At 41.8% G+C, this 252,604-nt stretch overlaps 7 protein-coding genes and 4 long non-coding RNA genes across 25 annotated transcripts; 5 read left to right on the forward strand and 6 right to left on the reverse strand.

Moving 5' to 3' along the window:
• Positions 1 to 28,483: 28,483 nt before the first annotated feature.
• On the reverse strand, positions 28,484 to 30,595 carry LOC109195470 (uncharacterized). The gene is made up of 3 exons (XR_002057068.1): positions 29,615 to 30,595; positions 28,639 to 28,722; positions 28,484 to 28,515 (listed from the first exon to the last, which is right to left on the reverse strand). It is a non-coding gene; the product is annotated as an uncharacterized LOC109195470 (long non-coding RNA).
• A 7,487-nt stretch (positions 30,596 to 38,082) lies between these two features.
• Positions 38,083 to 46,479, forward strand: LOC109195384 (uncharacterized). Its single transcript, XM_019347380.2, has 7 exons — positions 38,083 to 40,366; positions 43,026 to 43,158; positions 43,276 to 43,486; positions 43,593 to 43,726; positions 43,886 to 44,051; positions 44,236 to 44,529; positions 44,837 to 46,479. The coding sequence occupies exons 3-7, from the start codon at positions 43,377 to 43,379 to the stop codon at positions 45,684 to 45,686; spliced, it is 1,554 nt and encodes a 517-aa protein (XP_019202925.1). The 5' UTR covers positions 38,083 to 40,366; positions 43,026 to 43,158; positions 43,276 to 43,376; the 3' UTR covers positions 45,687 to 46,479.
• LOC112842732 (uncharacterized) lies at positions 38,336 to 43,138 on the reverse strand. The gene is made up of 2 exons (XR_003214733.1): positions 43,016 to 43,138; positions 38,336 to 42,933 (listed from the first exon to the last, which is right to left on the reverse strand). It is a non-coding gene; the product is annotated as an uncharacterized LOC112842732 (long non-coding RNA).
• An 892-nt stretch (positions 46,480 to 47,371) lies between the features above and the next one.
• On the reverse strand, positions 47,372 to 49,141 carry LOC109195703 (uncharacterized). Its single transcript, XR_002057259.2, has 2 exons — positions 48,561 to 49,141; positions 47,372 to 48,383 (listed from the first exon to the last, which is right to left on the reverse strand). It is a non-coding gene; the product is annotated as an uncharacterized LOC109195703 (long non-coding RNA).
• A 21,774-nt stretch (positions 49,142 to 70,915) lies between these two features.
• Positions 70,916 to 107,553, forward strand: LOC100706964 (junctophilin-1). Of its 4 annotated transcripts, XR_267431.4 has the most exons (8): positions 70,917 to 71,580; positions 81,231 to 81,990; positions 84,986 to 85,104; positions 87,426 to 87,704; positions 88,141 to 88,577; positions 103,274 to 103,370; positions 104,477 to 104,561; positions 105,941 to 107,553. XR_267431.4 is itself a non-coding variant. In XM_003456720.5 (7 exons), the coding sequence occupies exons 1-6, from the start codon at positions 71,202 to 71,204 to the stop codon at positions 103,352 to 103,354; spliced, it is 2,055 nt and encodes a 684-aa protein (XP_003456768.1). In that variant the 5' UTR covers positions 70,917 to 71,201; the 3' UTR covers positions 103,355 to 103,370; positions 105,941 to 107,553. The 4 variants fall into 4 exon arrangements, 3 of the variants coding, with proteins under 3 accessions (XP_005461581.1, XP_003456768.1, XP_005461580.1); XM_003456720.5 differs by lacking the exon at positions 104,477 to 104,561; XM_005461523.4 differs by lacking the exons at positions 104,477 to 104,561; positions 105,941 to 107,553 and adding an exon at positions 103,760 to 104,470.
• Positions 107,554 to 120,861: 13,308 nt separating this feature from the next.
• On the reverse strand, positions 120,862 to 153,214 carry blvra (biliverdin reductase A). Its single transcript, XM_003456721.5, has 7 exons — positions 153,079 to 153,214; positions 129,228 to 129,347; positions 128,098 to 128,217; positions 127,501 to 127,598; positions 125,097 to 125,204; positions 123,614 to 123,782; positions 120,862 to 121,596 (listed from the first exon to the last, which is right to left on the reverse strand). Exons 2-7 carry the CDS (start codon positions 129,344 to 129,346, stop codon positions 121,341 to 121,343), a joined length of 870 nt encoding a protein of 289 aa, XP_003456769.1. The 5' UTR covers position 129,347; positions 153,079 to 153,214; the 3' UTR covers positions 120,862 to 121,340.
• Positions 153,215 to 153,361: 147 nt separating this feature from the next.
• On the forward strand, positions 153,362 to 191,026 carry LOC100707490 (uncharacterized). 8 transcript variants are annotated; one of them, XM_025900492.1, is made up of 17 exons: positions 153,368 to 153,771; positions 176,618 to 176,747; positions 183,593 to 183,617; positions 184,162 to 184,375; positions 184,518 to 184,593; positions 185,158 to 185,408; positions 185,871 to 185,927; positions 186,104 to 186,177; positions 186,543 to 186,643; positions 186,788 to 186,991; positions 187,152 to 187,238; positions 187,441 to 187,694; positions 187,845 to 187,973; positions 188,056 to 188,098; positions 189,637 to 189,734; positions 190,232 to 190,355; positions 190,427 to 191,026. In XM_025900492.1, the coding sequence occupies exons 4-17, from the start codon at positions 184,175 to 184,177 to the stop codon at positions 190,642 to 190,644; spliced, it is 1,917 nt and encodes a 638-aa protein (XP_025756277.1). In that variant the 5' UTR covers positions 153,368 to 153,771; positions 176,618 to 176,747; positions 183,593 to 183,617; positions 184,162 to 184,174; the 3' UTR covers positions 190,645 to 191,026. The 8 variants fall into 8 exon arrangements, with proteins under 8 accessions (XP_025756275.1, XP_025756279.1, XP_025756281.1 ...); XM_025900493.1 differs by lacking the exon at positions 183,593 to 183,617 and having other exon boundaries at positions 176,618 to 176,798; XM_025900490.1 differs by lacking the exons at positions 176,618 to 176,747; positions 183,593 to 183,617 and having other exon boundaries at positions 153,362 to 153,771; positions 186,791 to 186,991.
• Positions 169,834 to 176,582, reverse strand: LOC109195698 (uncharacterized). The gene is made up of 5 exons (XR_002057257.2): positions 174,554 to 176,582; positions 170,658 to 170,800; positions 170,330 to 170,540; positions 170,090 to 170,223; positions 169,834 to 169,983 (listed from the first exon to the last, which is right to left on the reverse strand). It is a non-coding gene; the product is annotated as an uncharacterized LOC109195698 (long non-coding RNA).
• Positions 191,027 to 191,504: 478 nt separating the features above from the next.
• LOC100710183 (uncharacterized) lies at positions 191,505 to 199,928 on the reverse strand. 4 transcript variants are annotated; one of them, XM_025900497.1, is made up of 10 exons: positions 199,829 to 199,928; positions 198,557 to 198,630; positions 198,139 to 198,294; positions 196,397 to 196,712; positions 196,011 to 196,209; positions 195,624 to 195,669; positions 195,457 to 195,548; positions 192,541 to 192,651; positions 192,021 to 192,231; positions 191,505 to 191,896 (listed from the first exon to the last, which is right to left on the reverse strand). In XM_025900497.1, exons 1-10 carry the CDS (start codon positions 199,905 to 199,907, stop codon positions 191,690 to 191,692), a joined length of 1,491 nt encoding a protein of 496 aa, XP_025756282.1. In that variant the 5' UTR covers positions 199,908 to 199,928; the 3' UTR covers positions 191,505 to 191,689. The 4 variants fall into 4 exon arrangements, with proteins under 4 accessions (XP_025756282.1, XP_019203879.1, XP_025756283.1 ...); XM_019348334.2 differs by having other exon boundaries at positions 192,021 to 192,297; positions 199,829 to 199,927; XM_025900498.1 differs by lacking the exon at positions 191,505 to 191,896 and having other exon boundaries at positions 192,021 to 192,102; positions 192,197 to 192,297.
• Positions 199,929 to 200,363: 435 nt separating this feature from the next.
• Positions 200,364 to 228,254, forward strand: coa1 (cytochrome C oxidase assembly factor 1). Its single transcript, XM_003456723.5, has 5 exons — positions 200,364 to 200,697; positions 203,701 to 203,808; positions 225,459 to 225,610; positions 225,842 to 225,918; positions 226,987 to 228,254. Exons 1-5 carry the CDS (start codon positions 200,640 to 200,642, stop codon positions 227,117 to 227,119), a joined length of 528 nt encoding a protein of 175 aa, XP_003456771.2. The 5' UTR covers positions 200,364 to 200,639; the 3' UTR covers positions 227,120 to 228,254.
• A 2,108-nt stretch (positions 228,255 to 230,362) lies between these two features.
• Positions 230,363 to 239,444, forward strand: ccr12a (chemokine (C-C motif) receptor 12a). Of its 2 annotated transcripts, none has more exons than XM_005461527.4 (2): positions 230,363 to 231,216; positions 236,454 to 239,444. In XM_005461527.4, exon 2 carries the CDS (start codon positions 236,468 to 236,470, stop codon positions 237,548 to 237,550), a length of 1,083 nt encoding a protein of 360 aa, XP_005461584.1. In that variant the 5' UTR covers positions 230,363 to 231,216; positions 236,454 to 236,467; the 3' UTR covers positions 237,551 to 239,444. The 2 variants fall into 2 exon arrangements, with proteins under 2 accessions (XP_005461584.1, XP_019203800.1); XM_019348255.2 differs by lacking the exon at positions 230,363 to 231,216 and adding an exon at positions 233,907 to 233,941.
• Positions 239,445 to 252,604: the final 13,160 nt, after the last annotated feature.

Below are 252,604 nucleotides of genomic sequence, written 5' to 3' on the forward strand. Positions count from 1 at the left end.
TCCCCTCGCCATCTCCCTTCTAAACAGTTGAACTGTCACACTCCTCCCACTGCCAGACTGCAACTGCACCTTATGTACATTCTGTAGTATTCATTCCACCTCATTTCATTTCTGTATTTTATGTATATACGTTTAGATTAGTTATTTATAGTTGGTTTACACAGCTTTATGTGTATGTATGTGTAATGTATATATAGATACGTGTGTGTGTGGGTGCGTGTGTGTGTGTGTGTGTGTGTGAGATTTACATTGCTGTGCTCGAGAGCCACCATCTACCGGAACCAAATTCCTTGTATTTGTCTGCACATATACTTGGCCAATAAACACGATTCTGATGATTTGGCACAAAAACCATGATTTGGCAAAATACTATGATTTAGCAGAAATACTATGATTGAGCAGAAGTACTAAGATGTAGTAAAAGTACTTTGATTTAACAGAAATACAATTATGGAGGAGTAATACTTTAAAATGGGAGAAATATTGATACACACACACATTCACAGAGCCTAAAGGGAAGAGTATTTGTGCCATGGAGTGTTAAGAAGAATGTGAGGTCCATATTAGAAAAGCTGGTAAAAAGTTTTCAGAATTGTAATAAATGATGAATATGAATTAGTGGTCTGTGATAGTGTATTAATTTGTAGGGTAAAAAACATGTTGTCCAAGGTGGAGTTGAACCCACGACCTTTGGGTTGCAGACCTGTGTCATTACCAGCTGCGCCACTGGGAAGGACAATGGGCTCTTGGGAAACAGGGTGATGAGCAGTCAGAATTAGATCGCGGTGAGAGACAAAGAGCGACGTTTTTTGGAGTTACAAAACGTCGTGTAACTCAAAAACTAGGTGGACTAGAAACATAATTCTTGTACTGGGTGAATCAGCGGACTTTGGTGTACTTTGACTGCGATTTTCATTGCTCTTTGTACATCCGTCGCTGAGATATGACGAGAGAAGAAACGGCAGACCTCAGATATGATTGGCTGGCTGGGAAGCTGGCAGAAATATATAGTAATAGTGTGATTAAGCATAAATACTACATTTAGCAGAAATACTGTATTAAGCACAAATCCTATAAAAAGCAGAAATACTATATTAAGCAATATAAATAGCCTATAAAAATGGTATAAAAAGCAAAAATACTGTAATATGATTTGGTAGAAAAACTATATCAGAAATACTATATTGGGCAGAAATACTATATTTAGCACAAATCTTATAAAATAGCAGAAATAGTATGATTCAGCACAATAGTAATAACTTAAACAGAAAAATTGGAAAAGCAAAATGGACAGCTGAAAAAATGCTGAACATGCTAAGGGTCCTTCAAATGTACTTGTTAAATGAAAAAAAACTCAGCAAAAAAAGTGTAACAGTCACACAATCACAAATATGGAAACATATGGAAACACACATGCACAGAGAGACACACACAGGATCAAATTCAGTCAACCAGTCTAAATATATTGAATTTAAATCGTACAATAAGATGCTCCCATAAAAACTCTCTCTCGCCCTCCCTTTCTCTCTCTCTCTGTCACACACACACACACACACACACACACACACACACACACACACAGGGAGAGACAAGCAAGTTTCTAGGTCAGTCAAATAGCCTGGGAGCTGCTAAATTTGAATCCACCAATCAGAGAGGCTGTGTACTTTTTCCCGCCAAAACAGGTGCAGCCGTTTTTACACACTCAGCACAGAGAGAGACAGGATTTCTGCAGTGTATTTCTCATAGTGAGGATTCCTCTCAAACAAATGGCCATAATTTCCTAACCGTAGGGGCTAGAACGGTCATTCTTACACCGTTTTGTTCAGAAGAGATGGGGGAATCTTAAAGTGTTAACAATTTATCATTAAAATATGAATTATTAAAGATATTTGACTTGTAATGCACCATAACTGAGTAGAGGCGAAGCAAAAACTGCCTTGACCTGCCCTCAAACAACGCTTTCTAACTCTAAATCTATTTGGAGTATCGATATAATTCTTTCACCGTAAGAGACAGCAGGCTTTGGTGAACAGTCATGGAAATTTTCAGGTCTTTGTGGAAATCTATCAAAAAGATATGACGAGAGAAAAAAGTGGTTCATTTCCAGAGTTTGAAAGCTGAAGAAATCTGAGCGAGGGACAAATTTCCTACCCTCAAACAAACGTAATTCATGGCCAAATGGTAATAGGTGAGAAAAAAAAGCGTACACTGTGAGCGTCAGGAGTGTCTGAAGATATATTGGCACAAGCCTCATGTCTTAACGTCGCTTTGTTAGGGAGATATGACGATTCGAATATGCCTCTCATTACAGAAATCCAGCGGTGATTTTGAACAAACTCTCCATTGACTTTCTATGGAGAGTTTCCAGACTTTGTGTTGGTCTGAGGAGATTTGCCAAAATTCTATAAATCCCACAACAATGATAGTGACATTTTCTGAAAGCCAGCAAAAATAACTACGTTTTGATGTATAAATTGTGGAAGTGGAGTGAAGATTGAGTAAGTAGCAAGAAGTTGTTCGGACATGAAGAGAAGACTGCAAAACTTTCAGTGGCACACTGAAAGCCAAGTGCATAGCAACCATAACAACGCATGTATTTTGTGAAAAATCACAAAAATGAAACTCAGAACTTAAAGAGGGATAAGATGAAAACGGTAACAGATATGAAAAAGCTGAATCATTCATTAATAGCCCAATAATTTGTGAACATTTTAAAATTTGAATGGTTGTTCTAGGCGAAAGTATGAGAAAGTAGTTAAGTTTCAAAAACAAGCAAGTTTTAGGAGAATTGCGGAAGTTTCCCATTCATTTCAATGGGACAAATTAAAGGAAAAAAGCTTAATATTTTAAAAAGTATAATAGTTAAAAATACCAAAAGTCATAGCGCACATTAGCAGAAATAGCAGAATAGTTTAAAATTTGAACGGTGAAAATCGGCTGAAAATTGTGGAAGTAGTTAAGTGCCAAAAAAAGTACAAAAGTGGCAACTAGAATAACTAGAAAAATTTGCATTTCCTGCGAAAATGCTGTGTGGATGCCTTGACGCTGAAGCTGTCTGCTGAAAAGCTGAAAAAGCTGAAAAGTTGCAAAAAGTTGTTGTGGAGAGACGGACAATTCTGCTGAAATGAGCAGAAGCTGCTGAGAATTGTGCTGATAACAGGTGAAAAGGCTGAAAGTTTTGCAGAAAAGAGGTGGATCAGCAGAATTTCTGCAGAAAAGAGGCAAAGAAGCAGAAACTTGCGCTGAAAAGAGATGAATCAGCAGAGTTTCTGCTGAAAAGAGTTTTTTTTTCTGAAAACAGCCAAAAAAGCTGGAATTTGTGCTGAAAAGGGGTGAAAAAAATGAAAATTTTGCTGAAAAGGGGTGAAGAAGCTAAAGTATACCAAATCAAAGTATTTGTGCCAAAACATAGTGTTTCTGCCATATTGTGGTACTACTACATTACAACATGAATACGGATTAAAGACGAAAGAAACTGGCAACAAATTCCTCCACTACAAACCAGTCTGATACCACTTCTTTGCAGTGTTCACGTTTACTAAGGCACTACCCAAAAGGCGCCACGAGAGGGCACTCCAACACAAGAGATGAGGTGAATGAGCAGAATTTCTGCTGAAAAGAGGCAGAAGGTTCTGTATGTAGAAAAAGAAACACTGTTGAACCATGTGTGAAATAAATAAAGAAATGAAATGAAAGAACAACCTGGTTCTGCTCAAATTCACCAATCAGAGGTACTGCCTCAGTCTGCTTCATCAGGCTGTGTACTTGTTTCTGCCATGGAGCGTTAACAAGAATCTGAGGTCCATATTAGAAAAGCTGCTAAAATCATAAAACTTTGCAGAATTGTAATAAATTAGCAATATAAATTACAGGTCTGTGATAGTGTATAAATTTGTAGTGAAAAAAAAAAACGTGGACCAAGGTGGGATTGAACCCACGACCTTTGAGCTGCAGAGCCGTGTCATTACTGATTGCGCCACCTGGAAAGGGGGTGGCGGTCTGAAAGACAGATACTTGGGCAGTCAGAAAATAGATCGCGGTGAGAGGCGAAAAACGCCGTTTTTTGGAGTTACAAAACGTCGTGTAACTCAAAAACTAGGAGGGCTAGCAGCATAATTCTTGTACTGGGTGAATCAGCGGACTTTGGTGTATTTTGACTGCGATTTTCATAGCTCTTTCTACCTCTGTCGCGGAGATATGACAGGAGAAGAAACGGCTTCATTTCCAGAGTTTGAAGACTGAGAGGAGGACAGATTTCCACCCCTCAAACAAACGTAATTCATTGCTTAACGGTAAGATAATTGTAAAAACTGCTTCCACTGTGAGTGTCAGCAGTGTCTGAAGATATATTGGCACAAGCCTCATGTCCTAACTTTGCTTTGTTAAGGAGATATGGCGATTTGAAAATGCCTCCTGTTACAGAATTTCAGCTCTGAATTTCAAAACCTCCCCATAGACTTTGAATGGGGAGTATCCAGACCATGTGTCACTTCAAGGCAAATTGCGAAAAAACGGTAAATCTCACAATAAAGATAGTAACATTGTCTGAAAGCCAGCAAAAATACCTACGTTTTGATGTATAGTTTATGGGGGTTGAGTGAAAATTGAGTGAGCAGCAAGAAGTTGTTCGGACATGAAGAGAAGTTTCAGAAAGGACCAGTGCTCACTCTGAGTTAATTGCACAGAATTGTGGAAGTTTCCCATTCATTTCAATGGGACAAATTAAAGGAAAAAAGTGTAATATTTTAAAAAGTATAACATTAATAAACACCAAAAGTCATAGCAGTCATTAGCAGAAAGAGCAGAACAGTTTAGAGTTTGAACGGAGAAAATCGGCTGAAAACTGAGGCAGTAGTTAAGTGCCAAAAAACGGAGCAACTAGAAGAATAAAGATAAAGAATAAAGAGAAACAGGAACACAATAGTGTGGAAGCCCTTTAGGGCATCCACACAATAAAGAGAAACAGGAAAACAATTGTGTGGAAGCCCTTTACGGCATCCACACAATAAAGAGAAACAGGAACTCAATAGTGTGGACGCTTAATCAGCATCCACACAATAATAATAAATCCGACGAATAGTAATAATTGTGCCTCTTGGCATAGGCACACTTAATAAATCCGACGAATAGTAATAAGTGTGCCTCTTGGCATAGGCACACTTAATAATAAAATAAATATTCTTCTGTAGCAATAACAAAGTATGACATTAATTATTCTGTAGCAATTACACAAGAATATCCAGTAATGTCCCTGCCTACAATTAAACACATTCACTTACCGAAAATCGGGGGCATCTGCTGTGGCAAATGGGTGCAAGCCTTTGACCACAAACTTAGTCACTGCTCGGTGACATTCGTCTATCCTGGCCTGAAAGGAGACGCTACCGGTAGACTGCAGCGAGAACTGCCAGCCAGACTCTGTCTCTCTCATCGTGGTCACCTAAACGCAACGCACAGTAATGGCAGGTTTTGTAATAAGGCAGATCGCGCTAACATAATATGCACTGTTAGCTGATTATTTACCTGCTGCATTAACGGGAGAGGACGTGCAAACGTTACCGCTGCTGCTGGGTTGAGATTCACGAGTCCGGAGCGGAATTAAAAACACGACATTCATTTAAGGTTATCGCGTGTTTTGTGAGCAAATGCTTTTGCATATTCGTAGTGTTTCCTCCCTTAAATGAAATATCTACTTTGCAAGTATTGCAAGTTGCCCTGTTGTTATCCGTTCCCGTAAAATATAACCAAACTTTTGAGCGTTTGAGCCGCCTAGGTGCCCTGCCAGGTAAATGACGCTCCGCAACGTGGTGACGTCTTTCGGGGCGACTGGAATCGATAAGGGAATCGTTTGCAAAAATGGCAAACAATTCCAAGGAATTGAAACAGTGGGAACCGGTTCTCAACAAGAACCGGGTTTCGATACCCATCCCTACTCCTGCCAGTGTACTTCTGACCACACGCCTGATTTTTTTAGACTGCCAAAAGAGAGGACAAAACTTTCCTCCTTTACCCATAATGATGATTATTGCCCCTCCTTGAGTACCCCATCAGGAAGGTTGCCAAATGAAGCGTCACTGAAAACAACCAATGCCAAATCCTCACTGTTACCCAAGTGCTGAAACTTAAGAGTCACTTTCTCTGCCTTAAGTTTACGGATAACTTTGTTCACTTCATGAATGGACTGCACAGTTGTATCTTTGATATTAGATCCAAGGCTGCATGTGTCAAACATAACATAATGTCCATACCAACATAAGAAAACCTGTCATGTTCTTCACGGCCCACAAGGAAGGTAGATTTCAGTAGAGGAATGATATGAGTTGCAAAGTGACTTGAACCAGCCCAAAGGAAATCATCAACGTGACATGCAAGCACTCCTGTAATCTCAGATTGTTCATTATGCCAATAGAACACTACGGGATCAACCTGTGATATTTTATCACCAGTTTTGAGCATAATGACTTTGACCTTGTGAAGCATCTGCAAGTCCATACACACACTTTTTTAGTTTCCATAGAACATTGTCCTTGCCAGCTTCAGGTGGGGGTCGAAGATAAATGTCTCTTGACCGTTCCATTCCCTGCAAAAAGGCAGATTTAATGTCCATTGAATTTACTTTCCACTTGTTTTGACATATCACAGCTAGCACCAGACTGAGGGACTCAGACGCACATGTTGGAGAGTCTTTCTGTAGTTCTTGAGTATTTACCTCTTCAAACCCCCGTGCCACAAGTCGGGGCTTTGGGACAATGCCATTAGTAGTTTCTTTGAGTGTACAGACCCATCTAGTAGACACACATTTTTGACCCAGGTCTTTCACTTCATCAAACATACCATTACTTTGCCAGCTCTCAATCTCCTGCTGCTTAGCAGCATTGTCATGATCTGAGCAGCCAGGAACACACAGGCACAAATATAATCTTCAAAACAATGGGTTTTATTATAACCCAAAAAGGACAAGATGATTACAAAAATTCTAAATAACAAAAATAAACTTTTTAAGAACCAAGTGGGCCCATAAAAGAGGTTAACTTAACAGAACGCTACTCAAAAGTCACTTAACAAAAACATAACTCAACAAACTGACCTGCCCAAATGAGAAACAGCTCCAGTTATAGAGCAAATGAACAAACCATTATATACACCAAAGGTGAAAACTAAAGAGATAGCAGCTAACCATCATTCAAGAAGAACCCCATTCCCCCTACATGATCACAATAGATGGTCCAATCCACTTTATTGGCTTCTGCATTTAAACCAGCTCCACCCTCAGCCTCCTCTTTCAGTGAGAAAATTTAAGTTTCTGGGGTTGTGGCTAGATGAGAGGTTAACTTGGGGTGCGCACGTTCAGGAATTGGTGGATAAGTGTAAAAAAAGGTTTGAACATTTTGAGGTGTGTTAAGGGAAAATCCCAAATGGCAATGTTACGACCCGGCTCATAGCCGCAACATAAAAGAAGATGAATACCAGATTGTGGGATGAGAAGAGGCTTTATCTTAAAATGGACAACCAGGTTGGCTAAAAATGGCTGGTGCCACTAAGGCAAACACAACAAAAGAGATGGACAAAATGGTGAACGGCGAACTAAACTATACTGGGAAAACTAAACTACTGACCCTGAACAGAAACACAAACCTGAACACAAATAACAGCCAGCAGAAAACAGATGACGGTTGGGCAGCAGGGAAAACACACGGATGAGACATGGTGGATACACAGACGGGCCAGCCAAACTACAAAGACAGAGGACGCGACTTAAATACACACAGGGAAACACAGGGAGATTACACACAGGTGGGGAACACAGCTGGGAATAATCAACAAGACGAGACAGAGGTAAAACTGAACACACTCACATGAGACGCAGACCTTCACAATAAAACAGGAAACGAGAACAAATCCTTAAACATGACATAAAACAAAACACTGACAACATTAAATCATAACAGCAAACTGCAAATATAAACAGAACACAATGAGACAGCGTAATGAATCACATGTACATGGGTGAGCGTCTCAGAAGAGAGTCACACAGTGTACCTTTTTATTCGTGCATTTATAGTCACTGGTGCCCACACAACAGGGCGGCGTATTTTCGCTCTTCTCAGAAAAATGACTATACAACAGTCTGGAACATTCCGTTCCTCTTTTTATCAAGACATGTTACACAGGCGTGCTCTCCCGCCCAGCAGGCCGTCCAAGGACGAGCTTCCGGCAAGCAATATGAATCACAAACAGCAATGCATTTAATAAAAATCTTTTTACAAGGTGTTTGGTTGGGACGGATTGGGGAGCGGATAGGGAGTCCCTGAGGGCTATATACACTGGATTGGTAAAGTCAACGTTAGATTATGGTTGTGTGGGATATAATTCGGCAGCAGACACTTCTCTTAGCAAGCTAGATTTGATTCAGTATCAGGTGTTGAGACTTTGTACAGGGGCATTTAGGATGACTCCCACTGTAGCCTTGCAGGTGGAAATGGGGGAAATGCCACTAGGGTTGAGGAGGGACCAGCTTACATTGACATATTGGGCAAACTTACAGGGTCAGGAGCCGGGTCATCCTACATTAGATGTACTTAGACCTTGCTGGGAGAAGGGCAGGAGAGAGTTAAAGAGCTTTGGATGGGTGGTGGGGGGAAGAGCAAGGGATCTTAAATTGGATCGCTTAGACATATGTCGGCGAGTGCCGAGGCCTGCAATCCCTCCATGGATACTTCCTGAAGCAGCTGTAGATTTTTCTTTGTTGCGCCAGAAGAGTAAGGATGGGGCAGACGGTCTAGACTCGAATATAGTTCAGGGTTTCATAGATCAGTATTATGGGTATGTGCAGGTATATACGGATGCTTCAAAGAACCCAGCTAGTCAAGTGGGGGTGGCAGTAGTAATTCTGGACTTTATGGTTAAAATAGGGAAGAGGATTAATAAGGGATTGTCTGTGTTTACAGGAGAAATGATAGCGATTCTATTAACAGTGCAGTGGGTGGAAGATTTGAGGCCATTGAAAACAATTACTTGTTCGGATTCCAGTGCAGCCTTGGTTAGCCTACAGAATGGTCATTCGAAAGGTAGGTCAGACATTTTATTAGAGGTTCAGCAAATTCTTTACAGGATACATATGATGGGTCTATCGGTAGTGTTTGTATGGGTCCCGGCTCACTATGGGGTAAGGGGGAATGAAACAGCGGACAGGTTAGCAAAGGAAGCCACTAATCATGAGACAGTTGATCTGGCGGTGAATTTTGGTCAGGAGGAAGTAAAGAGTATTATTAAGATAGAAATGAGGGGTAAATGGCAGAAACAGTGGGAAGAAGACAGGAGGGGAAGGTGGTTATATAAAATTCAAAGGGGGGTGGGAGTGAGGAGAGCCACAAGAAGGAGTAGGCGAGAGGAGGTGGTGGTGTCAAGACTGAGATTTGGGCATACGGGTTTGAATTCCACACTGTTCGTGATAGGGAAACATGCCTCAGGGAAATGTGATTATTGTGGAGCGGATGAAACCTTGGAGCATGTTATTTTGCAGTGTCGGCATTATACGGTAGAGAGGAGACGGTTGGTCCAAAATCTCAGTAGCATTGCTATAAAACTTGATCTTGTAGGGTTGCTACGGAAGGAGTCGGGGGATAAATGTTATCAGGCATTGTTTCCGTTTTTGAGAGAAGGAAGGTTGTTTGGGAGGATATGAAGTGGGGGTTTTTTTGGGGGGGTTTTTAGCGTGATTTCTGTCCACACTCCATACCAGTGGTGGCGATAATGCACCATGCAGTTGTTTGCCAACCGCCAATAATACGTAAAAGAAGGAGAAGAAGAAGCCTCCTCTTTCAGCCAAACCAGGAAGGACTGGAGCGGAGGTCAGGGAACTCAGAAAGAGCAGAAATATAATTAATATAACATATACCTATATAAAATAACAAACAATGCAAAGCAAAGTCTATGCCACCATTTGGGCTATAGCTTAGTGCTGTCATGCATTACAGGTAAACTCAAAATATCAAATTAGTTCATTTATGATCACAGAAGCTTTAGAGCATAACGTAAACATAAGACAAAAAGATCAAATGAATATTACCTAAGTATCTCAATTGTGTGGTTGCATGCAGCCATCACAAGCATCAAAGGAGATATCTTTTCTTATGAGTACATCTGCATCTCTGTTTTCAGCTTCAGTGCAAAGACCATCAACAAGTGACATATCTACAGCTTTCTTTTCAACTTCACTACCATCAGGCTCAAGATATTGCACATTGTACCAGTTTTCGTATTGCCCTTTGGCTTTTCCCGCTCTGCCTAATACTCTGGCTGTGTGTAGAACACTGTTGTCTCTGTAAGTAAAAGTGATCAGCTGTCCTGCCCTTAACTTTACATCTGCAGAGGAGACAGGATCAGTGTATGTAGAGGGCTCATTTGCAGTTTGTGTGACAGACATGTTTTCTGTAGTGTTAGTTTCTCTGTCAATAGTGATCTCTTCTTCCTCACTAATACTCTGTTCACCATCAGCTACTTCTGTCTCATCATTTTTAACTGTGTCTTTGTTGTCAGTGTCATCATCAGTAGTACTGTGTGGTATTTGTTTATCTCCACTCTGTGCATCCACTTTACTCAACCTTGACTGGTGCACTCTTACAAGAGTCCCCCCATGTCTTACAAATACAACAGCTCCATCTTGCCCAATAACTACACCTGGACCCTTCCACTCTGTACAGTAGACTCGTTTGTAGTATACTTTATCTCCTGCCTCATATTTGTCATCTGTAGGCCTAAGTTGCTTGCGTAGTGCTCTCATTTCTGAGCAGTCTGCCTCAGTAAATGCTTTCCTGGAAGCATGTAATGCTGATATATGTTCAGCTACTTTTGCACTTACAGTTGTGCCCTCTAAGGCAGGTGGCTTATCCATCAACACAGAAGGAAGGTTGGGGTTTTGGCCAAACACAAGTTGATGTGGAATATAACCATGTACATTAAGCATACTGTTTTTGGCCATAAGGGCCCAGTCTAACGCAGTGTGCCAGTCACATCCTTGTTCCTTTTTTACCTTCAGGAGGATTTCTGTAAGTGTCATGTTATGTCTCTCCAGTAGTCTGTTGCTCCAGGGACTATACCCCACCGTTGTCTTTACTTCAATGTTGAAGTTTTCAGCCATGTCCCGAATCTCCGTGTTGTTGAACTCTCCGCCATTATCCGTGTAGAGCTGTCTGTGGGCACCGTGAATGCTTATCCAGGTGTGAATGAAGGAGTTGACGATCTCTGCAGCTTTCTTTGTCTTTACGATGCTGCCGGCGCTGAAGCGTGTGAAGTGGTCGATGATGTGAAGGTACCACACATTGGGCTCCAGCTCATGTAGATCCATCGCTACTGTCTCATTATACTCAGAAGCCAGGGGTAGACCAATAGCAGGTCTCGGCTTGGTTTTGCAATATCTCTGACAAATGTCACAGTCACGAACTATTTCTTGTAGAATAACTGCACATTGTTGGTCTGTATTGCCAGAGCTTTGGATGAGCCTCAATAACCTCTCTGCAGATGCATGACCAAACTGCTTATGAAGCTTCACAAGAACTTTCTGTTTCTCTTTTGTAGACATTTCAGCAGTTACCATGAGAACTTCATTTTCATTGCAGCTTTCTGTAGTATTTTCATCTCTAATGTCCACACAATAGTGTCCCGAACTAGTGAGCTCTAGGGGAACAGGCTGCTTGAACATGACAACACTGTCATTCTCCATGTCTAGAACAGTCCCTGCTTTCTTGAGAGATGTTTTGCTCAGTAGTAGTGGAATGTCAACAGGAACTACTTCACTTTCAATGTCACATTCTGTTTGTCCAATTTTGGCTGGAAGTTTCACTTTTCTGCTGGAATACACTACAGTACCATCCCCAAAGCACAATGGTCTGGAGCTAGGGGTTTCTGATTGCAGCAACTTGTTTACTTGGCCTTGGCTGAGGTCACGCATGTAACTATCTAGCCACTTCTGACCACAAACTGTACAGTATCATGCAGTATCAATAATGGCTGACCCCAGTGCTATAGTCAGAAAGATTTCAGAGTCTGTCATTGAGGCTTTAGTGTACAAAGTAATGTTACACTCCTCCACTTTCCCATCTTCAGTTAGCTTTACTTGGTCACTATTCCATTGAGGACACTCTTTAGCCCAGTGGTAAGTGCTCTGACAAATAGCACATCTTGTTCGCTTGCCAAACTTGTCAAGTGGGTTGGTACCTTGTAGTGATTGTCGCTGTCCACTCCACAACGAAGTATCGTTGTTTCATTTGTATTTGGAACCTTTTTTGCTCCGTAAGGAAAACTGCATCTTGGTTCAGTTAAATTCCGCTGAAAACTCCGGCTACTTTCCCCCCGAAAATCCGTTTCAGTGCAGACTTCATAGACGCAAACATTAAGTCCGTGCAAGCTGTCGACTTTTCTCATTAAGACAAGCTTTATTTAGAAGCTTAAATGCTAACACAGCGTCAGGCAGCATCATGTTTTTCATCTGGTTATAACACTGTTCAGGTGCAAGCCAGGTTTTTCTGTTATGCCAAAGACTGTGTTCACTGTAAATAAACGCACTATCACCAAGTGGCTATATACAATGTGCAGGGAAAAGGGGTCCAGGTCGCCAGGGTCCGTGGGGAAATGGGGTTTAGGGAAAAGGTGCTCCACACTGTCTGTACAAAAGCTCCAAGTCCTCCTCCTCTGCCACTCCTCTCGTAATCAGGTTCCAGAAACGATCTACACACAAAAGGGTCAGGTTAGCGGAATAGTCACAAAAGCTTTAAAGATTCAGGTTTGGAGATGCACAAGTTGACTGACGCTGATAGCTCAACGATCCAGCGAAGACTAGCGTTCATCTGCCATCTTAAGTAGCACTGCAATCAGCTGGGATCAGCGGCCGGTGCGGTGATGAGAGCAGGTGTGTGGGCCAGCAGCGGGAGCCCGCAATGAGCATCGCCGCGGCGAGAGAGAGCGAGAGGGGGAGAGGGAGGAGGGAGAGAGCAAAAAACCAAAACATACATATTGCCTAATAGAGGGTCGGCCAGCGAGACACAGGGACCATGACACTATAATGTAGTCTGCCATGGACACGCTGTGGCTCTTTGCAATGGAGTCAAAAAAACGAATAAGCTTCATACACGCGGTCTTTCTTTTCTCTCTGAAACACCGCGTCCAGTTGTGCAAGTAGTGTTTCCATACCATCATCTTTGTTCAAATCTTCTGCGGGTATCTCCGTGGCCGTTTCTCTGGCTCTTCCCTCGAGCCCCAGCGCCACCGCGAGTGCTTGCTTCTTTTTATCCAGCTCCGTAACTCGTCTCCAAATATTGACTTCATTCTTCCAGCACTCGTATGGCCTGGCTTCATCAAGCTTTGGTGGTACTTTATAATTGGAAACCATCCTCTGCTACCAATATTAAATCAAAAGACATGCCGTCGTAGTCTCATCCAAGCGCTTTATTCCTTACGCCATGTTTTACTGCTCACACACAACAAAAACTCACCGCGGGCAACAGTACTCTCGCGATAGAACAGAAAATAACAAGTGAACACTCTCGTCTCCCGTCTCACTAAAAAAGGGGAAAGAAGACTGTCGTCAGTCCAAACGCCACCAGCTGTCTTCTCACCTGCCTCCCCAGCACCACCCCATTGAGCTCACCGCACCACTCCTCCCCTGCAGCCGAGCCAGGGACCACACCTCCGCCACAACAAGCTAACTGCGCTAACGATTGCGATTAACGCTGACAGCACTACTTTTAACATTTAGCTACTGTAAAAGTTGTATGACAGATAAACATCAGCCACTGACACTGGTAGATGCCGTATTGCTTTCAGAACAGTCTCCAGTATTTGCAGCCAGGGGAAATATGAAGCGTCACAAGCTTTCTCTCACGTGGTTAGACATTTACTTCCTGATAGGTACCTGGAACAGTTTTCTGTATCTTAATCTGGCAATGCTTACCCCATTGGCAGATTATTTTTGCTTAATCCAAGAAAATTTGCTTAAATTGAATAATATTTGGCTTCTTACTAGTTAAATATTTTGGCTTCTTTCAAGCGTAAACCAAGTATTCGATATTTTTGACTTTCAAAAACACTTCTGTGTGTACAAATATCTAAAACTGCACGTAACATCTCTCTCACTTGTGTTTTTTCCCAATAACATGTATTCATTGAGGAAAATGTAATGATATTACCACATTACCAAATGAACTACCACATTTGAATTTTTCCAGTGGTGCCATACCAAATAATAATGGTGGGATTTATGATGCACTGTTATTTCTGTACCTCCATCCATCCATTCTCTTCAGCTTATCCAAGGCCTTGGTTGGGTGATGTTATATTCTGGTCTCATTTACAACAGACTCCAGAATATTTGTTTCCTACCCAACAGGGCATTGAGATTTATTAGCGAGGCATGTGGGTCAGTTTGACTCTGCTGCGATACATAACAACAAACAGCATAACGTTCCGGCCCACACACACTCATTTCCATGTGTCACACTCTAAAACGTCCATGTAGCAACACACCCTACTGTGGAACACAGCTCAGCCTGTAAACAATAATTCACACTTCGCAAAGGTGGGGGGCCTGGAGGCTATTCCAGTTATCATAGGACAAGAGGTGGGGTGAGGCCTGAACAGGTCTCCAATCTGTTGTAGGGCAAACACAGTGAGACAGACAACCATTCATACATAGAGCCAGTTTAGAATCATCAGTTAACCTAACTCCACTAACTGCATATCTTTGGACTGTGGGAGGAAGCTGGAGTACCCAGAGAGAACTCACAAAGACATGGGGAGAACATGCACTCCATGCAGAAAGGCCAGATGGTGGATTCCAACTCAGACCTTCTTGCTGTGAGGCAACGAAGCTAAACACTGTTACACTTCTATGTACATTCCAAACATGTCCCTGGAATTGTTATCCAAGTACATTTCAAGAATAAATGATAGGCAGACAAAAACAGCTTTTAGTAAAAAAAAAAAGACTCCCCTTTAAGTTTGAATAGTTTACAAATAGTTTGCAAGGGAAGTTTACAAAAATGGACAACAGTTGCAGACAGCATAGTCCTGTCCAGCAGATGTCCTTCATGTGGCCGTCTTCACCTCATGGAAACGTTTCCATCAAGGATGCCGCAACGAATTTTTGAAGTGATCAACAATAACGGTGGAGCTACTCATGACAGAGTTCATGTTTGGAACTTTGATTTCTGTTTTGGGTTTTTTTTTTTTTGGAGGTGTGGTCCTAAACTTGTGATCAGCTGTAAAACAGCCTGTTTAAGTTTAAGTGTTGTTTTCAATAAATTTCATGCTCAGAAAATGTTTTGTCTCACTCCCATTTCTTCTTGTTGCATGTTGAAGCTCTACTTGGAACCTTGTTAAGATCCAAACATTCAAAATATGACTTTTTGCCATTTTTTAAGTGGTCTATAACTTAAGAGCTAATGCTTGCTCTGTCTTAATACTGGATCAGTGGTTTTCCTTGTTTTTGATAGAGCATCTCTCTAATACACTGCTCTCCAAAAGAAGATACACCTGGCTTCATTCTTATATACAGAACCCTTAATTTTGTCTGCTTGTCTGAGAGACACACTGCATCCCGCTAAAATAATCTTTATTACTTTCTGCCCTCCCCTAGTATTGTGGCCGCCTCGTGGTGGAGTTCTCCACCTATCTCTCCTCTTCTTTTCTCAGCAACAGAAGTCAGACAATAAAATGTTTTACCACTAATCCAAGCTCGTTTTACTGCTTCCTTTCTTTCAAACCAATAAGCTAAGGCATGAAATTATTTCTTTTGTTATGAACTTTCTTAATGTGCAGCTTCAAAAAAATGGTCTGGGGCGTTTTTGTAGTCTAAATGCAGTTTGAACATATTTTGTTCCTCTGTGGTCAAAGTTTAACATTCAGGTATCCACAAAAATTATGATTTACAGTGGCAACTAGATAGCTAGTTAGTTCCAGCCTGTAAATAATCTAGAATGTTCTGACTTCAGCTTTTGGAAAAGCTAAATTCTTAAGACAAACCAAGCTTATTTCAGATATGCATTGTTGAACCACATGGCATGCCTTAACCTCCAATAACACTTTGAGGAACAGCCAAGTTATGCCCTTTAATGTGCTGAAGTTTTGAACCACCTCTAAAATGTTTATATTTTGCTTAAAAAATGGGAAATAGGTGCAGTAATTTATTGAAACATGTGCAAGCATTAGTGGAAAAAGGATACTTAAAATCAAAAATACAGTTATTCTTTCACTTTTTCCCTTTAGGCCTCACAGCAGAGGATCATGTGCCTCCATCTTACCCTCTCTCTAGGATCTTGCTCTGGAAAACTGATCCTATGCATGTCTTTCAGTTTAATTTTATTTAAATCACAACAACAGTTGCCTCAAGGGTCTTAATATTGTAAGATTAAGACCCTACAATAATCCAGAGAGATCCAAACAATCAGTTGAACCCCTGCGAACAAGTACTTTGGCCACAGTGGGAAGGATTACATCCACCTTTCCAGTAGTTTTCCTTGGCAGCTTTATATTCATTCATCCTTTGTCTGATATATCCATTACCCCACCTCTTTGCATGTCCACACCAACTGCTCACTGTGAGCTGTCTCACTGATGTAGTCATTGTTAATCCTCTCCATCCTGCTGACTCCTAATGAAAATCTTAACATTGTCAGATCTGCCATGTCCGGCTTTGCCTCCTTCTTTTTGTTAGTATTACCCTTTCCAAAGCCTGTATCACAGCAGGTTTCACTACCATCTTGCTGCTCCTTACCTCTCTTGTGCGCTACCTGTGGATGGTTGACCCCAGGTATTTAAACTCATCCACTTTCATTTCCTCTACTCATTGTAGATCCAGTGTGATACTCTCTTTCCTGTCATTCTCACACATATTTTGTTCTGCTTCTACTGCCTTTCATTCCTCTTCTCCAGAGCGTACCTCCACCTCTCCAGGGTCTCTTCTCTTTGCTGTCCTACGCCACTCTCACATACTTCTCTGCCAGTCCTGACTTCCTCGTTCAGTAACGTAGTTCCTCCTTTGAATTCTTTCCCGTACTTCCTTGTTCCAACACCAAGTCTGCTTGTCTTCTTTCCTCTGTCCAAAATATACACAAAACACCCTCTTGACAGTTTCCCTCCAGTGGCACTGTGAGGAATCTTGGAGCAGGACTTGTCTTCAATGTACATATTAAATGTAGGATTTCTTTCTTCCATTTGCACAACATTGCCAAAATTAGAATCATCCTGTCTCAGAGTGGCGCTAAAAACTAGTTTATTACATGTTTATTACATGTCCTAAAAACTGCCTAAAAAGGCTTCAGTTGATTCAAAATGCTGCAGCAAGAGTACTGACAGGGATTGATGACAGTACCATATCACCCCATTAGAGCACTTTGCTCTCATATTGCAGGCTTACTTTTTGTTCCTAGAGTATTTAAAAGTAGAATGGGAGGCAGAGCCTTCAGTTTTCAGTTTTTATGGATTCCTCTGCTTAACACAATATCTACTCAATACCTCATCTGTGATGGAGACAACAGAGTTTGGACCAAATGCAGATAATGGAGACGGGATGTAGTGAGCAAAAAGCAAGCAGTTGCTGCACAAAATTACAAACAAAAGCAAAGACAGGCTAAGATGGGACTACAAAACCTATACTGGGAAAAGCTAAAACACTTGAGTAGATGAAACCTGAAACATAGAACTAGAAACCTGAGACCTAAAAAACCTGAAACTTGGAAACATGAGGGAAGAAAAGCAGACAGACTGACAACAGACAGAGGAGAACAGAGGACGGAATCCACGGATAATGAGGGGATGGGAAACAGGAGGGAAACAGCTGGGGCTAATCAGAAACAATGACATGGGGAGGAAGCAAAAACTGAACACACTAAACACATGAGGAACTATCACAATCAAACAGGAAATACAGGAACGTAGAGACAAGGGTGACTAGACGTAACACATGGAACACACAGGAGGCACTGTAACAAAAAACAGATGACTAGAAGCAACAAATATAACCAGGAACTATATCAAAGAATATTCAAAAACCAGGAAACACAAAAACACCGGGTCCCCAGACCCAGGACCATGACATCACCGCATCTTTTCCCTTCAACTCCATGTCCACTGATGCCCACTCCATCTTAATGACTTTGGAACCAGTTACTGGCAGTGATGGGAATAACGGCGTTACTAACGGCGTTACTTTTTTCAGTAACGAGTAATCTAACTAATTACTATTCCTATCGTTACAACGGCGTTACAGTTACTAACAAGAAAACGCGGTCCGTTACTATTTTTCAACAAACAGACGGTTGAAGCTGTGTTCAGCTTACCGCATCTTATATCAGCTGCAGGAAGTAGCTGTAAGTAATCTGGACGCTACAGCTTTAAGCAGCTGCGCGCTCCCGCGGACGGTAATCACGATCACTGTCTAGCACAACACCTGGAGCTAAGGAGGCAAAACAATCGCATGAGTGCTGCTGTTTGACTGAGGAAGAATAAAGTAGTCGTGGTAAGTCAATCACATGACCACTTAAAGACAAAGCAACAAGGTGCCAGTTTTTAAATTGTGTCGATAGGCCCAGTGTTGCCAACTTAGCGACTTTGTCGCTATATTTAGCGAGTTTTCAGACCCCCTAGCGACTTTTTTTCTTAAAAAAGTCGCTAAAAAAAGACGTGAAAGCGCGTATCGCTTTTACTCTCAACAAGCAGCGGGTGCTGTAACACAGTCAGTTCTTCTTTTACTCTTTTACTCTTATGCTGTTTTGTGGATCACAAGGTTTAAAACTACTTATAAACACACACACACAAAGTAACTCCACCAGAGTGCCTATTTCAGATCACTTTTGCCGGTCCAAGCCCGGGTAAAGGAGCAGGGTTGGAATTGTGACATTAAAAAACCAATAATTGCTAAAAGAAATTTAATTTGTAGTTCTAAATAAACTCTAAATGCATTTAGGACGTTTTTTACTCACTTTATGTCTCTTCCACGATGTTATTTCTCTCTCCAACAACATAGGTTACAATTATATTAGCATGATCAATTATGCAAATTAGGTGATGACGTCATTTAGCGACTTCTAGCGACTTTTAGGACAGCCAATAGCGATTTTCCTTACTGAGGAGTTGGCAACACTGGATAGGCCACGTAAAACCAGAGTCAGGATAAACAAGATATACGCGGCGTTTTTTCCTCAATAGTTTCGCCACGTTAGCGCTAGCAAGCACTCTCTGCTTATGAGCAAAAAAAAAAAAAGTTTTAGGAGTGACGGAGAGAGAAAGAGAGAGAGAGAAAGAGAGAGAGGGAGGGAGGGAGAGAGAGAGAAAGAGAGAGAGAGAGAGAGCAGGAAAAGAGAGAGAGCGAGTTTTGAGATGTGAGAGATTTGTGACGTTTAGCGTGTTTGGAGTGTGTAGTTAATGTGTTGTCTTGTGTAGTTAATGTGCTGTCTTGTGTAGTTAGTGTGTGGTGTCGTGGATAGTTTTGTGATGTGTGTCAGAACAATGAGGCGACTGCTGTCTCCAGGTAGAAACAGGAGTGATACACCTGCTGCTGTCAGACCTGCAGGTATCAGGCTGTGATGTTCTCCTTTATAGTGGACAGAAATGATTTTTTTGCAGTGGCACAAATAATTTGTGTGGTTTCTTATTGAAGAACAGCTGATTGTTTTGTAAATAGTTTGAAATGGTTACTTAAAAAAAGGGTAAAAGGTAAATGGATGCAAATAACTTTGTTGTTTGCAAAACTTGTGCATAGGATTTTAAAATTGACAATTAATATTTGCATTTGAAGTTATGAAATATGATTCATTAATCATGTTTATGGTTGTTACAGTAAAAATATAACTTTTTCTACTGTGATTTATATGTTTTTTGTCTGATTTTAGATCAATTCTGGTTATACAGTATGACAAAATGACAACATAACTGTAAATTCAGGCACGTGAGGTTGTGCTAAAAAGAATGATACCAAACAAGGCAAAGTAAATAGTTTTTAAAGGTAAAATGTGGAGGGAAAATCAAGAGTAGTAAAAAAATGGCCAATTATACCCTGGACCCCACAGGGTTAAACGTTTTTTTTTTTTTTTTTTAAAGTAACGCAATAGTTACTTTTCCAAGTAATTAATTACTTTTAGAATATTGTAACTCAGTTACTAACTCAGTTACTTTTTTGAAGAAGTAACTAGTAACTATAATTGAATTACTTTTTCAAAGTAACTTGCCCAACACTGGTTACTGGTTTGGATTTGTGATCCACTTTGAGATTAGATATACAGCTTTTCATTTTCACAAAGCTTATATTTTGTGATAGATCAGGTGGCTCTGAATTATTCCTTAGTCATGGTGCCACAGGCTTAGACTGCTGGGGGATAGCCCCTAATAAACTGAGCATGTCCACTTCTCACTCCCCATGTTTATATGCCACTAATGCATGTCAATAAGTTTTGTCTTCTGTCTCCAATAATGTTGTGTTCTGTCTTTCTATGCTTCTCTTTTCCCCTCAGTTCAGTTTATTTAAATTCATTTCACTGTATATGCTGCTCTATGCACTCTCAATTGCCCCCATGCGATAAATAAAGTTATCTGAATCTAAATCCAAATCTCTCTTTATAGTGCTGACATAACAAACATTAAAGAATAGATAAATGACTTAAAAGGAGGCTGAAAAGCAAAGAAAATCATATAATTTTTTTTTATTAAATGTAATTTAAAATATGGTATTGTAATTATAGTTTTTTATTTATGTTATAATTTTTATAATATAAAGGACACAAAGTTTAAATTAAAATTCCAAACTGTAATACAACTCTTTACCACTAGAGTCCAATACTGAGTGGGCAAATTGTCACATACACATCACTAGCAAACGGGGCTGCAGTACCACTGTGTGTCCACTAGAGGCACAGGGATTCTACATTCACACTGATTTCAGGTTTTGACCACCTGGGGACATTTTGAGGAAACTGATGTTTAAATACTGTTTTAGAGCCTCTGGTGAGATTTTTCCCATGAGCACCTGATTTGAGGTCCCCACCATGAACCAAGTCCCCATGGGGCGGTGTGTTTTCAGGTTGAGGTCCCCACCCGGCAGCCAGGGCCTTATCTAACATTTGCACATGAACACTCTGATGGATGCGTTAGGGAAACCTTAGGATTCAGTATCTTGCCTATAAGGATATTTTGACATGCAAATTGGAAAAAAGGGCTATATAAATATTTGATTGTCTCAAGGTATGTGGAATATTGTTCACGAAACCTGTACATGTTAAATAACAACCCAGAGATTTTCAGAGTTTTATAGTTTTTTTCATTGCATTTTAATCAAATATATTAATTGATTAATTGATTAGCTTTTGCCTCTGAAAACAGAGCTTCTCAAAGTGATATACTGATCTCTGTGTTGGGAAGTTGTTACAAAGTGTCCATGAGACCAGTTCCAAATGAACATAATGAATCTGGTGCTGTGCAGAATTAGCATGGCGTCAGAAGAATCTTTATGTGGGTGGAAAGCGGTGGGGCTGACTGGCTGTGATTAAATCAAATTAATCAAGTAAAACAAAGAAGTGACCGTGACTTGCTCATGTTCTCGGGAAGATTACATAAGAGACAATGCGCGCAAGATGATCTTCTCACCTATAATTGCTTACAGCAAGAAACCAATGAGCAGTAGACAGAATATTTTAAAAGTGTGAGCCACATGAGGCCTTTTTACTCTAAGATGGCCCTGAATTAAATATTTACTACTTGTGCTGTAGTGGAGGACTGACTGAGTGTCTAAACTTAACTACATGGTCACTCAGGGTGCTAAGTCAGGATGCCTGAATTAATATCACATCCTGTTGTTTTTATTATTAGAAATATTTTAAATTATAGTGTTTTTCAGCATATTTCTCCAGCACACATTGGTCTACAGAGACAGAAAACCATCTCTAGTTGTTTCTCCATAGTGTCTGACGATTTAGAGCACTCTCTTTTTCAGCTGCTGGCACTTCATCTTTTCCACTTGTACTTCACACAGTCAGCTCTTGGCGTCCTACTGAAAAAGTGGAGGCATGATTAGATGATGATGATGTGCTGTGTTTGCCAGCATCCTTTGACACTGCACCCTGAACCCAGTGCTCCACCCCTCCCCTGCAGCTGAGGCATATACCCCAATCACCAGCTATCCTGCTCACAACCAACCTGTTGGGTTGGCTCTAAGCCCAGCCTGTCTCAGGGACTCCATTCAAATTTGTGCTTTATGAGATTGGTGCGACCAGGCAGCAAGTTGAGAACACATCTGCAAAACGTTGCTGTAATGCAGCAACATCTGCTTTCTGGGCCTTTGTGAGATGGTCATCACAAAGGTGTGAGGATGGCACCTCAGGCCCAAACTCATCTTGATCCTTAACCAGGCTCACCAGAGAAATGGGTTTAGCCTCTCTTTATGCTTTCAGGAGGGTGAGGTAATATCTGTGTGGCTCAACCCCTGTTTGACCACAGCAGCTCATTATCAGGATACCCCAGTTTACCTCCTAGTGTAAACTGTCTGAGCCTAGCCCCTCAGTTACACGGGGAGATAAAGTCACATGAAGGCCTGGTTGAGCTAGCTGAAGCGGCTCCTCGGGCCCCTCAGCGATGACAGACGACTGAAGCAGACCCTCCAGCGAAGACAGGCTGCTGAACGGGCCCCTTGGACCCTCCAGCGGAGGCCGACACAGAACCAGCAGGCATGGAGACCTCTGGCATAGACGGAACAGAACTAGCAGGTGCACGGGCCTCTGGTGGATACAAAACAGAACAAGTAGGTACAGAGACCTCTGGCACTGTTGACACTAGCTGTAGCTGAGCAGCACATTGGCTTTGCTCGGGCAGCGGCAGCAAGGAGTTATCCTCAACTGGCCTTCCAGCCTCCAGGGGTCCAGAGTCAGTTAAAGGCTGAGACTTAATCTCTGGGGAATCCCTGGAAAGAGTGACTAGTTCTAAGGGGCCCAGCTTTTGAGGGAACTTTTATTTAGCCATTTTAATGAGTTCGTCGCTCTGCTTAGGATGAGTGGTTAAAAAACAGTCCTTCACAGATGGTGTAACTACAGCTTCCTGTGCGGGAGGAGCAGGTGAAGGTGGTGGTTGAGTTATAGACTGAACTGATGGCTGAGCTAATCTTTGAGCTGCAACCTGAGTTGGCGACTGAGCTGCAGGAGACTGAGCCGCAGGAGACTGAACAGAAAACTGCACTGAGGGCGACAGAAGTAATGGCTGAGGTGAAAATGGAGTTTGTGGTGGAGCTGATGACCGAGCTAGTGGCTGAACTACAGGCTGGGCAGCTGACTGAGCTGACGGCTGGGCAGCTGAGAGCTGGAGAGGTGTTTGTAGTGAACGTGAAGCGGGTGATGGTATTAGTTCTCCCAAGCCTCCAGAACATGGTTTAACTAGCTGGATGAGCTCAGAAAAAAACAGTTCTTCTTAGACTTTTCTGCTCTAAATGAGCTGGTGAAAAACAGTCCTTTAATTCTGCCACTACACAGATTGTGAACCCACAGAATTATTACTAGACTCAGCAGTGCATGTAAAAACAGACCTCAAATCCTCCGAGGTTAACTCTGAATCAACACAACAGTCCTTAGTGGGCTCCGAAGTAGGGTGCACAGTCAAAGTCTTGTCGTCAAAGGAGTTTGCAAAGAAAAGCGTCTGGACTTCTTTGAGTTGCTTGAAGACGTTTCACCTCTCATCCGAGAAGCTTCTTCAGTTCTAAGGTCAAATGGCCGAGAGTCCCAGATTTAAACCCAGTGGGAGTATCCCCCCAAGGAGGGACAAAGGACCCCCTGGTGATCCTCTAATCACATGCGCCAAGGTGTGAAAGTGGGTGTGGGACCTAATCAGCCAGGGTTTCGGGTGAGCTCATTGTGAAACCTGGCCCCACCCTATCATGTGATTTCCTGAGGTCAGATGGCCCAGGATGTGAGTGGGCGTTAAGGCGTCTGGGGAGGGAACTCAAAACTGGATTATAGATGGCAGACAGTTGGTGTCGTAAACCACCGCCTCTGTTCAAAGATGGTCGCTCACAGTGGACATAGATGGCCTCTTTCACTCCTCTTTCAAACCATCTGTCCTCTCTGTCCAATATGTGAACATTGGCATCCTCGAAAGAGTGACCTTTATCCTTAAGATGCAGGTGGACTGCTGAGTCTTGTCCTGTGGAGGTGGCTCTTCTATGTTGTGCCATGCGCTTGTGAAGTGGCTGTTTGGTCTCTCCAATGTAGAGGTCTGGGCATTCCTCACTGCACTGTACAGCATACACCACGTTGTTCAGTCTGTGTTTTGGAGTTTTGTCTTTCGGGTGAACCAGTTTGTGTCTGAGTGTGTTGCTGGGTCTGAAGTACACTGGGATGTCGTGCTTGGAGAAAACTCTCCTGAGTTTCTCTGATACACCGGCTACATAGGGGATGACAACGTTGTTGCGTCTGTCTTTCTTATCCTCCCTCGCTGGTGTCTGATCTTCTTTTCTGTGCCTCTTTGCTGAAAAGAAGATCAGACACCAGCGAGGGAGGATAAGAAAGACAGACGCAACAACATTGTCATCCCCTATGTAGCCGGTGTATCAGAGAAACTCAGGAGAGTTTTCTCCAAGCACGACATCCCAGTGTACTTCAGACCCAGCAACACACTCAGACACAAACTGGTTCACCCGAAAGACAAAACTCCAAAACACAGACTGAACAACGTGGTGTATGCTGTACAGTGCAGTGAGGAATGCCCAGACCTCTACATTGGAGAGACCAAACAGCCACTTCACAAGCGCATGGCACAACATAGAAGAGCCACCTCCACAGGACAAGACTCAGCAGTCCACCTGCATCTTAAGGATAAAGGTCACTCTTTCGAGGATGCCAATGTTCACATATTGGACAGAGAGGACAGATGGTTTGAAAGAGGAGTGAAAGAGGCCATCTATGTCCACTGTGAGCGACCATCTTTGAACAGAGGCGGTGGTTTACGACACCAACTGTCTGCCATCTATAATCCAGTTTTGAGTTCCCTCCCCAGACGCCTTAACGCCCACTCACATCCTGGGCCATCTGACCTCAGGAAATCACATGATAGGGTGGGGCCAGGTTTCACAATGAGCTCACCCGAAACCCTGGCTGATTAGGTCCCACACCCACTTTCACACCTTGGCGCATGTGATTAGAGGATCACCAGGGGGTCCTTTGTCCCTCCTTGGGGGGATACTCCCACTGGGTTTAAATCTGGGACTCTCGGCCATTTGACCTTAGAACTGAAGAAGCTTCTCGGATGAGAGGTGAAACGTCTTCAAGCAACTCAAAGAAGTCCAGACGCTTTTCTTTGCAAACTCCTTTGACTACGATGACCTGGATGACTGAGAACCTTCACAGTCAAAGTCTTGTCCATATTTTCTGCCCTTTTGACGGACATATCTGATACAAAAACATCACAGTCAGTCACAAAGTTGTTCCTATCTACTGGGCTGGACTGAATGTCCAGAGAAAGCATCACCTTCATCTCACTAATCTCAGCCGTGAGAGAAAAATAGTCCCCATTGTGAAAAAAATGAGGGTACAGTCAACATCACTCACCACTGCCGGCTGTTCTGACAAGTGGCTGGACTCCGGCTGTGGTGTGGAACAATGGCGGAAACGCCTCCTGGAGGAGGGAGCTGATGTGACAGAAAAAACTGGTGACGGTAGAGAAATGAGGTCCTTGTCCTTATCCTGCGACCACATCGCCGCCAAGCAGGAGGCAGGTGAATTAAGCCCTGAGCGGCATGTAGTGTAATTCTGTGGCTGCGGTGTGGAAACGTCTCTTCCCCGCAGCGATGCTGGCTGCGCAGCGGAAAACTCAGTGGCGAACTCGATGCATTGCAGCTGCTACTGAATACTGGGAGCGGGCAAAGGCTGCGAGCTCCAGAGCTTGTAACACCTCCTGGTCCATCAAGCCCATAAATCCTCTGAGCTGATGCAGATGAGGATTCCCCCTCCAGGATCGTTTCGATTGCGTTAATCCCAACCGCCATCACTGCCAGCGTCCTTTGTGTGGGAAATCCGCTTGACCAGACATTGGATGCGGGAGAGATCACAATCCCGAGACGAGTGCGCTGGGTTCAGGTTGTGGTCGCGTCGTTCTGTCATGGCTGTGTGCAGGCGGGAAGGGAAAAAGGACCCAAAATGCAGGACTCACGGACGCAAAGGTGAATTCTAAATAAACGGCTTCATTGCAGGTTGCAGACTGAACAGAAGACTAACTATACTGTGGAGAAATAACCTGATGGGCAGGCAAACAGGTAAACCGAACACACAGAGTAGTTTGAGGGTAAGACGCGACAGAGAGCAAAGGAACAGGGCCTATATAAACAGAGGCGTAATCAGGGAATGGGAAACAGGACGGAGACACAGCTGAGAGAGACAGGGCTAACGAGACAGGGGGAAGCAAAACTAGGGCTGTGTCCAAATTCAGGGGAAGGATGCTCATAAGGACACTACCTACCTACGTCACAAGGTAGTGTCCTTAGACGGACGGGTAGTCAGGAAGTGAGCGGCTTGGACAGCCCCCTTTTTTTCTCCATAGAAACTTTATTGAACAAACAATGAGTGTCCAACATAACAGATGGGCTGTGGACAGCCTCCTAGCCTTCAACTCCGCCCTTACTTGCGTGTTTTTCTGGTCGCTGGCGCCACAGCGCGAAAACTTTAAAATGGACCCAGAAATGTTGCTCGTTGTTTGGACAATTTTAATTCTCGAGGAGCTAGAAAAACCTTATCGTCGCCGCCCGCACATTTTGTACCTTAGGCTCATCAGAGACAATCATATCCAGGTAAAATCATTTCCTTTAATCTACACGCATTTAGGAATTACTTAGCTAATTACACGGATAATTGAATTATTGCCGGCATTGTGCCAAAAAAGTGTTCACCTGCCAAAACTGATTTCCAATGTTTCCGAGTGTAATATGTGTAATATATTTATGTATGTTGGTAAATAGACTTCGATGAACATGGTTTACTAAGGGGTTTTTATATATACAATAATTACCTGTTGTTCAAGTATCTTTATAACTCTGGTTATAATGTAGGTACAATTGATATATTTGTTGCGCTGTCTGCTGTCCTCTTGGCCAGATTACTCTTTAAAAATAAATTTCTAATGTCAATAAGATTTTTTTTTTAACTGGATGAATAAAGGATATATAAAAGTCACTGCCAAAAACTGATTGCAGCTTCTACCTGTTACAGGAATGTTGCTGGTGGCTCAGAGTGACTTGATATCATTAATGAGGGACACATTTGACATGTTTCACGTATTATAGACCAACAAGTTATTCATAGCAGGTTAAATACGAGCAATCAGTTTAGGGCAAAAACCGGAAATCAGTTTTTGGCAGACGATCATTTTTTGCCACAACATCGGTCATTCTCACACATGTACTGTATCATATAAAATATATAAACTAAATGTCTTTGAAACGTATAGAATCTAATCTGTTGTTTGTTTTTTTACATGGCACTTTATCAAACTGTTGTCTGCTACAGAGTTACAAGTATTATACTAATAATATAGCATCCACCATCTCCTGCTTGCATATCTCTGTAAACATCTTAGTGGTGTGGCAGCCACGAGTGAGCCCTGCAAACCCTGTGGATGGACGATGCAGTGGACAGTGGGAGGAAGCATCCTGAAGCTCTCTTTGCAGACCACCCTGTGTGATTCTCCACTCGCCCACCAGAAAAGACAAACCGCAGGTCTCAGTTGCAGCTCATCCACGTCTGATCTTGCTCGGGTAGATTCAGCAACACTGCCAGAGACTTCCTGTAATCTATTACATTTGTTAAAGAAACGGTCCAGGAACAGGTCACTCAGGTTAATCCTGTGTGAACAACTGTAAATGTTGTTTTTCCATCTTTACACACTGTGTATTTGAAATATTCTTGTTTAATTGTTATTGTTATTTACTTTATTGCTATCAAATAAATATCCAAGTAATATTGTTCAAAGTTAGCGTTATGTTCATACATGTAACAAATGCCTGTAAATCAAATTGAGTTCAGTGACAATTACTGTTTGTTTGAATCAATTTATTAATAACATAAAACCTTTAAACTAATGCAACACATATAACAATGTAACAAATATATTCAAATAAATAAATTTCTCAATACATAACTCATTTTGGAACTAATCTTTCTAGAAGTGAAAACAGTCTGTCCGTCCTCTCCCTGCTCTCCTCTCCTCAGCCTCTCTTTGCTGCCTCATGTCCTCTCTGATGAGGTCTAACAGCTCATCATCCCCGTCTCTTTTCCTCTTTCTCCCTGTCGTAGGTGGCTGAGCCGCTTCGTCATCGCTGTCGTTTTGGTCACCCACAGCTGCGCTTGGCCCTGGAGTGTCCTCAGGGAGAGAGGAAATTAGGACAGGAGGCTTAATGGAAGGCATCTCTCCTATCACCTCATCCATGAGGGCAAACCAGGGCCAAGTAGCAGCAGTGGGCTTCCCACTGACCCCCTCTCCTGAGCCTGGATACTTGCAATCCTGAAGGCAGAGGAAATCAAAAATGACAGCAGGCAAATAAAAACATCACAACAACTCTTAGTAATTGCACATTTATTAACTTGTGTTCTTAAGAATTATCTTCTTGATAACACACATACGTACTTTGTATTCTTTAAAGTTATCTCATGTCTTCTGGCCTGCAAGGGGGTGACTTTCTCCTGCAGGCCCATCCTCTCCAGAATTGTCCTGATCACACACAACAAATAAGAGAAGATAAGACACCATGGCAACTATGTTAATCCCTAAGTCCAAAGGTTTTCACAGCAGAACACCAGAGGAATACCGTCTGGACATCACAGGTTCTGTACAGCAGCGGTCCGTGAGTCGTTTGGTACCGGGCCACGAGAGTTAAGGCTCCGGTGTGAAATTTATGGTTTTCAGGGGTTTTATCGTTAACTCGGTTTCCCTGAGTCTTTCCCTTGTTGTAGTTGTGTGTCTTATTTTGAAAGAAATATTTACACGTTACCATAGCGACCAGAGAGCATTAAGCGGCAGAGAGGAGGATGTTACTGTCAATATTGGCGCATTTTCAGGAGGACGCTGCTAATGAAGTTACACAGTTACACAGTACAGTCACGTTTATTATTATATTTACAAAATACCACAGTTTTTGTCTTGGTCGGATCATTTTATGTGGTTGTATTTATCCGCGATACCTTAAAGGCTCCATGTCTGACATAAACCGGTCTGTGGCGCAAAAAGGTCGGGGACCGCTGCTGTACAGCATGAGGGTTAATAGGACCGCACTCATATGAATACGATGTGTACATTGATTTATTCTTGTACATCCACGCCGTAGCGGCCCAATTCTTCACCCCAGTGAAGAGGTGATCGTTTTCTCCTCGTTTTAATAAATTAAGCCGTTTGGTCTTTGTTCCCCACAACATATCACCAATTCGAAAAAATCAAAATTAGCTATATGTAAGCGGCAATACATGAAAAATCGCGGGACCCCCGATACAAGCTGGTTTACGGTTATTTTAAAGAAAAGAAACATGTCTGTGCAGATGCCCAAAGCTTAACAAAACGACCGATATAACAATTTAACTTTTGTACAAACAGATTTTCATATACTTACATTTGAAAGTGTAAGTATATGAGACCACCATCGTTATCAGAAACAAATCTCCTCTATGACCCGCAATGAATCCTGGGATATAGTAGGACATGAAGGATACATCGGACCATCCTTAGAATTCAGAGCAAGGTAGGACGCATTTGTCGCCACATTTTGAGTACTCTTTGAATTCGGACAGCCCTCGTCGCGTCGCTGTGACGTCATTGCCTCCAAATATGGCATTTTAAGCATCCTTCCCCTGAATTCGGACACAGCCTATACTCACTGCACAGAAGACATAAAACAGGAAACAAGAGACACATCACCAAGACGCAAACTTGACACTGAACCAAACCTATAACAATAATAATAATAATCAAAACAGCACAATAAAGAATCAGAACCTAAATCATAGTACAGAAGAATACCAAAACATAAGGAACTGAAAATGCTGGGTCAAAATGACCCAGAACAGTGACACTATGTGTTTTTAGCCTGCATTTAATTACATCTGCAGTAGTTAAACTGATCCATATATCAGAGATGGGGGGCAGTTTTCTGTGGAATAATTGTGTTTACTTTTAATACTTTATGTAGAATTTGACAGTAATACCAGTTTATGTGTAGTGAAGTGTTTTCATGGTGTTTTATTGTTTTGGCATGTTTAAGAAAAACACCACTCAATATTGTCACTAACTAGTACAAAATTATTTATCTATGAAATAAAATTTTACATTTTTAAAATGTACAACAGTGAATCATCGGGGAATCTAAAACTAGATCCTGCAGTAAACTTGGTGCTCTATGATAGACTGGTAACCTGTACAAGGTGTCAAGGTGTAACCTGCTTTCCCATATAACAGGTAGATAGGGTTTCAGGGGCTAGAACCTGAGTTGAATTACAGCTTTTAAAAATAGCAAAGGCAAACCAGCACAAGTTCACTTGTAATGATATAATTCAATTTAATTTTATTTATACAGCGCCAAATCACAACAACAGTCGCCTCAATCTTTATATAGACGCTACAATAATACATACAGAGAAAACCCCAACAATCATATGACCCCCTATGAGCAAGCACTTTGGTGACAGTGGGAAGGAAAAACTCCCTTTTAACAGGAAGAAACCTCCGGCAGAACCAGGCTCAGGGAGGGGCGGGGCCATCTGCTGCGACCGGTTGGGGTGAGAGAAGGAAAACAGGATAAAGACATGCTGTGAAACAGAGACAGAGGTAGTGTCCAAATTCATGGGCTGCATCCTCCTGAGGCCACATTTGTAGACCGATTACGTCACAGCGATGCGCCGAAGGCTGTCCAAATTCGTAGACTCCTCCGAATGCAGCCGACAAATGCGTCCTCCTTTTCCCCGAATTTGAAGGATGAGTCGGGTGTGTCCTTCGTGGCCCACCATATCCCAGAATTCATAGCGCGGCCCAGCCAAACTACAGTTTCCAACAATGGCAGCCGCTACAAAGTTTTAAAATTACTCTTATTAATCTTTCTGAGTCACAAAATAAACTTTTAACATATTTTCAGGTGAGAAAGTAGCTGTGTAAACTTCAAATATCTGCTCGGTTTATCAAGATATTGCATATTTGCAAAAGTGCTTCGACGTTTTCGGAGACGTCTGTTACCCACCAGCTCAATAGCTAGCCGAGAGCTCGAGGGTCACCGAAGCCGCCGAGAACGGCACAACTCCCGGCACATCATTTTCAGATCACCGCGGACTTTCGCTACTCAGGTTAAACGTAATATATAAGTCACTTAGACAACCTAAAATGTTATTGTTTGGCTTTTTTCAGTGTTTTATTTGTTCGTGAGTAAATCGGTTTGGCTGAGATTAAAGTTATTAGATTAGATTAGATAAAATAAAACGTTATTAATCCCCCGGGTGGGTTCCTCCTTGGTTTTCACACAGCTGACTAAACGTCAAACAGAAAACTGATTAAAAAGAAGTGTGAGATGGTCAAGAATTTACGCCAGTGTCCTGTTATATTTTAGATAGCAAGGAGCAGACGGCCGAGTTTATTAAACTCCACCGAGACAGCCAATGGTCAATGGTCAATGGTAACTTTATTGTCCCTAACGGGAAATTGATTTGCAGTATGTCCGTACAAACAAACAAACAGACAACCAACACATCACATACGCTCACCAAAATAATATAATATAAGCCTGATAAAACAACCTAGATTTTTCATCAAAAAAGTGCAATGTGCAATGGCAACAACACTTATGGTTTAGTGTTATTAACTGTGATAATAGCACTAGGTACAAAAGACAGTCTATGTCTCTTTGTCTTCACTGCAGGCACTTTATAACGACGACCTGATGGAAGCAGTTGCAAATCATTAAAGAGAGGATGATCTGAACACAACAGGACAGAGGTTGCCTTCCTCAGCACCTGCCTGTTATAAAAGTCCACAAGCTGGACCTGAGGCCTCCCTGAAATCTTGCCAGCCACTTTAACCAGGTTGTTAAGTCTGGTCTTATTATTCAGGGACATATTACCGTACCAAGCAATGATACAGAAAGTTAAAACAGATTCAGTAAAACTTTTATAAAAAAGAGTCATCATTTCAGATGAAACATTAAAACCTCTCAACCTCCTTAAAAAGTACAGTCTTTGTTGAACCTTTTTCACTGTAGCAGCAAGATGTGACTCAAAGGACAGAGCCTTATCAAGAACAACCCCCAAATACTTATAACTGTCCACCAGTTCAATGGCTGCACCATTTACCACTGTTAGCGCAGGATGGGGGGATGTCTTCCTGAAGTCAATAACCATGTCCTTGGTTTTTAAGGTGTTAATCATTAAGAATGCAGCGGTGACGCTAATCAGAAGGCTAGACCGTCCAATTTCCCCAGCCGTTTACTTCCGGCCTACCCGACCTCCTGAGGACCTGGCCCACGTAGACCGCGAAGGCCGGGTCCTCAGGAGGATGCAGCCCATGAATTTGGACACGACCAGAGATTAATAACAAGTATGATTCAATGCAGAGAGGTCTATTAACACATAGTGAGTGAATAAGAAACCCTCAATGCCTCATGGGAATCCCCCAGCAGCCGTTGCAACTTCTTATCTGGTGCGCGTCTTTTATTTTGACAGCGAATGCGCAACTGCGGACCACTTATGTGCACCCCTGATTATAGATAATACTATCCATATTAATACTTGGAAAAATAAGCTGGAGACAAATGGAGAGAGATCATGTTATTTTGTTGTGAGTTATTTTTGTAATTTTGAAATGTTCTTATCAAAACCATATTATGTTCTATTTCCTGCTTAGTTATAATGCACACTATAAAGTTCATTCATAAACTTAATCACTGATAATTATCACTGTTGATAAAGTCTGTCGCCACTTCTTAACTAATCAGTAGATCTTTCCCAAATTTCTGTGGGGTTATCAAAAGCTAACCAAGTTTGCTGTTCAGCACCATCTCAGCTCTTAATGTAGTTTACAGGGACTATAGGATTAGTGTCTGTCTGACTGTGTAATACTGTCCAGTCAATATTTGTCTGAATCTAAGCACTGTGATTATTTCACTGCTGACGGGGCAGCACAACAGTGGCCTGCAGAATATCTCTGAAGTGACTTGCAAAGTTCAGTTAGCCAGCTTAAGTTTTCTTGTGGTTTAACATTAATGAGTTATAACAATAGAATTAAAATTTTAACAAAAGCAATAAGAACCAGAAGCCTCCTCAAAACAGTGCAAACACCTGTGATCAAGAGGAATTCTGAAGTTGTCAAATGCTGTCAGTTTAGTGAAATGCTGTAAACACAAAGGTCACATTTGTTCTCTCCTCAGACTTCTAAACAATATTAGAGCCTCTACCTCACTTGCTGTAAAGCAGCTGAACATGTATTGATGCTTCATAGAGATGAAAAAAACAAAACAAGCCATTGGCCACTCTTTGAACAGTCCCATTTAGAATAGTCACCTTTGTTTGTCTTATTTGCCCTGTGGCTGTCCAACCACCACAGATGTCCTCACATCTTGGCTACTCTCTCTAGAAGATGTAAATGTCACATTTAGACATTCATACAACTTTAGCTTCATTAAAATGCCCCAAACCATTCAGCACATGAAAGGAGCAGGTCTTGAAACTCCAACCATGTCTTTAGTAAAAAACTGTGCCATAACATCTCATTTTTTGTTTTCCTAATGTTTCTATCTTAAACATTTCTCAAGCTACCCAATTCATTTCACACAGCTATCCCTCTTCTGTCTATGCAGTTATTTTGTTAGAACCAAGATGGTTTATTACAGCCATCTAGTGGTATACCTTAAGAATCATCACATTTCCTTCTGTATAAATGTATCATACGCACACGCACTACATTTTCTACATGCATATTTCAATTCTTAACTACATAATGAAGACCTTGGTACGTTAACATTACAGTGTCGTTTGTGCTGATTCAAATGGTTGAAGCAGTGTTTACCTCAAATGTCCATATTAAACATTTTTTAACAGTTTTGACATAACAATCATTATGCACCCTGAAGATATTTTGCTACTGTAAATATGAGTTTACTGACCCCAGTAAAATGTTTCCAGCAATTAAATTACATATATATTGATCAGTCCCTTTCCTCATTTTATGCATTCTACCACAAATGTAATATACATTGGCTAATTCTAAAGGAAGTGGTTACAGGAAGAGGGTGATAGACTGTCTGGAGCAATTAGAACAAGACAATGCTACTGATAGGACAACCACAGGCTATACCCAGGGGAATCTACACCAAGTCAGTATGGTTTACCAAAGATACATAAACAGGATGTACCTTTGAGATGTTATACTGTAGGTGACTCAGTTGATACACACAACTGGTCTTAAAGTTTCTGGTTTCAATCCTCAATCTGTTGGTAGGCAGCGCTGAGCACCGCATGCAGAACACCTTGGATTTTATTGAGAAGGTGAGAGATGTCATTATGGAGGCAGATGAAAAATGGTTTCGTACGATGTTACATCTCTCTTCACTTGCATCCCAGTCACTGAAGCGTTGGAGGTAGTTTGTAAGAGATTACAGGATGACACCAACCTCAGCAACAGGACCACTCTCAGCATCAACCAAGTGTGTTTGAACTGTGTCTTCATTCCACCTACTTCACATACAAATGTCAGTACTACAGGCAGAAACATGGGTGTGCCATGGGTTCTCCAGTTTCACCCATCGTGGCCAATTTGTATTTAGAAGAAGAGGAAAAGAGGGGTTTGCTATCCTACCCTGGAACACCAGCAAGTCATTGGTTCAGGTATGTGGATGACACACACCTGAACCAATGACCAGTGACCAATCTCAGGACTACAATTCATGGATCACGTTAACTCGGTGGAGCAACACATCAAATTCACCAGGGAGGATATGAAAAGTGGCAGGTTAGCCTTCTTAGACTGTGAGATTTCCATCAGTAATGGGGGCAATCTAAAGGCTGACGTGTACCGGAAACCTACGCATACGGATCAGTATGTAACGTTTGACTCTCATCATGCACACTGTAAAATCTAATTAGTTCCCAGAACTCAAAAAAACTAAGGAAACTTGTTGCCTCAAAAAAATTGAGTAAAGCTTAGCTAAAAATGACTAAATTAGGACAACTTATTTATTTTGAGTACTCTGTACAAGCTCATTTGTTCCCAGAACTCAAAAAAATTGGATCAAGTTTACTTAAGATGACCAAGTTAGGTCAACTTACTCGTTTTGAGTACACTGTACAGCCTTGTTAGTTCCCAGAACTCAAAAAAAATATGTAAACTCGTTGCCTCAAAAAAACTAAGTAAAGCTTACTTAAGACGACTGTTAGGACAACTTATTCATTGCAAGTCTGCAGTATTAAGAATAACTTGATATTTCTGACTGTGCAATACTAATTGTTTACCTACTGACAAACATTTCAAGTTCAACTAAATGAAAAAACAATTTGTGGTAACCTGAATATGATTAAAAATAATTAACAACACTTTTTCGCCTCTGTCAGTGCGCCCCAGGGTGGCTGTGGCTACAATGTAGCTTGCTATCACCAGTGTGTGAATGTGTGTGTGAATGGGTGGATGACTGGGTGTGTAAAGCGCTTTGGGGTCCTTAGGGACTAAGTAAAGTGCTATACAAATACAGGCCATTTACCATTTTTGTAATGATGTTAAAATGAGCCCAACTTTTATTTTCAAGCACAACAAAGTATAACAGCCAACATACTGGACACTGTTCTGCTGAACAACAAACAATTATATTGCCATCACGGTTATAATCTTACAATGAAACAAAGTCTCAGATGTAATTATTCTGAAAATAAGTTTAGGCCTACCACAAGTTTGTTTTGTACTTACATTACTTATATAATCAGAATAAAATATTTGTTGTTCTGTCACAAGTGCAGTCTCTAATTTAAACAACACATTTGTTTTCCATTCCAACACATGAGCTGGAATGTTGTAATATTTTAAGGATGCTTGTTTCCAGTCCAGGCATTACTGCCTGAATGACTGTCATGGATCGAGGTGATCCAAATGTAGGTGCAGAAGAAAGTCTTTAACTTCCCTTAAGTACAGTGGCAGTGGATGTGGGTTGGAGATGCAATGAACTTGAACCTGCAGGCGACCATCTTCACTGACCACACCATCTGTGACGGAGGACTCATCTCTCCTGGTGTCCTGCAAGCAAACAATCATATTTTTTGGAACATGAACTTAATTGCTTTCTTAAAACATTTTTTTCTGCATTTGGTATAGAATAGACTCCAATTTAGACGATCTCAGGCCCCCTCCCCACCGGAGAGGTGACATTCAATGTCCCAAATTGTCAGTCTGGATAGCCCTGACCACCACCCAACACACAATAATGTCATGAAAGCATCATTTTAAAAAGGGCTATGCAAACATGGGCAATAACTTTCATTCTAATGATGTGCAAAATGATTTTGGGCACAAAACAGATTTTGCTGTTAGAAAACTTGCAGACTTCACTATATACAGTGTCGACCCTCTAAACTAAATTTGGGGGATGTGATCTTTCAAGAAATGCAGACCAAACTGTTGTTGTTTGTTTACTTACACAGCATGTCTTGTAGAATTAACTGTGGTCACCAGCAACAGCATAGTGCAGTCATATCTCAAGTCTAATAACAGAAGACAGGAAAAGATCAGTAAAGAAACAACTTCCCCAAACCAAAGCACAAATAAAACAATAAGTAAAACAGGCGGATCTAAAGTATGATTAAAGTTCAGCCTGATTAATATAAATGTCACTGACAGTTGCTAATATATTGGAAAACCAAAACACTTACTGAGATCTTTCTGTCCAACAGCAGGAGTGCTGGTCCCGAGCCTCAAAGACAGTAAGAAGCAAGCAGAGGGAGAAAAAACAGAACATTTTTCAGAAACTGATTTGATCCTTAATGGCTGTGCAATCATTGTAACATAGAGTTTGCTTATGTTGTTAAATAAAGGCTAGATTTGACATTAATAGATGCCACAGATGTTCTAAAGCTGCCACAAAGCATGAAAAAAAAAAAAAAAAATAGACGTCTCCGAAAACGTCGGAGCATTTTTGCGAATATGTGATGTCTTGATAAATCAAGCAGATATTTGAAATTTACACAGCTACATTCTCGCCTGAAAATATCTTAAAAGTTTATTTTGTGACCCAGAAAAAGTAATAAGTTTTTTAGTCGCGCTCCTCCGCCATTGACGCGCTTACAAGTACGCACATATGGCAAGCCATTAGTGCCAAAATTCGCCACTTTTCTAACGCGTTTGATTAAGAAATGGCGTAAAAAACGCCGTTTAATTTTTCAAAACGCCGAAAAAAACGGCGTTGTTTCGACAAATGCCGTTTTTTCCGACTCTCACATGGCGCCCTGAACGCACCATCCGAGTGACGTAAAAAGCGGCGTTCAAAGACAGACGGAAACGCCGTTTTTTCCGCCACTCGGCAGAAAACGCCGTTCAAAGATGCATAAAAACGGCGTTTTTTACGGCGTTCTGTGCCAGCTGTAACGGCGTTTAAAACGGCGTTTTATTGAAATTATGCAGGGCACTCCCCATGGTTCCCTCATCCAATTACTTTCAACTCATTTCACCCAATCAAAGAAGACGAAGTGCAGACCACACTAATGCATCACCGATTCACCTTGCTGCTGAGTGATTGCCTATTCGGTACCAGTGCTTGTCACAGTATTGACTTGTATTATAATCCCACTATGCATTTTGATGTGTTTAAGGCATGATCAAGCAAACAAACGACAGAATACTTTTTCTGAAACCTTAACTGTGGTACCTGTTATGGCAGCTAACAGGTAATGAGCAGAGCTAGCTCTGCTAATTTCTGAGCTTCTTTCTTATTTTCCTCTTTACTTCTCTTAACCTTTAACTTATGTCTTAGCAATCAGATTCTGCCGTCATGCATTACCGCTCCGTGCTAGTTATGTTGACTTTTCTCTTCTTTTGTCTTCTCTTTTTCACCCGTATTTAGACACTCGCCGCATGGCTCCTTTGTTTACGTTAGGGATCAGCTGTTAGCGCTGTGCCCTGCAGCTGCGCTACCGGCAGACGGTAGCGTCCCCAGTGAGGGAAGAGACGGGGGTGATGTCTCCCGAGAAGGACACCTTACACACCATCTCTCCTTCCTGTAATCACTGTAAACGTGAGATCGCTCCCTGATATGATTGAGGAGCTAATGACGCTAACCCGGTCACAGTGGCAGTACCCCGACACTGCCCGGTACTCCCTCTGTGAGTAGGCTGCCCGGCTTCCAGCTGCTGCGGCCGGACAAGACGAGAGACAGCGGTGAGAGGAAAGGAGGGGGACTGGGCAGTGTTTGTTAAAGACGGTTGTGGTATCCCTGGGCACATTGCTGTGAAAGAACAACTCTGCAACAGAGACATTGAGCTATTAGCCGTTAGCATCCGTGGAGGCAGCCTGTGACTCTCTGTGGTCCGCAGACGCAATCTCCGAGAGCTCTTCTTCTAATATCAGGGGACTTTAATCATGTCTCGCTGGACTCCACACTGACCACCTTCACCCAGTATGTGACCTGCCCCACCGTAGGCAATAAAACATTGTACTTAATGTATGCCAATGAAAAAGTGGCATACAGTTCATCACCTCCCCCTGCCCAGGGAAGATCTGATCGTAATTAGTGCGCCTTGTCCCTGTGTGCAGCACTTAGTGTGCACGGAGCCACCAATCACCCACGCAGTGCCGAGATGGTCCACGGAAGGCATATGAATAAATAATAAAAGCAAATAAATGACAGAATGCTTTTTCTGAAACAAACGGAGACCTTAACTTTTATCAAAATACCGTTTTACTCAGTTTAAAGTAATACCACTGTATAATAGCCTTCAAATTTAATAATGTTAACAGTATCTCAGGAATATTTTTGCCCCATCAACATGCATTAAAATTAGATATGCAGTTTTGAATCAGACCTGTATGTACGTTTTCTGAAAAGTGATGTAAATAAATAATCTCAAAAACATGAAATAATTGTTTCCCATGTAAACTGGAGTTGTCCTTGTCAATGTCATCAGAGTACTCTGGATGTCTTACATGAATTTGAAACAGAGAGTGGCACATGACAGCGTTGCACATAACATAACTAGTTTACCTGTATGACATAAAGTAATTAAAATAAAAAAGAATCCATGTAACTTGGTTATGGCTTCTTTCTGGTAACTGTAGATACAAATCGGCTGCAGTGTGGATTATCTTGACAAAAGTATAAGATACTGAACCCGCTGATATGATGTGGTGGAGGAATACAAATACCTGGACACCCACATTTATACATTTGCTGAACTGGAAGATCAAAACAGAGGCTGTACACAAGCAGTGGATGGGCAGGCTTTTTTTTGTGAGCAAGCTTGTGTGTGCACCAAAATGTTAATGACAGGTGTTCTGTCAGTTCAGGTGAGTGCAGTGCACTTTGATGTGTTCTTCTTGGATCAGGAGAGCAAGCTCTGTGATTGGCCGCGCTTCGGAAGCTGTGGTGGAGAGGAAGTGAGTGAACAAACTGCCATGCATCATGGATATTCCTCTCAGTCCACCTCATCAGGCACCTCTCTAAAAGTGTGACTCTGGTCTGTTGCCCCAAAGGATACAGGAAATGCACTGATTTCCAGGACAGAATCGTGTCTGTTTAATGCTCCATGATGATAACTTTCCTATGAGCGTTTGAAGATCACTGACATCATGGCTTTTAGCCTCATTGTTTCTGCAAAGAGATTTCTCCAGTCACTGAATCTTTTGATAAAATATATTTTTATGCCTCTAGAGGATGGAATATTTTAAGTCTACAACAAACAAAAGAAACAACGTCTATTTATAGATGACCAGAGATCAAAGCTGCGATCATCCAAAGAGCCTCTTTCACAGTGGTAAATCCCTACAGGTCACCATAAAAAAAAGCCATTGATTTGTAGTTGAGCGTTAAATTGCATTGCAACTGAGCGGGTATAAAGTACCGGAGAAAATAGATTGAATGTTCTTTTGTTATGACTGATTTCTGGTCTAGTTACAGTTCACCAGCTTTAATAAAATCATGTCTACTTGCAATTTATGTGTAGTTGACCGGAAAATTAAAGCAGCGATCACTTGGACTATTCCTAGCACCCCCCCCTCACAGTGGTACATCCCTTCAGGTAGCCATTCACAAGTCTTGTACAGTAGAGCGGGACATTACATTTACTCTCAGCGGAATTCACTGGAGAAGGCATATAAGTTCATGCACTGCACTGGCCTGCACCACGATTATTATAAGGTAAGAATGAATTTTCTTCTATTCCTTATTTTCAGTACAGTAAAAAGTTCGTTAATATAAAGAAACAAAGAACTCATACTTTTGTTATATTCCGTTACAGAGCTAGCCTAACGCTTCGATGCTTTGTTTAGCCTTGCCGTCGCCTCGGCCACCATTGACCCAGACTGTCGCTCTGTGGTTGCTTTTTTTGCATAGTACTAAAAAAAAAAAAGTAAATCTGTGATATATGGTAGGTAAACGTAAAGGTAACTATATAAATGTGTTCAATGACTTTGTTGCTTTTGATGATTGGAGAGCACCCGCTTCAATTCGCAAACGAAAACTTTAGACTCGATGGCTCACGCAGCATGCCCACGTGACTTTACGTCGCATGCTCAATTATGTGGCTCTAATATTAGAGCCACGTATTAATATTAATATTAGATTTAACTCTACAGCCGAGTAATTATCCCAAGAGCCTTTTTCTAGTAAACGGGATTAACAGACTGTCAAACCATGAAGTCATAGTGCAACACCAAGTTGCAATTTCAGTAAACTCATCTGAATTAGATCGTGACAGATGTTCCGAATTTTCAGCTTTTGATGTCCACCCTGATAAGCACGCATGTGCCTTTTTAAATGCATGTATAGTTCTATCTACAATACCAGGATTTAGTAATACAGTGGTGTATACAAAGAGCCAAATGAGACTGTTAAGCTATCAGTAAACCCGACACTGCAGACTGAAAGACAAACCCCATGAACTGAAAACTGACCTTAAATATGAGTGTGGCAAATCCGCAGTGAAGAGAGATAATAATATTGATTATTTTAAAAAGTTCCAAGAATCCAAAACTAACGCACAGGAAGCCACAAGGTAGACAAACAAAGTGTACAACTTGAAACAGAACAACAGAGTAAGGAGCTGAGGAAAGCTGAGGGCTTAAATACTTGCGCAAGTTGATTAGGGAGAGAGGACGCAGCTGGGAGAAACAAGACACAGGTGAATTGAATCAAACAAGTATGACCAGTGGAAGCAAAAGCAAGTGCACAAAAGACTAGACGTCAACAATATAAAGCAGTAACCAACTAAAGATAGGACACAGAAATGCAGACTTTGCACTAGGAACACAGAATGGCAGGAGAACAGCCTCAAAGAGTAAAGAACAGTATATGCAGAAAATAAAGAATAAAGTTAAAAGACAGCGTGGTCTTCAAGAACCCAGAGTACAATACAAAAATGTTGTTTTATTCAATTGAACAAAACAATGTAGACCATGTTCATTTTTTTAATAAGTTGGAAAAAAATAAAAACTAATGACAGCATTTAAAATAAAAAAAGATGAATAACATAGATGGGAACATTTCACAATGGAATTGTAACATTATCAAAACTGATTTTTCAGATATGCAGAGTAGAAGACATGGATATTCAAATTTTTAACTTGGGTGTGTGTTTGAAATATGAAAATATTGGTTGACATCGTTGACATACTGTTATTAAAGACAGGAATATGTATGAAGAGTAGATTCAAAAGCTCTATTAACAGAACTATAACCTGTTAGAATCTGACATTTATTTCAGATGTATTCTGTAACCGTTCACAGTCTCAATACTGTGACAGAGTGTTTCCAAAAGTGCTCAGTCACAATTTTCAGAAGACTAACATGGAATTTTTGATTTATTTAAATATATAAACCTGTTGAAAGTAATAATTTAAATTTTTGTCTTTGTAGGATCACAGTAATGTTTAGATTTCTAATACAGTCCAAGTTTGTCCACGAAAAAACACCAGCAAGCAGGGTATGTCCTACAACTATCGTATCACTGTAATCGAACTCTCTTCCTTAAACAACAAGAAACATGAAGTGTACTCAGGAGCAGATTCGAGCGCAGGCTCAGAGTGAAGTTAACAGAAAACGTTCTTTACATCATAACCATCATCATCATCATCATTTATATAGCACTTTAAAAACACACCTGGTAGACCAAAGTGCTGTACAATAGAAATAGAAATATAGTAATAAAATAGAAAAACAGACAAGTATGTGTATGTGACGCAAAAGGTAAAATTAAAAACAAGGCTAGAATGCGTGAATGTTAACTTTGAGTTCTACAACTAGGAGCAAAATGCTATGAACATGGACTACGGTAGTTCATACTAGAGGGAACAGTAACATGATCTGTGGCTGCCGGAGCTTGGCAAGTGAAACAGTGGTGTGAGAGTTGATGGTGGAGCGGCACTGTGGGACCCATTTTTGTATTGTTACCTTATGTGTGCCGCTACGGGTCACCTTTTGTGTTTTTACGTATGGTGTGTTTATGGAAATGTATTGAAGATAAACGTAACTCAAGCCAGGTGTTTTTGGTCAGAACAAGCAGTTTGTAAACTCTGCGCTGTTATGATAAATGACATTGAATAAAGAGAAGCAAATAAAACTGATGAATACAAAAACAATCTTAACCGTACAAGACAAGTATAGATTGAGTTGGGCTGTTACAAGTTTAATTCATAACAGTTACATTGCCTCACCCCTGCCATCAAACCCTTCAGTGGCTTCAAGTGTAGGCGTAGCCTCTACAGGCACTGCAGCAGAAGGAAAGCAGAGTCAGGAGGGTCTTGGAAGAAGTTCAGAAAAGATCCAAATAGGCAGTCTGAACAGTCTTACTTGTTTGCAGGTGGAGTAATGCACGAATGGATAAAAAAGAGTGAGCTGTTGAGGAGCAAATGGAGATCCGTGTCCAGGGGAGTGATGCTATTGCGAGTGTGAAAGGTTGTCCAGGAAGTAACTAAGAAGACATGAACAGAGAGGTAAGTACAAGAGCTATGAGCAACGTGAGGCCAATAACTGACATTGGTTAACAGATAATATGGCAAAGACTGGTTGTGAACGGTGGTCTTAAATACAGCTGGCTTGATTTGTCTCAGGTGGTGATCCTCAGAGGACCGATGAAGTAGAGCAGCCAGCACCCCAAGTAGAGCAGGCACTGTGGAAAAATAGTTGTGACTCAACTAGACCATTACAAAGTATGGCCTGGAGGATTTTCATCTCAAGGTGCAAGAACATTCTTAATGACTGTACACGGCGGCTGCTGATGGACGATGTTGGGCCAGATGTGCTACAGTTAGCGTTAAGGAGGTATGATCAAAGCAAGATCGAAAACATTTAACATTTAAAATGTTTAAGGGGAATATGGCCTGAAAATATAACATGAATTAAGAAGTAATTTTTTGATATCTTTGAGGTTGGAGACTATGCAGAGAAGCCTTCAGTGGGCAAGAGGAAGACTGATCAATGTAACTGCAGCAGATCAACTTCTGCGTGACTTGGCTGAATTGATTCAGGAGGTCGAACTGTCTACTCAGCATGGCCAACAAGGTAAGCACATATTGTGTCGAGTCCTTGACTCACCAACAGTGTGAAATAAATTATGACTCTGTCTTAACCTATTTTCCAAATATTTACCTATTTACCTGATATATTTACCTGATATATGGGGTGCCTTTACCTATTTACCAAACGCTTATATATTTTCAGGCTGTTTTGGATACCAGGCACCAGTGGTTTTCAACAGAGGTAGAGGTAGATCCCTTTACCTTATCACTCGGGAACAGCTTTCATTCCTGAAGTCATGTGGATTCACTGCACCTCAGATGGCTGATATTTTGAATGTTTCACTTCGTACAATTCGAAGACGTCTGCGGTCAGTGACTTTTGAAACCAGTGTGACTTTCATTTCTTTGTGACACACACTCACTGTTTATTCAAATTAAATGGTATTGTGAAATTGTAAACATTAGTATATTTGAATGTGCACCACTAGTCAAGTAATGAAGTGTGCTGTTATGGTAGTGATAAATTACTCATGTTTTTTTGTCTGATTTCAGACAGTATCATTTCACCCGTGCATCAATGTATGCGGAACTGACTGACAGTGCCTTGGATGAACATGTGCAGGACATTGTTGCTGGCAATGAACAAATTGGTCCTGAGGCTGTCAGAGCCTCCCTGCGAGTACGTGGACTACATGTACAGCGAAGGAGGGTTCGAGCAAGCATGTTACGGATAAATCCTGGAGCAGCTGCCCTTAGAGCAGTTTTGCGGAGACCAGAACGAAGAACATATCAGGTTGCAGGTCCAAACTCATTGTGGCACATTGATGGAAATCACAAGCTGATACGGTAACCAACCACACTGATTTGTTGAACACCTATTTTGACCAAAGTGAAATTCAGCATTACATCAAATATAATTGTTGAACAATAAGACACCTCCAATAGAGCCAGGCCCTGGGATGGGCAGTCCTCTAACACAACTGGTTATGTTTAAAGGGAAAGATGAGAGAACACAGACAGCGCAAGCAACATACAGAGAAAAATTCAAACTTGACATGTAATAGTCCCATGTAAATCAAATAAGAGTGTGTTTTCCATTGTTTCAATAACAAAGCAGAAATAATATTTTTCTTCTTATGGACCACGGTTTTAGGTGGAGGATAGTCATTCATGGGGCTATTGATGGATACAGTCGTCTTGTGGTCTTCCTTCATGCCTCAAACAACAACCGTAGCAGTACCGTTTTATCAAGTTTCATCAGAGCCGTGGTATCCTATGGTGTACCCTCGAGGGTCCGGACAGACAGAGGAGGGGAAAACAATGCTGTCTGCCTGATGATGAACATTTTCAGAGGCTTTGATCGTGGAAGTGCCCTAAGAGGACGGAGTACCCATAATCAGAGAATTGAGAGGCTCTGGGGTGATCTGTGGCGAGGAATGACCAATGTCTACTGTGATTTATTTCACCACCTGGAGGAGGAAGGCATCATAGACATTGACAATGAAATGCACCTTTGGGCTCTCCATTACATCTATCTCCCAAGGATCAACAGAGATTTGAAAGACTTCACTCAACAGTGGAACAATCATGGCTTGCGGACAGAGAGACACTTGAGCCCATTACAGATTTTTGTCCGAGGCAGCCTCCAGCAACAGGGCCGAGCCTCAACTGCCATGCAGGACATCTTTCAGACTAGAGCAGCTGCTGCTGCTGGGACTATTGGTGGGACAGCTGATGGTAGTGTGACAGCCACTGAGAGTGAGACGACTGCTGCTCAGGGCTTAGGTACTGATTCTGGTGGTGGTGCTCATGGTACAGATGAGCTGGGATTGCTGGTCGACTGGCCTGAGAGGATTACTGTGCCAGACATTGAATTTACTCTGGACGGACCGATGATGGAGCAAGTGGTAGAACTATTTAATCCACTAACTGGCACCAGAGGGAGTCATGGTATTGAACTCATCTCTGGCTTAATATACTTTCTGGACTCGACATATCATTGAGACAGTTCAATTATTGACTGAAACATAATAGCAGCAAGTGGAAAGACTTCAAAATATCTAGGTGACTGGATACATATAATGTGAAAAGTTATAATACGTGTTTACTATGTACCACTGAGTAGTGGAGATACAAGAACGAGCTGTGTGACACTGACAATAAAAAATGATGAGTGATTTTTAAAGTGTATAAGATGGAAGTTGTGAAATGGAAAGTATACATCTGAAGCTGAATCTCGATAAAGTCAACTTGATTAATCTAAAAGTTACAGCTGTTGATATTGATAAATACAACTATAAAGCAGTGACAGTAAATAATTAAAAATAAAAAACTGTATAGTAGGTCTTGAAGTGGCTCAGTATAGTGTAGTAGATATAAAGTGGTTTAGCGTGTGTTTGATGTTGTGACAGTTCACAGCGAGCACATTATGTTTTGCTTTGTACAGATTATGCTTTGTACAAACATAGTTCTGAAAATACTGGACTCCAGTGTAAAATGTGAATAAAAAAAGAGCAAGCACTGATTTGCAAATGTGAAAGGCAAAGTTTGTTCACAGTAGAACATAGAAAACATGTCAAGTGTTTACACTGAGACTATGTCGTTAAAAATAAGTCCATTTTAATTTGATGGCAGCAATATGTTTCAAAACAGTTGGGATGGGGCAAGAGAAGGCTGGAAAAAGTGGTACTAAAAAGAAACAGCTGCAGGGATATTTTAAAAGTAACAGGTCAGTTACATGATTAGATATTAAAAGCATCTTAGAGAAGCAGAGTTGCTCTGGAGGAAATATGGGCAGAGGTTGATCAATCTGCAAAAAAACTCCATTAACAAATTGTGCAACAATTTCAGAATAATGTTCCCAAGTGTAAAGTTGTAAAGACTTAAAATATTCCATCCTCTAGAGGCATAAAAATATATTTTATCAAAAGATTCAGTGACTGGAGAAATCTCTTTGCAGAAACAATGAGGCTAAAAGCCATGATGTCAGTGATCTTCAAACGCTCATAGGAAAGTTATCATCATGGAGCATTAAACAGACACGATTCTGTCCTGGAAATCAGTGCATTTCCTGTATCCTTTGGGGCAACAGACCAGAGTCACACTTTTAGAGAGGTGCCTGATGAGGTGGACTGAGAGGAATATCCATGATGCATGGCAGTTTGTTCACTCACTTCCTCTCCACCACAGCTTCCGAAGCACGGCCAATCACAGAGCTTGCTCTCCTGATCCAAGAAGAACACATCAAAGTGCACTGCACTCACCTGAACTGACAGAACACCTGTCATTAACATTTTGGTGCACACACAAGCTTGCTCACAAAAAAAGCCTGCCCATCCACTGCTTGTGTACAGCCTCTGTTTTGATCTTCCAGTTCAGCAAATGTATAAATGTGGGTGTCCAGGTATTTGTATTCCTCCACCACATCATATCAGCGGGTTCAGTATCTTATACTTTTGTCAAGATAATCCACACTGCAGCCGATTTGTATCTACAGTTACCAGAAAGAAGCCATAACCAAGTTACATGGATTCTTTTTTATTTTAATTACTTTATGTCATACAGGTAAACTAGTTATGTTATGTGCAACGCTGTCATGTGCCACTCTCTGTTTCAAATTCATGTAAGACATCCAGAGTACTCTGATGACATTGACAAGGACAACTCCAGTTTACATGGGAAACAATTATTTCATGTTTTTGAGATTATTTATTTACATCACTTTTCAGAAAACGTACATACAGGTCTGATTCAAAACTGCATATCTAATTTTAATGCATGTTGATGGGGCAAAAATATTCCTGAGATACTGTTAACATTATTAAATTTGAAGGCTATTATACAGTGGTATTACTTTAAACTGAGTAAAACGGTATTTTGATAAAAGTTAAGGTCTCCGTTTGTTTCAGAAAAAGCATTCTGTCATTTATTTGCTTTTATTATTTATTCATATGCCTTCCGCGGACCATCTCGGCACTGCGTGGGTGATTGGTGGCTCCGTGCACACTAAGTGCTGCACACAGGGACAAGGCGCACTAATTACGATCAGATCTTCCCTGGGCAGGGGGAGGTGATGAACTGTATGCCACTTTTTCATTGGCATACATTAAGTACAATGTTTTATTGCCTACGGTGGGGCAGGTCACATACTGGGTGAAGGTGGTCAGTGTGGAGTCCAGCGAGACATGATTAAAGTCCCCTGATATTAGAAGAAGAGCTCTCGGAGATTGCGTCTGCGGACCACAGAGAGTCACAGGCTGCCTCCACGGATGCTAACGGCTAATAGCTCAATGTCTCTGTTGCAGAGTTGTTCTTTCACAGCAATGTGCCCAGGGATACCACAACCGTCTTTAACAAACACTGCCCAGTCCCCCTCCTTTCCTCTCACCGCTGTCTCTCGTCTTGTCCGGCCGCAGCAGCTGGAAGCCGGGCAGCCTACTCACAGAGGAGTACCGGGCAGTGTCGGGGTACTGCCACTGTGACCGGGTTAGCGTCATTAGCTCCTCAATCATATCAGGGAGCGATCTCACGTTTACAGTGATTACAGGAAGGAGAGATGGTGTGTAAGGTGTCCTTCTCGGGAGACATCACCCCCGTCTCTTCCCTCACTGGGGACGCTACGGTCTGCCGGTAGCGCAGCTGCAGGGCACAGCGCTAACAGCTGATCCCTAACGTAAACAAAGGAGCCATGCGCCGAGTGTCTAAATACGGGTGAAAAAAGAGAAGACAAAAGAAGAGAAAAGTCAACATAACTAGCACGGAGCGGTAATGCATGACGGCAGAATCTGATTGCTAAGACATAAGTTAAAGGTTAAGAGAAGTAAAGAGGAAAATAAGAAAGAAGCTCAGAAATTAGCAGAGCTAGCTCTGCTCATTACCTGTTAGCTGCCATAACAGGTACCACAGTTAAGGTTTCAGAAAAAGTATTCTGTCGTTTGTTTGCTTGATCATGCCTTAAACACATCAAAATGCATAGTGGGATTATAATACAAGTCAATACTGTGACAAGCACTGGTACCGAATAGGCAATCACTCAGCAGCAAGGTGAATCGGTGATGCATTAGTGTGGTCTGCACTTCGTCTTCTTTGATTGGGTGAAATGAGTTGAAAGTAATTGGATGAGGGAACCATGGGGAGTGCCCTGCATAATTTCAATAAAACGCCGTTTTAAACGCCGTTACAGCTGGCACAGAACGCCGTAAAAAACGCCGTTTTTATGCATCTTTGAACGGCGTTTTCTGCCGAGTGGCGGAAAAAACGGCGTTTCCGTCTGTCTTTGAACGCCGCTTTTTACGTCACTCGGATGGTGCGTTCAGGGCGCCATGTGAGAGTCGGAAAAAACGGCGTTTGTCGAAACAGAACGCCGTTTTTCTCGGCGTTTTGAAAAATTAAACGGCGTTTTTTACGCCATTTCTTAATCAAACGCGTTAGAAAAGTGGCGAATTTTGGCACTAATGGCTTGCCATACGCACAGGCTCCGACAACCGCGCGGACAAATGCGATCCTCCTTTTCCCCCAGACTACCCTTTCTGGGTCACAAAATAACCTTTTAAGATATTTTCAGGCAAGAATGTAGCTGTGTAATGCTCAAATATCTACTTAATTTATCAAAATATCACATATTTGCAAAAGTGCTTCCACGTTTTCGGAGAGCTCTGTTATCCACCAGCGCAATAGCGAACAGGTGTTCCAGATCAACTGGCGTTGGTCGAACAGATGTGTGGCAGTCTTGCGTTTCAGGAGCTGCTACCGACAAACCACCAAAAAAAACCCCGCCAAATGTGTCATCTGTGACACTTGTGAGGTTATCTCAAACACACTCCGTCAGTCTTGATGCCGTTGAACAACAAAAAGTTTAAAAATGACACGAGTTTACCTGGTGATATTCTCATGCGCGACGCGATCGCGAAAACAGCAAACGATTAATACCACGCCGGTGTTGTTCACGGGACAGGAAGAGTAAACGATCGGGAGACTCTTGTCGTCGTTATCGTTCCCCTCGCACATTTTATTTCTCCGGGTTCAGCGTTTTTGCTTCACAACTAAAGCGTGCAGTTTACTTTGTGTGCACTAACATGGACTCGAGTCAACCAGCGCCACCTCTGGCCAAGTGCCACAGCCTACAGCCAGATCAACTTGTGACACACATCTGCACCACGTTTGAATTCGTTTCATGCACAACACATTTGTACCTTTCAATTGTGTCTGTTTGTGCGTCATGCAAATAAACCTTTGAAAAGAATGAAATGATATCATATATTTATTGTGGCCTACATTTGTACAAAATTCCAAATTATATACACAAAGTCATAGAAATCACCACTCCAATTGGTCATCATGATTTTAATATTCTCTTTTTCCATAACAATGAAATACGCCTTGGACAAATATGACACATCAATAGTTCATTGGTGATGTCACATCACATCCTGTAAGCATCTTCTGCCTGTGTCTTTTCTCTGGAAATGAATATTTCCAGCCAATATAGGCAATCCATCAACATGGCTGGAGAGTTGGTAGTTATATACAGTCTGTATAAGTGTGGTTAATCTAATGAACATTTGTAAGGAGATAACTGAAAAATAACTACTTATTTGAAATGAAGACAAATGTATGTTGTCAAGGCAAAAAAAAGTTTTTTCTTTTAAACAGTACATTGCATAATGACTGAAAATGCAACATACTGTTTATAGAGCGATCATGGCTCAAGAGTTGGCAGTTCGTCTTGTGATTGGAAGGGTGCCGGTTCGAGCCCCGGCTCCCACAGTCTCGGTCGTTGTGTCCTTGGGCAAGACACTTCACCTACTGGTGATGGCCAGAGGGGCCGATGGCGCGATATGGCAGCCTTGCTTCTGTCAGTCTGCCCCAGGGCAGCTGTGGCTACAACTGTAGCTGCCTCCACCAGTGTGTGAATGAATAGTGGAATTGTAAAGCGTTTTGAGGGTCTCGAAAAGCGCTATATAAATGCAATCCATTATTATTATAAGATAGGGGAAACCTGCAGTCAGCTGAGACCGCAGAAGTCACTTGGATGAGTGACGAAACTTTTCTCCCATTGAGAACACTACGTCCAGATGAACAGAATCAAACTTTAGGGATTTAATTACCTGGATGACTGAGCATGCATCAAGACATTCTCCGTGTTGTTTCTGAATTCTTTGTCACCTTATGAATAATGTATATAATTTTGAATAATTTCATGTAAATTTAAGTCTTAAGTCTGAGGAAAGAATGTAATTTGTTTTTACACTTCTTGATACTTGGATATGGGGATTAATAGGTAGTTATTTATATATTTTCATTATGTTCTGTATTTCAAACTGTAAATTAAGCTTGTTTGGTTATATTTTTTATTGCATTCTTGTATTTTTTCATGCTTGTACTTTTAATACATTTTTGATAACATAATAATAAATTCTGAGAGATACCTGCATTTTTCAATACAAAATTCACAGATATTTTCAAAATTGATTTGGCATGCAGTGTTACATTGGTAAAGTATAATATATTGCATTAGAAACTTTCACAGTATCAGTACTGGACTATATCAAGTTCTGTATTGCAAATGTGACTGTGGACAAAAGCATTCGGGTTTTCCCAAACCAAAAACCCTGGATAACCAGCGAGGTCTGCACACTCCTCAAAGCCCACAATGCCAACTTTATATCTGTTGACAGAGCTCTGTACAGGTCTGCTCGAACTGACCTGAAAAGGGGTCCCACCTGTCCAGCAACAACACACGAGAGGCGTGGCAGGGAATAATAGACATCATAAACCACAGAGGCAGAACTGTGAAAACAGAAAACCTGAGTGTGCAGCTGGCAGAGGAAATAAACAGCTTCTTCGCCCGCTTTGAAACACCACAACAGCAGCATTCATCTGCCTCAGCCCTGCTCCTATCCTCATCCTCACCTGGTTCCTGCACTGCTCCACTCACTGTAACGGAGCACGATGTCAGATGTGTGTTCCTAGCAGTGAACGCCGGGAAGGCGGCCGGTCCAGACGGAATACGTGGTAAAGTGCTAAGAGCATGTGCCCACCAGCTCACCCTCATCTTCACCAGAATCTTCAACCTCTCACTGGATGAAGCAGCCATCCCATCCTCTCTAAAATCAGCCACAATCATCCCAGTGCCAAAGAAGTCTCCCATCACCAGCCTGAACTATTATTGCCCTGTGGCCCTCACACCAGTAATCATGAAATGCTTTGAGAGACTAGTCATTAAGCACACCAAGGATTACCTCCCCCCAGAATTCGACCCCCACCAGTTTGCATACCGTCCAAACAGATCCACAGAAGACGCCATCGCCCTCCACTCGGTGCTGAGTCACCTAGAACAGCAGCAGAGCTACGTCAGAATGCTCTTCTTGGACTACAGCTTAGCCTTTAATACAGTCATCCCAGACATCCTCTGCTGACCTTCCACCACTCGCCCATTGAGAGCCTGCTAAGTTATTGCATCACAGTATGGTACGGCAGCTGCACTAAGGCGGATAGAGCCAGCCCACCAGCATGTTTGCAATGAGTAGAAGATGCTCTGTATCTCACTGTACAACTGTATAGTGACAAAGGTATTCGAGTCTATTCTAAAAATTGCTATAAACGGAGGAACCCAAACTGATGAAAAATGGCGAATATTTTTTTTCAAATGACTATTTTTAGTGGATTTTTGATATAGAAGCAGAATGACAGAATGTTAAAAGAAGTTACTTTTAGTCACTCTAAGCTGGGAATTGCGTTCTCTGGCTGTTCAAAGCCATGGAACTTTAGACTTTCCAAGCAAATAATGATGGCCATACTGATGTTCATTTCAGTACATTTTAATTTATGTTCATTTTCATTTTTATGATGTTTCTATTTTTACATAATTCCTCCCACGTAGCAAAATTGGTATGGCCCAGATCTGTCCCATACAATGTGCTTACACATGGCCTGTGTACCACAAAGAATGACGGCCCTTTGGTGGCCCAGATCTGGTTTACCAGAGGTGGCCCACACATGGGCCAGCACAAGGCCAGTTGCAGACACCCTGCTGGCCCTGTGCTGGCCCAGAACACTTTCAGCTCTGGCCCCAGATGTCAGCCTAATGTGTACCTTAATCAAGCCATGTAATAACAACATGTGCATTATTGTGCTATCTACTGTACAATATAAAGCGCCTTGAGGCGACTTTTGTTGTGATTTGGCGCTATATAAATAAAATTGAATTGAAATTGAATTGAATTGAATTGAATTGAATTGAATGTGCTGGAACATAATAGTGCAAAAGTAACATGACGAAACTCTGTTCAGACAGTGAACGGACTGATTCTTATATACCGCTTTGTTACTCTCCCATATTACTCTAAGTGTTCTATACAAGATGTCACATTCACACACTTTCTCTAAACTAAGTGTTTCCTAACTACATTCACACTCTTGACACGCAGACTGGAGGAGCCAGGGATCGAACCACTAACCTTCCGATCAGTAGGTGACCTGCACTACCTCCTGAGCTACAGCTACCAGGTGGTAAACATGAGTAAACCCTCACTATGTTTTGGATAAAGTGTACACTCACAAACTTGACAAACCTGCATTTGAAACGTTGGCTACCATAGCAGTATAGTATTGCAACATGGCATTTGGATCTTCTAACTAAAATAGGAAAATAGGAAGATAAATAGTGCCATCATTGCCAGACCAGGCCCACATCTGGTTGACATACACCCTGCCATGACACCAGTCAGTCAGAAGTGCCAGCTTGATGCCGGATCCAGGGAAGACCTGTTTTCTATGAGCCTGGGCCACATACAGCGAACCACAATCAGGCCAGATATAGCATGCCATCACATAAACAGTGCCATCTACGGCAGGCCTGGCCCATATCTGGATGACATACCACTTACCATGCCAGAAGTCAGCCAGCAGTTCCGGCTTGACACCAGATCCAGGCAAGACCCGTCTGCTATGTGGGATGACTTGTTCTTTTGGCGTTTTAGTTGTGGATTATGTTTGGGCTGTGTCTCTTGCCCTTTCAGTATAGTATTGTTTTCTTGTGCTTCTAAGTGTCCCTTTGTTTCCACTATGTTTCTTTTTAGGTTATGTAGTATGGGTTAGGGATATTTTGTATGTTGTTTTTGTTTAATAAAACCGCTTTTTGGACTATTCCCTGATGTGCCTGAGTTCTGTTATTTAGTGTCACTTTGAAAGGCACACAGCCAGCCTTGACATATAATTGTTCTTTCAATTTTTGATAAAGATTACAGCGGATTGAGATGTAACTTGGCCCAGAGGTACAGTAGGTCGCCCAGAGGAAGAATGTGTTGAAAGTTGAACCTCAACTATTCAGGCTGATTTTTAATGAATTTTTGAAATAGACATAATCCTATTGTATTGACTGTATTGCATTGGATATAGGTTTCCTGTAATTTCTGAGGAATATTACAGTGAATCTGGATGAAACTGGGCACAGAGGTACAGTAGGTGTCCCAGAGGAGGGATGTGTTGAAAGTGGGACCTCAACTACTAAGGATGATTTTTAATGAATTTTTGAAATTTACATAATTCTATTGTATTGACTTTATTGCATTGAATACAAGTTTGCTTTAATATCTGAGGAATTCTACAGTAAATCTGGCTGAAACTTGGCACAGAGGTACAGTAGGTGTCCCAGAAGAGGGATGTGTTGAAAGTTGGACATCAACTATTGAGGATGATTTTTAATGAATTTTTGAAAATGACATAATCCTATTGTATTGACTTTATTGCATTGAATACAAGTTTGCTTTAATTTCTGAGGAATTCTACAGTGAATCTGTATGAAACTTGGCACAGAGGTACAGTAGGTGTCCCAGAAGAGGGATGTGTTGAAAGTGGGACCTCAACTACTAAGGATGATTTTTAATGAATTTTTGAATATGCAACCAGACTGTCACTTTGGTTGTATTGGGCTGTTGCAATTTGTGTGCGCGCGTGCACGTGTGAGTGTCGCGCACGTGTGCGCGCGGGTCTAGGCTTTCAATCGGGATATAAAGCGAAAAGGTGCTACCATAAAGACTGGTGTAAAAGCGCAAGGAAATTTATGCGGCGGATAAGAAGCGGCTGGCTTGACCGTGGCTCACAAATGATGGCTCACTTGACCGCGGTCTAACGGCTGCACCTCCCGAAGAATTTTGTCTGGGCTTTTATCTCACTTTTTAATTTCAAACATTCAACAGAAAATTTCACAGACATAGTTTTATATAAGGTTTTTAAGGCTGTGGTGTTAATTTTTAAGTAACATGAGCCAGTGGCGGAGCGGGGGGGTGGCTTACTGGGCTTAAGCCCGGGTTGTTTTTTCAGAAGCCCGGGGTCTTTTGGAGTGTAATTTTTTCATAGTTAGATGCCTGGCTGACAACTGTATAAAACAAAAACTACACACAATATTCGAAGCACATAGTGCACACTGTGGGAATTTACGACTGTGCGTAAATCTCCCCTAATATTGGTATGATCCGAGCTCAGACACTAAGCGACTGAGCGAGGGGGCGGGGGGAGCTGCTGCCTGTGAGTGCGCTGTTGGAGAAGCGCAGCCAGGCAGACAGAGGAGAACTGAAGTTTGACCAGGTACCAAAGCAAATCATTCGTACTAGGGCTGTGCGATATGACCAAAATCTCATATCCCGATATTAAGACATCTATCGTCCGATAACGATATAAATCACAAAAATGTAACATTTTCTGTAAATTCTGTGAATGTCGGGCAGCTCGACTTGCGAGAAGTGTTTCCAGCTGGGCGTCGCGTACCTGGAGTCGAGTGTTTTAACTGATGCATGAAACGATACATTTTTAGACATAGGTTGTAACGGCCGCCGTTTTCTTTGTGAGTATTTATTACACGGCGTGCTGCGGGGAAAAGCCTGTTCTAACGTTTGAGTCTAAGGTTTATTTTTTAGCACCTGACGGCTCTTTTTTGCTTCTCATCCGTAAATACTCTGCATCTTTCACGTGATTCAGTTTATTTTGAAAAGTCTCAACAGGATCTTGAGCTTTATTGTGAAAGGTTTATGTGGAAAATAAACAAGCGGACACGAGGTGGTTTTACCGTCGTTGTTGCTAACGACAACGCATAAAAACAAGCCCTTGTCCATCTGTAGTGTGGTTATATTAAATATAAGAGAAAGAGAGAACTTTAGGAAATTAATATAGCCACTACAGTGACCATCAAAATAATGAAAAAATATTGCCGTAAACAGTTTATTTTGCGACACCACGAAACAAACGATAGCGTAAAATGAAACGATAGACGTTTTTATATCGTCATCCGATATATATCGTTATATCGAACAGCCCTAATTTGTACTGTACAAATAATGTAAATATGACGGAGTATCACAAAAGATTGATGTCAAACTGATCACTTGACCCATATTACGTTACTTGCTCTTCAAGTGAATCAACAAATGGCAAAAAGAAAAGCCAAACAACAACAACGCTGTTTCTTTAGAGAGTCTTAGCTTACATGTGTGTTTATTTCATATTTTCAGTTGTTTCCCTCCACGGCTAAATAAACCGGTTTCAGTTATGTACTGATGAATACAACAATGGACATAAGGAGCTTCTTTCAAATGTTATGATTTAATGTTGTCAGTGTTTTGTTTTATGTCATGTTTAAGGATTTGTTCTCGTTTCCTGTTTTATTGTGAAGGTCTGCGTCTCATGTGAGTGTGTTCAGTTTTACCTCTGTCTCGTCTTGTTGATTATTCCCAGCTGTGTTCCCCACCTGTGTGTAATCTCCCTGTGTTTCCCTGTGTGTATTTAAGTCGCGTCCTCTGTCTTTGTTTTTTGGCTGGCCCGTCTGTGTATCCACCATGTCTCATCCGTGTGTTTTCCCTGCTGCCCAACCGTCATCTGTTTTCTGCTGGCTATTATTCGTGTTCAGGTTTGTGTTTCTGTTCAGGGTCAGTAGTTTAGTTTTTCCCAGTATAGTTTAGTTCTCCGTTCACCATTTTGTCCATCTCTTTTGTTGTGTTTGCCTTAGTGGCACCAGCCATTTTTTTTAGCCAACCTGGTTGTCCATTTTAAGATAAAGCCTCTTCTCACCCACAATCCGGTATCCATCTTCTTTTATGTTGCGGCTATGAGCCGGGTCGTAACACAAAGAAAAAACTCAGGTAGATGTTATTTTATATATTATGCTTTGTATGTTGTTCAGTATATTTCTATGCAAAACAAGAGGAATTTCAATACACAGCAGTTTATTCACAGTTGAAACCAGATATTTACATACACTTTATGGAAAACACGAACATTTTTTACTGTACAACATCAATTTAGAGTAAACTTGTTTTGTTTTGGATAAATAAATATTGAAATATCTTTTGAATTAGTTAAATGTCAGAATAAAGAGAGACAGAGCTGTCTATTTTTATCAGTTAACAAATATGTTTTTATATTTATCAATCTAAAAAAAATAAACATTTAGTCTGATTTGATGTTACAATTAAAAAAGTGTTTGTGTTTTTATCTGAAGAGTATGTAAATATCTGGTTTCAACTGTATATTTGATGATGTTGGTGTTTGGCTTGATTGTCAGCACAAAGAGGGAGAGAGAGGGGGAGAGAGAGGAGCAGAGATGGAACAAGAGCAGGTGAGACACACATGTTAGTCAAATGGTTGTTTACCAAAAGTATCACCGTATCATAGGTACTCATGTATCTTGTACCTAGTGTTTCTTTTTAGGTTTGTTAGTTTTCAAATTCTATATTTATTAAGTTATGCAGGCTTGTTTGCACAACAAGGCTAAATAATTATATAAACTTTTCTGAATCTAAACAGTGTACTTTGGTAGAATTACAAAAATAAGTGTAGTGCAGGTCTATGATGATTTTTAAACCTGGTGCTAAACTAAGACAAGCCACAAAATCAGTTTGAATAAGAGTAAACATTTACTCACCAAGTCAGTGTATCAGGTAAAAATCCACAGCAATGACAACAATATCTTGAGCTGACGCTTCTCCAGGTTTGCTCAACATATTCCATAAAAAATGCACCGTGAACATGCGGACTGATCCGCGAGGGAGGAGGACGGTAGTGACGTGGCATTTTCAAAACACATCTTTCATCCTTCCGCACTGAGAAGCAAAACTTCCAGCTTACTTAGTTTTTCTAAGTTAAGACAACTCAAATAAATGGAGTTTATCAACGTTTTTGCATAAAAGGTACTGGTAACTTATTTAAATCGAGTTCTAATAACAAATTGATAAAAATTGAGTTCAGCCTATTTAATATTTTTAATTAAACACAATATTACATTTTACAGTGCACTGGAGCACAAACTGGGTGTCATCAGGGTGAACACAGAGCGAACACTATCCCCACAGACACAGCAGCCAGGCAAGCAGAAGAACATCACATCAAGAAGGCCCTGAGTAAATGTGGTTATCCCAGCTGGACTTTTGTCAAAGCTGGGAAGGCACCTAAAGAAAGCTCCAGCCGATCCAGGAGAGAAGGACAACCGCTGTCTAAGCGAAAACCTGTAGTGATCCCATATGTGTCAGGAGTATCGGAGCAGTTGAGATGCATTTTTTCTAAACACCGCATCTCTGTGGCTTTTAAACCCCAAAACACGCTGCGCCAAAAAATGGTCCACCCCAAGGATCAGGTCCTCCAACACAAACAGAGTAACATAGTGTACGCTGTTAAGTGCCAGGAGGATTGGCAGGATTTATACATCGTGGAAACTAAACAAGTTCTGGCTAAGAAGATGACACAACACAGCAGAGCCACCTCGTCAGGCCAGGACTCTGCAGTCTATTTACACCTACAGGCCAGTGGACACTTTCAATGATGAGGATGTAACATCCTGGACAGGGAGGAACGCTGGTATGAGGGCGCAGTCAAGGAGGACATTTACATGAAAAGGGAAACACCATCTCTGAATGGAGGAGGGGGCCTAAGGGTACATCTGTCACCATCTTACAATGCTGTGATTGCAGCCATTCCCCAACTCTCTGTGAATGGGACTCATGGGCTGTGTCCCAATTCAGGGTCTGCACGCTTGAAGTACGCATTTCAAGTGCGATTACGTCACCGCCACGGGACGACGGCTGTCCCAATTCAAAGTGTACTTCAAATGCATACTCCAAATGCACCGTCGATTTCCCCAAATATCAAGCTTGGTCCGGTGCACGCTTCGTGGCCCCATATATCCCACAATTCATAGCGCGGTGGTGGGTGTGGATAATTTTGCCGCAAAATACGGCAGAAGGGAGCGGCCGAAGAGTGAACTGTCAAAAGTAAGTACTGAATATTATGTCACTTATTTATGTGCGAATGTTTAAGAACATTAAAACATTACTGTTGGCCACGTGTCGGGAAAGTTATGTGACATTAGTGATGTTTGTACTTTCAATGGTAACTTGGTTTTAAAGCCTCTACGTCTAAATATATATATAGTCGACCTTAATCTTACAGAGTGTGATGATTTTATGGATAATTAAAGTCAGTCATATATCCACAAACACAACAAGCTGAAAGTCAGTGATGCTGCTCGGTTTGCAGTCCTGAATATGACGGCACAAGCAGGATTCACTGCACTGTTAATGTTAGCTATGTTATATTGCTGCCTCTGTTCGGTGGTGTCGAGCCAAACGGACTTTAACGTGTGTTTGAACGAGCTGACGGTTCACTCGTTAAGCTGAAAGAAAGATGCTTTAATCACAGGAGTCACACATGTGTCCACTGGACCATCTGGGAACTCTTCTTGTTTAGCACTCGTAATAACACAAACACTAAATCCTCCTTCTCTTGTGCTGTTTTGTAGCAGTGTGTACACCTGAGACTGTCACCTGTCTGTCTGTCCTGCACTCTCTCTGTTTCTTTCTCTCTGATTGTGGAATAAAAGTATGAACATGTATCTATAAGTTACACTTGTGTTTGAATCCTGCAGCTTATCACACATTTGATTTCCATGTGTGACAACTGCAAGTGTCCAGAGTGAGGACAGACTGAGGGACCCACTGCTGCACATCATCTGTGAGGCTTTGCACCCCTGATGATCCACCAGGACAAACTCAGCAGTGTGTGAGGAAGAGGAGGAGGAAGAGCCAGCAGCAGCTGACAGATGGAGAGAATAGACAGACTGTTCCCTGTTTGTGAAGGACTGCTAGGAAAGTTTAACATAACTAATTGTCTGTCCTGAATCAGTCTTATTAGGTAATGTTCAAATAATGTTATCATCCCAGTGTTTTCAGTGTGGGAGAAAGTACTCAGGGCCTTCAAGTTACACACTATGAAAGGCAGCAACAAGTTTAATATTCAGAAACCTAAAGTATGTATCAGCAGCAGGATGGAGCTAAAAATAAATGTTTGTTTCAGTTCTATGAAGCTTTGAGTATTTTGGATTAGTAGCACTGCTGTGTTTGTTGCATCATATTGCTGTAATTGTTTATATGCTTTATATATTCTGAGCTAAGTTGATCTATAGTGTTACATCATATTCTATAAGGATGTTATGTGTTTGTAGACTTTCTGCCCAGTTTGACCCATTTAGCAGAAGTCAGCCTGTTTAAGGCTCTGATATCTATTCTGTATGACTTAAAGCAGTTATGACATGGTCTGATTTTCTCACCCAATAAAGGAATATTTCATATATCAGTCTGATCTTCATTCTATCAGAAACAGTTATCACAGCTCGTACATTTTCTTTTTACACATGTATGTAAGCATTGAGCCAAATTTAGTAATGCCAACATCTTGAAAGAACAATGTTTGTCTCTTATATATAATACATCTGTATATACACTGTCAGAGATACTTGTCTTTGTGTGAAGATTTAAGGTGATAGGAAATATAAATAACTGCAACTTGCATCTTTGACCCAGAGTTCAAGCTCATATACTGTATATATATATATATAATCTGACAATACATATAATATTGTCCATATTATATTAACATTACCACAGTGAGATGACTTTAGTCTCATGAACAACATGAGCTAATTATTATTTACTAACTAATCTTGAAATGACTGTTCAGTACAGAAATGAAGCCCAACTATCATGTTTTACAGTCCTGTGGTCTCAACTAATCAAAGTGATGTCATGACAAAAATGAATGAACAACAAAACATTCTTTCTCCTTCATTTCTGTCACACAAAGCTGTATGAAACATTTCTCGCGGTTAGTATCATGGTTGCTAGGCAACCTGAACAGTGCGACGAAGGCTAGACCGTCCCATTTCACAAGCCTCTCACTTCCGCACTTCCCGTACTTGTAGTACGCACCGTACGTAGTACGCGTAGTGTGCGTACTTCAAGTGTGCAGACCCTGAATTGGGACACAGCCATGGACATTGATCAGAGGTTGTTGATCAGTGGTCATGACAATTTGGATACTAATGATCAAAGAACTGACCTCACAGTCAATTGTTCATTCAGTGGTGCTAGTTTCAGTCATTGTGCAGCTGTACTGTTTATAATGTTGGGGAAATCTGCAGTCAGCTCAGACTTCTGCATGTACTTGGTGGCTGCAGCTTTTAGAATAGAATAAAAGAGAATATTCCTTTAATTGTCCCACAGGGGGAAATTTGGTTGTAACAGCAGCAAAAAAACACATATACAAACAGAACAGAAACACATTTTTTTTTTACATATTTACATCGTGGACAAAACAGTACTGTACAGTACAGATAAGTGGCAAACCCAGGTTGTAGTGTGCAAACAGAGCAGGATACAGAAAGATGTTTAAATAGTTAAGAATATTTAGAAAAGTATAGATTGTGCATTGTACCTGTGCATTAAAAAGTAGACATGTAACTTCCAATAAGTTAGTGTTACGGTTCAATGGGGAGGACTCAAGCGCTGGACTCCAGAATCGGCTGTACACAATAATTTATTTACAGAATCCACCAGGTGTATATACAGGAAATGCAGGGCAGTGCTATATACAACTAAGTGAGGGACGGGGCTCCAGGGAAATCCAACGGGGTAGTCAAGCGTTCTCCAACTCTCCACACTTACGACCGCAGGTTCACTCTTCACACTCGACACAACGAATCACACAGGGAAGGTATCCACGAGGTCTGTAGACGGGGAGACGAGATTTAGTTACAATGTTCATAACTGACACTTGACATAGCTTTGCTGTAGTTTTGACTTTCACTAACACGTGGCAGACAACGATCCAGCGAAGAACAGCAGTCACCTCCTGGCTTAAATGCTGATCGCCTTGATTAGGCTCAGGTGTTTCCTTTCTCCGAGGGCGTGGGCCGAGGACAGAGTCCTTCTGTCTCCCACCACCTGCACTGGGTCCAGGGTGCATCCTAGAACAGAGCTGGCCTTCCTGATGAGTTTATCCAACTTCTTCCTCTCAGCTGCCAAGAAACTGCTGCTCCAACATACAACACTGTAAAAGATGACAGATGCCACCACAGAGTGATAAAAGCTCTTTAGAAGCACTCCCTGGACTCCAAATGACCTCAGCCGCCTCAGCAGGTAGAGTCTGCTCTGACCCTTCCTGTAGAGAGCATCAGTGTTGTGGCCCCCCCCCCAATCCCGTCCTTGGGATGGGAGGTCTTTGGTACCGGTACCACACAGGAGGTCTTCCACAGCTGTGGTACTTTCCCCAGTGACGGGCTCAGGTTGAACAGATATCCTAGGATGCCACACAGTTCATCTGCGCAGCATCTCAGGAGCCTGGAGCTGACGCCATCTGGACCTGCAGCCTTCCGCACCTTGATCTTGCGAAGCTCATTCCTCACTTGAAGTGCTGAGACAGAAAGAGTGGATTTTGGGGGAGGGTGATAGGTTTGTAGCTTGAACCTATTCGCTGGAACGTTGAAGGCAATGTAATAACACAGCAAGCAAGACACGAGTAGGCAACATTCTTTATGTTTCACGTGCACGGGAGAGAACTGGACAGGCGCCGTTCCTTCGCTTGACCCCAGTTGCTCTCATCCGCTCTCCCGTAACACTGCTCTTTTATTGTGGTTCCATGAATATGCATAGGCTCATTAACATATGACATAGGTATACATGTGAACAAAGAATACCGTGTGTGTGTGTGTGTGTATGTGTGTATCTGTGTGTGGGGGTCAAACTGTGACCCCAGGAAGACTCCCCAGAGCCGTCCATCTAAACAAAAGGCACTTAGCCTAAAACAGATATAGATACGTTTATCCTACCATAAAACAATAAGACAAGGTACGACCTCTCCCATGCTCCTAAAATGTGGGTGTGAAAGTCAGAGAGCTCTGGAATGCACACAAAGCTTGCAGACTATTAAGGATCAAACCTCTACCAATCTACACCTAATTATAAAACTCTAAGAATATATAAGTAGATATTTCTAAGCATAAATGACAATCACAATACAAATCTAACAGAGGGGGGTGTATGTTGGAGTCCACAGAAGCCAGGGTGGGTGTGATGGCTAGGAGCTGAGAGGTGTGAAGTCCTGAGACGAAAGACAGACAGTCCCTGAAGATGAGGGAGTTTGCAGCAGGGGGGATGATGCTGGAGGTGGGGTGGGTGGTTGATCAAGCCTATTAAAGTATTTATTTAGGTCATTCACCCACCCCAAGTCTTCTGCAGCCAGATGGGTGTAGATGGGTGTTTTCCTAGCGGTCTCTTCCTTGTTCCCATTTGTCTTTGATTGAAATTTAACTCTAACCTGTGAACTTTGTCACTTGTTATTTTACTGTAGAGCATGTGCAACAGTGTGTAGCTATTGCAGTGTGTACAGTGCATTAGATGGAGGAGTTAGCGCAGATGGCCACAGGTAGGAATGATTTCCTGTGTTGTTCAGTGATGCATTGTGGGTAATCTCAGCCTCTCACTGAGTGCGCTCCTGTGACTAGTCAGCACGTCATGGAGTGAGTGGGAGGTATTGTCCAGCATTGTCCTTATCTTGGACAATATCCGCCTCTCCGACACCACCCTAATGGAGTCCAGCTCCATCCCTACAACATAAGCAGCATTCAACAGCATAGAGGATAGCACTGACCACACCAGACTCATAGAAAATCCTGAGCCGACTCCTGAGATGACTCTGGCCCTTCCTGTAGAGTGCAGTGATGTTCTTAACCCAGTCCAGTTTATTATCTATGTGTACACCGAGGTATTTATAGTCCACATCGACCCCCTGGATTGAAACAGGGGTCACAGGTTTCATGGTCCCCCCTCTCTGGTCTTTGCCACACTAAGCTGCAGATGATTCTGCTCACACCACATGACAAAGGAGTCGACCACAGCCCGGTACTCTGTCTAATCACCCTCACTGATGCATCCAACCACAGCAGAGTCATCAGGAAACTTCTGAAGATGGAGGTCTCCGTGCAGTGGCTGAAGTCTGTGGGGGAGAGGATGAAGAGGAAGGACGGTCCCCTGTGGTGTTCCTGTGTTACCTTGTCAGACACACAGTGTTGAAGACACACATATTGTGGTCTTCCTGTCAGGTAATCAACAATCCAGGACACCAGAGAAGCATCCACCTGCATCGCTGTTAGCTTATCTCCCAGGAGGGTCGGCCTGATGGTGTTGAAAGCACTGGAAAAGTCAAAAACATGACCCTCACTGTGCTCGCCGGCTGGTCCAGGTGGGTGTAGGCACGATTGAGCAGATAGATGATGACGTCCTCGGCTCCGAGACGTGGCTGGTAAGCAAACTGAAGGGGATCCTGATGTGGTCTGACTATGGGTCTGAGCTGGTCCAGGATGAGTCTTTCCAGGGTCTTCATGATGTGGGAGGTCAGTGCCACAGGCCTGTAATCCTGGGGCCCACTGGGACGTGGCGTCATTAGCACATAAATGAGGCATGATGTCTTCCACAGCACTGGGACCCTCTGCAGACTCAGAGTCAACATGAACAGTTTAGACTCCACAAAGCTGGGAGGCAAAGGCCTTGAGGACACTGAGACTCACTCTGTCTGGTCCAGCAGACTTGCCCGAGTGGAGTTTTCTCATTTGTCTTTGAACCTGGTCATGACTGAAAGTGACAGGTGAGGGAGGGGTGGCAGGACTTTTATAGGAAGCAATGGTGCAATGTGGGGAGAGAGAGAGAAAGTGGTGTGGCTGAGGACTGAAGGCTGACTACAGGTCAGCCTGCAGGGGGGGGTGAGCATTCACTGCAGTGTCCAACCTGCTGAAAAACACATTCAACTTATTAACTCTGTCCTCACCACCCCCAGCTCCTCTGCTGATGGATGGCCTGAATCCACTGATTGTCTTCATGCCACTCCACACCACTCTCTCTTTTGCTGGAGTTTCCACTCCAGTGGAAGAGAGAGGTTATTCTCCTGTAATTGTCCTTAGCCTTTCTGATCTTGCCCTTCAATAACACCTAAATCATTTTCACCTCCTCTTTATTGCCCGCTCTGAAGGCCCTCTTCTTGTCAATCAGAGGAGCTTTAATGTCCTTACTCACCCACAGCTTTTATTTTGGGTAACAATGGACAGTCTGAGCTGGGACAATGGAGTCGGTGCAGAAGGCTATGTAGTCGCTGATACACTCAGTAAGCCCATTGATGGGAAGAGGAAGGCACAATACAGTAAGGCACACATTAGAGGACAGGTTGCAAAGTGCTTGAAAGTAGCACAGTAGACTTAGTTTGACTCTCTGTATTCACGTGCTCTTGGAGTCATTCAGATGTGTTTCTTGTTACAGAATTACATTCACTTGAATGTTTTGGGGGGGGGGGGGGGGGTTGCCAACTTTCCAACCCTGCAGATATTCTAACTCAAAAATGTAACAGACAGGATCATTTGATGAAAGTCTGATATGCATGTTTGTGCATGCCCAGACACGTATTGAGTGATTAAGTTTACCAATAATGTGCACTGGAGGAGGAGAGAGGAGCAGCAAAACAGTACGATAGATAACAGTAAACAGCAAACATAACAGGAAAAAGGAAAAAATAGGAGTTTGTTATGGGGAGCAGGCATTTGTGTCTTTCCAGAATTTCCAGTGAAAATTGATCATTAATAAAATAGAGATCCTCCCAGTTCATTTCTTTTGTTTTGTGTTAGTTGTTTTTTTCACTAGTTCTTTGTTATTGAGCTGTTCATTTTTTGGCAGTTACAGGGCTTGGTTTGTTTTAATGGCACAGACAGTAAGTAAAGTTTTTTTATTAAGCGCTTTTCATAGACAGGCAGTCTGTACACAAAGGGTAACATAAACAGAACGTTAAGTAACAAAATCGACAATATAGACAATACAAAAGGTTACATGTACATAAAAATGTCAAATTAAAAAAAATAAACAGTAGATACATTGGGAAGTTATTTAAATTCTGATGATTAGGTCATCTTGAAATGATTATAAATCTAATATTGTTTCTCATAGTCTTCTTCTCTGAATGTGGTTGAATCCAAACCATTTTTAATATCCTGAATTTCCTTGTGGAACAGTCAATCCTGACAGCATTAGATCAATGAAATTAAGTATAGCACCGACCTTGGAGAAATTGCTGTCTGGGTTAATTCAGGTCCAGTGACCAAGAGCATTAAGAGGTTTGCAATGTGTTAGTGTTGCATTTTTTGTTCAGGAAAACTTAGTTGGTGAAACAAAGTATGAAAACAGGACAGACGATTAACAAGCCCCTAAAATTAACAAGTGTTCATTGTCAGCCTCTTATATAGCCTCTGCTGTCTGATCATTTCCTGATAACATTCACATTTACAATAATTGATTACACAGCAGTGGAGAGTAGACTTTATCAAAGTAGATGTCTTTCTGAAAGCGCTGTAACTAAGTTTAAGAATATAATCCACCCACTGTTATCATCTTCAATGCCCTGTACCAACATAGAGCAGAGCAGCTATCTGAACGCTACTCCAACAGAGGTCGATTATCTTGTTAATAATTTTACCTCCTCACTACGTACGACTCTGGATAGTCTGGAATTAGTTAAACTGCAGGAATGTCTTAAAGACATAAAGACCTGGATGGCTGCTAACTTTCTGCTTCTTAATTCAGATCAAACTGAGGTTATTGTACTCGGCCCTGAAAATCTTAGAAATATGGTATCTAAGCAGATTCTTACTCTGGATGGCATTACCTTGGCCTCCAGTAACACTGTGAGGAACCTTGGAGTCATTTTTGACCAGGACATGTCCTTCAATGCACATATTAAACAAATATGTAAGACTGCTTTCTTCCATTTGTGCAACATCTCTAAAATTAGAAATATCCTGTCTCAGAGTGATGCTGAAAAACTAGTTCATGCATTTATTACTTCCAGGCTGGACGACTGTAATTCATTATTATCAGGATGTCCTAAAAACTTGCTGAAAAGCCTTCAGCTGATCCAAAATGCTGCAGCAAGAGTCCTGACAGGGACTAGAAAGAGAGAGCAGATTTCTCCTGTTTTGGCTTCCCTTCATTGGCTTCCTGTTAAATCCAGAATTCAAAATTCTGCTCCTCACATACAAGGTCTTAAATAATCAGGCCCCATCTTATCTTAATGACCTTGTAGTACCATATCTCCCTATTAGAGCACTTCGCTCTCACACTGCAGGCCTACTTGTTGTTCCTAGAGTATTTAAAAGTAGAATGGGAGGCAGAGCCTTCAGTTTTCAGGCCCCTCTTCTGTGGAACCAGCTTCCAGTTTGGATTCGGGAGACAGACACTATCTCTACTTTCAAGATTAGGCTTCAAACTTTCCTTTTTGCTAAAGCATATAGTTAGGGCTGGACCAGGTGACCCTGAATCCTCCCTTAGTTATGCTGCAATAGGTGTAGCCGAGCAGTCCCCAACCCCCGGGCCATGGACCAGTAAGTAAGTAAAATTTTATTTATATAGCACCTTTCAAGATAAAAATCACAAAGTGCTTTACAGAGGCAGAAAACAGACATTAAAATCCAAAACAAAACAAAATTAACCAAAAGCAAGTTTAAACAGAAAGGTTTTTAACTGCTTTTTAAAAGACATGACTGAGTCCACAGATCTCAAACTCAAAGGGAGTGAGTTCCAGAGTCTGGGAGCCACTGATACAAACGCTCTGTCACCTTTTGTTTTTAACCTTGTATGCTAGACAACCAGCAACCCCTGGTCACAGGACCTCAGGGACCTGCTGGGGTGATAAGAAAGAAGAAGATCACTTAAGTAAGTTGGAGCTACACTGTGCAGGGCCCTATAAGTCATGATTATGATCTTAAATTGGACCCTGAACTTGACAGGGAGCCAAAGCAGTTGAATCAGCAGGGGAGTGGCATGGGAGTGTTTGGGATGCTTTGTCAGAAGCCTAGCAGCAGCATTCTGAACACCCTGCAGCCGTTCCAGGGAGGCATTACTTAAGCAAGTAAACAAGGAATTACAATAGTCTAAGCGGGATGAAACAAAAGCATGAATAATCATTTCCAAATCGGAACGTGACACAATGGGACTTAGCTTAGCGATATTTCTTAAATGGTAAAAACAGTACTGGTCTGTGAGTCGTTTGGTACCAGGCCGCAAGAGTTGAAATTTATGGTTTTCAATCATTTTTTATCATTATTCTTTTTATCTTTATTATCGTTAACTCAGTTTCCCTGGGTCTTTTCCCATGTGTTATGAATAAATCCTCTTTTTTAGATACCGGTACTGGTTTTACTTTGTTGTATTTATCCGTGACACCTTAAAGGTCCGTGAAACTATTGTTGGACAAAAACCAGTCCATGGCACAAAAAAGGTTTGGGACCGCTGGTGTAGGGTGCTGGGGGATTCCCAAAACGTGATGTGTTTAAACATCACACTGCACTGAATCATATCTGTTACTAATCTCTGTCTCTCTTCCACAGCATGTCTTTATCCTGTTTTCCTTCTCTCACCCCAACCAATCACAGCAGATGGCCCCGCCCCTCCCTGAGCCTGGTTCTGCCGGAGGTTTCTTCCTGTTAAAAGGGAGTTTTTCCTTCCCACTGTCGCCAAAGTGCTTTTGGGGGTTTTCTCTGTATGTATACTATTGTAGGGTCTACTATTGTAGACCCTTCAATAGTAGGGTCTACCTTACAATATAAAGCGCCCTGAGGTGACTGTTGTTGTGATTTGGCGCTGTGTAAATAAAATAAAATTGACTTGAATCACATATGCTTAATTTTTGTATGTATATAAGAGAGAGAGAAAGTGTGAAAGAGCTAACTTGCTTCTATGCGTGTGTGTTCTGGTTGTGGTCGCGTAACTGTAACAACTATATTTTCCAAAAGATGGCGCTGTTTGACAGAGCATGAATATGGGAGTTCTTTGCAATGTCTTTGGATACACAACAGGTAAAATGAAGCATAGTGTTGCTGCTTTATCGCACCTGTTTGAGTTTATAAAAGCAAATTGTTTACCGACTTTTATTCTGAAATAACCTGGAACAACACTGTTTTTGCAACAGTTTTGTTTTAAAGGAGATGGCAATGCGTTAATTGGCCTTAAACAATCAAGACATCACAGTCAGGTTGATGTGTGTGACTGTATTATTAATACAGTCACACACATCAGTCATTATCAATGAAGAAGGCGGAACATGAAGTTAGCATTCAAGTAGTTTGCAGTATTTTGAACTACTGTTTCATAGACCAGTGGTGAAGGCAATGTATTTTTATAGTTTAATTAGCACATTTATTAAAATCAAAAGTACATTTTAATGTCAACATAGAATAAAAACTCAGCTATATAAAAAAAGAGTTTTCACAGGACCCAAGTTCTGTGAAAAATGTATTCCAAAGTCAGTGCTTTAGGAATTAAAAGGGAAAGTAGCAGCCAGGTGCTGAATGATAATTAAATAGACTTGATTCATGTATCCTCAGCAAGCGTGACCACCTTTATAAAAACAGACTTTCTTGCTGGTCTGGTGCATTCAGGTATGTGTTATGAATGCAATGCCAGATTTTGCCCAGGAGTGGACATCCTAGAAAATTTACCCCGAGTTCAGATCAAGCAATGCTTAGAAAAAATACATGAAAAAGAAAGGGGGGAAAACAGCTAAATCTCAGACTGTACAGGCTTTAGTTACCATGATAAATGTCCAAGGTTATGACAGTGCAATCAGAAAAACACTGAATAAGTATGGCTTGCATGGAAGTGTTGTAAGAAGAAAGCCTCATCTTTTGAAAAAGAACATGGCAGCACAGCTTACATTTCTCTAAAGTTGCATCTGAAGAAACAGCAACCAAATCTGGGACAATGTTGTTTGGATGGATGAATCCAAAGTGATTTGCTCATAGTTTGGTCATAATGCACAGCTCCACACTTGGAGCACATTAATTTAAACACATCATAGCAACTCTCAAGCATGGTGGTGGAGGGGTGATCATTTGGTTTGCTTTGCTGTCACAGGGTTTGGGCATCTTCTTATTTAGTTGACTATGAATTCTATGTATACGAAAGTGTCCATGAATGTGAGGCCTGTCTCACAGCTAAAGATTGGCCCAAACTGAGTGGAGCAACGGGACAATGATCCCCCAAAAAACAGCTTATCTCAAACAGAATAGCTGAAAAATAATCATGGTGTCACAATGGCCCAGTCAAAGGCCATACCTCAACCTAACTGAGGTGTTGCAGGGCCTTAAAAAGGCTGTGCATAAACAAATGCCCCCAGCCTACAATGTACTGAAAAATACTCAAAATTCCTCAACAACAGTGTGAAAGATGAAGTCAGACAGCAAACAATTACTTCAAGTTATTGCTCAAGTTACTGAGTCATGGAATGTAATTAGTTTGTCACAGTACTCTATTCAGTCACGTGAGAAACTCCAGGTCCTTAAACACATCCATCTATCCATCTATAGCTTCTCAGCTCCCTCTGAGCAGAAGAATGCAGAGCACTACATCAGCTCAAGATTATGATCTATATTAACTGTATGCTTAAGGTTCTGTATGATCAGTGTTCATTTGTAATTTTATTTGCCGTTTTGCAGCCTTTGTTACTTACCAGGATTTCATCCTTTCGTGTTAGCCCTTAGATCACAAACTATCTGAACTAAGTGACACAAAAAAAACAACAACCGAGGAATGAAAATGAATACTGTTTTTGACGTGGGAAGAAGAAAAAATACGATATGTAGGAAATATGCTGCCTGTTGTTGCACATTGTTTATATCTTAAAGTTATGCTGCTAAAATTATACATGACTAGACATTAATAACTAGAAAACTATGAAGGCATTCCTGAATGTTTATGAATATTGAAGCGTCCCAATTCATTTTACCTCGTGTAATCAGATTCGACCCATGCAACAGGTTGTGGTATTATTTTGAAAAGTCACACAGGAAGCAAAGTACTATTTGATCACTGACAGCTTAGAACTAAATGACTTGTGAGAGACGAGTGGGAGAGTTTCCAGTACACGGTATGGAAGCGGCTGTGGCAGCAGTGGCGAATGCTTCCCATCCTTCCACGTCCCTCTTTCAAATACCGGCACACCGCTGCCAATGAGTCCCGCTACCGTTACACGCTGCTCCTTCATATCTCCGCCTAGAACTCCTATTCTGACCTGGACTACACTGTCAGTGTTACATCACTTTTAACAGCAATTCGCAAAATCACGTCGTCACTACAAGCTACAGAGTAACACTTACCCTCAAGTTCTGAATGACGGGCGGTCGATTCGACTTTGATGATGGGGGGACCTACTGCGGAGGATGGGAGGATGGCAAAGCCCACGGCCACGGTGTGTGCACCGGACCCAAGGGCCAGGGCGAGTACTCTGGCTCCTGGTCGAACGGTTTCGAGGTAGTTGGCGTCTACACCTGGCCCAGTGGGAACACGTATCAGGGTTACTGGGCGCAGGGGAAGAGACACGGGCTCGGAATTGAAACCAAAGGGAGGTGGATTTACCGAGGAGAGTGGACTCACGGGTTAAAGGGCCGTTACGGAGTCAGGCAAAGCGTAAACACGCCGGCCAGGTACGAGGGTACCTGGAGTAACGGCCTGCAGGACGGGTATGGCGTGGAGACGTATGGTGATGGAGGTAAGATACAACAGTGCACAGGTGTTGATTGTTCTTCATCCAATCTCCCGGAATAACGCAAACACCCAGCCTGTTTCTGTCATGTTGAACTTTTACTGAGCGAAATTCTTAATTAGATTAAAATTTGAAGCAAGACAACGACTTGCAGTTCATGGCTGATTAACAGACTACCACTGAACAAATATGAGGAAGCACCATTTTTTTTCTTCTGTACAGTAGTTTATCTTACTAATTCGTTATCATAGTGTGTGTGTGAGAGAGAGAGAGAGAGAGAGAGAGAGAGTGATGTGATGTGACGTGACAGCACACTCTGGAAATCTCCACCTGGCCTGATCAAAGATACACCAACCAGCCCTCACGTCAAACATAACAAAAACAACTAAAATGCAATATATTTAATGTTTATGTGGCCATAATGTCCTCTGTGATAGAACTACTCAGCTGCATGTAAAACAGAAATGGCCCATGTTTCCCTGAGCCCATCATGGATGTTTTGTGACTGCTCTGAAATGGATTTTAAATGGTGGCAGTTGTTGAATTCTAACCCAAATCAAAGAGTGAATAAAGGATTGCAAGGGGACATCGGGTCACACATAATGTTTTTGCCACCATCAACTAAAATGCTTCTGCTTCCTAGTGATGTTTCTTCGTTGGCTAACCGACCAGTCTAAAATTAAGGAACACTCAGTGAGTTAAATTTGAAAACCGTTTAATGGAATATGTCAAAAACTAATAACAAAGCAGTTTTAAATCATTGCACGTTCTTCAATAATGAATCATGCCGGTTAACTATGTGGCACGTTGCACCGTGCCTTATCAACGTTACATGTTATACTCCAGACAATGAAGAAGAAAAACACTTAAAACAAACGAATGTTAAATATGAAAACATGTTACTACAAAAGATGTTCATGTATTACTAAAATATGACAAATTAACATCTGAAAAACTCATAAATTGTGACTTAAAAGTGTGCCATGAATTATGAAAGAAGGACGCTGTTTGAAAATTCATGACAAAAACTTTGATAAAAATCAAAAATAACAAAGCAATAAATCATCCAGCCATTTTCTTCTGCTTATCTGAAGAAAATGATCCCTCTATACCCCATTTTCTCATTTGATGTTTTTGTTTTTTTACTTTCACGTCTATTTACATTGTAGATTCTCACTGAAGTCATCAAAACTGTGAATGAACACACATAAATGTATGTAGTGAACAAAACATCTGCCAACCCAAGGTCAGGTGACTGTGGAGGTGCAGCACTCCATCACTCTGCTTCTTGGTCCTCACACAGCCTGGAGGTGTGTTTGGGGTCATTGTGCTGTTGAAAAATACATGATGGGATGGCATGTTGCTGCAGGATGCTGTGGTAGCCATGCTGGGTCAGTGTGCCTTCCATTTTGAATAAATCCCCAACAGCAGAGTCCCCCCACACCATCACACCTCCTCCTCCATGCTTCACAGTGGGAACCATCCATGTACAGACCATCGTTCACCTTTTCTGCATCGGACGGCGGGTGGAACCAAAGATCTCAAACTTGGACTCATCACACCAAAGCACAGATGGTCTCATGTCCACTCCTTGTGTTTCTTGGCCCAAACAAATCTCTTCTGCTTGTTGCTTTTCCTTAGTCGCGGTTTCTCAGCAGCTATTTGACCATAAAGGGCTGATTCACACAGTCTCCTCTGAACATGTAGAGATGTGTCTGCTACTGGAGCTCTGTGGCGCATCTATCTGGGCTCTGAGCTGAGCTGCTGCTAACTTGTGATTTCTGAGGCTGGTGACTCGGATGAATGTATCCTCAGCAGCAGAGGGGACTCCTGGTCTTCCTTTCCTGGGGCGTCCTCATGTGAGACAGTTTCCTCGTAGTGCTTAATGGTTCTTGCGACTGCGCTTGGGGACACATTCAAAGTTTAACAGTTGTCAAATAGGACTGTCAGCTGTGCACCAACCTGACTGCTGCACAACACAAATGATGGTCCCAACCCCACAAATGACCCCTGACAGGCACACCTGTGAGGTGAAACCATGTCAGGTGACTACATCATGAAGCTCACTGAGAGAAGGCCGAGGGTCTGCAGCAAAGGGCGGCTACTGTCAGGAATCTAAAATATAAAACATATTTAGAGTTATTTATCTTTTCTTTTTTTTTTGCTACATAATTCCAGATATGTTGCTTGATATATTTGATGTCATCAGTATATATCTACATATGTACATGTATCGTGTATATATAATGTATATGTGTGTGTGATCATCACAGCTGCACAGAAAGATAAAATTGATTAAGTGCTTGGTGCAGTCTTGCTTTTGCTGTTTAATGCTAATGCTCTACGTTAAAACTGATCAATTAAAAAGCTTGGTGTTTGTGCCCACCTCTGACACCATCATGCCACAAAATGAGAGCTGGAAATCCATTTATGTTGTTGCTTGATTTACATATGCAACTGAAATCAAATCAGTACAATTTGTCAGCTTAATTTGTGCTTCTTATACGGCACTTTCATATTTCAAGAAGGCCTCCTGCTTCTAGATTATGATAGCTTTTCTGTAAAGAGGATGTAGGCGATATTATGAAAGGAAGGCAGTCAAAGACTGGCTGAATAGACCTAAATGACACAAATCATAACAGTTTTACAGTTATGTATACAGTTATTCATAGATCTTACAGAAACCTTTTTTTCTCCAGTCTAGTCTGGTGTTTTCAGTCTGACTCTGAAGGCTTATGCCTCATTGCAAAGTAGCTGCTTGGAGTTATGTTTGGCCATCCAACAGACTTCTCAGTGTCTCAAGTTACTTCAGTCTTTTAAAATAGAACATCCTGACATTCTACAGCTGAAAGTACCAGTGCCACAGCTCTCAGGCTACAAAGCTAACTGTTTTTTCATGTAATGTCAGACACTGGTCGTAGTTTTAGAATCACAAAAACTCCCAGCTGTCAAAATCTTTTCTTAGACTCAAACATGTTAAGAGACACATACAGTTATTTGTCTCCAGTTGTGCTTATTATTCATTTTTTGACTTCAAGGCAACCTCCAAAGATTGCACAGGTGCACAGAGTGTAGGATTTGGAAACTGAGCAGAGGATTGAAAATCAGCATGTACTGGAACTCACAGACAGTTAGTACATGCAGCACAATAGCACACTATACTTGGTAAATGCAGGGCAGCACAGTGGGTAACTTTTTTTCTTTATTGTCATTGTAAAGAAATCTAAAATGGATTTGGGTTGCACTTAACAATGAATATAAAAATAAGTTGTAATATTATAAATATATATTTTTTTTATTCACGCACATACAACATGGAAAAAAACACAAGACCACCAAAATACATATTGTGATTTATTCCTGTAATACTGCATGTTTAGTATATGAGGTGTGCTTTCAGTTCACTGTTCAGGATGGTAGTGACTTTAAGGTAAAGCCTGTCGGTGAATCATCTGGTGCATGTTCTAATCGATGTTTTCCTGAAGTTAACAGATTTTTTTTTCTGACAGCAGGGGTTGAAGATGTGTTCCAGGACAGGTAGCTGTTGGTTTGTGTGTCTTTTTGTGTGCTGCAGAGCTGCTCCCTTACCATAACAGAATGGCATAAGTGCGGACACCTCAGTGGAGTTCTGGTAGAAAGATGCCAAGAGATGCTGCAAGAGGTTTACTTCTTAAGGCAGTCCAATGGGGGCATTATGCTCGCTGTGTCGCTGTGTCATGGGTGTGTCGCAGCGATTTTGTGCGCGATACATGTGAGGTCAATCTTTGTGGCGCATGGGTGGATCGTGCTCCGCTCGATTTCTGTAAGCCGGTTCTTTGTGCTGCAACACCGCAGTGAGGCTGAAGACACGACTGTACAATCTTGTCAGTTTTTACCACCATTTTCTTTCCAAGCTCCTCAGACCACCACGACCTGGGTGACTGGGACCCTACACAAACAGTCAGTTTAGTTATTTGTTGCAAAGTGTGTAGTTTTGTTTTATTAGATTTTTAATTGACTTGGACATTTTGTTTGTGCTTCACCTTTTTTTTCTGGAGAAGACTTTTCCAAGAATGCAGATTGGTGGGTTTTTTTTCTTTTTGGTTCAGTTTTTTCTGTTTTGCCACCGTCATTCAAAGCAAAGGTGGACTGAACAAACAAAGTGGAAGCGACTGGCAACAATACCAACTCAGCCATAAGGTGTTAGGCCACATGAAAGCTGTTCTACCTGCAAAGGGTGGGCCAACACTGTTAAATCGTCTGGATTAAGAATGGGTTGTCGCTCAGGTTCATATGTGTATGAAGGCCAACAAGGAAATACGTCTGCAGAATATAGTGTAGATTAGGGAATTTTAATTGATGTCCAATACTGATAAATTGTTGTGTTCTAAATGTTATGCAGCCATCTGCCCTCAGATGGAGCACCGTTGTTTAAAATCATCATAAATCTGCTAATTTAGAAATGATCTTTCAACACTATTAGAATGAAAGAGCAAGTCAGCTTTCTCCCAAGGGTGGATGGGCTCTCCCTCAGCGCCACAGTGAGGAGTTCAGTCATTCAGGAGAGGTTCAGAGTGGAGCCTGTACTCCTCCACACCCAAGCGAGCCAGCTAAGGCTGTCGCCTCGTGGGCACGGTGTTTTCGCCAGCATGCCAGTTGGACCCAGAACACACTGGAGAGATTGCATCAATCGGCTGACCTGGAAAAGGCTCAGGACTTCCTGGGATAAGCTGAAGAAGGTGGCTGATGAGAGGGAGGTCTGAATTTCCCTCCTTCGGCTGCTTCCCAGCAGCCTGACTTCAGATAAGTGGAAGAAAACGGCTGAATGATTTATTGATTTGTTATTTCAGATTTGAACTTTTACTGAAGTGGTTTTAATGAATTTTCGTGCATCATTCATAAAGCATGGCACAATAGGCAGAGCTTTTCAGTTGCTGTTCATTTTTTTGGATGTTGATTTGTCATATTTTAGTGATACGTGAACGTTTTTCTTCTTGTTTGTCTGGAGTATAACCTGTAATATTGATGATGCGTGATGCTGCACAGTTAAGTGACTGAAAAATGTGATTAATTGTTTCAAATCCCTTACAGTTTTTGACATTGTCCACTAAACGGTTCTCAGATTTAACTTGATGTCTGAGTGTTTCCTTTATTTTCTTTTTTCTTTTTTTTTTGCGCCTGTCCCGTTTGGTTCTTTTGCCATCAGAATTATTGTCTAAAGGCGAAGAAAGATGCCCAACGGATTTACTTTACCAAGTGGACCATCCCAGCTTTTGCCGTAATGGTCTATTTGATTCACCTTTTATTGTTTATTTTATTTTATTTTCACTTGCTAAATACGGGACAGACTTGACTGGGGAAAAGAAAGGGGAGAAAGAAAGAGGGAAAGAAAAACAGCGGGAAAGAGGGACGAGGATAAAGGGCAAAAAACAAAAATCAACAAAATAAGCAGACAAAAAATACATATATCAATCACCTGGATCACCTGTTGAGAAAGAAAAAAGACAAAACAAGCAGGAAAAAAAAGAGCAACATAATAAACAACATCACGATGATCTATGTGAAGATAACAGTAAATACTAAATATTAAATATTATTGTGCAGCACGTAAGATCGACAGCGCACAGTGTGCTTTGAGGTAGGAGCCAAAAAGGGTGTAGTTTGTGTGTGTGAGCACCCGTGTGTACACCTGTGAGCATGAGCGCGCTTGTTTTTAAAAGGTTCCTTCATGTAATGATCTGCTAGAGGGTGTGGGGGGCCACAGCCCCGTCCTCCAGGGCATGAAGCAGGTATGGAGGAGATCAAAACTCCAGACATCCAGAGGCCATCAGAGCACAAGAGACCAAGGAAGACCAACAGAGGGGCAGCCGCGCCACTATCCCAGAAAGAGCTGAGGAGAGCCCCAGATGAGGGGTCACTCAGCAGCCGCGGAGCAGAAGCCAGGGGGGGTTGCAGTGACGTGCCCGTGAGCTCCGCCGGCAGCCAGCTGTGCCAGAGTGACCGAGTCCCAGGCCGAGAGGCCGAGGGCACCCCACCCCCGAAGTGGCCCGAGCGAGCCCCAGGCTCCAGGCCCCGACAAGCAGCCACCAGGAGTGAGCCGGTGTGTACCTGGACGCCCATCCCTGGACACAAAGAACCACCAACGCACTGATGTCTGAGGGCGTCCGCCACTGGCAGGGGGAGTGGTGGGGGGAGATAGGCCTCCATACCTTGGAGGGCCTGAGATGTCCCCAGAGAGGTGGCGTCTGATACCCAACCTGACATATAGACACAGACATACAGGCACACACAGATACAAACATCCATTCCCACCCTCATGCTCTCATATGCAATTACTCAGCACTCACCCAACATGGAGACAGACATAAAGAGACGCTGTACACACAATCACTCTCCCCAAGGGTACTCTAAGAACCAGGTCTAGGTACCCTTGCCCCTGGAGGGGGAAACTGCACCCAGACCCAGGTGGTGTTACCCTTTTCCCTGCGGTGGGGAGAAGCAGACCGCCCCGACTCCGCAGCAGCAGGGAGGCCCCACATGCCAGACCCCTACTGGACGGCCAACTTCTCCTCCCAGCTCCCCCACTCCAACAGGCCGCAGAGAACGGGGGTGTGTGGAGACTCCAAACCTCCCTCCACCCGCTCATATGTAGTGTTGATGCATGTGTGTTCTAAGGTGCATTTAAAACCCAGGAGGGCATGGAGCTACCTGCCAGAGAGCAGCAGGTAAGCGCATAGCCCCTCCTGATAGTCCTCAATGTCTACGTGTATTTAAAATTGAGAGGTGGGCAACGACGCCAGGGGTGAGGTGTACACCCTGATGGTAATTTGGATTCTGTGTGGCGTGCCCACCCCCAAGGTCCTATATGTATGTGTTATGAGAGTGTGAGTAATGTGAATGTCTAAGTTGTGAGATAAAATTGAGGCACAGGCAGCCAGAAGGGGACAGAGGGGGGGGGTGCCTCCCCTGCACCCTGGTGACACACCCTTACCCCAAGGCCCTCCATGTGTGGGTGATTGTGGTGGAGTGGGAAGAGGGAGGCAGCTGGAGATGGGGAGGGAAGGAAGGGAAGGGCAAGTGACCCCTCCCTGGGGCCAGCTCCCCGCTGACCCCAGTAGGCACCCCCATACTCTGCAACCCACCAGGGAAAGGGGGTCCAGGCCCATCCGGACCAGGGCCCAGTTCAGCAGCGCCGCCCGGCCCCACAGAGCCCGGGACAGCCCACCCGACCCCACCACAGAGAAAACTGCACCCACCCCGTCATCCACTCATCTTCCAGACTACACAAGACAATAGACACCCAGGCTGAGATCTTCCTCCACCTTCTTCCACCTCTCCTTTATCTCCCCCTCCTGCAGAGTGAGTTCCTTCTCAGCTAGTCTCATTTTCTGTCCTCGTTCAGTCAACTAAGAAATTCTTTTCCAGGAACATCTCCAGTTTATATACTGTTAATACTCACACCCACACGCCAGAAATCTCCATCAGCATTTGCCCCAGTGATTCTGAACATGAAATAAAGCTTAACATAGAGATACACAAATTTCTAATTGACTGCTACATCCATAAAACCATCCATGTCAAATATTTTTGTTATTTCCCAGAAATTGGGATATTTTTATTTCAGAGTAGAAAGAGACCTACAATACAAATGTGTGTTTGAATAAAAACTCAACAACATTGAGCCCAGCACCCAGTTTTAAACATCGCTAACACAACAGCTGCACTGATGATGACGATGGCACAGTTTAATGTGGAGCTGCGAAGGGCAACGAGGCAGAGCCGTTACTGACATGGTGAGCTCAAGTTCAGTAAAAAAAACAACAACAAAAAAACCACGTTTCTAGTGGCCAAAACAGCAGTGCTGTTTTTGTAATCACCAGTAAAACCATTAAAAAGCTGGTGGGCATCTTTCATGAAAGCAAACATCAACAAACTCGGACATGAAGACTCCGACTTTGTAGCTGCTCCATCCACCACCGTTTGTTTTACACAGCGAAAAATCTGCAGTAAATCTCCTGGAGTTGTATTAAAATATTCAGATGAACTGTATACTTAGTCTGATACCCGAGTGGGTAAATTATACAGCTTGCTGAAGGCTGACAGCAGCCATCCTATTTTACATGAAAGTAAAAGCAGCAAACCAGGGTGAGTCTAAAGGGGGGCATGGGGTGTACTAGACCAACTGCAAGCTTTTGTATCATTTTACAGATTGAAAGTGAAACAATATCAAATATCGCATTAATTGAATTGCATTAATATTTCAAAATATAAAAATAAAAGACTTTTCACAAGCCAATAAAAATATCCATGGGCCAGTAAAACTCTGACCTGACTGTTGTTAGGTAGGACACTGAATCATTAATATCAAATAATGTGTACACTATCATAATAACTTGCCTCCGTTAACATCAGAAAGCCTTCCAAGAAAAAAGAGTAAAGATAGATTTTTGATGCCCTGTGCACGGCACATAAATACAATCACTGCGTTTTGTTGGGTTTTTCTAACGGATTTTGTGTGCAGTTGAACTTGATTTAACTGCATACAACTTTTACTTGATTGAGCCATGGATTAATCAATAGATTACTTGATTACTAAAGATGACAGTAGTTGTGGTTATAAATAGACAGTCTTGTTGTTAAGTAATGACTTTTCAACTCTGTTTTCAGGTCCAAGCCTCTGCTGTGCTAACAGAGGCTGTTCTCTTTTTAATGTGTTGTGATGCTTTGTGTCTTCTGGTTTTAACTTTTATTGAGATCAAATGAACCCTCTTCTTACATCTTCCCTGTGCTAATGTGATTATATTAGCATAACCACGGCTCTGTAGCTAGCCATCAGCCACCATCATTACAGTCCATCAGCTAGCTTAACTTTATTAACTGTCTAGTCAGTGTGTGATTTTGTTTCCCGTATATTCGTTTACTTTCTAAGTCACAGTAGAGCTGTATGATGCCTATTCACTGACAACCTGTGAGTCACGTGTAGTTACCCAGTGAGAGTGCATTTTCAGTCATATTTGACCCTCCTCATCACATCTTATTGTATTTTTTTTTAAAACAGTTCTTCAAAATGGACTTCAGAAGCCAATGGATGACATCACAATAGCTCACTAGCTACGGCCATCTTTTATCTATGGTGACATTTGATTCTACCAAGCAAACTTGTAAATAATCTACTTAAACATGGAGTCTGCCTCACAGTGTTTTACACTTCACACTTGTCCTGGATATGTCATGCTTCAGCACATCTGTTGAACACTTTTGGATGTAGCTATAATCACTGATACATTTACACAATTATATGATAACGACTTTGTAGATGGGCAGCCTGTTTATGGCACCTGAATGTTGTACAGTCTCCTAACATATCTAGCATTTCTGTTGGCTGGGAATGTCACCCAAGTTCTCAATAAAATAAAATAATATTTTTACTTTACCTCTGCAGTGACTCTCTGTTTTTTGTTTGTTTTTTTTATTTATCTGAGCATCCTACGCTGTCATAAAGTAATTGTCTAAAGTCTTGACAGGTCATGCTGTAATGATGCATGGAGTAAAGAGTCTTTTGTAGGTTGATTAAAATGACTTTCCTTGACTTTCTAAATTAAAGTAGTCTCTGCTTATTTTTTATGCTTTACTCACAGTCTGTCTTCTCTCTCTGTGTCTCTCTGCTGTTGCTGTAGGCACGTATCAGGGTCAGTGGAGTGGTGGCATGCGTCACGGCTATGGAGTACGTCAAAGTGTTCCCTATGGCATGGCTTCTGTCATCCGCTCACCTCTACGAACTTCACTGTCTTCACTCCGCAGTGAGCAGAGTAATGGTACAGTACTGCGTGACAGCCTATCTGATAGCCCTGCTGGCACACGTGGTGGTTTTGTGCTCAACTTCCAATCAGATGGAGAAGGTTCAGAGAAGAGAAAGGGTCTTTTTCGCCGTGGCTCCTTTTTTGGTAGCCTTCAGCGACTACGCAAATCTGATTCACGCTCATCAATTTCTAGTAAGCGCAGTTCAGCACACAGTGACACTACTATGAGCCGCATCAGTTCAAGTGACGCCAACTCTACCATTAGCTTTGGGGATGGAGACCCCGGCGATGACTACCTGCCTCTTGAGGACAGTGTGGATGCTACCACCACCGAGTCGTATGTGGGCGAGTGGAAAAATGACAAACGCAGTGGCTTTGGTATCTCTGAGCGGTCTAATGGCATGAAATATGAAGGTGAGTGGTTGAACAATAAGCGACATGGCTATGGCTGCACCATCTTTCCTAATGGGACGAAGGAAGAAGGGAAGTACAAGAACAATGTGCTGATCCGGGGTATCAGGAAGCAGCTGTTCCCACTGAAGAATACCAAGACCAAACAAAAAGTGGATCGTGCCATTGAAGGAGCAGTGAGAGCAGCAGCCATTGCCAGAACCAAAGTTGAGATCGCCATCTCCAGGTAAAATATCCTGAGAACCCAAGAAAGTTACAACTACTTTTACCCCCTTTGTTCTTATCTTATTGGAAGTATATTAGGGAGTAGATACTGTACAAAATTTTATCCATATTTTAGCTATACTATTGTCAGAGCATTATACTGCTCATCATTAAATACTATTAGGAAAACTCTTAATACTACTCTGTATATTTTGGTTTGAAACAAAGATATTTTTATTGCTCATTTTGACACACTGGCTTACAAATGTAATTGAAACTTCATAGTAAGCATATGGTACTTAGTAAGTGGAATGAAAAAATATTTGCTCGCCTGTTAATTTGGGATTTTCTTTCATTTTTGTCACACATGTTTCAGATCATCAAATAAATTTTAATATTGGACAAAGATAACCCAAGTAAATACAAAATGTAGTTTGTCAATGTTCATTTAGTTTATTAAAAGAAAAGCTATCCAACCCTTCCTCGCCCTATGTGAAAAAGTAACTGTTAAATCCCCAAAACCTTTGGAAAAATATTCTGTGGACTGACAAACTTTTTTAAAGGGTTGAGTCTGGTTACATCTGGCGTAAAACTAACACACCATTTCAAGCCTGTTTTTCAACAGTTTTAACTGCACATCCCCCTTCTCAAATATCATCGGCACCCCCAAATGCCCTCCTCCCGCTGCCTCACTGATCTGGCCTCCTGTGACACCTGCACGTTCACCCTGTACTCCTAACCAACCCCTGAAATCCCCTACCGGTCAAGCCAACACCAGCATCACTTCCACCTCAATCTCCTCTGCCGGCACGCTTCTCCGCCCCTGAGACTCAGACTAAACACATCTCGCTGCACTCCCTCACTTACGCCATATTTGCACACCTGGGCACCTATAATACCTGTAGTATCCCACAAACATTTATTTCAGTACTTGTTCTTCTATATATTTATATTTTTATCTATCTATTTATAGATCTTTTTCTACACTTCTTCTTATATGATTACTTTGTTGTCCATTGTATGTGTGCTGCTATGACAAACTCAGTTTCCTTTTGGGATTAATACGTGAATAATGTGTTCAACCACTGCACTATGAAACATTTCATTTTGCTACTACCAGTGAACTAAATTAGTAAACTGTGGGTTGTCTTTGTCCTTCATGCTTGGGTTTTCTACCAGAGGCCTGGGATTTTGCAGGTCTTGCGTTCTACTGGACAGAGATTTTAGATGCCATACCTAGAATCTACTGGAGCCACTCACTCAATTTTGGGGACAGTGACCCAAGTATTCTGATTACTACAGGGACAAAAGTTGCCTTCAGCTTCCACATATTTTCTATCTCCTCTCTCAACCCTTGGTATTTCTCAGGTATCTTGTTCCTATCTCCTGATGTTGCCATTTGCTACATCTTATCACTACAGCCTTCCTCCTCTGCTTGGACCCAACGACTATGTCTGGCTGGTTAGCCTTGGCCTTGGCACTTCAGGCCATACTCGGCAAAGTTGTTCCTGTATACTATGCCATCCACTTCATTATAGCGTTCCATGTATGACCTGCCAACTAGTATCTATGATCTTTGCTGTTCCTGCTCCTTTTCTCTCTTGGGTTTCTGCTGCCTGAGGTATCACCAAGCACATGATCATTCGTGGTCATCTTTCTGATGTACTGATGGATTTTTGTTGTTGTTGTTACATCCTGGATAGTAGTTCTACACTCACTAGTCGTTGGCCTGGATTTGGCGTGAAACCCTCCATTCATGGTAAAGGATTTTCTTTTTTTAATATCAGTGGTTTCTATCTCCTCCCGTGGCTTATTATTCCAGCAGGGTATCTGGCAGGGCATAGGTGTTGATTACCTGGAGATTGCTCTTCCCATTCAGCAGACTCCTCAGGATTTGCCTTGCTCTTTGGTGAAGGCAGCTTCTCTAGTGGCCTTTTCATTGTTCAGTTCACCTCTTGGATTCCCATGTAATTCTAGCTATCCTCAATATCTGCAACATTGCATTCTGATAGTGCAGTCTGCTCAGTTCTGACAACTTTCCATCTCTTTGTTGTTCAGGCCTACGTAGAACAGCAGTGGGGACAGGGCATCTCCTAGGTAAATTCTGCAATTGATGGAGACTTGGCCTGGGCCTCTGGGGTTATTTGCCACATCCTAATTGAATTGAATTGAAGGCTCTTAGTGTCCTGTTGATCATGTACAGTTTTAGGCATTCCAAGATCTATTTATAAGCCACTGAGTCATAGGTTTTCTTGTAGTTAATCCAGGTATTGAACAGGTTAGTCAGTCTGGTCTTGCCGTCTTGAGTAGCTGCTCTGTGTAGGACTAACTGGTTGCCCTCCAATGCCTCCGTCGAAGTGTGAACATGTGTGAATGTTGGATAGAAAGGTTAAAATTAAACTTTAGCGTGAAAGAAGTGCTTGTATGAATGGGTGCAAATACCTTAATAAGTTGGATAAAGTGCTTTGAGTGCTCAGCCCTATATAATAACCAGTTCATTTATCATTAGCTGGTGTTTTATGCCTGTGGTGTTTCTGTCAATACTTTCTGGGCCCCACTCATGTATTGTGACTGTTTATCTTACCTGCTATGATGCCTGGCAGAAGCTTCCATGTGGTGCTGAGGCAGCTTATTGGACTTTAGTTGGATGGGACCAGTCCCTTCTGAGGATCCTTGGTAATCAAGACTGTCCAGCCTTCAGTTAGCTGTTCCAGTTGCATCCATTAGCAGTTGGTTCATTTGTTCTGCCAGGTGCTCACTCAATGCAGTTAGGTTCTTTAGCCAGTAGGTGTGAATGATGTGCAGGCCTGGTGCTGGCCAACCCATGCTTGAGACTCTTTCTTGGATGTGATGTCACATAGGGATAAAAAAAATCCTAAAAGCTGTGCGCGTTACATTTCTTCACCGCGTTACAATTCTTCACAGCTGCCTTGCATATCAAGGCTACTAAATAAACCAGACAGAGAACACTACGCTGTGAGTATGTTAGTTACTAATGAGTATATGGATTCTTGCAGGACGTCCCATGCCCGGGTCAAAGCAGAGTGTGCAGACCAGGCTTCACAATCAGCCTGCCAGGATTCCGATATTGCCCGAGCTGTGGCCAGAGAGCTCTCCCCATCTTTCCATCAGCCAGGTACTGTAACACCTGCACATGTTGTAGAGCTGCTGCTTGTAAACATGCGATGTTGAATCTCTGTCATTAGGTGTTGATGGGATACTTGCACATAAACCACTACATTGGACACTGATGTGTCACTCCATAACCTGCCACCCACTGCTCGTTTAATGTTACTATAGACGTATGATGTATTTCATTGTAATTATCGTTATTTAACCCTTTCACGTATGAATTATGACAACCTCAATCAGGATTTTTTTCTTAAGTATTTTTATTCATCTTTTCATGACAAGTTAAGTGAACATCTTTGATAGTCTGTGATTAGAAGGCAGAATCAGTGGATGCTGTACACTTAAACTCATGTTCGAATGTTGCAGCCTTCCCTTACAGCAGGGGTATCCAACTCCAGGCCTCCAGGGCCGGTGTCCTGCAGATGTGTCCTTGATCCAACAGCTGACTGAAATGGCTGAATTACCTCCTCAACATGTCTTGAAGTTCTCCAGAGGCCTGCTAATGAACTATTATTTGATTCAGGTGTGTTGACTCAGGGTGAGATCTAAAACCTGCAGGACACCGGCCCTTGACACCCCTGCCCTATACAAAGCAAGCCAATTTCATCAAAATTGGGTTGAGATCTTTGAGTGGCTGTGAACTTTCCTTATGGTAACCTCCCTAATGTGTGTATTGAATATAGTTTCTAGCTGTGTTTGGACCTTTCTCCCTGTTTTCTTCAGTCAGGTCCAAGACCCCCCTGTGGCTTCCTGCCGAGCAGCAACTCAAAGGGAGAAAATCCCATGGAGACCTGGGGCACCTCCCGCATTGCAAACTTTTAATAATCCATCTTAGGAATCATGGATTAATTAGCTGCTCCACCAACCTGGCTGTCTGAAGGTGGTAGATTCTGGTCCAAATAGATTAAATCCCTAGTAATTTTGTACATTTGTACATTTCTTTTAGTGTGAAAGACATGAACGATGTGCCCTAGTCAGTCAGTCAGTATCGCTTTCAAGAGATACTCACCCACTCTGACTCCAACCCCAGGTCGAATCAGAGTTTGGTGGACCAGGTTCTGCATGCAGCCCAAGTCCACCATATGGCCTTGTTCATACTCCCTTGGTAACTTACCGGTACACTGTGCGTCCCTCTCAGATGAAGAGAGGGTGTTGGAGGGCCTGCAACATGGAACACCTGTCTGACCTCTATCCATAGGCATTCCCAGCAGATGTGTCCTTGTCACCTGCACCTTCAACGCTCCTGGCCAAAGCTCATGTGGCTCCTGGTGCAGTGCCTGGGAAGGCAGAACAGGGAGAAAGGTGTTAGTGGGCTGTGAATGCAGCAGAGAAGGGAAACCAGCATCTCGGAGCTGAGACGGGCCTCATCCCACTCGCTAGTCAGTCTCCTCCAGCCACGCCGCTTGTGGTTCTCTGCCAGCATGACTGCCGCCTCCAAGCTCGCTGGTCAAGGGCAGTGGACCCATCGCACTGTGTCCCCAGGGAACCCCTCCACGAGTTGTTCAAGGTCCACCTGCTCAAGCAGCCACACTTCCCCCTCTGATGCCCCGGGCTGCAGACACCGCATCATGGAACCGCTGGGCCCAGGTGAAGGGCCAAACCTCTGCCGACATCCCGCTTCCCCAGAATTACCAGCGGTCCAGAATGGCCCGGTAGATGTCGGGAAAGCACCGCAACGCCAGCAGCAAGCTCAGGGCCACCATCTAAGCCTGCCTCAATAGCAGCAGCAAACACTCATCCATAGGCCACTGACACCCCTCTGCTGTGGCCTGGAACGTCTTCAGTTTCCCCTTATGCACCACCACGTACTGTTTGTGCATGGCCGTGAGCTCTGCCACCATTTGACCCAGCAGCTGGGCCAGCTGTACAGGCTATGGATCTGACATGCTTCCTGGGTTTTTGGCACAACTGTGATAAACAGACCCAGTACACACAGCGTTTTCAGGTAAGTGACTTTTTATTTACAGAGTTCTTTGAGTTTCGTTGTGGCAGCTTTCCAGCTGACATGACTCAGCTTGGCAACGACAACCCTCCTCCGGGTCCCTGCATCACTAAAAAGGAGGAGCCTGATTAGCAGACTGGCCCCAGCTGCACTGCCAGCCCCTCTGGCACTGTGCTCAGAGCCCACTGTGCCACCCCTCTTCTGCAGCGGAGCCAGAGACCACACCTCCACCACAGTGGTGTTAATACACGGTGTCCAAATTGTAACTGTTCCGTTTTTTTGTGTTTTTTAGAGGTTTTTTTAAGGCAGCCGTGTCCGATCTGACACTTCTTTCAAACTAAGTGTAGAGAACAAAAAGCCTTTGTGTCTGTGTGTGTTTCTAGGACCTGACTACACACTGCAGAAGTACAGTGACTCGCAAGATGTAACGGAGATGCCCAGAGAGGAGACAAAAGAGAAATCTCTATCAGGGAGCCCACATTTCTACAGGAAAGGCACAACACCAACCCAGTCTCCATCTGCCAGCCCAGGTCCCAGCCCTAGTCCTTCACCTACTGCTGCTGAAAAGACTTTTTACAGCAGTAAAACTCTTGCCTCTGATGTAGCAGCAAACACTGGTGGAAAAGAAAACAAAGCTCCAACAGCAGATGCTTTGACAGCAGGTAAGCAACTTTATTGAATGTTTGTCTATCAGATATTAGTTGTAGTAGTAATACAGCTAATTTCTACATATTTACTGCAACAAGAGGTTTCCCAACAGTCTGGAGGGAGTTCTCCTGAATGCTGTTATTTTTTCTTTGACTCTGTAGTTCATCTCATCCTGAACCATCTCAACTGTATTTGGTGGGTTTAGGTTGGATTAGGTTATAGAGACTCATGGTTTGCCAGTTAGGAAGCTGGAAGGGTCTTTTTGCTTATTGTCTTGCTGAAAAATTAACAGCATCCCACAGATACTGTGAAGCTGAACTGAGATGTGAAGCTTGACTGAAAACTTGAAATTCTACCTCCAGAGCTCAAGTTACCTGAACCAGTATATTGTATATGCATTAGTCATTTGGTTAACTGTTGTCTTCCTATCCTGTCTTTTTTATTGTACAGGCATAACAAAAGCAGGGTCAAAACTTTCTCTGAGACAGCAAGTAAGGCAACAAGAGGCTTCTCCAGCAGTCAAACAGTCTGTTACCACAACAGCCAGCAGTTACTCAAGCAATGGACAGATTCACTCCCAGTACCATGGTTACCATGCTAAAGCAAATCTCAAGATTCAACCCCGTGAAGAACCAATTGGTGTGGTGGATGATCTTCACCCATCTGACCTTGTACACTTGCTGCCGTCACCTGTCAAACAAATTCAACCACCAGCAACAAAACCCCTGCCAGCCCCTGTCCCTTCACAAGTTCCAGCAAAAGATGGCACCAAAGCACAAGAGCCTCCCAAGGAATCACAAAAAAAGGAATCAAGCAAATCAAAGAGCCTTGCAGAAACCAAGAAAGCCAGTATGGAAATAGATCCTGAAATTGTAGAGGACAAATCGGTGAGTTGAGTTACCACACATATTTTTATAATATAGTATTCTGACAGCCAGGGAGAGTTGAACGCACAGTGCTGACAGTGTTATTTCCAATATTCTGGGAGGAGGTGAGTGTTCAGATTGTACTGACATGACTTATGCTTTCTAGAATTTCCCATAAACATTACAATACCTATAATCTCAATATGGATATATGTCAAGAATTAGGGCTGTTGCCATATCATGGTGCCCATGATAATACCACAATACATTTTTACCTCATATAAACGTGACATATTTTGATGTTAATGATATAACAGTGTTATACATTTACATTCCCTAGCACACACACACGAACAGACATGTTTAGCAGTGAGGGCCACATGTCAGCCTTCAGTGGGATCTGATTATTTAAGACCTTCTGTGCGATGAGATGGATTTTAAATTAGAGTCTGGATTTAACAGGAAGCCAATGAAGGGAAGCCAATAGAGGAGAAATCTGCTCTCTCTTTCTAGTCCCTGTCAGGACTCTTGCTGCAGCATTTTGGATTAACTGAAGGCTTTTTTTTAGGACATCCTGATAATAATGAATTACAGTAGCCCAGCCTGGAAGTAATAAATGCATGAACTAGTTTTTCAGCATCACTCTGAGACAGGATATTTCTAATTTTAGAGATGTTGCACAAACTGAAGAAAGCAGTCTTACATATTTGTTTAATATGTGCGTTGAAGGACATGTCCTGGTCAAAAATGACTCCAAGGTTCCTCACAGCGTTACTGGAGGCCAAGGTAATGCCATCCAGAGTAAGAATCTGCTTAGATAATAATACATTTTATTAGAAAGCGCCTTTCAAAACACTCAAGGTCGCTGTACACAGTAGAGTAAAAAGCAACATAAAAGCAAAGAGTTTACACAATCATAAAACATAAACAAATTTAAAATAGTCGAATGGAGAGGTTATGTGGGATAAGCTATTTTGAACAAGTGGGTTTTGAGTTGGGACTTAAAGAGAGAGAAGGTAGAGATATTTCTTAAATCAGGAGGTAGGAAATTCCAGAGTCGAGGAGCAGAGCAGCTGAAAGCCCTGCTCCCCATGGTGACAAGACGGGGGGAGGGGACGGAGAGTGAAAGGGAAGAAGAAGATCTGAGACAACGAGATGGGGCGGTGATGTTAACCAGATCAGAGAGATATGGAGGAGAGAGATGATGAATAGCTTTAAATGCATACAAGAGTATTTTGAAATTGATACGATACTTGACCGGGAGCCAATGAAGCTGCTGCAGAACAGGAGTGATGTGGTGGATAGAAGGGGTCCTGGTGATGATACGGGCAGCAGAATTCTGGACGCGTTGAAGCTTGTGGATGGATTTTTGAGTAAGACCAAAAAGAAGTGAATTACAATAATCAATCCGGGAAGTAACAAGGCTGTGAACAAGAATGGCAGTGGCATGTGGGGTGAGAAAAGGACGGAGACGATTAATGTTGTGCAATTGAAAATATGCAGACCGAGTGACATTATTAATGTGTGAATTGAAAGACAGAGTACTGTCGAGGATGACACCCAAACTTTTCACAGAGGAAGAAACGGAGACCGGCGAGTTATTGATAGTAATAGAGAAACTGTTGGTTCTGGATAATGTTGATTTAGTGCCTACTAAGAGGAGCTCGGATTTATTACTATTGAGTTTAAGAAAATTAGAAGAGAACCATGAATTTAGTTCAGCTAAGCAGAGGGTGAGGGAGGATGGGGGAAGAGCAGAATCAGGTTTAGTGGACAGATAAAGCTGGGTGTCATCGGCATAACAGTGAAAATGGATATTGTATTTACGGAAAATATGTCCAAGCGGTAGAAGGTAGATAATGAAAAGAAGGGGCCCCAGGACAGATCCCTGGGGCACACCAGTGGTCAGAGGAAAGGGCTGAGAAGTAAAGGATTTGAGTTGAATGAACTGAGTGCGATCAGACAGGTATGATTTAAACCAGGCTAGTGGAGTATGGGAGAGACCGATGGAGGCTAGCCTACTGAGAAGAATGGAGTGAGAAATAGTGTCAAAGGCAGCGCTCAGATCGAGGAGGATAAGAATGGAAAGTAAACCGGAGTGAGCTGCCATAAGAAGATCATTGGTTATTTTTATAAGTGCTGTTTCAGTGCTATGGGAGGGGCGAAAACCAGACTGGAACTGTTCATACAGATTATTATTAGTTAAATGTGAGTGGAGTTGTGTGGCAACTATTTTCTCAAGAATTTTAGAAAGGAATGGTAGATTGGAAATAGGCCGAAAATTTTCAAAATTATTGGGATCTAGACCAGTTTTTTTTTTTTTTTTTTTTTTTTATATTGGGGTGATGGTGGCAATTTTGAGGGAAGCAGGAACAGTTCCAGTGGTAAGTGAAGAGCAGATGATAGAAGATATGAGGGGAAGCAAAGAAGGTAGACATGCCTTAACCAAAACTGTAGGAATGGGGTCTAGCTGACAAGTAGAAGGTTTTGACTTACAGATGAAATCTGAAATATCAGTAACCGAGGGGAGCTGGAAAGCAGAAAAACAGTGTGATGGGAGAGGAATTACACAGGAAGAGCTAAATGGAACATCGGAAACCAGGTCTTGGTGTATTTTGTGAATTTTCTCGATGAAAAATAACATTAAAGAATCACAGAAGGAAGACGAGTAAAGGTGAGCAGGTAAAAAATCTGGTGACCTGAAAGAAGAGTTGAACAGTGAAAACAATATCTTGGTTGAGTCATCTTTTGAACAGATAATAGTGGAGTAGTAAGCAGATTTTGTTTGATTAATACACTCCTTATAATACATAATATGATTATTAAACATTTCCTTGTGGATATTCAGACCAGTTTTCTTATAAAGGCGTTCAAGTCGTCGTCCTTTTGCTTTCAGGAGCCTGAGTTCAGCTGTGAACCAGGGTGCTGACTGAGAGAATGATACAGATTTGGTTTTGAGTGGGGCAACAGAGTTTAGAATACTACTGAGACTAGAGTTATAATAGGAAACTAAGTCCTCTTGGGTGAGCAGGTTATGAAAATGCAAATGACTAGAGAAAGCAAAAGAAAGAGTATCAGGATTGATTTTCTTAATATTCCGAAAAGAAATGGTACGAAGGTTCTTGGTTATAGAAAAGGTCATTTTGACATTGAAAGAAAGAAGCAAGTGGTCAGAAATTAGTAGTTCATCAGCTTTGCAGTTAAAAGGAGTAAGTCCAGAGCAACAAACTAGGTCCAAAGTATGGCCCTTAGTATGAGTAGGAAAGTTTGTGTTGTTTAAAGCCAAAACTATCGAGGCAGGATGAGAAGTCTTTGGTGAGAGGATGATCACTGTTATCCATATGACTATTAAAGTCTCCCAGGAGTATTATATTAGGGGAAACAGTAGCTATGTGAGTCAGCAGATCAACAAAGTCACTTGTGAAGACAGAATTAGACTTTGGAGGGCGGTAAATAACAGTTATGACAGTTGGAACAGATCCTGACAGTTGACAAACAATGGATTCAAAGGAACTGTAGACAGGTACAGACAACGGCGTGACTTTCGAGTTCTCGCGATAGATTACCGCGAGACCTCCACCACGGCCGGACTTACGAGGTTGGCAGGTGTAAACAAACCCCGGGGGGGTGGAGTCGTTGAGCGGCAAAAAGTCATTGGGCTGTTGCCACGTCTCGGTCAAACAGAAAAAGTCAAACTTACGATCTGTGAGTAGATCCCGAATTAGATGACCCTTGCTCGTAAGCGAGCGGATGTTAAGGAGGCCGAAGTTGACAACGGTGTTGTCTGACTGGTCAGAGGTGTTAGCCGACCTGGGCAGGCTGGCTAAAACACTGTGGTCAGCAGCCCTGTCGGAGTTCCGTGGAGGACGACGAGAAGTGGACCAGAGGGTCTGTATTGGCTTAGAGTCGTCATGGTGAAAATTCCGACGAGAGCCCCGGTGGATGTACTTTCAGCGAGGGAGGAAGGCGATGTCTGTGTGGAGATGAAGCACAGCCGGCGGTGGAGAAGCCAGGTGAAAGCGGAGACGGAGAAGCTCATCAGCTAAGTATTGGTGAAATCCAGCACTAGGTCGGTAGACCAATGACATAAAAATCCAGACCCACACGAGCAAAACGCAGAACCTGCCAGACCACATCACGCACAGTCAGGTAGGCCAAACAGTCAGGTGTACGGATCCGAGGGAGACAACGGCCAAAACAAACAGGCAGATGAACTAGACCCAAAAAACTCAGGCACTTGCAAAATTTGCTGGATCGCCAGTAGTATCAGCAGAAGACAAGGTTTAAAATTTGTTAAGATTTATCAAAGATGTATCAAAGAATATATAAATAAGACATAAAAAGATAAAAAGATACCGGTGAGTAGCGGCAGCAAGTCGCGCCAGCGTTCATTCAACCGGAAGCACTACCATACTTCTAGTGCTTCCATACCATATTTCTAAGATTTTCAGGGCCGAGTACAATAACCTCAGTTTTATCTGAATTAAGAAGCAGAAAGTTAACGGCCATCCAGGTCTTTATGTCTTTAAGACATTCCTGCAGTTTAACTAATTGGTGTGTGTTATCTGGCTTCATGGACAGATAGAGCTGCGTGTCATCTGCATAGCAGTGAAAATGTATGCTATGTCTTCTAATGATGCTGCCTAAGGGAAGCATGTATAATGTAAACAGAATTGGTCCTAGCACCAAACCCTGTGGAACACCATAATTGACCTTAGTGTGTGAAGAGGACTCTCCATTTACATGCACAAATTGGAGTCTATTAGATAGATATGATCCAAACCACTGCAGTACAGTACCTGTAATACCTACAGTGTGCTCTAATCGCGCTAATAGGATATTATGGTCAACAGTATCGAACGCTGCACTGAGGTCTAGCAGGACAAGCACAGAGACAAGTGCACTGTCAGAGGCCATAAGAAGATCATTTCCAAGGTGCATATGTGATATTTCAAGTGACATTGAAGAGCAACTAATTGATGTGCTGAAGGACAAACTTTTTGCCTTACAAGTGGACGAGGCTACAGACGCCAGTAAAGACTGTTTTGCAAGACCTACTTGCAAAACAGCACATCCTCACACAGTCTCTGTGTGAGGATGTGCTGTTTTGCAAGTAGGTCCCGAGTACAGCGACACGAGTCTCAGAGAGGAAATTCAGATGTTTTTACAGGAGAAAGGCATGCATGAAGTTGCAAGCAAGTTTAATGATGAAGATGTTTTTTAATTGTATTTGTAACAAAGTCTATTTCCATGGAAGAAAGTGAAAAACATTTTCTGTCATTTAATTGTTTATTGCTTTATTACTTTGAGTAGTATGAACGGCTATAAGGCAGGTTTTTATCCATAGGAAATGCTGTAAAACTCCAAAGTCACTGCTTGTGCTTGTTTGCGGTGAGCAGCAGATCAAACAAGTTAACAATTATAAATGGTTTCAAACACACATTCAGGCTTGTGAGACTCATTTAGACACTCAGACACTGAGCCGTGGTTCTCTGGTACATGCAGACATTTCTGCATACACTTTGTATATTTTATGTAATATTCAATAATGAACTGTAAATTAAGACTTTTCAAGGAAGAATTTTTTTTATTCAGTGTTTTTATAAAAGCCTTATTTTTCTAATGAATTTACTCCTACTGGGGAGAACACACATGAGGTTCAAGGCCTGGACAACTCTGAAACCTGGAAAATGGTTGCAAATAACAATGGATATTACTTTAGCCAGCTCCTAATTTTATAGATTCAGCACTCAGCTTTGCAGTCTCTAATATCATTTTTATATCATAATATCATTTCTGCTTGTTTCTTCTCTTTTTCCCAACGCAATTGCATTTAATTCCTGCTCCCCCATCTCTTTCTATAGCTAGCCTGTATCAATACACTAGCTGTCTTAAAAACGTCTGCCCCCCTCCCTTCTTTCACATAACAGTATGATTACAGTCAGTCTTGTGATTGGCTGCATGGTGTGCCCATCAAAATAAAGTCCTTCCTATATGGATTCTCAGCAGGGCTGAAGATTCAGCTGCCACATACCGACGGGCCATTAATAATGACATATGAAATTATATCACGGACTGGATGTGGCCTTTAGACAGTTTAGGAGCAGTGCTCTCTCACACAGGGTTTAGTGGGGGTGGGCTGCTGCTGACTTCAACTGTGGATATAGACAGCAGAAAGAATACTGTGAGCACCTGCTTCTGTAGAGGATGCAGAGTGTGTGGATGAGGGGCATGGTCTGCCTGTCTCCGGGGGCAAGGTCAACAAAGTACTACTTGGTAGCAGCAGCGCCTCTGGGGTGGATGAGTTGCTCTGACTTCCTTAAGGCTGTTGATGTTCTAGGTATGTCTTGAAGATCTGACAAGTTGCTTCTGGATTGGTAGACTGGGGTGGTGGTTCCCATCTTTAAGAACAGTTTCTGGAAGGTTGGGTCCAGTTATAGAGGGATCACACTACTCGGCTTCACTGGGAAGATAGACTGTACCAGGGTACTGGAAAGGAAACTATCCGTTAATCAAATCTCAGATTCAGGACTGTTGCAAGAGCTACAGTTGTACACTGCCAGCAGAAAGTGTTGGACTTATTCACAGTAGGTGTTGGACTCAGTCAGGACTGCCCTTTGTCACCAATTCTGCTCATTATTTTTATGAACAGAAATTTTAGGCATACCCTCGTGCCTGAAGGCTTCCAGTTTGGTGGCTTCAGAATCTCACCTCTGCTTTTTGCAGATGATGTGGTTCTGTTGGCTTCAGTGGGTGGTGGCCTGTTTGACAAGTATTTGTCTTGCAAAAATTAAATAAAAATTTGCAGTTCATATTTATTAACAAAGATGATAAATGGTAAAATAAAGGTTGTATGCAAACAAGTATACAAGCTCTACAAGAGCAAAAGGTGATGAAGAAATTACATTTATAGATGATACTGTAAAGTGTGTGGCTGTACAAAATGCTAAGCAACAAAAAGATTATAAGAAGATTGATAACAAATGTTACCAAAGACCTTCTACAGAAGAAAAAAGTAGAAACTGTGAACTGGACAACTACTATTTTCTATTTTCTCTATTTTCTGAGGCGGCTGAGGTCTTTCATCATCTGTCGGACAATACTCAGGATTTTTTACATGTCTGTTGTGGTCAGTGCTATTCTCTATGCTGTTGCATGCTGGGGCAGCAGGTTGAGGGTCACAGATGCCACCAGGCTCCATAAACTGATTACAAGGCCAGTAATGTTGTGGGGATGGAGCTGGACTCCGTTAGGGTGGTGTCTGAGAGGCAAATGTTGTCCAAGATAAAGACAATGTTGGACAATACCTCCCACCCACTCCATGACGTGCTGGCTAGCCACAGGAGCACGCTCAATGAGAGGCTGAGATTACCCACAATGCACCACTGAACAACACAGGAAATCATTCCTGCCTGTGGCCACCTCCCTGTACAACTCCTCCATCTAATGCACTGTATTAAACCATATCCCACTTTTAAAGAAAGTAGAAGGCGACCTGGCTAGATGGAAATGTCTACCCATATCACTCATGGGAAGGGTTGCCGCTATAAAAATGATGGTCTTACCAAAAATAAATTATTTATTCTCAATGATCCCAACTAAACCGCCACAAGATTGGTTCAGATTCATATATGTCCAAATTCCTTTGGAAAGATAAGCCCCCACGTATAAGCTTAAAAACACTACAAAAGACCAAGGATAAAGGAGGATTAGAACTACCTAACTTTCAGCACTACTTCTTAGCCAACAGGCTTCAGTTTATCTCAGGATGGCAAAAACATACCCTCTTAGATGAACCTTGGCTAGATGTAGAACAAGCACTTTGCAATAATCTAGAGATTTCAGACCTACCATTTATCAGCTCAAACATCCAACGACATGAATGCTTCAAAAGCGTCAGCATCAGCTCTTCTCTGACAGCATGGTGGGAGTTTCTAAAATTGACGGAGTCTTCATTAATCCCATGCAAACGTACACCTATTTGGAACAACCCTGACATATTACAAAACAATAATATGATAAACTTTTCAGATTGGAGTGATAAAGGAATCAAATATTTAGAACATGTACTAGAAGTAACAGAATTTATTTCATTTGACAGACTAGTTACACAATATGGGATCAACAAGAAAAGATTTTTAGAATATCAACAAATTAAATCCATAGTAAAAAAGAAATTTAAACCGGGTCAAGTTGAATTACAAACACCACCAAGTGTGGTTCAATTTCTTACTCTTAAAACCCCCAAATTACTATCCAAAATATACAGAATGCTTTCTTAAACAGATGAATCAATATCACTTCCTATTTCCAAAAGTTGAATCTGTTCATCTGGACGTAGCGTTTTGTGGGAGAAACGTTTCGTCACTCATCCAAGTGACTTCTTCAGTCTCAGCTGACTGCAGGTTTCCCCAAACCTTATAAACAGTACATTTGCATAATGACTGAAACCAGCCCACTGAAGGAACAATGGGCTGTGAGGTCAGTTCCTTAATCATAATTATGCAAATTCCCATGACCATTGATCAACAATCACTGACCAAAACCCACTGATCAAAGAACACTGATCAATGGCCATTAGTCCCATTCACAGAGAGTTGGGGAATGGCTCCAATCACAGCATTGTAAGATGGTGACAGATGTACCCTTAGGCCCCCCTCCTCGATTCAGAGATGGTCTTTCCCTTTTCACGTAAATGGCCTCCTTGACTCCGCGCTCAAACCAGCGTTCTTCCCTGTCCAGGATGTGTACATCCTCATCATTGAAAGAGTGTCCACTGGCCTGTAGGTGTAAATAGACTGGAGAGTCCTGGCCTGACGAGGTCGCTCTTCTGTGCTGTGCCATCCTTTTCACCAGAGGTTGTTTGGTTTCCCCGATGTATAAATCCTGGCAGTCCTCCTGGCACTTAACAGCGTACACTATGTTACTCTGTGTCGGGGGCCCGATCCTTGGGGTGGACCAATTTTTGGCGCAGCGTATTTTGGGGTTTAAAAGCCACAGAGACCCGGTGTTTAGAAAAAATGCGTCTCAACTGTTCCGATACTCCTGACACATATGGGATCACTACAGGTTTTCGCTTGGGCAGCAGTTGTCCTTCTCTCCTGGATCGGCTGGAGCTTTCTTTAGGTGCCTTTCCAGCTTTGACAAAAGTCCAGCTGGGATAACCACATTTACTCAGGGCCTTCTTGATGTGCTGTTCTTCTGCCTCCCTGGCCGCTGTGTCAGTGGGGATGGTGTTCGCTCTGTGTTGTAGCGTCCTGATGACACCCAGTTTGTGGATGATGAGAGTCAAACCTTAGATACTGATCCATATGTGTAGGTTTACGGTACACGTCAGCTTTTAGATGTCCCCCATTACTGATGGAAATCTCACAGTCTAAGAAGGCTAACCTGCCACTTTTCATATCCTCCCTGGTGAATTTGATGTGTCGGTCCACCGAGTTAATGTGATCCATGAAATGTAGTACGTCCTGAGATTTGAGTTTCACCCAGGTGTCATCCACATATCTGAACCAATGGCTTGGTGGTGTTCCAGGGTAGGATAACAAAGCCCTCTTTTCCACTTCTTCCATGTACAAATTGGCCACGATGGGTGAAACTGGGGAGCCCATGGCACACCCATGTTTCTGCCTGTAGAACTGACCCTTGTATGTGAAGTAGGTGGAATGAAGACACAGTTCCAAAAGCAAACACACTTGGTCGATGCTGAGAGTGGTCCTGTTGCTGAGGTTGGTGTCATCCTGTAATCTCTTACGGACTACCTCCAACGCTTCCGTGACTGGGATGCAAGTGAAGAGAGATGTAACGTCGTATGAGACCATGGTTTCATCTGCCTCCATAATGACATCTCTCACCTTCTCAACAAAATCCAGGGTGTTCTGGATGTGGTGTTCAGAGCTGCCCACCAGCGGGTTGAGGATCGAAGCCAGAAATTTGGAGATGTTATAGGTGACCGAGTTGATCATGCAGACAATTGGTCTTAAAGGTGCACCCTGCTTATGTATTTTCAGTAAACCATACAGACTTGGCGTAGACTCCCCTGGGTACAGTCTGTGGTATGAGGTCCGGTCGATAGCCTTGTCTTGTTCCAACTGCTTCAGACAGTCTATCACCCTCTTCCTGTAACCACTTCCTGGGTCTCGTTTCAGGGGCTCATAAGTATTTTCATCACTGAGTAGTGACAAAATCTTCTCATGATAGTCTTTCTGGTTAAGCAATACTGTGCACCTACCCTTGTCTGCCGGAAGGATGATAATGTTGTTGTCATCACTAAGTGATGCGAGGGCCTTCCTCTCCTCCATGGTGATGTTGGATGCTGGGGGCTTTGCATTGCTGAGACAGGCTGAAACTTTCGTCCGTAGTTGCTCTGCTTCCACTTCTGCAATATTGTTGTTACGAATTGCTGTTTCTGTGGCTGTGATCAGCTCCACTAGCGGGATTTGTCTCGGTGTGACGGCAAAATTCAACCCTTTAGCAAGGATGTTTTTCACTGTTTGGGTGAGCTGTCTGTCAGACAAATTCTTCACCCACTTGTCCACATCCTCCATGTCGCATCCTTGTCTCTTCTGGCCACTGAGGACACTCTCCGTATTTTGCGGTGGTTTCCGACGTACAACAAGTAAGTCAAACTTCCTTTGTTGCCTGGTCTTAGACTTCTTGTGCTGTGCTAGACGAGCCTTCTCAGTGAAGTCAAAGACCTTTTTAAGAGTATTCTCATCTAAAAGCATTGTCAGTCTCCGTTGGGTCCGCTCCTCTTGAGATTTTAGCATGTCGATGGTAAAATTTGTCTGCCTCACCCGTTCATTAAGCAACTGATGCTGTGCCTTCTGGAGGATTTTTGTTGCCCAGAAGCCTTTAACTGAAGAGCTCATTTGCAGACTTTTAGGAGTAATCCTGTTTTGTCGGCATCTGAGGCTGAATCTCAGGTGGTTCCTGTAGTCCGCCATCTTACGTGCTGTTTGCTCATACTGACGTACAAGTTTTAGGCAGTCCTTGCCAAAGTGGGTTAAAACGTCTTGATGCATTCTCAATCATCCAGGAAAGTAAATCTCCAAAAGTTGAATTTGTTCATCTGGACTTCATATTGCAAAATGGGAAGCAGATTTATCAGTTAACTTAGACCAAAACTTCTGGTCTCAGATTTGCTTAAAAACCTTTCATCTAATTAGAAATCCCAGTCTTCAATTAATTCAATACAAAATACTAGGAGAGTATACTATACAGGTCATCGGATGTTAAAGATGGGCTTTACGTCTACCAACAACTGCTCACACTGCCAAACCAATTCACCGGACAATTATATCCACGCTCTTTGGTTCTGTCCACCAGTTCAGAAGTTTTGGCGCGAGATATGCGAAGACTTATCGAAGTGTCTGAAATGTAACATTCCAACTTCCCCTTTAGTGTGTTTGTTGGGCAGCTTAGATAATGTCACTACAGAAAAGAATATAGCCCATATGGTTTTCACTGCCCTATGCATAGCTAAGAAAACAGTCCTCATGAATTGGAAAAATAAAAATAATCTTAATTCTAACCAATATAGAAATTATCTATTAGATTACATTAGTCTTGATACAGCCTCTGCCACCACATCAGATCAATTGCTCTGGGCTCCTTTGATCAGCTCCATCACCTAGTGGGGGTGGGGGGTCATAGTTTGGTCCCACCTTCGCTGTTGTGATTGGTGTGGGGGTAGGGACAGGCTTGGGGCATCAGGGGATTCCCCAGGAGCGTCTTCCTTGAAGGGCTCAACCCTGGGTTGCGGCCACGGCCTATTAAGGACTCTGTTGGCTCTTAGGTGACGGTTTCCTCCTGGCTGCGTGCAGCGGGGCTAAGGGAGGGTCTGTGCTGACCGACGTGGGTTACTGACCTGGTAGCCTGGCTGCCCCTGGGTGGGTCCAGGACGGGCGTGGGGTTCTGGGGGTGCTCAGTCTCTGGGCTTGGGCCCTGGCTGGGCCTTGGGGCTTGGGTCCTGGTTGGTCTGTCGCTGGGGTTGTGGGCGGGTGGGTGTATGGGGGCCCAGCCCTGGCGCAGGGTGCCGCCAGTGCATCGAGCAACCTGGGGGGCTCTTCAACTGGTGGGGGACACTGTTACAGCTTGCAGGAGGTCTCCTCTCTTCAGGAACTCACTCTGCAGGAGGGGGAGATATAGGAGAGGTGGAGGAAGATCTCAGCCTGGGCGTCTTGTGTAGTCTGGAAGATGAGTGGATGACGGGGTGGGTGCAGTTTTCTTTGTGGTGGGGTCGGGTGGGCTGTCCCGGGCTCTGTGGGGCCGGGCGGCGCTGCTGAATTGGGCCCCGGTCCGCATGGGCCTGGGCCCCCTTTCCCTGGTGGGTTGCAGAGTATGGGGGTGCCTACTGGGGTCAGCGGGGGAGCTGGCCCCAGGGAGGGGTCACTTGCCCTTCCCTTCCTTCCCTCCCCATCTCCAGCTGCCTCCCTCTTCCCACTCCACCACAATCACCCACACATGCAGGGCCTTGGGGTAAAGGTGTGTCACCAGGGTGCAGGGGAGGCATCCCCCCCTCTGTCCCCTTCTGGCTGCCTGTGCCTCAATTTTATCCCACAACTTAGACATTCACATTACTCACACTCTCATAACACATACATATAGGACCTTGGGGGTGGGCACGCTACACGGAATCCAAAAGACCATCAGGGTGTACAACCTCACCCCTGGCGTCGTTGCCCACCTCTCAATTTTAAATACACGTAGACATTGAGGACTATCAGGAGGGGCTATGCGCTTACCTGCTGCTCTCTGGCAGGTAGCTCCATGCCCTCCTGGGTTTTAAATGCACCTTCGAACACACATGCATCAACACTACATATGAGCATTCAGAGGGAGGTTTGGAGTCTTCACACACCCCCGTTCTCTGTTGCCTGTTGGGGCGGGGGGGCTGGGAGGAGGAGTTGGCCGTCCAATAGGGGTCTGGCATGTGGGGCCTCCCTGCTGCTGCGGAGTCGGGGCAGTCTGCTTCTCTCCACCCCAGGGAAAAGGGTAACACCACCTGGGTCTGGGTGCAGTTTCCCCCTCCAGGGGCAAGGGTACCTAGACCTGGGGTATAGAGTACGCTTGGGGAGTGTGATTGTGTGTACAGCGTCTCTTTATGTCTGTCTCCACGTTGGGTGAGTGCTGAGTAATTGCATATGAGAGCATGAGGGTGGGAATGGATGTTTGTATCTGTGTGTGCCTGTATGTCTGTGTCTATATGTCATGTTGGGTATCAGACGCCACCTCTCTGGGGACATCTCAGGCCCTCCAAGGTATGGAGGCCTATCTCCCCCCACCACTCCCCCTGCCAGTGGCAGACGCCCTCAGACATCGGTGCGTTGGTGGTTCTTTGTGTCCAGGGATGGGCATCCAGGTACACACCGGCTCACTCCTGGTGGCTGCTTGTCGGGGCCTGGAGCCTGGGGCTCGCTCGGGCCACTTCGGGGGTGGGGTGCCCTCGGCCTCTCGGCCTGGGACTCGGTCACTCTGGCACAGCTGGCTGCCGGCCGAGCTCACGGGCACGTCACTGCAACCCCCCTGGCTTCTGCTCCGCGGCTGCTGAGTGACCCCTCATCTGGGGCTCTCCTCAGCTCTTTCTGGGATAGTGGCGCGGCTGCCCCTCTGTTGGTCTTCCTTGGTCTCTTGTGTTCTAAGGGCCACTGGATGTCTGGAGTCTTGATCTCCTCCATACCTGCTTCATGCCCAGGAGGACGGGGCTGTGGCCCCCCCACACCCTCTAGCAGATCATTACATGAAGGAACCTTTTAAAAACAAGCGCGCTCATGCTCACAGGTGTACACACGGGTGCTCACACACAAACTACACCCTTTTTGGCTCCTACCTCAAAGAACACTATGCGCTGTTGATCTTATGTGCTGCACCATAATATTCGATATTTAGTATTTACCGTTATATTCACATAGATCATCGCAATGATGTTGTTTATTATATTGCTCTCTTCTTTCTGCTTGTTTTGTCTTTTTTCTTTCTCAACAGGTGATCCAGGTGATTGATATATGTATTTTTCTTTTTTCTGTTTGTTTTGTTGGTTTTTGGGTTTTTTGCCCTTTATCCCCGTCCCTCTTCCCCGCTGTTTTTTTTTCCCTCTTTCTTTCTCCCCTTTCTTTTCCCCAGTCAAGTCTGTCCCGTATTTAGCAAGTGAAAATAAAATAAAATAAACAATAAAAGGTGAATCAAATAGACCATTATGGCAAAGGCTGGGATGGTCCATTTGGTAAAGTGGGCATCTTTCTTTGCCTTTAGACAATAATTCTGATGGCAAAAGAACCAAACGGGACAGGCCAAAAATAGATAAATAAATTTAAAAAATTTTAAAAAAAATAACAAGTGACAAAGTTCACAGGTTAGAGTTAAATGTCCATCATATAAATTTCACCTCTGTAATATTCTTCATATTTATAATTGAGCGATTTGTGCTATCCTTTTAAATGTGTAAACTCTGTAACATAATGTATTATTTAAATAGTTTAGTCTGTTACTGTTACTATCTTGGAGCAACTATAACCCACATAATGTCCTTAAGGATTAATAAAGTATTCTGATCTCCACTGAACTGAATTCAAGAGGATATCTTTACTAATTTCCACTACACACTATATGCTGTCAGTGGGCCCACTGCTTGTCTTGTTGATTTTGATAGCGTCAGTAATCATAATGTTGCAAAATAAATGAAATAACTTAAAGAGCTTTCTTGTGTGTCTCCACAGGGCCCCAACTCCATCTTGGTGGTTCTTGTGATGCTGTTGAATGTAGGTCTAGCGATCATTTTTGTCCATTTCCTCACCTGACCGCATCTGGACTCGGGTAAGAATTTGCAGCTGTATGAGTATTTCAGAACTGAAACTGGTTTCCTGTTGTGTTTATCGTGCACTCAGGAAAGATTGGTCATTTAAAATACAACCTCAATGTAAACTGTATGTAAAAACAGAAGTGCAGTGATCTGCAAACCTATAATTTATTCACAACAGAAAACAGAAAGAGTAGCAAATGTTTACAATAAGACAATGTACCACTTTAAGAAAAATATTACTTTATAAAAAAGTTAAGACGGTGGCAATAAAAGACTGGAAACTGTAAGTGGTACTAAAAAGAAACCGCTAGAGGAACATTTTTACTGATACATACTAATTATTATCATTTTACGAGTAATCAAAAAGGAGTTATCTTTAAAATCCTTCTATTACTTTATACAGGTCCCAGTGGTTTTCCCTGCTTTGTCCCCTCTCCACTACAGTGTCAGACCTCTCAGGTCATCAGGTGCACATCTTTAAACTGTTCCCAGAATTAGATCCAAGTGTGGTGAGGGTGCTTTGAGTTACTGTGGTCCTTGTTTTTGGAACATGGACTGTACTGAATAAAAGTCCAGACATGTTTTCCACGAACGATCTAAAGAAGGACCATCTTGCTTTGTTACCTGTGCTCAGTTCAAAAGTCTGCATATCTGATGCTATGGAATGCATTAGTGCTAATGGAATTGGCAACACCACCATCAATGCTAAAAGTGTTTAATATGTGGTTCCAGCTAGATGACGTCTGAAGTTCTTGCACGTTTTTAATTTGTTGGTGTAAACATGATATTTTCTGTTGTGAATAAAATGTGGCTTTATAATATTTGCAAATTATTACATTCCATTTTACACAGAGTCCCAACAATTTTGGATTAAAGGGTTGTCAGTCCAAGTCAAACATGGCTGTTGATTACATTCAAAACTGTGATCACTGCACTGACATGACTGTTGTATCATTAACACATTTTTTTTCTATCCTTGCATTGCAACTTCACAATGGTTCTACAGTTCTGCTGTGGTAATTCTTCTGTTTTTAGTTAGCCTAGAACTTTTGTACTCCAATTAACAAAACTGACCCCTGGACCTGGTTTGAATATATGTTTGACACTGATGGATGCACAGGACATGATGGAGTATCCATGGAGACTCCATCCTTGCCTCTTCCTCTGGTGAAAGGACTACGAGGAAGAGAGAAATGAATAATTCAGTAATTATTTCTAATCATTGTATTTTTTCAGTTTTCAGTGTATTGCACAGCAAGTGTTACTGTGATGCTGTCCAGTGAATAACTGGAACTGAGTAGACTGAGCGAAAGTGAAGCTTAGTTGGTTGTTTAAAGGATGACACTGGTCATTTTTTAAAAATTATTACTATTGTCCTACACAAGGATGATAAACAGTAGGGGTGCAACAATACACAAAATTCACGGTTCGGTTCGGTTCGATACTTTGGTGTCACGGTTCGATATTTTTTCGATACAAAAAAATGTTCATGCCTTTTTAATTTGTCATTAATTAAAATTATAAATAGATATTTTAACTCAAAAGTAGTTTTTAAATTTAATGTTGCTGAAACAACAAAATAATAAAAATAAATAAATCTATCTGATCGAGAAATCACTCATCTTTGGAAAAGAGAGTTTATTACAGAGAAATGGCTCTTTCCAAAATAAAAGCTATACTATACCCTTCTTCTGGGGTATATTCTCAGCAGCATATTAAACATATCAGGTCCCCATAAGGAGAATCATGTGCTAACGGCTGTCTAAATGACTCGGGTAAAGTTTGTAGCATGCGTGCTTGTTGTTTTTTGTCTGCTTCCACTTGTCTTTGCACTAGGATGATGTCGGCGTAAATGTGCAGTCATATTCGTTGTGTTCCCACTAGAGCTGTCAGCGTTAATCTCGTTAAAATGACACTAACGCCATAACGCGGCACATCTCCCTTAACGAGTTACCACGGATCGCCCCGTGCGTGGGGCTGGATGGCATCAGCACATTAACGAGCTAACTGCGCTAACGCACTAGTTCCCACCAATGTAATTGAGCATTGCGTGGCACATCCGACATACTGTTTTACTTTTGTCCATGACGCGCTTACCATCAGGGTCATAATTGCCATGTTGCAACGAGCTTAGCTTCTGTCTTGCTAGCTTGCGCTGCGCTCAGTGGATCTGCGCTCGACAGTGCAGCCTAGGTGGAGTAGTCGAACGCAGATCCACTGAGCGCTCAACACAGACAGCATCGTCAGAAGAAAAGTTGATAAAATAAATTAAAAACTTTGTATTGTTCGATACATATGTGTACCAAACCGAAAGCACTGTATCGAACGGTTCAATATCGATACGAGTATTGTTGCACCCCTGGTATATATGTATGTATGTATATGTATATATGTTTTTAATGTAAATGTAATTTTAAAAAAGGAGTGACTTTACACTTTTTATGGTCCTAGGAGAGTGAGTGTGTTTGTTGATCTGTTCACATCCATAACATATAAAACTTGATAACTTCATCAGTTGTTCTCTGCAGTAGTGACCGGACTCCTGAATGACTTTACTCTAACAGCTACTTTTGTGACCTTGCAGTGGATCCATCCAGACTAGTCAGAGGGGCCTTTTTTAAAAATGACAGCAGACAGAACAGCAGACACGGACAAAACGGAGGCCTGAAAATAGCCGGGTGGAGGAGAGGATAAAAACACATGGAGGAATGAGGGGGGTGGCAAGGGAGAAAGCTGAAACCATCACCACCCCTGGACTGTGTGAAAGTCTTTGGTGCCCAAGTCCAGCCTGATTGGACTGTTGATGACGTGTGACTTCAGTGTGCAGTGAAAGCTGAAGCTGGCAGTAGCTAGTTGGAAATCGGGCCTTCACCCTCAGCGAGATGAGCCAATGGGAGCAGAGTGGATTTGAGTGTCGGGCCTAGCATCTATACTGCCCATAAAAACCTGGAGTTTGTGCCTGTTTATCAGTCAGTCCGACTGCTGAGCAAATTTTCACAGTTTGAAATGCTGCAATAAAAAGTTTGTGCCTTGTCCAGCTGAGATGTAAAGAATTTGTTTTGTAGATGATCAGTGAACAACAGCACGGACATTCAGTCGTTATGTTGCTCTTCATGCCATCATTTACTTTGCACCAAGCATACATTGATGAGAAGATGGCTTTGCACTGATACCCACTCTGTGTCGCATGGAGTTATTTTTACTTCAGTTCAGCAAGAACAACTCATCTTTTCTCTCACATATAAGTTCTCATCAGACTGTTGTGACCTAGCTTGTGCACAGATTTCATCACATATGTGTGTGCTTCAGCAGTTTGTGTATGAGAGTGTGAGAGGATGGGCAGGTGTTGGACTGGATAAGTTCAGAGATGCACTTTGAGTTGATGGAAGCCAACAGCTGCCTTACCGTTTTACAGAGTGACATGGTAGTGGGTAAGAATGGGCTGGGCAGGAATGTGAAGCACCAAGCTGCTTCCCTGTGCCAGCTCCTAGGAGAGCGGCTCTATTTCTATCGGTCTGTTTATTGATCCATTTTTATCTGATTCTGTCTCAGTTCCTGCTTTTTTACTTTATTAAAACTTAACCACAGACAATATTTTCATTCACTGTCCACATTATTTCATTTAAAACTGGTTTATTGCACTTATAGTTTTGATCATTATAATGGCTGATTACCAGTCTGTGTATGTTGAATGTTAATATTTTAGTTGACAAATGAGTCCGTCTTCCAGTGGGCTGAGAATGCACTCAAGCCTCCACCGAAGCAGCTCACTCTTTGGACAATATTTCCTTTTAAAGGAATATTATTGTATTTTGTTTGTATCCATTTGTTTTCTTTGTTCTTTTTAAACCTTTTTAAAGTCTATAGTGCAGTAAAAAGAAATGCAAAGTGCAGGCTTTTGTTTGCCTTGTTAAAATCTATGTTACTATAAATGACAGAACTGAGTATAATTATTTTGTATTTATGTGGATACGAAACATGCACCATTCATTTTATTGTATAATGAGTTTAAATGCTTGGTTCCAACCATGCTTGGTTGGTTATTACTAATCTGTTGACCTTGAAGGAGAGGTCACAGGTCAAATATGACATAACATTTGAAATATGGTAGTTTTCGACAATGCACTCTTTCACAACGTGGTTTCTAAGTTATGATGTTTTTTCTGTCAATTTTCAACCAATAAATCATTAAGTTGACCTTGAAGACCTGGATGGATGTAGTCCAAACGTTAACATGACCCCACTCTACCCCCTACAAAATGTGCTCAACACTTTTTGAGCTATTGTATTTTCAGACAGAGCACACATACGTACACGTGCAAACATGACAAACAAACATAACCACCTTGGAAAATTTAAAGTCTTATTAAAATTCTGGATTTTCCAGATCATACTCTGAATTATAACTAAGAAAATTACTTTGTTTTCTTTGTTTCCTCCCCCTAATATCCACTTTTATGGAAGATGATTGGGGCCACTGGGGGGGAAAAGTGGGGACTTTTTTTTTTTCCAGAATCCTGGACTGGCTGGTGGAGCGACAGAATAAGACTTTAAAGTCCATGATTCATAGGTTTATTCACAAGGATGAAACAATCAGGATCACTGGTTGGAACCTTTGTTGTTTGCAGTGCGGGAGGTGCCCCAGGCTTCCACGGGATTTTCTCCCTGCGAGGAAGCTGGGAAACTGGGTGGAAGGTCCAAGCCCAGCTAAGAAGGACATTCAGTACGTTCTGGACCTGAGAGCAAAGACACACACACTGGGGAGGTTATCACGAAAAAATTATCTCCAGGCCCAGGAACCTCAGCAGTGCCTGTACAGTAGAGGGGCTAGAGGGAGACAAAGTGCTTGTATTACTCCCTTCTTGTAGCTCGAAGTTGCTCACCAGGTGGAAAGGAGCCTTCATGGTCACACAGTGAATAGGTAATAGGTGTTGACTATGCAGTGGTGCGGTTGGACAGGAGAGGACCCACACAGGTATATCACCTTAACCTTCTCAAAACATGGAGAGAGGCCAAACCCACTTCTCTGGTGAAGGAGAGAAATGAGTTTGGCCAGAAGTGCCCAGTTCCTCCCTCCCTCCATTATGATGACCATCACACTCCGGCTGAGCGAGCGAATGTTGCTGCATTGCAACAGCATTTTGCAGATGTTCTCCACATGCCCGGCCGTACTTCTCTGATAGAGCACCATTTTGAAACGTGTCCTGGCGTGACAGTGCATTCACGGCCCTGCAGGTTACCTGAAGGACACATTGTTCAGAAAGAATTGGCTGAGGTGCTAAAGATGTGGGAGTATTAGAAGAGTCTTACAGAGCTTTATGTAGCCCCATAGTTCTTGTGGAGAACAAAGATGGGTCTATGTTGTTCTGTGCTGACTATCGTAAGGTGAGTGAGATGTCACTTATCCCAGGGCCTGGGTCGACGAGCTCCTGGACCGGTTAGGTGCTACTCGATTTGTCACAATGGTGGATTTAACCAAGAGATACTGGCAGATTCCTTCTCTCCAGAGTTTAAGGAAAAATACGGCGTTCTCCACTCAGTACGGTTTGTACCAATTTGTCACACTTCCGTTTGGCTTGTTTGGAGCTCCAGCCAATTTCTAGTGTCTCATGGACCAAGTGCTGCGTCTGCATGTGCTGCCACCTATCTGGATCACTCGGTAGGCTCGGCCGGATGGCTCCCCGACCTCAGGGCAGCAGAGGTATGTGGTAGGGGTGTGGTCTGCGGCTATTCTGCAGAAGAATGGTGAGGCAGTGGGCTGGGACTGCTTTGGGGAGAGCTGTGCCAGGAACAAGTTGGCTGAAAAGCTGCGCAGAACGATCTTTAGGGGGGGGGGTGCAAATAAAACATTACTAGTACTACAACAGTGTGCAGTACATTTTTCACTTTGAATATACAGTACTGTGCAAGACTCTTCTAGTCTAAATTAGGTGCAGTGTTTTTGAGCTGTGCAATATACATGAAAATACAGTCCATAAGGCAAAAGTAGAGTTTGCACAATTATAACAAGGTTTAAAGTCAATATTTGGTTGGACCAACACAGCATGAACTCTCTTCAAGAAGCTGTTTGGTGATATTTTTGTTAAAGTAGTCATCAGAAATAGTTCTTTGGGTTTGTTGAAGGATATTTAAAACTCTTCTTTGGATGTTGGCTTACTTTTTCTGTTCTCTGTCAAGGTGACCACACACTGCTTCAATATATAAAGCTGTGGAGAGACCCAGCCATACACTCTGAATCATTGCTGAGCTAAAATTAAGCCACTGAGTAATTCAATCTGAAATGAACATAGGCCTTCTGCTCTAACAGTCTCCGATTTGCACAAAATATATAAAGATTGACATGAAATTTTATCTTCATATATCAAATACTTGATCTTTTTTGTCAAAGGTCAAACAAAGGTCCATCCTCCAATGTTCAGTCCCTTTGTTTCTGCACATTGAAATTTGAGGCAATATTTGAACATATATATCCCAAAAACAACTCTTTACTGCTGTTTCTTACCATCAGAATTAATCAGGAGCTGTAATTTGGGTCAAAGTATTGGTTATTTAAAATATGGAGAGAAAAAATCTTGCTGACCTGTAAAGTTGTGTTTAAAAAAAACAAAGAACTTAACTTTGCAAAAGATTAATGATAATGTCTGAATGGTATATAGTTACATGTCACATAAATCCAGAATAAAACATGTTCAATATTTTTTTAACATGAAATTGTTATTTAACAAACTGAAGAAAATATTTTCAATGAACTTTCATTTATTGAGCACATATGACAAAAATAGTAACATCATCAGAAAGTCTTATGTGAATGACACAAAGTTTGGCTTTGTGTTCATCTGATGAAGATTTTAGGTAAAATTATAATTTGATTCTTGTCCAAACTCCGTCGCCTTTGGAAAGTTTTGGTAGATTCAGACCTTGGAAATTCCAACGTCTTGCTCCTTGGAAGAAAAATATATAAAAAAAGAGGGATGACTCAAGACTTTTGCACAATACTGTAATTCTGAAACTATTTGCTCTTCCAGTTTTTTACAGAGTGCTGAATCCCTCCACATCTTTACCTTTTTGGAAATCATGTTGTAGACGATCAGACTCTGTTTCAAAACTTAACCTGATAAAACCGTCTGTTCTACTATTTCCTTCATGCTTCTCGCTACAGACTATAAAATGATCCCGTTAACTTTCTTAGATGTCAGATCCCGTCTCAGGAGTACCGTGCAGTGTTAGAGCATCTGACAGGCTGATTAATGTATAGTATGTCATTTTCTCAATATAGCAACAGGCCCACACATAACAGGCCCTCCTGCTTTTTTAGTGCTGTGCTATTTTAAGCCTGAACACTTGCTTATTAGGAATAAAGTCTGTGTCTTTCCATGGTGAGGTTTATGGCAGGCAGTGGGTTATGAAACATAATATTTTACTCAGGTCTGATTTTTTCTTTTCTTTTTTAAAATCCAAGCAAAACTGTTGATATAGAAAGAAGTTGTATGAGTAGCAAAGAGCAAAGAGGTGGAGACAACCTGACAGTTTGATAATATGCTGTTTGTGACGACAGACTGGGAGAGTTTCTTTATGGAAAATAAATGTCTGTAATGTGTAAATGATATTTTGTCTGAGCTAGATTTCAGCCTGCCTTGTACCTGCTGAGGGCAAACTTTGTGACAAATAAAAGTATGTGATTGGATTAAGCATCAATATCTCTCCTGTGAAAAGTCTATTTTAGTATTGATTGTACACCAACATGACAGTCTGCTCTTTTCTAGGGTTTGTACTTGACTCTATGCTGTGTGTGTTTTTAAGGCATTTTAAGAGCCTTAATTTAAGAGTCTTTATTCCTGCATGAATTATGACTTCAATCAGGATTTTTTCTTAAGTATTTTTATTCATCTTTAGACATGAAAAAAAAGATTTTTGAACTTCATTTTGTGAAACGTGTACTTTTCAAAGAGTTTTTTACATGTCCATTGACTAACCAGTGGGTGGCAGGTATGGAGCAACACATCAGTCTGGTTTATGTGCAAGTATCCCATCAACACTGACACAAATACAAGACAGCAGCCTTTGAATAGCTGTCCACTGTAGTGACAACTATGTGTTAAAAATTGTTCATGGCTGTGATTTTAATACTTGGCTTGACTTCTATACGTAATTATTATCTTGACTGTTACCAGTGATACGTTTGCCATATTGTCATGTGTTATTTTGCAATAAATGTTTATTTTTTGTTGTTTTTTCTTCCTCGGTTGTTTCTAAGGAGATGATATAAAACTGGATTTCATGTTACATGATGTGTTTGTGTAATCTGGTCCTGTGAATTATTGTTACTGTAATCACTAAAATGGAATATAGATAATTAGATCACATGCATACTAAACTTTGATGCTGTGGCATTCAACAGTCATATTCACTACAATTAGGGAATGGCGGGGAGCATAACACTGTACTCTCCTTCTACTCTGTTCTATTAGAAATGCTCCACCTCTAAGTGGGCGTGGCTGTTCTATTACCAAAATGGTCATGGCTGCTGGAAAGTGCAACACAACATCAAAGGTTATTTTTATTGTAACTGTGAAAAAAAATAGTTTCATTGTCACTGCTAAAAATAACCTTATAAACTAATCTTTAGGTTCTTGTTCTGTTTTTATTTTATTTTAAGTGCTGCACAAAGTTGAGCGATAGACATTACAGAGATGTGTTCTTAAGTATGTCATTAATTTGATTCCATTCATCATTCCACATGTAGACAGTCCCATTTATTTTAGGATTTACATTTGTGTAAGATCATTTTTAATTTGTGTAGTTGTAGAGTCTAAGTGGTGCTTTTAGTCCGCTCTAATAGAAAGCTCCAGCTCACTGTTTGGCAGTGTTGATGAATAAATGGGATAAAGACAAGGAGACAAATATCTTTTTGTAAGAATAAGACGGAGTGGTTTTTGTGTTCCATGTACACAAAATGCTGCTGAGTACCTGAAAAAGTACTCAAAGCCCTGCCGACCAGCTCTCATCAGATTCATGAAAAACCTCTTCCTGACACACACCACAGTCCCACCCAGCTGCTGTAATCCCCATCCAAAGAATCTTACTCATCAGCACTCTGAGCGACTGCAGGCCCATTGCACTGTCACCAGTGACTGCAAAGTGCTTCGACAGGTTTGATCACAACACATCAAAATCTACCTTACTCCTGACTTTAGGAGCAATCAACCATCAGTTTGCATACAGAGCAAGCAGGTCTGTTGTCGTTTCCATTGCCCTCCATACGGCTCTTCAGAGACTATAGCTCTGCTTTCAATAAGGTGATTTCTGATATTCTTATAAACAAAATGTTTGCTCCCGGAGGAACAAACTGGAGGGAGAGGCTGTTGTTGACATCCCACCGCTCAGGGACTGACATCCTCAGTCTCTGTGAATGCCAGCTGCTCTACAGCAAACACTGCAGCGCATTGAGCCACTCTATAAATAGATTAGATTAGAATTAAATTGTATTGAATTGAATCAAAATCAATAGTAAGGACCACAGAAAAAACCCTGTCACTGACACTGTCAGGTCCCGATACCTCTCCAGAGTGAAGAGGCCAATCAGAGACCACTGTCATCCTCGCCATCACCTCTTTAGCTTGCTTCCTTCTGAAAGAAGCCACAGGAGCATAAAAAGTAGGATAAATACTAAAATATAGCTTCTTTCCACGGGCCATCAGGCGACTTGACACCCACAATAAACTCCAAGTGGTCAATGAACACTGCTGATCGCTGTACAATACCAACTGTAAGTGCAACAGGTAAAATACCTCTGATATATCCATCTATGCCTACATATGCAATTTTTCACCTCCTAAGACCCGAATTCTTTCATGGCATGCATTTTTAATTTCTCTTTGCTATTTGGGCTGATTGGGACCTGATGAATGTAAAAACGCAGAATTATCTTTTTACTTGATTTTGCTCTACAAGCGCCTGATATCCAGATATGAGGACATTCCTCCCACAGTCCAAAGACATGCAGTTAGTGGGGTTAGGTTAGATGGTGATTTTAAATTTCCCATAGGTGTGAATGTCTGTCTCTATGTTAGCCCTCCGCAAAGCCAGATCATCTTACTATTCGTCACTGATTGAAGAAAATAAGAACAACCCCAGGTTTCTCTTCAGCACTGTAGCCAGGCTGACAAAAAGTCAGAGCTCTACTGAGCCAACCATCCCTTTAACGTTAACTAGTAATGACTTCATGAACTTCTTCACAAATAAAATTCTTATCATTAGAGAAAAAATTACCAATAATCATCCCACAGATGTAATATTATCTACAGCTACTTTTAGTACCATTGATGTTAAGTTAGACTCTTTTTCTCCAATTGATCTTTCTGAGTTAACTTCAATAATTAATTCCTCCAAACCATCAACGTGTCTTTTAGACCCCATTCCTACAAAACTGCTCAAAGAAGTCCTGCCATTAATTAATTCTTCAATCTTAAATATGATCAACCTATCTCTAATAATCAGCTATGTACCACAGGCCTTCAAGCTGGCTGTAGTTAAACCTTTACTTAAAAAGCATCTCTAGACCCAGCTGTCTTAGCTAATTATAGGCCAATCTCCAACCTTCCTTTCATATCAAACATCCTTGAAAGAGTAGTTGTCAAACAGCTAACAGATCATCTGCAGAGGAATGGCTTATTTGAAGAGTTTCAGTCAGGTTTCAGAGCTCATCACAGCACAGAAACAGCTTTAGTGAAGGTTACAAATGATCTTCTTATGGCCTCTGACAGTGGACTCATCTCTGTGCTTGTCCTGCTAGACCTCAGTGCTGCGTTCGATACTGTTGACCATAATATCCTATTAGAGCGATTAGAACATGCTGTAGGTATTACAGGTACTGCGCTGCAGTGGTTTGTATCATATCTATCTAATAGACTCCAATTTGTTCATGTAAATGGAGAGTCCTCTTCACACACTAAGGTCAATTATGGTGTTCCACAGGGTTCAGTGCTAGGACCAATTCTATTTACATTATACATGCTTCCCTTAGGCAGCATCATTAGAAGACATAGCATACATTTTCACTGCTATGCAGATGACACGCAGCTCTATCTATCCATGAAGCCAGGTAACACACACCAATTAGTTAAACTGCAGGAATGTCTTAAAGACATAAAGACCTGGATGGCCGCTAACTTTCTGCTTCTTAATTCAGATCAAACTGAGGTTATTGTACTCGGCCCTGAAAATCTTAGAAATATGGTATCTAAGCAGATTCTTACTCTGGATGGCATTACCTTGGCCTCCAGTAACACTGTGAGGAACCTTGGAGTCATTTTTGACCAGGACATGTCCTTCAACGCACATATTAAACAAATATGTAAGACTGCTTTCTTCCATTTGTGCAACATCTCTAAAGTGGGAAATATCCTGTCTCAGAGTGATGCTGAAAAATTAGTTCATGCATTTATTACCTCCAGGCTGGACTACTGTAATTCATTATTATCAGGATGTCCTAAAAACTCGCTGAAAAGCCTTCAGCTGATCCAAAATGCTGCAGCAAGAGTCCTGACAGGGACTAGGAAGAGAGAGCAGATTTCTCCTGTTTTGGCTTCCCTTCATTGGCTTCCTGTTAAATCCAGAATTGAATTCAAAATCCTGCTCCTCACATACAAGGTCTTAAATAATCAGGCCCCATCTTATCTTAATGACCTTGTAGTACCATATCACCCTATTAGAGCACTTCGCTCTCGCACTGCAGGCCTACTTGTTGTTCCTAGAGTATTTAAAAGTAGAATGGGAGGCAGAGCCTTCAGTTTTCAGGCCCCTCTTCTGTGGAACCAGCTTCCAGTTTGGATTCGGGAGACAGACACTATCTCTACTTTCAAGATTAGGCTTCAAACTTTCCTTTTTGCTAAAGCATATAGTTAGGGCTGGACCAGGTGACCCTGAATCCTCCCTTAGTTATGCTGCAATAGGCGTAGGCTGCCGGGGATTCCCATGATGCATTGAGTTTTTCCTTTCCAGTCACCTTTCTCACTCACTATGTGTTAATAGACCTCTCTGCATCAAATCATATCTGTTATTAACCTCTGTCTCTCTTCCACAGCATGTCTTTATCCTGTTTTCCTTCTCTCACCCCAACCGGTCGCAGCAGATGGCCCCGCCCCTCCCTGAGCTTGGTTCTGCCGGAGGTTTCTTCCTGTTAAAAGGGAGTTTTTCCTTCCCACTGTCGCCAAAGTGCTTGCTCATAGGGAGTCATATGATTGTTGGGCTTTTCTCTGTATGTATTATTGTGCGATCTACTGTACAATATAAAGCGCCTTGAGGCGACTTTTGTTGTGATTTGGCGCTGTATAAATAAAGTTGAATTAAATTGAATTGAATTGAATTGAATTGAATTGGTGACCTGTGAAGGATGTGCCCTGTCTCCCGCCCTAACACAGCTGGGATAGGCTCCAGCCCCTCGTGACCCTGAATTGGATACGAGGATGGATTCAAGTAGTGGCTAATTTGAAGGGCACTCTAATTCTGAATTTTTACATACAGCTTGCAGCCAGAAGTCCTTGTGTTTGTCTTCATCTCTTCTCTGATGAGGGTTTTTAATAACACAGCACCAAAGACTATTCTTACTTATTCCAGCGATGTCATCAGTTTGCTCACTCTTGTTCTGATTGTTTTTATGCTTCCAGAATGTGCATGCAGCTCCGATGGCCTAATTATGACATCACTCCCAAAATAGTCTATTGGCCCACACCTCTTATAAACTAACAGTGTTTTGCAGGATTACTCTCTTATTTGCAGAAATCTTATTGTTCCATTTTAGTGTTATGTTCTGTCTTTTCTTTCTCACCTGTTTCTTTATAATGCAAAGGAACCATATGATTGGATCTCCTGGTGGAGTAGTGCAGTATCCAGCACAAATGGATTGGAACACATTACTTTTTGCGATTGTGGCTCAAGAGTTGGCAGTTCGTCTTGTAATTGTACGTCACTGCTTTGATACCGAGCTCAGTTGTTTAGTATGAAGTGACAGTTCTGTGTGATTGGGCTACCCTGTTGTGACGCTTTGTTTTTTGTTTTTGTTTTGTTTGCTTGTTTGTTTGTTTAAGCATGTGCCACGGTGTGGTTTCCCTTTGCCTGGGACTTCTTAATGTTTGTAAACATATTCGATAAAAATTACAATATAAATAATAATATACAACACAATGGTATAATACTGTGAGGTGTGCTGTGAGGTTGGACTGGTACATTTATATATAATATATTATAACTTATACATATAGTGTATTTTTTGTTTATGTTTTTCGGGTAGAGTTGTTTGTGAACTACTAAAATAGAAACATAGCACATTTATTGTTATTATGGTTATTCATTTTGGTTTTTATTTAGGAATGACAGAGCGTCCTCTCTTGCATCTCATGTTGGTTTGTGGAGTTTTTTGCACAAAATTATCATCAAAACATTTTGCTAATTATTCACTTCCTTATAAATAATTGAATCAGGTACTGAAGCTGTGATACACCGAATAAAGCTTTGAAGGTCACTGATCACGTGACCCTGGCCAGACGACCAAACCTCGACACAGTGCCTCTGAAGCACTGTTTTGGGGGGGGTTTGACACATGTCAGATCTTCAGCTTCAAACGGCCCATCACTATCTTTAGCCATCTGTGCTGCCTCATTAGATAAAGGGTTGTTTCTGTTTATTAGAATTCAATTCAATTTTTCCTGTTAAAACTCCCTTTTAACAGGAAGAAACCTCCGGCAGAACCAGGCTCAGGGAGGGGCGGGGCCATCTGCTGCGACCGGTTGGGGTGAGAGAAGGAAGACAGGATGAAAGACATGCTGTGGAAGAGAGACAGAGATTAATAACAGATATGATTCGATGCAGAGAGGTCTATTAACACATAGTGAGTGAGAAAGGTGACTGGAAAGGAAAAACTCAATGCATCATGGGAATCCCCGGCAGCCTACGTCTATTGCAGCATAACTAAGGGAGGATTCAGGGTCACCTGGTCCAGCCCTAACTATATGCTTTAGCAAAAAGGAAAGTTTGAAGCCTAATCTTGAAAGTAGAGATAGTGTCTGTCTCCTGAATCCAAACTGGAAGCTGGTTCCACAGAAGAGGGGCCTGAAAACTGAAGGCTCTGCCTCCCATTCTACTTTTAAATACTCTAGGAACAACAAGTAGGCCTGCAGTGTGAGAGCGAAGTGCTCTAATAGGGTGATATGGTACTACAAGGTCAGGAGGTACTGCAGTATCCGGTCCCGAACCATCAGACTGAGAGACAGCTTTTTCCATCGAGCCATCAGACTGCTGAACACTTCATAGACACCTCACCATCACTTACCGGAACGTCAACATTATGTACTCCATACTGTACATATATGCCACTTGTTTCGCACATATTTTATTTTATTTAACTTTATATATATATAGATAGATAGATAGATAGATAGATAGATAGATAGATAGATAGATATAGATATAGATATATAGAGGAACCATCATGGAAGGACAGGCCCCTGCACGGTATGTACCACCGGCAGATAGAGGAGGTGGCTGATATCCAGAAATCCTACCAGTGGCTGGACAAAGCTGGACTGAAAGACAGCACAGAGGCACTAATCATGGCAGCACAGGAACAAGCTCTGAGTACAAGATCCATAGAGGCTGGGGTCTATCACACCAGGCAAGACCCCAGGTGCAGGCTGTGTAAAGATGCCCCAGAGACAATCCAGCACATAACAGCAGGGTGTAAGATGCTAGCAGGCAAGGCATACATGGAACGCCATAACCAAGTGGCCGGCATAGTGTACAGGAACATCTGTGCCGAGTATAACCTGGAAGTCCCAAGGTTAAAATGGGAGATGCCCCCAAGGGTGATGGAGAATGACCGAGCTAAGATCCTGTGGGACTTCCAGATGCAGACGGACAAAATGGTGGTGGCTAACCAACCGGACATAGTGGTGGTAGACAAACAGAAGAAGACGGCCGTAGTGATTGATGTAGCGGTTCCCAATGACAGCAACATCAGGAAGAAGGAACACGAGAAGCTGGAGAAATACCAAGGGCTCAGAGAAGAGCTCGAGAGGATGTGGAGGGTGAAGGTAACGGTGGTCCCCGTGGTAATCGGAGCACTAGGTGCGGTGACTCCCAAGCTAGGCGAGTGGCTCCAGCAGATCCCGGGAACAACATCGGAGATCTCTGTCCAGAAGAGCGCAGTCCTGGGAACAGCTAAGATACTGCGCAGGACCCTCAAGCTCCCAGGCCTCTGGTAGAGGACCCGAGCTTGAAGGATAAACCGCCCACAGGGGCGAGATGGGTGTTTTTTTTTTTTTTATATATAGATATATATACACACACACACACACACATATGTATATATATAAATTTGGTATACATATTCACTAATGGGCATTCTCATATCTGTACATATACTTATTCTTATAATTCTCACATTCCTATTCTTATATTTTGCCTTGTTCTAATGTTACCTGTATTTTGCACACCTCTGTTGCTTGTGAAGCCTGCACACAAGAATTTTCACTCACCTGTGCTGTAACAGTGTACAGCACATGTGATGTGACAATAAAAGTGATTTTGAATTATTATTATTTTTATTCCTATCCTCGCCCTTTGTTTTCTAGTTTTCACCAGCTAGGCAGTAAGATAATGCTCCAATAACCAGACTTATTTTCCTTTTTTGTGCTGATTTACTGAAGAATGGCCTCTGATCGTTGCCTTCTCTTTGACCATTGTAAATCTGAAAACATACAAAATATTGTATTAGCTAACTACCGTCGCAAACTAGCTTGTTACACGCTTACTGCAAGCTGACAAGAAAATACTTTCATAACTCACACATACAAATTATTATACAATTTTTAAACAAAACAAAAAAACAATTATTATTTTATTATCACTCATACTTATGGACAAATCTCGTCCAAAGCAACAACATTTTAATGTCCATATCAGCTTAAAACAGTAATACTTTGGCATTACGTTTAGCCATCTTGGATTTTTCGCTTTCGCCATTTTTCTTTTTCCCAAGTAATCAAAACAATATTACAAAGCAGCCACCAGAGGGAGCTCTAGGGCAGTTTATAAAACTGTATAAGCCAGTGTAAGGTACAAAGGCAGAACAAGCGTAGTCCTTGGAAAACCAAAGATACCTTGAAGGACCCCCAAGACCCCAGGCCTCTGGTAGAGGACCCAGTGTTCATGTGAGAATGATAGATGTAACTGAAGTAAAATTGCAGAAACTGAATTAAACATGAAGAGAACTGAATTCATATGTGACTGAATGTTCATAATTATTGGAACTTTCTAGCATAGAAAAGAAAAATAAAGGTCTTATCTCTGCATCCAGGAGGGGGATGAGTCTAAGACAGCCTTTAATACAGCTTTTAGACACTTTGTCATTTGGATTAACAAACGCACCCACTGTGTTTCAGGCTCTGGAAAAGGAAGTCTTAAGAGACTTCCTTAAGAGACATTTGGTCTCAACTACTTTTTGCTGTAATTTTCACCTTTATTGTTGAATATACAGTTTTCAGTTGGGTGTTTCTGTTTTCACCAAAGCACTCTTCTTTCTGGCTTTGCTCTGCGATGTATTTTTGTACCCACTGTTTTCCCACACATAATTTTTGCGCAGTCAATGTCAGTAATTGCATCCCAAAGCACTCTGTCACAAGGATCTCTGCCTCACTCTTTGGTTACAGAGGGTGGGATTACACTCTTCACCGTTGTCTGTGTCAGTTATCTTGACTTGCTCACCTTCGTGGACAGTCTTTAATCCAGTGAAAAACAGACTGATAAACTGCACATTTATTACTGCAGCTAAACTTGTCCAGTGGGTTTCTTCCTGGTAGAGAGGTTTTCTGCTGATCCCTTTGTGCCAGTGGCTAGCCTTTCTGTCACTTTTGCTATGGGATATGTACCATTTCTTGGTCAATTCCCCTACTTGAGACAGCCTCTGATTTTCCTCCAAATATCCTTTTCAGAGTCAACTTCATTAATGTAAAAGTCAGATCTGAACATGCTGTAAAGACTGTCGGCCTTTTGCATCCAAACATGCAGCATCTAATGATTTAAAAGCCAACACTGCATTGGGAAGCTCCATCTTGTATTTGCACGTATGACTGTATCGTTGTTCAAAGTCTATGGTATAGTTTGTCAGTTACACCGGGGTCTCCCGTTATCTTTTCAAAGCAAGAATAAGCATCATAGGTCTGGTCTTTTTCTTCATGAAACAAACTGTCAAGATTCGTGAGTAATGTGTTCATACCAGGGTCCTTGTTCAAGTCATCGACCAATATGCCCACCGCTGTTCCTCTCACCCTTTTGGAGACCATGAAAACACCAGTTGCTTGCTTATCTTTGTTGAGCTGTGACTCGTATCCAGATAGCACCTTCATTCCTTCAGCTTTCACATGGCTTTGATTCGTCAAAGTATGGAGACAATCTGTAACTGCTAGCCATCCTCTCCTACCAATATTGATCTATAATGAAACAGACTTTAAGGTGGTTTAATATTTACTTTATTAGTGTACATCATCATCCTGTTGACTTTCCAAAACAACTGGGATGTCCCCACTTAAAAAAGTCCAACTGGAATAAGCTTGCAAGTTAATAGTGTCATCCACAAATGCAGGTTAAAATTATGTCATGCAAAGAAGAAGCCATATGATTAAAGCAACTCTTTTTGGAAAACATGGATGCCACATCCTCTAAAGAGGAAAGGGACATCCATGTTGCTGTCAGCACTCAGTTCAAAAGAAGAGTTCTTCAAATTCTCTGTCACATAACAATTCCTCTGCTACAAACGCAGCATTTCTCATTTCCCAGATATTTATGAATGTTGGTTTTTTATTGTGAATAAATATAAGTATATGACACTTTCAAATCACTGCATTTTATTTACATTCCACACAGCATCCCAAATGTTTTTGAAACGGGGGTATAAATGTAACTATCATCCAATGAGATCAAGGAGTTTCCCTTTAACCTTGGCAAAGCTCTTGTATTTTGCCTGCCAGTTCCAGGCAGTGTAGGACCCTGACTCTCTCTTTCTGGAGCTCTTCAGGACTCACTTGGCCTGCCAGCTTAGCAGAGAAATGGATCAGGTCTTGCATAAAGAGGCCCACGGTCCCTCTTGGTGCAGGAGGAATCTGAGTCAGAGTCCCTGAATCAAACTGAAAGTTGATGTTTTTTGCTCGGGGGAGGCCTGGTTGCCGTTCCTCAATCCATGTCAGAGATCTGGATGGACATAAGATGAAATAATTATATGTCATTTACGGCTCTCATCTGTTCTTTCGTCATGAAAACCAAAAGAGTGGGAGATATTCTCACTCAGTGGCTACTCCAATGGCTTTCTGACTTTAAAAATACTTTTATTTATTACAATTAGGTGAAATGAAGTTATGACGCATGTACAACAACAAACTACACATGGAAAACCACATGTACATTCCTATTGTCTGGGGTTTAGTTAGTCTCTTTGGCATACATGCCAACCCTCCCGATTTTTCCGGGAGAGTCCCGAATTTCAGTGCCCCCTCCTGAAAATCTCCCGGAGCCACCATTCTCCCGCATTTCTCCCAATTTTCCACCCGGACAACAAAATTGAAAAACCATATCCCAGGTTGGCCCAGCCAATTCCAGTTTCCAACAATGGCTACTACTACTGCAGCTACTTAGTTTTAATATTACTCTTATTACTCTTTCTGGGTCGCAAAATAAACTTTTAACATATTTTCAGGCGACAATGTAGCTACGTAAACTTCAAATATCTGAGCCGAAGAGAACCGCAAACTCCCGGCACATCGTTTTCAAACCGCCGCGGTCTTTCGCTACTCAGGTTAAACATGATATATAAGTCACTTAGATAACTTAAACATGTTATTGTGTGGCTTTTTTCACTGTTTTATTTGTTCGTGAGTACATCGGTTTGGCTGAGATTAAAATTATTAGATTAGCTTATATTAAATAAAACTTTATTAATCCCTTGGGTGGGTTCCTCCAGGGTTTTCACACAGCTGAATAAACGTCAAACAGAAAACTGAAAACGGAAGTGTGAGATGGTCGAAAATTTATGCCAGCATACTGTTATATTTTAGATAGCAAGGAGCAGATGGCAGAGTTTTTCACTCCACCGAGAGAGCTCGTGACGTAATTCTGAAGGGTAGACCGTCCAATTTCAGAGTCGCTCATTTCCGCTCATTTCCGGTCTACCCGGCTTTCGAAGGACCCGGCCCACTTAGACCCAGAAGGCTGGGTCCTCAGGTGGACACAGCCTCTGAATTTGGACACCCCCACTGAACAATAATAACGGTGACATTTAACTTATTTTATCCGATAAACAAACATTTGAAAATTCAAGTTTTTTGTATATATATATATATATATATGTATATATGTATATATATATATATATATATATGCCCCAGAGACAATCCAGCACATAACAGCAGGGTGCAAGATGCTAGCAGGCAAGGCATACATGGAGCGCCATAACCAAGTGGCCGGCATAGTGTACAGGAACATCTGTGCCGAGTATAACCTGGAAGTCCCGAGGTCAAAATGGGAGATGCCCCCAAGGGTGGTGGAGAATGACCGAGCTAAGATCCTGTGGGACTTCCAGATGCAGACGGACAAAATGGTGGTGGCTAACCAACCGGACATAGTGGTGGTAGACAAACAGAAGAAGACGGCCGTAGTGATCGATGTAGCGGTTCCGAATGACAGCAATATCAGGAAGAAGGAACACGAGAAGCTGGAGAAATACCAAGGGCTCAGAGAAGAGCTCGAGAGGATGTGGAGGGTGAAGGTGATGGTGGTCCCCGTGGTAATCGGAGCACTAGGTGCGGTGACTCCCAAGCTAGGCGAGTGGCTCCAGCAGATCCCGGGAACAACATCGGAGATCTCTGTCCAGAAGAGCGCAGTCCTGGGAACAGCTAAGATACTGCGCAGGACCCTCAAGCTCCCAGGCCTCTGGTAGAGGACCCGAGCTTGAAGGATAAACCGCCCGCAGGGGCGTGCTGGGTGTTGGAAGTTTATATATATATATATATATATATGTATAGCAGTCCCCCCCCAACAGCCCTTTTGAATGTCTCCCTAATTCTGAGGTCTCAAGGTTGGCAAGTATGCTCTTTGCTACAATCCTGCCCTAGCTCCCAGTCTTGTGTGCTGACATGTGGGATAAGGTGTCCCATTTTCACTTAGGGTATAGTGATCCCCGCGTTCTTCATTCAGATGGATCTTTCCCCCGTACCTGTTGTCAGACGTTAGCAGCTTTGCAGTCATCTTGCTGTAGCTGTTAGCAGGGTCCTCCTCCAGTGTTGCTGCAGATACTGAGAGCTCACCAAACAACTCAACCAACCAAGTAAGGCGGGCGATGCCGCTGAATGATGGGAAACCAAATCCAGGCTTTAAAGCTCCACCTTGAAGAAATTACAGCACGTACATTACTAAGAGTTTCCTGAAGTTTGAATTAGACCGGGGTTGATGAGAACTGTTGTGTGTTTAAAGCATCGTACACATGACTGAATTATTAGACCCCCACATAAAATTTTTGTTAAAAATTCCCCTAGTACTTTTTTTAAGATTGCAAAGGATAGCATTTGTAAAGATACAAGTTTTCTTTAGAAAGCATAAAATTCTATATTTCTATTTGTATAGAATAACAATTATTTCTGAAAAATAAAAGTTACCTGGGTCAACGTTGCTACCTCTACACTTACTCTTACTGAGTAATAGCACACACCACTGCTATGCAATGATGTGCTTCAACTCTGTAATGCTCAAAGTTTGTAAAATCAAGTTGTGGTTATCTTCCAGTTTACACACAGTATAAAAACATCAGCAAGCGTTTGAGCTGTCACTCAACAAATCGTCATAATAAAAAAAAGAACTCAGTTTAACCTGGAGAAAAATAAACGATGATCCCTACAAAGCAAAGTTATTCTAGTGCTTCCAAATGTCAAGAACTGCAGTAAGAAGTAAATGGATGGTTCTTATATAGCACCACACGCCACATTCAAACCACAAACACTTTTTACACAAACACTTTTTACTATTTTTTCTATGCTTAGGTGCTTTCAATCTCACATTCACACTCCAGTAGATGCATCAGAGAGCAACTTGGCATTAATATCTTGCACAAAGATATTTGGCATGAAACAGACGGGGATCAAAACACCAAAGAGTAGAAGACTGCTCCGCCTCCTGAGGTATGGGACGGCAGCCATCCTGAGGAGTGTCATCAAGAAATTCAAATAGAGCCACACAAGTCTGGCACAGATAGGAACTGAAAGAATTCAAACAACAAACACAGGACTCGCCAAAGAAGAACGTGCTGGGATTGCTCAGGAGACGTGTGCTGGACCTGTCGAAAGCAAACATCTGCAGGCTGCTATACAGCAAACAGGATACACAATTCACTATTAAATCACAGGGGGTAACTATACCAACAATTTTCTTTCAACACTACAGGTGCTGCCCAGAATACAAGTGAAATATTATACATAGATACACATACAAGCATATTTAGAGTTCTCATATTCATCTGGTTTCACTGGTCATTGTGCTTCTGCCTCATGTGCAGGGACTGTAAACTAGGGCCTAGTTCATTCTTTGCAGATCTTCAAAATATTCCCTTCCCTGAGTAACGTTCTGCTGGTGGAAACATGATTTGATTTTAAACCCAAGGCTGATAATTTTATTTAAAAACACGCTCTTTACTTCCTGTCTCTTACCAGTAAAATGAAGAGTACCTTCTTGCAAGGTTTTTCCCTCTACCTCTCTCTTCAGCTGTTTGTATTCCTCTGACCGCAGCTCAATGTGTTCTTCATGCAGAATCACTCCTGACAAACAGACACAGTTGCTGAGAATCAGAGGATTCAAGCTCTTACAAACCAAAAAAAGAAGGCGTGCTACGCAAAATGTAAACAGACGATGCAATCATGTGTGCCCATATTTTATTCCCAGCAGAATATAGAAAACATCAAATTTACCATTTATGAAAAATATTAGCTCAATTTGGATTTGAATACAGGATATGCAAAGACCCTCCCTGAGTACGACGTCACCTGGAAGAAACATGTTGCTCTAAAGCCTCTAAAGCCTGTTCCTATCTGATGCACCTCCATGATGATCCCTCTCCTCTTTACTACAGAGGATTTGCCATATTTTGGGGAAGGAATTTCAAATTTGGATTCAGCCGACCACAAAACACTTTTCCACTTTGATTCAGTCGATTCAAATGAGGTTTGGCCCACAGCAGATGGCTACATTTCTGTATTATATTCACAGATGGCTTCGTCTTTGCAGCTTTAACCTGCTAACCCTGTTAAAAGACAATTATTTCTGGATGCATTCCTCAATCCATGCTGTCACTTCCATGACAGAATCATGTCTGTTTTTAATGGGGTTTTTTCTCCTTATCTTTCGTCATGTTGTGTTTTTTCCATTGTTATACCTCTCTGACCTGTCTTCCCCATGTGATGTTTTTGTGTAATGTATGTATGGTCGGAGGGAAAGATGGCGCCGCCATTGCGTGCAATAGGTCGGCAGCCTTAACATGAAATTTCCCCTTGTGGGACTAATAAAGGTATCTTATCTTATCTTATCTATCTTAAATGCAGTTTCCCCCGAGGGATTCAGGCATTCAGTACTGCTCTTCTTAGCCCATGCACACAGACATTTCTCCAGATTCTTGGAATCTATTAATATCATTGCTGTAGTTGGAGACATCTAGTCTTTGCGGTCCATAACAGAAGAACATTATTCTAATTCTCCAAAAGTTGAATCTGTTCATCTGGACGTAGCGTTTTGTGGGAGAAACGTTTCGTCACTCATCCAAGTGACTTCTTCAGTCTCAGCTGACTGCAGGTTTCCCCAAACCTTATAAACAGTACATTTGCATAATGACTGAAACCAGCCCACTGAAGGAACAATGGGCTGTGAGGTCAGTTCCTTAATCATAATTATGCAAATTCCCATGACCATTGATCAACAATCACTGACCAAAACCCACTGATCAAAGACCACTGATCAATGGCCATGAGTCCCATTCACAGAGAGTTGGGGAATGGCTGCAATCACAGCATTGTAAGATGGCGAAAGATGTACCCTTAGGCCCCCTCCTCGATTCAGAGATGGTCTTTCCCTCTTCATGTAAATGGCCTCCTTGACTCCGCGCTCAAACCAGCATTCTTCCCTGTCCAGGATGTGTACATCCTCATCGTTGAAAGAGTGTCCACTGGCCTGTAGGTGTGCCTAAGGGTACATCTTTCGCCATCTTACAATGCTGTGATTGCAGCCATTCCCCAACTCTCTGTGAATGGTACTCATGGCCATTGATCAGTGTTCTTTGATCAGTGGGTTTTGGTCAGTGATTGTTGATCAATGGTCATGGGAATTTGCATAATTATGATTAAGGAACTGACCTCACAGCCCATTGTTCCTTCAGTGGGCTGGTTTCAGTCATTATGCAAATGTACTGTTTATAAGGTTTGGGGAAACCTGCAGTCAGCTGAGACTGAAGAAGTCACTTGGATGAGTGACAAAACGTTTCTCCCACAAAACGCTACGTCCAGATGAACAGATTCAACTTTTGGAGATTTACTTTCCTGGATGATTGAGAATGCATCGAAACATTATTCTAACATTGTTCCACAACTTTTGTAGACTCAGTGTTTTGTAGATTAGTGAATCTCTGCCCATAATATTACCTGGCTCTCTAAGATGCTCTTTTTATACCCAATCATATTACTGACCTGTTGATAATTAACCTAATTAGTCGCAAAATGTTCCTTCAGCTGTTTCTTTTAGTATAACAAATATTTTTTAGCTTTTGTTTCCCCATCTTGACACAAGTGTTGCTGCAATCAAATTCAAAATGAGCTAATATTTTTCTTAAATAAAACAAAAAGACATTTCCCACAGTATCATTGAACTGTGTTTCTGCAAAACAACTGATCCAAATACTATTATGAATTAGTGATCAGAACCATCAGGGGTAAATGATCATGCTGGTCTCACATCAGTAGTGATGACAACACCGTACTTAATAAAAGGAACTTCTATTACTCTGAGATATTACAGCTGAATTGCTTCACTTTTGAACGTGCATTGTAGCACACAATCATAAATGATCACCTTTTTCTTCAGCTAAGTCCCAAAGCTCCACAGCAGCCTTGTAGCTCATGGTCATAGGATACTCAACACAGACATGCTTCTGTGCCTGCAGAAACATCCTAATGAAACATGAGTTCTTGGTCAAAATGAAGGCAACAAGAATCATAATTAGAAATTGTCAGTTATACATTCTGAATTTTGTTACAAATATTTTCTAAGATGGGAGAAATAGACTGCTGTCAGATGATAGAGCACTACTTGGGGACAAAATTAGTACTTACATTTTACATTTTACTTGACACATTGTCTTGGAGGTAAAACAAGCACATAGACATATTTGAATGTTTGTTTAGAGTGTCATTCTTGTCAGCCTAATCAATGAAACACCAAGACTTTGGCTACTACCACATTCAAGGGAATAATGTGTGGCCTTTAGCTGTTAAATGTGTTACTATGTCCACTAGATGCAGTCTGAGGTGTTGCCACTCCAGGAAAAATGACTCAGCATATTTCCTTAAATCTGATGTTTAACTTTTTTCACGTTTGTAATCTAAGTATTCCTAACTCCCTGTACATTTTTTCTACAACATTTTGTAGTTGCCTGTCACAGACATTTACCTGACATTGTCCTCGTGAGACATGTTCTCAGTACAGATGAACGCCACATGAACGTCGTCTCTACTCAAAGCCTCCTCCAGTGAGATCTGACTCACTCCCTGCTGAGGCTCCAGGCTTCTCCTTTAGTAAACCAAAGCAAAAGAAGCAAAAGGAAGAATACAGTAGCCACAGTTAAGACAACATCCTATTAGACTGTAGATTCACAAACAACAAAAATGAAAATATACACCGACTGTCAATATAACAACTTTACATTGCTAAACGCTGTGAACTTTAATTCACTAACAGAGTCTTACAAACTGTTCGTAAACGCAGTCTGCAATCCTGGGTGCTTGACTTTATACACCTGAATTCATGGATTTGGACGGGAGAGTGAACACTGTACCATGACTTTCTATGGGTACATGGTGCCTGGAGTTCGACACCCCTGCCTTAGGATCACCTCTGCTTTTTGCAGATGATTTGTTTCTTTTTGCTTGATCAGATGGTAACATTCAGCTAGAGTAGTTTACAGCCCAGCTGGAAGCAGCTCGAATGAAAACCAGCACTTCCAAGTCTGAGGCGATGGTCCTCTGTTAAAAAAGTGGTAGAGTGCCCACTGATTGGAGGGGAGTAGCTACTCTGAGTGAAGGAATTTCTCAGGATCTCACAAGTGAGGGGCGAGAAGACTGACATCGATTGGTTCAGAGCTTGGCTGGTTTACCAATCAACCTACGTTCCTATCCATGTGCTTTGGTTAAGGGCTCAGTGTAGTGCTACTATTCCTGTGCATGATGACTAGGATGCCTCCTGTTTTGAGGATGTCTTAATGGAAGAACCCAGGGCAGATTAATTAATTAGAGAGATTAGATATCTCAGCTGCCATTGGGAACTACTCAGTGAACCCCTGGAAGAGCTGGAGGACGTGGGTAGGAATAAGGACAACTTGTCTCTGCTTAGACTGCTGCCCTTGCAACTTGGAATGGATAAGCAGGGAGGGTTCCTAATGTTGTGACATCCATTAGTTAGCTTTATTTTCATTCACCTCTGGACTCATGAGCTAACAATTTATGACAATAATTTTGCTTGACAAAGACCATATACACTATATCTCATATCATTATTGAGCTGCATCAGCATGTGTGTGTTACCTGGATATAAATCCTTTGACAGCGAGTTTCTCTGCATGACTGCCACGTAGTGGCACCAACATGTCTCTGATCCTTACACAACCAGCTGTGCCAATGCCAACCACCACTGCTCCAAGCATGCTGCGTGAGGAAAAAAGGAATGGAGGTAAGGTTGTGTGCAGGATGTAACGAATAAAATGTAAACAATATATGAACAACTATAATGAACAGTTTCATGTTTCATTCTGGTCCAAAACACACAATCTCCAAATCTCCTCCTCTTTAAACAGACTTGCTTTGCCACAGTGCTTTGTATCAGTGCTTGTTTCTTAACCAGCACCTATTCTTTAAACTTTAGACTCTGTGGAGGTCTGATGGGATCTTCCAGGAATGGGTAGGATAGGCTCCAAGCATAAAGACTGCAGTACACGTGTCAGGGCTCGAGACTAACTTGTTGCCATGGTTGCAGTGGTGCACCTAACTTTTTTTCTTAGGTGCACCAAAACAAAAGTTAGGTGCCCTTAAATTTTTCAACCGCATTGCTGAACCCCGCAGTTTTACATGTTCACTTTTTAAAAAAAATTGCTGTCTATACAGACAATAGGGCTTTGGAGTTGACGTCATGCCGCAATGCATTGTGGGAGCGCGCCACCATTTTAGCAGGCCATGAATCAAAACAAACACACTGTGTTGGAAAGAAGACTGCTATGAACCATACTTAAAAGCAGCTCAAAAGAAAAAGGACGTTATAGAGACGGATGCAAAGAGACAGTACTTGCAAAAAAATAGTGTGCATTGGAAATGTGGACCCGTATGAAATACGGCAGTGGAGTAGAAACCCTGAAGACCAACTGCTATTGACTTAGCCTGATATATTCTGGTACCTTGTCTGTGGAGTCAGCGCATACACAGCGAACCAATTTCACAAGGCGCACATCCACCAAGGACTGTGTACAAGATTTGGCTATTTTTAAGCCTCCACGTTGTCAATTTGCCGTCATCCAAACAAAGGTAAGTCAGCTCGAGTACTGCGAGTAAAATGCGTTTGATTTCCCTCCGAATATTCAGATTAGTGCAGCATAAATTCATTCATGAGGGAGAAATTACAGTGAGAACATGTGGAGGCTCTGTTAGATAAATAACATAGTAAGTTCAGTGCATTGATGTGACATTGTCCTGAAGCATTTAGTGTATGGTTAAAGAAATTGCACTATAATTCATATTTATTATAAATAATCCTAATTATACATCTTGCTTCCGTGTTTATGTCCTGTGTCACAAAAAATACATTCTATTTTGGTTTTATACATTGATTAATGACCTGCAGAATCTCCTTATCATATTAAGTGATTCATAATTGTCACTTAAAGTTGAACTTTATGTTTTCTCCCTCTTGAAAGTGATCACATCCTTGCGTTACATACTTAAGGTTCATTTTTTGCTGGCAGATTTGAAAAAAACAAAAAAACAGGCAGATTTAGAATATACCATGCAGCGTTCTATAAATGATACATAAAAAGATTTTAAAAATTACATGTATGTGCTAACTTTCTAAACACTTTATTTGTTACATTTATGATAAATGGATTTGAAAGTAGATCAAACACATTTATGTCGGCCTTGGCTCATTAAAGTCTTTAAATGAACTTTGTCTGTGTGTGTTTCAGGTGCTGCACTCTCAAAGACTGAATGAACCAGCATTGCAGACACAGGTCATTGTGAGCATCACAGGGAAGGTTGAAGCCGCCCACTGCACCCGTGTGGCCGGAGTCGCGGAGACCTGCAGCCATGTCGCTGCTCTTCTGTTTAATGTAGAAGCAACAGCAACAATCCGTGGCACAAGGACTGTTACAGATGAACCTGCATACTGAGTTTTACTGGGTAATGTGACCAAGATACAGTCAGAGGTTGGCCATAAAATAGACTTCTCCTCTTCAGCTGCCCAAAAAAAAGGCTCTCAATCAAAACATAAACAGACCATTCGTAGTGACAGGTAATTGAAGCCGTCCTCAGAAAGAAAAATTCCACCTGCTACTGTGGAGGAGTTGTCTCAACTGATGGGAAAATATTTCTCCAAGCATAGTTCTGTTCTGAATAACAAATAATTTTGTATTTAGGGGGCCATGTAAATAAGTTGCATTTACTGAATATGTACTTACTAAGTAGCACTGTTCAAAAGTTGAATAAAGAAACAAAGAAATGTTTGCCTTTTTTTAATTAAAAGCACTTTGTAGAACATCACATCAGTTACAAAGCAGAATCAATGTCATGTATAGTTTACAAATGACAAAATGTTCACATAAAATCATGACAGCATTTAAATAATATCACCCACTACTAGCATTCTGTAATTTACTGTCTCTTTTGAAAACTTATCACTACATATACAGCACCAGCCTTTTAAGAGTATTTAACAAGAGCATTTTTCCCTGGTTTTACTACCACACTGGGGCACATGTTGACCAAAAAGCAGCAAACCTTCACCATCTATCCAGAAGGGTCACCTCTTCACCCTCACATGGAAGAAGCAATCTGATTGGCATGGTGGTATGTAGCATGTAGTTTGAAGCAGGGATTTCGTAGTGCCCCATGTGCAGTGTCGGAACCCAGTCAGGATGTGTTTCATCCATTTCATAGGCTGGTTTGCCTGCAGTAGTGAAAAACAATTAGCAACTCTATAAATAGAACATATATAATAATTATAATTCTATAACTGTTTACAACCGTTTATAACTTGCATAGTTCATATTTCTGTATAGTTTTCATATTTATATCCTGTTCATAGCCTGTAGACTACATAGCTTGTACACCCACTACAGCCTGTACATACTTATAGTTATAGCATATTCATAACATACCTTCATACCGTGTACATTGTAACATACCCATAATAGACCCATATTTTGTACCCTCATACCTATAACAGACCCATTTCTGTAATATATCTATATTATTGCTAATATATATATTGTAATATATCCATATTATGGCTAAAGCACTTCTGGATGGATGCAAACTGCATTTTGTTGCCTGTACTTGTGACATGTGCAATGACAATAATTCAACAAAGTTGAATTCTATTCTGTATCTACAAAATCACTCATTAGGATGTTTGTTCTAATTTGCTATGACCTCAGAGCGCATTGAAAATAAATCTAATAGGCTATAAAGAGTAATATGAACTTATTTAGAACTTACCTGAATGAAAATGTCTGGAGCACCAACAGATATCTGTGGATGGTAGAGAACTGGATATCAGCTCGTCTCACAGCTGCTATCCAGGCTAGACGCCTTCTTTTGGTAACATCCGATACATAAGCTCCCTCACGTTGCTTCCAGGTGGGGAAAGAATAAAAAGAGAGCCAATTTTCCAGCTTATTCCCTTCCGGATCGTGCGATCTAACATTACAAGTGCGAACCACAGCAAGTGCGAACCACTGCTGATGCTTTCGCTTCTTTAGCCCTTTGTTTGGCCTGCTAAAATGGCGCCTCGGCATTCACGCCCCCTCCCGTGACATCACGCTTCAAAGCCCTATATTGATTTGTAAATGATTAACTAACAATCTTGTCAACACAAAGTTCTTTATTTGGAGCACATTTCTACAAGAAAGATAAGTTACTGAAAAACTGCTTAAAGTGCATTGGCACTCTTTGGTAATATTGTAGGCAATGCTAAACTTAATCATCACATCGGCTCCTCTGACAACCTGTTTGCTGCTGAAAGGCAGTGGGGGGAGGGGACACTTGGGCATTTATTGCTGCATATAATGTGTTGTCTGGATACACTGTGCTTTTTCAGCCTTTCAATTTGACACTTATTAGCTCCAGTCACAAATGCAGTATTGCCGCCCGTGGTCCTTCCACACTCACAGCAGTAAATGCAGTGCATCATGTTGTCAGCTTTACTGATTCTTAGCCAGGGAAAATGGTCAAAACACTCTCTTCCAAATGTATACACTTCCCCCTTTTGATTTCAGTGGACTCAGGCTCAGAGCCAATCGTGTGTGGCTCATTATGGGATGCCGTCTCCGGACCGGTGTTAGACATAACCTGAGAGGTCGATGGCTCCGTGTCAGAGCACTGGCTATGAATTTCAGACGGATCATACCTTAACGAAAAAAGTTATCAATCATTCTTTTCATCTTTTCTTATTACCCACAGCTACATCCACTTCTGTCAGGCCTAGGCTGCTCACTAGGGCTGGGTATCAACACTGATTTCTATAATTGATTTAATTCGATTCAATTTTGACTCAGTGTCAAAGTAACTGAGGATAAAACAGAGAAAAAAATGAAGGAGATTTTCCTGGCCTGTCTTTTTATAGCAGATAACCCTAAAAATATTCTGGAGTAGAACAAAAACTGAAGAAAACCATGAATCAACATATGAACATTACCTGATACTGCTGCAGTGAAGCAGAGCAAAGTCACAGAGGTTTAATTAGAGACACAGTTGAGTGTTTTGCAATTAGGCATCATTTTAAGAAGTTTATATTTCTTCGGTACAGCTGCCGACAGCGTTGTACACGACTTTTGCGAAATAAGCGAACGAATAATGCAGAAAACAGATTTGAGATGGGAAACTGTTCTTGAAGTACACTGAGAGAGAGAGAGCTGTGCAGGAAGTGTGACTTTATCGTGATGGAAGCAAAACAGCAAAAGTAAGAAGGAATTAATGAATGTGAAGTATAGTTTTGATCTTCTTTTCCTGCTGGTTCAGTCAATTTGGTTGGAGAGAGATGAAACCTGCAGCTTCAGAATCTGTGAGCTGTTGGCTTTCAGCACCGATGTCGTGTCCGCGTAAGTGCCATCGTGTGAGAAAGCTGCAGCTCACAGATTCTGATGCGTCCGATCTTTGTGTTTATGTCTTTGTGTGGAATCCGTGTGCCTGCTCTCATTTGCTGTTTTAGCTGTTTGGTGGTTGTTGAAATAGTTTTGTGAGCTTTATTCTGAGATTCTGAAAATTACATTTATAATTAATAATCAATTTAGGATTTAATGGATCGATATCACTTTATTCAAGCTAAAATCAATTTTAATCAGAAAATCGATTATTGAAACCCACCCCTACTGCTCACCTCTGTCTATCCATCTGGACTTTCAAACGTACACACACATAGGACTACAGGAATATCTGAGCCAATCAGAGAGGTCCCTCCCCTGACTATCTCTGATTGGTTTAGACCACGATAGGTGCATAATGTGTGTTTGTTTGTTGTTGACCACACGGAGACTTTCAGAGTTGCGGATACTTTTTTTTTTTACCTCGAACAGCTTGTTGCACCAGTGCGACCTAGGGTTCTTTTTTAGTCGCACCATTGAGAAATTAGGTTGGAAATTGGTCAGAATCAGAATCAGAAAGACTTTATTTATCTCCAAGGGGCAATTAATTAATTAATTGGTCGCACTCGCCCCGCCTGTTAATTTTGTGTTTATGTTCGATGTGTGCCAATTTTGACATCACATCATGTGTCGTCGCCGTGCACCTCTCGATTTTCATAAGTCGGTGCGTTGTGCCATGGCAACTGGGTTGAAGACACAAGTTTACGATCATGTCGGCTTTTTGCCAGTTTATTAACGTTCCAGTACAGAAGCTCAGAGATCTACAGGGAGAGATGTGGGAAAAGTTTGAAAACTTGAGAGTTCGTGGAGAAAAACTTATGTGGCATTACTGTCTGATTGGCAGGTATACAGGCCATAGTACACCTGCTGTAATGGTCGCTTCACTCACCACCGCAACCGCATTTCACAAAAACTTGTATTTATGCTGCTGTTACAGCGCAGGAAGCTGCTGCAGTACTCTGCGGATGATACGTGTTAAAGGACATCACCACATAAGCACTGCTCTAATAGTCCTTCGTTCACCTCCACAACCTCGTTGTATCGTAGATACCACTGACTTCCTTTCCAATCTGACACCAAGTAAAATTCAGGATGACACTGATTGGATACCAGTACTTTGTATAAAAAGAGAATGTGTTTGGAAAGTACTGTATTTCAAAACCATCACAATTTAGAGTTAACCTAACCCCACTAACTGCATGTGTTTGGACTGTGGGAGGAAGCCGTAGTAAATTATCTAGATCAAGGTGAATTAATATGTCTGTATGAACGCTGTGTTATTTTTAGGTTGGTTCAGGTATAGGCCTGGGTGAGGGTAACTGTGTAGAGCAGGGGTGTCCAAACTTTTTTCACTGAGGGCCACATACATAAAAATATAGGAGGGGCTGGGCCACTTACTAGAAATTAGGTATATTACCTTAACTGTAGTGTATTAAAGTTAGAAAAATCATTTAAAAGTGGTCAAATGTGTTATATTGTTGAATATAATTAAAGACAAAACTGCCTTCATCACAGCTTTCCATAAATGGATCTTTATTGATTTATTCAGAAAAAGCTTTGGTAGCTCATTCTCAGAACAGCAGCAGATTTCCTCTTGGACAGAAGATTTACAGCACAGAGAAAAAACAATAAAGGGGAAAATGGGACGGGGACATTTCAAGCTTGTTATTTAAGTTCTTAGGCTTAGCAACACACCTATTAACGTTCGTTTGAAACGATTATCAGCATTAACAGACTGAACTGGACTTAATAACAGGAGTGCATATAATTTTAGTGAATTATTCTGGTGAGTATCAGCTGCGCTGGGTATGTAAATCGGGCCATCCAGCCGCGGTGCTGATCGCCACTCGTGCCAAAAATCCGGACAAATGTCACCTGATCAAGGAGCAGATCTGCATCAGATGAGATCAGCTGACTTTGTGTGTGCGTGCACTGTGCACAGCGGTGTGTACTCTGTGTGTTAACAAGAAAAACGCATATAAGAAAGTGGTGCGCAAAAGCAGGGTAGTGACAGAATTGATGCGCATTATTGATATTTGAAGCATGTGTACCTGCACATGCATGCACATTAAACACACCAGTACTGTGGAATATATTTTTACTCACCTAAAGTGCTCGTGCTCTCGTCCACTCCCCGCAAAAACAATTAGCAGCTGTGCGGTGTCTGTGGCATCAGTGCTCTCATCGCATGCGATGGAGTAAAAATCAAAAGCACAGCTTTATCAGACAGTTGCAGTTTAATGTTGGCTGACAGTCTTCAGTGCGTCGCACAACTGGATTTCTGGACATGCTGACGTTGTTGAAGTCCTGCACTTTTTCCGGGCACATTATTTCGGTGACTTTAACGAGGCCGTGTTTTATGAGGTCTCCATCTGAAAAAGGCTTGCCATGTCTTGCGATGAGTTGGGCGACCTCATAGCTGCTATTGGAGCCTTTTTCTGGACAATTTGAGCACGAAAAAAATACTGTTGCTGACCCTGCAGGAGAGCTACCCTTTGCTTTAATTTCTGCTCTCGCTCAGCACCAGTGTAGGATGCATAGGCCTGATGTTTGGTTTCATCATGACGTCGTACATTATACTCTTTCATAACTGCCACAGTTTCAGTGCAGATCAAACAGACACACCTCCCCTTGAATTCTTTGAAGAAATATTCACTCTCCCACCGTGTCTGAAATTTTCTGCACTCACTTTCTACCTTTGGCCTCTTTGGTTCTGCCATGTTTGGTAACTTGGGGTAAATTTCTTCTGTGATTGTCCTTTTTGGTGGAGCAACTGCCTTGATCAACAGTAGCTCCCCCTGGTGTTAAAACTAAGAAGTGCAATGTCTGTGAAGGTTCTCAGTCATCCAGGTCATCGTAGTCAAAGGAGTTTGCAAAGACAGGCGTCTGGACTTCTTTAAGTTGCTTGAAGACGTTTCACCTCTCATCCGATACTCCCACTGGGAGTATCGGATACTCCCACTGGGTTAAATCTGGGACTCTCGGCCATTTGACCTTAGAACTGAAGAAGCTTCTCGGATGAGAGGTGAAACGTCTTCAAGCAACTTAAAGAAGTCCAGACGCCTTTCTTTGCAAACTCCTTTGACTAAGAAGTGCAATACTCTCAAGCAAAAGTTGAAGTGCGGGCCATCTTCTATCCTATTTATAAAATTACTTGAGGGCCAATTAAAAATGGACCGCGAACCAACGGACTTTGGACACCCCTGGTGTAGAGTGAGGAATTTATTAACAGTGGGATACTGCCTGTCATAAAATGAGGAGTAAGAGCTGCCTCAGTAAGATAAACAGGAAGCCACAGTTACGAGCCTGGGGGAGGGCAACACCCCCCCCAGACTGAACAATAGAATTAGGGGAGAGTAGTGGAAAACTACTGAAGAGGGGTGAGAAAGGGCAGCACCAGTCCCCCTAATCTAAATAGGTGTGTGTATGAGAGATCAGGGTGGCTCCTCAGGCTACGCCCACACTAGCCCGGACAGATTTGGGGGCGATCGTGGCTCAGGAGTTGGGAGTTCGCCTTGTAATCGGAAGGTTGCCGGTTTGAGCCCTGGCTTGGACAGTCTCGGTTGTTGTGTCCTTGGGCAAGACACTTCACCCGTTGCCTACCGGTGGCGCCAGTGTCCGGCAGCCTCTGTCAGTGCGCCACAGGGTGGCTGTGGCTACGGCTACAATGTAGCTTGCCATTACCAGTGTGTGAATGTGTGTGTGAATCGGTGGATGACTGGTTGTGTAAAGCGTCCTTAGGGGTCCTTAGGGACTAGTAAAGCGCTATACAAATACAGGCCATTTAGATTTGAAAACGGCGTTTTCGTCTGAAAACGGTCCGCGTCCACACTAGCGTTTTCAGTCGTTTTCACAGAGTTGTGCGTCCACATTGAAACGGATGAAAACGCTTACATTCCAGTCCTGCGCATGCGCAAAAGCGAGTGAGAATTAAAGAATCTGGAGCATGTACAAACTGATATTCATCTTTTTTAGGACTGTCAAAATTGAGAACAATCAAAACAACTGCTGTATAATGCACTCCGCTATCTTTGCTTAATTGGTCACATGACTGCATCACATGACTAAAGTGCATCATCGTTTTAGAAAGTCTGCGTTTTCGAGTGTCCACACTGCGACGGGACAGCTCTGTTTTCAAATGTATGCTTTTTTGAGAGTGTTTTCAAAACGCTGCGTTTTTCCTTGGGGAAAGCGCTGTCTCAGTGTGGACGGGAGGCCAAAACGGAGAGAAAACGATGCTTTTTCAAACGAAAACGCATCAGTGTGGACGTAGCCTCAGATCTCCCAATGCACACTGGTGATAAAACTTTGATGAAAGGACACTTCAGCCTGATCTGACTGTTCTTCTCCAGCCGGGATATTAAAGGATCGGTGAGGTCAAGACAGTTACCTCGACACATACAAACACAGCCTGAGGGTAGAATTGAACTCTCATCTTGCTTTGAGGGAGCAGTGCTAACCACCGTGCCACCATGCCACCCGTATTTCAAAACCTTTATAATAAATACAAGATAATGAAAATACAACTCAAAAAATATTTCATACGATCGCATGCAATACCTTACAATCATCCTTATTAAGCCTACCTTCCAACCCAGTTGTTGCTGGAACATTAAAAATTTGGTCACAAATAAGACGCCACTTTGGATGGCTCACCCTCCCTCTAGCAACCCCGATTTGCAACAATCATTTATTCGTTCCAGCAAAGATGGACTCAAGATTCTCTGTCTTAGAAGATAAAGGACTTTGTAGTTTAAGTGATTTATATGTAAATGATGTTTTTGCAAGTTTCAATTAATTAGTTACTCGCTTTAATCTCAATAAATCCGATCTTTTCCGGTACTTTCAGTTGCGACATTTTGCAAAGAAACTTTATTCCCACAAACCTGACTCCCAGCGGAATAGACTTGGTTCTTAGAGCTAATACTTTGTCAAAGGGCCATATTTCCTACCTTTACAAACTAGTTTCTCCACCTAGTGAATCTCTTTTACATAGGACCAAGATGAAATGGGAATCAGAACTCCACATGAGTTTTTCTGAGTGTTTCTCGGAGGGAGCTGTAGGGGCCATTAATTCATCTTCTAGTTGTGCCAGACTTTCATTAATACAATTTAAAGTTTTCCACAGACTACACTACAGTAAAGAAAAATTGTCAAAATTATATCCAGATAAATTTGATGATAAATGTAATAGATGCTCACAGACACCTTGCAACCTTACTCGCTCTATGTTTTAGGCGTGCCCCAGGCTGTCTGAATTTTGGCATCAATTCTTCAAAACAATTTCAGATATATTAGGTATAAATCTAACTCCGACTCCACATATTGCTATTTTTGGCAAACCACGAAATAATCTTCGTATCACAGCTATCCAAAATAAGCTTATTGCCTTTGCTTCTCTTATTGCCCACAAAATAATTTTGTTGTTTTGGAAATCATCTCAGCCACCATTAATCAAAGTCTGGTTACCTGTCATACTAGAACTTCTAAAATTGGAGAAGATAAAATTCTCCCTCAGAGGCTCGTCGGATAGATTTTTTACTTACTGGAAACCATTACTTAAATACTTAGAAAAGTTACTAGCACGAGAAATCTCTTTGTAGTCCACCATATGACCGTGCACAAATTTTCTGCTATTGCTGGCAGTGGCTGTTCCACCTCATAAGACTACTTCATTTAAGATATTCCAGCATTATTAATTTGCTTCGACCGAGGAGCAAGCAGTCATTAATATTAATATTAACTAATGTTGATTAATGTTGATATAAATCTATAAGGATAAGCACTAGCACTTTATTGCTGATTTTTTGTTGTTGTTTGTTTTGTTTTTGTTGGTTTTGTTTTGGGGGGGTTTCTCCCTTTTGTGTGTGTGTGTGGGTTAATCCACCTTTCTGTAATATATTCACCTTTAAATTATTGGGAGGGAGTGGGGGGTATTCATGCCATCTATGTTATTTATGTTTATTGAATGTTATAAAAAAGAAAAAGAAGAGACAATCATTTTTATGTGTATCTATGTGCTTTATGACTGTCTGGCATTTGAAAAATAAAAATTATAAAAAAAATATTTCATACAATAGATAATAACGTGTCTATAAAATGTTTCTCAGCTATATTATTATTTTCAGTCACATTTTTTTAGTGATCACTAACTGAATATTTTTTCTTGTAGGCATTGACTTTTCAGGTGTTTTTAATTTTTTGTTTGATAATTCTTCATAATTAAAGAATAAGAACAAGAAGTCTGATGCCTTGTATTCTTTATGAAGGAATAATTTGAAATACATTACTTTTGTTTTTGAGTTTCCACACATTAAGTTTTTGTACAAACTATCAGTATCGGATCAGTATCATCGATACCAGCCTGAATTTTCAATTTTCAATTCAATTTTATTTATATAGCGCCAAATCACAACAACAGTCGCCCCAAGGTGCTTAATATTGTAAGGTAGACCCTACAATAATATAATTGTCACTTTGGTGACAGTGGGAAGGAAAAACTCCCTTTTAACAGGAAGAACCAGGCTCAGGGAGGGGCAGTATGGAGTTAAATCAGGGCCATAATGTTTGTGTAGTTAAAAGAAAAATTTGAAATCGAAAATATGTAAACTGAAAGCAAAAGTCACATTTTTAGAGTGAACTTTGAAAAAGAAAGAGTTGGATTTAAAATAAAATCAAACGTTACATTTTTTCAGATTCAGATCTTTTAAATTAATGTACAAAAAAAAATTCTTCAGGTTCGGATTTTTCTCTCAGCTTCAATTTTTTTTTTTTCACTTTCAGATCTCTATTTTTCAGTTACAGACTTTTGGCCCTGTTTTGGCGTGGTGGGCGTGGCTACACAGAGAGGGGCGGGGAATCATGAGTGACAGCAGACCGCTGCAGGCTCAAGATGGTCCATTTTTCATGTTGCCTTCAGGAAACCTGGGAATGAACATAATTTATCAAACACCTCCTGCACTGTATTATTTGATAATGTTTAGAAAACATGTCAAGCATAACTGCTATCGGGTGGGGGCTGCTGTTAACTTGTCCCTCAGTGAACGATGGCTGTGTCCCAATTCAGGGTCTGCACGCTTGAAGTACGCATTTCAAGTGCGATTACGTCACCGCCACGCGACGACGGCTGTCCCAATTCAAAGTGTACTTCAAATGCATACTCCAAATGCGCCGTCGATTTCCCAAATATCAAGCGTGGTCCGGTGCACGCTTCGTGGCCCCATACATCCCACAATCCATAGCGCGGCGGTGGGTGTGGATAATTTTGCCGCAAAACACGGCAGAAGGGAGCGGCTGAAGAGTGAACTGTCAAAAGTAAGTACTGAATATTATGTCACTTATTTATGTGCAAATGTTTAAGAACATTAAAACATTACTGTTGGCCACATGTCGGCAAAGTTATGTGACATTAGTGATGTTTGTACTTTCAGCGATAACTTGGTTTTAAAGCCTCTACTTCTAAATATATATATAGTCGACCTTAATCTTACAGAGAATGTGATGATTTTATGGATAATTAAAGTCAGTCATATATCCACAAACACAACAAGCTGAAAGTCAGTGATGCTGCTCGGTTTGCAGTCCTGAATATCACGGCACAAGCAGGATCCACTACATTGTTAATGTTAGCTATGTTATATTGTTGCCTCTGTTCGGTGGTGTCGAGCCAAACGGACTTTAACGTGTGTTTGAACGAGCTGACGGTTCACTCGTTAAGCTGAAAGAAAGATGCTTTAATCACAGGAGTCACACATGTGTCCACTGGACCATCTGGGATCTCTTCTTGTTTAGCACTCGTAATAACACAAACACTAAATCCTCCTTCTCTTGTGCTGTTTTGTAGCAGTGTGTACACCTGAGACTGTCACCTGTCTGTCTGTCCTGCACTCTCTCTGTTTCTTTCTCTCTGATTGTGGAATAAAAGTATGAACATGTATCTATAAGTTACACTTGTGTTTGAATCCTGCAGCTTATCACACATTTGATTTCCATGTGTGACAACTGCAAGTGTCCAGAGTGAGGACAGACTGAGGGACCCACTGCTGCACATCATCTGTGAGGCTTTGCAGCCCTGATGATCCACCAGGACAAACTCAGCAGTGTGTGAGGAAGAGGAGGAGGAAGAGCCAGCAGCAGCTGACAGATGGAGAGAATAGACAGACTGTTCCCTGTTTGTGAAGGACTGCTAGGAAAGTTTAACATAACTAATTGTCTGTCCTGAATCAGTCTTATTAGGTAATGTTCAAATAATGTGATCATCCCAGTGTTTTCAGTGTGGGAGAAAGTACTCAGGGCCTTCAAGTTACACACTATGAAAGGCAGCAACAAGTTTAATATTCAGAAACCTAAAGTATGTATCAGCAGCAGAATGGAGCTAAAAATAAATGTTTGTTTCAGTTCTATGAAGCTTTGAGTATTTTGGATTAGTAGCACTGCTGTGTTTGTTGCATCATATTGCTGTAATTGTTTATATGCTTTATATATTCTGAGGTAAGTTGATCTATAGTGTTACATCATATTCTATAAGGATGTTATGTGTTTGTAGACTTTCTGCCCAGTTTGACCCATTTAGCAGAAGTCAGCCTGTTTAAGGCTCTGATATCTATTCTGTATGACTTAAAGCAGTTATGACATGGTCTGATTTTCTCACCCAATAAAGGAATATTTCATATATCAGTCTACTCTTCATTCTATCAGACAGTTATCACAGTTCGTACATTTTCTTTTTACACATATATGTAAGCATTGAGCCAAATTTAGTAATGCCAACATATTGAAAGAACAATGTTTGTCTCTTATATATAATACATCTGTATATACACTGTCAGAGATACTTGTCTTTGTGTGAAGATTTAAGGTGATAGGAAATATAAATAACTGCTACACTGTAAAATGTAATTCTAGATGTTTGTTATTTCAACATATTATTCTATATCAGTTTGACGATAGATGACTGAAGTTGTTGTTATAACATAGAATTACAAGTTAAAAACGTCCCAATTACACCAAAAAAAGCTAACTTGAAAACTCATGTCCAGCTAAATCAGCAACTTATGTGAACTTGACAATGTGGGTAAGTTGAGCACAGCAGGATTCAAAACTGCCTCACGTGACTGCTACCGAGGTGCATCATGGGGAATTGGCGGTTAACGACATGCTCACTTTACTTGGACGTTTTCTAATCGTCTTCTTTGGAATATGCTTTCAAGGTGAGTAACATTGGTTATAACTATAAGGAAAGAGAGCTACAAAAGTTGGAACATGTTTTGAATCTATGGCATGATGTGTGTTTTTCTCTTTTACCGAAATGTTTGCTTTAGCTAATGTAACTTTAGCCGACAAGGTCCAGCTTGTGTGTCATGACCAAACTTGACCTAATAAACTGACATATGGCCTTTTTTATGGGTTTAATGTGGCACTGACCAAATCACAAGTATTGTGCCGCTAGCTTTAAGGTTGTGCACTCACCCTGTTGCGATATTAGCAAGCTAACTCAGCTAATTAATAAAGCTTATTTCATATTGTCTCTGTACTTGTAAATTTCTTTCAAGTTCACAGGCTGTTGTATTTTGGTGGAAGTTCATTTTGGCAATATTTCCAATAACTGACTGGGTTCAAAAAGAACTTTTTGGCAGGACTCGGATGCTTGTTGTCATCTGTTTACCCCTATGTAATCACTTAAGTTGTTATGAACTGCTGCATGCTAAGCTGCAAGAGTGCACTGAGGACTGAGACAAAATATGGTCTACAAACCAGCATTATATTAGTTTTTATCAGATAGTCCTCCAGTGTGTTTAGTTTTTGCTTTAATTCTATTGTGCAGTTATTTGTTACCCTGAAATGCTTTATGCTTAACAACAGCTCACCATTTTAACTTATTTTTGAACTCTTGTGATCAGTATGACTAGTTTGTGTGAGTTTCCATACTAAAAGAGCTGTAGTGATAAAATAATTGGCATCAGAGACACTGATTTTTGGCATGGTATACTGCAGAAGTTTTTTTTTTTTGCATAATTTACCTTTTAATTAAACTGCATTCTCTGTATTGTAACAAAACTAACATTGTTTATATGTCAGAAAATTAGCAAACATGAATAAATGGCGAAAACAATATAATTATAACATATATTTTATTTTACTTATTTTAGGTCTGTGAAGCCAAACTTGATGCTGGGGATTTATTTTTGTCAGTGGAGTCAAATGGTAAGTTACAATTTGTGCATTTTGTCATACTGGAAACACCACAGATTATATTGTAACTTAATAGCTCTGTAGAACAAATGATATAAAGATTGTAGTGTCAGGGTACTTCTTAAGAAGTAATATGGCACTATTGATGATCACATGCAGGTGGCATAAACTAAATATTCAGACCTGTTACCAACAAGTGATTCATTAACAAAAGCAATGGAGCAGACTGTTTAGGTTCTTGTGGTTGTAATAACATCCATAACTGCAAGTTTGTCATTAATTTATTTTCACAGGTCTAGATGATCACATCTGTCTTTGTCATTTAAATGAGGTGGACTTGCAAACTTTGCACTCTTTTGGGTAAATTGCTGTCCACTACATATACACAGAATGTGCACAGTATTTCAGATCTAAAAAGGGAGTATGTAATGGACTTGCTGGCTTTAATGTAAAAAGCCTGTTGTGTAACTTTAATGAGGCAGTTGGACTAAAACAGTATTGCTCATCAAGGTAAACATCTGAGGAATAAGGAAATTGTTACTTGTCCTTTTACTCAGTGTTCTTTTAATCGCACGTTTACTAAAGTTTTACATCACATAAGTCATTTTCACAATCATTCTACTTTAAAAGATTTCAAGACAGAGCTTATTGTTCTCTGAATAAGCTTCCTTGTTTGCTGAACGGCAGGTAAAGTGCATCTTTTTGTTTGTTTGCTTTTGTGTGTTTGTGTTTTCTCTAATGGGCCTCAGATGACTGTTTGCTTAAATTTGGGTCTCAAAGAATCTTTTTTTTATTCTGCCTGTACTCTCCACCCCTCTTCTTCTATTGCTCAGGTTGAAGCAGAATTTGCCCGTCTTACATCTGTTGACCTGAAAGGGTTCCTTTTTGCTGTGCTTGACCATTATGGAGAGGTTCGTGGAGCTGTACAAAATCAAGAGCGGCATAGGAGGGCTAACTAGGCTCATAAAATGCTTCGGAGATGATGTAAGTGTTCAACTGCGAAATGTTCTCCTTTGTTTAAGTTTTAGGTTATCCAGTTCAACTGATGAACTCATTGAAAGAAAGCTGATAAGTAAAGTCTGTCATCATATTTCACAACTGGACATTTAGTGTGGTACCTTTTACAGAATCTGTGTATATTGGTGGTAGGTTGGATATCATATTCTACTTGAATGTCCTGATAAGCCTGATTCAAAATCTCCAATGATAATCATATATTGATGGAATTATGTATCAAAAAGCTGTGAATTTGGAGCTGTCTACATGCTTCATAAACACTGTTTAAAAAGTGTTTTTGTTTTCTTTTGACTTCTTTGACCAGAGCCCTACACAAAGGAAGAGGACAGAGGACCTCATTTTCTAAAGGAAGAGCCCTCACACACTTTAAAGACTGTGAAGGTTAGCATTGTTTCTTTTAGTAAATTTAATAATGACAGCACCACAGTGGATTTTAAATGAAACATGTGGCATCTATGAAACAACAGATGCCACATGATAACATGTGTACTTTTTCCTCACCAAATGTATTATTACAAGATCTTTGACACTGGATTTGGTCTGGGTTTCAGAGTAACTAACTGGCAAGCTAGCATTGATATTATTAGTGTCTTGTGTTTATTCATGTCTTCACCAGGGTCTTTGACATTTCGCTGCTGTACTGTTCACTTCAGCTTTACGTTTGATTTCTCACATTGTATATTGTAATGGCAGAGATATTAGGATATTTAAGGGGCTGCAGTGGCTGCTACAGCTGTGGGGGGCAATACTTTGGTGAAATGTCCTGGACCCTGGAAAAGAGACTGTGTAGACTGGGTAAGCAATTAAAGGTTACTGGCCGAGAGTCATTGGGCAGCTGGGTAAAGGTGGATGTTGATATTCAGTGCCAATTATGCAACCTGTTCAGCCACGTCTATATGCTCTTTTTTCATGCTGTTAATATAGGGGGAAAAATAAACTTTAATCAATAAACTGATTAAAGAAGCATTGTCTATGGAGCCACAATCTGATCCTGTAGTGTAGCTGCAGTTTGCACATTTCATGTATTCTCAGCCAGATTTGGTTTAGAGCACAGCCAATATTTAGCATAACTAGATTTAAATTCACACACTGGTGATGGCAAGCTACATTGTAGCCACAGCCGCCCTGGGGCGCACTGACAGAGGCGAGGCTGCCAGACACTGGCACCACCGGGCCCTCTGACCACCACCAGTAGGCAACAGGTGAAGTGTCTTGCCCAAGGACACAACGACTGAAACTGTCGGAGCCGGGGCTCGAACCGGCAACCTTCCAATTATAAGACGAACTGTCAACTCTTGAGTCACGATTCAGTCATCCACCCATGTGTGTGAATGACTGAATGTGTAAAGCACTTTGGAGTCCTTAGGGGACTAGTAAAGCGCTATACAAATACAGGCCATTTACCATTTAAATTGAAAATTTTGTTTGAATTCTGCAATTGAAGACATGCTCAGTTATTTATGAACATGGTCTTTGTTTAAAGCAAGAAATGGATTTGTAACATGGGGGTGCATATCTCATTCTGAAAAAACTTTAACAACTAATAAGTGTTACCCAAAGCCAATCACCATCATCCAAAGCATCAGTATGGCTCTTCTTTGGAAAGACATGAATTCTTAAGCACAAGGGATATTGTGTAATTGTAATTGTGTAATTTTTTTTTTTTTTTTGTCTTTGAACCCTTTTATAGCCGACAGGTATTGAAGACACGTTTTCTAAGAGGATGAAAGTTGGCATTGCGATGGTGAAAGAAGAAGACATCATCGATGTGTTGGTTGTCCTTGAGGCGGCAGTAATCCTGTCTAATCTGAGGGATGTCTCAAGTGCCATTTCCATGCTGATGGGCCTTCTTTTTGCCCTCAACATAGACTATCCAAAGGAACTTAAGGACATCTTTGAAGTCATTCAGAACATCCTAATGAACATTGGTGGAAGGCAGTGCATCTCACTAGTGCATGGTCTAAGAAACAGACTCTTGCAGAAAGCCATGCAGAACTGTAATTGTATGCTCCTTAGTGTTAAGGACAGTTTTTATTTTACTGTTTGTTTTTTTATTCTTGCAAGTTCTCATTCTCACTTTTGTATGTCACTAAATGACTACACTTTGCATTCCAGATTAGACAATTACTCATTTGTTCATGGTTTAAGAAACTTATGTGAACAACAATATAATGCTGGACTTTGCAGATGCTTATCTCATGCAAGTCAGTAGTTTTTCCTTTGTTTTGCAATTGAGCAGACTCAAACTGATGTATCTGAAATATCCATATTATCAAATGTTTCAGAAGCATGCACTCACTTTCAGAGATATTGGTTCTGTGGAATTTGTTGCAATTGTAAACGAAGACAAATACAAGAGTTTGATGTCTTACTTGTTATAAACTGATCTTTACTGTCACTTATCAAAGGTTTTGTACTATTTTAATATTTCAAGTTTTATGCTAACAGGTGTGACTGAGCACAATGAAGTTTAAAAATTTTGTAAATGTAAAGAATAACTTTTCTAAAATAGCAAGTGTCCCGTTGATACATTACATTAATGCAGACTTTATGTTGTTACTTCACAAGAATCACTACTGCTCCTAGAGTATTGGTCAGAATTTAATCTTCACCCAAACTGGGCTCAAGACCAAGTTCAAATTTATTGTTTCACAGGGAGCAGCCTTTGAGTTTTGATGGATTGTGAGCCTGATGAGCTACGTCACTGATTTTTCTGTTTCTCAGATGACTAAGATGGCACAATAAATGGTGAATGTTGGGTGCTCATGAGTAATTGTCTTGTCATGTTCTTAAAACAAACTTTCTGTATGAAATGATCAGATAGACTTTAATGGAATCTGTGGGGTTTTATTTTTTTTTCTGTAAACAACAGAAAATTAATTTAAAGGAATGTAGGTATTTAAACCTGAGCTCTAAGATGAACCTAACAGGTAGTTTTGCTGAAATGGATGTTAGAAAGCTAAAAAAACAAAACAAAACTTAAGATGTTTAATACACATTTTTCTTTACATCCAGTCAATCAACTCTGATAATTAAAATGAAAATGATTTACAAGTTCACTCAGCTACCTTAAGGAGCTCAGTTAATTAATAAACTTAAATCAACTTAGCCAACAGATTATGTTAGTTAAGCTAAAATAGATTCCTAAGTTAAAAGAACTACTAAAGTATTTGAATTAACTAAAAAACCCAAGTCAACTGAACTAGGACAAGAGTTTAAACAATAGATTATTTTAATTTAGCTGAAAGGGTTTTCCCAAGTAAAAATGACAATTAAAGGAGGTGAACTGACTAACAAATCTCAGTCAACTAAACTAAGATGAAAGTTTAGACAACATGTGATTTTTCATTAAGATAACAATTGGTTGTGTTATAAGAACAAACTCTATTTCTTGACTTAACTTAAAATTTTAAGGCAGCCCTTTACCTCATATTTTTAAGTTGAAACAACAAGTTATATTTTACAGTGTACTTGCATCTTTGACCCAGAGTTCAAGCTCATATATATACATATATATATATATATATATATATATATATATATATATATATATATATATATATAATCTAACAATACATATAATATTGTCCATATTATATTAACATTACCACAGTGAGATGACTTTAGTCTCATGAACAACATTAGCTAATTATCATTTACTAACTAATCTTGAAATGACTGTTCAGTACAGAAATGAAGCCCAACTATCATGTTTTACAGTCCTGTGGTCTCAACTAATCAAAGTGATGTCATGACAAAAATGAAGGACCAACAAAACATTCTTTCTCCTTCATTTCTGTCACACAAAGCTGTATGAAACATTTCTCACGGTTAGTATCATGGTTGCTAGGCAACCTGAACAGCACGACGAAGGCTAGACCGTCCCATTTCACAAGCCTCTCACTTCCGCACTTCCCGTACTTGTAGTACGCACCGTACGTAGTACGCGTAGTGTGCGTACTTCAAGCGTGCATACCCTGAATTGGGACACAGCCATCGTTCACTGAGGGACAAGTTAACAGCAGCCCCCACCCGATACAATGCGCGCTACTTTGAGAGCAAGGGAAATGACCACTTCTCACGTAGTGGCTGGGAAAATGTCTCATAATTGATCAGTTACGGCGTAATTTGTACACATTACTGCTTGAAAGAGCTTTAGTAACTGAGTTTTAGCAGTTATGCATGACATGTTTTCTAAACATTATCAAATAATACAGTGCAGGAGGTGTTTGATAAATTATGTTCATTCCCAGGTTTCCTGAAGGCAACATGAAAAATGGACCATCTTGAGCCTGCAGCGGTCTGCTGTCACTCATGATTCCCCGCCCCTCTCTGTGTAGCCACGCCCACCACGCCAAAACAGGGCCAAAAGTCTGTAACTGAAAAATAGAGATCTGAAAGTGAAAAAAAAAAAATTGAAGCTGAGAGAAAAATCCGAACCTGAAGAATTTTTTTTTGTACATTAATTTAAAAGATCTGAATCTGAAAAAATGTAACGTTTGATTTTATTTTAAATCCAACTCTTTCTTTTTCAAAGTTCACTCTAAAAATGTGACTTTTGCTTTCAGTTTACATATTTTCGATTTCAAATTTTTCTTTTAACTACACAAACATTATGGCCCTGATTTAACTCCATAGGGCGGGGCCATCTGCTGCGACCGGTTGGGGTGAGAGAAGGAAAACAGGATAAAGACATGCTGTGGAAGAGAGACAGAGGTTAATAACAGATATGATTCAATGCAGAGAGGTCTATTAACACATAGTGAGTGAGAAAGGTGACTGAAAAGGAAATACTCAATGCATCATGGGAATCCCCCAGCAGTAAGCCTGCAGTGTGAGAGCTCTAATGGGGTGATATGGTACTATAAGGTCATTAAGATAAGATGGGGCCTGATTATTTGACACCTTGTATGTGAGAAGCAGGATTTTAATAACCACCATTTTCATGAGAATCTTGCAAGCTCAGAGACATGACTGACACACAGAGGGTGTGTCCAAATGTTGGAACAGTTTCCATATCACGCAATATTGTCTAAGTGGCGAGACCTATCATTTAGGAGAATACTGCAGCGGCTTCTTGCCCCTTAATGGCAGGTATAAATGATGAGCAACAACCGGTGAGCAAAGCGGGTGATATTGGCCCCTTTAGACGATCCCAAAAATATAGTTACTTTCCACTGTGTTCCTGTTAATGACATACTAAATGAATTTATCCCAAATTACTAAAATATTGATATTTTAAATATTTAATCGACTCTGGAACATAAATATCTGGTGATATGTCACAGACACTTCTATAGGCACTTGTATGCAGCTGTCGCATGACACAAAGATGGTGTCATGATGATGTCAAAATTGGCAAGCATAATGGCAATAGGGATGTACTCCGGGAAGAAGTGAACCACCTTTGCAGCAGAGAAAACTAAGTGTTAGCGCTGATGTTACCTGGATATGCCAAAACTCGTCTTCATGGTACAGGCCTCTAAACGATTTTGAATGTGTTTGCTTCTAACATGAGTCCCAAACAAGCTCGGTTCAGCATGCTTCTTTAAGAAGGAGCATAAATGACCAAGCAGTGGTTAGACTACATGCCTGTGATGTAACCCTGTTAGGTAACTGGTGACCAGTGATGGGAATAACGGCGTTACAAGTAACGGCGTTACTAACGGCGTTACTTTTTTCAGTAACGAGTAATCTAACTAATTACTATTCCTATCGTTACAACGGCGTTACAGTTACTAACAAGAAAACGCGGTCCGTTACTATTTTTCAACAAACAGACGGTTGAAGCTGTGTTCAGCTTACCGCATCTTATATCAGCTGCAGGAAGTAGCTGTAAGTAATCTGGACGCTACAGCTTTAAGCAGCTGCGCGCTCCCGCGGACGGTAATCACGATCACTGTCTAGCACAACACCTGGAGCTAAGGAGGCAAAACAATCGCATGAGTGCTGCTGTTTGACTGAGGAAGAATAAAGTAGTCGTGGTAAGTCAATCACATGACCACTTAAAGACAAAGCAACAAGGTGCCAGTTTTTAAATTGTGTCGATAGGCCACGTAAAACCAGAGTCAGGATAAACAAGATATACGCGGCGTTTTTTCCTCAATAGTTTCGCCACGTTAGCGCTAGCAAGCACTCTCTGCTTATGAGCAAAAAAAAAAAAAAAAAGTTTAGGAGTGACGGAGAGAGAAAGAGAGAGAGAGAAAGAGAGAGAGGGAGGGAGGGAGAGAGAGAGAAAGAGAGAGAGAGAGAGAGCAGGAAAAGAGAGAGAGCGAGTTTTGAGATGTGAGAGATTTGTGACGTTTAGCGTGTTTGGAGTGTGTAGTTAATGTGTTGTCTTGTGTAGTTAATGTGTTGTCTTGTGTAGTTAGTGTGTGGTGTCGTGGATAGTTTTGTGATGTGTGTCAGAACAATGAGGCGACTGCTGTCTCCAGGTAGAAACAGGAGTGATACACCTGCTGCTGTCAGACCTGCAGGTATCAGGCTGTGATGTTCTCCTTTATAGTGGACAGAAATGATTTTTTTGCAGTGGCACAAATAATTTGTGTGGTTTCTTATTGAAGAACAGCTGATTGTTTTGTAAATAGTTTGAAATGGTTACTTAAAAAAAGGGTAAAAGGTAAATGGATGCAAATAACTTTGTTGTTTGCAAAACTTGTGCATAGGATTTTAAAATTGACAATTAATATTTGCATTTGAAGTTATGAAATATGATTCATTAATCATGTTTATGGTTGTTACAGTAAAAATATAACTTTTTCTACTGTGATTTATATGTTTTTTGTCTGATTTTAGATCAATTCTGGTTATACAGTATGACAAAATGACAACATAACTGTAAATTCAGGCACGTGAGGTTGTGCTAAAAAGAATGATACCAAACAAGGCAAAGTAAATAGTTTTTAAAGGTAAAATGTGGAGGGAAAATCAAGAGTAGTAAAAAAATGGCCAATTATACCCTGGACCCCACAGGGTTAAACGTTTTTTTTTGTTTTTTTTAAAGTAACGCAATAGTTACTTTTCCAAGTAATTAATTACTTTTAGAATATTGTAACTCAGTTACTAACTCAGTTACTTTTTTGAAGAAGTAACTAGTAACTATAATTGAATTACTTTTTCAAAGTAACTTGCCCAACACTGCTGGTGACAATAACTTAAGGCATCAGCATTAAAAAAAACGAGCACGTTTACTATCAATCAGTTTAACCTGTGCTCAACTTCACCAGAAAATTCAAAAACCGGTGTTGTGCCACAAACAGATTATCAGTATTTAGCAGTTGTGACTTGTTGGTCTATAATCTGTGAAACATATGTCAAACATATCTCTCTTGAATGATGTCAAGCCAGAAAGATCATTTCTGTTATGAGGTAGTAGCTCCAATTTTATCCTTTATTTGTGAATGTAAAACCCTCATTAAAATTAAAAATGTCTTTTTCAGGAGAGATCAGAGAGGGCAGCAGAAACTGCAACATATATAACAGGCAATTTATATAAAGATGTGTGAAGTGATATATATCGGTTATAACGTAGAACACAGAGCGTTACAATTACGTGGAGTGATGAAGATACTTACAAAGCAGGTCATTTCTTTATTTTATCTATAACCCCTTTGATTGTAGATTATTTAATACTATAGGGAAAGATATTACACACACAAAGACCGCACTGAAACACCGGAGATCACTTTTTGTCGGACCATCACCGGCAGAGCGCGAAATATTCTCTGTCAGCGCCGCCGCTTTGTAACGAACCACCGTTCATTCAGCGTTTTCAGCAGCGGGGTCGTTGCTACAAAACAAACTACATCATGTTTGCTTCTTACCTGAATTTCTTTATGTCCTCCGTGATTCCCACAAAAACGCAGCTATTACCGAAATGCTGCTTACGTACAAGTTACATATACCGAGCTGACATAACAGCACTTCCCAGCGAGTGAGCGAGCAGCATCGACTGTGACGTAGCTGCTGAAAGCCCCGCCCTGCATTAGGTGCGCTTGTTTTGTTCAAGCGGAGTTATATTTAGTACACGTGCAATAGGAAGCTACACAGAGCTACATATTACATATTAGACTATCGTTGATTTGCACAAAATAGTACTTTGTGAAAGATCTACGGAGTATTAGGGTCTCATTAAGAAAACAAAAGATTATCGACCAGATTTTGAGGTTGAAGTCATAATTCTGTTTTGAGAAATGTGAAGGCCCACGGTTGCTGTTCCCTCTGAGTCGGTTTTAGTAACAGGGAAAGAAATGATTTGTCTTTTAGAACATAAACACAGTCATGGCTGTAACGATGTTGAAAAGCTTTTGGTCACATGTAAAACACAAAACCTTGAAAGAGTGGATTTGTACAAAATACAATGACTGGCAGTGGACAGATGCAAGCTCATCAATAGTTACACCCTCTACAATAAAGAAGATGTGTGCTGTGTCACACGACGGCCCATCGACTTGTTTCACTAACTTATCTGCACGAGGCATTTTGCAAACGTGGCATTTTATCTTCAAAGAACAAAGGTAAGGTCCACATTTCGACTTTCTTCTCAAAGTAGATTTTTTTTCCTTTAATCTGGAAATTTCAACTTTATTGTCCAAATGATAAAACAATCAGTGTGAAATACAACTACAAACGTTGAAACACCACATTTGTTTTTCAAAGAAGAACAAATTTTTGTTATCTTGTATTGCGTGAAATATTTATCTCTTTTTTTTTTTTAAAAAAAACTGTCATTCCCACATGTTTGACATCATTTTTATCTTTACCTTTTAGTCTGCAATCAGTAACTTGTTTGGTAACCTAAAATAAAAAATGACCTCGTTTTATTGTGAGACTAAGTGTAGAGGTGCAGGTGACTTTCTTGTTCTAGTTGTTCTTGTGACTTTGTTAATGTTTAATTGATATTTAACAATTAACCATTTAACACAAAACGGAATTTTCCAGCATAACTATTCAATCCAACAAACAAACAAATTGCAGTCCAGTCAGTTATCAGAAAAGCCACCCTGATCTCTCAGTTACTGCCCTCTGGTTGACCTGATAGCACACTGGCCCGAAGAGAAAGATAACCTACAGGAGCACTGTTTTTCCATTCATACTTTGTGTGTTATTGTGCATTTAAAATGCATCAATATGTACATTTTTAAACTCTGTTTTCAAATGTGCATTAGTTATTGATAAGTAAAGGTCACCAATCTTTCACAGGGCTAAAAACAGAGACAACCATTCACACCTACACTTTACAATCACCAGTTAATATCCCATATGTGTCTTTGAAGTGTGGGAGGAAGCACCTAGAGAGACCACATACATTCCCCACAGAGAAGCCCCAGACTGGATTCGACCCGGCGCAGTACTGTCCTGCCCCATTTTCAGGGACCTGTCAGTTTTGTGAACGCTCAGTGGCTTTTCTTGATTATGTTAACTTTCACCACAGGTTCTTCCAAGATTTCAACAGGGTGGCTGCCCCATTAATTGAACCAACCTCACCCAAAACCCCTACCGGTTGGCCATTGAACCCCTGAAAGAATAGTCCAGGCTAGGTGCTGTACTACCACAACACTGCAATAATAAAATGCATTGAAACTGCATTTCTGAGTTCATGAAGTCCACCTTAGCAGGCATGAACAAATGCTCAGACTTATCTCTGGACAGCAGTCATTCAGCAGCTGACTCAGCTAAAAGCTATGATAAAACCTCCTGATTCAGAACCTTATGTTAACCCACCTCGTCCTCCTCCTCAGAGCTCAGCGTTTTTACTGGTGAGTTAGAGAAAAGTGGGGAATTTCTCACTCAGTAGTTTTTGGTTTTCTGGCAACAAAGCAAAACTAAATCCTCTGACTATGCAAAGATTCCCTGCTTGGAGGGCAGGCTCTGAGGCTACGTCCACACTAATGCATTTTCGTTTGAAAACGCATCGTTTTCTCTCCGTTTTGACCTCCCGACCACACTGAGACGGCGCTTTCCTCAAGGAAAAACGCAGCGTTTTGAAAACGCTCTCGAAAACGCATACATTTCGAAACGCAGCTGTCGCAGTGTGGACACACGAAAACGCAGACTTTCTAAAACGATGACGTATTTTAGTCATGTGATGCAGTCATGTGACCAAATAAACAAAGATATCAGAGTGCATTATACAGCGGTTGTTTTGATTGTTCTCAATTTTGACAGCCCTAAAAAAGATGAATATCAGTTTGTACATGCTCCAGATAGCTTTTCTTCAAATTCTTTAATTCTCACTTGCTTTTGCGCATGCGCAGGACTGGAACGTAAGCGTTTTCATCCGTTTCAATGTGGATGCACACCTCTGTGAAAACGTATGGACGCGGAGCGTTTTCAGATGAAAACGCCGTTTTCAAATCTATCCGGGCTAGTGTGGACGTAGCCTGAGATGGGCTCAAGCTATCCTCAAAACTAAACTGAATCTGTCTTTTTTATTTAGAAGTTACAAATGAATCTTGAGAAAGTCCAATAACTCCAGCCAACTTAACTTGTCTGTTTAACACATTTATTGCTCATCAGTAGCTGCATTTGTTGTTCAGGAGTTCCTTTTAGTATCCAACATCAATTAACATACATCACAACAGCGCAGCAGACAAACACAAAGCAACCCGTAGCAGCAGACATGAGGTAACAAACACAAATGGCTCCTACAACAACCATCAAGTGAAGCTCTGATCTCTCCTATGAATCTAAGACCACGTTGTAATGTGTTTATTCTTTTCCACAACCCTTTATTCAATATTCGGCTTCTTGTTAGTGTGTGTGCTTGTGTTCTGTTTGATTTACAGTACACATCGACATTTAAATATCCCCCAATATTGATGGAAATCTCACAGTCTAAGCTAGCCTGTCATCTTTTCATACCCTCCCTGGTGAACTTCATCATCATCATCATCATCGTTTATTTGTATAGCCCTTTAAGAACACACAAGGCAGTCCAAAGTGCTGAACAACACCGATTATAACAACTACCAATTTAAAAATACGATAAAATCATTACATACAATAAAATAAATGAGAAGGTGTCAGTTTCCTACAGAGTTAAAAGCCAGGGAATAAAAATAGGTTTTCAATCTGGACTTAAAGACCTGCACTGATGACGCTTGTCTAATTTGAAGGGGAAGGTTATTCCAGAGCATCGGAGCCACAATTGAAAAAGCTCGGTCTCCTCTGCATTTCAGCCGCGACTTAGGAACTGACAGCAACAGCTGCTCAGCTGAACGGAGCAAGCGAGGAGGAACATGTGGTTTCAGCAAATCAGATAAGTAGATAGGAGCCAGACCATTTAAAGATTTAAAAACCAATAAAAGGACTTTAAAACGAACCCTAAATTCAATGGGAAGCCAATGCAAAGAAGCCAGAACCGGAGTGATGTGATCGAATTTGCTACTACCGGTTAAAAATTGTGCCGCCGCATTTTGCACTAACTGCAGGCGTGACAAGGTGCCCGACCCGGCCCCTATTAAAAGGGAATTACAATAGTCCAGACGTGAGGTGATAAAAGCATGAATAAGAGTTTCCAAATTGGGTTTGGAAAGGAAAGGCTTAACCTTCGACAGGCGTCTGAGGTGATAAAAAGCAGATTTTACCACCCCATTTACATGACCTTCAAAAGTAAGCGCGGAATCAAGTTTAACACCAAGATTAGTGATTGAACTTTTCAGATGAGAGGTCAAATCACCAAAATCAACATCTGGGGTATCAGTAGAGCGATGTGGGCCATATAAAATTGCTTCTGTTTTGCGACCATTAAAATTCAAAAAATTATTTGCCATCCATAATTTAATATCACTAAGACAGTCAAGCAATGATTGACATGGGGAGGTATCCAAATGACTAAAAGGTAAATAAAGCTGACAGTCATCGGCATACAAATGAAATGACACTCCGTGTTTACGAAAAATCGCACCAAGGGGGAGTAAGTACAGCGAGAAAAATAATGGCCCAAGGATAGATCCCTGGGGCACACCCCAAAGCAGAGGGGCCACAGAGGAAGCGGCCAGTCCCAGTTTGACACAAAAACTCCTTTCGGAAAGATATGATTTTACCCATGACAATGCCAAATCAGAAATTCCCACACAGTGATGTAAGCGGGAGATCAGCAGGTCGTGGTCCACTGTGTCAAATGCAGCTGTCATGTCCAATAGCACAAGCACAGCATATTTACCACGATCAGTCGCAACAAGAATGTCATTCGTAACTTTAACAAGAGCTGTCTCCGTACTGTGAAAGGGCTTAAAACCAGATTGGAAGATTTCAGACAGTTGCGAGTCGTTCAAATAATCCAACAGCTGGGTATGTACAATCCTCTCCAAGATCTTGCTTAAAAAAGGAAGCTTGGAGATAGGTCTAAAGTTTGACATAGTAGAACTATCAAGGCCAGGTTTCTTAAGTAAGGGGTGTATGACTGCATGTTTAAACCCACTAGGAACTTGACTGGTTAACAGACTAGTATTGATAATTTTCAGGATATAAGGTCCAATGATGGGAAATACTTTTTGGAGAAAGCAGGGAGTAACAACATCATTCGGGGAGCCACAGGGCTTAGCATGTAGCACCAACTCCTCTAAATCACGCAGTGAAATCTGTGCAAAAGCAGGAAATAGGCTTGAGCAAGGCGCATGCATGGCCGGATCAACAATAGGTGGGATCAGAGGCCTCAGGCTAGCAATCTTGTCCACAAAAAAGGTAATAAACTTATTGCACATAGCCTCAGAGGACGGCAAAAGGTTGTTACCCTCCAAGTTAAGTACAGAATTTATCGTACTGTATAAAACACGAGGGTTATGAGAGTTGGCCGAAATAAGTTGAGAAAAGTAGGAGTGTTTATCGGCCTTAACTGCCCTCTGATAAGTTTTCCAACTAATCTTTAAGGCTTCCAGGGACACATGCAATCTATCTTTTTTCCACTGTCTTTCACATTTCCTACATTGTCTTCTAATAGCTCGGGTACGATCTGTTAACCATGGACTAGTCTTAGATTTACATTTTCTTAGTCTCAAAGGGGCAACAATATCAAGCACAGATTTACAAGCAAAGTCAAAATATAAAAGGTCATCTGCAGTGGGCAACTCAGGGGCATAAAACATTAATTTGTCAAACAGTATAGAAAACCGCTCGGCAGAATCAGAGCCAAAGGCACGATAACATCGAACAGGTGCAGCCTGGTTTGCAAAAGCGTTAGAAGGAGCAATATCAAATAAGATAGGCATATGATCAGAGAATATTGCATCTTCAACACGTACATTGCAAACAGATAAACCATAAGATAAAACTAAGTCCAGTGTGTGACCACGTTCTTGAGTGGCACCACTAACAGATTGGACAAAATTAAAAGAGTTCACTAAGGCAAGGAAGTCCTTGGCCAGGGGCTTCCCCGGACAGCAAACGTGTATGTTAAAATCACCAAGCAGGAGGATCTGGTCATACCGTGATGCACAATCAGCAAGAAACTCTGAGAACTCTGATAAAAACACCTTGTTATATTTCGGCGGGCGATAAACAATCGCACATAACAATGAAGGCGAGTGGCCCAGTTTACATAAACAGAGTTCAAAACTGGTGTAGCGAGACGAAGGGAAAAGCTGCTTCAAGTCCAAGTGAGCCTTAAAAACAGCAGCAAGCCCTCCTCCGCGACCCGAAGCTCTCGGAACATTAAAAAAGGTACAGTCAGCGGGTACTAGTTCAATGAAAGCGCTTAACTCACCGGGAGAAATCCAGGTTTCAGTCAGGAAGAGCAAATCCAGAGCACGAGAAAGAAAAAAATCCTTCAATATGAAGGTCTTGTTTGCCACCGACCTAGTATTTATTAGACCCAGCCTGAGAGGAACTGGGTCCAAAACTTCCGAGGCATTAGCAACCAGATCCACCGGTCGAAGGTTTTTCTTGTCAACTCCATGCCAGCGCATATGTCGTAGAGGAGAGAGTTTTGCAGGACCATTTTCGAAAGACCCAACAACAGGAACCAGCGAGGAGTCCACTGGATCCAAGGCACGCAATGGCACCAAGAGTCTCGGACAAAAACGGCGGATGCAGCGGAGCTCATGGGGAAAATGAGAAATCCAGGATTTCAGCTTCACAAGACGACCTCCACGGTTACCCCATCTCCTGCGTCGCTTCCGCAGAACCGGTGACGGTGGTAGGGAACGCCAATACGGTGGCATTGGTTCCAGATAAGGAGGAAAAAAGCCTTGGTTGTCATATTCAGGCCGGTCAGACATCCGGATGGATAATGTCTGGCGATCATAGGAAAAAGTACAACACACATGTAACGCAAAGTTAACTAAAAACAATAAAACAAAACAAATAAAAGAGAGCAATAGACGGCGTGCCGAACACACAGGTGCCATCTTGACTAGCATATTATTAACTTGTTGATGTGATCAGTGAAACGTCCGGAGATTTGATTTTCACCCAGGTGTCATCCACATACCTGAACCAATGACTTGGTGGTGTTCCAGGGTAGGATGACAGAGCCCTCTGTTACATCCCAGTTAAAAGCAAGGTATCAGGGGTGGGGTGCAACACAAAGTGAAAAGAAAACTATAACTGCCACAAAGTTAACGACAGTAAAGCACTGTTTATTTCACAATTAAACAAGTTAACCAGTTAGGACCAAAGTAAAACACAGGGAAGCTCTGTGCATCAGGGTCTCCAAGGCCAAAACAACAACAAAACACCCTTTCTAGCTAAAAAACAAACTAAGCCCACTCTATCAGAAAACAAAATACGACAGCTGAGCTCCCTGTCCAGCCAGAAAACATGAGAACAACAAAAATGAAACAAAAATGGCAGAACCCCTACCTGCTTCCACTGTGGTTCACAATCATCTTTGTAAAGGCACACCTTTACTCACAAAAAGAAAAACCAAAGTCACACCAAGCTTTATAATGATGTGACACATCAAACTTATTGGTAATGTCACAAGAAAAACAATGGTGTGCTTGATTTCAACGTAACTTTATTCTTTCATGAGTTATTTACAACTTTCTGACCACTTATAAAATGTGTTCAATGTGCTGCCCATTGTGTTGGATTGTCAATGCAACCCTCTTCTCCCACTCTTCACACACTGATAGCAACACCGCAGGAGAAATGCCAGCACAGGCATCCAGTATCCATAGTTTCAGGTGCTGCACATCTCGTATCTTCACACTATAGACAATTGCCTTCAGATGACCCCAAAGATAAAAGTCTAAGGGGGTCAGATCGGGAGACCTTGGGGGCCATTCAACTGGCCCACGACGACCAATCCACTTTCCAGGAAACTGTTCATCTAGGAATGCTCGGACCTGGCACCCATAATGTGGTGGTGCACCATCTTGCTGGAAAAACTCAGGGAACGTGCCAGCTTCAGTGCATAAAGAGGGAAACACATCATCATGTAGCAATTTCAAATATCCAGTGGCCTTGAGGTTTCCATTGATGAAGAATGGACCCACTATCGTTGTACCCCATACACCACACCAAAGGGATCCATCCAATGTGGGTTAGTGTCAGACCAATAGCGGTGGTTTTGTTTGTTAACTTCACCATTCACATAAAAGTTTGCCTCATCACTGAACAAAATCTTCTGCGTGAACTGAGGGTCCTGTTCCAGTTTTTGTTTTGCCCATTCTGCAAATTCTGTGCGCCGATCTGGGTCATCCTCGTTGAGATGCTGCAGTAGCTGGAGTTTGTAAGGGTGCCATTTGTGAGTAGCTAATATCTGCCAAAGGGATGTTCGACTAATGCCACTCTCCAGTGACATGCGGCGCGTGCTACGCTGTGGGCTCTTGCTGAATGAAGCTAGGACAGCCACTGATGTTTCTTCATTAGTGAGTTTTCTTGCATCCACATTTTGGCAAAACCAACACTGAACCAGTTTCACGAAACTTAGCAAGCAGTTTGCTAACTGTAGCATGGGAGATGGGTGGTCTCGTAGGGTGTCTTGCATTGAAATCTGCTGCAATGACCCGGTTACTGCATTCACCAGATATCAACACGATTTCGATCCGCTCCTCACGTGTTAACCTCTTCGACATGTCAATGGCTGTGAACAAAGAGAAACTTGTAAATAACTCATGAAAGAATAACGTTACGTTGAAACCAAGCACACCATTGTTTTTCTTGTGACATTACCAATAAGTTTGATGTGTCACATGGCCCTCTTCCTATTGAAAAAACAAAAGTTGTATCCAAGATGGCCGACTTCTAAATGGCCACCATGGTCACCACCCATCTTGAGGAGTTTGCCCCCTCACATATACTAATGTGCCACAAACAGGACTTTAATATCACCAGCCATTCACATTTTATTACGGTGTATCCATATAAATGGCCCACCCTGTATAACTAAAAAGATTTATAACACCCTCTCTGATCTTAGAATGGATAACTCTAACAAAATCAAGAGCCAATGGGAATCAGATGTAGGTGTTATAGATGCTGAAGCTTGGGATGAGTTGTGTTGTCGACCTTTTAAAGCCTTGGCATCCAATTCTATTTGGGAGAGGCAGTTTAAACTTATACATAGGCTTTATATTACACCTGAGAAGAGGCACAGAATGTTTCCAGCTTTGTCAAATCTCTGTAACAAATGTCAGTCTGCTGTTGGTTCTTTTTTTCATTGTCTGTGGAGCTGTCCTGTTATCCTACAGTTTTGGAGATCACTCATAGACAAGCTATGCATTATATTTAATTGCCGACTGCATCTGGGTCCAAGGACTTGCTTGTTAGGACTAAATGATGAGCTACCTGCCAACTTCCGCAGCAAAGCTGTCCTTCACATATTGTTACACTATGCTCCAAAGTGCATTATGGTACTGTGGATTTCTGATAAGGCTCCATCTATCAACCAGTGGCTACAGACTAGGGCTGCACGATTTTGCATAAAATGAGAATCACGATTTTTTTGCTTAGAATTGAGATCACGATTCTCTCACGATTTTCTTTTCCAGTATAAATATTTATTGCACTTATTAACTGCACATCAACTTCGTAACAGTTGAGACTGAACATAAAAACAATAAATGAACATAAAAACAATAAATGTCTCACATTTTGTCGTTGCCGCAAAATGTTGTACTGCTTGTAATTCCGTCTCCACCGTTGCTCGACACTGCGTGTATAGAGCAGGTAGTGCAACATTTGAAAAATAGTTGCGGGACGGCACTGTGTAGCGTTTGTCTAGGGTGTTGATCATTTTCCTAAATCCCTCGTTTTGCACAGTGTTGATGGGAGCCATATCTTTGGTCAGGTGATACGTGATAGCCTCCGTAATTTCTTTGTGCCTGCGGGAGTTCGACGTCTATGGGGAAGCGCTGTATAAGGTTCCCGTTATTGATGTGGTTGACCGGGACGGATTTTCTCCTGTCACTTTCTTGGCCTTTACAGCTTCGTCATCTCTCACGTGCTCTCCGTTGTTTTTTCCCTGCCAGCTGGCTTCGGTATTACGTGGTATAAGGCTCCGCCCTTGTCATTTGTTGAGCAGGAAGAGTGAGCGCTTGTTTTCATGCAGATTATGTCCCGGATCAAAATGCAGTACAATCGTCATCTTTTTTTTTTTTAAATCGTTGTCATTTGGAAATGAGATCGCACATAAGTATGAATTGAGATCGCGATTTTCTAACGAGTAATTGTGCAGCCCTGCTACAGACTGTGATAAGTATTGTGCCAGTGGAAGCCCTCTCTACAGCGCTTAATGGACAAACCTTTTCTTTTCTACCGCACATGGGATGGTAGAAATAAATTAAATAAATAATAAATAAATAAAATTTTATTTATATAGCACCTTTCTAGACAGAATCACAAAGTGCTGCACATAAGATAAACAAATAATAAAAAGGTAAAACAGACAATATAAAACAGGCAAAAATTTAACCAAAAACAGTTTTAAAAAGGTGAGTTTTGAGTTGTTTTTTAAAAACAACTACCGAGTCCACAGTTCTTAATGTAAGTATCCACAGTCTCGGGGCCACAGTGGCAAAAGCTCTATCACCCTTAGTTCTCATCTTAGTCTGTTTTATAGCAAGTAAGCCCTGATCAGATGACCTCAGGGACCTGCTAGGGACATAGGGCTGTAGCAGATCAGAGATGTAGGCTGGTGCCAGTCCATGCAGGGCTCTAAATGTCAAGACCAGGATCTTAAAATGTACTCTAAATTCAACAGGAAGCCAGTGTAGCTGAAATAGCAATGGCGTCGCATGTGAATACTTGGAGGATTTTGTCAACAGCCTAGCTGCAGCGTTTTGCATAACCTGCAGACGATCCAGAGAACCTTTGCTTAGACACATAAACAAAGAGTTACAATAGTCCAAGCGTGAGGAAATAAATGCATGTATAGCTTTCTCCAGTTCAGGGCGAGGTAAAATAGGGCTTAACTTAGCCACATTTCTTAAATGATAAAAACAAGACCGAACCAGAGATTTCACATGCCCATCCAATGTGAGAGTCGAGTCAAAAGTGACACCTAAATTCTTGATAGAGGATTTAACATACACTGAAGGAGGACCAAGGGCTTTTACTATCTGGGATAAAAATCTGTCCAGAGCACATATTCAGTTTTCCCCTTGTTGAGTTGGAGGAAATTTGCAGCCATCCAACATTTGATGGAATCTAAGCAGTCATTTAGAAGCTGAAGCTTAGATAAATCCTGGGGCTTAAAAGAGATGTACAACTGAATATCATCAGCATAACAGTGATAAGAAATGTCCTCAAAAGAGCCCATTGTATGCTGGAGGGGGAGAAGATATATTAAGAACAATAAAGGCCCCAAAACTGAACCCTGAGGGACACCACAAGTAAGGGAGGTAGAGGATGACCTAAAATCGGAGACCTAAAATCCTATAATGGGCTCTTTTGGCCCATCTGGAGACTCCGTCCGCTCAGAGGTTGAAATCGGGCTTACGGGATTTAGCCTGGCAACAAAGGGACGATTGTTAGTGTTGGAGTCAAATTGTTAAATGTTGCCATTATTATACTTAAATTTGTAAGTCTTGGTTCAAGCTATATGATCAAAGACATTCCTTTGTTTCTGACTGTCTCCCCAGCCTGTTGAATGGTAGGGGAGGCTGTAGTGTTTTATTATAGGCACATCCTATGTGAAGGTTCTGTTTTCTTGTTTAGTAAACTTCCTGCCTTTATGACCCTTTGGTGAGCAGGAGGTCACACAAACACACCCCCAAACACACACGCACACACTCATGTGCACATGAATACACATACACACTCAATGCCTTGGGTTATGATGCACCATAGGGGTTTTTTACAATGGGTGTTTTTGTAAACTGTGTGTCACAGAATAAAAGGCTGTAGGGGAAGCTCTTTCTTCGAAGTGGTCTGAGACCGAGGGCAGAAGGGCTGCTCTGAGATCCTTCCCTTGCTAGCATGTGAAAAATCGATTGATCGCTGTTCGTCTTGCTTCGTTAATGGGAATAAGTGTCTAAACCAGCGAGGCCTGTGGAAGCGCAGAGCCAACAGTTAGCCTTTTTCATTGTTTATCACTGTTGCTATTCTTTTTTCTTTTTTTTCTTGACTCCCACGACCTCCATACATCTAGGTACATCTCTGTCCTGTGTATGTATATGTTCGTGACTGTTGTTTTCCTGCTTTGCAATTAAAAGTTCAATAAAAAAAAAAGTGCAGCACTTTAATGTGTTTATTCTTTTTAGCTGATAGTCTGTGGGACCCAGGAAGACCATACACCTGCATCTCTACCCAAAAGAAAGACATGAATGTGGTGCGGCCATCTTGAAACAGCATAGCAAGAAAACATCAACTTCTATTTACTAGCATAAAAACATAAAATTAACCAAGCAGTAACATAACACTCCCCGCCTGGGATTATAACAAGCCCACATTAAATTGTCAGTCACTAAACTTTTCGAGGTACAACAGCAAAACTACTTCTGTTACTGGACGAGAGAAAGTCTTCTTATTGCCTGAGTGGGAAGTAGTTACTTCGACTTTCCTGACAAGTCCATCTTTCCCTGGTAAAGTCTTGGTTATGATAGACATGGGCCATTCGCTCCTCTTCACCTGAATGTCTTTGAGCAGAACGATGTCCCCTTCCTTGAGACTTTGTTTCTTGTCTTGCCATTTGTGTCGCAGCTGAAGAGTATGAAGGTATTCCCGTCTCCCTTTGGACCAGAACATGTCAGCGAGACTTTCTACTCTTTTCCATTGTTCTTTCAGAAGTATTCCCTTTCCAAAGTCACCAGGGGGTGGCGTTGCTGAGTCTGGTTTCTTTGTGAGCAGCATTGACGGCATGAGGATGAGAGGTGACTCAGGATCAGTGGACATGGGAATAAGAGGGCGAGCATTCATGATGGCACAGACTTCTGCCATGAATGTTGACAACAGTTCATGTGTTAGTAGTGCTCTTTTGCAGTCCTGTAACATAGGGTCAAGGATACACCTGGCAATCCCAATCATTCGCTCTCAGGCACCGCCCATATGGGATGGATGTGGTGGACCCTGTTATACACATACACATAAAATCTTCGTGACTGCTTGTGGATGTAGCCCAGCACGACTTTACTGTCAGTGTAGTACTCAATGGCGTCAAACGTAATGTCTATTGCTGCTACTATCAGCTCCGCAACTTCAACTGCAAGCACTGCGGCACATAACTCTAGCCTTGGAACCGTGAGGCCGGCTTGAGGAGCTAACTTTGTTTTTCCAAACACAAAGCCAACTTCTGTTTGGTTTGAAGTGGACAGTTTCTCTGAGTAAGTTCTCTGAGTATCAGCCTCCCTTGAATTGTGATTGGAGCGAGAAACCCTAGGGGGTCGTAGAGACTATTGACAGTAGAGAGGACTCCTCTACGCGTGAAGGCTTTTTGCTCGTTGTCAACTTTGAATGTGAAAATGTCTGTGTTAACATTCCACAGCAGCCCTAAACTGCATTGCACTGGCAAGTCTTGAGCGCACAGGTCCAAGTTTCCAATATTTTTTAGTCTGAGATTTGAGGAAGCGAGAGCCTGTTGGGCTTGTTGGAGAACTGGTATAGCCATTTCTTCAGTAGAAAATGACTTGAGAGCATCATCGACGTAGAAATCTCGCTCAATGAATGTCCGCACCTCACTCCCAAAATCTAGCTCACCAGTCGCTGCTGCTTTCTTCAGCCCATATATGGCGACAGAGGGGGAGGGACTGTTCCCAAAAATGTGCACCCGCATGCAATACTCTACAACTTCAGATGACATGTCGTTATCTTTGTACCACAAGAAGCGGAGAATGTTTCTGTGGCGCTCTTTGACAACAAAACAGTGGAACATCTGTTCAGTGTCGGCCGTTATGGCCACCTGCTCCTTTCAGAATCTTATTAACACCCCAACAAGACTGTTGTTGAAGTCAGGGCCTGTTAGCAACACGTCGTTGAGAGAGACTCCTTCATATGGGGCGCTTGAGTCGAACACAACCCTAATTTTGGCAGGTTTCTTTGGATGATAAACTCCAAACAAAGGGAGGTACCAGCACTCCTGATTCTGACTGAGAGCTGGTGCCACTTCATGTCCTCTGGTAAGCATGTTCTCCATAAACTCCAGAAAGTGTGTTTTCATTTCAGGTCGTTTTTCAAGAGTGCACCAGAGTGACATGAGGCAATCGTAGGCCAGTTGTCTGTTGTTGGGGAGCCGTTGCTGTGGCCATCAGAAAGTCAGAGGACCAACCCAGCTATTGTCACTGCCCTGATAGAACTCTGAGTCCATTATTTGGAGAAACTGCATATCCTCAACTGATGGTGCAAGTCTGTGATCATCCGCTGTGCGTGTGAAAACCTGCTGACCAATGCTGTCCACATTACATCCTGACACATGAAAGCTTGAGGGGCTGTGACTGCGCTCAAGAGCTTTTGTGAATATCTCTTTAACAGTTATTTGACTGTTGCATGGCAGAAAATGCTTGCACGTCCTTTTCTCCGGTATGAAAGTCTTATAGCTATTCACGTGTGGGGGGTCTGTGCACTCGATCAAGACAGATGTCACCTACCACGACCCAACCCATGTCGAGTCTCTGAGCAAATGGGGCGTCATCTGGGCCATTTATTTGCTCACAGACTTTGTGGACTCAAAGCATGTCTCGTCCCAGCAGTAGTAGTATGTTGGCGTTTGGGTCTAATGGCGGGATCAAGTTAGCAATCTTTCGTAGATGGGCGTGGTGATAGGCAGTTTCCAGAGTTGGTATCTCAGAGCGGTTATCTGGAATGTTGTTACATTCGAGGAGTGCTGGAAGAGGAAGACTTGCCTTTCCATTCACTGACTCTACTATAAAGCCAGAAGCACTTCTTCCTGATACTCCTGTGAGTCCGGCACACGTCTTTAACATGTAGGGGTGACTCTCTCCTTGGATCTGAAAAACATCAAAGAACTGGGAACGTGTCAACGATCAATTGCTCTGATCGTCCAAGATTGCATACATTTTCTTTGTTTGCTATCTGTGTCCAGTGGGATACAAATTCACTAGTGTGATTTTTGAACATTCTCTGGCATTCACTCCTTCTCCACACACCTCAGTAGACCAAGACGTGACTTCTTGGGTGTCTGCTTTGTCACTTTCCCTGCCTTGCTGTGAAGGCGGGGACAATTTAGACTCCATGTCCATGCACACATTTTGTAAACATATACAACTAATTATCTAAAAATGCAGCCAATGCACCTGCGTTTTTTGGGGGTGGGGGTTTGTACAACCACTTAAAAATATTACTAAAACTAAAATGAGACAACAATCAGGTGTCGCAATAAGATGCCCCACAAATGATGTGTGCCAGTAAAAAATATTGTTGGTCCACCAAAAGACAGAGGAGAACAGCACAGGGATAAACCTGCAGGCCTGACAACAGCAGGTGTATCACTCCGCTGGGTTTCTACTTGGTGACAGTGTTTACACTGCAATGTGCCTTTGTGACATCATTAGTGCCCTCACACAAAACAAAACAACAACTACACAACACACTAACTACACACTCCTAAATGTCGCAAATCTCCCACATCTAAAAACTCTCTCTCTCGCTCTTTCTGTCTGGCTGCCGCTGCTGTCACTCCCAAAACTGTGCCCTCTTCCTAAACAACCAAATCCCATGTGTTGACTTTTTTTTTTTAAAATTGGTCGACATGGTACATTTTTCCACCAATAGGAAAGAGGTGACTTTTTTCCCCTTTCTTTACTGTTTTCGCGCTGTCCTTAGAAAACGCTTTTTTTTTAAACACACACAAACACACACAAAGAAAATGTGACGACAGTATTTAGAAAAAAGCATGGCTTATATATGTTTTTTTATCATAACTGTGGATTTACTGGCCTGTAATGAAACTTTAAAAACTGGTGTATACTTTGAAGTCCAAACTTTCAACACAGGCTGAAAGACTCAATGTGGCTGCAGCTTGTTGCTGTGTCAACTTAAATCAGTCATGTGATTTGGAGGTGCAGCGTGTCCATGGACCCCAGAGGGTTAATAACACTCACCTTCATTCCAGTTCAACCAACCACCTGTGTGAAATCTGAAATTCCCATGGTGTCGTTCAAAATGTGCTCTGGCACAATCATAAGCATTGCTTACTACTGACAACAAGAAAAAAGTGCTATGGGCTGAACCATTTGATAATGGTGGAGGGGGGAACACTATGCAATATATTCAGTTTTAGCATTTATATTCACTGTTAACTGTAACTACGCTCAAAGTGTTAATGCTATCTTATTTTAATAAACAACACTGTCATATGCAAAACTAGGGTGGCACTTGGGGTGGCAAGGGATCATTTTAGGGTAACACTTGCCACCCCATGCCACCCTTCTAGAGCCGCCCCTGCAGTTGACAATATTCCTTCACGCATTGAATCAAATAAACTTTAACCCAGCCACATTAGCTTCTTTGAAATTGAGACTATGGTTAACCCCTCATTGGCCTGCTTGAGACATCCTCTTAATATAAGGATTAAGATGTTTGTCATGTTTTTCACAGTTAAAACTAGTGTGTCCTCCTCCTAGCTGGGTTGAAGCGATCTTCAACTTCAGCTTGTCAATCAATCAAAGACCCAGACAGAAGTTTCATTCATTTGAAAGCCTGATTCTTAGCCTTGACCACCCTAGTAGGAAAATTTAAAAAACAGTTTTATTTGTAATTATCTATCGTCCACCTGGGCCTTACACAGAGTTTCTGTCTGATTTCTCAGACTTTTTATCTGATTTAGTGCTCAGCTCAGATAAAATAATTATTGTGGGTGATTTTAACATCCATGTAGATGCTAAAAATCTACATGGATGGACAGTATTTAATCTGTTATTAAGCGTGTACAAAGTAATGACATTGATATCCCTGCCAACTGGATCAAAGAGGAAACAGCAGGTCAGGTTGAGTGAGCATTTATTAAGACAAAGTAATCTGGAACATGAATAATTATTCATGGCCCCTGATCGTGGCTCAAGAGTTGGGAGTTCGCCTTGTAATCGGAAGGTTGCCGGTTCGAGCCCCGGCTCGGACAGTCTCGGTCGTTGTGTCCTTGGGCAAGGCACTTCACCTACCGCCTACTGGTGTTGGCCACAAGGGCCGATGGTGCGATATGGCACTGGTTTCAAAAGTCACTGACCACAGACGTCTTCGAATTGTACGAAGTGAAACATTCAAAATATCAGCCATCTGAGGTGCAGTGAATCCACATGACTTCAGGAATGAAAGCTGTTCCCGAGTGATACGGTAAAGGGATCTACCTCTACCTCTGTTGAAAACCACTGGTGCCTGGTATCCAAAACAGCCTGAAAATATATAAGCGTTTGGTGTATTTGGAAAATAGGTTAAGACAGAGTCATAATTTATTTCACACTTTTGATGAGTCAAGGAATCGACACAATATGTGCTTACCTTGTTGGCCATGCTGAGTAGGCAGTTCGACCTCCTGAATCAATTCAGCCAAGTCATGCAGAAGTTGATCTGCCGCAGTTACATTGATCAGTCTTCCTCTTGCCCACCGAAGGCTTCTCTGCATTGTCTCCAACCTCAAAGATATCAAAAAATTACTTCTTAATTCATGTTATATTTTCAGGCCATATTCCCCTTAAACATTTTAAATGTTAAATGTTTTCGATCTTGCTTTGATCATACCTCCTTAACGCTAACTGTAGCACATCTGGCCCAACATCGTCCATCAGCAGCCGCCGTGTACAGTCATTAAGAATGTTCTTGCACCTTGAGATGAAAATCCTCCAGGCCATACTTTGTAATGGTCTGGTTGAGTCACAACTATTTTTCCACAGTGCCTGCTCTACTCGGGGTGCTGGCTGCTCTACTTCATCGCTCCTCTGAGGATCACCACCTGAGACAAATTAAGCCAGCTGTATTTAAGACCACCGTTCACAACCAGTCTTTGCCATATTATCTGTTAACCTATGTTAGTTATTGGCCTCACGTTGCTCAAAGCTCTAGTACTTACCTCTCTGTTCATGTCTTCTTAGTTACTTCCTGGACAACCTTTCACACTCGCAATAGCCTCACTCCCCTGGACACGGATCTCCATTTGCTCCTCAACAGCTGATAACCTCTCACTCTTTTTTATCCATTCGTGCATTACTCCACCTGCAAACAAATAAGACTGTTCAGACTGCCTATTTGGATCTTTTCTGAACTTCTTCCAAGACCCTCCTGACTCTGCTTTCCCTCTCTTGCAGTACCTGTAGAGGCTATGCCTACACTTGAAGCCACTGAAGGGTTTGATGGCAGGGGTGAGGCAATGTAACTGTTATGAATTAAACTTGTAACAGCCCAACTCAAGCTATACTTGTCTTGTACGGTTAAGATTGTTTTTGTATTCATCAGTTTTATTTGCTTCTCTTTATCCAATGTCATTTATCATAACAGCGCAGAGTTTACAAACTGCTTGTTCTGACCAAAAACACCTGGCTTGAGTTACATTTATCTTCAATACATTTCCATAAACACACCATACATAAAAACACAAAAGGTGACCCGTAGCGGCACACATAAGGTAACAACACAAAAATGGGTCCCACAGTGCCGCTCCACCATCAACTCTCACACCACTGTTTCACTTGCCAAGCTCCGGCAGCCACAGATCATGTTACTGTTCCCCCTAGTATGAACTACCGTAGTCCATGTTCATAGCATTTTGCTCCTAGTTGTAGAACTCAAAGTTAACATTCACGCATTCTAGCCTTGTTTTTAATTTTACCTTTTGCATCACATACACATACTTGTCTGTTTTTTCTATTTTATTACTATATTTATATTTATATTGTACAGCACTTTGGTCTAACAGGTGTGTTTGTAAAGTGCTATATAAATAAATGATGATGATGGTTATGATGTAAAGAACGTTTTCTGTTAACTTCACTCTGAGCCTGCGCTCGAATCTGCTCCTGAGTACACTTCATGTTTCTCGTTGTTTAAGGAAGAGAGTTCGATTATAGTCTTAGTCATTTACAGTGATACGACAGTTGTAGGACATACCCTGCTTGCTGGTGTTTTTTCGTAGACAAACTTGGACTGTATTAGAAATCTATACATTACTGTGATCCTACAAAGACAAAAATTTAAATTATTACTTTCAACAGGTTTATATATTTAAATAAATCAAAAATTCCATGTTAGTCTTATGAAAAATGTGACTGAGCACTTTTGGAAACACTCTGTCATCACTGTAAGTACTGAGACTGTGAACATTTACAGGGAGTGCAGAATTATTAGGCAAATGAGTATTTTGTCCACATCATCCTCTTCATGCATGTTGTCTTACTCCAAGCTGTATAGGCTCGAAAGCCTACTACCAATTAAACATATTAGGTGATGTGCATCTCTGTAATGAGAAGGGGTGTGGTCTAATGACATCAACACCCTATATCAGGTGTGCATAATTATTAGGCAACTTCCTTTCCTTTGGCAAAATGGGTCAAAAGAAGGACTTGACAGGCTCAGAAAAGTCAAAAATAGTGAGATATCTTGCAGAGGGATGCAGCAGTCTTAAAATTGCAAAGCTTCTGAAGCGTGATCATCGAACAATCAAGCGTTTCATTCAAAATAGTCAACAGGGTCGCAAGAAGCGTGTGGAAAAACCAAGGCGCAAAATAACTGCCCATGAACTGAGAAAAGTCAAGCGTGCAGCTGCCAAGATGCCACTTGCCACCAGTTTGGCCATATTTCAGAGCTGCAACATCACTGGAGTGCCCAAAAGCACAAGGTGTGCAATACTCAGAGACATGGCCAAGGTAAGAAAGGCTGAAAGACAACCACCACTGAACAAGACACACAAGCTGAAACGTCAAGACTGGGCCAAGAAATATCTCAAGACTGATTTTTCTAAGGTTTTATGGACTGATGAAATGAGAGTGAGTCTTGATGGGCCAGATGGATGGGCCCGTGGCTGGATTGGTAAAGGGCAGAGAGCTCCAGTCCGACTCAGACGCCAGCAAGGTGGAGGTGGAGTACTGGTTTGGGCCGGTATCATCAAAGATGAGCTTGTGGGGCCTTTTCGGGTTGAGGATGGAGTCAAGCTCAACTCCCAGTCCTACTGCCAGTTTCTGGAAGACACCTTCTTCAAGCAGTGGTACAGGAAGAAGTCTGCATCCTTCAAGAAAAACATGATTTTCATGCAGGACAATGCTCCATCACACGCGTCCAAGTACTCCACAGCGTGGCTGGCAAGAAAGGGTATAAAAGAAGAAAAACTAATGACATGGCCTCCTTGTTCACCTGATCTGAACCCCATTGAGAACCTGTGGTCCATCATCAAATGTGAGATTTACAAGGAGGGAAAACAGTACACCTCTCTGAACAGTGTCTGGGAGGCTGTGGTTGCTGCTGCACGCAATGTTGATGGTGAACAGATCAAAACACTGACAGAATCCATGGATGGCAGGCTTTTGAGTGTCCTTGCAAAGAAAGGTGGCTATATTGGTCGCTGATTTGTTTTTGTTTTGTTTTTGAATGTCAGAAATGTATATTTGTGAATGTGGAGATGTTATATTGGTTTCACTGGTAAAAATAAATCATTGAAATGGGTATATATTTGTTTTTTGTTAAGTTGCCTAATAATTGTGCACAGTAATAGTCACCTGCACACACAGATATCCCCCTAAAATAGCTAAAACTACAAACAAACTAAAAACTACTTCCAAAAACATTCAGCTTTGATATTAATGAGTTTTTTGGGTTCATTGAGAACATGGTTGTTGTTCAATAATAAAATTATTCCTCAAAAATACAACTTGCCTAATAATTCTGCACTCCCTGTACAGAATGTTCCCATCTATGTTATTCATCTTTTTTTTATTTTAAATGCTGTCATTAGTTTTTATTTTTTTCCAACTTATTAACAAAATGAACATGGTCTACATTGTTTTGTTCACTTGAATAAAATGACATTTTTGTATCGTACTCTGGGTTCTTGAAGACCACGCTGTCTTTTAACTTTATTCTTTATTTTCTGCATATACTGTTCTTTATTCATTTCTTTACTCTTTGAGGCTGTTCTCCTGCCATTCTGTGTTCCTAGTGCAAAGTCTGCATTTCTGTGTCCTATCTTTAGTTGGTTACTGCTTTATATTGTTGACCTCTAGTCTTTTGTGCACTTGCTTTTGCTTCCGCTGGTCATACTTGTTTGATTCAATTCACCTGTGTCTTGTTTCTCCCAGCTGCGTCCTCTCTCCCTAATCAATATTATTATCTCTCTTCACTGCGGATTTCCCGCACTCATATTTAAGGTCAGTTTTCAGTTAATGTATTTTGTCTTTCAGTCTGCAGTGTCGGGTTTACTGACTGCTTAACAGTCTCATTTGCCTCTTTGTATACCCCACTGTATTACTAAATCCTGGTATTGTAGATACAACTATACATGCGTTTAAAAAGGCACATGCGTGCTTATAAGGATCGACATCAAAAGCTGAAAGTTCGGAACATCTGTCACGATCTAATTCAGATGAGTTTACTGAAATTGCAACTTGGTGTTGCACTATGACTTCATGGTTTGACAGCCTGTTAATCCTGCTTACTAGAAAAAGGCTCTTGGGATAATTACTCGGCTGTAGAGTTAAATAACTAAGTTTCTCCCATTGAACATATTGTATTATATGCAGCACTTACGCACAACCATACCGGAAAATCAATGCGCAATTACGTGGCTCTAATATTAGAGCCACGTAATCAATGGTGGCCGAGGTGACGGCCACCATATAACAAAAGTATGAAACGAAAATGTGTTCTTTGTTGCTGGACTGTAAGATGAAAGTAGACACAGTTTCGGGCTCTGAAACTGTAAATTAATGAGTTTTTTACTGTACTGGAAATAAGAATAAAAGAAAATGTATTCATTCTTACCTTATACTAATCGTGGTGAAGGCCAGTGCAGTGCAGGAACGTATATGCCTTCTCCGGTGAATTCCGCTGAGAGTAAACGTAATGTCCCGCTCTACTGTACAAAACTTGTGAATGGTTACCTGGAGGGATGTACCACTGTGAGAGGGGTGCTACGGAATAGTCCAAGTGATCGCTGCTTTAATTTCACGGTCAACTATACATAAATTGCACGTCGACATGAAATAAAAAGCATTCTGTCATTTATTTGCTTGATTATGCCCTCCGCGAACCATCTCTGCACTGCGTGGGTGATTGGTGGCTCCGTGCACACTAAGTGCTGCACACAGGGAAAAAGCGCACTAGATTACGATCAGATCTTCCCTGGGCAGGGGGAGGTAATGAACTGTATGCCACTTTTTCATTGGCATACATTAAGTACAATGTTTTATTGCCTACGGTGGGGCAGGTCACATACTGGGTGAAGGTGGGCAGTGTGGAGTCCAGCGAGACATGATTAAAGTCCCCTGATATTAGAAGAAGAGCTCTCGGAGATTGCGTCTGCAGTCTGGGGACCACAGAGAGTCACAGGCTGCCTCCATGGATGCTAACGGCTAATAGCTCAATGTCTCTGTTGCAGAGTTGTTCTTTCACAGCAATGTGCCCAGGGATACCACAACTGTCTTTAACAAACACTGCCAGCCCCCCTCCTTTCCTCTCACCGCTGTCTCTCGTCTTGTCCGGCCGCAGCAGCTGGAAGCCGGGCAGCCTACTCACAGAGGGAGTACCGGGCAGTGTCGGGGTACTGCCATTGTGACCGGGTTAGCGTCATTAGCTCCTCAATCATATCAGGGAGCGATCTCACATTTACAGTGACTACAGGAAGGAGAGATGGTGTGTAAGGTGTCCTTCTCGGGAGACATCACCCCCGCCTCTTCCCTCACTAGGGACGTAGGGTCTGTCTGCCGGTAGCGCAGCGCTAACAGCTGATCCCTAACGTAAACAAAGGAGCCATGCACAGTGTCTAAATACGGGTGAAAAAAGAGAAGACAAAAGAAGAGAAAAGTCAACATAACTAGCACGGAGCGGTAATGCATGACGGCAGAATCTGATTGCTAAGACATAAGTTAAAGGTTAAGAGAAGTAAAGAGGAAAATAAGAAAGAAGCTCAGAAATGAGCAGAGCTAGCTCTGCTCATTACCTGTTAGCTGCCATAACAGGTAACACAGTTAAGGTTTCAGAAAAAGTATTCTGTCGTTTGTTTGCTTGATCATGCTTTAAACACATCAAAATGCATAGTGGGATTATAATACAAGTCAATACTGTGACAAGCACTGGTACTGAATAGGCAATCACTTAGCAGCAAGGTGAATCGGTGATGCATTAGTGTGGTCTGCACTTCCTCTTCTTTGATTGGGTGACATGAGTTGAAAGTAATTGGATGAGGGAACCATGGGGAGTGCCCTGCATAATTTCAATAAAACGCCGTTTTAAACGCCGTTACAGCTGGCACAGAACGCCGTAAAAAAATGCCGTTTTTATGCATCTTTGAACGGCGTTTTCTGCTGAGTGGCGGAAAAAACGGCGTTTCCGTCTGTCTTTGAACGCCGCTTTTTACATCACTCGGATGGTGCGTTCAGGGCGCCATGTGCGAGTCAGAAAAAACGGCGTTTGTCGAAACAGAACGCCGTTTTTTTCGGCGTTTTGAATAATTAAACGGCGTTTTTTATGCCATTTCTTAACCAAACGGGTTAGAAAAGTGGCGAATTTTGGCACTAATGGCTTGCCATACAAACTTGCTAACGGAAAATTGGTTAACGTCATTTTAAGGAGATTACCGCTGACAGTACAAATATATGTGCGTGTATAAAGTATTTGATTTCAATTTTCTTCTACTACTGTAACTATGGCTTAACAAGCTTCCTTAGTGTTCTTTTAAACTCTCACTCATGACTATTAGTTATACTGTTAACTATTTTAATATTAGGTTAATAAGGAAATAGGGAATAGGGATATATCGGGAAACCATATGGTATTGTTTAAATGAAGATGCAGATGTTCAATAACATATAAATATATTTTCAACAGGAGCCAAAGACTGCAATAGAGAAGGCTATACTGAATCTTGTGGGAATTCTGTCAACTTCCCAGTCTGATATTAGGAGTGGAACTGCAACCACATCTGTTACAGCGACAGTGCCTCAGCAAACCCCAAGAGTTTTTCATTGCTATGCAGATGACACGCAGCTCTATCTATCCATGAAGCCAGGTAACACACACCAATTAGTTAAACTGCAGGAATGTCTTAAAGATATAAAGACCTGGATGGCCGCTAACTTTCTGCTTCTTAATTCAGATCAAACTGAGGTTATTGTACTCGACCCTGAAAGTCTTAGAAATATGGTATCTAACCAGATTCTTACTCTGGATGGCATTACCTTGGCCTCCAGTAACACTGTGAGGAACCTTGGAGTCATTTTTGACCAGGACATGTCCTTCAACGCACATATTAAACAAATATGTAAGACTGCTTTCTTCCATTTGTGCAACATCTCTAAAGTTAGAAATATCCTGTCTCAGAGTGATGCTGAAAAACTAGTTCATGCATTTATTACTTCCAGGCTGGACTACTGTAATTCATTATTATCAGGATGTCCAAATCCAAAATGCTGCAGCAAGAGTCCTGACAGGGACTAGAAAGAGAGAGCAGATTTCTCCTGTTTTGGCTTCCCTTCATTGGCTTCCTGTTAAATCCAGAATTGAATTCAAAATCCTGCTCCTCACATACAAGGTCTTAAATAATCAGGCCCCATCTTATCTTAATGACCTTGTAGTACCATATCACCCTATTAGAGCACTTCGCTCTCACTCTGCAGGCTTACTTGTTGTTCCTAGAGTATTTAAAAGTAGAATGGGAGGCAGAGCCTTCAGTTTTCAGGCCCCTCTTCTGTGGAACCAGCTTCCAGTTTGGATTCGGGAGACAGACACTATGGCTGTGTCCCAATTCAGGGTCTGCACGCTTGAAGTACGCATTTCAAGTGCGATTACGTCACCGCCACGCGACGACGGCTGTCCCAATTCAAAGTGTACTCCAAATGCGCCGTCGATTTCCCCAAATATCAAGCATGGTCCGGTGCACGCTTCATGGTCCCATATATCCCACAATCCATAGCGCGGCGGTGGGTGTGGATAATTTTGCCGCAAAATACGGCAGAAGGGAGCGGCCGAAGAGTGAACTGTCAAAAGTAAGTACTGAATATTATGTCACTTATTTATGTGCGAATGTTTAAGAACATTAAAACATTACTGTTGGCCACATCTCGGCAAAGTTATGTGACATTAGCGATGTTTGTACTTTAAGCGGTAACTTGGTTTTAAAGCCTCTACGTCTAAATATATATATAGTTGACCTTAATCTTACAGAGAGTGTGATGATTTTATGGATAATTAAAGTCAGTCATAAATCCACAAACACAACAAGCTGAAAGTCAGTGATGCTGCTCGGTTTGCAGTCCTGAATATGACGGCACAAGCAGGATTCACTGCACTGTTAATGTTAGCTATGTTATATTGCTGCCTCTGTTCGGTGGTGTCGAGCCAAACGGACTTTAACGTGTGTTTGAACGAGCTGACGGTTCACTCGTTAAGCTGAAAGAAAGATGCTTTAATCACAGGAGTCACACATGTGTCCACTGCACCATCTGGGAACTCTTCTTGTTTAGCACTCGTAATAACACAAACACTAAATCCTCCTTCTCTTGTGCTGTTTTGTAGCAGTGTGTACACCTGAGACTGTCACCTGTCTGCCTGTCCTGCACTCTCTCTCTGTTTCTTTCTCTCTGATTGTGGAATAAAAGTATGAACATGTATTTATAAGTTACACTTGTGTTTGAATCCTGCAGCTTATCACACATTTGATTTCCATGTGTGACAACTGCAAGTGTCCAGAGTGAGGACAGACTGAGGGAGCCACTGCTGCACATCATCTGTGAGGCTTTGCACCCCTGATGATCCACCAGGACAAACTCAGCAGTGTGTGAGGAAGAGGAGGAGGAAGAGCCAGCAGCAGCTGACAGATGGAGAGAATAGACAGACTGTTCCCTGTTTGTGAAGGACTGCTAGGAAAGTTTAACATAACTAATTGTCTGTCCTGAATCAGTCTTATTAGGTAATGTTCAAATAATGTTATCATCCCAGTGTTTTCAGTGTGGGAGAAAGTACTCAGGGCCTTCAAGTTACACACTATGAAAGGCAGCAACAAGTTTAATATTCAGAAACCTAAAGTATGTATCAGCAGCAGAATGGAGCTAAAAATAAATGTTTGTTTCAGTTCTATGAAGCTTTGAGTATTTTGGATTAGTAGCACTGCTGTGTTTGTTGCATCATATTGCTGTAACTGTTTATATGCTTTATATATTCTGGGCTAAGTTGATCTATAGTGTTACATCATATTCTATAAGGATGTTATGTGTTTGTAGACTTTCTGCCCAGTTTGACCCATTTAGCAGAAGTCAGCCTGTTTAAGGCTCTGATATCTATTCTGTATGACTTAAAGCAGTTATGACATGGTCTGATTTTCTCACCTAATAAAGGAATATTTCATATATCAGTCTACTCTTCATTCTATCAGAAACAGTTATCACAGCTCGTACATTTTCTTTTTACACATATATGTAAGCATTGAGCCAAATTTAGTAATGCCAACATATTGAAAGAACAATGTTTGTCTCTTATATATAATACATCTGTATATACACTGTCAGAGATACTTGTCTTTGAGTGAAGATTTAAGGTGATAGGAAATATAAATAACTGCTACTTGCATCTTTGACCCAGAGTTCAAGCTCACATATATATATATATATATACAGTGTTGGGAAGGTTACTTTTAAAATGTATTCCACTACAGAATACTGAATACATGCCCCAAAATGTATTCTGTAACGTATTCCGTTACGTTACTCAATGAGAGTAACGTATTCTGAATACTTTGGATTACTTAATATATTATCATGCTGTTTACAACTACGTGAATGTACTATTGCTGTGATTTATTACTGTTACTGAAGGTCTGCGGCTCCGAACAGTAGTAAAGGGACCTCGGGCTAATACAGTGGGTTCCGTGTCGGGCTGGTAGCCGAAAACTAGCTTTACTTTGTTGTCTGGGTCAACTTTGCTTGCCAGAGACAGAGAGAGGCGTTGAAAGGCTGCTCCAACGGAACTTATTTTTTCCGGAGGAAAACACGAACACAGTGTACAGTTGAGTCTTAATAGCTTACTTACAAATGGGCTCGTCAGGCACTCTTCTTGGCTGCAGTGGTTATTATTATATTTACATGCTTCCAGCTCCTGTTTTTGCTCCGTGACAGCTCGGACTTTTCCTTTCTCTCCCTCCCTCGCTCACAGACACATAACGTGTATGTCAGTCCATTCTCCCTGCAGCACGGACTACACTGCCCATGAGGCTACATTCTTTAGGGCCATGCCTGTAGCATTCTGCCTTTTAGCTTAGCACAACAACAACAACTAAAAAGCGCTCTCTCACCCAGGAAACACGCAGAGAGAGAGCGCGTCACCCTGTAACCATGGCAACCGTAACGCTGCCGCCTGGAACAACAGAACATAGCTGTCAAACAAACCCAAATAATCCTGACCCGCGACAATATGAAACAGGAAAGTACCGCCGTGTAATCCATTTATTTCAACAAAGTAACTGTATTCTGAATACCACCTTTTTAAACGGTAACTGTAACGGAATACAGTTACTCATATTTTGTATTCTAAATACGTAACGGCGGTACATGTATTCCGTTACTCCCCAACACTGTATATATATATAAAAAAAAACAAAAAAAAACACCCAGCTCACCCCTGTGGGCGGTTTATCCTTCAAGCTCGGGTCCTCTACCAGAGGCCTGGGAGCTTGAGGGTCCTGCGCAGTATCTTAGCTGTTCCCAGGACTGCGCTCTTCTGGACAGAGATCTCCGAAGTTGTTCCCGGGATCTGCTGGAGCCACTCGCCTAGCTTGGGAGTCACCGCACCTAGTGCTCCGATTACCACGGGGACCACCGTTACCTTCACCCTCCACATCCTCTCGAGCTCTTCTCTGAGCCCTTGGTATTTCTCCAGCTTCTCATGTTCCTTCTTCCTGATATTGCTGTCATTCGGAACCGCTACATCGATCACTACGGCCGTCTTCTTCTGTTTGTCTACCACCACTATGTCCGGTTGGTTAGCCACCACCATTTTGTCCGTCTGCATCTGGAAGTCCCACAGGATCTTAGCTCGGTCATTCTCCATCACCCTTGGGGGCATCTCCCATTTTGACCTTGGGACTTCCAGGTTATACTCGGCACAGATGTTCCTGTACACTATGCCGGCCACTTGGTTATGGCGTTCCATGTATGCCTTGCCTGCTAGCATCTTGCACCCTGCTGTTATGTGCTGGATTGTCTCTGGGGCATCTTTACACAGCCTGCACCTGGGGTCTTGCCTGGTGTGATAGACCCCAGCCTCTATGGATCTTGTACTCAGAGCTTGTTCTTGTGCTGCCATGATTAGTGCCTCTGTGCTGTCTTTCAGTCCAGCTTTGTCCAGCAACTGGTAGGATTTCTGGATATCAGCCACCTCCTCTATCTGCCGGTGGTACATACCGTGCAGGGGCCTGTCCTTCCATAATGGTTCCTCGCCTTCCTCCTCTTTCTTGGGTTTCTGCTGCCTGAGGTATTCACTGAGCACGCTGTCAGTTGGGGCCATCTTCGTGATGTATTCGTGGATGTTTCTTGTCTCATCCTGGACTGTGGTGCTGACACTCACCAGTCCCCGGCCCCCTTCCTTCCGCTTAGCGTACAGCCTCAGGGTGCTGGACTTGGGGTGAAACCCTCCATGCATGATAAGGAGCTTTCTTGTCTTTATGTCAGTGGCTTCTATCTCCTCCTTTGGCCAGCCTATTACCCCAGCAGGGTACCTGATCACGGGCAGGGCGTAGGTGTTGATGGCCCGGATCTTGTTCTTACCGTTCAGCTGACTCCTCAGGACTTGCCTGACCCTCTGCAGATACTTGGTGGTTGCAGCTTTCCTAGCGGCCTCTTCATGGTTCCCATTTGCTTGCGGGATCCCCAGGTACTTGTAACTGTCCTCTATGTCTGCAATGTTGCCTTCTGGTAGTTCAATCCCCTCAGTTCTGACTACCTTCCCTCTCTTTGTTACCATCCGACTACACTTCTCCAGTCCGAACGACATTCCAATGTCATTGCTGTATATCCTGGTAGTGTGTATCAGTGAATCGATGTCTCGTTCACTCTTGGCATACAGCTTGATGTCATCCATGTACAGGAGGTGGCTGACAACCATTCCGTTCTGTAGTCGGTATCCGTAGCCAGTCTTGTCAATGATCTCACTGAGGGGGTTCAGGCCTATGCAGAACAGCAGTGGGGACAGAGCATCTTCTTGGTAGATCCCGCACTTGATGGTGACTTGTGCTATGGGCTTGGAGTTGGCCTCTAGTGTTGTACGCCAACAGGCATTCCAGTATCCAGCTGTGGGTCATTGAGTCATAGACCTTCTTGTAATCAATCCAGGCTGTGCACAGGTTGGTCAGTCTGGTCTTGCAGTCTCGGCTGACTGTTCTGTCTACCAGTAGCTGGTGTTTTGCGCTTCTGGTATTCTTGCCAATCCCTTTCTGTGCCCCGCTCATGTATTGACCCATGTGCCTGTTCATCTTAGCCGATATGATGCCTGACAGGAGCTTCCATGTAGTACTGAGGCAGGTTATTGGTCGGTAGTTGGATGGGACCGGTCCCTTCTTGGGGTCCTTGGGGATCAGGACCGTCCGACCTTCAGATCAGGACCCTGACGACAAGTGGGCTACTGGAACAAGAAGGCATCGGTGGGCAAGAGACGAAAACAGGGCGTTGTTGGAATGCTACTACGCAATTAACCCTGGCGGAAGGGTTACATGAATAGGATGAGGGACCTATGGATTCTTCGATACCCAACATCCACAATGACGGCGAAACAACTAGTAGCTCAGTGTTCCAACATTCGAAAGAAGGGACTGCTCTCACAGCTAGAGATTGACGAGGTACAACACATATATATATATATATAAAATCTGACAATACATATAATATTGTCCATATTATATTAACATTACCACAGTGAGATGACTTTAGTCTCATGAACAACATTAGCTAATTATTATTTACTAACTAATCTTAAAATGACTGTTCAGTACAGAAATGAAGCCCAACTATCATGTTTTACAGTCCTGTGGTCTCAACTAATCAAAGTGATGTCATGACAAAAATGAATGACCAACAAAACATTTTTTCTCCTTCATTTCTGTCACACAAAGCTGTATGAAACGTTTCTCGCGGTTAGTATCATGGTTGCTAGGCAACCTGAACAGCGCGACGAAGGCTAGACCGGCCCATTTCACAAGCCTCTCACTTCCGCACTTCCCGTACTTGTAGTACGCACCGTACGTAGTACGCGTAGTGTGCGTACTTCAAGCGTGCATACCCTGAATTGGGACACAGCCAGTCTCTATTTTCAAGATTAGGCTTCAAACTTTCCTTTTTGCTAAAGCATATAGTTAGGGCTGGACCAGGTGACCCTGAATCCTCCCTTAGTTATGCTGCAATAGACGTAGGCTGCCGGGGATTCCCATGATGCATTGAGTTTTTCCCTTCCAGTCACCTTTCTCACTCACTATGTGCTAATAGACCTCTCTGCATCGAATCATATCTGTTATTAATCTCTGTCTCTCTTCCACAGCATGTCTTTATCCTGTTTTCCTTCTTTCACCCCAACCGGTCGCAGCAGATGGCCGCCCCTCCCTGAGCCTGGTTCTGCCGGAGGTTTCTTCCTGTTAAAAGGGAGTTTTTCCTTCCCACTGTCGCCAAAGTGCTTGCTCATAGGGGGTCATATGATTGTTGGGTTTTTCTCTGTATGTATTATTGTCCAATCTACTGTACAATATAAAGCGCCATGAGGCGACTTTTGTTGTGATTTGGCGCGATATAAATAAAATTGAATTGAATTGAATTGAATTGAATTGAGTGAGCACCCAAATAGAAACGCAAAGGTAAAAAGAAAAAGACATTTGCCAGTAATGCTACTCCTTTCTTTTTTTTGGGGGGGGGGTGTTATGGAACAGTAATCTAAGATATTCAGTAAAGTAGAAGCCCAGATAATTATGTTTGCATTTCAGTTGTTCATATTTTTAATATTCTTTTCCCTGTATTCTGGAGAAGACACAACATCTGTACTGACAAGGATATAATGAATACTGGATTCAAGCAACCCTTTGGTTTTGAGTTACTCTTTGGTTTTGGTTTAAAAATATAATTCATAGGCTTTAACCTGGCATGCACAAAAGTAAAATGCTGCATCCATGATTTGTCTCTATTGTGTGTTCAGCTTTTACTCTTAGTCTCTTTTATGTAAGTCATCTTTTTATTTAAACAACTCTGCAAATTACCTATGCACCTGGATCCTCGTTAAACATCATTATGACATTTCGCCTTAACAGTAATGCAGTACTTTTCCAATCAGATGAGTAGTCTTGCTTTAATTTGGAAGAAATTGGCAAAGTGTTTAATGCCTCAAATGTATAATCTTATTTAAAGGTCATTTCCAACAATGTTTCAAAGAAGGCAATCCAAAGGAACGAGGCCTTTCCCAGCTCCTAGTAATGTCATACATGCAGTTCGCAACCTTCAGTTGCAATTCTGTCTTTTGCCTGATTCCACGACAAAAACCCCAAAGAATGAAATACGACTTCTTCAAGCTGGACTTGGAAGGCGAACTCTCAGCATAGCTGACAATGCTGATCATGAAGAAGTACTTTTCTCAATTTTAGATGCCTTTATCATGTCAAAAAAAATCTAATTTTAAATTTCAAAATTAAAATTGAAAAATGTTACAATTTTACTTGACAAACTAATCATGAGGAAATGTTTGATTTCTTTTAACCCTAATTTAGATTACTATAGCTCTGCATGAAGAGTATCCGAAGATGAAGGCCCTAACTGGTGGATGGCTCTTGTATAAAGCAGGAGGTAAGTCATTTTAACTCCCCGACTTTGTATCTGAGTTAATAGAAGACATTTACTTAGAGCCAAAAGCATCCGGATAAGTTTTAGAAGAAGCTTTTGTGTCTAATTAAAACATTTCTAACACTTCTTCCAAGAATAACTCATGGAACACTGATATGGCTTTTATTATTTAGTTTTCAAATTTGTAGGCATGGTCTTTTTTTTTAGATTAACTCACTTTTTTTTGCGCATTGTGATTGAAATGCAATAAAGGCATAAGATGCACATCAATACACTTCCATTGTTTACAGGTATAACATCAACAGTACAGCACCACTTAATAAAAAACTTGAATATTCGGAATATAGTTATGAATGAAATATTGTTTTGGTCTAGTGATTCATTTAACATTTTAAGCATTGTTTAAAAATGAAAAGTATAGGTTGCTACAAGGTAGTTTTTAAAGACATTGCTATACAAGAGTCGTGTTCCATAATGTTATGGATTTATTTGTACTTTATTATCTCAACTTTTAGAACATTGCTGTATTGCGAATGCGTTTTACTTGGTTTTTGTTCCATATTCTAGGTGGTAGCGGACAGAGAAATCTCTCTCTAGTATCTCAGGGAACACAAGGCTACACAGCCAAGACGCTCAAGATGGCCACCAACAATGGAAAAAATACACTTTATATTGTCCCTCTCCAAGAAAAAATTGATACTACACCTCTTCCACACGATGCTGCAGAATTCAGCAAAATGCCGAAGTCTCAGTGCAAGACCTGTGGTGTGACTATGCCTCTTCAGCTACTTGTTTGTCACGTAGAAAACTGTGTACAAGTAAGAAAATTCAACAGTAAAACAAACATTGCTACCACCTTTGCTAAAAACTAAAACTTTTTAAGTTGTATTCTTTTTACTACTTTCAAAATGGAAGGACATAATATTATGCTTTACCCAAGACTACTTTGGGTGAATTTCCAGAGTCAATGTATGTGCTGAAATCAGTCATAAGTTTTGCTCTAAATGTCTGTGAAGTTTCTCAGTCATCCCAGTCATTGTAGTCTAAAGAGTTTGGAAAGAAAGCATCTTGACTTCTATAAGTTTCCTTGAAGATGTGCCACCTCTCATCTGAGAAGCTTCTTCGTTTCTTTAGAGCAATTGGTGGAGAGTCCAAAACTTTATGCCCTATTGGAGTGTCCCCATGAGGGCTGTTGATCCCCTAGTTTGCTCTAAATGACAAATCGTGAGCAGCATGTACCTACCATAAATCTGTAATGTAACATTATATTCCTTTACCAGGAAGCTGCGTGTGAAAGCATGACTGACCAGGCACATCAGAATGAAGTCCAATTGGAGGTGAGTTCCCAGATATATTTAACATTGTAATATGGACAATACAAAATTCCAAGCAGGTCTTTGTTCAACTGTTTCATTATTTGCTAATTACCTGTGGCATTTTGTGCTAGATTTGGACTATTCATCTTTGCTTGGACTAAAATAAATACACTTTTTAATTGCAATATCCTCTTCAGCCTTCTTGTCCTGTTTGGGGAAATCGTTATCCTCCAGATGACTTGGTCTTGCATGCCAGTACATGTGGTGATCGGTAAGTTCATTTTAGTTGGACAACACTAAACAAATGCTATGTGTAGCACATTTATAGTTGCTCTTGCTTCTGTCTTTGCATCATGTCATAGCAGGGGCTCATCCTTACCTAACCTGTTCATCTTCTATGATCATGTTGACCACATGGATGAGCTTTTATCAGTGTTCATCCTGGCAGTTTGACAATATACTTTTGCTTCTTTAGACTGCATTGTTTAGGTGACCTTGTCTTTTATTGACAGTATTCCTGCATCTATCTATCTAGATAGATAGATAGATAGATAGATAGATAGATAGATAGATAGATCAGTGTATATATGTTTAAACACTGATCTTTTTTTTTCTTTTGCACCACTTTGGGTAAAGTGAAGTGGATGACCTGCATCATACAGCACATGAAGTCAGAGACACACTTCTCAATTTTGCTGCTGAGATGAACACTGACATCCCAGCCAACAATAAGGAAGGTACTTTTCATACCAAATGTCAGAGTATATTTAAAATTCCAAATTGACGTGCTTACCAGAAAATGTGCTGGGCCTTAATTTTTTGGCTTACTGGGTTTACAGTATAAAATGTTATTTTTGCATACAATGTACTTTATCTTTTAGTAGAACAGTGGGAAAAGGCCAGTGATCCCCAAGATGCTGCAGTTTTGTTTAAGAGGCATCTCTTAAAGGAAAAGGAGGAGAACCCCACAATCACAGCTATCATTGACATTCGACAAGATCAAACATCCCAGAGCCGAGAGATCATTGCTTTCTACAAAAGACCACAGATTGATTGGGCAGGACCTTTTCGTTGTTCTTTACAAGGTAATGCTTATGGTGAAGCATACATTCAGTTAGTTTCTTTAAAGGCTGTTTAACATTCCAACTTGGTAAATGAGAATTTTCCATTAAAGGGTGCTGTAAAGCAGTTTGTAACTTTACTTGTGTTGTTGTTGTTTTTTTCTTTTTCCCAATTTTAAAATAGGTGACACAGCTGTTGGCACTGGGGTCCAGAGACATTTTTTCAGCATGGCAATGCTAAAGTTGCAACATGGCTTTAACATCCATAGCGGTATGTTTCTATATCCTTTTCTTAATTAATGTGAGATGAGTTTTTAAAATAATCCATCGAAAAATTTACTCCAGAAATAAAAAAAAAAAAAATAGATACCATTGAAGTATTTGCATCATGTTTGACAACTTCATTAATCAACTACTTACATCAATAGATAAAGCTATAGCTTTTTTATTTTGCTTGTACTGTTCTTCTCCAGGTGCATCCAACATGACCCTTCTCTTTGAGGGACAAGAGAACCATCTAGTGCATTCTACTTCTCAGATTATGGCAGACAGTGACTTATTTGTGGTAGCAGGCAGAATGATTGGGCATTCATTTTTGAATGATGGGCCACGATTGCATGGCCTCAGCAAGGCTATTATTCACATGTTGGTCCATGCTGATAGAGACACTGTCACTGTCCAGCTCGATGATGTGCCAGATCTAGATATTCGTTCTACAATTTGCATGGTGAATACTAATTTACTTAAAGCCTTAGTGAAATCATAATTGAAATTAACTCATTTATATATAAGTGTAAATCCCCCCCCCCAAGAAAATGCAGATTTTTTAGGCAATATATTTGCAACATACTAAAATGGAATTTTTCTCCTCTATAAGCTTGATGGTAATAAACACATCAGCGAGCAGCAGAAGGATGACATTAACAATTTGGCCATTTCCTGGGACTTGCCAGCCGTCAGTGCAGAAAACCGCAGATGGCTGTTCGAACAGCTTCTCCATCATGCAGTAAGTTTGCCCTTTAAAAGTAGTTTTTAGATTGTCATCACCTAAGCAAATATCATGTGGTTATTTTTAATTATTGTTTTAGGTGACAGGCCGAACTAAAAGGCAGACAAAACACATCAGAAAAGGTCTGAAGCAATGTTCCCTCTAAGCTGCGCACGTGCGCAATTGCGCACTGCTGGCACAGTCTCTGCGCACAGAAAATCTGCGTTGCATAAAAAAATCTAACCTGAATTGAAATTAAAATTAATACTTTAACAATTCTGTTTTGCAGTGTTAGTCAGTGACTCGCTGCTCCCATATGGGATTAGAACGATGCCACCTTATCCTATAGTCCAGCCAATAATGCGATTTACATTCGTATATACGCAGCTAATCAACGTCGCTGACAGGCTATGACAGCGTCCTTATGTGCCGACACCGGTGTTTTAGCGAGCAAAGCGGCGTGGCTGATGTGCAGCGAAGCCACGTTAATGACAACGTGTCCAACCATTGGAGATGTGAGCAGGACAGACGGAACAACTGACGGAAAAAGTGTGGACTTTATACCAGTTTTTAAATTGTGTTGATCGGCCACGTAAAACCAGAGTTATGATAAAAATATCTGCAATGTTTGGTTTTCTTCCTGAATACTATCGTTGTTTATATTTACTGCGGGAAGAAACGGTAAAAACGGCGTTTTATAAGGAAAAAGGCTCGAAAGCCTGTGAGCAAAAACAACCCCCCCCCTCTTCCTTTCCTATTCGTCCAAAAAAGTACCGTGTCGACCAATCAAAAAATGATATGGCAACGTGGCATCTAGTTGTTAAGATACAGGGGGAAGTTTTAGGAGTGACGGCGGTGTTCTGAGATGTGAGAGATTTGCGACGTTTAGCGCAAATCTTGTGTAGTTAGTGTGTAGTTAGTGTGTAGTTAGTGTGTAGTGTAGTCAATAGTTTTGTTGTGTGTGTCAGAACAATGAGGCGGCTGCTGAGTGTTACAGGTGTTACAGCAGTGATACATCTCCTGTTGTCAGGCCTGCAGGTATCAGGCTGTTGTTCTCCTTTATCTCATAGTGGACAGAAATTATTTTTTGGAGTGGCACAAATAATTTGTGTGGCATCAAATTTGATGCAGAACAGCTGATTGTTCTGTAAATAGTTTGAAATGTTTATTTAAAAACGCCTTGGCTGCATTTAAAAAAAATAGCTGCAAAAAACTTTGTTGTTTGCCAAACTGAGTTACTTTTTTGAAGTAGTAACTATATAATTAATTGCCCAACATTGGTCATTATATGCTGTATTTTGCAGACAGAGTTACAGACTCTCTCCCAGACCACAGACTCATAATACAAGTCAGAGCTTTATGGGAAAAAAAAAAAAAAGTTGTGTTTTCGAAATTGGAGTTCAAGTTATTTTTACTTCCAATAGTGTTAACATACTACACAGGCCAATGAGTAGATTTTTTTTACATTTTCATTGTAAGTGGGCTAAAGCAGTTAATTAAAAGGAGTCTAACATAAATGTAAATGCTGTAATTTGATTATTTTAATAAACCATGTAACTTGGATGGATTAGATGCTGGCGTGACCACAGTGCACACGTCTGATGTCGCTCACAGTGGTCCAAGGGACGCTCAGGGAGTTTGTGTGTTCGCTCAGACACATGAAACATTAGAGGGAACGTTGGTCTGAAGGACACCGAATTGTTGACTATGCTTCAACAAAGACCTGACACAGCCTCAGTGGTCTTTCCCCAGCATGAAGACAGCATTCTTACTGCACAGGTATTTCAATGCATTTCTAAGATGCCGACTACAGTGACAAGGCTAGATGGCATGACAGTTAATGCTGCTTTTAGGGGAGGCTGTAGCTCAGGAGGTAGAGCAGGTCATCTACTGATCAGCAGTTTGTTAAGATCCCTGGCTCCCCGCTCTGTATGAATGTTTGGTAGGAAGTACTGAAAATAAGAATGTGATTGGGAGAATGATAATTGTTGTAGAAAAAACTTTGAAGGGTCTGGGAGAGTAGAAAAGTAAGAATCAGTCCTTTTACCATTATACTTTAAGTGAGACAAAATGATTGACTGATAATACTTTATTCATCCTGAGGGAAATTCTTTTAAAGGCTGCCAGATAATCCAGTCCCATCATGAGCACCCCATAGAATACACCATATATAAATGCCAAGTGTCGGAAAAAAGTCCCTTCACAAATTTAACATGTAAAAAAACTGTTTTTAAGGCAGTTGCATTCTTAAGTGTGTCTCTGAAATCTCGTTTTAGGCTGTTCATAGCCACATTGTTTGGCCAGGAGATGAGGGCGATGATGAAGACGATGATGATCCACCTTACCCACTAAGCATCCAAATGCAAACAGTGGGATTTCTGAAGACCTACATTGAAACAGGCAAGTGTAATTGCATTGCGATTCAAAATTTGAATCTAATTTGATTTCTAATGCATTGATTATTTTTACAGCCACTCCATTCCAGCTCAGCCAGCTGATGAGGTTTTGGGTCGGGTGGGAAATTCCGACTGGTACCATGAAGGTTGAAGTAGTCAAAGCAGACTACCTCATATCCTCTACATGTTTTGGAACGTTGCGTGTGCCTGGGCACTTCCACGAGTACAATGTCTTCTCCAAACATGTTGATGATTGCATTGCAACTTGTGCCACAGGTTTCGGCCTTATTTAAAAGCAATTTGTAGACACTGGATGTCGAATAAACTTTACCATGCTTGAAAAATGTTTTACGTAGCCAAAAGTTTCACTGTTACTTAGGCTTATTGATTTCTTGGGAATATTGTTATGCGAGTTTAAATATAAAAATTAAAGTTACAGTTCCCACCATTAACATTTATATTTGAAGTTAAGGAACTAATGATTGTGTTATTTAGGGTTGTTTTGTTAACTTAAAGTCATTGTCATGCATCCGATTCACATCATCTCTTTGTTTGAAGCAGTTTCATGGATTACAAGAGGTGAAAAAAAGTAGATTAATACTAAAGCTGTATTAAATGTTACACACAGTCCAATGCTGTTGAATATAATGTTAATAAAAATCTGCCACACTGTCAGCTGTGGTCAAGCTATTTAATTACCGCATGCAGGACAGCTAACACACATCAAAACATTACAGTTCTACAGTCATGAGAGTTTTTGTCACTTTCAAGCTGTTATCAATAAATAAAGTTTTGAGCTATGAAAATTGGATGATAATTTTCATGATTATTTTTGAGGTTGTTTGAAATCATTTTGTAAATCAAAGGAAATATGCTTGAACACCCCAAATTAAAATCCAGAAGTTGTCAAGGACATGGATTTGGAGCAGCAGTTCTTGGACTTAAATACAAGTTACATTCTAGACTGGTCGCCACTCCATCAAAGTTAAGAAAAAGAATTCTTGTCAGACTGTAAATAAAGTAGATTAATTGAATATTGCCTTTACAATTAAATAAAAATAGAAATCAGCAAGAATAGGCATGATGGCACCAAAACAAAATTTTATTGAAGCTATTATTAAACAAAGGACTTACATGAAAACAGAAAGCATTAACTGACAGATTATCAGGAAAATATAACTGTAAACTCATCTAACACAAAATGCATTAACATTAAAAACTGAAAATAAATATTGATGCAGACTTTTAGTAACTGTCCCTGGATACAAAAACTGATAATTCAACATAATGTAAACATCTGTTAGGGCATCTTATTTTCAACCATCACTCTAGATAAAGCTATAAATCCTGCCTGTTCTCAAGAATGCCTTCCACATACTGGACAAGGGAACTGTAAATGTCAGCCCCATAGGACATCGAGGGTTCCATGGGATTGAAAAGGTGTCTCACTCTTTCCAAATCCTCACTGTCAAGTGGAGACACAAGTTCTGGAAGGTGAATACCAGTTTGGTCCAAGTCTGCAATGTCCACATCTGGATACTCTGCCTGAAATTAGACACCATCAATTCAGGAAGTCTTTAAAATACATGCTTTATTAATTTTGTCAATGATATACATATATTTTTTTTCAAAAAAGCGATTTGAAGAATTTAGAGATGTGTAATCATACCACAATACTTTCAGGAGGATCGACTGGATTCTGAGTCTTTCCAATATCCCATAGTTGGTTTGGGGTGTAGTTCCGCTCTGTCCTAAGAGAGTGATTGTTCCAGCCTTCAATAAATGTCTCCAAATCTGCTTGGATTCGTGGCAAAAACACATACTGTGCACAAAAAAGGTCAGTACAGTTTGTTGGATCCAAGAGTCTGTCTTCATCAAGTCTGTGAAGAAGATCGTAGTAGATGTTGGTGACAACATTCCAAACGTCACGCCACAGGCGCTCTATCCTTCAAAACAAAACATAAAAAACATTTTTTTTTTAAATCACTATACAGTGACATTCCTCCTCATAAAATGAAATAATTTCCAAGCATTCTGTGCAAATAAAATGTTATGGGAACTTGTTATAATTTGAAGTAACACAGTAATTCAGTTTTAAACGTAATTTTGTTAATAATACATTCAATAATTAATGCCAGAATACTACACCTGGCAATCAAAAATATGTTTTTGTTGTAAATTAGGAATACCTTTGGTTGTGCACGCTTTTGCCAGACATAAAGCTTCCTCTACCACAGCCCCGAACTTCAAACATGTATCGAGCAATGTCAGCATTCTCAACTCCTTGGTCTCCCCTGACTCTAGAAATATGAAAAACAAAGGACACAGAAATTACAGAGTATCACATTTTAGCAATATTTTAAAGTTAATCATTTAAAGAAAAATGTGAATGTTTTACATTCAACTGTATAATATTTTTAGGGCTCTTTGAGCTCTTATGCCAGGGGTGTCCAAACTTTTTTCACTGAGGGCCACATACATACAAATATAGGAGGGGCTGGGCCACTTACTAGAAATTAGGTATATAACCTTAACTGTAGTGTATTAAAGTTAGAAAAATCATTTAAAAGTGGTCAAATGTGTTATATTGTTGAATATAATTAAAGACAAAACTGCCTTCATCACAGCTTTCCATAAATGGATCTTTATTGATTTATTCAGAAAAAGCTTTGGTAGCTCATTCTCAGAACAGCAGCAGATTTCTTCTTAGACAGAAGATTTACAGCACAGAGAAAAAACAATAAAGGGGAAAATGGGACGGGTACATTTCAAGCTTATTTAAGTTCTTAGGCTTAGCAACACACCTATTAACGTTCGTTTGAAACCATTATCAACATTAACAGACTGAACTGGACTTAATAACAGGAGTGCATATAATTTTAGTAAATTATTCTGGTGAGTATCAGCTGCGCTGGGTATGTAAATCGGTCCATCCAGCCGCGGTGCTCATCGTACGCCACTCGTGCCAAAAATCCGGACAAATGTCACCTGATCAAGGAGCAGATCTGCATCAGATGAGATCAGCTGACTTTGCGTGTGCGTGCGCTGTGCACAGCGGTGTGTACTCTGTGTGTTAACAAGAAAAACGCATATAAGAAAGTGGTGCGCAAAAGCAGGGTAGTGACAGAATTGATGCGCATTATTGATATTTGAAGCATGTGTACCTGCACATGCATGCACATTAACACACCAGTACTGTGGAATATATTTTTTACTCACCTAAAGCGCTCGTGCTCTCGTCCACTCCCCGCAAAAAAAATTAGCAGCTGTGCGGTGTCTGTGGCATCGGTGCTCTCATCGCATGCGATGGAGTAAAAATCAAAAGCACAGCTTTATCAGACAGTTGCAGTTTAATGTTGGCTGACAGTCTTCAGTGCGTCGCACAACTGTATTTCTGGACATGCTGACGTTGTTGAAGTCCTGCACTTTTTCCGGGCACATTATTTCGGTGACTTTAACGAGGCAGCGTTTTATGAGGTCTCCATCTGAAAAAGGCTCGCCATGTCTTGCAATGAGTTGGGCGACCTCATAGCTGCTATTGGAGCCTTTTCCTGGACAATTTGAGCACGAAAAAAATACTGTTGCTGACCCTGCAGGAGAGCTAGCCTTTGCTTTAATTTCTGCTCTCGCTCAGCACCAGTGTAGGATGCATAGGCCTGATGTTTGGTTTCATAATGACGTCGTACATTATACTCTTTCATAACTGCCACAGTTTCAGTGCAGATCAAACAGACACTTCCCCTTGAATTCTTTGAAGAAATATTCACTCTCCCACCGTGTCTGAAATTTTCTGCATTCACTTTCTACCTTTCGCTTCTTTGGTTCTGCCATGTTTGGTAACTTGGGGTAAATTTCTTCTGTGATTGTCCTTTTTGGTGGAGCAACTGCCTTGATCAACAGCAGCTCCCCCTGGTGTTAAAACTAAGAAGTGCAATACACTCAAGCAAAAGTTGAAGTGCGGGCCATTTTCTATCCTATTTATAAAATTACTTGAGGGCCAATTAAAAAGCCGGACTTTGGACACCCCTGTCTTATGCAGAACTATATTTGTAAATATTTTCCCCCAAAAGTACAATGCACAACTAGCAATGTTAACTTGCAAAGTCAGTGAAATGGTTGTTCTGTCACAGTCTGGCTGAGCAGCTGACTGTGTGAAGTATGAATAGTGGACCCAAGTGCAGACAAAAATGGAATGTGGAACAAAACTTGAATGTTAACAGAAAGCAAGCCGTTTCTTAAGGCTGGTAAAAACTATACAAAACAAAAGGCAGAGATGAAGCTAAACTGGGCAGACTAAAGATATACATAAAAACCAAAACATGAAACTCGCCGTGGATACAAAGATACCTGAAACCTGGAGCGTAGAAGCAGAGACGCATGGAAACATGGCACAAACGACAACAGACAACATGATAAAGAATGAACAGAAACACACAGACTAAATACACACAAGTGTGATTAGAGGAAATGAAAACACATGGGAAACAGCTGGCACTAATTTGACATATTCGTCCATATTTATCTGATCTTCTACATTTGTACTACATTTGTACTCGCCCCCTCATACACTTCGCTCTTCTTCAGCTTCCCTTCTGTCTGTTCCACATGCTTGCCTAACTACAATGGGACTCAGAGCCTTTAGTTGTTCTGCCCCAAGACTTTGGATGTACCTCCACCAGATCTCCGGACCACAAACTCTTTCACCACTTTTAAGTCACGTCTCAAAACCCATCTATTCAGAATTGCATACACCTGATTCTGTATTAGTCCATTTTAACTTGCTCAGCTTTTATACTGTCATGCTTGCTTTTTTCTTCTTTAACTTATGTCTAAATTTTATTTGCAATGTTTCAATATATTGAATTGTTGCTATTGTTCTTGTGCTATTGTAAGGTAACCTTAAGATGTTATAAAACGTATCATTATTATTATTATTATTACTATTATTGTAGTATTTCACTGCAAATAGAATACAAATGATAGGAAAATTCAATCATTTCCAGACAGTAAGCATGTGTGTCAGGCACGAATGTGTATTCAAAATTGAAGTGAGACTGATTTAAGCCTCTATGCTCTAATGTGAACAGCAAGTTTTTGCATTATACCTCGATGGAAATCCATGCTTCTGTACAGCCTCAAGGAAGAACGTCAGCGCTGTAGAAGCCTTGTTGTTGTTAGCTGCTTTCAAGTACAAGATCTGAAAATAAAGAGACATTATGGAAGTACTATTACTAGCATCACATTTTCTGCTATTTTAGTGAAGAATGCAAACCTTCCTTGAGAAGCCATCAACACCACCAAACATCACAAGTCCATATCTGCAAAGAGACAAAGACACAGCCCCTAAGACTTCAGCCACTGAGTATAATTAATTAATTGCATTTTTCACCAATAATCAAAATATAAAACATTACAAGTTAGGACTTGTCAAATTTGAAAGTGGATCGCACATTTCGAAAAGCATGCAAAGGCTGGTGAACTTCTCTTAATCTGTTAGAATTTAGAGAATATATATATATACATATATATATATATATATATTACTACTAACTTGGCGGTAAAGTAATGGCGTAATGTAAAATACAGTGTTTGCATATGCATTAATGAGTTAAATATTAATGGGCCCAAATGTGCCCTATGACTATTATGTTAAACTTACCTAATTAACTTATGGTTGGTGTCAATGTGGAGCAGTGACAGAGGACCAGGAACACTGTATGTCCTTCTAACAACACATCCAAGATTTGCCATCCTTTCAAGGATTCCAGCACTGTCAACACGACGCATGGAATCCCATACTCTGTTCCACTGCACCCTGTGGCCCAGTGCCCTGAGGCGTCCTTTAACCATTCTGTAGCCTAAAAAGACATCCCATAGTGAAACAATTACAACAGCACATTGGAAGGCACTTATAGTACAGTAAATCAAACTACTAACTAATCATGACATTCAGCTAGTGTTATTCATGTAAATATGAAAGGTTGCAAGCAAGAAAAATAAAATAGAATCTTATTACAAGCATTATTTTTCACATGAATAACTAACCCAGACATTTCGATTCCTGTTTTATGGCTGCAATTAAGTTGTCAAGTTCATCATCTGATAGTGAGCTGTAGGTTGCCGTTATTGAGAGGCCCCACTCTTCCATTCTTCGTCGGACTGTTTTCTGCAATATGCCCAAAAGCTTGGAGATACAAGGAACGGAGAGGTCCATCTTTATTAGATCTTTGAGGTGGTCTTTGGAAACATAGAGCTTTGCCCTCCCCCGTTCACCAGCTGAGCTGTCAACAACAATGGCAGACCTTCTCGTATCCATATTGGAATGGATGAGGCAGATAAGGTGGTGAAGAGCTTCAACTACCTAAAAAATGGTTGCATTAAAATATTTAGTTGGATGAAATCCTAGAATTCAGTTTTACCATCTTAGTAACATTATTCTTATCCCCAATCTTTATATTGAAACTAGAGCTGGGCGATATAAGATTTTTTCATATCACGATATGTTTTTTTCATTTCAGGCGATAACGATATATATCACGATATAAGCCAAATAACTATATTTGTAAGTTTTAAATGTGCCGTTACTCACAAGTAAAATGTGAAATAATCAGCAGCTTGTTTTGATTTAAATATTTATTTCCCATAATAAGTTGTATTATGTATGAATGTGTGTGTGAATGGGTGAATGACTGGATATGTAAAGCGCTTTGGGGTCCTTAGGGACCATAAAAGCGCTATATAAATACAGGCCATTTACCATTTAAGTTCAACAGGGTAGATGTACTTAAGGAACATGAGACTTCAGTTTCAGATAAATAAAGGCAAATATTGCAAACTACACAAAAGGCAGCCGCTAAAGCGTTTAAGTTTCAAAATAGAACAAACAAAACAGACTAAATTGTCAATTCCACTTAGAAACAAAATATTAATTCTAAAAATAAATCTTAGTTTGTTTTACAGAAGAACAGACAAAATTGACTAACTTTTGTCAATATCAAATAAACTGAGAACTAAAAGGAAATTCTCAATCTCTCCTTGTTGTATAGCTTAGCTTTTCAAACAGTTTTAACAGTTACTTTAGTCTGACAAAAGCCGAATGACGAATCAGCGCTTTCAGTCAGAGATTGAGCATGCACCGCTTTATTGTATTTCCAGACTTGCTTTCGGCACAATTTACAGTGCGCGCTACTCTGTTTTTTGTCAGACTTGAAATAGCCGAAATACCTTCACACTACGGAACTTCTGTGGCCCTTCCGTTCGACAAGCTCTCCGGCATTGGAACCATCATCTGTTTTTTCTTCGGTAACCTTCGCTCACGCTCTCGGTTGATTTTTCTCTAGTCGGCACACTCACTTCCTTCATTACCCGGGCTGCACGGCTGCAAAAACAAATACACATGTGCGCCTTGGCGCTTGTGCTGTACGTAACAAGTCACGTGACGTGACGCTGCGGCTGTGATTGGTTCGGCTCTGCGCTACTTAATTTTGATTGGCTGTTCTTTTTTTTCTTTTTTTTTAAGAGGACAAGAGAGATGAGGCCTATCGCAATAGTTTAATTTTTCTATCGAGAAAAAGTTATTTCGCAATACATATCGTTATCGTTTTATTGCCCAGCTCTAATTGAAACACAGAACAAAATTTCATCTTGGATTTAACAAAGCAATGGATGACAGGTTTATTTGTATAGCATAATTACTACACTGTAAAATTAACATTATAAGATACATAAGAATGGCATATATTGAAACGATTTTTAAAGATAACCAAAACTAAATCAAATAAACCTACCAGTGATGGAACATTAATATGAGCAGAAAGAGAACAGACTAGAGTTGATGCGTTCACGCAGAGGAACTCAATATGATCAAGGTCCAAGGGCTGCTGTTGGTAGGACTGCACCAGCCTATTTTGAAGGTTTTGGAAAACATGTCTTCCTAAAGCCACCTGAAAGAAGAAAAAATTGATGGAATTACTGATATCATATGAAGTGCATTGAAGGAACAATGATATGTCAAACTGCGTAAAACTCAATAAAACCAAATAATATTCTCATGAAAATCTTTTTATTTTGATTAACTTTGTAATACAGTAAAGAAACTGAATTGCATTAAAAATTATTTTTAAATATGTTCTATCCTGTGCCACCTTGCTATATTCAAAAAATTCAAACAACATTACTTTAATAATGAAAAAAAAATGAACTCACCAAAGAGTCACAGGGACATCCAGGTTCTCTGTTCTGGAGGGAGATAGACCAAGGTCCACTTGATTTACAGTCACCTGTTAAGTAAAACAATCAGACAATTTTCAAAGATTTACACGTTTCTCTATGGATGTATCATACACTCTCCTATTTAGAAGGGTTCTCTCTGAAGTACCCCGTGGATGTTCCCATGATGACACAGATGACCCACAAATTTAGTATAGCACACTTCAAAACACATAACCCGATGAAGAAAGACTTTAAAAGTCCCTAAACACATTTGACATCTGTTAGGGTTGAAAATTTATTTACAAGTTTACAAAATTATTAAATAAGGCTGTTTCATTATTTTTTTAAGATGTACACAATGCAAATGTGCTCATAAGCATGTTGGCACTCCATGTTTGAAGGTTGAGAGCGTCATTCAGCGCTGTATTTGAAATATTGCAGGGACACAGAGTGCAGAGGGGTTTTTTGCAGCATGCTTACAAACACACGATAATGGTTAGATTAGTCTCTGGGTTAGGGAGTCTGAACAAGATGCCCTGAACTGGGCCTTAGAATCAGCATCTGTTTTTATGTCACAGTATATAAGCTGTAAAGCCCGTTTCAGCATTATCCTTTTTGGGAAGCTGGTTCACACAAAAGGCTGGCACTATAAACTTGTAATTTCAACTGCTGAAGCAAATTCAATCTTTTTAAATCTTTTTCTCCTGAATTCCTTCTTAAAATTTTGAACAAGACACATCCAGTAAAGCAAATATCAACAGACGTTAGCTTACTGACACCAGACAGACACTGCACTACAGTTACTACAGAAGCATTCTTGGTCAATCTGGTACTGTATGACAGAGTACTTCTTAATGTCGCTGCCTATAAGCTGTCATAAATCCCAAAACGCTCACTGAAGCTAGGTCCCCTAACTTTCAGTAGCTGCTGAAAGTTGTTGTGTGCTGTAATTACTGTAGTATTACTCTAACACAAACTCGGGGGTGACCTGGGACCAGTGCTAAGGTCAAGTCAGAGCATTTCAGTTCCAATTATTACCAAAACGACATCTCATCGGGATTAAACTCCAAACACATAATTCTCCACGATGCTGATGTTTAAGCAGACAGACCGTGCCACACAGGAGACTATTTGAACACATGCAACACTAGGGCTAATGTTGAGAGCCCTTTTTAGGCTAGCTTTTGGCACCGAACCGAACATGATATTCAAAAATATATGTCTGGACAATTAGCTTGTTCCAGTAAACCATAAATTAAAGCTTACTTGCGCCGCAGAAGCGCCACCGCTGCCCTCCATCTTCAAATTGTGTTACCCTTCCAGGACCTGAAGGTCCGTAAAGCATCCCGCCCCCCGTCAGCCAAACCCATCTGTTCTCTGATTGGATTATTTAATTTGTGATTGACATGACATTGACCAATCAGCTTAAAGGAAGAAAAATAGGGTCAAAATTCGTACTTGTAACTTGCAGGGTTTTTTTGGCTAAGTCCACACACAAATCTTTTTTACACACACACAAATTTTTTTTACACATACAAATCCTGATTTACAAGTACAAAATATTTATGACCACATTTTGAGCCCATAGACTTGGTCAGGAGTTATTTGTTTTAATGTCTATATTTAGAGTTTCAATGAGTCTTTTTTCACTTTCAATACAAAATGTTTCTGTTTATTTATTTTAGTTACAATATTATTTTTCAATGCCAATATTTTTTAGTTTCATTTTAAGCTGGCTTCTTTTAAACCCCATAAGAAATCAGATGATAAAGTACAGAGAGTGGAACTGGTACTACACGAAGGAGTCAGGAGTGACATGTGAGGGTGATGCAGGACATGTATGAGGCCAGAGGGACGGTGGTGAGACGCGCTGTGCTGCTGATGAACCACCATAAACAGGTCTCATGTAGTACTGCGGTAAAGGACGGCTTCCAGCTTCAGCTTCTTTCTGCAAAGAGTCTCACTGAATCATGCCCGACAGGATCTAATATCATATTTGGATAAACACCGCCTGCGCGAACAAGCGACGACGGGCGCAACCGGCTGTTTAATAAAGCGCACCCACAACCGATTGGCTATGTGTTTTGTGACGTTAACGGATGTAGAGCGAATACAATGGTCCGCCGTAACGCAAGGTGAGTGTTTGTGTAGATGTGTGACCGGCGTGTGGTGTTATAGTTGTATCCACGGATGCAGCCCTTGAACTGTGACACACCTTAGCTATTTAAATATCATTTTCTTTCAAGTGAATAACGACATTTAGACATATATAGAAGATAACCTTGACATGCAGTGTATGTGTTTCAGCAAACTGGACATCTCAGCCCTTTGTCCTCGTTTCCCTTCCTCAAGAAGCAAATTATATTTAAAAAAGAAAAGTGTTAGTTTTTCAAACCCCGTGTGCTTAGCTATACTTAGGGTGACCAACTGTCCTCTTTTTTTGCACTTGTTGACTTGTAAAAGCTTTTATGACACTTTTTATTTCACCTTTTACCGCACAGAGAAGGCATCATTTAAATATGTTTTCTTTAAGCAAACAGTATTATTAAAGTTCTTCATGACTGGGCCAAGTGTCCTCTTTTTTTGGAAATCAAAATATGGTCACCCTAACTATACTTATTTACTTGTTGCTTCTGTAGACAGTTTGAAAAATCTACACAGATGCATCAAAGAATACAGCCAACCAAAGCGGGATAGCATTTATTGTTCCTGAGTTTAATATCAAGGTCGGGAAAAGGATCAGTGACGATTTATCAGTGTACACAGGAGAAATGGTTTCAATATTGTTAGCTGTCCAGTGGACTGAAGAAACCAGACCACTAAGATCTGTGATACGCTCGGACTCGAACTCATCACTGGCTGGTTTGCAAGGCAATCACTCAGAATGCAGACCTGACATTCTGATAGAGATCCAGCAAACATTATTCAGAACTGTTATGATGGGGCTTATGGTCACATTCTTATGAGTATCAGCAGAAATGAAACAGCAGATAGGACAGCAAAAGAAGCAACAAGGAGACCAATGATGGATATGGTTATTAGTGTTAGTAGGACAGAGATCAAGAGTAGAATACGATACAAAATGAAGGAAAGGTGGCAAAAGCAATGGGAGGAAGAGAGGAAAGGCCGATGGTTTTACAAAATCCAAAGGAAAGTAGGAGAAATGAGATGTACAGGAAGAAACAGGAGAGAGGAGACGGTTGTATCTCGACTTAGATTCGGACACACTGGTTTGAATAGCACATTACTTTTAATAGGAAAACACTGTACAGGGGAGTGTGACTGCAGTAGGGAACAGGAAACAATAGAACGTTTTGTTGCATTGTCAAAGTATGATGTTGAAAGAAGACAACTGATCAAAAAGCTGGATGATATGAGAGTCAAGTTGGACTTGATTGATTTATTTCGTACAAACTCTGTAAGTGAAAATAATCAGGCTGTATTTTGGTTTTTAAGGCAGACCCATTTGTTTGGGAAGATTTAAATTTTTGTATTTTTTTTTTGTCATTTCGGTCCACACTCCACGCCAGTTGGTGGCGGTAATGCACCATTTTGCTGTTTGCCAACCACCAATAAACCCCATAAAGAAGAAAAGAAGCGTTCGTCTTCTCTCTCTCCATGAGTTTGACCTTCTTAGGCCTCTGCATGTCAGCTAAACAGAGACTCTCAGCTGCAGTTAAACTTCCTTATTATCGTGGTGCAGCCATTGTTTTCATCCTCAGTCTGACCATTTTAGGGAGATCCACTTGCGCTGATATAATGCTGCCAGGCTGAGCCTAACATTTTGGCTCATCAGTTTCCGTTTTATTTGTCATATAGAAGTTAGCACAGGATCAAAATGTATTTGACGAGCAGAAGACAGTCACTCCGCAGTATAGTAAGGGTTAAGGGTCAGTAAGAGTGAGGGTTTTTATTTTTATTGAAATAGTAATAAAAAAAATAAAAATGGGGTGACCAGTGCTGAGTGTATTATGTACCTGTGAAACTGCAGAACAGCTGTGTGCATCCTGTGAAGTGTTGTGGTTGAGATGTCGACTTGGTGGTAAAAACAGTTTTTGAGTCTTGTAGTCGGAGCAGACAGACTCCTGTAACGTCTGCCAGATGGTAACAAGGAGAACAGCTGATGTGCTGGGTGGCTGTGGTCCTTGATGATGCTGTGTGCTTTACGGAGGCACCGTTGAAGATAGATCCTGAATGACAGGAGTCCTCATGCTCTGCTGCTTTCACTCTCTGTAGAGATTTCCGGCTGCTGGCAGAGCAGCTTCGAACCAAACTGTAGTGCAGCTCATCAGCAAGCTCTTGATCGCACACCTGTAGAAGTTTGAGGTTATGTTGGCGTTCATGCCAAACTTCCTCAGCCTCCTCAGACAGTAGAGTCGGTGGCGAGCTTTCCTGATAGCAGTGTCTGTGTGAAGGGTCCAGGAGAAGTCCTCAGTGATGTTGACTCCAAGGAATTTGAAGCTGCTGACCCTTTCGACCTTGACACCGTTGATGTGGATGGGCTGGTGTTCCCCGACTGGTCGTTTCCGGTAGTCCACTATCATTTCTCTGGTTTTGCTGATGTTAAGAGACGGGTTATTTCCAGGCACCACTCGTACAGCACCATCACCTCCTCTCTACCTGTGCTAGCTTTGGACATGTTCAATCTTAGCATCCACCATAAAAACAGTAGATACATGACTGAAAATAAGGGAAAAAATCAAAAGCATGAACCATACTTGACTTTATAGCTATATGTATTGGATGTATTCACAGTTATTTGGATATGGAGTGGTTATTCTTATGGTGCACTTTGTGATGGATTATGTATGTGCATGTATGTGTCTTTGTGTGTTGGCAACCTTTACCATCATTAGCTGAACTGTCTCATGGATGCAGGCGGTGATATTAATAGTACTTGTCCAACTGTATGTGCGTAGGAGAGAGGGTCAGTGCGTCACCATATTTTTTGCTATTAAAAATGACAAAACATGTTTTTTCTTTTTCAGAAAATTGGAAATGTGTAAGACTTAAGCCTCTCAGAAACTTTTAGATTGTTTTCTAAAGTCACCACAGAATTCACGGCAAATCATGAATACTTCCTTATTAAAACACCGATGCTCTCTGTATACCGACCAGATCATTGTCATTCTTTGCAGGAAAGAAAGCAAGCATGAGGATTTCCAACAGTCACCTGCAGCAGCTCACCATCTTCACCACTGTGCTGACGGGTGGAGGGATTGGCACCATGTACTACCTGCTACAGAGTGAGTACAATGCTCTGTGTGTGCTTCATTTACAGTTCGGCCAACGCTTCCAGTTAGTGAAACTTTTCATGTCAGCAGCTTCGATCATGTACTGTAGCTCTCGGAAATTTGCCATTTGAGAGTGTAGAAAAATTCAACTTGATGTTAACTTCAGCTGAGAGTGAATTCTTCAGGTTTTTAGCTCAGCAGAACTGGGCTGGCTTCAGGAATTAGTGCAATCCTGTGGTTGGTATGCATGCACATGTTCAAAAACATGGTGATCTAATTACTGTTTGAATGTCATCACCTGTTTTGGTGGTTTAATGTAGTTTAATTTGGGTTTAAAGTAAATGATAAAGCAGAGGTGCATGTTAATGTACTTTTATTAATTGTAAACCTTATGCACATTATGTGTGCAGTGAGTGAATCCAGCTGATAAAGCCTAACCCTAACCCTTCTTGCTCTAATGTCTGGCCCTCTTCTACCTCGACCCCTGACAGCTGTAAGTCTGAACCTCTTTCCAATATTCTGACTCTTTATCAGAGTTATCAAAATCGTTTGTTACTTTAAGGAATTGTCTAATCTAATTAGAAATCCCTTTTAAAATGAATGCGCAGAGTAAAGACAGGAATCTTTTAGCTCTCAGAAAATGTAAATATTAAAGTGAGTGTACATTCAAAGCACATTAATATTGATGACAATTTTCTATAACAATGGGTGTATTTTGATATAATATCCTAAGTTGAAGCAGAATTTTTCAGGTGAAATGATAAAATCATATGTAGCTTTTCTTACTTTATTTTTTATGCTATGACCCTGAAATGGTGTGAGGGATGCAGCTGCTCCAGGAAGGCCACCCAGTGTTACAAATGCTTAATGAAACATGCACAGCTACCTGCTGTGGCCATCTCCTGTGAATAAGGGGGCAGCTGAGAGTGTCTTTCTGTTTTGACTTACAAGGATTATTTCAGTTGCACTTTTATTGTGAAGAGAAGCAGAGAGGATGCATTGTTGTTGTGGCTACAATAACAGTTGCAACATTCAACAGTAAAGTGAAACTGATCTAGCAGACGGGCGACCACTGATATGAATCACAAAACCTGACGGTTTGTTTCTCATTGAAGATCAAGACTGTTCCTGTGACTCTTATTCTTACCACCACCAGATAATAAGAGACCCACAATATACCTGAAAACTACATCAGAGACTCTGAACAATGATACAGTCATATGCACAAATACAAGATGGAGCTGTCCAGTTCAGTTTTCGTCTTTAAATTGTTAGACACTGCATACTCAGATCTGACTTTTGCATCAGTTACATTTGTGCTGAAGTGGATGTTTGGAGGAAAACCGGCAGCTGCCACAAGCATGGGAATTAACCAAGAAACGGCATATATCACATGACAGAAATGCCATGGCCACAAAAGGATCGGCAGAAAATGGCTGTTTGTCTATTTTTCATTGGGTAAAGACTTTTCACACAAATGTGAGTTGACTGACAGTGACAAAGATAAAGCTGGGGTGTGAAATCTTCTCTAATCTAGACTAAAGGTGACAGAGTCTTTGCAGTTGTGGTGCCCTCTTTTAGAAACTCCACAATCTATGAGCACATTGAAGTCATTCAAAAGCAGCTAAACTCACGTTTTCATGTCACTATGCAGCATGGTGGAAATCCTGCTAGGCATTTCTGCCTCACCCATCTTTAACGGTGCCCTTTAGCTCAGCTGCCCTTTGAAGGATTTTGCCTGGGGGAGCCACAGTAAACATCTATGGGTGCCATCAGCTGAGGACCACCAGCCAATGATGTTTTGCTCCTTTAACCCCAGTATATCCCCTGTTGTTTAGCTCCCAGACCTTGTGCTATCACTGCAACCACAACCACAAGCTGGCTTTATGCTTCTGCTGCCAGTTCTTTGGTGGCTGGCGGCAGTGCTGCTCCTGTGCAGCGTAGATTGCAGAGGAGGAGTGAAGTTGCGGAGCCAACAAAGCCCCGATACCTGACTTCGAGTGAGCATATTACAGCATATCAGCTAGCCTCCCGAGACTCAGCTGCCAGGTCAGAGTACTTGGACTGCTTCCTCTCATGGCCAGCCTCAAACCCTCCTCCCACATCAGCTCAACAAAGAGAATCGTAGCAGTTTCAGACCTGGATCTCTGCTCCTTCGGTGCTTTTCTTGCCAGCCTCACCATCATTTGCTTGATCTATCTCCCTCTTTCCTCGCTGAGGTCATTGTTCAGCTCCTGCAGTTGCAGTTCCTTTCCTTTCTCCTGGCGACTTGATTGCCTGTGTCCGCCCTGGTTCTTTCCTTTCTATACTGACACCAGTCTGCTCACAATTAGGGTTTGTTGGTGCACTACGTGTGTTTACCATGCTGCTGCCTTCAGAGGGATGACTTTCCACTGTTGGTTCGCCTGCCTCCACTTCCTGCCTGCTGCCTTGCGCTGTGGTTTGAAACCTTGGCTTGGAGTCTCACTTGTCTGACCTGTTATTATAGTGCAGTGTTGCTCATGGCCTTTTTCCTTGCACTTGCATCTTTCCTGTTGTATTTGCAACCCTCTGAAGGTAATCACCGCTGCCCATTCGTATCTGCACTACCTCATTACCTTGGAGAGCCATGGGGTTCTTTATGTTTGTCTGTATTTGTAGTCAGTCTGATAGGTCTCCTTTTATGGGACTAGCCTGCTTTTTTTAAACTGGTATTTGGGCAGCATTTTATTTTTGGTCTTAATGTTTATTTCCTTTTTAGATGTTTTTATTTGATTTGAAGCTCCTTGTCATTTGCATTTTGAAAGCTGATATAAATAAAACTTACTTATAGGGGCGATCATGGCTCAAGAGTTGGCAGTTCGTCTTGTAATCGGAAGGTTGCCGGTTCGAGCCCCGGCTCCGACAGTCTCGGTCGTTGTGTCCTTGGGCAAGACACTTCACCCGTTGCCTACTGGTGGTGGTCAGAGGGCCCGGTGGCACCAGTGTCTGGCAGCCTCCCCTCTGTCAGTGCGCCCCAGGGTGGCTGTGGCTACAATGTAGCTTGCCATCACCAGTGTGTGAATGGGTGGATGACTGAATGTGTAAAGCGCTTTGGGGTCCTTAGGGACTAGTAAAGCCCTATACAAATACAGGCCATTTACCATTTACTCACCCTGTATACCAAAGAGTCACTCACTGAGGCACAAACTGTTTTGGCAGTGTCTTGATGCATGAGTTGGATGAGTGACAAAATGTTTCTCTCACTGAAAACTATACGTCCAGATGATCAGAATCAACTTTTTGAGGCTTATGGCAGAATGTTTTAGTTCACGAATTAATGATGCCCCCTGCATGTGGAGTGTGTGGGAAGACAGTTGCTAGAAAACTGCATCATTTAGCTTAGCCAAGGAGAACTGAGTGGAAAAATAAGAAATATGAAGTCAAGTGGATTCAACAAAAGAAGGTGCAAACTGCAGCAGAAGCAGGGGAGACTAAAACCTCTTTTCTACTTGCTCAGCTTGATTTGACTCTACTCAGTTTTGGGGGTTTTCATTAGGTGATACTAGTTGGTACCATATACTTTTAATACTTACTTGGCCAGGGTTCCAAGGGAGGTAAGTCGAGCCAGAAATGCCACTTATAGGCCAGGAAGTGACGCTACTGAATGAGTCATGAGAGCAATTCCTTCACAAGAAACAAACCTTGCAATGAGGGAAATGGCTACACACAAACCCACACAATGGTCAACGACGAGGCGCAGAAGTAAACCATCACTTTGGTAGCAGGGCCCAATTCCAGGAATCAGTTTCAAGGAAGTCAGAGTTTTAAAAAAAGCTAAGCTAAGTTAAACTCTGAGACTGGCAGCTCTTGAGTTTGCTGTTCCAGAGCAGCTGATCAGAGTTAATTAACTCTGAGTATTTTCACCCTGAGTTAAGTGCATGTGTGAGTAGAGAAGGAAAGCAATCATCAGTAGAATCCCAATGATGGTCCTGTGAGATTAGTTACCCAGATAACAGACTACCCAGGCTAAGTATTCACATCATTTCCCAGTTCTAGTTGGGAAAAACATTTTTCCATCAGTGTGACTGCTTAAAGTTAAGAAATCTATGATGTAATTATAATAAGAGTTCATGGTAAGTACAAAAAATAACAAACTAACGATTAACTGGGATTTCATTGATTGTAAAAACTTCTACTAATTAACTTCCTTTGCTACGTGTTTTGATAGCAAATGTCTGAATGAGAAAATGAATCTGAGTGTCAGCAGGTGGGGAGAAGTTGGTGTGAAACTCAGAGCCTGTTGAAAAAAACCCCGCCAGCCAGTAAGTTTAGTTTACAGACTGTGTTTCCATGGTAACTGACTCAGAGTTAATCTGAGTTTCCCTTATCTCAGACTTAACAAACTCAGAGTTTTAGCTAAGCCTACCTCCTGGAACGGGGCCCAGCTATACCATTGCCTCGATCTCCTCCATGGTAACAGTGAGCTTGGATGCTCAGAAAGTATTTAATCGACTATTCCTGGAACAAACATGAATAGAAACGGGACTTGGAGAAAAATTTGCCACTTGGAGTAATACACTGTAAAGATCTTAGGTCAAACATTCAAGTTAATGGTTGTTGTTCTGACTCATTTGGGGTGGAAAGGGGTGTGAGAAACGGCCACTCATTATCACCCATTCTCTTTTTAATCAGTAACCCCTGACAAAAGCTATACGTTGTAAGTTAGACAAATAAAAAATTTATATAACACATAAGGGATATTTTTCCCTTCTCTCTGCTCAGAAGGGTCGAGGTGGTACGGCTGAACCTCCTACCTCGACTTTTGTTCTCATTCCAACCCTCACATGTAAGAGTTCCCAATTCTAAATTCATTATGAAGGAAAAAGGGCCCAGGATAAGACTTAGAACACTCCTACTTCCAAAGGGACAGGGGCCTGCCAAACTCAATGTTATTACTTGGCTGCACAGATAAATGCAGTAGTGTCATGGATTAGAAATGATCAGCAAACTGATTGGGTCCAGACAGAACAAAGCACAGCTAAGACTATACCATTATCAATGCTACCTTTTTATAAATGTAAAATCTGTAATTAAATTAAAAATGAAAATAAATGAATAAAATATAATTTCAAGCGTTTGAACAACAATCAGAAAAAAGCTTGGGGGTCTGTTATCAGTTTCAAGGGCCATACAAGTAATAGGCAATATAGAATTTCCTCCATCTGTTTGAGAAAGACGGAAGTTGGATCACAGAAGGTCTCAGCACAATTAACCTACTATTTAAGGGAAGAGAGCTTAAGTAATTTACCCAGCTTCAGTCCAACTGTTCATAATGGAGACCTCTTCTTGGATGTCTGCCACTGTGATGGTGTCAAGAATCGCTGTGTGGCACGCATGAGTTGGACCCAAAATGCAGGCTCTCAGACACGAGGGGTGAACACAAAATCACAGTTTTATTGCTGGCGTGGTGGGACACAAATAACAATACAAAACTAAACTGGGAAAATATAAACTAAACTTTACAGAGAGGCACACAAGGGAACACACAGCTTGAGGGGACGACGTGACAACGAATGGAGGTGAGTACAAACAATAAATACACAAGGAGAACGGGGAACAGCTGGGAGACAGCTGAGGGCAATTACACATGTGACAAAACGGGGAGGACACAGAGACAGACTAGAGGGTGAGTGAGAGAGAGGGGAAGAGAGGAAGCACAGACATGACGGGATGAGGGAAACACGGAACGTAAGGAGTGGACACAACTCACATCACTGTATAAACTTAAACACACAGAGGAAGACACAGCGGTCAGCTATACAGAGGGAAATTTTTAAACCATCAGGGAACCAAACCGGGACCACAAGAAACTAGACCCTGTAGAAATAAACTATAGACTAACAAAGAGACAAAATCCACAACACAAAACGACAAAAATCACAGGAACTTAAAACACTAGGTCAGAAAACCCAGAACCCTGACAGATGGTTACTGGATCCTGTTGCTGTGGTCTGCTCTTACATCCACTAGCCACTGAGCAATGCTGTTATAGGTTGTGTCTTCTCCCATATGCTCTTCCTGCTCCATCTCAAGCCTTGGTGGATCTTTCCTCATATTGTTCCCCTGCCACTAAGAGTACACCTTGGACAGTTTCGTGGAGTACAGCTGGTTTATTCTCTTGCCTTCTATCTCACTTTATCTCAATATACTTTATCAAGTGATGACCAAGGCTGTGAGTCTTTGCTTGGCAGATTCTTAGGGATCCCTTTTTTGATCACACTTAGCCAACTTTCAGTGCTTCCCTCCATGCTAATATACGCTGGCCTCTGGTCTTCTCCACAGAGGGTACTGCTCCTTGTGGTTGTTCATTTTGTACCCAAGCATCTCAGTGATCACTGCTGCTGTGGTCTAGATCAGCTGATTCGTTTTGGAGATGGTTGCAGTAGGGATTGTCTGTAATGCTTCATTCACATCTTATAGTAGACCCTCACAGGGTACTTAGATAGATAAAACTGTATAAATCCCTCGGGTAGGTTCCTCCTGGAAATTCAGTTTCCAGTAGCAGAACACTGACAGAAATTTGCATAGTAAAAAACATTAAATTAAAAATAAAGAGGGAAAACCCAGCATGTTATAAATAACAGATATTAACCCTTTCTGAGATGGATACAAATATCTCCGTCTTTAAGCCTCTGGAAAGTATGACATCTGAGATGTGAAAGAAAGTGTCTAATCTGAAGTTCTCTGAAAAAATGTGTGTGCAGGAGATTGAATTTTTCAGAGTGTTTCATAAAAGATACAAAGCACCTAATGCCCCTACTGCACCAATCCTGAAACACAGAATCACTTAAGGATGGTTGAAAAACATAATTTGGTGCAACTGGACTCAAAGGAGAACAGTCAGTCTCACCAAAGTGTTTTTTCATCTGAGTCCATATTCTCACAGTGTGCTGTTAAAATCTCCCAGTTCTTTTAATCTTTGGGCTGAAGGAAGGACAATACTCGGTGTATAAATGCTCAATCAACAATTATTTATTCCATACAATTCAACATTTTATGAGCATAAGAACCATCATGATGGGGAGACCTGCCTGCAGAGGGTCACAGCAAGTCTCAAAATGGTGACGGGTTACTCAGCCTTTTATAGCCTCTAGTAGCCCCCACCTAGTCGTAAAAGCCTAAACATTCACATTCTTTCTCTCACACAGCGCCTAAGTTATGACCTCGGCTCCCTGTCTTTCTGCTCTCTGTAAAGGTGGGGGTATGAAATGTGGTCTTCTCTTCTTCTATTCTAGACACAAGGTCTCCTGCACACAACATTCTCTTCATGATTCAGCAGTATGAAATGTCAAGAAACAGTGTAACACGTTCAACAGTGTCGAGTAATACAGGTCAATCCAATAGATCTAATGATTTTCACACTCTTTTAAGTCAGAAGTATAATGCAAACTAAAACTACATACTGATCACACACTCTATATTAAGGGGTATAATATGATCTACAGCAGTATCATAATTCAACTACTTTGATTACAGATATAAGGTAACATATGATAACAGAATAATCTCACAGTGCCACACCACCGGATTATCAAATCACTTATTTGATGCCAAGGAAAGTGGAGATCCAAGTATTGCCGAGACAGATGTGTCTTTAACAGGAATTGAAAATTAAACCAAAATATGGTCCAGCATATATTAGATGCCCAATAGTAATACCAGAAATTATGCTTAGACTTTTGGAGACAAGAGTATTTCACTCAAGGGAAACTCTTGTTTCCCTTGAGCCCCTCCATGTGTAAAAAACATAAATAAATAAAAAAAGGGGTGTAACTGTTGCAGTGTGTTTACAGTGTATTCAGTTCACTTTTGTGCAAGTTCAACTTGCATCATGAAAACATACTGAGGAAAATGTAGAAGATAGGTTATATAGACATGACAAGAAGACCAGGAGATCATCTACATACAGGGATGCTTTATGCATGACTCCTCTCCACCAGATCCCAGAGACAGCTTCGTAGCGTGGCCAGTGGTTCTATAGCCACATCAAAGAGTAACGGGCTTAAGGGGACACCCTTGCTGGGTTCCTCGCTCGAGGTTAAACAGCTGTGACTGCTGGGAGTTTGAAAGGATTGAGGGTTTAGGGCAGAGATATAGCAATTTTATCCAAGAATTAAATTTGTGTCCAAAATTGAATTTTTCTAAGCTTGCAAATAGAAACTCCCACTCCACACAGTCAAATGCCTTCTTTGTATCCAGGGAGCGGATACACTCTGGAGTCTCCGTGCGAGGAGAATATAGTATATCAAACAGATGACGGACATTAGTTTTTAATAAAGCTGGTTTGATCTTCAGATACAATTGATGGTAAAACATTTTCCAGCCTACGCACTAAAACTTTGGTCAAAATCTTGGCATCGAGAATGAGTAATTTGATTGACCTGTAAGATGAGCATTCGAGTGGATCTTTACCTTTCTTTAGAACAACAGTCATACATGCTTCATAGAACGATGAAGGGACTTTGCCATATTTAGAGGAGTCAGCCAATGCTACACATAGTTGAGGTGCAATATTGAGAATGCTTTAAAAAATTCAGGAAATCCATCTTGGCCTGGGGACTTTCCAGACTGATGAAATCTTAATTTCCGCCTGTGTTATAGGTTCCTCTAATCTCTTTACATTTCGGAGAGAGAATGGGATATTCAAAGAATTAAAAAAGTTCTCCGTCAGAGTTTTCTCCTGTGGAAGTTCAGAGGTTTAAAGTTGAGAATTGAGAGACCTGGATGTGTTGATACTCTTAACATGATCTGAGGTGATAGTACCATTGGTCATTCTGTTTTTTGGAATATGTAGTTTTGCCTGGATACCCTTCAGCTGGTTGGATAGCATCCTGCCGGCTTGTTCTATGCATACAGTGGCTTGCAAAAGTATTCGGCCCCCTTGGACTTTTCCACATTTTGTCACATTACAGCCACAAACATGAATCAATTTTGTTGTAATTCCACGTGAAAGACTAATACAAAGTGGTGTACATGTGAGAAGTGGAACAAAAATCATACATGATTCCAAACATTTGTTACAAATAAATAACTGCAAAGTGGGGTGTGCGTAATTATTCAGCCCCCTGAGTCAATACTTTGTAGAACCACCTTTTGCTGCAGTTACAGCTGCCAGTCTTTTAGGGTATGTCTCTACCAGCTTTGCACATCTACAGACTGAAATCCTTGCCCATTCTTCTTTGCAAAACAGCTCCAGCTCAGTCAGATTAGATGGACAGCGTTTGTGAACAGCAGTTTTCAGATCTTGCCACAGATTCTGGATTGGATTTAGATCTGGACTTTGACTGGGCCATTCTAACACATGGATATGTTTTGTTTTAAACCATTCCATTGTTGCCCTGGCTTTATGTTTAGAGTCGTTGTCCTGCTGGAAGGTGAACCTCCGCCCCAGTCTCAAGTCTTTTGCAGACTCCAAGAGGTTTTCTTCCAAGATTGCCCTGTATTTGGCTGCATCCATCTTCCCATCAACTCTGACCAGCTTCCCTGTCCCTGCTGAAGAGAAGCACCCCCAGAGCATGATGCTGCCACCACCATATGTGACAGTGGGGATGGTGTGCTCAGAGTGATGTGCAGTGGTAGTTTTCCGCCACACATAGCGTTTTGCATTTTGGCCAAAAAGTTCCATTTTGGTCTCATCTGACCAGAGCACCTTCTTCCACATGTTTGCTGTGTCCCCCACATGGCTTGTGGCAAACTGCAAACGGGACTTCTTATGGTTTTCTATTAACAATGGCTTTCTTCTTGCCACTCTTCCATAAAGGCCAACTTTGTGCAGTGCACGACTAATAGTTGTCCTATGGACAGATTCCCCCACCTGAATTGGTCTTCCTGACTCTTGGTGGCGCTGTCACTTGGTGTTCGCTCGCTTTGTGGTAGAGTATCACTTCCTGTTCCTGCTCAAACACAGTGGTGTTTCTGAGTAGCTTTTCTGCTTAGCAATTTAATTTAAATCTTTTGACACATCCCTTTTTCATAGTATAATCTTAACGTGCTTCATCTGAATCACCCTTTCTGTGTACTCACTACCTAATTTATAGTGTTGAGACAACGCCGGTCTCTGTGATTCTTTTGATCCTGGTAGAGATCACGCTGAGATGTTTCCATGTTTTACACAATCCTTTTATTACCCATTATTCTTACAGATGCATCTGGAGATCAGCACACTGCATTCCTATGCAGTCCTATGCTAAAGGCTGATCTAAAGAACTCCACACAACAGTTACAGTTATAACCTCTGGTCTCCTCCCATCTACAGTAAACACCCCCACAATGGAAATACACTAGTACAGTGGCCAAGGGTGCTGACACCCTGACCCCCATCTCCTTTTATGGTAGTGTCCGTTTGCCCTTTGTCTGCTCCTCACCGTCAGTAACTCTTGCTACTGTCCTGGGCAGTGTTGCCAACTTAGCGACTTTGTCGCTATATTTAGCGAGTTTTCAGACCCCCTAGCGACTTTTTTTCTTAAAAAAAGTCGCTAAAAAAAGACGTGAAAGCGCGTATCGCTTTTACTCTCAACAAGCAGCGGGTGCTGTAACACAGTCAGTTCTTCTTTTACTCTTTTACTCTTATGCTGTTTCGTGGATCACAAGGTTTAAAACTACTTATAAACACACACACACAAAGTAACTCCACCAGAGTGCCTATTTCGGATCACTTTTGCCGGTCCAAGCCCGGGTAAAGGAGCGGGGTTGGAACTGTGACATTAAAAAAAACAATAATTGCTAAAAGAAATTTAATTTGTAGTTCTAAATAAACTCTAAATGCATTTAGGACGTTTTTTATGTCTCTTTCACGATGTTATTTCTCTCTCCAACAACATAGGTTACAATTATATTAGCATGACCAATTATGCAAATTAGGTGATGACGTCATTTAGCGACTTCGAGCGACTTTTAGGACAGCCAATAGCGATTTTCCTTACTGAGGAGTTGGCAACACTGGTCCTGGGGGTGGGGTTGATTGTCCTCCTGCCCTGTACCTCAGTTCTTTGTTCCCATAACAGGCCTTTTTTCTATTTTGTATTCTTACACTCATTAACCACAATATTATAATGTTGCAAGCAATCACAAACTATATTCTCTTTAACACTGACCTATATCAAGGAATCTATTCTCAACAATAGCCAAAGTATTCACTCACCGTCTCTTTACTGTTTCGCTAGCTTAGCTTAGCTCGTAGCCGACTCGTTAGCACCATGGCTACTTCACCTGTCCCTCCTGCACTTTCCTGCTCATTGTGTCAGATGTTTAGCTACTCCTCGGCCTCCTTTAGCAGTAATGATACTTGTAACAAATGTAGCATATTTGCAGCGCTGGAGGCCAGGATTACTGAATTGGAGACTCGGCTTCGCACCCTTCATTCACCCGTAGCTAGCCAGGCCCCTGTAGCTGGTGCAGCCGAAGATAGCGTAGGCCCCGCTAGCTGTTCCCCGGCAGACCCCAAGCAGCTGGGGAAAGAGGGCGGCTGGGTGACGGTGAGGAGGAAGCATAGTCCTAAACAGAAGCCCCAGGTACACCACCAACCTGTTCATGTGTCTAACCGTTTTTCCCCACTCGGCGACACACCTGCCGGGGGTCAAACTCTGGTAATTGGTGATTCTGTTCTCAGACATGGGAAGCTAGAGACACCGGCAACCATAGTCAATTGTCTTCCAGGGGCCAGAGCAGGCGACATTGAAGGAAATTTAAAACTGCTGGCTAAGGGTAAACGTAAATACAGTAAGATCATAATTCACGTCGGCAGTAATGACACCCGGTTACGCCAATCGGAGATCACTAAAATCAATATTGAATCGGTGTGTAACTTTGCCAAAACAATGTCGGACTCTGTAGTTTTCTCTGGTCCCCTCCCCAATCAGACCAGGAGTGACATGTTTAGCCGCATGTTCTCCTTAAATTGCTGGCTGTCTGAGTGGTGTCCCAGAAACGATGTGGGCTTCATAGATAATTGGCAAACCTTCTGGAGGAAACCTGGTCTTGTTAGGAGAGACGGCATCCATCCCACTTTGGATGGAGCAGCTCTCATTTCTAGAAATATGGACAAATTTATTAAACCCCCCAAAATATGACTATCCAGAGTTGGGACCAGGAAGCAGAGTTGCAGTCTTACATGCCTCTCTGCAGCTTCTCTCCTCCTGCTACCCCCCCAAAAACCTCCATAGAGACTGTGTCAGCTCCCAAACAGACAAAAAACAAACTAAAAACCAGCAACAAACAACTTAAACATAAAAAATCACAAAGAAAGAACAATACAGTATCCACATCTGAACCAAAGAGTAAAACAGTGAAATGTGGATTATTAAATATTAGGTCTCTCTCCTCCAAGTCTCTGTTAGTACATGACTTAATAATTGATCAACAAACCGATTTACTCTGCCTTACAGAAACCTGGTTGCAGCAGGATGATTATGCTAGTTTAAATGAATCAACACCCCCGAGTCATTCTAACTACCAGAAATCTCGAAGCACAGGCCGAGGGGGCGGTGTGGCAGCAATTTTTCACACCAGCCTATTAATTAACGAAAGACCAAGACAGACTTTTAATTCATTTGAAAGCCTGATGCTTAGCCTCGTCCACCCCAGCTGTAAAACTCAGAAACCAGTCTTACTTGTTATTATCTATCGTCCACCTGGGCCTTACACAGAGTTTCTCTCTGATTTCTCAGACTTTTTATCAGATTTAGTGCTCAGCTCAGATAAAATAATTATTGTGGGTGATTTTAACATCCATGTAGATGCTAAAAATGACAGCCTCAACATGGCATTTAATCTGTTATTAGACTCAATTGACTTCTCTCAAAATGTAAAAGAACCCACCCACCACTTTAATCACACTCTAGATCTTGTTTTAACATATGGCATAGAAACTGAACATTTAACAGTGTTTCCTGAAAACCCTCTGCTGTCTGATCATTTCCTGATAACATTTACATTTACAATAATTGATTACACAGCAGTGGAGAGTAGACTTTATCACAGTAGATGTCTTTCTGAAAGTGCTGTAACTAAGTTTAAGAATATAATCCACCCACTGTTATCATCTTCAATGCCCTGTACCAACATAGAGCAGAGCAGCTATCTGAACGCTACTCCAACAGAGGTCGATTATCTTGTTAATAATTTTACCTCCTCACTACGTACGACTCTGGATACTGTAGCTCCTGTGAAAACTAAGGCCTCAAATCCGAAATACCTGACTCCGTGGTATAATTCTCAAACACGTAGCCTAAAGCAGATAACTCGTAAGCTGGAGAGGAAATGGCGTGTCACATATTTAGAGGATCATCATTTAGCCTGGAGAAATAGTTTGCTGCTTTATAAGAAAGCCCTCCGCAAAACCAGAACATCTTACTATTCATCACTGATTGAAGAAAATAAGAACAACCCCAGGTTTCTCTTCAGCACTGTAGCCAGGCTGACAAACTTCCGGCGCCCCCCGTGTGCGGCAGCCTGTTACAGCAGCTCTGCTCATTCTGAGTTTCTTTCTTTCTTATCTTTTTCTTCTCGTTATTTTTTATAACTAACGTATTAGTAATTAGTCTCTGCAACCATGTTCTACCGTTTTGTGCTAGTTCTGGTCGTTTTTCTTAGTTTTTTTCTACTTTTTTCACCCGTGTCTGGGGACCCAGAGCAGGGATCTTTTGTTTACAGTAAGGATCAGCTGTTAGCGCTGCGTCCCGCAGCGGTACTGCCGGTGGACAGACCCGACATTCCCAGCGAGCTGAGGAGGAAAAGGCGGGGGTGTCGTGCTGGGAAGGAGCGCCGTCGCCCGAGAAGGAGACGTTATCGACCATCTCTTCCTTCTGTAATTATTGGAAATGTACGATCTTTGCCCAATAAGATGGATGAGCTCACGTCGCTAACCTGGTCACAGAGGGAGTACCGGCAATGTAGCATCATGATGCTAACGGAGTCGTGGCTAACACCGCTAACTCCGGACACAAGCGTGACACTACCGGGTTTCCAGCTGCTGCGAGCCGACAGGACGAGAGAGAGCGGTAAGAGGAAAGGAGGGGGACTGGCAGTGTTTGTGAATGACAGATGGTGTAACCCCGGGCACATCACTGTAAAGGAACAACTCTGCAGCAGAGACATTGAGCTGTTAGCCGTTAGCATGCGTCCGTACTATCTGCCCCGGGAATTCTCGCATGTTATCGCGATAACAGCGTATGTCCCCCCCTCGGCCAACGCGGATGCAGCCTGTGACTCTCTCCACTTTGTGGTCAGCAGACTGCAAACACAATCTCCGAGAGCCCTTCTCATAATATCAGGGGACTTCAATCATGCCTCACTGGACTCCACACTGCCCACCTTCACCCAGTATGTGACCTGCCCAACCAGAGACAATAAAACACTGGACTTACTGTATGCCAATGCAGAAGAGGCATACAGTTCATCACCTCTCCCTCCCCTGGGCAGATCTGATCATAACCTGGTGCACCTTGTCCCTGTGTATGAGCCCTTAGTGCGCAGGGAGCCACCAGCCACCCACACAGTGCAGAGATGGTCGGAGGAGAGCGAGGAGGCTCTTAAGGATTGTTTTGAGTCGACTGTGTGGGAGGTGATCTGTGACGACCACGGAGAGGACATCGACAGCCTTACTGCATGCATTACTGACTATATTAATTTCTGTGTGAACAACACCGTACCTACCAGGACTGTACGGTGTTTCTCCAACAACAAACCTTGGATTACCCCAGAAATCAAAGCCGTCCTCAAGCAGAAGAGGAGGGCCTTCAAATCCAAAGACAAAGAGGAGTTGAAAAGGGTGCAGAGAGAGCTGAGGGGACTGATAAGGAATGGGAAGGACAGCTACAGGCAGAAGATGGAGAACCAGCTTCAGCAAAATAATGTTGGTGAAGTCTGGAGAGGCCTCAGAACCATCTCGGGCCACAAACATCAGAACTCTCTGCCTGGGAGGGATGTGAGGTGGGCAAATGAACTGAATCATTTCTTCAACAGATTTGATTCAGCCATGAGGCAGTCTCCAACATCGGCTGCAGACTCACCCACCCCCACTGCTGCTGTTCCACCTCTGACACCTCAGACACTTCACACCTCCTCTATTCACCCTGCTCACCCCTCCCCACCCCCAACAACAGCATCCAATACACACTCAACACAAGGCTCCAGCCTGTCTCTCTCAACCACCCAGGTTAGGAGGGAACTGAGGAGGATTAAAGCCAAGAAGGCAGCGGGTCCAGATGGCATCAGCTCGAGGGTCGTCAGGTCCTGCGCGGACCAACTGTGTGGGGTGATGGAGCACCTCTTCAACCTGAGCCTGAGGCTGGGACGAGTCCCACAGCTCTGGAAAACCTCCTGTGTTGTACCAGTGCCAAAGACTTCACGCCCCAAGGACCTCAACAGCTACAGGCCGGTGGCTCTGACATCCCACCTGATGAAGACCCTGGAGCGCTTGGTCCTGGCTCAGCTTCGGCGCCTTGTGAGCTCATCACTGGACCCACTTCAGTTTGCCTACCAGCCTGGCATTGGAGCGGATGATGCCGTCATTCACCTCCTACATCGTTCCCTCGCTCACCTGGAAACCGCTGGGAGCACTGTGAGAATCATGTTCTTTGATTTCTCCAGTGCCTTCAACACTATTCTTCCCTCGGTTCTGAAGGACAAGCTGGAGAACTCTGGAGTGGACCATCACCTCACTACCTGGATTCTGGACTACCTCACCGACCGACCACAGTATGTGAGGACTCAGGGCTGTGTGTCGGACAGGGTCGTCTGCAGTACGGGGCCCCACAGGGAACGGTTCTGGCTCCGTTCCTCTTCACCATCTACACTGCAGACTTCTCCCACAACTCCACCCAGTGCTTCCTGCAGAAGTTCTCTGATGATTCTGCAATAGTCGGCCTCATCACTGATGGGGACGACATGGAGTACAGAGGACTGACTCAAGACTTTGTGGACTGGTGCCAGCTGAACTACCTCCACATCAATGCCAGTAAAACCAAGGAGCTGGTGGTAGACTTCCGCAGGCACAAACATCCTCCACTGCAACCACTGAACATCCAAGGTATGGACATTGAGGCTGTGGACAGCTACAGGTACCTTGGTGTTCATCTGAACAGCAAACTGGACTGGACTCATAATTCAGACGCCCTCTACAGGAAAGGGCAGAGCAGGCTGTACCTGCTGCGGAGACTCAGGTCGTTTGGAGTGGAGGGCCCACTCCTGAAGACCTTCTATGACTCTGTGGTGGCCTCAGCCATCTTTTATGGTGTGGTCTGCTGGGGCGGCAACATCTCTGCTGGGGACAGGAAGAGACTGAACAGGCTGATCCGAAGGGCCAGCTCTGTTCTAGGATGCCCTCTGGACCCAGTGGAGGTGGTGAGTGACAGGAGAATGGTGGCTAAGCTGTCATCCCTGTTGGACAACATCTCCCACCCCATGCATGAGACTGTGACAGCACTGAGCAGCTCCTTCAGTGGGAGACTGCGGCACCCACGGTGTGGGACGGAGAGATTTCGCAGGTCTTTCCTCCCCACTGCTGTCAGACTTCACAACAAAGACTTCAACTGATCAAACATACACATCCACACATGTGCAATAACACTAATGTGCAATAATCTTTTCTGGCATCGTTGTATTTTTACTCAGTTGTATAAAGCATTTGTATTTTATTTTTATCTTATTGTATATTTTATTCTATTTTATTCTACTGTATATAGTATTGTATTTTATTTTATTCTATTCTGTACAGTTGTGTACTGTATTTATTCTTATTTTATTTTATTCTAATTTTTGCTTCATAACTTTTGCACTGTCCACTTCCTGCTGTGACAAAACAAATTTCCCACGTGTGGGACTAATAAAGGTTATCTTATCTTATCTTATCTTATCTTATCTTAAACAGTCAGAGCTCTACTGAGCCAACAATCCCTTTAACGTTAACTAGTAATGACTTCATGAACTTCTTCACAAATAAAATTTTTATCATTAGAGAAAAAATTACCAATAATCATCCCACAGATGTAATATTCTCTACAGCTACTTTTAGTACCATCGATGTTAAGTTAGACTCTTTTTCTCCAATTGATCTTTCTGAGTTAACTTCAATAATTAATTCCTCCAAACCATCAACTTGTCTTTTAGACCCCATTCCTACAAAACTGCTCAAAGAAGTCCTGCCATTAATTAATTCTTCAATCTTAAATATGATCAACCTATCTCTAATAATCGGCTATGTACCACCGGCCTTCAAGCTGGCTGTAGTTAAACCTTTACTTAAAAAGCATCTCTAGACCCAGCTGTCTTAGCTAATTATAGGCCAATCTCCAACCTTCCTTTCATATCAAACATCCTTGAAAGAGTAGTTGTCAAACAGCTAACAGATCATCTGCAGAGGAATGGCTTATTTGAAGAGTTTCAGTCAGGTTTCAGAGCTCATCACAGCACAGAAACAGCTTTAGTGAAGGTTACAAATGATCTTCTTATGGCCTCTGACAGTGGACTCATCTCTGTGCTTGTCCTGCTAGACCTCAGTGCTGTGTTCGATACTGTTGACCATAATATCCTATTAGCGCGATTAGAACATGCTGTAGGTATTACAGGTACTGTGCTGCAGTGGTTTGTATCATATCTATCTAATAGACTCCAATTTGTTCATGTAAATGGAGAGTCCTCTTCACACACTAAGGTCAATTATGGTGTTCCACAGGGTTCGGTGCTAGGACCAATTCTGCTTACATTATACATGCTTCCCTTAGGCAGCATCATTAGAAGACATAGCATAAATTTTCACTGCTATGCAGATGACACGCAGCTCTATCTATCCATGAAGCCAGGTAACACACACCAATTAGTTAAACTGCAGGAATGCCTTAAAGACATAAAGACCTGGATGGCCGCTAACTTTCTGCTTCTTAATTCAGATAAAACTGAGGTTATTGTACTCGGCCCTGAAAATCTTAGAAATATGGTATCTAACCAGATTCTTACTCTGGATGGCATTACCTTGGCCTCCAGTAACACTGTGAGGAACCTTGGAGTCATTTTTGACCAGGACATGTCCTTCAATGCACATATTAAACAAATATGTAAGACTGCTTTCTTCCATTTGTGCAACATCTCTAAAATTAGAAATATCCTGTCTCAGAGTGATGCTGAAAAACTAGTTCATGCATTTATTACTTCCAGGCTGGACTACTGTAATTCATTATTATCAGGATGTCCTAAAAACTCGCTGAAAAGTCTTCAGCTGATCCAAAATGCTGCAGCAAGAGTCCTGACAGGGACTAGAAAGAGAGAGCAGATTTCTCCTGTTTTGGCTTCCCTTCATTGGCTTCCTGTTAAATCCAGAATTGAATTCAAAATCCTGCTCCTCACATACAAGGTCTTAAATAATCAGGCCCCATCTTATCTTAATGACCTTGTAGTACCATATCACCCTATTAGAGCACTTCGCTCTCGCACTGCAGGCCTACTTGTTGTTCCTAGAGTATTTAAAAGTAGAATGGGAGGCAGAGCCTTCAGTTTTCAGGCCCCTCTTCTGTGGAACCAGCTTCCAGTTTGGATTCGGGAGACAGACACTATCTCTACTTTCAAGATTAGGCTTCAAACTTTCCTTTTTGCTAAAGCATATAGTTAGGGCTGGACCAGGTGACCCTGAATCCTCCCTTAGTTATGCTGCAATAGACGTAGGCTGCCGGGGATTCCCATGATGCATTGAGTTTTTCCTTTCCAGTCACCTTTCTCACTCACTATGTGTTAATAGACCTCTCTGCATCGAATCATATCTGTTATTAATCTCTGTCTCTCTTCCACAGCATGTCTTTATCCTGTCTTCCTTCTTTCACCCCAACCGGTCGCAGCAGATGGCCCCGCCCCTCCCTGAGCCTGGTTCTGCCGGAGGTTTCTTCCTGTTAAAAGGGAGTTTTTCCTTCCCACTGTCGCCAAAGTGCTTGCTCATAGGGGGTCATATGATTGTTGGGTTTTTCTCTGTATGTATTATTGTGCGATCTACTGTACAATATAAAGTGCCTTGAGGCGACTTTTGTTGTGATTTGGCGCTATATAAATAAAGTTGAATTGAATTGAATAGATCTCTGCAGCTCGTCCAGAGTCACCATGGGCCTCTTGGCTGCATTTCTGATCAGCGCTCTCCTTGTTCGGCCTGTGAGTTTAGGTGGACGGCCTTGTGTTGGTAGGTTTACAGTTGTGCCATACTCCTTCCATTTCTGAATGATGGCTTGAACAGTGCTCCGTGGGATGTTCAAGGCTTGGGAAATCTTTTTGTAGCCTAAGCCTGCTTTAAATTTCTCAATAACTTTATCCCTGACCTGTCTGGTGTGTTCTTTGGACTTCATGGTGTTGTTGCTCCCAATATTCTCTTAGACAACCTCTGAGGCCGTCACAGGGCAGTTGTGGAGCTGTTTTGCAAAGAAGAATGGGCAAGAATTTCAGTCTCTAGATGTGCAAAGCCTGTAGAGACATACCCTAAAAGACTGGCAGCTGGAATTGCAGCAAAAGGTGGATCTACAAAGTATTGACTCAGGGGGCTGAATAATTACGCACACCCCACTTTGCAGTTATTTATTTGTAAAAAATGTTTGGAATCATGTATGATTTTCGTTCCACTTCTCATGTGTACACCACTTTGTGTTGGTCTTTCACGTGGAATTCCAACAAAATTGATTCATGTTTGTGGCTGTAATGTGACAAAATGTGGGAAAGTTCAAGGGGGCCGAATACTTTTGCAAGCCACTGTATAGAACAAAGCCTTATGCTTTAGAAGCTGACATTAAACTGAGTGTCGAAAGGTCAAATTTAGTCTGCAGCATTACCGTTTATTATATCATTGTGGGGGGTTTTAATCCTTGGCATATAGCTGATGTGTTTCTTTGCTAGTTAGCTAATTCAAGTCACTCAGGCCTTTTTCTTCATGTTAGCTGAATAAGAAATTATTTGCCCCCTCAGAATGTCTTTCGGTGTATCCCAAATTGTCAGGCTAGATATCTCATTTGTAGTATTCGTTTGATTCATGTTTTTCCATGAATTTTAGAAAATTAGTATCTGCAAGAAGAGTTGAATTAAATCACCAATGTTTTCCGTATTTTGGGGCATCGGGGAGATTCATGATTGGCACGAGAGCGGCATGGTCCAACACCACTCTGGTAGTCACAGGAACTGACTAGTGAGAGCAACTTATAATCAATAAGAAAATAATCAATCCTGGGACAGGTATGAGAAAAAGGAGTATGCCATAATGAGAAAAAAAGCACTTATTAAACAATGCAGATTTACTTATTGTGGTGGGGAGAGTCTAACACTGGATCCAACCAGCAGAGCTCAGATCAGGCAATAAACAGAAATCAACACTGAGAGTCTATAAATTGATGTTGTAGAGTTTAACGTATCAGAAATGACCTCCTGTTTTTCAAAGCACACATGTGGATCAGTAACGACTGAAACACCTCTGGCTTTGGCCTGAAGAGTGAAGTGAAAATGCTGCCCCTCCCCCAATAAGATGGGTGCTATCCGACCTTCAAATGTGTGTTTCCTGTTTAAACAGTACAAAAAAAATAACAAAACCACTGCTACCCTGCACTGTTTGATGTGTGAGAACATCCTCTTCCTTTTAACAGGTTGGTTTAACCCCTTAATATTCCACCTAACTAGTTTACAGCACTATCTAACCTCTGCAGAGATTCGTGCACAGATAGAGTCCCATGCATATACAATAGGTTAGGGTTCTCTTGCAAACACAAATGAAACCAACACAACCGAGGCCACTGTGGCCTAAAACGTTACTATTAGAATCAGATCATTCCCACCCCTCCATACCCACTACTCTTTAATCACCCCCACTACTTTCCCCCACCCGATGACAGCTGCCAAAAGGAAAAGCAGCGAGCTCACCAAAGCACTTCCTACCTTGTTCAAAAAGAGAAAACAAAATTTCAAGCTCCCATATTCTATAGAATATATTCATATTTAAACCTTTGAGCTTCTGGTTAGATCTGCTTTCGAACAGAATACACACATAATCCATCGCATCAGCAGCCGAGCGAAGCCATCACTTCTCTCTGATGGTAATGGTATTGTAACTTAATGATTACAGGCCGAGTTTGGCTTAGCGACAGGTGAACGATTGGCTCTGGCACAGTTGGGAAGGTCTCTTTCCAAAAACACCTCACCATAGCACACTCGCAAAAATTCTGTAGTGTGCCCGCCTTCGATGGATTCCACCAGACCCGCATGTTCTATCGTCTGCTTCGGCTTTCCAGGTCATTTACGTTAGCCACCAGTTTAGCATTGCTTTCACTAAAACTGGAATAGACGTCCTGTAAGTCTCTAACCAACTAACTTCTATACAACAAGTATAGAAGTGTGACGCTTATGTTCTGAGCAAAAGATAATGAGGAGTGGAAAAGTTGGAAAAGTCAAGAGGAGCAACTGTCTCCTCGTCCTATCACATCCCTGCCAAACCACGAGTCCTGCTCACCCCATATGAACCTTTTTAAAAGTGTACTAAATTCTTGGTTTGTGCACTGTGAAAGCTTATTTTAACTTTAAGGTTTGAGTAAAACGAGTAACTGTTTCCATTCATACTTTAAAATGTTGTAGTATTTTCTAGCCTTCCTGTTTTGGTTCACTTCCATATATAGTTCTGTCTGCTGTCTAATTAGAGAACTTTGCTGAGTCAGATTACCACAGGCTGGCTTTGCAGGAGTTGGAGGCATGTCCAGTTGCCATGGAAAGCCTGGGGGCGCCACCTTTAAAGGTCCACAACATCCATCTGACTGACAGATACAACCATGTAGATAAGCACACTGCACAGGTACTGTCCTTTATGCTGTCATCTGACTTCTTTCTTTTCTAATTTGGCATGGGCAGCTGAACTGGTTTTCCTTCTGCATATAATCAAAGTATTTACTTACAGGTAGCTTTTTATGTCGAAGTGGATCTAAAAATATTTAGATCCACATAGTGAGAAAATGTAAATCACAAACATAATCATATTGCAAAGAACTCGGAATATATTGAATACTGAGTGTAAATTGCTTTGCAGATAAAGATTCCTGTGACAGGGATTAAAACCGGAGGCTATCTGTATACATCTTCACTGAGAGATCCCAACACAAACAGGTGAGACAGTTGTGCCAGAGCTGAACTGCTGGTGATGATGAATTTGTATTCAGTTCATTTTGACATAGTGATGTGACTGACGGGCACCAGTTTAGCTCAGTAGGTGAGCAGAGTTAGGGTGCCATGCAACATGACTGACATGCAGACGCTGCCATTGGCATTTTATATTTTATTGTGTATGTGTTGGCATTGCTGCGTAACCAGGACAAGCAGTTTGTCCTGAGCTTGAAATGAACTTTGCCTGCTTGTGTGGTGTCGCAGTATATGTGTGTGTGTGGTGTTATAGTACGTGTGTGTGTGTGTGTGTGTGTGTGTGTGTGTGTGTGTGTGTGGTGGTTTCATACTGTATGAAAGGATTCGTCTTCATTTCACTGAGTAAACAGGGACAAACTTTTCTGTGAAGTGTAAGTATATCATACATATAATGCCACTTATATTTGAGTTGTATTTACATTTAAATGTTACAGTTCAAGTTAATCCAACTAAAGATGCTAGATTAATGAATAATTAATGAAAAAAAATGCAAAAGTCATTATTTTTGAAAATATAACAATTACAAAGAATAGCTAATGTAACACTTCACATGCTTTATTGTAGAGTATTGTGTTGAGCTTACACGTATTATGACAGTAGTCATTTTAGGACACTTTATATTGTAAAGACCATATGTGTTTTAGGGCTGTGCGTTATGACCTGACATCCTGATAGAAATCATATGTTGTGTGTTTTCGGTGAATAGTTTATATTCACTTTGTAACTGAATAACAACCCTTTACCGTATTAGTAGTCTCAGGCGTGGTTTCCACTTTAACAGTAAAAACCACACAAACACACATCCACAAAAATCACAACAAAGCTGAAATAACATCTACGAGGTTGCTAGGCTTTGAATCTTTATTTGCAGCTGAACACTATTCAGCACACTTTTTGATGACTGCTGTGAAACTGTCCATAATTGTTTTCACTGCCGTCAAAAACAAATCAAGCAGGATGTGAATGCTAACTATAGGGACTGTTGTGAAAGCTTGATAGTCACTATTCCTCACCTGTGTTTGTTACTCCTTGCAGGTGGAATCTGAAACAAGCAGTTCTAAAGCTCAGGGAAGGAAATGTCATTGACCTGCTGAATCCTCCATCAACTACAGCACAAACCCAGGCAGCAGAGCACACAGACAGTGTAGACATAGGCCGCTGGCACTGACCAGCTTTATGAACAAACAACTATGCCTGCTAGAGGAAGCAGGTGCTGAAGATGTTTTGAACTATATTTACTCCACATTTATTGTATGGTCATCTCTTTGGGGAACCATCAAGAAGAAAAGCTCTGTCAGTGCCACGGACTGCTGCAGACTGTTGTAGCTGATTTTGATTACATAGTGTTAGAGCTGAGTTGACTTGTGCACTCATTGCTGCCTTTGTCTTCAAGTGAATCCACAAGTCATTACAAATGTACAAATATGTGCCAATCAATAAATGTTACAAATGGATTAGTTTCTAATGATCCATAATTAATTTTCACACAGACTTGCAGATGTGTGTGTCTGTATGTGTTCAGGGGAAATGGTATAATATTCATAAAACAGGACGTAAAGCTGTGGTTTCACTTCTACCGTAACCTTCTGCTTCCTGTGCAGATGTAGAGCAAACACACAACCACCAATATAAAGAATGCATATTTGCCATGCTCGGCTTTCTGTGGTTTCTCTTCAGCTTTTTATCCTGTTATTTTTGCTACACTCGGTCTCGGTCAAAATTTCCAAAATACAACACTTGAAGCTATGTGTGCGTGTGCATGCATTATTATTTGGTCATAATACTTTTCCTACTGTCACAAAGATTTTCAGACAATGTTTTATGGAAATGGTTGGACATGTACACTTTAGATCCTTACATTTTAGGACAGTGAGACAGTTTTTGTAATTTTGTCTCGGCACAGCACCACAGTGGATTTTACTTCAACCAACATGTGATTCAAGTACAGGCTTTTAGTTTTAACAAAAGAACAGATTAATTTTAAATAAAGGAACTGTCGTTTAATACTTGGATGAAAATCCTTTGCAGTCTAGAGTCCATGAACATCACCAAATACAGTTTTCTGTTCTTTTTGTGTTGTTTCGTGCAGGTGCAGAAGTTCTTCCTTTTTTTCCTGCCTGTCAGCTTAGACATTGTCATACTGCACATGAACTATAACAGCTGAAATAACAATAATAGAAATGAATGAATAAAGAGATAAAAGAAATCCGGGAACAAGAGGAGCCTGTAGAGAATTTATAGGGCTCTGATTGCAAAAGCTTACAGACAAGACAGTTTGTTCTTTTTAATATATTGTTTTCAAACTTCATAACTTCATATTAAAATTTCAGGTCTGGAAAACACATTTAGGTTCAGTTTAATGACACGTTGGCCTGTTTCTATATTTAAAAATAAATGACCTGATGATCTCCTTCCTGATCTGACATCCTGGCTTCCCCTTGCTGTTGAATTTGTGTTGTACCTCATCACTCGCTCTGAGTTGCCTCTTCTGAATGTTGAACGATGAGATGTTTCGATGTTAGTGTAGATGGTTCAAAGATTCCATACGACCCACATCCTCTTCATGTAACCCCTTCTGCTTTTTACCTGGGCATTAGCATCCCATTATATATTAGCATTCTATTATTATAGAGTATACTGTACAATATAAAGCGCCTTGAGGCGACTTTTGTTGTGATTTGGCGCTATATAAATAAAATTGAATTGAATTGAATATATCAGATGTATATGTTATATGACAACATGAAAACAATAAAATTCTGAAAACTCTACTTTTACGTCCAGCTTGCACTGGGACAGTTTGTGTGAGGCGGCAGGAATGAGAATCAGCACTTCCAAGTCTGAGGCCACGGTCCTCAGCTGGAAAAGGGTGGAGATGCTGCCCCAGGTGGAGGAGTTTAAGTATCTTGGGGTCTTGTTCATGAGTGAAGGGAGCAGGAGATCCATAGATGGATTGGTGATGCAGACACTGTACCGGTCCATCGTGGTTAAAAGCAAAGCTCCCAATTTACTACATCCCTACCCTCACCTGTGGTCATGAGCTTTGGGGAGCGACCAAAAGAATGGGATCACAGATATGTGTGATGGAAATGAGCTTTCTCTGAAGGGTGGCTGGCGACTCCCTTAGAGATGGGGTGAGGGGCTCAGAGTAGAGCCGCTGCTACTGAAAGGAGCCAGGTGAGGTGGTTCGGGCATCTGACAAGGATGCCTCCTTTGTGAGGTGCAGGCATGTCCCACCAGAAGGCATACCTGGTGCTGCTGCCACCACAGAAGAAAATGAAATCAATAGATACTTCTTTGGTAGATCACTTACTCTGCACTAAATGTCATGATGCATGCTCAATCATCCAGGTAGCTTTTAAACCACAAAACACACTGCACCAAAAACTTGTCCACCCCATGGATCAGTTCCCCCGACACAAACAGAGTAACATAGTGTACGCTGTTAAGTGCAGGAGGATTGGCAGGATTTATACATCGTGGAAACTAAACAAGTTCTGACTAAGAAGATGACACAACACAGCAGAGCCACCTCGTCAGGCCAGGACTCTGCAGTCTATTTACACCTACAGGCCAGTGGACACTTTCAATGATGAGGATGTACACATCCTGGACAGGGAGGAACGCTGGTATGAGGGCGCAGTCAAGGAGGACATTTACATGAAAAGGGAAACACCATCTCTGAATGGAGGAGGGGGCCTAAGGGTGCATCTGTCACCATCTTACAATGCTGTGATTGCAGCCATTCCCCAACTCTCTGTGAATGGGACTCATGGACATTGATCAGTGGGCCTTTTTAGTATTACTACTATTATTATTATTAATAATAATAATAATTGTTCATTCAGTGGTGCTGGTTTCAGTCATTGTGCAAATGTCCTGTTTATAAGGTTGGAAACCTGCAGTCAGCTCAGACTGAAGACGTCACCTGACAATGTTGACGAAACACTGAAAATGTCCAGATGAGCAGAATCAAGCTTTGGGACTCTGTACTAAACATTACCCAATAGTTAAATTGTTTCACGTATAATATTGAAACAACTGAAATTAAAGAAAGATATGTGTCTCAGCAGTTAGTGAAGTCATAATCATTTTATAAATATAAACAATATCTTTTTCAACATCAGTTTTATTTACGACATTAACAACACTTTGATTCATCCATTTTTCTGCAGACAGTCTGAAGGGTGGTGTTGCTTCAGGGACAGATATCAGGTATGAAAAGAAATGATTGTTCAAGGAAATTAGCAGCTGTTTCACACCTTTTCTCTTTTTTTCTAGTTCCAGGAAAGAAGCACATATGTTCTTGTTAAGTGTGTGTGTTGTGTGTGTGTGTGTGTTTGGGGTGGGGGTGGGGGGGTGTAAATCTGAATCATTTCACCAACAGCTTTCTTAAGCTTCCTCTTGGCCCATGTGTTTTGTCTGATGTGGCGTCAAACTGGAGTTTATAGTTCTGTTGTATTATAATTATATAATTATATAATTATAATTATATAATTGTAGATGTAGATGTGAATTCTCCACCTGCTCAGAAAACTGTCGAGGATATTGGAAAACTTTATCCATCTTTATAGACACACGACTGTCCCTGTCACATGGGTTCTTTTATCCCCACACAATGTCCTAATAAAACAACAACTTGCATTAGTTTCAGATCTCTCGTGTAGTTTGTATATTACTCTTTCCAAAGTGGCAGCAATCTTCTGACTGAAGTTACCTTTAACTTCTCTTTCCTATTATTGGAAAGAGAAGCAAAACTGAAATATGTGTGCAAAGAGGAAGAAGAAAGGAAGTGGTATCAGATATGATCAACTATCATTATTACACAGAAGTTTTACACCTTTGCAACCCAACATTTTCCTTATTAGCTATAATGCTTTAGGGCAGTTTTTTAAAGGTTAAAACCGTGCTTTAAGATGTAGAGATAATTACAAAATTTTCCACACATATCAATTATTTTGTATGTGCTATTTTGCCATGTTTACCAGAAGTGTTTAAAGCCAACATAAATACAGTCACAACTGAAGTCTAAAGAAAAAAATAGTTGTTTGCATTAGTCTTTTCTTTGTCTCTTTAAAAGTGAATCAGATTATTTGGAGACTGCTGGATTCCACCCTTTTTCTGCTCACACTCTACACTCTGCAGGTCTGCTCTGAGACATCCCCTTTAAACACTCGCTGATCACTGACAAATTCAGTTGCCGTGAATCTTCCAGTGGCTCAGCATTCTTGGGTTCCTTGTTGTCCATTTTGCACTCTCTCCACGGTGAGTTTGATTGCCTTTAAGACATTAAAATCAAGGATTTTATTTTTTTCAAAAATAGGTGTAATATTTATATGTAACTAAAACTTATTTATTAACTCTAAATATTCAAAGCTGGAGAATGAGATGTAGAATAAATGCAGAGGGAAGATGAAGGGGTTTTCTTAATCATGTCAAACAAAGCAGAGGGCTGTACTTAAAACTCAAAACCACAATTTTACAAGTAGTTTTGATATTAATAGTCACAGTAACCTGATTCATGCTTACAAACTGAACTGCTAATGTAATAGGTCCAGTTACTACATATAGTTTTGTCTGTGTGAAAAAATAAAAGTATCATTAACATTTTATGATGATGTGTATTTCAACACACACACTTTTTTGTTGTTGTTTTCTTATTATATTGCTTATTGTTTATAACTATTTATGAATAAATAGACAACTGTTGTGGAAACAGATGTTTCCATGGGAACTTCTGTTATGGAAACATCTGTTGTATGGAAACAACTGATCAAAATAATATACACTGATAATGATAATGCTCCTTTAACAATGATAGCACTCAAGATTACAGTAAGCATGCTTGTGCAGGTATTAGCTGATTTATGAGTTAACATTGTAATAGATTATTTATATATCCAGTTTTTAGCTAATAGCTCTTTGGGACTAACAAGGTTTGCTCAAAGACACTTTATTATACACATCAAAATGCTTCTGTTTATTGTTTTTACTTAATTAAAGTAATGGGCATAAATTAAGTGTTTTTGCAACAGGTTACTAGTAACAAATTGCTTAAAGATACAATTTCAAATTGTTTTTTTGAATGGTCTGTTATGTGTAGACGGAGCGCTGGTTCATATCTGGTGTCTTTTTATGTGTGAGTGATTCATCGCTCAGTGTAAACTTTCCCGTGAAAATAGCAATGCACAAAGCGTCAACTGACAGTGAGTGAAAAGGCGTCCGATGTCCAGTGAGTAAACTCTGAAAGATCTTCAGAAAGCTTGGACGTCATTGCTGATGAACGCTTTTTAAAAACAATTTCAAACCATGGCTCTTTGAAAGCAACATTTAAATAAATAAGGGCTGGCTTAAGACTTTTGCACAGTACTGTAACTCATGGCATATAACCCTTTTATTACACTTTTGACTTTAAATCAACCTTTAACGATTCTTAATAATAAAAGTAAAACCGTACCGATGTTGTAATGTAAACTCCCTGCAATAAGAACAGAATGCAGTGTTGAACATTGTACAGCAGGTTAAACTGAGGTCTGCACCAGCAGTGAAACGAGATGTCATATCACTCCACATCGCTTTTCTTTTGGTATGTGAACTGCAGTCTGAAGATCAAAGCTGCTACATGGTTTCTGTTAATGCCTGCTGCGGTTATATGACAAAATACTGAAATCTATTCATTTCAATGAAGGGGAAACATTACGCAGAACACTTACTTGTGCAAGACTTGCAGATTTCTTCTAATGAGAAACTTAAAGATCTGGACAGCACTGACCTTTACCAGTTATCATGCTCCGTTTTATTACCACTTTTTAAATAAAACAAAACTGACTGTTTAAGTCCATGAGGGTAAAGCCTGCCCAAACATGATTTGTTAATTGCACTTAGAATGCAAATGGATTACAAAGTTCCACCATCTTTCCCCCACCTTATCTTGCATATTTTTGTGTGTAGTCCAGATTGGAATTTTGGAATACACACAATTCCCATGGACTTAAATGCAACAGTAATATAAGGTATTAACCGTTAATGTTATGTGATGTGAATGTGAATTGAATGTAATGTAGATTATAATACGTCACAAAGGTGGTTCATGAGAAACACAGTACGATTGTGTGAATCATATGATTTCATGATATGTAACTCTGAAAGTAACTGACATAATGTTCAGAGTTTGAGTTTTCTGCTGATCCGTGACGGTATCCCGTTGGTTTTACCTGTTTGTGTCGCGATTGGGAGAGGGCGTGGCTCTGACCACGCGCGAGACACTTTGCTTCATTGTGTCACTAAAGTTAACAGCTGGTGTGAGTGCTTTGCAACAGAGTGTGTGTGAACTTACAATCCCGACAATCTCTCCGCAGTGCAGAAGTGTGTGCACGACCATAAAAGCTGGTTTTATGGTCGTCAGTGTGTTCGCCGTCCGCTGCACGCGCCAGAATCGTTGTGGTGTTTGCTTATTAACGGACACACTGCCCCACCTAGTTGGTCGAAACTGAAATAAGAGGATTTAAACGCAGTATAGCGGGTGGTGGGTTACATGTGTAGCTGTTTTTAACTATTAGCAAGCAGTCAGCTCCAGTTTAGTGCAATAAAAAAGCTGCAGTGTTGCTGTGACAAAGTCTCGTGTTTGTTCTTGTTCCCGAGTGATGAGCAGTGATGGGAAGAACGGCTCCAAGTAACGTTTTCAGCAACGAGTAATCTAACTAATTACTACTCCTATCGTTACAACGCCGTTACCGTTACTAACAAGAAAATGCGGTGCGGTCGCGTTACTATTTTTCAACAAACAGACGGTTGAAGCTGTGTTGAGCTTACCGCATCTTATATCAGTTGAAGTAGCTGACTACGTAAGTAATCTGGGCGCTACAGCTTTAAGCAGCTGTGCGCGCTCCCGCGGACAGACGATCACTTTTTGGCACAACACCTGGAGCTCAGGGGGCAAAACAGTCGCATGAGTGCTGCTGTTTGACTGAGGAAGAATAAAGTAGTCGTGGTAAGCCAATCACATGACCACTTCAAGATGACAAAGCAACAAGGTGACATATACCAGTTTATAATTGTGCTGATAGGCCACGTAAAACCAGAGTCGTGATAAACAATATATACGCGGCATTTTTTCCTCAATAGTTTCGCCACGTTTACTGTCTAAGGACAGCGCTAGCAAGCACTCTCTGCTTATGCAGACATAAGCATAAGCAGAGAGTAACAAAAACAACAAAAGAACAGGGGAAGTTTTAGGAGTGACGGCCAGAGAGAGAGAGAGAGACAGCAGAAAAAGAGAGAGAGAGAGTTTTGAGATGTGAGAGAGCTGTGACGTTTGGAGTGTGTAGTTAATGTGTTGTCTTGTGGATAGTTTTGTGTTGTGTGTCAGAACAATGAGGCGACTGCTGTCTCCAGGTAGAAAACAGCAGTGATACACCTGCTGCTGTCAGACCTGCAGGTATCAGGCTGTGATGTTCTCCTTTATAGTGGACAGAAATATTTGGAGTGGCACAAATAATTCGTGTGGCATCTTATTGAATGCAGAACAGCTGATTGTTGTGTAAATAGTTTGAAATGGTCATTAAAAAAAAAGGGTAAAAGGTAAATGGCTGCAAATAACTTTATTGTTTGCAAAACTTGTGCATAGGATTTTAAAATTGACAATTTATATTTGCATTTAAAGTTATGAAATATGATTCATTAAAGATGTTTGTGGTTGTTACAGTAAAAAATATCACTTTTTCTACTTGGATTTTATGTTTTTTGTCTGATTTTAGATCAATTGTGTTAACACAGTATGTCAAAATGAAAACATAACTGTAAATTCAGACACGTGAGGTTGTGCTGAAAAGGATGATACCAAACAAGGCAAATAAATAGTTTTTAAAGGTGAAATGTGGAGGGAAAATCAAAAGTAGTCAAAAATGGCCAATTATACCCTGGACCCCAGAGGGTTAAATGTGTTGTTGTTGTTTTTTTAAAGTAACGCAATAGTTACTTTTCAAGTATTTTTAGAATCTTGTAACTCAGTTACTAACTCAGTTACTTTTTTGAAGAAGTAACTAGTAACTATAATTAATTACTTTTTCAAAGTAACTTGCCCAACACTGGTGATGAGCAGGTAGCATGACGTGGATGAGCAAACTGGTGCAGAGTTTGGAGAGGTGGCTGACCCAGAAGCCAAAGCTTTCAAACTACCAGTCACACTCATTTTGTTTCATGGCTTTCCTCTGAGAGCTCTTTGCACTAAAAGACCCGGTTAAAGTTAAAGGAATCTAATCATGATGCCTCCTGGGATACTCTAATCAGACGGTGCATAGGTGGGTGGGTACTTAAACAAATCAGTTATTTTTCTACTAACAAAGCTGTAATGTTTTAAACGTAAATAACTTGTATATACAGAAAGTTCTATCATGGATGTAGCAAGCAGGACACCCATCTACAGGGTAACATCCCAACAAGTTCCAAGTCTACTATAACTCTGCTACCTCCCAGCTCGCTGTCTGGTATTCTCTTACATGCATCAGATTATACTGAAGTAATGTGTTTGACAAAGTGTTAGGATCAATATGAAATCTGGAAAAAATTCAGAGGAAGAAATTTTATTTCAGTTTGAGGTCTGATGAAACTGCAGTGGCAAGTTACAAATCTGAGGTATTTATAAATATTTTATTGTTTTTTGCAAAAGAGCACTTTTAATAATCACGTTATGTTGGGATGAGCCTGGTTAATGTAACAATCTGGAATAAAGCCTATTCCAGATTGCCAAATTGCAAATACAACAGCCTGCTCTAAAGTTCAAATGTAAATGAGCCTCTTTCACTGAAAATGAGTCATTTCTTTGGTAGAACTATTACACACCAGTGGAGAGGATCAGGACTTTTTTAAGTGTTTCAGTCAGCAGTTTCTCTTCTCAGTTTTGAAACAAATGAACACAACAGGATGGAGTATGCAAGACTGATTGGGTTAGTTATTTCATAATGCTACTCTGTCCTTTTATCTTTGAAAGGAGTGCCTTATATTGATCTTCAATAGTCCTGGCCATTTTTGTACCTGTTAAACTAATTATGTGTCTGATAATATGTAGCATAAAGTTGGGATGCTCTGTGAAATAGAGATAAAAGCAGAATGCAGTAATCTGCTAATCTCATCAACCTGTGAGAAGGTGTAATAAACTTGTTTGGAGCCGATTGCTCCTGCATGAAAAAACCATCAGAAACTAATTATTACTGTGAATCTTACATGTGTCCGAAGGAATCATTATACATTAGAATGATTACGTGTGCACTGATTTACATTAGTGTACAAATATAGTGGCATAGCTAGTTATATAGGTATGGGAATAATGGCATATTATGCTGTTCCTGAGATCCTTTGAGATGTTTTAGCAGAACCCTGTCTGGCAGTGCCTAAACTCATCAAATGTTCCTTCTGGCTTGGGTGCTGTGGGTTCTCTGACTTGTGTTTTATAAGCATTTTTTTGTGCAGACTAAAACAAGCCTTTGATGTTTCTTGTGCCACAGGGTAAACCGCAGCCATGGACGATGGAGATGACCAATATAGTATCTTTTTGGATCTGTTTAACACCACAGAGACGACTGACCAAAGCTACGTGGTCAGTGAAACTGTCCAGCTCTGTGACAAGAATAGTGTCAATGAATTTGGTGCAAAATTCATCCCAGTTTTCTACTATGTCAATTTCCTCTTGAGTTACCTTGGCAACGGGCTTGTCCTCGTCATCATCTACAAGTATGAGAAGCTCAGCACAGTGACAAACATCTTCCTCCTGAATTTGGTCCTGTCCAATATCCTCTTTGCCGCCAGCCTCCCTTTCTGGGCCACGTACCATCTGTCTGAGTGGATGTTTGGAAATGCCCTATGTAAGATGGTCAGCAGTGCCTACTTTATTGGTTTCTACAGTTCCATCCTCTTCCTTACACTTATGACATTTGACAGATACCTAGCAGTGGTGCATGCAGTGGCAGCTGCCAAGAGCAGGAAAAAGCTATATGCTATCATTGCATCTGTGATCGTTTGGTGCATCAGTATTGCAGCGAGTGTCAAAGAGCTTGTTCTTCGAAACGTCTGGAAGCATGCTGTTAACGGACTGATGTGCGAGGAGTCCGGATTCTCAGATGATACGATGAAGCGCTGGCATCTTTTCAGTTACTACCAGCAATTTCTGCTCTTCTTTCTTCTCCCCCTGTTCATGGTGATGTACTGCTACATCAGCATCACCATACGCATCATGTCCACCCGCATGAAAGAAAAGTGCCGTGCCATAAAGCTCATATTTGTCATCATCTTCACATTCTTCGCCTGCTGGACTCCATATAATATCGTCATACTTCTTCGAGCAATACAGATCTCCAGTTCCACTGAAGAATCGTGTTCTAGCGCAGAAAGCTTAGACTATGCACTTTATGTGACCCGAAACATAGCCTATTTGTATTGTTGCATTAGTCCTGTGTTTTACACCTTTCTAGGAAAGAAGTTCCAGAGCCACTTCAAAAGGCTGGTGGGTAAGAAGATTCCTTGTTTGAAGAGACACATTACCTTCAATAGCCAGAGCACCAGGACAACGTCACAGCGGACACCACACTCTTTATATGAGTACTAAACACCCACATGTTTGTTGGTCTATTGTTGTAAGGTCTCTCACTGATGCATTCTTTAGGCCACCTGTCACCAATGTAACTGGCAAAGGTCAGAGATGATTGCTACAATCATTTCCCCGCAGCACATATCTAACCAAATCAGTCTGGCCCAGTGTTCGGTGTGTTGCGTTACAAAGTAATTACATTTAATTTTTCAGTAATGCAGTAATGTAACATTTTACTGTAGCAAATTCAGTAATTACATTAGTTCCAATTATGTTGGTACTTACAAAGGTTCTTCAGTTATCTAAGTAAGTACAAGTTTGTTTTTACACATTTCACACACAGATGTCACAAGAGACGTATCTGTGCACCAAGCAGATACAAAAACAAAATCTAACATGTTCTTTTTTCTTCCTACTACTTGAACAACTGATTTCAGTTCATGTGCAAGTGGAGGAAAATGCTGGAGCTTTTGGGAGATGTGGACATGACTTTTATTTTTCTTGTATAATAGCATGGTAGTACAGTGCAAACTGCATCCAGGGCAGAAAAAACTCTTTATACTGCTAACACAACTTTGGCTCAATCATCAGCTCTGACAGCATGCTAATGCAACGCTAGCTGAGAACCCAGAGTGATTTTAAAGCTGAGTCTTTGCCAACCCAAGCTCAGCAGCCAGACCTTGAACTGCAACAGGTACCAAAAAGTGATTAGCAGTCAAACTTCCAGTGTGCTGTGGTGACCGCTTTGAAGACTCTTTGGGCTGGTTTCATCTTTGCTTTGTGTTGTCAGATTTGTGTTCATATGTAAGTACTAGAAAGAAATCATATAGGTAGCCTAATATGCAACGAATTTTTCTCTTATTAAACATAAACATTGTAGAAATACTGTTAAAGTGTACTTTTATTTGACACCCACAGACACTGATACAATTATTAGGCTACTTAAAAATATATTGCCTTGAATTATAATGCATGTGGAACTTTGATATTCTGAATCTTTGTTTCACTTCACTCCACACGGCTCTCAACAGATGATCAATTTTTGCAAAAAAAAAAAAGTTTTCCCTAATAATAAATAATCTTTAGTTGACTTAAAATACTCGTTTCCTGCTGCGCCTCTCTGTCAGATTAAGTTTTAAACCTGCTTCATGTTTGTCACTTGTTTAAATCAAGAGTGCCTAATTGAAATCATCCAGTAATGTTCTATTTGGGTTAACATGTATTAGACTCACATTCAAGAACAGCTATGAAATTATTTTTGATATGCATACTTCATGTGTTATGTTACAGACATATCTACCATAGTTATGCTATAGAATTATGATTATGTGTTGCCAAAATGAAAAAAATGATTGTCTGGTCAGTCAGAAAAACATTTCAGGCAGCAGAGCAGAGTGGGATCATATATTTAAGAAAGTGCGAGCTAACAGCTATCTGTGTTTGCTGGATAAAGTGATGTTGGTATTAATCGTTTGTAGGTGTTATGTGGATGTAGCCAAATAGCTGAATGAAAAGACCAACCCAGTAATGTGTTTTCTTACTCCCAGCACACAGGATGCTACTGAAAACATGTATTATTACCAGGCCAATATGTAGTTATGTCATAAACCCATATGTTATTCACAATACAGAAAACATTGCACATTTAAACTGAGACACTGGCCATCAAATTCAAAATGAATTATTTGATTTGACACAGCGTCCACCCTTTTTGGAACTGGGATTGCATTTCAACAGTTTAAAGCTACTGAATGATGACGTTTTGGCTACTTCTCCACCTACTGCATATTTCTGTATTCTGATTTATGATTTGATGGTTTTTATATTGACTGTTCTTGTATTGTAACATAATGTATATTTTTGTGATGCATCTGTATCTTTTAAATAAACTGTATGGATGATTCAAACTGTTCCTCACTGCCTTCTGTCCTTTTATGGAAACATTTCTTACCATTGTGGGAGTCTTAGCAAATGACCAGATTAGTTCCCTTTTCTGACAGAACATCTGGTTGTCGCTTCCTGTCACATACGCATGTTCTAGTGAATCACCTCATGCAACAGGACAAAATAACTATGTATTGCAGTAACATGTTGAAATGATGAAATAGGCTTAGTTATCTGTATAGTGTGAGTCAGCGTTGTTACAAATGTTGTTAGTCATTTTCATAAACACTGGCCTGAGGATTTGGATGGCCATCACCCTGAGCACGCCATATCTACTGAGCTGGATTGGGTCTGGTATGCTCCACCACTGTCGGCTTACAGCAAGAAGGTTCCTAGCTAAAAACCCAGCTGGGGCCCATTGATACTGGGATGGTGTGACAGGTAGGAGGCAGGACACGACCACGATTCAGCATTCAATGACGTCTTTATTCACGGTTGCTGTACAAACCACAGCTGCAGGTCTCCGCTCACAGCTTGAAATCCAAATCAGCAACAACAAAACAACAGGCCCTAGTTCATTTATGTGCAGGGGAGGAGTGATGTGCTGATTCCGCTCAGGTGCACCAACCTCCCCCACAGCCAGGTAGCAGGCTGAGCAGGTAGGTAGGTAGACTTGGTCTGCAGTGAGTTCCAACCTCACATATAGGATACTAAACTATGACTTGTTTACCAAGTCATGAATGCAGGGAAGCTATGCACTGGCCAACTCAGCGACTTCAGAAACCCTGAATGACCATGGCAGACAGCTACAATGGATGACTCCAGAATTTTCCATTCATTAAATAAAACCTCTGCACAGCATCTAACCAAGTCAAGAACAATGTAGAGGAGGTTTGTGTATCATATCAGAGTCTACAATGAAGAGGCACTTTTACAGATGGAAATAGAAAGGGTTTACAGCATGGTGTGACCCACCGGTTACACTCAAGAACAGGAAGGCCAGATTAGACTGATCTGCAAGCTACACAGTTCTCAAAAAAAACCCCGATGACTGGAAGAGAAATGGCCAAAGCATACCTCATCATCTGTCCACGAGTTTGGAGGCAGTGTTATGGCATGGGCATGTATAGCTGCCAGTGGAACCAGGCTACTGAATTCTGAGGTGTACAGAGTCATATTCTCTGCTCAGACTTAACCAAATGCTGCAAATCTGATCAGACAGTATGTTACAGTGCAAATGAAAAATGACCCAAATCACACAGCAAAACCGAAAGAGTTTCTCAAGGCAGGTCAGTCAGCTGATCTCAAACCAACAGAGTGTCACAGTACTGGGTCGTGTGACCCAGTGTTTTTGAGTTTCACTGTATTTTGTTTTTCATTTGTGTTCTAGTTTCAGTTTAGCTTATCTAGTTAATCTCTACGATGTCCAGGTTGCCGTTTTATTCCTTTGTTTTTGTAGATCCTTTTATATCATCTCCCCCGTACTAAGTCTCCCTGGTTCATGTTTCATGTCTGTGTGGTTCTTGCTGTTCGTGGCATGTCTGCGTCTCGTCATGTTTCCTGTTTATTTTAAAAGTGTTGTTTCCATCTTCTATGTGCTTCATTTACACTTGCCCGGTGGTGTCATTATGGTCAATTGTGTTAGCTGATTCCCCATGTGTGTTCACTTCCCTCCATTACCCTCCTGTGTATTTAAGTCTTGTGTTCCCCCCATGCAGTCACAGTCATAATTAGAGTCATAGTCACAGTTAAAATCATAGTTTAGTTCACAGTTTAAGTCATAGTTAGAATCATAGTTAAAGTTATAAAGTCATAGTCTGTTCTTAGTTGTCGCTTTTTGGTTTTGTAGTTCATGTATCAGCCCAAATAAAGGCTCGCTTTTGTTTTGCAACCTTAGCACAGTCTTCCTCAGTGTCTGCTTTTGGGGGTCCCCTTCCTCCCTCCACACGGTCTGCCAGTACAGATTGTGCCAGTAGGATCTGACCATGCTGGACCCAGCGACACAGGAAAGAGAGATTATTCAGGCTGTGGAATCACTAGCGACTGCATAGCTCCGGGAAGGAGGAATGGGAAGGGTTAGTACGCCAGATGTGGATATGCGTGTCAGTCTTTCCCTGGTTATGGGAGGGGCTACCCCCGATTGACAGTGACTTTCTCAGTACCATTCTGCAACTCCGTTCACAGCAGCAGCTGCCCAGCGTGCCTGCTGCTTCACCGCGGCCCTGCTGTCTCGCAGCTTCTCCGCCACCGACTACCAGAATACGAATGGGAATACTGAGTTTTGCACCGTCCCTGGACATTCCTCCATCGCCTCCAGAGTCGGACCCCCCGCCATCTGCCTCTTTTCTGGCTATGGACGAGGAGGCTACCACCAAGTCACCCTTGGTTCTGGGAGCGTTGGCATTGTCCTTGACCGTTTCTGGGAAGAAGCAGCGTCCACGTTGCCGACACACGTCGTCACGGCCCGAGTAGGGACGTTGTTGGAGCAGCTACCAGGGTCGGAACTGCTGGCCAAATCCTGCTCCGAGTCTGCCTGCAGCGTTTTGTTGTCCCGAGGAAGCATCCTCGGAGGACATTGATTTGGACCTTTTTGAGCTGGAGCAGGTGTTTCTCGTGGAGCTTGAGGACAAGCTGGATGGAAGATGGAAGAGATGGCTGACCACCGACTATGAGCAGGTTTTTCAGGGAACATGCTTGGCTTTCGGGGCCCTCCGGAGTTGCCAGGGCCTGCCGCCTCTCACTCCCCCAGCAACCAAGCCTCAGCGTTGCCTTCAAAGAAGTGGCGTCCACGTCGCCGTGGCACCACGCAGCAGCTGGAGGTTGGTGAAAATCTTGTTTCGTCCCAGGCCCCTTCTGTAACGGAGGTGAAGGACTGGGTGTCATGGTCCCTGTGCCTCACCAGCTGATCCCGTATTAGGCAGCATGTGTTTTTGTTGTTTTTTGCTCTCTCTCTCTCTCTCTCCTGCCGGGGTGGTGCTCATTATGGGCTCCCGCCCCTGGCCCACGCACCTGCCATCTCCACACCTGCTGCCCATCTGCGTAATCGCGAGTCCTACTTAAGATGGCAGCACCGTGCTACTCATCGCTGGATCGTTGAGGTATCAGCGTCAGTCGCTCAGTAGTTTGAGAATCTGATTCTGTGAGTTGTTTCCGTCTGTTCGCTTCTAACTAAAGTTTCTGTGTACAGATCTTTCCTGGACCCTTCCCTGCCTGCCTGTCATCTCGTGGACGAATGTGTGGATTTGTGTAACCCAGTTGTGGAGAGAGGAGAGTGATTCTTTGGAGCGCGTCTGATTCCCTTCCTTTCCCTCACATACCCCGGAGCCCTGGACCCCCCCTTCCCCCCCTCCAGCACGTTGTATATAGTATCACCTGGTGTTGTCTGTATCAATAAACTAACTGTCTTCTCTACAAGGATTCCTGGTCTGCGCCTGAGTCTGTTAACTAAACGTGACAGAACGATCCAGCCAGCATGGACTCAGCGGGTCAGGATCCAGCTGCTCAGGACCCTGTCGCTCAGGCTCTCATTGCTCAGGGAACTGCTCTGGCTCGACATGAGCAGATGCTTGAGCAGCTTCGCAACGAGATAGCGGTGCTCACGCAGGCGGTTGCTCGTTTAACTCCTCTGGAAGGCAAACCTCAGCCGGCAGTCCCTGCCCCCAGGAGCCTCCACCTGCCACCGCTGCAGTCGCCAAGAGCGCACCACCGGCACCCGTTCCACCCTTGGACGGACCCCTGCCTACTCCGGAACCTTTTGCGGGTGAGTCGGACAAGTGTGCTGGGTTTCTGGCTCAATGTACTCTTGTTTTCCGCAAGCACCGGCGCTTCCATAATAATGACGGGGCCAAGATAACCTTCTTTGTCCAATTGCTGTGGGACCGGGCTTTAAAGTAGGCTCAGGTCATGCTTAGTTCGGACCCCGGAATTTCCTATGCTGATTTTCTGTCAAAATTCCAGACTGTGTTTAATAAGGGCTCTGGCGCTGAAGCTGCCGCACTTCGTCTGCTAAATTTCAAGCAAGGTAAGCGGAGCATGTCAGACTATTCCATAGATTTTTGGATTTTGGCTGAAGAGACAGGCTGGGGACAGGAGGCCCTAAGGAGTGCATTACTTAACAATGTTCGTGAAGATGTGAAAGATGAGCTCATTATGCGTGATCTCCCTGACTCTCTTAATGGCTTTATGCATTAAGGTGGATGACCGACTACGAGCCCGTCGTTTGCCGTGACAATACAGTTCCCAAGAGGCCGCGGGGCAGCACAGCTCTTCCCGGCTCCCAGAGGGCGCTGATGGGGGAGAGCAACCCATGCAGATAGGAGGCTCTCATCTTTCAGCCGCGGAACGCCAGCGTCGCATCACTGCCGGTGAGTGCCTCTATTGCGGTCACAAGGGACATGTAGTTGCTGCCTGCCCCTCACGAGCAAAAGGTCGCACCCGCCAGTGATGGTAGGAGTACTGGTGGGCGATCTCAGCCAAGACAAATCTCCTCCACGTTTAATGCTATCTGCTAAGATCTCAATCAACACCAAATGTCACTCCCTCTCAGTTTTGATAGATTCGGGGGCGGAACAGAATTTCATAGACTCTGAGTTAGCTCACCGCCTCCAACTAGCCCAGGAACCTCTTCCCCACTCTCTGTGCGTCACCGCTTTATCCGGACAGCGCCTACCTGACATTACTCACGTCACCGAGCCCGTCATTCTCACTCTGTCTGGCAACCACTCAGAGGAGATTTTTTTTGTGTGTTTAAAGCCACTCGGACGCCGCTCGTTCTCGGGCACCCTTGGCTTCGTCAACACAATCCGAGCATTAATTGGCATAAGGGATGCATTACGGGGTGGGGGGAGGAGTGTCACATGACCTACTTTAGTCTGCCTCACCGCCACACACACCTGCCTCATCCACCGAGTCACCCACGTCCACCGACTTGTCCAAAGTGCCCCCTGTTTACAATGATCTCGCCGAGGTTTTTCGTAAGGATCGGGCTCAGTCGTTGCCTCCGCATCGGCCATACGACTGCGCTGTCGACCTGCTCCCCGGCGCGCCGTTGCCCATGAGCCATCTCTACAGCCTCTCTCTACCTGAGCGAGAGGCTATGGAGAAATACATAACCGAGTCTCTCGCCGCCGGCATAATCCGCGCATCCTCATCACCCGTAGCAGCAGGGTTTTTCTTCGTTGAGAAGAAAGACAAGACTCTCCGTCCGTGCATTGACTACCGTGGGTTAAACAACATAACAATCAAAAACAAATATCCACTCCTCCTTCTTACCTCTGCCTTTGAGCTGCTCCAGGGGGCGACCGTTTTCAGCAAGTTGGACTTGAGGAATGCTTATCATTTGGTTCGGATCCGAGGGCGATGAGTGGAAAACCGCTTTCAATACTCACCTTGGGCACTTTGAATACTTAGTTATGCCATTCGGCCTCACTAACGCTCCTGCAGTTTTTCAGTCACTCATCAATGACGTTTTGAGGGATTTTATCAACCGGTTCATCTTCGTCTACCTCGACGACATCCTGATCTTCTCCAAAACTCTATCGGAGCATGAAATCCAGGTCAGACAGGTCCTGCAACGCTTGCTGGAGAACCGGTTGTTTGTTAAGAGTGAGAAATGTGAGTTTCACGTGCCCACAGTTGCCTTCTTAAGTTACATCATCGAGCGGGGGAACCTACGCCCTGACCCGGCTAAGGTAAAAGCTGTGGTGGATTGGCCTGAACCATCTAACCGACGGCAGCTACAACGATTCCTCGGCTTCATTAACTTCTATAGGAGATTCATCCAGGACTATAGCAAGTTAGCTCTGCCTTTAACACAACTAACCTCTCCCAAGATTCCCTTCCAGTGGAATGACGCTGCCCAATCAGCCTTCCAGGAGCTGAAGAAGTGGCTTGCCTCAGCTCCCATTCTGGTCCAGCCCGACCTAAATCTGCAGTTCGTGGTAGAGGTGGACGCATCTGACACGGGAGTGGGAGCTGTCCTCTCACAGCAGAAGGATGGTAAGCTTCACCCTTGTGCCTTTTTCTCGCGTCGTCTCAGAATGCAACTACGATGTCGGTGATCGAGAACTTCTGGTAATCAAACTAGCCTTGGAGGAGTGGAGGCACTGGTTGGAGGGCACAGCTCAACCTTTCGTCGTCTGGACAGACCATAAAAATCTAGCATATCTGCAATCCGCAAAGAGACTTAACGCCAGGCAAGCAAGGTGGGCTCTGTTTTTCACGAGATTCCACTTTTCCATCACCTACAGGCCAGGGTCCCGCAACGTCAAGCCGGACGCCCTGTCCCGACAGTTTTCCACCTCTGAGGACCAGGCAGACCCTGCGCCCATCCTCCCGGCCACCTGCTTAGTGGGAGCCATCACCTGGGAGATTGAGTCGACCATTCTAGAGGCTCAGAGAACGGAACCGGATCCAGGAGGAGGGGCAGCTGGACGTCTGTTCGTTCCCCAATCTGTCAGATCTCAGGTATTACAGTGGGCACACACAACCCGTTTCTCCTGTCACCCAGGAATACACCGCACCATTAATTTCCTGCAGTGCTACTTCTGGTGGCCCACCCTGAGCCGGGACGCCCGGGAATACGTCTCCGCTTGCACAGTTTGTGCTCAAAACAAACCTTCAAACCAGCCACCCACGGGTCCTCTTCATCCCTTATCCATGCCCACCAGACCGTGGCCCCATATATCTCTGGATTTTGTGACCGGCCTCCCAGCTTCTGCAGGTAATACAGTAATACTCACAATCGTTGACCGCTTCTCTAAGGCGGCTCACTTTGTCGCTCTGCCCAAGCTACCCACAGCATTAGAGACTGCACGACTACTCACCAACTTTCGCCTGCACGGCATCCCTGATGACATCGTGTCCGACTGGGGTCCCCAATTCACATCTCGGGTGTGGAAAGAATTCTGCGCCTCTTTGGGCCCTAAGGTCAGTCTGTCCTCTGGTTATCATCCTCAGAGCAACGGCCAATCCGAATAAGCGCACCAGGAGTTGGAGGCGGCCCTGCGCTGTATCGCCTCTTCCAACCATACCATCTGGAGTGAGGAGCTGCTGTGGATAGAATACGCCCTAAACAGCATGACCTCCTCCGCCACAGGCCGGTCGCCTTTTGAAGCTTCCCTTGGATTCCAGCCACCTCTTTTCCCCTCCATCGAAGGCGAACACTCCGTGCCGTTGGTCCAGGCGCATCTGCGTAGGTGTCGTCGGGTATGGAAGGCCACCCGGGCTGCATTATTGCGCACGAAGGACCGTAATAAACGCATTGCTGACCGCCATCGGACCTCTACCCCCGCCTACGCTGTTGGACAAAAGGTATGGCTTTCCACGCGTTTCGTTCCCGTCAGGGCAGAATCCAAGAAGCTCACTCCCAACTTTATCAGCCCGTTCGAGATCTCAGCATTTGTTAACCCTGTTTCAGTAAGGCTCAAACTACCTCGCAACATGAAAATACACAACGTTTTCCATGTGTCTCGGCGCCGGGGGCGTGGCTACCAGTACCTGGTGGATTGGGAAGGCTTGGAGGAACGGTCCTGGGTCCCTTGGGCGCCCGTTCTGGACAAGCGCATGCTGCGGGAGTTCCATCGGCTGCATTCGGGTAAGCCTGGTGGGTCGCCGGGAGGCTCCTGTTGAGGGGGGGGGTTACTGTCATGGTCCCTGTGCCTCACCAGCTGATCCCGTATTAGGTAACGTGTTTTTGTTGTTTTTGCTCTCTCTCTGTCTCTCTCTCTCTCTCTCTCTCCTGCCGGGGCGGTGCTCATTATGGATACTATATACGTTGTATATAGTATCACCTGGTGTTGCCTGTATCAATAAACTAACTGTCTTCTCTACAAGGATTCCTGGTCTGCGCCTGAGTCCGTTAACTAAATGTGACACTGGACTCTTTCGTCTTATGAACCTGCTATAAAAGAAATTGAAGAGAGTTCTGATACCGCTTTGTGGGCCCGGCTATGAAGGAACTGTTTATGTTAATAAAGTATCACAGACTGGGGAAATTTCTGTTCTGCCACTCAGAGACAAAGAGGCTACAAATGGGGCAGCTAGTAGCAACAATGCTGTAATTAAGATGCAAGGGATGCCCTCCGCAGATTATTGTGTGCCTCTGCATGACGATGTAGCATCCCTACATGTGTTGGTTATTCTAAAGACTGTTCTGTCTGTGACAATGTTTTGACGGGCATTTACTCAGATTAGACTAAGGCTACGTTCACACTGCAGGCGAAAGCACATCAAATCCAATTTTTTTGACCCTATGCGGCCCATATCCGATCATGGTATGACAGTGTGAACGGCACAAATCCAATATTTTCAAATCCGATCTGGGTCACTTTCGTATGTGGTACTGAATCCGATACATATCTGATGTTTTAGAAAGCGACTGCTGTTTGAATGGTCATGTCGCATTAAATCCGTCTTTTACGTCACTGACACAAGACAGACGCCAATTATCAGCGCCGGAGAAGCGCCGGAGAAGACATCATGAACGCTTCCTGGCCATCCAGTGTAGATGTTAGTGAAACTGTTGGGAAGACAACGTGAACATTTTATTTGTACTGTATAATCTGCAGATTCTGACAGAAATCTGCAACTATCCTTTGAAGCACCGCTCCTCTAAAACAGCGATACGGATAATTATTAGGTTATTTACATTATTATGTAAATAACAAAATAACTTAAAGCAAAAATTGGGAAACGTAAAGTCCGAAGTCTTTATATTAAGGGCCATCAGTCAAACAATACTGTTTGCTCTGGGTCTAAACAGAGCGCGTTGTGTGTGACGTCTTCTTTTGCGCATGCGGGCCGCTTTGAGCGTTCACACTAGAGAGCGTTTGCTGTTGCATTTTATTTGTAGTGTGAACAAGCAGACAAAAAAATCAGATTTGATCAAAAAATCGGAATTGAGCATTAAGACCTGCAGTGTGAACGTAGCCTAATTTAATAGTTGACTCGTCATTTGAAGCTTTGTAAGATCCTGAAAGACACAGGAATAAGTAGTAGGATTTAAGAGTGTAATAACGGACTGAAACAGAAGATGGCAGCACTGCATCTACAAGGATGCCAGCTGCTGTTAAATGCCGAAGAAGAAGAATGTATCCTTCATGGCCCACCCTATCCCAGAATTCATAGCGCACCCAGCCAATTCCAGTTTTCAACAATGGCGGCAGCTACTTAGTTTAAATATTACTCTTATTACTCTTTCTGGGTCACAAAGAATGTAGCTGTGTAAATTTCAAATATCTGCTCAGTTTATCGAGACATCGCATATTTGCAGAAGTGCTCCGACGTTTTCGGAGACGTCTGTTACCCACCAGCTCAATAGCTAGCCGGGGTTCAAGGCTCACTAGAGCCGGCGAGAACAGCGAACTCCCAGCAAATCATTTTCAAACCCCCCGTGATCTTTCGCTACTCAGGTTAAACATGATATATAAGTCAGTTAGATAAAATGTTATTGTTTGGCTTTTTTCAGTGTTTTATTTGTTCCTGAGTAAATGTGTTTGGCTGAGACTAAAGTTATAGTTTTCACAAACGTCACACAGGAAACTGATTGAACAGAAGTGTGAGATGCTCGAGAGTTTACTCCAGTGTCCTGTTACATTTTAGATAGCAAGGAGCAGACGGCTGAGTTTATTAAACTCCACCAAGACAATCTGCAAATTTCATTAAAAGTTTAATAAACTATCATCTTGTCTTTATTTTTAGTTAGCACATACCTGAAACACTTCAAGCTGTAAGCTAATGATAGTTATATAAGAACAGATGCATGCTGGTGCAATAAGCTGTACGTTATACGTCCAGTGGACGCATGATCTGATTAGTCGACTAATCGCAAAAATAATCGGTGACTAGTCGACTATCAGAATAATCGTTTGTGGCAGCCCTACTCTGAACTCATGTTTGTGAAAAAGGATGAAAATGTGTATTTGGGTTATGACAGGCTGGACTCTGAGGGGAACACTCACCCATTACAAGACTGCAGACCTAACATTTCTTGGTCCGCCATGGACAATTCGCTTCTGAACCCAGAGCCAAACTGTGAACTCATGAACAATGTTTTCAGAATCAATCAGGTGGAAAATGTTTTGTGTCTTGCTAAATTAGCCTTGTCAGAAACCAAGAGCCAGTCCAAGACCACTTTAGTTTCTGAAAAAAATATTTCTTATCATGGTATAGAAGCCAAGGTTGACATTGATTGTGTGTCAGTGTACCACTACGAAATGTTTCCATGGGCATCAATGTAAATGTCTTTCATGTGGCCAGCTTAACTCGTATTAAGTCTGAGACAATGAACTCTGGGTTTGAAAACTCTAAGACTGTTGACTCAGACTCTGAGAATTCAAAGACTGCTGGCTCAGGATCTGTGATCATTAAGACTGTCTACTTCATGGACACTTGTTTAAAAGCAGTGGGCACTAAGGACTGTTTTTCACCTGCCCACTCAGAATGTGGAATTATGCCTCAACAGACTGCTCAGTCTTCAGCTCAGCCACCTGTTCAGGATCTGATTCAACCACCTACTCCATGTCCACTAGAGCCTTCAGCGCAGCCTGCAGTGCAACCTTCAGCTCAGCCTGCAGCTCAGCCTTCTGCGCAGCCTTCAGCGCAGCCTGCTGACCCTGCCTCAGCTAGGGGTTCAGGAGGACCCAGCCAGTAACTACCTGCGTCATTTATGAAATCAGCTGAGCTCATCCAGCGTCCTCATGTTTCCACTGGAGGTTCTGGAGAAACACTCCAGCCATCTGTTCCTGCTTGAGGATCCGAGGGGCCCGTCCAACTGTCTTCTGTCTCCGCTGGAGGTCCCGAGGGGTCACTTCAGCCATCTGTCCCTGTTGGAGGCTCCGAGGAGTCCATCCAGTCATCAGTGTCACCTGCAGTGCCACCACTGCCACATTGCCTGCGGCTGCCATGCCGCCATCTGGTCCATCCACCTCGCCTGTGGTTGCCACATCACCGTCTGGTCCCGCCTCGTCTGGTCCTGCTTGGCCCGCACGTCCACGTCTAGCACCTCACCGTCGCCGGCCACTTTCTAGGCCAGCGGCTGGGCATCTTCAGTGTCATGGGGGGCCTCTTGAACTCTGTCGCCGCCATCTTCCACATCCTCAACTGCTCCATCATCGCCCCTGAACTGTTCTGCCATGGACTCCTGAGGGGTCAATCTTCAGGTCGACTCCTTCGTGGTGATGAAGGAAAACGCTGGGCTGGCATGTAAAAGGGCATTTATTCCCTTCAAGGACCTGAAGCTCCATAAAGCACCCCTCCGACAGCCAAACCCATCTGTTCTCTGACTGGATAGACCAATCAGATGAAAGGAAGAAAAATAGGGTCAAAATTCGTACTTGTAACTTGAAACTTGAGTGCAGAGTTTGACACTTATTTTTTGGCTAAGTCCACACACAAATCTTTTTTACACACACACAAATTCTTTTTACACATACAAAACTGATTTACAAGTACAAAATATTTATGACCACAATTTGAGCCCATAACCCAGCCACCGGGGGGATGGCTGTAGCTCAGGAGGTAAAGCAGGTAATCTACTAATCAGAGGATGGTGAGTCGATCCCAGTCTGCATGCCAAATATCCTTTTGCAAGATACTAACCTCAAGTTACTCTCCAATGCAGTATGAATGTGAGAATACCTATGAAAAAACTATGGACAAAGGAGCTTGTATGAATGGGTGAATGAGGCATAAAGTGCTTTGAGTGCTCAGGTAGAGCAGAAAAGTGCATATAAGAACCGGTCCATTTACCATTTACCCCAGGGACGGGGCCAAGGTTTTCCAAAAACATCACACTGGCTCTGTCAGTGTGCCTTCTTCCCATAGTGAATCCTGGTGCCAGTTGTTCCCAGGTAAGCGACATACACACACATCTGGCCATCGATGCAGTGTAAAAAGCAATCCAACCAGACTGACTGCTTTCATTGCTCTGTGGTCCAGTTCTGATGCTCACTTTTACATTGTTGGTGCTTTTGGTGGTGGACAGAGGTCAACATAGTCAACCTGGTTGCTCTAGAGCAGCTCTGCAGTGCACGGTGTACTGTGACATCTTTCTATAAGAACCAGCTTTAACTTTTTGGCAGTTTGAGCTATAGTAGCTCGTTTGTTGGCTCAAACCACACAGGCCAGCCCTCGCTCCTTGCATGCATCAATGAGCCTTTACCGCCCATGGCCCTGTGACTGGTTCACCACGTTTCCTTCAGTGTGCTGTCTTCAGGTGCCATATTTTCTTTTCAGAAGGTCACAGCTGGGGAGACAATGGGAAGTGAAATTAAAGCGGTAACAATCATTTTGCGAAGTGTTAGAGACACAAAAACTGTGAAATCCGCCATAAAAGGGGAATAAAAAGGAACGTGAGGAACAGAGAAGGGGGCTTTTCCTTCCCACTGTTGCTAAGCGCTTGTTTGAATCTAATCATTGGGTTGTATTATAGCAATACAGCAAGGTTAGATAAGGGAGGTGTTTTTTCTTTCTCTTTTTCCAAAAAAGGAGCAGATGCAGACGAGGTCAGACGAGGATGAAGTGGAGGCGAAGATCCACTCGTAGGATGGCAGGACCGCCCACATCGTTTTCCAGAAGAAGATAGTCATAATCATACTTGTTTTTGTTGTGGTATAAAACTGTATTACCCGCTTACAGGGTCATCCTTTTTGTGAAGCAGACCGTTGGTTCACATCAAGTCCAGCGCTGTACTTTCAACTGCTGAAACAAATTAAATCTTTTAAAAGATAATCACTCTCCTGTACTTCCTTAAAGAAAGAAAACAAACACTAACAGAAGTGGGTTTAGTAACTATCCATCCATCCATCCATTCGCTTCCGCTTATCCTTTTCAGGGTCGCGGGGGGCGCTGGAGCCTATCCCAGCTGTCATAGGGCGAGAGGCGGGGTCCACCCTGGACAGGTCGCCAGTCTGTCGCAGGGCCAACACACAGGGACAGACAACCAGTCGCACTCACATTCACTCCCGCATTCACACCTATGGGTAATTTGGATTAAGCAATAACCTATCCCCACAAACTATTTAGTAACTATTTATGTTTAACTATTATTTATTTAATTATATGTAAATAGTTACAATGTTAATAATATTACATAAAAATAAGTACATTTAACTAAGATTACACCTGAAAATGTGTCATTTAGTTACATTGCCAAGGATTACAGTGTCTTAAAATGTATTATCATTAAGC

This window comes from Oreochromis niloticus, linkage group LG18 (genome assembly GCF_001858045.2).
Source record: "Oreochromis niloticus isolate F11D_XX linkage group LG18, O_niloticus_UMD_NMBU, whole genome shotgun sequence".
Taxonomy (NCBI): Eukaryota; Metazoa; Chordata; class Actinopteri; order Cichliformes; family Cichlidae; genus Oreochromis; species Oreochromis niloticus.

Excerpts from the sequence above, each read along its gene's own strand:
- LOC109195384 (XM_019347380.2), top strand. The coding sequence starts at position 43,377 with ATGGCCTGGAGGATTTTCATCTCAAGGTGCAAGAACATTCTTAATGAC. Across the intron at positions 43,727-43,885 it reads TACTCAGCATGGCCAACAAG|GCTGTTTTGGATACCAGGCA; the intron begins GTAAGCACATAT and ends ATATATTTTCAG. Across the intron at positions 44,052-44,235 it reads ACAATTCGAAGACGTCTGCG|ACAGTATCATTTCACCCGTG; the intron begins GTCAGTGACTTT and ends GTCTGATTTCAG.
- LOC100706964 (XM_003456720.5), top strand. The coding sequence starts at position 71,202 with ATGACGGGCGGTCGATTCGACTTTGATGATGGGGGGACCTACTGCGGA. Across the intron at positions 81,991-84,985 it reads GTTGAGATCGCCATCTCCAG|GACGTCCCATGCCCGGGTCA; the intron begins GTAAAATATCCT and ends GGATTCTTGCAG. Across the intron at positions 85,105-87,425 it reads CCCATCTTTCCATCAGCCAG|GACCTGACTACACACTGCAG; the intron begins GTACTGTAACAC and ends GTGTGTTTCTAG.
- blvra (XM_003456721.5), bottom strand. The coding sequence starts at position 129,346 with ATGCTTGGAGCAGTGGTGGTTGGCATTGGCACAGCTGGTTGTGTAAGG. Across the intron at positions 128,218-129,227 it reads GTCAAAGGATTTATATCCAG|GAGAAGCCTGGAGCCTCAGC; the intron begins GTAACACACACA and ends GGTTTACTAAAG. Across the intron at positions 127,599-128,097 it reads TCTCACGAGGACAATGTCAG|GATGTTTCTGCAGGCACAGA; the intron begins GTAAATGTCTGT and ends ATGTTTCATTAG.
- LOC100707490 (XM_025900489.1), top strand. The coding sequence starts at position 153,536 with ATGGCTGTAACGATGTTGAAAAGCTTTTGGTCACATGTAAAACACAAA. Across the intron at positions 185,409-185,870 it reads ACGTAGAAAACTGTGTACAA|GAAGCTGCGTGTGAAAGCAT; the intron begins GTAAGAAAATTC and ends TTCCTTTACCAG. Across the intron at positions 186,992-187,151 it reads TTTTCGTTGTTCTTTACAAG|GTGACACAGCTGTTGGCACT; the intron begins GTAATGCTTATG and ends ATTTTAAAATAG.
- LOC100710183 (XM_019348334.2), bottom strand. The coding sequence starts at position 199,907 with ATGCTTTACGGACCTTCAGGTCCTGGAAGGGTAACACAATTTGAAGAT. Across the intron at positions 196,713-198,138 it reads ATATTAATGTTCCATCACTG|GTAGTTGAAGCTCTTCACCA; the intron begins GTAGGTTTATTT and ends ACCATTTTTTAG. Across the intron at positions 195,549-195,623 it reads TTGATGGCTTCTCAAGGAAG|ATCTTGTACTTGAAAGCAGC; the intron begins GTTTGCATTCTT and ends CTTTATTTTCAG.
- coa1 (XM_003456723.5), top strand. The coding sequence starts at position 200,640 with ATGTGTTTTGTGACGTTAACGGATGTAGAGCGAATACAATGGTCCGCC. Across the intron at positions 203,809-225,458 it reads CATGTACTACCTGCTACAGA|AGAACTTTGCTGAGTCAGAT; the intron begins GTGAGTACAATG and ends CTGTCTAATTAG. Across the intron at positions 225,919-226,986 it reads AGAGATCCCAACACAAACAG|GTGGAATCTGAAACAAGCAG; the intron begins GTGAGACAGTTG and ends TACTCCTTGCAG.
- ccr12a (XM_005461527.4), top strand. The coding sequence starts at position 236,468 with ATGGACGATGGAGATGACCAATATAGTATCTTTTTGGATCTGTTTAAC.